This window comes from Leptodactylus fuscus, chromosome 5, assembly GCF_031893055.1.
Source record: "Leptodactylus fuscus isolate aLepFus1 chromosome 5, aLepFus1.hap2, whole genome shotgun sequence".
Lineage (NCBI taxonomy): Eukaryota > Metazoa > Chordata > Amphibia > Anura > Leptodactylidae > Leptodactylus > Leptodactylus fuscus.
In genome coordinates, this window is record NC_134269.1 from 174,981,170 (window position 1) to 175,199,099 (window position 217,930).

The 217,930-nt window shown below is 42.8% G+C and overlaps 2 protein-coding genes across 3 annotated transcripts; one reads left to right on the forward strand and one right to left on the reverse strand.

The window, feature by feature from the left end:
* The first annotated feature begins 1,716 nt into the window (after positions 1–1,716).
* LOC142203741 (rho GTPase-activating protein 7-like) lies at positions 1,717–157,552 on the forward strand. Of its 2 annotated transcripts, none has more exons than XM_075274741.1 (14): positions 1,717–1,870; positions 136,340–136,411; positions 138,406–138,487; positions 139,107–139,170; positions 140,899–142,244; positions 142,548–142,691; positions 143,775–143,934; positions 144,758–144,956; positions 147,136–147,355; positions 149,297–149,411; positions 150,067–150,288; positions 151,881–152,101; positions 153,328–153,501; positions 154,785–157,552. In XM_075274741.1, exons 1-14 carry the CDS (start codon positions 1,756–1,758, stop codon positions 154,882–154,884), a joined length of 3,234 nt encoding a protein of 1,077 aa, XP_075130842.1. In that variant the 5' UTR covers positions 1,717–1,755; the 3' UTR covers positions 154,885–157,552. The 2 variants fall into 2 exon arrangements, with proteins under 2 accessions (XP_075130842.1, XP_075130843.1); XM_075274742.1 differs by lacking the exon at positions 1,717–1,870 and adding an exon at positions 122,107–122,264.
* Positions 157,553–183,595: 26,043 nt separating this feature from the next.
* RARS1 (arginyl-tRNA synthetase 1) lies at positions 183,596–208,692 on the reverse strand. The gene is made up of 15 exons (XM_075274747.1): positions 208,603–208,692; positions 207,652–207,786; positions 205,405–205,593; positions 203,261–203,369; positions 200,532–200,632; positions 198,420–198,541; positions 197,589–197,709; positions 196,731–196,860; positions 191,324–191,428; positions 190,152–190,330; positions 188,826–188,935; positions 188,459–188,564; positions 186,181–186,353; positions 184,262–184,509; positions 183,596–183,779 (listed from the first exon to the last, which is right to left on the reverse strand). Exons 1-15 carry the CDS (start codon positions 208,645–208,647, stop codon positions 183,670–183,672), a joined length of 1,983 nt encoding a protein of 660 aa, XP_075130848.1. The 5' UTR covers positions 208,648–208,692; the 3' UTR covers positions 183,596–183,669.
* Positions 208,693–217,930: the final 9,238 nt, after the last annotated feature.

Below are 217,930 nucleotides of genomic sequence, written 5' to 3' on the forward strand. Positions count from 1 at the left end.
GATGTTCCGTTACATGACCGCTCCAGGGATATGGGTAAATATACATTTTTGCTAAATGATATTATTTAAAAAGTAGGCAGGGGGAGGGTGTCTAAATTAGTCTAGGGATTTAATTTTATCTTGGACAACCCCTTTAAGTTCCTAATACATAGGTTAAGGCCCTGTGTTTTTTGAGCCAAACACAGAAGAAAAGGTTACTTTTCAGGATATGCCATAAATATCTGATCAGTAGGAGGCTGTAACTCGGTCCCCAGACCAATCAGCTGTGCGGATCTGCTTCCAGTGCCCATCATATACACTATACATGGCCAGAAGCAGAAAGCTCTATCTGCTGTATCCTACTGGGCACCTTGAGATTAATGGAAGATGAACTGCAGTGAAGGCTCCTGGCTGCTATACAGGGGACCAAGCTTTCTGCTTCTGACCTGTATTGTGTATCAGAAGCGGCTCTGTATAGCTGATCAGTTCAGGGGCCGGGTGGTGATGTCATAGCAGAGGGAGGATCAATACTGCAGAGATGGTAACGGTCAGAGCAGCAAGAATAGTGCTTTGGGGAGCTGAAGAACTACCGCCAGTTCACCAAATACCTCATTTAGATAAGACCTCCAAGTTATTATCCTCGAGGTCTACAAAGATGGTATACATAGGAAAGGTATGTTGTTTATCACAGTAATGTGCTCTATAACATAATGAGCACAGTTGAATTTATTTGTAGATTGCATTTAACATGCATATAGTCAATGGTATAGATCTATAAAGCATAAAAAGTAGAAAATTTAATGCACTAAAAAAGTTACTTTTTAGTTGCTCAGCCTACGCCAATTTCCCATGCAGAGGCATCACCATCGGCCCCACAAGATTTATCATTTGTGTTAGAAATCTGGTGTAAATATTGCTGGAACTCTGCACCAACTATGAGCTAGTGTAGCCTTCCATTTATAAAGAAGGGTCATACATGCCGTGCACCCTCCACAAGCTTCGCGTAAATCCTGTTTAATATATTAGGGATCTTCCTTAAAATCAAATGCCCTTAAGTGTGAATGCCATGTTACAAGCAAGATTATTGGGAATTATTTTTGCAATATGGAGTAAAGCGATTTGCCTTTTAATAATGGATATCACATAGTTATCATTGTGTATCTGTGTCACCTAATGTCGTTGTAATCCCAATGATCATAAAGCACAAAAAATTGAAGATTGTGTTTTTTTGTTTTTCTTGTTTGTTTTTTTTACTTTTTCCTTCAAACCACCAACATTTCCACATAAAAGCAGGGAATAGGGGCCGGTGGTTATGTAAAACTAGTATGATGTCTAGGGTAGATCCACTTATAGACAGAACTCGGCTTCAAAGTCACTTGTTCCTTCCTCTTCTTGCGTTGAAGCTGGTAAAGCAGAAGTTTCTGGATGCAGCGTGCTGGATCATCAATATTGTGTCAGATTGCCTAACCCTAGTACTTCCAGATCTCATTGGAATATGTTTAGAACGGCTGTCAGCAGAGATGCAGAGCTATGAAGGCTACAAGGCAGGGGGGACCCTAGTGGGCTGCTATTTCCTTTCCAGCCTGGCCTGACCCCAAACAGTTTAGAGGGAGGTTTTCTGTGAGAGACGCAGAGAGGGGTGTTAACAAGGCTATCCGATCGCTGCAAAAGACTCAGACTGCATTATCCTATACACCACTGCTTAAGGCTATTGGGATTAGTGCTCTGCCTGGATTTTAATGGGATAAAGTGACTTTGGATTTTACAGCACACAGCATGGCATATCCAGGGAAGTCTCGTCTGAAAAGATCCTTCAGTGAACACATCAAGGATTCCACTAACAAGGCTTGGGATGTGTTCTGGAAGAGCGCAAGAGAGAGAAGGTTATCAGGTTAGACTCAATGATGTGAGATGAACGGATTGCATGGCCGAGTCTATGTCCAGCAGAATATGTGACATGATGTGATGCTCACTGGATACATCTGTGCTGGGGTATATAGCGTGCACTATTTTGATAGCGGTTTGAGATTCCCTTCCTTTCTGCTGATGCTTTCAATGTCTATATTGGTGGGTGTAATATGTTACGTAACACTGGTTGGACAGGCAAATGAAATCCTGCTGGTTCTGATCCGACTGGTCCAGAACTTCAGATATTCTCCAAGTAGAACAGACTTTAGAGAAATGCTTCATTTGTAGTTGTTACAGATCTGTAAGGTTCTAGCCACGTGAATGTGACAGCTCTTATTTAATGCCCATGATACGGCTGCACTAAAATTATATTTATTTGCTGTTTTCACAGATAGCTCAATAGACTTAACCCTACAAGGAATCTGTGAAAACAGAAGTGACAATGTCATTTGCATCATGGTCATGTGACTAAGACCTAAGGCATTTCATATATGTGTTGCTACTACAGAATGGCAGTTCTAAATCCATGTCATACCTGCAATCCATTTTTTCATACATGGAATGGGCAACATAATATATTTCTTGCCATGTTGAGTCTGCCTAGCCATACCTTCTTTTGAAGGGACGAAACTGTCAGGATTATGCCAAGGCCCCACGTGGCGTAAACGCTGAGGAAAAAAAAATAATGAATTTTAGTCACTGCAAAGTGGATGGGATCCCATCCACAGATTCTAAAAAAAATACATGCAGGGGATATGTTATGGCTTTAAAATTGCAGCATGCCAATTATACCTACAGAAATGCCGGCGGTTTCCCTATAGGTATAAATGAAGCCGAAAGTCCAAAGAGGTGAAACCACTGCGGACTTTCTGTGAAAAGCTCTGTGGGGAAAAAAAGGCATGATGCACATGGCTTTTTCACACCACAATGGTTGACGTGTCTTGGCTTAGTTAAAAATATAAATGTATGTCATGGTGCCATGTATATTTTATTCAACTCATATTTGCCAACTCTCCCAGAATGCCCATAAGTCTACTGAAATAAGGGGAGACCTCCCAGAAGACCTGGCATTTTTTGAGCTCATGTCAAAAACAGGAGGTATGCCCCAAAGTGAGCACGGTCTTATGGGAAGGGCAGTTGCTGCCCCACTCTTCATGGCAACTACCAGTGAAATATCATACATAGAAAACAAGGCAGGAAGACCTCAGACCAGTGTGTGAATGTGGGGCAGATGCACTCCTTAAATAATTACCTGTCCTCTTGGTCCACATCAGTGCCATAACTAGGAATGGCGTGGCCCAGTGGTGAACATTTGGCATGGGGTCCCCCTACCCCAAGAGGGGTATGTGGGCGTGAAAGCTGTATGTGAACATGAGGGTGACGTGTGGTGCAAGGTGTGTATGAGCAAGACGGGAAACAGGGGTGGAAGCTGTGTGTGAGCAAGAAGGGGAAAGAAGGTGCAGAATGTGTGTGACCAAGGGGGGAAATGGGGGTGCAGGCTGTGTGTGAGCAAGAGGGTGATGTGGAGCGGGGTACCCCCCCCCATTCTACCACACTCTTGCTCACCCACAGCCTGCACCACCCATTCCTCCTTCTTTCTCACACACAGCCTGCGCCCCCACGTCACCGTCTTTGCTAACACACAGCCTGCACGTCCCTGTACCCCTCTTGCTCATACACAGCCTGCACCACCCATTCCCTCCTCTTGCTCACATATGGGGTAAATGAGGGGTGCAGTCTGTGAGCAAGAGGAGGGAATGGGGGTGAAGACTGTGAACAAGAGGGGTATATGGGCGTGCAGGCTGTGTGTGAGGGGAAATGAGGGTGCAGACTTTCTCACACACAGCCTGCACACCCATGTAAACCTGTTGCTTACAGTCTGCACCCCCATTCCTCCTCTTGCTCACAGAAAGCCGGCAACCCATCCCCCCCCCCCATTGTACACTGAACTGTGCAATCTGGATAGCTCCGCCCACACAATACTCTGATTATATCTTAGTATATTAAAGGACCTTTGATGACTTCATGACACAGGTCCTGGAATAGATGTCTAGGAAACTCTGATAGATGCTGGCACATGGTATCAGGGATTGGGGAAAGCGGGCAAGAGATATTAATTTTGGCCCCTGCTTGGTTACAGTAGTGAAGGCAGCAATTGCTGGCATCACTACTGTTAAAAGTTGGACTGTGGAGGAGGCAGCTCCTCTCCACTCTGCATCCATGTTCAGGCAGCACCCAACGCTGCAGTAAATAGGGCCCATTACCTGCTAGAGTTACTCCAGAAAGCAACGGCCTATAAACAAAAAAAAAAAAAATCTGCAGCGGTAGCGGCTGCCACCAGGCCCCATAGTGTCCTGAGCGCTGTGGTAGCTACTACCGCTGCTACCCCAGTAGTTATGCTCCTGGTCCACATAAAGTTGCATAAATAGGTAGGGGAAGTTTTCAGTAGCTGTTAACACTGTGCATGTAGGTTGATAGAGACCGGACCTCAGCGAAATGAGACACAACTTGGCTTACTCTAGCTGCGGTTACTGAGGCTGTGTTGGTATATAAGTTGTACTATGCGTGCTTAGTACTATGTACTAAGTTGTATTGCGGGTCACTATAGCTGGTGCAAGTCATTGCATGGTCATGCCATGGTACCTAGGAGTTGCACGGCTCTTGCACACTGCAACCCATTTGCATAAGGGTTTACATATGGTGGTAAGGGGCACGCTATCTAAGGGCCCATTCCAGTGGTGGGAAGAATAGTGGAGCTCATGTCTGCTATCAGGAGAGGAATATTTGCTGCTCAGAGGTCTGCACACTTGGCCTGGTCGGCTCGAAGCCAAGAAGGCACATTAGTCTCAAATATTTGGGGGTTTATCTTACTCCGGACCCAAAAGATCTCTTTCGTTGCAACTTCCCCCCACTTCTGGCGTCTATCAGGGCTGATTGTACTCGATGGTCCGCTGGAGCCTTTACCTGGTTCGGGAGATGCGCGATTTTTAAAATGAACATTCTCCCTCGTCTTCTCTACTTGATGCAGACGCTTCCCATTCACATCCCTCTGTCTTTTCTTAGATCCCTCACTTCCGTCCAACTGAAGTTCATCTGGTCGGGCAGACCCGCCCGAGTGAGCAAGGCTTTTCTCTTTCGTCCCAAGAGTTGCGGTGGTTTATCGCTTCCGGACCTGAAGTCCTATTACTTGGCTACCCACCTGACTCGTGTCGTGGACTGGTGTAGGCATGCTGTTTCTAAACCTTGGGTCTACATCGGACAGGCGTTCTCTCCGATCCCTTTGCAGGTTGCCCCATGGTTGGACTCCTCCTCATTGTCGTCTCTCTTTTCTCACCCTACCCTTGGTCCCACGCTTCGGATTTGTTCCAGAGGCCTTGTTCGCTCCACTCCCCTCCCTAAGGATTCTGCTCTTTTTCCAGTGCTGGGCAATCCTGCCTTTCCACCTGGAATGTTTGACCGAGTTTTTCATAATTGGCGCCGTCATGGGATTTTCCGTGCCTGTCACCTCCAGGACGCAGGGGGATGGACTACACTTCTGAATTCCCAGGCCCCTCCTGAGCTGCCCCCTTTGGATGCTTGGCAGGGGATGCAACGTCGTCAATTTTTACATTCTCTCCCTGTTCCTGCAGAGTTCCGCGTCAAACCTACCCCCTTGGAGAAGATTTGTGTTGGTGCTTGCCCCCTTCGCCACTCCCTCTCGCTCACTTACCGGATCCTGGTTGAACCTCCGGAGGATTTTGTTCCGCCGTTCTTGCTGAAATGGGAATCTGATTTGTCCCTTTCCCTCTCTCAGGAGCAGCGTAGGCGCATTTTTCGCCTTTCTCATACTGCTTCCATCAGCTCTCGCCACCAGGAGGCCAGCTACAAAATCTTGTCCCGATGGTATAGGGTTCCTACGAGACTCCATGCTATGTTTCCTCAGGTCTCCCCATTATGTTGGCGCTGTGGCGACGAGGAAGGCACGCTGCTACACATTTTTTGGTCCTGTCCTGCCCTTTCGTCCTTCTGGGAGGGGGTCAAGCGGATAACCATCCAGCTTACTGAAACTTCTCACCATTTGGGCCCTGCCCTGTTCCTCCTTAATCATTGTGAGTCTTCTGTAAAGGTCTTTAAGCGTTCCCTACTTAGATTCCTGATCCTCGCTGCCCGGGCTTGTATCCCCCTTTTTTGGAAACGAGTGGATCCTCCTCCTCTCTCCCTCTGGATTTCGAAGGTCAACGAGATAATGCGCATGGAAAATCTCACGTCTTTCCTGCATGGCACGACTGAGGCGTACATCAAAACCTGGTTCTACTGGTTCAGGTTTCAACAGTCTGCAGAGTACCGGACGCTTCTGGGCTCTGACCCCTCCTCTGATTGATACTCTTGTTGTTCGTCTCAGTTATTTGACCAGTGGTTGCTCCCGAGCCCTTCCCAACTGGCTGTGGTATGGATGACCTGACGAGCGCTCTCACTGGTTTCCTGACTGCTCACACTCACCCCTTCCTACCCTTTCACCCCCTACATTTAGTCCTCTCCCCCACCCATCTGTCCCACTAACCCCCTCCCTCCTCCTCCCCCCCCCTTTTTTCCTTTTTCTTTTTTTTTTTTTTTCTATGTTGTTTTCTTTGTCTTTAATTTTTTATTTTTTATTCTTCTATGATTGTATTTTGTGTTGCACTGTGTGCTTTTTCTGTTCGCAGGGCGGGTGTTCGCCTTGTAACTTGTAATTGTTTTTTCTTTTCTTATTGTTTAAAAAAAAAAAATTTCAATAAAAATTTGAGTTATAAAAAAAAAGAAGGCACATTAGCACTCCTGACTCCCTCAATGACTCTTGAAATTGTGGCAGGGGTGCTACTCAGTCAGGATTTGTTCGTTGGCCGCAGAAGACTGTGGTGTTAGTTATGACTAGATGAGCGCCATATTGCGCACTGTACCACTGGTGCGGGATGCTGGACAGGGTTGCATACTTTCAGAAAGGGTTTTCACTTTTTCTGCCTCTTTTAGGATCCAGTAAACAAGCACTATAGAAAATATGGGACCAATGCCAACTATGCATTAGCAGAGAAATATCTGAATTGAAGGATTTATATCTGTTCTGTGTTTTACATCCATTCCTAGTTTTGGTTTACAAATACTGATGCAAAATACTGAGAAAAATACGCCTATGCGAAAGTGACAGTCAAAAATAAAGGAGAAGGAAAAGAAAGCAGGAAAGTATCTCAGAATGTCAAAGGTTAAGTTTTTCACTTTAAAAAGACCTTTAGCATTTTTGCAATATAATGGAAGGCCAAACGCCTCTCCTGACACGTCTAGTTTAGTAAATACCTGTAGTCCTTGTGAAATAACAGATCTGCGGCATCTTTCCTTTAGAACTTAGCATTGTGTCTCTTCTCTTATTCCTCCTGGAAATGATTATCCTGACTGAGTCTTACCAGTTCCCTTCTCAAAGGAGCGTGTTCCTACACAGTTTAAATCTGTCAAATCCGTCCAGTCTGGCAGTTTTATAATGTCTGTGTTTCCCCACTTGTATCTTATCAGACACTTGTAGAACCTTCTCTTCATATCTAGATTTAAGATAATCGTACAATTATGGGATATCAGTGTGAAACACCATGGAGGGGTGGTGTATGAACTGCTGCTGCGCGCTTATAGAGACCCCACATGGCGAGCCATAGAGTTTATTGCTGCGGATTTTCTTCCCTTATTAATCCTATAGGGAAGTCTGCTCAGCTTCTCCTAATGTATAATATGAATACAGGACTGCAATGTGATAACTTATCTTTAAAAGGCCTAGATCAGTTTTGCCTCCTATTGCAGACACCTGAGGCCGCTGTTATTATCTATAATAAGTTGAAAAACTTGTGTTGCCTTACTTACATGTACTGATCCTGACTTCAGAGCTGATACTTTACTAAAATCCTACAGCTTACCCGCAATAAAGCAGTGGATTTAGATTTTTCAAATTCAGATTCCCTTGTGTGAGAAAAGCGCAGTACAAATGTTTGTCATTGTTTCGGCATTGTCAAGGGATGCAGAAAAAGACTGCAGAAAGTCCTGTAAAGAAACTGAGAGCGAAGGCCTGGTGTCTATAAATACATTGAACTTGTAAAGTTACAAAGCTTTTATATAAATTCGTTTTATGCAGTGGGGTAACTAGGAATGGCGGGGTTCCATAGCGAACTTTTGACATGGCTCACACACACACACACACACACACACACACACACACACACACACACCCTGACCGACATTGAAGACCCCAAGGATCGGTAAGTAAATGGGGCCCGTTACCAGCTGGAGTATCTCCAACCAGTAACGGCCTATTAAGAAAAAAGAACGCAGCGGTAGCAGCTGTCGCTGGGCCCCTAATGTCCCGGGCCCTGTGGCAGCTGCTACCACTGCTACCCCAATAGTTACGCCCCTGGTTTTATGTCAATAAGGTTTTCAAAGGTTTCACGTCCATATTGCACTATAGCAAAGGTCTGTCTGAAAACCGTTGTCTTAAATAAAGCAGATCTATTAATCTGTTATATAGCTAAGGAAAGTCCCGCTATGGGTACCCTTAACTTATATAGCCTTTAAAAATATGTATCACATAACCTTAGACTGCTATACACAGTAGTGAACCTAGCCTTTCTGCTGCCTGAGGCGGACGACAGAAAGGCACCCCCCACACACACACCCCGCCGTACTGGATACTGGGAAGGGGGGTTTGCTAGTGGTAACATTACAGTGAATACAGCCCGTAACATTTTGTGGTGACTTACCGGAGACGTCTCTGACTAATCGCTCACATTTCCCATCTCTTCCCTCTGGACCGCCATTGACCACTTCCAAACATGTGATTTATCTCTGTAAAGTTTGCAACACAGACATCTTTGACTCTTCACTTCTCCAGGCACCTGACCCATATTGTCCTCACCTACACAATGCCCCTTAAATACCCCCCTTATATTAATAATGCCCCTAATAGCCCTTATATCAATAACTCCCTTTGTATTAATGATATACGGTATTTATATAAGGGCTATTAGGGGCATTATTATTACAGGGGGGTATTTAAAAGACCCCCCTTGTATTAATAATGCTCCTAATAGCGCTTATATAAATCCCCCCCCTTGTATTAATGATATGCGATATTTATATAAGTGCTATTAGGGGCATTATTAATACAATGGGGGGGGGGGGTATTTAAAATACCCCTAATAGCCCTTATATAAATAACTCCTGTTAATAAATAAAGTACCCCCTCCTAACAACCCCTAAGATAACCACAACTCACCTTAAAAAAAAAAAAAAAAAAAAAGTTACTCTCCCACCTAGGAGCGCTTGATGCAGCCGGCATCTCCTCTTCATCACCCGGAATCACAGCGCGCAGGACCTCTGCGTCTCAGAGTAGGAGGCGCGTGACATCATCGCATCATGCCTCCCACACAGAGAAGCAGACGTGCTGTCTGTCTGTCTTCTTGGTGTCTACAATCACACAGAATTAGTTTTAAATAGATCGGTGTCTTGCAGACGCTGATCTATTTAACAGTGCAGCCTGGGGCATTACTATCAGGAGGGGCGGCATATAATAATGGTCTGAAGCACGACAGAAAGCAAGCAGACCAGCGCCCCTCCATGCTGCCCCTCCTGATAGTCCCGCCTGAGGTCGTTGCCTCATTAGAGGTGCGGCCCTGGAGGGATTCCTAATGTGTATGTGTTTCACAGTATTTTGGTACTTTTATATGTGTTCTAGGGACAGAGGGGTGATTTGAATTAATCCTTTAAAAAAAAAAAATATTTTTATTAATTTTTTAAATTTTATTTTTGTACTTATTAGACCCTCTAGGGAGTCTGATCACTAATATAATGCATCGCAAAAATCTGGCATTTCTATTGTAGACTACATAGAACAGCCTGCAATAGAAAGTATAGAATGACAGGCTGGAGAGCATTCACAAGGCTCCTGACTGCCATAAAAATGGACGCAGGACCAGAAGCTTGCTCCAGGTGCCTGCAATTGCCGGGAAAATGGTGCCTCAGTCAAAGCTGGGGGGTTAATGCTAAAACAGCAGACACCATTATTGTGTTGGGGTGCTGTGGAAGGGTTGGAGTGCTGAGGGGGGTTTGGGGTGCTGGGGGAGGGGGCTTTTGAATGTCTGTCTAGCTCTTCCTTGGGCTTGAGGACTGTTTGTTTTGTTTTTGTTTTTTCCACCCACTTGCAATTCTTTCACTTGGGGGTTAATAGGAGCACTACAGTCTATAGTGCTCCTATTAACCCCTAAGTGCAAGAATTACAAGTGGGTGGGGAAATAAACAGTCCTCAAGCCCAAGGAAGGGCTAGACAGACATTCAAAAGCCCCCTCCCCCAGCACTTCAAACCCCCCTAACACCCAGCACTCCAACCCCAACTCCCCCCCCCCCCCCCTCATCCCCTAGGATAGGGGATAAATATTTGAAAAATCACTGTATTTTTTTCAGCGGAAGCTTACCTACCTCTGCTCTTCAGCCTGTGCAGCGGTCTTATGACTGGAGACTGCGTAGCAGCGCAGGCACATGTCAGGTGCGGGGCTGATTACGTGGCCACGTTACCCGGCATGTGGTAAGGAGGGGGGGGACAGCGTTAGCATGCAGAGAGCAGGCACTGAGACCTGCTTTCTGCTAAGGATGAGGGGCGGCCGCTGAAACAGCGCTGCTGCTAATAGGTGAGAGATAAAGCAGCGCTGCAAACACAGGGCTGCCCCAAGCCAGCGCTCGCTTCCCCTGCCGGGCTGCCATAACGCTAAGCCAGTCCAGGACAGTTTGCATGCAGCTTGTCCTGGAATGGCTTAGGTCAGTAAAGATGCCCCCCCGCATTTCGCTGCCTGAGGCAGTTGCCTCACGTCGCCTCATTAGAGGTGCGGCGCCGGCTACTGTACTAACCTAACCTAACCTCTCAGCGGTATATGACCCCATATGTGGGAGTGATTTAATATCCTCTCAATGCGGGGGGGTGGGGGGTGGAGAAGGGAGGAGTATACACAGAGAGTGAGAGCAGGCAGATAAACCATGCGAAATGTAGTTTGTTCACATATTTACTGCATAAATAACAGAGATACAAAGAGCAGCAAGTAATATAAAGCCAATTCAAGGCTGCAAAAGGGAACGGAGTATTTATAACTGCTGTGGATGTATTTGCAGATAATTTTTGGAAGCCGGATAATCCCTTTAACCTGGAGCACACACATCCGGTTATAGCCAAACAAAATGAGCATATCACTGCCTGCTAACAGATAAGATTTCTTGATATTATATGTATACTGTATGCCTTCAGTTCATCCTGTAAAGTCATCAAAGCTCATAGGCTACCTGTTATCTGTATACTACACAAAAGTATTGTGTTGTACCTCGCAGAATACAAGAAGGTCAGTTTAAGACATGGCTTGGCTCAATTGTGGGATCATCCATAAGGACGGTACAGCAATGAGCTGAACACATTACAGTTCAATTGAAGAAAACATTACTACATCAGAGGCCCACTTTTGCTGGTTAAAAGACCACCTAGCTTAGTAGTTACAGTCACAAATGGGTATCTGGCTTGGTGGTTACAGGTCTCAGTTGGGTGTAGTGGCTACAGTAAAGTTTGAGTGCTGCCACGTTTACAGTCAGTCCATCTAGTCTTCTCCACGGTGCACAAATGTTGACACTGGACTGACTGAAATGATGCATCTGTAAAAAGATGATCCTCCAGTCCTGGCTGTAAAAAAAAAAATAAATAAAAATTTTTGGACCTCAGAGGCTATGGTTTTTGGCAATAGAAAAATTTTGAGATCCTCTTTTTATTGACATGTTGGTTATAGTTTTTCTGCTGAGCACACAACCTAGTGGTTACAGTCTATCTCACAGAGCAACTCATAATAACAGTAACCCACAGTAGAGTTGGTACCACCCCAGCCACTGGTCACACTGCAACAATATTTCCCGAGCTTCCAACCACTATTAGCAGTTTTATCAGTAAGCAGACTGTAACCACTTGCAAGCTCGGCAGAGACATTTCCAGTCAGTCTAAAGTAAGGCTTAATCCAGGTGCAGGTCAACACACTGTCGCCATAACTTCCCACTCAGCAGGATCCCAATTTTCAGGCATGTAGCAATATGCACTGGCCAGACTATCTCTTCTCACAGACAAGGTCAGTTCTTTGCTGCAGCTTCCCACGGTTACACCTAATGCATGTGCATGTGCACAGCAATCCATTCTAGAAAAAAAAGGTCACACTGTAACTTTGGTATATAGAGGAGTTCATGATCGAATCAATAACAGCAAGGTACCCAGGACCTATAGGTGTAAAACATGCCCAAATCAATCCTTCCACCATTATGCTCGACAGTTATCATGATGTACTGACATGTTTGTTTGTACTGACATGTTTTGTCTGGGTTTCGACAAACATGGCACGGCTTGTAATTTGTTCAGATGCAATTTAGCAAAATTTGTAGAAAGAATAAGCTTTTTTTCTGACTATTCTTCCAAACAAATCATACTTGTGTCTATTTCTAGTTGTACTGTCATGAATTTGAACATTTGACATAACTGAGATCTATAAAGTTTTAAATCTAGTTTCCCCCCCCCCCCCCTTCAGTATGTCTTTGGAGTATGGGAGGAAACCCACGCAAACAAGGGGAGAACATACAAACTCCTTACAGATGTCCTTGGTTGGTTTCGAACCCAGGACTCCGGCGCTGCAAAGCTAACCACTGTAGAGCCACTGTGCTGCCTTGATCTAGTTCTTGTGTTTTTTTGGAAATTCTTTGAACACTGCACAGTATTACATTGCTGAATTTACTTGTACTTCACTCCTGTGAAGACTGTCCATAGTCTTGAATAAGTAACATCCAGATCAGCAAATCCTGTATACACTTATGAATAACCTTCAAGTTGGGGCCTCACATGAGGGTAACGCCGTGGCAAATATCGCAGCATTTTATTACTGCAAAGTGAATCCCTTCATCATATTGTAGAAAAATGCGCACAGTGGAAATTCTGCCATTTACACAACTGTCAGGTTTTTGGAAACCGCAGCATGAGCAAAATATTTTTTCTGTTGCACATTTTTCCATTCCAATCTGTTTTTGCTTAAATTTAATTTATTTTTTATCTGTTTTTCAATACTTTAAGGCCGGAGTCCCACGTTGTGAAAACACTGCACTTTACATTACCTTCAAAGTGGATGGGGTTCTGGCTAATCCCGACCACACATTGCAGGAAAAAAAATCCATACCAGAAATGCTGCAATTTCAAAAACGCTTGTGTTTTTGGAAATCACAGCATGTCAATTATACCTACGGAAATGCCGGCGTGTTACATATATAATGGAGACAGTCCACAGAGATTGTATTTATCCAATTTTAAGACCTTCTAAGGACCGGATGTTGATGTCTTGATACACAAAATCATAGAATTCGTAAAGGGTGAGCTCTGTATCTCTCATGACTATACCGTACATGTTTTCAAACCCACAGTCAAATTTCTTTTCCAGTTCCTTACTATACTGTATATGTCTGTAATACATAAATACTACATATATAGTAGAAGGGTCAAATGCTACCTATATATCACTTATTAAAAGCCCCAGTGGGACAATATCTAACAATATCATATCATCAGCTTCTATAACAAGGAATAAACTTCCCAGCTGCAGAGACAAATGTAACTTATAGCTTCCAGCACCCCTGATACTGTGACAATAAAATCCATTGTTTATCCTTTTGATGACCACACGCACTGTTTGCATTAGCAAGCGCTTCTCTCGGGAGACCCTGTTTTCTCTCCCCCTCTGGTCATGTTATAATAGAGTAATGAGTCCAAGAAGTCTTTAGGTTTCTCATGGAAATGATAAACACAAGTATTTAATGGGAAACATCTTTCAAAAAATCCCTGTAATGTTTCTTGGTTCAGTGAAGGATTTCAGAATCAAGTCTTTGAAAGTCAGTTTTGAAGCTGCTACCTCCAAGCACAATGGTTGGAGTATCAGAATCTAGACTGATAATGATAGTAGAAAAGTATAAATTTGGTGCTGCGAGATAATTTTGATAACAAATGGCACATTCCCATCCACTTGCAGATCATTTGTAGGCTGGAGACAGACGAGGAGTAATTGCAACGGGTTAGCGGCATCAAACTAACTGACGGATCACCAGTCTAGTGGATGAGATGAAACCAACTAAACCTACAGTGCAAACTGATTTGTTCTCTGGGTATTAGCTGCAGCATATCAATTATTGCTGTAGGTTTTATACGTGGCTTTCAGTCTTTGAAATGCCTGTTTTGGGCCTCTAGCACATGGCCATGGGCTAGTTCAGAGTGCTACCAGGTCTTTCACGAATAACACACTGACCCGCTGATTTCTATGGGCCCATGCACATGACTGATTTCCACGAATCAGTATTTGGGCCGAGACTCTGTACTACAAAACTCAGGACAGGCCCTATGACCTCCATGTACCGCCTGCGCCATTCAGTCAAGACCAGCGGCTCACACACGATTGTGTGCATGCCGCCTAAAGAGAAGGCACGACTGGGGAGGTACTTTCTGCTGGATGATGGTATTGGGTGCTGCTGGGGTGTTCTGTGCTTCAATTATTATTTATTAAGGATAATATGTACACTGCACTGTGGCTTTTGTTTGGCGCTCCATGTTACTATTTCTTTGCTGGTGAAGCATCTGCATCATGACAGATTGACTGACAAAGTCTGAGTCCTACAGTTAGTTTTGGGCCATGCATTGGAGCCATCATACACAAAAAGAAGGTTGGCAATACAAGAGATGGCATGACTGCACTGACACTGTTTTGCCTCCACCCAAATCTGAACCGGTAAGCAGTCATTTGTACCAATGACACACTTACCATTCTTTAAATTGTGGATGTTTTTCTTGTTGTGAATAACAAGATCCCTAATGCCTTGTGAGCGGGAACCTGCCCCAGGGGATCTGGTACCTGACTACCAGTACCAAAGAAACTCAACCCGATGGACTACAATGACTACCGACCTGTAGCACTGACATCCCACCTGATGAAGGTCCTAGAGAGACTGGTCCTGACATACCTACGCCTCCTAGTGAGCTCCGCTCTGGACCCCCTCCAGCTGGGCATCCACCTTCTTCACAGAGCTCTCTCTCACCTGGGAAACACTGTGAGAATAATGTTCTTTGATTTTTCCAGTGCGTTTAACACCATTTAGCCAGGGCTACTGAGGGAGAAGGTGAACCTTGGTGGTGTGGACCATCACCTGTCCAACTGGATACTAGTCTACCTGACAAACCGCCCTCAGTATGTGAGAGCCTAGGACTGTGTGTCTGTAGTACAGGGGCACCAAAAGGTACAGTTCCTGCCCCATTCCTCTTCACACTGTACACTGCTGACTTTAGGCACAACTCATCCAGCTGTTACTTACAGAAGTACTCAGATGACTCTGCTATAGTAGGCCTTTTCACTGATGGTGACGATAGCGAATACAGAGACTTAAACCGGGATTTTGTTGAATGGTGCCAGCAGAACCACCTCAACATTAATGCTGGGAAGACAAAGGAGATGGCGGTGGAATTTAGTAAACGAAGAAGTGCCCCGACCCCGGTGGAGATCCAAGGGACATCCATTGAGATAGTCAGGACCTATAAGTATCTATGTGTGCTCCTCAATAATAAACTAGACTGGGCTGATCACCTGGAGGCGCTGCACAAAAAGAGTCATAGCAGGTTCTACCTGCTCAGGAGGCTGAGGGCCTTCGGAGTCCAGGGGACTCTGTGGTTGCTTCAGCCATCTTTTTCAGTGTGGCCTGCTGGGGGCAGTATATCAACCAGGGACATAAATAGACTTGACAGGCTGGTCAGAAGGGCCAGCTCTGTGCTGGGGAGCCCCCTGGACCCAGTACAGGTGGTGGGTGATAAAAGGATACTGTCAGTGGGGACCTCCATGCGGGAGAACAAATCCCACCCCATGTATGAGACCTTGATGGCACTTAGCAGCACTGTAAGTGACCGTCTGCTTCACCCCAAGTGTGAGAAGGAGCGCTATCGCAAGTCCTTCCTTCCAACCGTGACCAGGCTGTATAATCTACATCAGACCAAGCGAAGATCACTTATGAAGTCTTCCTTCTTTCTTCTTCTGATCCTTAGTTTCTATGGACTCCTAGTATATCTTCTCTTCTCAGCTTAGGCGTGTCTACTTCCATATTATATTACTGTGTATTATCCTGAACAAAAATACAGCTCCCATTGAAATCAACGGGAGCCGCTCAGGAGCATTTTCCGGGAACCGGAAGAAACGGCTCCCGGAAAATGCTCCTGAGCGGCTCCCATTGATTTCAATGGGAGCCGTATTTTTGTTCAGGATAATACACAGTAATATAATACGGAAGTAGACACAAAAAAGAAGCGAGATGCTCATTCTTTGGGCCAAGTCGCCTCATGACTCAGCCTGAAGAAACTCCACCCTCCAGACTAGACCCATTCATTGGGCCTAATCCGGAGCGGAATGCGCAGCTGGTTCCAATCCAAAAAACTTTGTGTGAACTTACCTTAAGTTTTTATGGTAATGCTAAGTGGCATGTCTGTAACTTTTTGGTTTGGTTCTGTACCTTTTGGATTGGTTCTGTACCTTTTGATTTAGTTCTGTACCTTTGGTTTGTTCCTGTACCCTATGGTTTGTTCCTGTACCCTATGGTTTGTTCCTGTACCCTATGGTTTGTTCCTGTACCCTATGGTTTGTTCCTGTACCTTTGGTTTGGTTCTGTACCTTTGGTTTGTTTCTGTACCCTATGATTTGTTTCTGTACCCTATGATTTGTTTGTTACATTGTTTCTTGTTTGGTTAGCTAAACTTTATTTGTATACACTGATATTGTATGAAGTCCAGATACTGATATGTGCACATTTACCATGTTTATAAACTTTACATGGGGTAGCTTACTTTACATGACCATAGATGTTTTCTTTGCGTCTTTCCATTAAATAATAGCACATATGACGTATGCTGGCATATTTGAGTTATGTAGTTGGAATATTTTGCACATCGGCTTTGCATTTAGTTCTGTGGTAGTAACGCTGATAATAAGCATTTCTAAATACAAACTTTAAGCATCTGTCTTAGATATCACAGCAGCTCACTTATATTACAGTCAAAGATAACAAACTTTCACAGTTTATTTGTTGACATGCATCATGTTCATTGTACACTGCCAAAAATGAAGGGAATTAACAGCCTATGTTCTTTCCTTGATAGAATGTGTTAGGAATAACCTAGAGAAACGAACAAATATGTGAAATAAATAATTGTCTCAAACATAAATAAATTGGTTATGTGTCCAGATGCAAAGCAGACCAGTGTAGAGTCATGTATATGGCAGAAATATGGCACAGAAGTAAAAGGATGGCACACATTGTGTTGTGTCTGTTGCTGCCCTGTGAGCCACTGTATAGTGCAGGGGTGGGCAATTAATTTTCCCATGGGGCCACATGAGAAATTGAAACTGTTCTAGATGGCTATACTTGCCATGGCAAATTTAGCTCCACCCACTTCCACGTTGACTCTGCCCATTCTCAATCATTTTTCCATGTGCCCCCACAAAGTATAATCCTCCTACAATCACCCTAATATTATACACCCCCACATTATAACGTTTCCCTCCAAATGTCCCACAGTATTAAGTCCTTCTCTTGGTACCCCAGTTTAAACTGGGGGAAACTAGAGGGGACATTACACTGGGGCAGCTGGAGGGGGACATTAAACAGTGGGGGTAGTATATTAAACTCCCACGGTTTAATATGCCCCTCCAGCTGCCCAGTTTAATTTCCCTCTTCATCTGCCCCCCCCCCCCGTTTAATGTCACCCTCCATCTGCCCCCTAGTTGAATGACCCCTCTCCATCTGCCTTCAGTTTATCTGCTCCCAGTTCCCTCCTCTTACTCACACATACTGTCTCTTCCCTCATTATCTTCCTTCAGTCTCCATTCCTGGCAGCTTGCTCTTTCTGTGTAACAGTAACCACACTGTCCCGTGTGTCTCCACCCACTAACGAGTCTTAGCCTATCCTAGTTGAGCTAAAGGGCCTGTGATGACGTCATCACGGGTCCTTTAATGAACTTACCATTTGGCATCTACTTTTCTCTTACAAGCTTTGCGGGCCGTACAGAACCAGTCAGAGGGTCGGATGTGGCCCGCAGGCCGTACATTGCCCAGGTCTGGTATAGTGCCTATGTGCGGTATTTTGGTGGTATTGGTTCCAGAGATATCCATACTATTTTTCTCAGCAACCTATATCAGTGTAATGTGACTGCCTTACAGCTTGTGAGGCCCTTTTGAAAATGCATTGATATTGGTAGCCAAAACTCTATCTAAAAAACGGGGAAATACTGGCAAAACTGAACTTGGCACACTGTCTGTTTTGTAACAGTATATAACACTCCCCATCTTTAAAGGACATGAAAAGTCATCTTTATAGGGGTTCTTCAGGATTGGAAAACATGGCTGCTTTCTTTCCGAAAGAACCCTACTTCCTCTCTTCAGACAGTTAGACATGTCTGCTGGTCACATGGCCATGCTATAGCTTAATCCCATTCAAATTAATGGGACAGAGCTGCATCGTGGCCATGTGACCAATGGATATGACATCGCCTCCCGAGAAGTAGTAGTAGAGCTCTTTCTAATAGAAAGCAGCCATGTTTTCTTATCCTGGATAATGGCACAAGGATACATCTGCTGTATGTTGGGTCTTAAAGCATTTTTTCAATACTTTGTTTTCAGAGTTTATAAGGTTTTTTTTTTATTTTGTGGGTTGAGCAGTAATTTTTTTATTACACCATTTTAGGGGATGTGTGTATATATATTATATTGAATAACATAATTTTTGGGTGATGAATAGAGATGAGTGAACACTATTTGAAACAGCCGTTTCGAATAGCACGCTCCCATAGAAATGAATGGACATAGCCGACACGCGGTGGTTAAGCGGCCGGCCACTGTCTGTGTGCCAGCCGCTTCCATTCATTTCTATGGGAGCATGCGATTTCAAACGGCTGTTTCGAATAGTGTTTGCTCATCTCTAGTGATGAATACAAGCTGACAAATTTTTATAAGGCCATATTTTTGCTGTATAAGTTGTATTTCACATGGACACTATTTTGGGATATATAGGACTTTTATGCCTGTACCTTATAGGGGTTATCCAGTTTGTAACATTGACGGCTGGTACCAAGACAGAGCGATTCGCAGTATTGTTTGCATACGGTAAGCTGCGCTGCTCGCTAACTGTACAAACTGTAGTGGCGAGTGTACCTATTGCAGCGCTGTCCTATTGAAATCTATGTGGCAGCGCTACAGTACACTCACTGCTACGGTTGTATGGCAAGTGAGCAATGGTATGTAAACATTTCCACAAATCCCGGTACCTGGGACACCAAGACAACGCGATTTGGGTTATTGTGTGGTTTTTAGGATAGGCCCGGTGGTTTAATTGGGTCGGAACGCACTTGAACTGAGTTCCGGCACAATTTTAAAAAGTCTGTCAGTGTTCCAGTATAATTTCTTATTTTATACCGTATCATTTATATGGTATAAATGAAAAAATTGTCTCACCCACAATGTGAAACATAAAAAAACACTGTTACTTACCTCTCCTGTCTCCGGAAGGCTTCATGGCTAGTTGGGTGATGTCCCAGACATCACATGGGCTTATACATCGTAATGCAAGCCCTGTCTCACGTGATGACCCATGAGATGGCCGACATGCATCTGCAGGGTGGGCGCTGGAGCCAGGGAGAGGTAAGTACCATAACAGTGTTTTTTTAATCCCTCCCAGGCCCTGCGTCTCCAATTATTATACTTTTGGGATCTGAAAAGGTAGGGGGTCTGCCATTATTCCAGAGTTCTCCCTAAAAATTATTTCCCAATTTATGCACTGGCTAGGCCATCCATGTTAGTATAGTGCTTTCATGCCTTAAAGGGTTTCTAACATGACCCCATAGTACGGTGTGGAACAGGAAGGGATTAAGGAAAGGTCATTGATATTAAAGTCTTAATAAACCTCTTTAATCAATACCAAACCATAGAGATGCACAAAAGAGAACTACAGCTTACGTAATGTAGACTATAACTTTCAGAGAAATGTAACACACTTTTATGATGCTCAGGACTAAGGATGATTATTGGCAGCAGATCAGATGTGATTCACTCCAATGGAGCAGTGCACTTAATGCCAGTTTTCTGTGCAGCACATGCCTAATAGTACATGATAATAGAATTCAGCGTTCCAGGGGTCATCCACTCATCACTTGCTAATGCCTTGCAGATCTCCTACAGAGCGGGCGTTTACCATTCTCCATGTTTAATTATCTTTACAAATAAACAGAAATGCGTCCTGGAAATCTGTTCTGAATGAAAGGAAGTTTAAGCAATTTGTTTTTACTATTTGAAGGCTGTGTCAAGAAACATATGCTTGCTAACAACAAACAGGCAGGCAAACGCAGAACATTTTCTGGAAATGTGGTTATACTTTGGGAAATGCAGTTTTTAAAATGATCTGACTTCCAAAGATATAAACTTTCCCACGACTGGGAAATCAAATAAACGTAATAAGAGCATTAGCATAAGAGCACCGCTGGCAAGTTGTAGGAGAGGTGAACACGGTTGTATATTACAGATCACATCCTATTTATAAGCCAATACAAGGCACTTAACGTGTTCAGTTATTATGGGAAGTGGATTTTGACTTCTTCTGCATTTCCCTTAGCTACAATTCAGGACGTTCGCCTCCTAGCGAACTGGTGGTCGGCTACACTTATACAATCTAATGCAGTGGTTCTCAACCTTTCTAATGCGTGACCCCGCAATACAGTTCCTCATGTTGCAGTGACCCTAAACCAAAAAATATTTTTGGTGACTAGTTCATAACTGTAATTTTGCTAATTCCCCCACTCCCACACACCTCTCCCCCCATGCTAAACCCTGAACACCACATCTTTTCCTCCCACACTACATCTTGCACCATCGTCCCCATAACCAGTTATGGTAAAATTGCATTGCAAAATGTTTCCTATGATGTCCCTCACTGAGCTTTCTGTTGCTGAATAGTTATTACTTGATGCTGAGACTAGTTTAGGGTGGCAAAAACATGCAAGCAATGGCCTCAGTGGCGTAACTAGGAATGGCGGGGCCCTGTGGCAAACTTTTGACATGCCCCCCCCCCCCCCCCCGACAGACACCGACGCTGCAGACCTCGACCGACCCCCTCCTACGCATTTCTGCGCATTCTATTATGCCCCATAGTGGCCCCTTAACACAGTATTATCCCCCATAGTGGCCCCTGCACACAGTATTATGTCTTTTCTGACCCCAGAGTATAATAATCGGAGACTCGGGGGGGAATAAAAACATAAAAAACTACTGTTACTTACCTGTCCCCCGGCTCCTACGCTGTCTTCTCCGCTGTCTTCTCCACTACTGTCCTTGTTCAATGACATCGGACGTCACATGACCCAGGACGCAGGCCGGGTTCATGTGACGTCAGAGATGTCAGAAAGGACATCAGGAAGGAGGCCTGGCAGGATCGTGGAGAGGTAACATGTTTTTTATGTTTCCTACCTCTCCTGGTCCGCCAATCATTATACTTGGGGGTCTGAAAAGACCCCCGAGTATAATGATAGCAGCGGTAGCGGCTGTCACCGGGCCCCTAATGTCTCGGGCCCTGTGACAGCTGCCTCTGCTGCTATGGAGGTAGTTACGCCACTGAATGGCCTTTCACTCTCCTCCAGTCATAGAAAAAACACAGGAAGTCCCAAGCAGGTGTAATAGTGAAATAAAGACCAGTGGGGTTGCTATAATAAGTGCTTTATAATACTCACACAAACAGACTTTTATATACAGCGTATCAATAAAAATTGCATGTCCCATTATATACATCACTAGGACAACTCAAGTTTTGCCCTCCAATTCGGCTTCATCCAAGGAAAAGTAAAATGCCTAGAAGCTGTCTTATATACACTTCTATCTGAATGCATGAAATCCAGCAAACAGATGGTTTTGTGCTCTGGCATCATTCCTACTGGAGGTGTGTACAGCTATATCTAGCACAGTCATGCGGTCATGTGCTTACAATATCTGGATCGTGTCCATTTGCAAATTAGTTTTCTTCCCATTCCAGCTCTTTCTTCTGTATTACATGACAAACCGCTGAACTATTTAGGTACCTCCTTGCTTTTTATGATATCTCACAATTCCAGGAATTATATAGAGGCAGAACTATTTTTCTTATATATTCTTTAGCAGAAATGGTCACCTTAGGAGAGGTTTATAATATGTACCAGATGTCATCAATGACTGCTGACACTGAACGATGACTGCTTGTGACAACTACGGGTCAGGAGGGGTACGATGTCTCATTTGGGATATGTCACTGTGACGTTTCAAGGACTTATTATGCCCTGCTAAGTATTCTGGATAGGGAATATGCAAGTAAGACCTGCTTGTTGGAACAGAGGAACTTGCTCTAGCTCTACCTTTTGGAAAGTAGCTCCCTATAGATCAATGAAGGGTTTCATAAAACCTAACACAGCCTATTCTGAGACTCATACACAAGCAAGAATAACTCTTCAAAAGGAGACAATTCTCGTCCACAGATAGCTGTTTCCATGTTACTGTCTCTTATCAGTGCATATAGTTAGCCAGTACCTTGCTGTCTATGTAGCCTTGTGAAAGCTTGTTTTTTATGGTATAAATTGTAATTTTTAATGGCACCATTTTGGGTACATATATTGTACTGAAAATTTTCTAGCGCCCTCCCTCTTTCTAACCAGATGCTTAATGGGAGGTGAGCTGTAGTATTCCAAGATTAGGTTATTAATATTATTTTCCCAGAAAATCCCTTTATTAATAGCCAATTAAAAAAAAACTGTACTGCAAAGGAGACTACAAAGTAGGACATAGTCTCTCAAAACATCTTCGAGAGGTCCAGGAATCATTCAAATAAAAATCATATTCACCTATCCCAGGTGCACCATTTTACAGCCCCGCTCTACAGTCCAGACCATAAGTGGAGAGGCTCATAATATCCCTAAGGCCAGTCAGATACCACATCAGTTTCTGGTAAGGAATCAGTGATTTGTATCTGAGTAATGTCACCGGTCCCTCACCTGAAACCTCTGAGACCACTCATTGGCCTCAACAGCCACTTGAGTCTTTCCACTACTGATCCAAGTCTCATTGGCCTGCAGCTCATCTGCCAACAACATTATGTTGTGTATGAGAATGAGGATGAGTAGATGACCATAATTGTACAGTGAAAATGGAGTCTGCACTATATTTACGTCCTATCAGACCAATATCACTGCAAACTGGTGTGTGTGAAATGGACTACTCTGTCTCATCTTCTGTCCTGCACAAAAATTTGTCTGCTAGTCACAATAATTGTTGGGTGTCCCCAGTTTTCAAATCAAATCAAACAAGCTTTATTGGCACGTCCGAATAGATATTTGGCCTTGCCAAAGCTAGTAAAGTGTGTGTGTGGGGGGGGGAGTTGGATTCGGGTGGGTGAGTGGTGGGTATGGGGGTGTGGGGCGGGTGGTTTGGGGTATAACAGTCTGTGGAGTCTCATCTTCCTCTTAGTTGGTGGCCGCTATATGGGGGGGTGGGGTGGGTGTATTGGGATAAATATAACAGTCCATGGAGTCTCATCTTCCTCTTGTTTGGTGACAGCTGGACACGTATTGGGCAGCGATCTCCACAGTGGCCTCTTCTTCTCCCAGTAGGTGTAGAGTTTCCTCTTCTCGTCTGCAGATATGAAGTCTGGGATGAGGGCAGAGAGTCTTTGTAGTAGACGGCCCTCACAGCTGAGTATTTGGTGCAGTGTAGCAGGAAGTGGGTCTCATCTTCTAGGGCCCTCTGGTCACAGTGCTGATACAGTCTGTTCTCCCGTGGCTTGTACGTCTGCCTGTGTCGCTCCGTCTCCATCTCTAGGTTGTGAAAGTTTCTGAAAGATATCTGAAGGACATATCCAAGGTCATTGCATTTCTTCCTTTATAAAGCTTGTTCAGACATGACATTATTATGTATATTACAGCAGTATTTCTTGTGTGTGTAAATGGGTTGCACAAGATGCATGTTATCTGTTTTATGAGTAATAATACTCTCAGTACCCTAAGCACTCGGAAGGCTGAACCCTGGCTTGTACTTTGATGTGGCTTTAGTCATAATACCATTACTTTGTACTTCACTTGTGTAAAATGAGACGTGCAGGCTTAAAGCTGAATATAATTTCACATAATGTTTTAGTGTAATACGGGAACAATATAAATGACCCAACATGTTGTACAGAGTAAATCAAGGCTCCATGTCTTCCTTTTCTCTGGACAAAACATATGGCTCTTGAATGGTAAAATTGCCTCCTATGGAAGTCATTTTGCTAGAAATACTTGAGGTCAGACCTTCGCAAAAAGCAAAAAATACCAACTGATGGAATGCTTTTGATGTGTACATCATGTTTGGTTTTTGCTATTGCTTTAGGGTTGGAATAAAGGACATGGAAAGTTTTGCACCTCTACAAAAACATAGTAAAAGCTGAAGTTAAGAGTATACTGGTGATATAGAAAGTAATGCATTGATAAGATATTCAATGACCTTTGGAGCATATACATCAATTGTAATCACAAGGGAATGACCTGGACATAAGCATTATAGGTATATTTCATGGATAAAACATAAAGTCCTTGTAATAACCCAAAAAGTAAAAGGTCAAATTAGCAATGATATACAAGTATGGTAAAGGAGTTTTAATATACATAAAAAATATATATACTCGCCCAAGCTTTACCCTACTATACCATACTTCCTAATATACACTGTCTACTAGAGATGAGCGAGTAGGTGTTCGATCGAATACTACGGTATTCGAAATACTCGTACTCGATCGAATACTACTAGCTGTTCGAAGTTAAGATTCGATGCAGAACCAGCGTTGATTGGCAGAATGCTATACATGCACAGTCGGCTCTGCCTAGGCCCGATGCCTAGCAGAGTGAATTCAAGGCCGGAAGAGGACGCGGGCACGCTGCGCAGGGAGAAGAATCCAGCCCGACCCTCACTCATGGACTTGGTAAATAGAATTTGATCGAATGTTGCGTACCCCTGAAACGAGCATTTCCCCCCATAGACTATAATGGGGTTCGAAACCCGTTCGAACAGTGAGCGGCTGTTCGAATCGGATTTCGAACCTCGAACATTTTAGTGTTCACTCATCTCTACTGTCTACCAATAAGTATTTGGACACTCATGCAAATGAAGATATCTGTGGTCCGCTGTTAAATATTGTGTAGGAAACAGCACTGCCATTAGTCGCATGCAAGATGCCACGAAGTGCAGAGTTGTCTGATTTCAAGAAAAGGTTAATTGTGGGGTACAACAGAAATGGCCAGTGGCCTATGTGACTACGAAGTGGAAGGTGAACGGTGATTGTTGGCATGCACCCCGAGTCGGCAGACCCCCCAAAACTGCAGCCGTCCAAAATCGGTGAAAGAACTTACCTGTCTTCTCCAAGCCGAATGGAATAAAATACCACTAGCCATCATACAAGGACTTGTGGAAAGCATGCCTGGAGGGTTGAGGATGTAATTGCCACTCGTGAAGGCTCTACCAACTATTGAATAAGAATAAATTGTGTTTTCTATTCTACCACAGGTGTCCAAATACTTATTGGTAGAAAGTGTAGTAACTCAGAAAAGAGCGACACCAAAGGCAGAGTATAAACACAGCAATTTAATGATCATTAAAGGTAGGGCAAGAGAGATTACTAAAGACCTCATGCAAGGCATAACCAACCAAGGCACTGTATATAACAGATTGCTCATACACAATGCACTGGGCATGTTACGATTACTGGTGAATGACCAAGTGGAAAAGGACCTTGTAACAAACATAAAAGTTAGGCCCCTTTCTGGAGAAACCTGACATTGGTACTCAGGGATTAAGAAAAATTAACCTGTAGTTATGGAGTCTTTCACCAGAACCCAGCATATCAAACCAGATTCTCATAGATTAAAGATCTACTTTGCTTATTGACAGAAACCATGATATTTCTATGGTCTAATTCACAAGGGGGAAGCACTGTTTTATCCCAATGATCCTAACCTATCTATTTTAAAGGGATTCTACCATTAAAAAACTTTTTTTTCTAGGTAACACGTCGGAATAGCCTTTAGAAAGGCTATTCGTCGCCTACCTTTGGAAGTGATCGCCGCCGTGCCGTTCGTTCGAAATACCGGTTTGTACCGGTATGCTAATTAGTTCTCTCGCAGCGATGGGGGCGTCCCCCAGCACAGGATATGCGATGGGGGCGTCCCCATTGCTGCTCAAAAACCGACTCCAGCGCCGCCTCTATCTTCTTCTGCATCCTCCCCTTCCTTCTTCGGCTTGACGTCGGACGCCTGCGCAGTATGCTCTGTTCGGCGAAGTTCGAAGTACTGCGAATGCCCATAGCCATAGTGCCGACACTGCAAGTTCACTGAGCAGAGCGTGCTGCGTAGGCGTCCGACGTCAAGCCGAAGAAGGAAGGGGAGGATGCAGAAGAAGACAGAGGCGGCGCTGGAGTCGGTTTTCGAGCAGCAATGGGGACACTCCCATCGCATCTGCTACGCTGGGAGACGCCTCCATCGCTGCGAGAGAACTAATTAGCATACCGGTACAAACCGGTATTTCGAACTAACTGAAAGCTGAGAATGGACTTCGGGTGCTAGTGTGAACCTAGCGTAACCATGAGTGGAGAAAAAGTTTTGGTGTTATCATTCATACTCTCTGAAAAAAGTCCAAAAAAATTGGCCGGTTTATGTAAACTTTTGAGCACAACTGTATATAATGAATTTATTTATGTCCACTATGTTTTTGTGAAATAAAGAATGCATTATAGTATGCTTATAGTTAAAGGGATTAAACACTTCTTGTTTTCTTCAGGGACTTGTAGTGATCAACAGAATTAAGGTCTCATCCCCTTTATTGTTCTTTCCAGGGTCAAAGGCTTCTTCATACAGGTCAGTGGCGTAACTACCGTGGTAGCGGCAGTAGCAGCTGCCACAGGGCCCGGGACATTAGGGGGGCCGGTGACAGCCGCTACCGCTGCGTTTTTTGTTTTGTTTAATAGGCCGTTACCGGCTGGAATTACTCCAGCCGGTAACGGGCCCCATATACTTACCGATCCTGGCAGGGGCCGGGATCGGTAAGTGACACCGCGGGCCCCACAAGCACTGATACTCGGGGGGTCTTTTCGGACCCCCGATTATAACGATCGGAGGCCCGGAGAGGTAAGAAACATAAAAAACACTGTTACTTACCTCTCCAGGCTCCGCGCAGGCTTCGGCCTACTTGCGTGACGTCATATGACCCGCGACGCAGGGCCCTGTCACATGACGTCCCGGAAAATGGCCAACGGAGAGGAGGGGAGTCGGGAGAAAGGTAAGTAAGAGAGTTTTTTATGTTTGTATCCCCCCCTTGGGTCTCTGATTATTATACTCTGGGGTCTGAAAAGACCCCAGAGTATAATAATTGTTCATGGGTGTCCACTATAGGGACATTATACTGTGTGCAGGGGCCACTATGGGGACATAATACTGTGTGCAGGGGCCACTATGGGGACACAATACTGTGTGCAGGGGCCAATATGGGGGCCAATATAGTGTGTGCAGAAATGCGCGGGGGGGTGGCGGCGGTGGTAGGGGTCAGTTGGTCGAGGTCTTCAGCGTCGGTCGGGGGGGGGGGGGGGGGCCATGTCAAAAGTTCGCCACGGGGCCCCGCCATTCCTAGTTACGCCACTGATACAGGTGGTTGTGCGGTATAGGGCTATGCTTATGTAAATACCAAAGTTATGCTGCCCTCTGCTGATTTGTGTACATGTGTCACACTGGATTTAGTAATATAGGTATTTTTTAATATTATCATTCCATATAAATTATTCAGCACATTCTGCTTTCTTTTGAAGATATTGCAGCATGCACCTCCTGTGGTCTACACTGCATTCCTGTGTGTGAAATGTGAAAGTCTAGACAGTGTTTGAGCTCTATCCACATGGCTCTGGTTTTCAGTATAGAAGCAGAGTAAAAGCTTCATTGTAACAGAAGTCACACAGCAAGACATCTGCACTGAATATGGAAGTCTATGAGAATACTGACCCTTTATGCACCGCATAATGTACCTGACCATTGAGTGTCTGAGCTGCAATGTCATAGTAGAACTTGATTGTTTATTGATTTGCTAAATAAATAGTTATATTAAGTCTCCTGAAAGAATATGCATCACGTGTTCCAACATTGGTACATATAAACTATACTTCATAGGGGTCATGTGGTGGTGAATGGGCACATATAGATGTAAGCAGGTATGCACAACCTAAGAGGTGAACTGAAGATTGCAAAAATATTCCTAAGTGTACTAGACAAAAATCTGGCCATACTCCCTATTAAGACATGTAGACCTCGTAGAGGTGGGTCCTTGCTTTAGGATTTATGAGTCAGAATTGAGAATTTCTCATTCTGACCCTCAAGCCCAACATCCATCTGCAGCAGCTACAAATTGTGCTCCAGGAGCAAAACCTAATGGACATAAAGGCTCCAATTTCAAAGGGGTTCTCTCTGATGAGAAAATTTGAGTGTTTTTCATTTTCCATTGCAATTCTGCAGCTCCAAAAATGCTGTTTCTTTCATTTTATTGCATTAAGAATTAACTTTCTCCAGGCTAAAATAGATAGATCCTCACTGATCTGGTATTAATGATCTAACACATGGCACACCAACTGATCAGCTGTTATCAGAAGCTGATACATAAAGAAAAAGGACCAGCTTATTGCAGATCAGCTCCCATTTACTTGAACGGGAACTAAACGTCAGTGATTTGATCTCAGCCGCTACACAGAAAACGGATCTTTCTGCTTCATTCTTCATTGTCTGGGTATCAGCTGCGGTGATTGGTGGGGTGTTCTGGGTGCTGGACCTTCACCGATCTGATATGGATAACCTATCTTTAGAATAGATCTACATTTTTATGTCAGGAAAAGTTACAAAGTCGGCTCTCGACTATTGTGACTAATGGTACAGTATTGAGAGCGGACTCTGGATCTGTTCTGACATTGTCTAAAGTTGACCTGGTTGGCAGTAGCATAACTAAAGTCTTGTGGCCCCGATGCAATCTTTTGTCCGGGGCCCCCTACCTCATCCCTATAGCAAATTCTTGATCGTAATGGTTACGGGTGCTAAGGAGTTTGATCATCCTTAGTGTGGTTAGGGTAATCTGCGGGTCTCCTTTATGGGCCAGATGGAAGCTGCAATCTCAATACTGATGCCAGTGCTTATGGGCCCCCTAAGGTTCCTGGGCCGTAGTGTGACTGCACCCTCTTCACCTCCTCAAGTTATGCCCCTGCTGGGCAGAGTGTCAGTCAGTAAACTCTACTCCAGCTAGTGGTTGGTGAAGCCTCTCTTAAATAACCCATCATCTATATTTTTAATATTTTTAGCCTGGAAAAACCCCTCTATTGCTTATTCGTAACATTCTAAACCGCTATGATACAGCATATAAAGTGAGTCTGTTGCTTTTACTGATATTTCTGCTTGTGTAATTCCTTGGAATCTCGCAGGTGTAGCGATGTCCTTATTATATCTAGCAGTAGCGTACTTACATGGAAAACTGACTGAACGCTGAAATGATTTGCTTGTGTATACTTCTCTGCTAAGAAGATCAATGCGGGCGTGTGGCGCTAAGCATCTCAGTAATTTTCATCTGGCTAATGTCAGAAATGCTCTCCACAAGGCTACTCCACTTTCCTAGGCTTACTGTACAACATCTGAATCCAAGCATAAATCTTACAGAAAATCTATGCACTAATCTATTTCCAAAGCAGTAACATCATAGACAAAGTGTCATGTGCTGCGATCAGACCCCGTCCTGCCAAGTCGCTGAGAATTTAGACCTTGTCTGAATTGTGTATATGAACATTTGGCTTAGGTTCAGCATACTTGTCGTCTCCTGATTCCGCTTTTGGAAGAAGCATGATGTTGCATGAGTGTTTGCTTTCATAGTTAGTGGCCCTTATTTCATATTACAACCGGTTACACAGGAGCCATACAAGGAAGGAACCAGACTCTATTCTGTATGATCAGCAAAACTTTCTTTGTAGGTCTGCATCACCTGTAACATATGGCTCATGCTTAGAGCTGTAACTGGCTTCTGTTACACTTGGGTTTAGGCCTGAGGCACCAAGTTGTAGAAAAGCTGCTTTTTTTTTTTTTTATATAGTAGATTTTGCTGCAGGTTTTTGAGCCAAACCCAGGAGTGGCTACAACAGGAATGAGAACTATTAAGTAGGCTCTTGTACATCACCCTTCTGTTTGTACCACTTCTGACTTTGGCTCAAAAAAACTACAGTAACCTCTACAAAAAAAACAAAAACTTTTTCGACAGCATGGGGCCTCAGCCTTGCGCTAGGTTTATACCTGCGCCCAGGTTTCCGTCGTTGGAATCCGCTTGAGGACCCAAAAAATGGAAACCCGATCTGTTTAAAAAGCAGTTACCAGCAGAAAAAATGCAGTACACCAGACTGCACAGCTGTCCTGAGCTACGTAGTGTGCAGAGTCTTTGGCTATGTTTGTGCCTAGGGACTCTAGATCTCTGTAGACACTGGCGTAAACACAGTGCATCTTTGGTGTAATGTGGCACATCTTGTTGAATCTAGTCTGGGCTAAGATTTGTCGACATGGTAGTTATGTGGGTGTAAATTTTCAGAAAAGGAAGCAAGGCTTAGATGTGCCAAAAAAACACCAAGATAATCTGGAAAAAATCTTGCTAGTCTTAGAAAGCCTAAGTTTGCATTGTATACCTATTAGTAGATCTGGGTCCATCTCTTCAGTTACTGTACACACCTTTGTAGATTACTTTAGTATGTCTATACAGTATAGTTACTATTGACTGCTATTACAAAAAATATATACTTTTGCTTTTTGCTTGTGATTTTATTAGAAAGCAGAGCTGTAATATGGTGTGATCGAATCTTAGAGTATATTCCCAGATGACAGATGTGTGACAGAAATTTCTGCAACTAAAAATACAATTCAGGCTAGATGGACTGAGAATCCTCATATTGGAATAAACACTAGCACCAGTGACATAACTATATACATACAATGAGATTCATTCACCAAGAAACACAGAGTTTTGCCACATATTATAATGAAATTAAATGCAAGTCAGAACTTATTGTGGGTATTATCCACTGGCTAGGTAAAAATGTATTTTATATGTGCAGTATTTTTAGGCACAGCGTTAAAGTGTACTCAGGAGCGTTGTGACACGCTGGTGGGCCCAGTGTGAAAACTTTGTGAGTGTGCTCACCCTTATAATGGGTCAACCTCTATTCTGTTATGACTAGAGATGAGCTAACAGTAAAATGTTCGAGGTTCGATATTCGTTTCGAGTAGCCCCTCAATGTTCGACTACTCGAATCGAATATCGAACCTTATTATAGTCTATGGGGGGAAAATGCTTGTTTCAGGGGTAGACAACATTCAATCAAATTATACTTAACAAGTCCACGAGTGAGGGTCGGGCTGGATCCTCCGAAAAGTCTTCTCCGTGCAGCGTCCCCGCGGCATCTTCGGCCAATCAATGCTGGTTCTGCATCAAACTTTTCCATTCGAATAGCGAGTGGTACTCGATCGAGTACGAGTATTTCGAATACCGTAATATTTGATCGAATACCTACTCGATCGAATACTACTCGCTCATCTCTAGTTATGACCCCTTTATGGTCTCTTGGCTTTTGCCTTGCAAAGTTAGTGTTTTTGTCTCTCTCACTAACTATAGAAAGGTGCCTCTTCCCCGTAAAATCTGAGTTTACACTCAACTAGCTTCACATAATACAGTACTGCAATAAATTGTGCCTCTATATTGGAAATAGTGTTGGGGGGAAAAAGTTAACTCCCTCTATTCGGGTCCTCTGGCCAGCTGAAGTACAGCACTCGGCTATCTCTGGCACTCCCATTGAAGTGCAGGGGGGTGAGATGCATTCCCGTTATCAGGATCCTTGGGGTTTCATTGGGGAGGAAGGGTAATACAGGAGGCAGATGTCGGAGTGTGCCACCACCATTGAGTAAATGCACAGTGCCGCAGCAGTACTTTTTGCCATTGCGTTGTCTTCTGCCAATATGTTGCCCCCTAGGTTTTGATCGAAATCGCCACCTGAGGCGACAGCCTCATATCGCCTCATAGAAGATTCCGTTTCTGACTATCTGTACTGCACCATAGCATTAGCTGCACCATTTTTCTTGTGTGTGTATGATGTTCTACCAGGAAGACTGGTGCAGGTGCATGGTTTGCCCCAAGGTTAAGCAGCCCTGAATGTAATGCTCATAGTATAAGACTAGCTAACATAACATCAGTAAGTGCCTTATTGAGAGGTATTTTACATTGCTAACTATGTTATTTTAGTGCACTGTTACCCATTTCTGTTATGCCCTTTCAACATTATGTAACCCTATGCCTGTGTAAGGAGTAACCTAATCCATGTCATTGCTTGTTGTTTTTAGGATTTCTTTCCTGACCTTTGCTTATGAGGTTGTACTGAGACCTATCATTGCATGAAACATGAAGCATAAATGCCATTCTGGATAGTTGTTCTGTAATACTAGTAAATTTGTCTATTTTGATAATTCTAGGAATTATGTCTTGCAATCTTGTGTAAAGTAATCCCAGTGGTCTTAATGAATGTTAATCCTAATTGGAGACAGCGAAACGATATCGGCATTGTATCAAGTGTCACTGGTTTGATGATACAAAGCTGAAAGGCATCAGCACAATGATTCTTGTTATAATCATTCACACCCAGGGTATAAAAACATAATAGGGCACATATATCCTATAAAATGTACCAGGATAGTGTCAGACTGGGGTTGTTGCACAACCTTTTGAGGCAATCACTGCAATCACACGAGTCCTGTAACTGTCAATGAGACTTCCGCAGGTATTTTGGCCCCTCCTCAAGAGCAAACTGCTCCAGTTGTCTCGGGTTGTGAAGGCTGCCTTTTCCAGATGGCAAGTTTCAGCTCCTTCCAAAGATGCTCAATAGGATTTAGGTCAGGGCTCATAGAATAGCCCAATGTTTTCCTCTTGACCATTCTTGGGTGTTTTTAGCTGTGTGTTTTGCATCATTATCCTGTTGCAAGACCCATGACCTTTGACTGAGACCAAGCTTTCTGACCCTGGGCAGCACATTTCTCCCTAGAATCCCTTAATAGTCTTGAGATTTCATTGTACCCTGCACAGATGCAAGACACCCTGTGCCAGATGCAGCAAAGCAGCCCCAGAACATAACAGAGCCTTCTCCATATTTCACAGTAGGGACAGAGTTCTTTTCCAGATATGCTTCATTTTTCCGTCTGTGAACATAGAGCTGATGTGTCTTGCCAGAAAGTTCGATCTTTGTCTCCTCTGTCTATTGAACATTCTCCCAGAAGCTTTGTAGCTTGTTTAACAACTTTTATTTATTATTACGTTTGTCAGATTCGTTATTTCTGTGACCATTGTGGGGTTTTCTTTCATTAAACGAGGGGTACCAACAATTTTGTCCACATGTGTATATGTAATAAACTGGGCAGTTTGCTAAATATTCCACCAAGTTTATTATATGGGGGCATAGACTGTGCGAGATGTTATACTCTTCTTATCTGTATGTATTGCAGTGAGTGTATTGTGTCGTGCAACACTTACACAGGGGTTGAGGGTCTAGGAGCCCATTAATTCTCCTTTGTCAGGAGTCTCCCAGTATATACACCTGTCCGAGCTTGCATTTGTAATATGCATGAACTAAATTGTGTCAATAATATGTGTTACTAGAGATGAGCGAACACTAAAATGTTCGAGGTTCGAAATTCGATTCGAACAGCCGCTCACTGTTCGAGTGTTCGAATGGGTTTCGAACCCCATTATAGTCTATGGGGAACATAAACTCGTTAAGGGGGAAACCCAAATTCGTGTCTGGAGGGTCACCAAGTCCACTATGACACCCCAGGAAATGATACCAACACCCTGGAATGACACTGGGACAGCAGGGGAAGCATGTCTGGGGGCATAAAAGTCACTTTATTTCATGGAAATCCCTGTCAGTTTGCGATTTTCGCAAGCTAACTTTTCCCCATAGAAATGCATTGGCCAGTGCTGATTGGCCAGAGTACGGAACTCGACCAATCAGCGCTGGCTCTGCTGGAGGAGGCGGAGTCTAAGATAGCTCCACACCAGTCTCCATTCAGGTCCGACCTTAGACTCCGCCTCCTCCGGCAGAGCCAGCGCTGATTGGCCGAAGGCTGGCCAATGCATTCCTATGCGAATGCAGACTTAGCAGTGCTGAGTCAGTTTTGCTCAACTACACATCTGATGCACACTCGGCACTGCTACATCAGATGTAGCAATCTGATGTAGCAGAGCCGAGGGTGCACTAGAACCCCTGTGCAAACTCAGTTCACGCTAATAGAATGCATTGGCCAGCGCTGATTGGCCAATGCATTCTATTAGCCCGATGAAGTAGAGCTGAATGTGTGTGCTAAGCACACACATTCAGCACTGCTTCATCAAGCCAATACAATGCATTAGCCAGTGCTGATTGGCCAGAGTACGGAATTCGGCCAATCAGCGCTGGCTCTGCTGGAGGAGGCGGAGTCTAAGGTCGGACCTGAATGGAGACTGGTGTGGAGCGATCTTAGACTCCGCCTCCTCCAGCAGAGCCAGCGCTGATTGGCCGAATTCCGTACTCTGGCCAATCAGCGCTGGCCAATGCATTCTATTAGCCCGATGAAGTAGAGCTGAATGTGTGTGCTAAGCACACACATTCAGCACTGCTTCATCACGCCAATACAATGCATTAGCCAGTGCTGATTGGCCAGAGTACGGAATTCGGCCAATCAGCGCTGGCTCTGCTGGAGGAGGCGGAGTCTAAGATCGCTCCACACCAGTCTCCATTCAGGTCCGACCTTAGACTCCGCCTCCTCCGGCAGAGCCAGCGCTGATTGGCCGAAGGCTGGCCAATGCATTCCTATGCGAATGCAGACTTAGCAGTGCTGAGTCAGTTTTGCTCAACTACACATCTGATGCACACTCGGCACTGCTACATCAGATGTAGCAATCTGATGTAGCAGAGCCGAGGGTGCACTAGAACCCCTGTGCAAACTCAGTTCACGCTAATAGAATGCATTGGCCAGCGCTGATTGGCCAATGCATTCTATTAGCCCGATGAAGTAGAGCTGAATGTGTGTGCTAAGCACACACATTCAGCACTGCTTCATCAAGCCAATACAATGCATTAGCCAGTGCTGATTGGCCAGAGTACGGAATTCGGCCAATCAGCGCTGGCCAATGCATTCTATTAGCCCGATGAAGTAGAGCTGAATGTGTGTGCTAAGCACACACATTCAGCACTGCTTCATCAAGCCAATACAATGCATTAGCCAGTGCTGATTGGCCAGAGTACGGAATTCGGCCAATCAGCGCTGGCTCTGCTGGAGGAGGCGGAGTCTAAGGTCGGACCTGAATGGAGACTGGTGTGGAGCGATCTTAGACTCCGCCTCCTCCAGCAGAGCCAGCGCTGATTGGCCGAATTCCGTACTCTGGCCAATCAGCACTGGCTAATGCATTGTATTGGCATGATGAAGCAGTGCTGAATGTGTGTGCTTAGCACACACATTCAGCTCTACTTCATCGGGCTAATAGAATGCATTGGCCAGCGCTGATTGGCCGAACTCCGTACTCTGGCCAATCAGTGCTGGCCAATGCATTCTATTAGCTTGATGAAGCAGAGTGTGCACAAGGGTTCAAGCGCACCCTCGGCTCTGATGTAGCAGAGCCGAGGCTGCACAAGGGTTCAAGCGCACCCTCGGCTCTGATGTAGGAGAGCCGAGGGTGCACTTGAACCCTTGTACAGTCTCGGCTCTGCTACATCAGAGCCGAGGGTGCGCTTGAACCCTTGTGCACACTCTGCTTCATCAAGCTAATAGAATGCATTGGCCAGCGCTGATTGGCCAATGTATTCTATTAGCCTGATGAAGTAGAGCTGAATGTGTGTGCTAAGCACACACATTCAGCTCTACTTCATCGGGCTAATAGAATGCATTGGCCAGCGCTGATTGGCCAGAGTACGGAACTCGACCAATCAGCGCTGGCTCTGCTGGAGGAGGCGGAGTCTAAGATCGCTCCACACCAGTCTCCATTCAGGTCCGACCTTAGACTCCGCCTCCTCCAGCAGAGCCAGCGCTGATTGGCCGAATTCCGTACTCTGGCCAATCAGCACTGGCTAATGCATTGTATTGGCGTGATGAAGCAGTGCTGAATGTGTGTGCTTAGCACACACATTCAGCTCTACTTCATCGGGCTAATAGAATGCATTGGCCAATCAGCGCTGGCCAATGCATTCTATTAGCGTGAACTGAGTTTGCACAGGGGTTCTAGTGCACCCTCGGCTCTGCTACATCAGATTGCTACATCTGATGTAGCAGTGCCGAGTGTGCATCAGATGTGTAGTTGAGCAAAACTGACTCAGCACTGCTAAGTCTCTGCATTCGCATAGGAATGCATTGGCCAGCCTTCGGCCAATCAGCGCTGGCTCTGCCGGAGGAGGCGGAGTCTAAGGTCGGACCTGAATGGAGACTGGTGTGGAGCGATCTTAGACTCCGCCTCCTCCAGCAGAGCCAGCGCTGATTGGTCGAGTTCCGTACTCTGGCCAATCAGCGCTGGCCAATGCATTCTATTAGCCCGATGAAGTAGAGCTGAATGTGTGTGCTTAGCACACACATTCAGCTCTACTTCATCAGGCTAATAGAATACATTGGCCAATCAGCGCTGGCCAATGCATTCTATTAGCTTGATGAAGCAGAGTGTGCACAAGGGTTCAAGCGCACCCTCGGCTCTGATGTAGCAGAGCTGAGGGTGCACAAGGGTTCAAGTGCACCCTCGGCTCTCCTACATCAGAGCCGAGGGTGCACTTGAACCCTTGTGCAGCCTCGGCTCTGCTACATCAGAGCCGAGGGTGCGCTTGAACCCTTGTGCACACTCTGCTTCATCAAGCTAATAGAATGCATTGGCCAGCACTGATTGGCCAGAGTACGGAATTCGGCCAATCAGCGCTGGCCAATGCATCCCTATGGGAAAAAGTTTATCTCACAAAAATCACAATTACACACCCGATAGAGCCCCAAAAAGTTATTTTTAATAACATTCCCCCCTAAATAAAGGTTATCCCTAGCTATCCCTGCCTGTACAGCTATCCCTGTCTCATAGTCACAAAGTTCACATTCTCATATGACCCGGATTTGAAATCCACTATTCGTCTAAAATGGAGGTCACCTGATTTCGGCAGCCAATGACTTTTTCCAATTTTTTTCAATGCCCCCAGTGTCGTAGTTCCTGTCCCACCTCCCCTGCGCTGTTATTGGTGCAAAAAAGGCGCCAGGGAAGGTGGGAGGGGAATCGAATTTTGGCGCACTTTACCACGTGGTGTTCGATTCGATTCGAACATGGCGAACACCCTGATATCCGATCGAACATGTGTTCGATAGAACACTGTTCGCTCATCTCTATGTGTTACATTTGTGTGTGGCGTCTGAAACTTTGTGACTTGTATTACAGTTTTGATAAAGGATCATAAAGAGGAGCCAGTAAACAGATCACAAAGGCTGTACTGAGGCTATAGGGGCTTGCACCAATTTGGGGCACAAAAATGGCAGACTGTACTGATTGAAATTGTCAGTTTCGGTCAGCATTAGTTTAATGTGAATAGCCAGCTTACTTTTCATACTGCAACTTAGGCCGGGTTCACATCTGCGCCCTGGCCTCTGTTATGCAGGTTTCCGTTTCCTGCCCGAAACTGGACAGGAGATGGAAACCTGCATTCATTTTTCAAACCCATTCATTTTATATCCATTATTCATTTCAACTAAGCCAGAACAGTAAGAAATATTTTGTCCAAGCCAAATGCACACATCTTCACTTATTCAGGCCATGGCAGAGCAGAGTGTTGTCTCTAGATGGCGCACTGACTTCAACTATCACTACAATGTAAATCCGTTAAATTTCCCCACAGTATTTTTTACTTTAATAATGTAAACTACAATCTGTATAATACTAAACCGGAAAGTTGCAATGAGTAAAGTTACACTGTAAAGTTATATATAAAATTGTATTTATAATACACTTAGAATATTTAGAATTTTTATCTTCCTCCTGTAGCTTGAGAATAAATGTATGTGCTTCAACATTTCCCATAAGCGTATGTAAGTGCAGAGCCCTTGTAAAATCATTAGGTTATTTTCCAAAAATAACGCCATAAATTATACTGCCATAAAGTTCCCATGTGATCACAATATAATACCTCAGGATAATGGTTAGAATTAGTGTAAATATAATGAATATTGCCATCATTATTGTGATATGCTTAAAGCTGACATCAGAACAATGCTCAATAGTGTCCTCCCCTGCTGTCCCTCCAACGCAATAGTTTTAACAACCGTTCCCATTATAGCGCCCTTAATTTGGCTATGCTAGGTTCACATTAGCACCAGGTTGTCCATTGTTCCATCGGGTGATCCGAATGACAGACTGCCGGACCTCTACAAGAGCGGTTAAACATGTGTGTCCGCCATTTCAAAATTGGAAGCGGCAATGAAAAAAGTTCTCTGTGCACAACTTTTTTTCCTCTACCAATCTATGGAGGTCTCTGAGATGGTCTCCAACAGAGATTCCGACACAGATATGAACCCAACCTTAAAGGGGTATTCCCATGACGCTTGTTCACTAACCTGCAGGCTGTTGTGCTCTCTTCACTTCCTGCTTTTTTCGGCACATAGGTGGACGGGATTTCACTTGCACAGGATTGGTTGTAAATGAATTACCACAGTGTGAAGCTGATGTAGCAGAGCTGGATTTGAGTCAGTTTGCATTACATACAGAGGTAATGGACTCCCTATCTCAGCCTTTATCAGCCAAATTCAATTAAACCGACTGATAAGAGCTCAGAAATCCTAGAGCTCTCTGAGAAGCTCCGCTACTTAAAAGACACAAACAGCTCAGAGCTGCTCCCAGCCCCTCCCTCTCCCCCTGAGAGCAGGCAGCTACATCACTTGACAAATCAGCAGATAATCCCAAGGGCCATAGAAACGGAGTGTAAACAATGAAGTGAATAAATTAAGATAGCGGCCAAACAAAGCAGTTTTGATAAAGCAATGTATTTAGGAAAAGTCTTAAATCCACATAAACTAGCAGTATAGATAGGATCCTTGTGATGGGACAACCCCTTTAAAGGGGTGGTCCAGGCAAAAATGGGCAACCATTTTAAAGTTTAAATAAGCTGAGGGCAGTGAAAGAAAACAAAAAAAACATATTCACCTGTCCTCATTGCTCTGATGTCCTCCCACACCTCTCGGTTTACTTGCTCTTACGGGTTGTGCTGAAGTAACTGATTGGCCTCAGCGGTCATGTGCCATCATGGGTCCTTTTCCCAAGGCCTGCTGAAGCTGCTGATTGGCCTTAGTCACGTGACCACTGAGGCCAATCAGAGGCATCAGCACAACACAGGAAGGGACCTGGAAAAGTAAGCGAACCAGGGGCACGGGACGACAAAGAAGCAACTGGGACAGGTGAGTGGTGTGTGTGTGCGTGCGTGCGTGCGTGTGTTCACTGCCCCTAGCAGGTTGAAACTCAAAAAGTTTAGCATGGACAACCCCTTTAAGTGACTTGGAGCTATTTGAGCCTATGAAATTGTTGCTATTCATAACTCCCAACTTTTTGTATGGTCAAAGAGGGAGGTGCTTAAAGTTGTATGAAAGTTTAAAAATTGTTAGCATATTTATACATGTTTTTATTAAAATATGTATATTCAGATATTTTGTGACAATATTTTAAAGGTCTGAAATGCACAAAGTTATGCCACATTATATAAGCGGGGGCCTTCTATACAAATGGGGCAGGCAGTTTCTGAAACAAGGTAGTTAAGTATATTTATGCACGTCTATTTCTAATATCTAAAAGTGGAGCATTTAATAATCTAATATTGTCGACCATCATCAAGAACATTATAAAATAAGGTATCCCAAAAGTGAAGAAAATAAGGACCCGACAACTACGAACATAACGAACAGCCTACATGTATCACTACTGTCATGTTGGCTTTGACCATTTTCTTAATTTCTTCACCCGTGTGTCTAAGACTCCATTTTGAACCTGTTTCTGAGTCAGAAATCACTAATAAAATAGCTTGTGATCTGGCAAAATAATGGATACCATATCACAGGGGTGTCAAATCTTTTTGCCAAGATGACCAGATTAGGTTACGTGAAATACAATATAATAGCCCCGTCACTGGTCCCCGTGCATACAGTATGGGCGACCAGTGAAGTGGCCACAGTATGCAGGGGAATAATGAAGGGGCCCTTCAATGGTTCCTTCTATAGCAGTATTAGGTCATTACTTACATGTCTGCTCCCCGGTCCGACTGTTGAGACGTCATGTGTGCCTGGAACAGAAAGATGCAGGAGGTGTCAGAGAGCAGACAGGTAAGTATTGGTACTTAACTTGTAGGCATCTGGCTCAATGTGGCCTATGGCCTACAAGCTCTACCAGTAGCAGAAACGGATCGGTGGCGCCACTTCTCCCAGTTCTACCCATCCAATTTTAATACCGCTCTCACTAACTGCTCTCTGCTCATGGCCTCCTCTTCCCTCTTCAGCCTTCAATGGGCTCTGTGCCGCACAAAAGGTCACAACAATGTAATGTGCAGTGCATGAGGGCCCCCTAGTGGCTTATGAGGGAAGAAGATGCCATGAGCAGGAAGGGGATGTATAAGTTAATAGAGGTCGTTACTGGATCCCCACTGCCTATTAAAAGAGCAGAGGGGAGGCAGCACGGTGGCTCCGTGGTTAGCACAGCAGCCTTGCAGTATTCGAGTCCTGGGTTCGAATCCAGCCAAGGACGACATCTGCAAGGAGTTTGTATGTTCTCCCCTTGTTTTTGTGGGTTTACTCTCACATTCGAAGACATACTGATAGGGGGGAAAAAGCAATGGAGATCTGTTCTGTTAGGGCCCTCTAAAGGCAGCAATGCTGGCAAGCTGGTGGAAATTTGAACACTGGCCATATTGGACTTTGGACATGCCTGCCATGCCTCTGAAGACCAAGTTTATGAGCACCACTGGAGACAGGGACTGATGTGAGTGATAACAAATCTCTGTTCAACACTGTAGAATTTTCTGGTGCCCATAAGTCAATACATTCTTTTCTAGTTTGTGAATTATTTTATTGATTTAGGTGTGTAGGCTGGACTGGTGTTCGGTGTCTTACAAATTGAGTGGTTGTGACTCATAAAGAAAGGCAAGAAGATACTGTTCACCATCATCTAAACATATCAAATATTTTTGGCTTTAGCTTCATAAAACATTAGCTCTGTGCCAGCTCAGATAAGTATTACATTCTTGTATATACTATTAAAGAAAATATCAAAATAAAATAAGCAATTAAAATATTTCTTTATCTCGCACTGCACCCAAATTCAGTAATATTTTCTTATTGACCTAGAGATGACGGCCATTGGCTCAGGCTGGGATTATTGTACTCTGATGTAATCCCATAGCAACAGTAAATGTTTTATGAAGTTAACAAACATTATTTTTGTAGAATGAAATATTGCAGGCATGTGTGGAATACCATATCACACATTTGTGTCTTTTCTCTGTTTGATTTAGAGTTTAGGGCTTCAAGTGATCTTCTGTTTGATCTGTAAATAGTCTGATGCTTTGCCAAATTTTAACTTCTTGCAAAATTGTTTTAAGTCTGTGAAAAAATGGTCATATATGAGGTGACAACAAGCCTTCCATACTTAGATTTCTTGGTATTACATATCTCACAAAGCAATAAACGTTCTGTCTTGTGTCCTTACTGCTGAATATCGCTTCTTTGGTTTCCTACAGAGGAACCTCCCAATGTTCTCATTGGCTCCATGGTAGTGGATAACACACACAACAGAGGTGCATAGATCAAACCGATATAGCACAAGCAAGACTCATACTAATTGGTAAATATGGTATTAAGATAATCCTTTAATAGTCCCACAGTAGGGAAATTTCAGGGGAGTAATATTATGGGATCTTAGTCGTTCTTCCAGTTCCAAGCCCTGGATTGTATTGATTGTTTTTCATGTTGCTCCATAATCTGTCTCTATTTTTTCTTAGAAATAGAGACTTTAAAAACATACATTCCCACTCTGCAGTCAGTGTTTTTTCTTTTCTTGGCTTCTGTCTCAGTGTATTATTATAAACCGCTATTCATTCCTGACCCCCACCTTGTTCCCGTGTTGCTTTCGATGGTTGAGAGTCAAGGTCAAGCTAAAGCAAAAGCAGGAACTAACTTATAACAGCAAGTAGTAGAACAAGCTATTTAAAATCTGTACAGCACTGTAAACCAGACCCCCAGACGCCTTCACCAGTGCTGACCGCAAGGTCTGTTGGACTTTGCTATATCTGAGTATCTAAATTGACACCAAATAGAAACTTTACAGGTAGTAAATGCAAGCTGAAACCTACCAGAGCCCCCAATAGACTTACAGGAGCAGATCAGAAACAGTAAAATGGTTGTACAGGTAAAGGCTCAAAACCAGGAGAAGATGTCAGAGACCGAATCAGGCCAAGTGAAGGATCAAATCGAACTGGGTATGTCAAAACAGAATCAGCAGGCAAACAAAAATTCAAAGAGGAGGCCAAGAGTCAATACAGCAATCAAATACACATATGATCAGGTAGCCAAACTAGAGAAACTGAAATAGTTGACAGCCTGTGTCAGGAGGGAGTGGTCTTGTATAAGCTTCCTCAGCTACTAATTGGACAAACTCAGGAAAGTTCTAAAACTACAGAAGATTTCCTGGTCGACACAGTAATTGTAAAGGTATAGTGGCTGAATTGATACTTCTAACATTACCCTGGTCGATTTCGTACTTGTTATCCAACTCATGACTCTGACCTTTCCTTAGTATTTTCATCTCTTGTATGTATTGTGACTGCTCTAGTGATGATGACCCTTTTCCCAGGTATTTTGTATCTTGGCTCCTGTCTTGGCGAAATTCCTTGTTCTAGACTGCGCTACTTTGGCAATAACAGTACTGTTGCCAGTCTCTGACTATTCTGGAAGCCTCAATATTTGGATCTTCTTCCACAAAGCCCACTTGTCTTTTCATGGGATTAGGATGGAAACCAGATGCTCTCTTAGATAACCCAATATTTAGAAACAATATTGGGAAAAATTGTTCCTAGGAATGTTTGTTCCCGATAATTTCTCTGTGTTGCCAATCAGCCAATTGCTGATAATACATGTAGCTGCTACAATACTACATTGCATTAGGTCCGTGTATTAGGCTGATATCAACAAGTATAGTATTTTGTTCTAAGCCTACAATAGACTCTCTGCCCCAGTCTATCCGGGGTCAAGTGGACTGCAGGTTAAAGAATCTAGATGTCTGGTACGAAAGCGTTACGTGCATATTCCTGGAGAACCACTTTAAGCTCTGCATATGATTTTTCCGCAACTTGTTAAATGTTGGCAAATAAGTATCTGTGACAGTAAACAAATGTTAAAAGGGGAAATTCCTGATAATTATTTTCAATACTTAGAAATTCATCTATCTCTATATACTTAGCAATGGAGAACCACACACCATACTCTATATTTGTCACTGACAGGAAAACTCAGTTGTCAAGTACTTCCCGTCCTTATTAATCAGATTTCCAAGACCTGTATGTTACAAAGGAAAAATTCCCATCTTGTATAAATCATGTCTAAAGATGTAAAAAAAGAAATGGATGTAAAATAACATGACTGGATAGCTAATTGGAGAGTTTTTGGTCTTTATTTCTGGTTTAATAAGTGAAGAGCAGGGGTTGAAATTAGGGGTTTGATGCCCCATAGGGGGTATCAACTGTCTCTGCTGAAGAGGGCAGCTAAGATGGACATACAGGAACCAAATTCTGAATGGGGCAGAATTGCCAAAAATGCAGTTGTGCTATATTTTTCTGGGTTCTGTTTTTACAGCATACTATGTCTGAGGCAGAGCATAAGAAGCCGAAACCTCAACTTGTCATATAGGATATCATGGTGCAGGGATACCTCCCAACCGTTCCAATTTCCGCGGGACGTTCACGATTTCGGTGTCTGGAGGATGCAGATCTGAGTTGAATACATACACGACTAAAGCAAGGAGCTGTCACAGCTCAGCTCCTTGCTTTGCCACTGCACTCCGGCTAGTGGCTGTGTAGACACGATGTGATGACGTCACATCGCGCCTACAACTGTGTTAGCGAGACTGCGGAGAGAGTGGCGGGGGAGCAAGGAAAAGGTGAGTTTAAGTGGTTTTTGTGTGTAGACATTGAGCTGGAACATGAAACTGGGGGCAGATGAAGGAGAGGACGGCATGACACTGGGGGCAGAGATGTGGGGACATGAATCTGGGGGAAGAGATTGGGGGACATGAATCTGGGGCAGAGATGGGGGACATGAATCTGGGGGAAGAGATGGGGGACATGAATCTGGGGGCAGAGATGGGGGGACATGAATCTGGGGGCAGTGATGGGGGACATGAAACTGTGGGAAGAGATGGGGGACATGAAACTGTGGGAAGAGATGGGGGACATGAAACTGTGGGAAGAGATGGAGGGACATGAATCTGGGACAGAGATGGAGGGGACATGAAACTGGGGGCAGATGAAGGGTGTATATGAAACTGGGGGAGAGATAGAGGGGGGACATATAATTTACGGGTGACTGTAGGTGGATTATACTGTGTGGGGGCAAATGGAAAATGAATGAGAATGGGCTGAGTCAACATAAAAGTGGGTGGAGCTATATTTGCCGCGGTGTGCTACGTGCGCCACACATTTTGTCCCTCTTTCAGTTCTTCAGAAGTTGGGAGGTATGGGCACTGGAAGTTATCAAGCTGCAGAAAGTCAAGACAACAAAAGCCATCGAAAACTTAATGAAAGAATTGAGAAAATACTCTGTGCACAGTGTTTGGTAACACAATGAGTCATGATAGAGATATATATATATATATATATATATATATATATATATATATATAGCAAAGCCATGCCCTGTTCACATCTGCTTTTGTATTTTGTCCGTGAAGAGTCCGCATGGACCCCCCCCCCCGAACTGAATACAAATGCAGGCGCTAGACTATTGATGGGGTCCGTGTGCTTGCCGCGCACTGCCCGCATGAATCATGCGGACGGTACTATTGCAGTTTTTGGTCAGAGTATGTTTGATTCTTTAGCTCAACCATTCAGGTGCCTGCCTTCCATACATCAGGTCCCAAGTTCAAAACCTTGGACTGTCTGAATGTCACATTAAGTAGAGTAAGTCATTAAATAGATGCCTTTGCTTCCACCTCAGTAGTATTCTTCGCACTGAGCGGGTGTTACAGTACAGTGAATGCTAATGAAGCTGGTGGCTAGGTAAAAGTGAATATTGACCGATTGAGGGATCAGAAAAACCATTCTATGAATCCATTTTATTAACCTTCTGAAGCTAAATGGTTAATAAGCTCTCATACACAAAAAATGTGTGTGTATGAACTGAATATTTAATGGGAAGGTAATTGTGTCACGCAATGGAACTTTGTAATAGTCTCCTAATCTACACCAATTCCTTCTCTTCCGAGGGTCATTGCCCCGTCAGCTAAAGTTCTTTGTTGGTCTTCTGCTGGTCAGGAAAACACATCAAGTAGTGTTTCCTCCACCCTTTCCTGCCTACACTATTTTAAGAGCAAACATACATCATAGTTTCATTCATTTTAGACCGTGATTTGGCAGCCATGAGTTAACACCATCCAAGCCTACAACCTTGAGATGGGAAAGTAAGACAAGTAAGACATGCTCATTCCTATCAGCTCTCATAATAAACCAATAATCTGAAAAATACATTGGCTCCCAAATGGCCGCCTATTTTTTCTTTGATTATTTTTTATTTTTATTGTTTGCGTGTGTGTGTGTGTGTGTGTGTGTGTATGTATGTATATATATATATATATATATATATATATATATATATATATATATACAGTATATTATATATATGTGTGTGTGTCTTATGTGTTTTTTTTTTTTAATTAAAGCTCAGTAATTTTTGTCCCACAAGTCTGCAGTGAGTAGCAGCTCTGTGTATAGATGTGCGATTGTGAGGGTCACTTCACCGTTATGTAGCCTAATGAGACAGATGAGCTGCAAGGGGGTATGGAAGTGGAGGACCCCTTTTAATGAGCACATGTGTGTGCTGAGTAAGGTGTACTCAACATAATTGGTATATAGTGAGTGGATATGGCAAGTATACAATAAAATACAAATTTCTTTAATGTCTAATAAAGGGGTTGTTTTACCAAGGCAACACTTTTGTAAAACACTGCCATGGATCAGGCATCTCTAATAATAATCAGTATTATAAAATAAGTTAATTCTTTAATAGTCTCACCATGGGGAAATTCAGTGTTACAGCAGCCTGGATAATACAGTGATATATTACAAGAAAGAACACATACAAAGCTCATAGCAGGTAGAAAATATACTAGGGGTCATAGCAACTAAGAAGAAAAAGACTTTAGGATCATTTAGTTCTCTGTGCGGAGTGATCTTCGCTTGACCTGGTGTTGATTATACAGCCTGACCACGGTTGGGAGGAAGGACCTCCGATACTGCTCCTTCTCACACTTGGGGTGAAGCAGTCAGTCACTGATAGTACTGCTCAGCACTGTCACGATCTCATACATGGGATGGGATTTGTTCTCCAGCATGGAGCTCACCACGGACAGTATCCTTCTCTCACCCACCACCTGTACTGGGTCTACGGGGCTCCCAGGACAGAGCTGGCCCTTCTAATCAGCCTGTCAATTCTATTTCTATCCCTGGCTGGTATGCTATTTTCCCAGCAGGCCACTCCAAGGATGGCTGATGCTACCACAGAGTTGAAAAAGGGCCTAAGAAGTGCCCTGGACACAAAGTTAGACATGCAGGGCTTTGTGTTCGTGCAAAAAAAAAAAAAAAAAAAGATTTCCCTGCGGAGAGGCTGCACAGGGACACTGGTGGTTTGCGTTAAAAACCCATTCAAGTGAATGGGTTTTAAAACCGATCACCAAGATGCTGTCCACTGTCCAGTTTCCTTGGGGAATAGGACGGAGACCCGGCAGGTGGACACGGGCGCAAGTCATGTGAACGCCCCCTTACTAGTACCATGTTGGTCATCTAGTTGGTTTTGTTTATTGTAGTACTGTATATGTGAACTACTTCACAAATGTACAGCGCTCTGGAATTAATGGTGCTATAATAGTAAATAACACTTATTTTTGTTTTGTCTTTGTTTTAATAATGCTATTTTCTGATTATTTAGATCTGAAAAGAATATTAAACGCTAATTTCAACTGATAAACTTTGCTTTTGGTACAAGGACATCAATATTTTAAAATCAGATATTTTAATTAACAAGCATATCATGTGTCTAGATGTTGGTGAAATATTCTAGACTGTTCTGAAAACTTCTAACGTCTACATCACTCTAGCGTGTCTAGACATCGAGAGAATATTCTAGATGTCTGCCTGTTTACTATCCAAGCACATCTGCTGAACAGTAGTACTTATTGTAATTGCATTTATAGTGTGATAGTGGATAGCGATATAGTGTGAGAGCAAGTGCAGCAACAGAATAGGACTGAGAAATATACTGTGTAGTTAGATGCAGAGATGGCATCAAGAGGCTGTAGGCATTCTACTGGTTTGTTTTGCTACATATGTGGCGAATTCATCAAGACTAGGGTTGAGCCAATCTTGAGATTTCAGGATCGTTTTTAAAATCCGATTTCCAATCATTTTCCTTTCGAACTAAATCCCAATCCCAATTCCGATCCCAATGCAAGTCAATGGGATTTTTTAATAATTGAAGATCTGATTTTAAAAATGATCCTATTCGCTACACAGCATGGAGTCTAAAAATGGAACGCTTTAATTGTTAGACTCCATGCTGTATAGTGATTAAAAAAAAATCCTCTGGCTACTTAGTCCCCCCTGGTGTCCACTTACCTGCACAGATCCGCTGCCGCTTGTCCGATCCCCACTGTTCTCACTCATCTTCTCGCCTCGCTGCCCCCACCTCCCAGGTTAGTGTTACAGACCTAGGAAGAAGGCGGGGCTTGTGGCTTAGGAGAGTGTGGGTTGGTACAGGGCGGGGTGATGTGAGTGCATATGCACATTCACCGAACCCTCCTTTAGTGATAAATCAAATATGATTTTTTTCCAAATTCAAGACATAGGTATATAATTTTTTACTGGTACACAAAATGAACCATGCATAGGGCCTAGGATTTGATCGAACCCCGGTTAAGAACCACTGGCCTAGATTGAAGCAGTGGAACTTTCTGGGCGAAAGTGTTCAAGTTGCAGACCAGTGTAAACGACATCAAACATTTGTTAGTTTTTTCAGAAATTGTGACTGTTTGTGCTACTGTCACGTCACTGGTTTATTCCTTGCAATTGGTATTGTCTTTAACCCACAAGACTGGCAACTTTTTATAGATAGCTCATCAAGAAGTTTAAAGGCTGTCCTGCTACGTAATGGGAACACGTATCCGTCTATTCCTTTTGGCTTACTCCGTACACTTAAAGGAGGACTAGAACAACGTCAAGACTTTGTTGGAGATACTGAAATATGCTACTCATCGTTGGACAGTTATTGGAGATTTTAAGATGGCAGCGTTTCTTATGTGTTTACACGGTGGTAACACAAAATATCCCTGCTACCTTTGCCTATGGGAGAGCAGAGACAAGAATACGCATTACCATCAGTGGGACTGACCACAACGTACTGAGTTCTCTTTAGGAAAGAGTAATGTAAAATGGGAGCCGCTGGTGGAGCCCCACAAGGTGCTAATACAGTACTGTACAATGACATTATTTTTCTATGACACTTTGTTATTGTATATGAAGCTAGACAGATGAATATAGTCGTTATTTTTACTAATAGCAGACATTTTTATTGTTTTCGATGCCCTGGTCATAAAATCAAAGTTGATTAATAATAATTTGTATTTCCTGTAATGCCAACCAAAGCACTGTTAGGAAATAACATTTGATGAACAAGGACAAAAACTCTGTTACATAGTGTAATAATCATACAGTATATCTAAAACTTTCAAATATTGATCAATTATCTTTTCACACCATGAACTAGGTCATCTAGCGATTAAAGAGGAACTTTCACTACCGCCACCAGGGCCAACATTCCTCAGTGGGTGCTGCTCCACAGATTGAGATGGAATTTTTTTTTCCCTAGCCCCACGATTTGGGGGGAAAACCAGTGCTGTTAGTTTCAGCACACAATGAGTAGGCTCTCAACTATCAGGTGGGCTTTCCTGACTCCTGGACTGGAGCAAGTAGTCTGGGACTGCCCACCTGACAGTAGAGAACATAATTAACATACTTGGTGATGAAGCAACAGCACTGATTACTTTGGAAAGTTGGGGACTAGAGAAAAATTCCAAATCGGTGGAGAGGTGGTGGAAGGATCTCTTTAACTACTATTAGATAAAGACATCAGAGCATGGCCAAGGGAAAGGTAAGATAATTAGAGATGAGCGAATAGTGTTCGATCGAGTAGGTGTTCGATCGAATACTACGGTATTCGAGACACTCGTACTCGATCGAACACTACTAGCTGTTCGAAGTTTAAGGTTCGATGCAGAACCAGCATTGATTGGCAGAATGCTATACATTCTGCCAATCAACGCTGGTTCTTCTCTTACCTTTAGAAGTCTTCTCCGTGCAGCGTCTCCGTGTGGCGTCTTCCGGCTGGAATTCACTCTGCCTAGACATCCGGCCTAGGCAGAGCTGACTGCGCATGTGCGGGCATGCCCTCGCATCCGCAGTCGGCTCTGCTCAGGCGTCGGGCCGGGCAGAGCCGACCGCGCATGCGCAGTTGGCTCTGCCTAGGCCCCAATGCCTAGGCAGAGTGAATTCCAGCCGGAAGACGCCGCGGGGGCGCTGCGCCGGGAGAAGACTTCAAGGAGAATCCAGCCCGACCGTCACTCGTGGACTTGGTAAGTATAATTTTATCAAATTTTGCGTACCCCTGAAATGAGCATTTCCCCCCATAGACTATAATGGGGTTCGAAATCCGTTCGAACAGTCGAACAGTGTGCGGCTGTTCGAATCGGATTTCGAACGTCGGACATTTTAGTGTTCGCTCATCTCTAAAGATAATCCATTACTGATGGAAGAATAGAAACGACTTTTTAAAGGGCTTGTACCGTAATCGCACCAAATGTTAGAAAACCAATAAATTATTCATAACTGATTTTTTAAATTCATGCTGTTCCAGCTCTGTTACTCTGTTGGTCTTTGTGCATCAATGACCACTGTACTGTAGTCAATCACTGTCCTTGGCTGTCTTGAACCGTATTTGCAGGTATCAATGCTGAGGCACTAATTGTATGTAGGAATCATACATGTATAGCATGCCATTGCGGTAGGGAAGTACACATGGATCAGTAGAGGTATGGATTTTTATAATTATAACATAAAAGATGCTGTCAATTATTTTAGTTATTCTAGACCAGACCTGGGCAATGTGCGGCCCGGGGGCCACATCCGGCCCTCTGACTTCTTCTATCCAACCCGCATAGCTAGTGGAAGGTTTTTCAAGGACCTGCGATGATGTCATCACAGCCTATCACCAGGATAGGCTATGACTCGTTGGTGGGCGGAGCCACATGGGACTGTGTGCTTTCTGCAAGCTGCCGCCAATGGAGGCTGCTGGATGATAAAGAGAGAAGAGACCACATGTGTGAGCAAGAGGGGGGAACTAGGGGCAGATGTAGGGGAGCAGTTAAACTTAATGCACATGTAGAGGGGACATTAAACTAGAGGGCAGATGGAGGAGGATATTAAACCATGGATGGTAGCTGGAGCGGGACATGTCTGCCTCTAGTTGCCCCCAGTTTAATGTCCCCCTCCAGCTGCCGCAGTTTAATGTCCCCTCTAGTTTCTGCTGGTTTATACTGGGGCACCAGGAGAGGGACTTAATACTGTGGGACATTTGGAGGGAAACGTTATAATGTGGGGCTGTATAATGTTAGGGTGACTGTAGGAGGATTTTACTTTGTGGGGCACTTTGAAAAATGATTGAGACTGAGCGGAGTCAGCGGAGAAGTGGGTGGAGCTAAATTTGCCGTGACGCGCATGGCCCTCTAGAACGTTACAATTTCTCACGTGGCCCCATGGGAAAATTAATTGCCCACCCCTGTTCTAGACCATGATCTATGACGGACACTCATATCATGGTATTCAACCCTCGTTTGAGATTGACCATTTCAATGTTACATGGGGCATTTTCTGAATAACCTGTGCAGCTCCTTCCAAAAGCCTTTTTATATCATCAAAGTTATTTATGCTAGGGTAATTATTTATGGCCATGGTCATAGGAATCAGCGTGTTCAGGAATATAAATAATATTTCCTGTGTTTGACCCTTCTATTTATTTACATATGATATACCGTGTAATAGTCATTTTCCAATTCTCCAGCCCATAGTTACTTTTTTATTTTCAGGAAGCTTAAGAATTATCCAAGAATAAAACACACACCACTGTCCATGTAAACAAGAAAGTTCTAAACCTTGCAATTAACTTTCCAAAAGGGTGTTACCTGGAAGACAAAAATAAAGAGTACACATTGAAATTGTTAGTTATAGAAATTTATGGTTTTCCTAACTGGGGATCTAAAGGAAACCAGTGGAATGTTGTGTCTGTTATTTAGCTAGTAATTTCCTCTAAGTGTTTGTTAAATGCCCTTCTCCTCCCTAGAGAGTGTCAATGTTTAATGGGAACGGTAACATGTAGGATAATCTAAGATGAGTCATAATTCTCATTCTATGTTCCAAACTATGATCTAAGAAACTGCCGTTGTGTCCAAGGTCTACTTTATAAATGGGTTTTCCAGGCTAAAAATATTGAACCTAACTTCCTAAGGATGTCATCAATATCAGATCAGTAAGAGTCCGACATCTTTTACCCCATTAATCAACTGTTCTCAGCAGCTACTACACAGAGAATGGAGCAAGAAACAGACAGCTCCATTCCCTGTGTATTAGCTGAACTGAGTCAGCACAGCTTAGCTCCCATTAAAGTAGATGCAAACTGATCTGCAGTAACTTGGTCTGGCCATAAACAGAGAATAGAGCTGCCTGCTTCCTGCTCCATTCTCTGTTTATCAGCTGCTGGGCATAGGGGTGCTAGAAGTCAGACCACCACTAATTTACCATCCTTAGGGTGCATTCACACTGAGTAAACGCTAGCTTATTCTGAACGTAAAACACGTTCAGAATAAGCGGCGTATAAAGCAGCTCCATTCATTTCTATGGGAGCGGGGATACGAGCGCTCCCCATAGAAATGAATGGACTGCTTCTTTCACTCCGTGCAGTCCCATTGAAGTGAATGGGAAGTGCCGGCGTGTACGCTCCGGCATGAGCAGAGCTTGCCGTATACGCCGGCACTCCCCATTCACTTCAATGGGACTGCACGGAGTGAAAGAAGCAGCCCATTCATTTCTATGGGGAGCGCTCGTATCCCCGCTCCCATAGAAATGAATGGAGCTGCTTTAGACGCCGCTTATTCTGAACGTGTTTTACGTTCAGAATAAGCTAGCGTTTACTCAGTGTGAATTCACCCTTAGAGTAGAAAATCAATATTTCAGGACTGGAAAACCCCTTTACTCTCTCCTTTCTCTGTGCTGTACTATTACATTATGCTGGGTGTATAGTTAAAACTTAGCTCATTAATAATACGGCGCTGTAATGCCATGGGTAAAAAACCCAAGACTAGCCGCAGGTGTTGGAAGATGCTCCGACTCTCGCAGATTAACCCCTTGAATGCCTGCCATGATCAATGATAAGATTGCAGGTTCTGAGGTTTGCCATGGCAGCCAGGAGGCCAGGCCATGGCCTCCTGACTGCCTATGCATAGTTCCCATGGGAACTAATGTGCAATGTTCTGCAATACTATGTGCTACAGGACACTGCACAGGGAATCTGAGATCTCAGCTTCAAGTCCCCTTGTGGAACATGTAAGAAGTGAAACACACACACATAGTAAAAAAAAATAATAACAAACATGCTAGGTATCCACATGTGCATAGAGGTCCTCACTATCCAAGGTGAACGCCGTAATAAAAAATGTATCACAATGAACAACTTAACGTATTTTGGTCACGTTGTATTCCCCAAAAAATAACAAAAGTGATCAAAAAGTCATACATACCAAACATTGGTACCAATAAAAAGGGCAACGTGTCCAGCAAATAAAAAGCCCTAACACATCTTTGTCAACAGTACAGTAGAAAAGTTATAGGCATCAGAATGCGGTGAACCCAGGGAAAAGGATCTTCTATCACTTCCTTCTTGGGATCAGAGGTCAGACTCCCAATTAACTTCCTGTTATGGTATATTGTAACATTATCCCATAACCTTATATAATGGTAAAACAACTTTAAATCTTGTTCAATAGGATTTTAAAGGTTTTGGAAAGTCATTTTGTGAATATGCTGAATGTTTTAACAATGTGAGCACATACCATTAGAACTTTGTAGTACATAATGTAATGATGTAATTCTACCACTATATTCATTTCCTATTATAGGACACTTGGATAACCATTTACCGTATATACTCGAGTATAAGCCGAATTTTTCAGCCCAGTTTTTGTGCTGAAAAAGCCCCCCTCGGCTTATACTCGAGTCAGCAAAAAAAAAAAAAAATTATTATTATTTATTTTATTTTTTTAGGAGGGGGGGGGGGGGTCTATGACCAGCCACAATATTAATGTATAGAATCTCCCATAAAATAGTGCAAAAAAAAAAAAAATAGAAGTTCTAAATCCCTCCTTTCCCTAGACTACATATAAAAGTAGAAAATGACTGTGTAACACAAACACATTAGGTATCCCTGTGTCTGACAGTGCCCGGTCTACTGAATATAGGGGATCTGCAGTGCTCCTGTTCCATCGGGAAGGAGTTAATAGGAGCACTGCAGATACCCTATATTCAGCCAGACTGAATTCCAAGTGGGGGAAAAAACAGTCCTCAAGCTCAGGGAAGGGGCAGACAGACAACCAAAACAGCCCCTCCCCTTCCCAGGCACCCAGCAACTACTGCACCCAAAAACTACGACCATTTTAATTTTTGAAATTTTCCAGTAGCTGCTGCATTTCCCCCCTAGGCTTATACTGGAGTCAATAAGTTTTCTCAGTTTTTTTGTGGTAAAATTAGGGGCCTCGGCTTATATTCGGGTCGGCTTATACTTGAGTATATACGGTAACCTAAATTCTCTGTCGTGTTTGTAACCTGTAGCATCTTGTAAAGTTGGCCCATCATACTGTGTTGTAACCCATAAATAGATATTGGCATCCAGCGGAGATGTAACATTAGGTAAATGTGACCTGGGTGAGCTCTGCCAGTTTGCACATCCCATGTGGGATGGTGCAGATTAAGGAAATGTTGACACTTCTGCACCTGAATAGTAATACTGAAGAGGTATGTGAACATTAAGTAAGTGAGGTATGTGAATATGTAATAAACCGTAAAATCAACACCACCACTAATACATTTGCTGAGTATCCTGCAGCGTTCCTTTACTATTTTTCCATAAATAGTTTATTTAAAGAGGTTGTGCAAGTTTAACCAAGTGCAGGGAATTATGTAAAATTACAAACCTAGACTAAGGGGCATTCACACTGGCACTCAGTGTCTGCCCTGTGCCATTCCGCTGGGTTTCCGTCCTAAATCGTCCCCTGTCCACTTTCTCTGGACTGAAGATAGAAACCTAACGGAATGGCACAGGACAGACACTGAGCACAAGTGTGAACGCCCCCTTACCTGTCCCCTTTGCTTCTGCTTCCAGTGCTGTGCTCCAGTCCTCATCAGGATACATCACATATCTGCAGTGGTGACCTGTGTATATACATGTACCTGCAGCCATTAATGGGCCTCAGCATTCTTGTGCCATATACAACGGAGACCAGTGACTGGCTGCCGTGTGTATACTGATACTTCATCACAGCAGATACATAGCAAATCTGTGCAGAGCACAGCACTGGAAGTAGTGGCACGGAAGACGGGTATAGTTTATTCGACATTCCAAATCTTTCCTTCAACAAGGCCACATTTTTTAGTAACCCCTTTAAAGGTTTCCTATAACCCATATAGGTAAGTTCTTTTTTGGAAAAGGTAGACATTTTTGTGGCATCTCCAAACTTATTTATAAGTTACTGTTAAACTATCCTGCCTTTAAAATCAAACCATATAAAAATACAGCAAAACTGTGATAAATAGTGCCAACCAACCAAACGCAAAAGAAAGTTGTGATTGGTTGATATAAGTATTGGTAACAATAACTGTTTTTATTTTAGACATATTTTTTATTTTATACAGTTTTTTATTTTAGACATGGTGAATTTGTTTTCTTACTCTAATTTTTTTTTAATTCTACTAAGTTCCATGAAAACCAGGCATTGATCTATAGGGAGCTACCTTCCAAAAGGTGGAGCTAGAGCAACTTCTTCTTTTCCACCAAGGACTTATTTGCATATTTCTTTCCCAAAATTCTTACTAAGGAATGCATACATTTAAAATGTTCCTGTACACATCACAGTGGCCTCACAGAGGTGATGTATTCTTAAAGAGGCATAGTACCCTTTTCTGACCTCAGTGAGCAAGCAAGTACCCAACTTCACACAGATGAGAGGCAATATCCTTGAAACGGCTGTCTGCGTATGAATCCCTCTTTCTTTGGGATACAGAAACTGCAACATTGTTCAGATGAAAATACACACAGAAGGACAGCATGCATCCAAACGGCAGGTCATACCAAAAAACTGAATGAAACAAAATAGGGCTTTGCTTATCATACAGACAGTACAATATGCATGCACACAGGAGTACGCAGACATGTCAACATGTACATTGTCTCTTTTTGCTTAAAGCAATGTTGAATTTTGGTGTGTAAGTCACCTTTTATAATATAACTATACTATATTACCTAGCTGGACTAAAGTCACAGTAACAATTGTATGGAAACGTCTTTGAAGTATTTCCCATAGCATATTACTCAGGATTAACCAGTTACTACAGAGATGATAAAATAGACGTCCAATTAAAGAACAAAGTGTTCGAAAAGACGCATTTCTATCTTTAAACATATATTTTTAGTAACTGACCAGGGTGTCTTTGAACTTTGACTTGTCAGTTTCTTATAAAATATTAACTTTATTTGAACCTAAATTGCTTGGTTTCTTATCTTAAGGAAAGGAAACTTTGAAAAGTTCAAAATAAATCCCAGGAAGTTCACGAAGTTCTGTAACGTATACAGTTTATAAATGTTAGTGAGACCAATGTAGGGGAAAGAGTATACGGTCTCTGGTGACTACCACGATGAACAGTTCTGTCTTTATTTCACTTAATGAACAAAGATGAGCGAGTACTGTTCGAAACGGCAGTTTCGAATAGCACGCACCCATAGGAATGAATGGAGCCGGCCGGCACGCAGACGGCTGCGTCCATTCATTCCTATGGGTGTGTGCTATTCGAAACTACCGTTTCGAACAGTACTCGCTCATCTCTATTAATGAACATTTGTTATGGTCGACATGGTAAATTGACATCAACTTTAGTTTCATGTATACAGCACATTTAATAGATTATTATGGTAGGTTCGTCTAAGGCCTGGTTCACATCTGCATTTGGTATTCCATTCGAGGAGTCCCCGTGGGGACCCCCCAAACAGAATACCGAACACTTTGACAAGCGGTGATCTTATGAAAGCACACAGACCCCATAAACTATAATGGGATGTGTGTGTTTCCCGCTTGATGTCCGCACAGAACCTTTCCTGTCCGCATGACTTGTGCGGGCTCCATGCGGAAAACACACAGACCCATTACAGCCTATGGGGTCCATGTGCTTTCACTGCACACCGCTTGTCAATGCGTTTGGTAGTCTGTTCTGGGGGTCCCCATGCAGACTCCCCGAACAGAATGCCGAACGCAGATTTGAACCAGGCCTAATATAATCTCAATGTAAAGAGCTTCTAACAAAGTATCCCACTTTAGAAGGGGTGCACCTAAATAGCCTCTAGTCAGACAATAGAATATTCTCTGTGTGCATCATTTCTCTATATGTAAATGGATAGAACAGAAAGGTAGACACGAAGATGAACTTTTACTTGAAAGTCAGCTAGATTACAGTATCAACTTCCCATTAACATTGCACTGCTGTGTTCCTTTATATCAAACACACACCCTTCGGAAGTCTGCCCTAAAGCTTTGTAAGTTTAGATAACGCACTGTTTATAGTCAGAAATTGTTAGCGAAGGATAATGACTTGCTGGAAAAAATAGCACATTCACTGGCAAATGGCAGGTTATCTCTCTATTTCCCTCCACATAATAGTCTAGGTGACCTCCTTGAGTTGTGAGGAAATATGAAAAGAATAATTGATAAGTGATTTATGTGTTTTTTCCTACTTAGATTACGGTGTAAAATGATAATGTCGAGTTCACGCGCAGTTTTGTATGAAGCAAAATAATAACACTGGATCCAAATTTAGACTTCGATTTTATAAAGTAAAAAAAAAAATAAAAAAAGATTTTGTTTGCCACATCTAAACAGGTACTAAAGGTGGATTTTATCTCATTGCCAAAAAAACTTTGTAGGCAACTTATGTAAAATATGGCTAACATTGAGTAAAGTTACCCTGCAGGTTATATCTATTATAATGAACATTACAGAGGTCTTCTCAGCTCTGCAGTGTGCTATTTCTCTATCTTATGTGAGAAGGTGACAGGCAGAGTATTGGAGTCCAGATTTATTAGTTCCAGGTTTCTGACATATGTGTGGTCCAGGGTAGATCTGGAGTAGGCCTCAGCCCAGGTGTAGATCCTTGGCTCATTACTGATCCATAAAAGGCTGCAGCTCCTGCATTGCAGGGCAGTTCATGGCAGTTCCATGAGGTGTATGGGTCTGTCCTGTAACCCTGAGTCCGGTGAGACAATATTGTGCCTGTTTTGTTTGTCTGGCTGGAAGTAAGCCACATTTATCGTTAGGTTATCTGTTCTGTTAGCTAGTGGCTCTGACAAGCAGGTATTTATTTATTTTTTTGCCTGAATTTAAGACTGTATTTTGTTTTGTTTATTTTTTTTATGCCTGAAGTCAAGGTTTATTTATTTTCCTGTTTTTTTTGTTTCTAAATTAAACCAGTTTGCTGCATATTTTATGTCCCTGTCTTGACTGTTTCAGCCCGCACCACTGCTTCTACCAAGATACCTTCCCCACATTTACCTTATGTAAAATTACATTGAATTACCATTCATCTGACTGTCCTATCTATCTATCTATCTATCTATCTATCTAATCATTATATCCTTGGATCCTTGGATCCAACATGCCTCCCAAACCAATAATAATGTCATGTAGGAAGAGAGAAGAAGAATGCCATTATAGAGAATAAGAAACGTATCATGACAGCCACATAATGGATATACAAATCAGTCCAATAGAGATGGGGCCATGATTCAAAATTTGGCTATGGTGAGCAGGGCCCTCAATCTCATTGTGCAAATTGGGATTTATTATTCTGTAATGTCTCATTACTTTGTACTTTAACGCTAAGTGTTGCAGAATATGTTGGCACTATATTAGTTGTAGTAGTGCAGACAGTCACAAGAGCTTCAGCTCAGGAATCACAGCCTAGCACCCACCCTTGAATCGTGCTTCATATCTTCAGTTTATGCCTGTGTCACAAATGACTGTCATGAAATCAGTCCCGCCCCTGATGCAACTGAGGGCTAATTTGCATACCCATAAAAATTTACTGTCTCCACAAACCAATGTCGCAATGTAATGATAAAAGTTTGTTTCTGGTACAACATGACACTATTTTTTGTTTGGGATGCATTTTACACCTGATAGATTCCCTTTTAAATCCTTTATAAATTGTATGTTTGAATTTGTATTTAAACATTATCTCCTCCATTACAACTCACATAGGGGGTGTCACTTCATTTGCAGGGGGTCGATCTATTCCTAACTGTGTAATACGCCCATTATCTTTAAGTTTTAATTTTTTTTAACTTTTATTCTTGTGTTTCCCAGAATTGCACCAACAGGGAAAATATCAATTTAGAAACTGTTATGAAATACACATTACTCTTAAAATATCATCTCAAGTGCGGCAGAATGCGACTTCCTTTCTGGTCTGGTATGGTGCCAGATCAAGGTTCTCCCACAGAGACCCCAGAGCCATACGATATCACCTCGGTCTCTCATTTATCAAATTTCTAGGAAGAATTGGAGAAATGAATTACATTCTTTAGTTCGATCTTATTAAATAACCTTAGTACGTACACTTTTACCTGATTAAACAATATTAGATCTCTCCTGGCTCTTGTAGCAGCCATGGTATATTTCCATACAACCTCCAAATGGCATTAAAGGGAGTCTGTCAGCCCAAAATTGCGCATACAGATAAACACATTATCTTGCAGGGCTTGAGATAAGGTTTTACAAATTTCCTTTCTTATTTCTGGTCATCACTCCTTTGTAGGGTTGAGCTGATCTTGACTTTTCAGGATCGATTTTGAAATGCATTTTCTGATAATTTTTCATTTGAACCCGATCTCGATCCCAATTCCGATCCCAATGCAAGTCAATGAGATTTTTTTACTAATCGGAGATCGATTTTTAAAAACAATCCTATTCACTATACAGCATGGAATCTAACAATTGAACGCTTTAATTGATAGAATCCACGCTGTGTAGTGATTTTTATTAATCACTAAGTAGCCAGAGGATTTTTTTTTAATCCTCTGGCTACTTAGTCCCCCCTGGTGTCCACTTACCTGCAGAGATGGCTGGTCCGGTGCCCGGTGTTCTCGTTCTTCTTTGCCTTGCTGCCCCCTGCCTCCCAGGTTAGGAGAGTGTGGGCGGGTACTGGGAGGGGAGACAGTACGGCTCTACGCCCTGTACCCGCCCACACTCTCCTAAGCCACAAGCCCCATCTTCTTCCTAGCTCTTTAAACACTAACCTGGGCAATGAGGTGAAGAACGAGAACACTGGGCACTGGACCAGCCGTCTCTGCAGGTAAGTAGCTAATAGAGATGTTAGCTAGTCTCCCATTAGAATGAATGGACGCAGCTGACGCGATGGGGGTTAAGTCTGTGTGCCGGCTGCTTCCATTCATTCCTATGGAACCGCAGCGGAGCCTTCACACTGAGTATACACTCCGCTCAGAATGAGCGGAGCGTATACTCAGTGTGAAGGCTAACATTGTCAGCTTTTCCCACAATGCTTGGCCAGTAGCAGAGCATTGTGGGAAATAATCACCTATCTCGATCCCACCAAAAAAGATCGTGTTCGGAATTCCGATCGCAATCGTGAAATTCTCTCGATCGCCGATCGGAAACCGATTTTTTTCCGAACACGATCAACCCTACTCCTTTGCTGATATATTTATACTTTTATAAATATGTAAATGAACTGAAAACTGCTTTAGAGATATGTAATTTGCAGCTTGGGCTTCAGTCGTCACTGCAGATTACCGTCCCTAATTCAATTTGAGGTTTGCCCATCACAGGAGGAAAGACAGGCCCCTGTCCTCACTCATCTATATGAAAGTCTTTGTCAAGCACATTACACACTGCTGCGCATGCCAATGATGTCACATTGCGCCCAGAAGCGCTGGACATACTACTAGTACAAGCATTGATCTGGATGCACTGTGACGTCATCAGGCATGAGTGAGAATCCTGATATATTTTTCTAATCTACCACCAATGGCCGCTGTTTCATTTACTCTGAGCTATTGCACTTCCACTCCTAACCACTGGAGGCTGCTGTGTTTCTCTTAGGATCTGCCCTTAACAAAGATGGACAATGTGTGATGATAAGCCATCTTGTTTTCTGTTTGGGCCTACTTATACCAATGAGGCAATTCAATCATTGTTCGAGTATTGTGACTTGTTTCAGTCGCCTGCTTCTCAGAACTGTCTTTCTCAGACTGTTTGTACTCTTTACTCTTCGCTGAGTTATCCTCAGGGGTGAACCTAGCCTTTTTGCCGCCTGAGGTGGACGACAGAGAGCCGCCCCCCCCAATCCCAACCCTCACCACCACCCCCCGCCCCCCCAATCCCCGTTCCTCCCACGGCAAAAAGGCTAGGTTTTGTTTTAATTTTTGGACCCCACGCTGTGTAGTGATTAACCATCTCCCCCCCACCGGTGTCTGCTTACCTGCAGCTCCCTGTTCTTCTTGGTCCGGTCCTCTGTCCGGTCTTCAGAGCTTTAATACATCCTTTAATAGGCGCAGCTCTGTTGTTTCTGGCACAGTTAGAATCTTTCCTGTAGCCCTTACTGTTTTGATCAATCAATGCAACTTATTTTGGTGCCTGACATGCTTATTACATGTACATAGGGTAGGATTTTGAGCATATGATTGGACAATGTTGTGAAGTTCACCCACATGCCTGCTCTTGCCTGACACCACGTAACACTCAGGAAGCATGTAGGCTATCAAAAAATTCCTGGTGTGCCAAAATAATAGTGGTGCCCATAAAAGGATGGAAAGAACTGAAGTCAGTGGAGATGGTGTAATGCCCATTTAAAAAAAAACAAAAAAAAAAACTTCTCTTGGTTTGTAAGGCTTAGTTCACACTTTCACTTGAATTCCATTTGGGTTTTCTGTCCCCAAATTCACTTAAAAAATGCGGAGAGAAAATTTGTGCAAGAAGGACTTTTCTCTCCACATTCGGATGGAAAGAAGGTGGAAACCCAGCGGATGCCAATATAGTTTGAGGTCCGCGGCCTTGCACAGGTAACCGCTTTATAAGTGGATTTCCATTCCTCGGGTTTCTTGCATCTGAACACAGGTGTGACCCTAGTGTAAAGTGATGCCGTATAGAATTCCAGACCATTTTATTGGCCCTCATGGATAAATACTGTTGTAAGAAAAAATATCCGCCGTAATAATCACACCTTTCTATTTTTTGGGCAGGACTGAAATGGGATGCTATAGGTAATGCGAACAGGATTTGAACCGGTTTTGCATACGTTGTTTTTTTTCCTTTTTGTCACTACAATATCTAACGTGGGATACGTGGGAAAGAATTTCTGCTGTTTACATTGACCTTTAAATGTCAATATAACCACATATGGGAAAATCCTACTATCTAGATCTACATGAACCATGATTTTTTTTCTTGGATTTACAGATTATTTTTCTTGCACGCCGAGTCTTTCATAAGATTGTACTGTATTACAAAATTTGATCTGTTTCTTGATACTAGAAGGATATAAACTATTTGTATTTGGAGTAAAGTTGCAAAACCTTGGTTAGTGGTCAGCAGGAATTTTGTACAATGCAATATCAGATTCACGAAAGGAATTACAACCACAACTCTTCTCAGAAAGCAAACTATAATAGGTTTAGGACAGACATACTTAAAGGGATTCTACCACTAAAACACTTTTTTTTCTAGTTACCACGTCGGAATAGCCTTTAAAAAGGCTATTCGTCTCTTACCTGTGGAAGTGCTCTCCGCCGCGCCGTTCGTTCAAAATACCGGTTTGTACCGGTATGCTAATGAGTTCTCTCGCAGCGATGGGGGCGTCCCCATCGCAGGAGCAGCGATGGGGGCGTCCCCATTGCAGCTCGAAAACTCACCGCAGCGCCGCCTCTCCGGTCTTCGGTGTCCTCCCCTTGCTTCTTCAGCGTACTGTCAGACTCCTGCGCAGTACGCTCTGTTCGACGAAGATTGCCGAACGTACTGCGCATGCGCGAAATAGTGGTCCCAGCCATAGTGCGGGCACCGCACTTTCGCGCATGCGCAGTACGTTCGGCAATCTTCGCCGAACAGAGAGCATACTGCGCAGGCGTCCGACAGACGCTGAAGAGGCAAGGGGAGGACACCGAAGACCGGAGAGGCGGCGCTGCGGTGAGTTTTCGAGCTGCAATGGGGACGCCCCCATCGCTGCGAGAGAACTCATTAGCATACTGGTACAAACCGGTATTTTGAACGAACGGCGCGGCGGAGAGCACTTCCACAGGTAAGAGACGAATAGCCTTTTTAAAGGCTATTCCGACGTGGTAACTAGAAAAAAAAGTGTTTTAGTGGTAGAATCCCTTTAAAGTAATGCCTGCCTGAATGTTATAAATGTTAAGACGGTTTTACAATGAAGAAGACAGATGGTGTAGTTATAATTCTGGATATTGTGAGCCTTTCCCAATCTCTCCAAGACCACAACTTCACTAGGGATTACCGTTCCATTTGGAGCTCTATTGCAGTAGAATTATGACACAAAGGTAACCCAAGCAGATCTTATATTTCTGTAAGGCATTCTCACTATGGATCAGTAGTTGTTATATGCTTTCTAGCAAATTACTGGGTAAGACTGCCATTAAAAAAAGACTGGGATTTTGATAAATAGAAAGCTTACCTTTTAGATACCAGTGCCAGGCAGCTGCTTCCAAGGCAAATAAATTTTGGGATGCCTCAAAAGACACATTGATGCTGATGACAGGACCCTAGTTATGTTGATATACAAATTTCTAATGTGACCACATATAGATTATACAAATTTGGACTCCTGTGTACAAGGAGGACTTAGCTGAACTAGAAAAAGTGTAGAAAAAGGGCAACCAAAATAATTGGGGAAATGGTTGACTTGAAATACAGAGAGAGTAATAAATGTGTGGTTATTCAGCTTAGAAAAAAGATGGTTATGGGCAACACGGTGGCTCAGTGGTTAGCACTGTAACCTTGCAGCGCTGGAGTCCTGGGCTCGAATCCCGCCAGGAAAAACATCTGCAAGGAGTTTGTATGTTCTCCCCGTGTTTGCATGGATTTCCTCCCATTCTACAAAGACATACTGATAGGAAAAAAAAAAAGTACATTGTGATCCCTATATGGGGCTCAAAATCTATATAAAAAAAAAGATGGCTATAAGGAGCTCTAAAGCGCGGTTCACATCTGCGTTCGGTATTCTTTTCGGGGAGTCCACATAGAACCCCACAAATGGAATACTGAACGCATTGAAAGCACACGGACCCCATAGACTATGGGGTCCGTGTGTTTTCCACACGAGGAAAGTAGTTTATTAAGTACTTTTCTCTCACAAAGAACGCAAGAAATCACTTAAAACACTGCTAAAGGAATTTAATTGCAATTATTAACCTTTTAATAGCACTAACTGACCTGTTCTGAAAAAATATTTTTTGCCCGGGAAACCCCTTTAATCTACATAAATTTGATGAACAACTTGTCAACTATTTAGTATTATGTATTTAGCAAAAATCTGAGTTCTAGTTATTTACTGCATTCCTGATACTGCAGGTTCTACAGCTCAAATCCCATCATTTCTGGATGGATGAAATTCTACATCACCCCAAGTTCGATAACCTGGCACTGCAGTCTACGTTGCCTTAATAACAGCGGTTGCCCCCTCTCTATTTCAGCTACGTTTTTATAGAAAAGTGAAAGATTGTACACAATATTCCATGTGTAGTCTGACTAGTGATTTGTATAGAAATAAAATTACGTTCTTGTCATGAGCCTCTATGCTGTTAACACGTCCCACAATTTGTTTGCCTTGGCAGCAGCCGTCTGGCACTGGTTGCTAAATTACGCCTACTGTCAAATATCCTCAGGATTGTTGTTGTTGTAATTATCATTTTGCAGTGGACTTCTCTTTTGCAAGAACTTATATGCTTATAACTATTAACAATGCAAATCAAGCCCTCCTGCTTTCCATTTTTATTAGTATTTTATTAATGCACATATCCAAGGGACCGTATATGTTGCCCTTTCAACTTTGGAACACTTTCTGAATTTTGTATATTTCACCAGCGATGCTTGGATTTAGTCTTCAAACGTATTAACAGCCTCTTGTGTAACGCTTAATAATACTTAAAATCTTCCATTAAAATGTAAGCCAGAGTTCAAAATTGCAAAACAGTCTCCCCAATGCAATGCCAAGAATTTCTGAAATATTCCTCTATGGGCTCCATTGGTTATAAGTGTTTACAATGACTTAAATGCATTTTAACTGTATAAAGATTATTCAAATAAAATCTGACCACCGATGTGCAAACACAGTGAAGATATGCTGCGTGCTTTAGTCATGAGCTGAACTGAAGGTAGGGACATAAGCTCTCATATACAGTATTAAAACTGGAATTGATATTGTTTCTATGGTCAGGTATAACAGCCGAATGCTGTTATACCTGCAAATTATGATGTTGGAAGACTGTAACTTTTATGCATTGAATTTGCCATATAGATTTACCTTAAAATATCGTACAATTATATACTGGTTCCAGTGAACATAATCATATCTATATTTGAAGATGGTTAAAAGTTAAACATTTTTGCAAATATAAGTAATTCCGCCCAGTTCTAAAGATTTTCTCTAACTATCTTAGTGGTGACAGTCTGTTGTCTTGATCAGTTGCCAATGGATATGACCACCAATGCAGAAACTTTCTATGGTCTAGGACTTGTCAGGAACCCAGCCATGAAACTAGCCAGGAACCCAGAAATGATACTACATGTATCAGAAGATATCCCGGCCACAATAAGGAAATTGTGGCTGATTTTCTGACCTTAGAAAGGTCCAGCATTCGCGGTCATGTCCACTGGCAACTGATCAAGACAACAACTTCTGAACACAAGATATTTAGAGAAAAACTTTAAAACTCTCCAAAATGTTTAATTACCTATATTTGCCAAAATGTGCATTTTTTTTATATTTTGGTTGTGCTGTTCTTTGTATAGGTGAGAGAGATTTTTATGGCATCTTCAACCTGGGGGACATTTTATTGGATTATTTAATCCAATAAAAAGTCAAGAAAAGTGGATTTAAAAAAAAAAAAGTGTGCTGGTTTTTAAACAACTTCCCTACCCCCTCCCTTTACAAAAAAACCCCCAAAACACGGCATCAAACAATAGTGTGCTGTGGCATTACAGTATAGAGAATCCACTGCAATTCCCTTTACATGAAAATACTCAAAAAAGAGATAAATGGCACCACTTTTCACTTCCAGTTTACTCTTTAAAATATTAAAGGGGTACTCTGGATATTCTATTCATTGTTTAATGATGGGAGATGCCATTTTGTATAATTTCTCATGGTTTTCAAGCTCTTTGCTTACAATATGGCTGTAAGGATCTAGTCTTTCACTCGTCATACAGCCATTGTGACATACTGTAGATATCACGAGACCATGAGAATCTTGCTAGTTGTGAGAGACTATAAAGATTCCAATAATTCTGTATTTACAAGAGAACTTTTTCCATTGGCCATTACCCCAATACTCTGAAGTACATGGAATGATAGGCACGTCGCTCGTATATGTATGAAGCTATTTTTAGCAACTCGGGGCTTAAGGTTTAACACATTCACAGCGATGTGTTCAGAGTTCACAAAGAACTGATATGGTTATTGTCACTATCCAATGTAATGCTGACCAGACAGTGAACACACTGAGAACATTCCAAGATTCTCATGAGTGTCTAATATTAAATCAACAAGCTATAAATCAAAGGCTAACTTGCAATTCTTGTTTAGCTCAATGCCTGTGTATGTGTATGAAATGAATCCTTAACAAGACAGCACGCTGTCCTAATAATGACGAAATCCAAAGAAACCTTGTAAAATGACTCAATAAGGCATTGCTGTGATAGTAGGAGCATACTTTAATATAGGAGATTATATCATGTATATCACAGGGAAAGATATGGCATAAAATGGGACATAATGTACCATGTTAACATTACAAGTAAGGCCTCCTTCACACGACCGTACTCTATCTGCATCTACGGATCCGTATTTGTGGATCAAAGTATTTCTAGTTTTTCCAGCTGTGTATAGGCCGTAGTGAAGAACCGCACAATATGGAGCAGGTCCTATATTTGGATGGTGATGGGTTATGTCTTTACAGCCCAAAAGAACATCTAACAAATATACTATCCTGATTCCTTTGCATTTGTCATGAAATCTTGCTGTCCAACAGTATACGCGTAATGACAAAATTCTGGAAGACATTAATATTCATGTTTTTTACAGAATTGTTTTTAAACTGGTAATTCAAGTAATACTCTATTTTCTATCATTATGTTATCTGTTGGTTCAGTTATATGCTGGTTCATTTCCTAACATATCTTCATAGTGGTCAGATATGTAGGTCTATGTAGAAGATAGTAAAACCTAAGATACCAGCAGTCTGTAGCCCCCACTACATGGAACACAGATGCCAGCAGTCTGCAGCCCCCGCTACATGGAACATGGATAACAGCAGTCTGTAGCCCCCACTACATGGAACATAGATACCAGCAGTCTGTAGCCCCCCACTACATGGAACATAGATACCAGAAGTCTGCAATCGCCACTACATGGAACATAGATACCAGCAGTCTGCAATCGCCACTACATGGAACATAGATATCAGAAGTCTGCAGCCCCCTCTACATGGAACATAGATACCAGCAGTCTGCAGCCCCCACTACAGGGAACATAGGAGCTTGCTGCATACAGGGGCAGACTGTGTAATATTTAGACAGTATAAACTTACACCAGACATCCTAAAGATGCACCAAATTTATTACAGTCCACGCTGTATGATAGGTTTGATGTTCCTTGCAAGGCCTGTTAGGAGTGTTTGTCAAATTACACACCACTAATATGTCCCTATTGGACATGCTACCTTTTGGCTAAGTCATATGTTTACTCCAAAGTCATGCCCCCTGGCCTAGTTCCGGCCAATAATAAAAGGGGCAGAATTTGGAAAAATTAACCCCATATTGGGCTTAACATGAAAGGGGTGGGTTTGGGCAGAGGCAGGACTAACAGGATCTGGAATTTTGTTGGCAACTATGGAATGTTTGTTCTCTGCAGCATGTGTGTGAGGTGGTGTGGATGCACGCCTTAAATATTTAGCCTTTGGCATGGAAAGAGTTAACTCCTGATCCTAACTGCACCTGTAGCTTTGATGAGGGGCGCAGTTTTAGCACAGTAGGTATACCACAACTTTGTGTAGCACTGCTTATTTATTTTGTATTATGTTGTGATATACTGTCACTATGTTGAATGCTTAGATAATTTTATTTGGTGCAGGTCATTGCGCAGTCTGTGTTCAATGTACATTCTGGAAGCTGCACCACGCAATGGCCCCTTAGAAGCAGAATTTGGTTACACTTGAGTTGCATCAGGGATCAGATATTTGTTGCTCCTCTGGTGCTATTCTCTGATGTTAGGAGTTGCCAAGGGCTTCCTATTTACGAGCCCATTCCCACACTCTTGGTGAGTGGGCCGGGTTGGAGCTATTATTTAGCCCTCAACTAATTTGCACAAAAAAAATTATTTTCATGAAAATGGACCTGAATGTAGAATAAAAAAAATACATTTTGGTAAGTGTAGAAACTGCTTTACAAGATACTGCCCTGAGTTTAATACTGATTTTTCCTACTGATAGACTCCCTTTTAAAAGGGGAAAGCCTCTTTCTTGCCATAGGAATGGCATCTTGCTCTGTTTTTGCAATGTATTTACTGCACACTACCTTTCATATATACTTCATGAAGTTTGTAGAACAGACGTCATTAAGAAATATCCATGTAATGGAGACAGACGTGAGTGTGTATGGCTGCAGAGTCTGGAACACCTTGTCTGATGAACATACCTCATCTACTTGTTATCACAGATCTGCTGCCTTAGTATGCAGGTTTCAGGATACAGACCATAATAATCTGTCACCATTCCGAGTACTTTCTGTGTTCCAGGCATATTAATCAGCACCTATGTTCTCATAAACGTGTTATTTTACAAGGTGAGGTGTTTTTGACTTGAAAACAATTGTGATACTTGAGCCTCAAAAAACCTTTGCTGATCAACCTTACCACATTTATATGACCTATCCAGATGATTGAAGGGTTAATTACACTTTCTGTAAATAGTTACTTTTTGCATGTAAGATTGCACATTTTCCCCACATTTTTTGTTATGAATACCTCATGGTTTTCAAGATCCATGCTAAACGTCAGTAAATAGGAACCATCATTCTGTCCTGGTTATGAGATAGAAATAAAGCATAACTCCCATCCATCCCAGATCCAATGGGACAGTCCTGATTTTACACTGCTGTCCCACTGTCCCAGACAGCTTATGGTTTGTCCCGCTATGCCCCTAAAGTGTTTTGCTCATTAACAAACTTTGCCTCAATCCACGGGCTCTTATACCAGGGTAAAGGCTAAATACTATACTTGGTAAGGACCTTCTGATGTCAGACAGTCACATGGTATTCTCTAGTTACGTGACTGGGTAGGCATGCCTTTGCTTGTAAGAAGATCCTCCTATATGAAGAAAAGTTGTATTCCGTGCAGTGGAGGAACATGGAGAGATGTGGGGGTACAGTGTGTGGGGTGAGAGATGTGGGGTGCAGGGTGTACAGTGTTTGGGGTGAGTGATGTGGGGTGCAAGGTGTACAGTGGGGGGGGGAAGAAATGGGTGCAGGGTTTACAGTGGGGGAGAGATGTGGGGTTCAAGGTGTACAGTGTGGGGGCAGAGATGTGGGGTGCAGGATGTACAGCGTGTGTGACATGTAGGATATCTGGGTGTACTGTGTGTGAGGGGGAGATGTGGGGTGTAAGGTGTACAGTGTGGGGGCAAAGATGTGGAGTGCAGGGTGTACCTAAAGAGAAATTGATGGGAATGGGTGGAGTCAATTTAGAAGTGGGTGGTACTAAATTTGCCACGGTGCACATACTGCACCCACATTTTGTCCTTACTGTGTTATGTAAACGGTTAAGCACCTGTACTTCACCAAATTGCCAAATTGAGAACTCTATTCTCTAAACTAAAGTGTGAATAGGACTGCAAGCTCCATCCATGTAAAGTAGATGATGTGCATGAATGACTGTAGGAGGAATTGTGCAGGTAGCAGAGCTCAGTGTGGGGGGAAAATGTGACGGTAACAGATGGAAGAGTTATGTACGGTGGACGGCACAGAGGTAGCGGAACTAAGTTTCCAGCATTTTTTTGAATGGAACTAAATGTGGAAGTTGGTGTTCTCTTATCAAGTCTCACCCAAAATGGGTCTCACTTTCAGAAAGTTTGGGAACCACTGATTTATAATGTACCAGAACTATTAAGTCTTTGCCATATGTTTACACAATTAGAGGCTAAAATTCACATATTTGCTTCTTATTACTGAAATGAAAGAGTAATCTATTTGGATATGAATCATAAATAACTTGAGGAGAACATAAAATAATATTAAACATCCCACACATGTATGGCAGAATATTCAAGGCAGTCAGATCCATCAGCTTCAGAGGGGGCGGCAGATTTAAGCAGATGTTCATATGCCTCTTTTAGATGCTCTCTGAGCAGTCCATGAGACTTGCTGTAACCACATCTATCCTGACTGCGGATATGATAGCCATGGAAATGTAAACAGGCCATCGGAAATGCCACTCTGGGGACCGAAGCCTTTGACCATTCTGGAAGGATTTGTTTTTCTATAACTCCAGATGATGACAAGCAAAAGGCTGCAAAACTACTCTTGTGTATTTCTCTTATAGTGCTATGCTTTATAGAGATTCTTTTAAAGTGACCAACAAATAAGTCTCGTAACAAGCCACATTTTATCGACCAATATTTATCTTTGTTAGAGGTTTTAGGTTTTTTTTTCTTGTGTTTTCTCATATATTTGGAGATCTGCAATGTGTAACTTCAGAATTACTGGCCTTGGCATTAGAAGATTCTTCTTATAAATGGGTAATAAATATATAAATACTGGCTGACTGACCGCTGAAACTCCCACTATCACAAAGATATTCTAAAAGATTCCAACGTGATCCTCTTGACATTGCAGCCACCCACATCACACCAGCCGATCTCAAGGGTTTTCTGATGAAAATCCAAACACTGTGCCGAGTTAGTGGTGGTGAGTGGTGTTGTTGGTGCGGTGCCACCTCCCTGACAGCTATGATAGGTTCCTCTACAATTCAAAACAGCAATACCAAACACATTGACAAGCGTTGAGCAGTGAAAGCACAAGGACCCCATAGACTATAATGGGGTCCGTGTGCTTTCTGCGCAGTGTCCGCACGAGGCATGCGGACAGGAAAGTAGATCATAAAGAACTTTCCTCTCCTCATATTCCCTGTGGACACCGTGTAGAAAACACACTGTCCCTATTATAATCTATGGGGTACATCTGCTTTTATAAGCTCACCACTTGCCAATGCGTTCGGTATTCCCTTCAGGGAGGTCCCAATGTGGACTACCCAAACGGATTACCAAATGCAGATGTGAACCAGGCCTAACTGGGCCTCTTTGTGCTGATGTCGCGACATTCATTGGTCACATGGTACAGCGGCAGTTTAGTCCCATTAAAGTGAATGGGACTGAGCTGAAATACCAAGCACTGCCAATATGCAATGTGCAGTGCTCTGCTTGGCATTCAATGACACTTGCCAGATTTGTAAACTTGGGCTTTGTCATAAAGACTAAAGCAGACTGTGAAGACAAGAGGTATGGTATAATATTCCCCAGGAACTTGTCATAGATTTTATGTAAATAGTTTTTTTTGGGGGGGAGGGGGTTGGCTTTGTTCCTGTGAATTACAGTGTTGGCCAAAAGTATTGTCACCCCTGCAATTCTTTCAGATAATACTCATGTTCTTCCAGAAAATGATTGTAAGCACAAACTCTTTGGTATTAATATCTTCATTTATTTTGCTTGCAATGAAAAAACACAAAAGAGAATGAAAAAGTTATTGCCACCACCTGTTGGGTGCCTCAGATAAGTAACAGGTGCTGTTAATTACACAAATTAGAGAAGCAAATTAATTACGCAAATAAGAGAAGCATCACATGATTTTTCAAACAGTGCCAATACTTTTGTCCACCCCCTTTTTTATGTTTGGTGTGGAATTATATCCAATTTGGCTTTTTGACAATTCTTTTTGTGGTTTTCCATTGAAGACAAATTAAATGAAGATAATAATACCAAAGAATTTGTGATTGCAATCATTTTCTGGAAGAAAATGAATATTATCTGACAGAATTGCAGGGGTGCCAATACTTTTGACCCAATACTGTAAATCCTCTCAGTCAAAGAATAATCAAAAGAAATCTTTAGCTGAAAAAAAAAAAATCTCTTGGAAAACCTTCTTGAGGAGAAGTTTAGATTGGGTAGATCTTGACATGGTGAACAATTAGTGTTTGATAAGAGGGTCAGGGGTCCATCGCTGGCTACTGTTGTATGTTCTGTACTACACTCTCTGTAATAGCTGTTCTCTTCAATACAGACAATGTTACTTTTCATCTTACTTCCAAGGAAATGCTTATTCACGGACCAACAATTGAGGTTATCTTTATATTTTGTAATCTGTGGCTTTTGATTATGTGTAAGGTTTATCTGGTAAAACACCAAAGGTTTGTTTGATTTCCCATTAATGTACAGCTCCCATGCGTCTATTAGTACAACCATTCAGGACAAAACCGTGTTTTATCAAATGTTTGCCTCAAAGTTCTCTAAGAAGCCGATTACTTAACTGGTGCCAGAAAGTCGAAAGGGGATCTGTGTTTAAAAAGAAAAACAAAAAAAACCCCTACTATTTAAGGTAAGAATAAGCTACCGAACATGTTATTCTATTGATGGCTATCTCAACAGCCATTGACATTGTTATCACTTGCTCATAACGTCCACAAATGTTACAGTTCTGAATGCAGTTAATACAACACAGTTATTTGTGAGGACCTCTACACAAAGACATTTATTAGTAGATGAAAAGTTAGAACAATAGCCAAACCAGTTTTATTCTGGGATTTTGTAGAATGGTGCCAGTGAAACCACCTCAGGATTAATGCTGGGAAGACCAAGGAGATGGTGGCGGACTTTAGTAAGCGGAGAAGAGCTCTGATCCTGGTGGAGATCCAGGGGTCTGGCATTGAGATAGTCAAGACCTATAATTACCTGGGTGTGCTCCTCAACAATAAACTAGACTTGGCTGATTACCTGGATGCGCTGCACAGAAAGGGTCACAGCAGGCTCTACCTGCTCAGGAGGCTGAGGGCCTTTGGAGTCCAGGGGGCAGTTCTTAGGGATTTTTCAACTCTGTGGTAGCCTCAGCCATCTTCTTCGGAGTGGCCTGCTGGGGGAGCAGCATATCAGCCAAGGACAGAAACAGACTTAACAGGCTGGTTACAAGGGCCACTTCTGTCCTGGGAGCCCCCTGGACCCAGTCCAGGCGGTGGGTGACAGTGCTCACCATGGGCAGTATCCTTCTATGTCGGAGAATAAATCTCACCCCATGTATGAGACTTTGACGGCACTTGGCAGCACTGTCTGTGACCAACTGCTTCACCCCAAGTGTGAGAAGGAGCACTATCGGAGGTCCGTTCTCCCAACCGTGGTCAGGCTACTTAATCTACATCAGGCTAAGGGTCCATTCACACGGAGTAACGTGCTGTGTGATGCGGCACGTATACGGCGTGTAAGACTGGATCGTATACGCCGCGTTATTTTGTGGCCGTGATTTTGCGGCACTATCAAAAGGGGAAGGGGTGTTCCTCCCCGCTCTTATAGTACAGCGCTGTAGGTGCTGCTGTGAACAATGGCGTTCCTGAGTGAGTGTCAGGAACATCCTTCTAAAGGTGAAGAGCTACGGTATTCGCACCGATAGCTCTTCACCGCATGTGCCCCAACTCATGAAAGGTCCTCTTTAAGGGGCTTTGTGTAGGTGAGGACAATATGGATTGGGTGCCTGGAGAAGTGAGGAGTCAAAGATGTCTGTGTTGCAAACTTTACAGAGACAAATCACATGCTAGAAGAAGTGGTCACGGCATTCCAGAGGGAAGAGACGGGAAATGTGAGCGAGTATTCAGGGACAACTCCAGTAAGTCACCACAAAATGTTATGCACTGTATTCACTGTAATGTTACCACTAGCAATCCCCCCTCCCCCGGTATTCAGTCCGGCGAGAGGGGGAAGAATTTCTGTCGTCCGCCTCCAGCAGCAGAAAGGCTAGGTCTGCTTGTCTCCATACTATCCCCTTGACTTCCTTTGGAGACTTAATCATACCATTGTTGCAGTTCTCTATGCATCTCTCTGCCATGCGTTCCACTGTGGAACGCATGCGCTACTTCCGGTCATCGGCAATGCAGATACCGGAGGTGCTTTTCTACACCCCCATGCTTAACCCCCAACCACACCCCTTCCCGCCCCCACTGGGCCATAGAAAAATTGTCTTGCTGAAACTGGTCCCTGGTGGAAAAAAGATTGGGGACCACCGCTCTAGAAGTTACAGAATGAATGACAGCAAGTCGAAATCTAGAAAACTGTGAGGAATTGATAAAGAAAGTATAGTGGAAAATTGTATATCTTTTTATTGTACATTTGTTTGTCAATATTGATCTGAAAGTGGCCAACCCCTTTAAGGAACAGGAAATAACAGATTATACTAGAATTAACATAAATTAATAAAAATAGCAAAAGCTAGCAATTTAAGCAGCAACTCCCTTTTACATGACACTGTCCCTTTTAAGTGCAGTGTAAAATTCAAGTAAAAAGTGTAAATATCTTAAGTGCAAAGGAATTTGGACGAGGTGCAGGTGCGGTAAATTTTAACACAATGAAAAAATGCATCTTTATCTGTATTTAATGGCAGAGCAATGAGTACAAAAATGTATTTGTAATTCTTTGAATTCTTCTTACATAGCACTACCCACTTGGTAATGTAGTGCCTGCTCAAGTGATGTGCTAATGTATCATTTGATCTCGTAGTGTTCTAGATAGCAAAGCACGGCCGTTCTTGCCTTGAGCCAAGCTTTCCTGGCACCTGGCACACCGCACATAATGCAATATCTTATGATTCATTTATAGGATCTGTTCATCCAAGTTTGAAATCTGGAGAACATATCTATACTTGTTTTAAGAGGCACTAATAGATTTTTTTTTTCTATCTAAGTAGCATGAAAAGATTTTATAAACTTACTTTACGTTTAAAAACATGTTTGGCCATATGAAGCGAGAATCGGAATACAGTACAGAATACACAGAACATATTAAAGGGGTATTATATTTCAGCACATAAGTTAGACTTTGTCGAATAATGAGTAATAGAATTTTCCAGTATGTTTTTTTATTGATATTGACGTTCTTCAGGATCTCTGCTTGCATTGCTCATGTTATAATGACAAAGGGGCAGAGTGGATCACATTTAGGCTTTGTAGACGCATGGCAGTGGTCAGCTCACCTGGAAATATATCAGGGTAGGTATAAACCTCATCCCCTGCATCTGGGTATAATAGTGCACTATGCAGAATGTGAAAAAATATATCAAAATTTAAATATATTGTAACTGCGGGACCTTGGGGCTGGTTATCAGGCAAGTAAACACACATGGAGAGTGGTCTCTTCAAGTTCAACTGGTGCCTTTTTATTAGGTGCAGTTCACAAAAGTTCAACACAAATAGCTTTCTCCAGCAAAAGGAAACATAAAACAAACAGCTTACTTTAGCCCCAAGGCAGTACAGAAGGCTGGCACTCGTAGTTCTCTACACAACCAATGTGTTGGGTCCTCAGCTCTCAGCTCAAGTGAGCCACACCCAACCTTCTGGACAGGGTTAAGGCTCCACTGCTGTTGCTGCCAAACTCAGGGCCAGAGCTTTTGAACCTGGGGCTATGATTACACCCAACACCCTAAACTGGATTCATCCATTACCTAGTGAAGAGGAGCCATCTCAATGGGATATATCTTCCCTCCACAACCTTTCCCTCCACCTGCCTACAATATATATATATATATATATATATACAAAATTAAAAAACACAGGATGTGATAAGGCCTCACTTCATTTTGTAGTGTCTCCTGTCATCCATTCTGACTCATCTGAATAGGACCTATGTCACGGAAGACTGGAAGACGCCTGGATTGCACACTCTGTCATGTGCAAGAAGTCTAACATTATTTGCATTAGAGCTCGATCTTCCATATACCTTTGCGGATGGATAACCATCACAATAAAAGGACACATTTTTATCCCCTGGAAATAAACCTATTGAATGATGCAGGTAACTAAACATTACACAATGAATGACCTTTATTTTTTTTATAGGAAAAGACCCTGTTCACATCAAATTTTGACTCTACAATTTACATATACTTTAGCAGGATCTCCCACTGTGCACCACCTCCAATGGTAGACTGACTATTCAACACTACAGACATTTAGTATAATATGTCACCCATAGGCTGATCTATACCACTAGTCCATGGGTAGGCAAACTTTGACACTCCAGCTGTTGTAAAACTACAACTCCCAGTGTTTATAGTTGCTCTGCTGTTCTTGAAACTCTCATGGAAGTGAATGGAGCATGTGGGGAGTTGTAGTTTCACAGCAACTTTAGTGCCGAAGGTTGCTGAACCCTGCACTAGCCCAAAAGAGGCCAAAAGCCTTGTCTTTTGATCTTTGTTGGTTGACTTAAGCCCTATAGATATGAACAGGATCTGATGACTTACTCATGAAGGCTGTGTCTGCAAGCAGAGGGGTTTGTTAACATGGAGCTACTTGTTGTGGCCTAACTACTGTTGAGTTTGTCTGTATCATTCTACATCGGGTGACTATCGCCGTCTAAATTAGGAAACTACTGAATGCATGGGGTGGGGACATAACATCAGACACAGAGTTCCTCTCTCAGTAAGAGCGGGTGGCACACATGTACTTTATTGAGGAAGCCAGAGTTTATATAGTTGACAGAAATAAGGTGTGTGAGGGGGTGGCAGTCATTTGATTTACTGTCTGTTAGAAACTTATCTGTTCATACTTTATAACAGCCTAGCTGTTTTTTTTCCACCATTTTGGAAATGTCCTCTTGAAGTGTCTATTTATCGTCCTTATCCATTGTATTGGCTCTATTGAAGTGCTAATCCACTTTTGGCACCAGACACCTCAGAGGCCATTGTTTCCAGCCAAAAGGAGTTGTCTCAAATCAACTGGAATGGGACTATTGTCTCCCCAGACAACAATGGATTATAAAATACCAGCATGGACATATGATTTTAGCTTCAACCTGGACAGAAAGGTATATCATAGCTGTATCCAGATATTGCTGATTTTCTAAATCTGGGCCAACTTCACCGAGATCCCGGGTGCAGGATCCCATCATCTTGTCACGTCATGTTATATTCAGCTTCAAACATAAATAACTATACTGCATTTAGTTTTAAAGAGGACCTTTCATCAGATTGGGCACAGACAGTTCTATATACTGCTGGAAAGCCGACAGTGCGCTGAATTCTCGATCTGTTCCCCCGGGTAAAGCGTTATCGGTCCTGGTACCGTAGCACTTTACAGTCAGAAGGGCATTTCTGACAGTCTGTCAGGAACGTCCTTCTGCCCAGCAGCGCCTATCGCACTGTAGAATGTGAGCGGGGAGGAACGCCCCCTCCCTCTGCTCACAGTGCTTGTCCATAGATGAGTATTATCCACACTGTACAGCGCGATAGGCGCTAGTGTGGAGAAGGACGTTCTTGGCTGACTGTCAGAAACGCCCTTCGGACTGTAAAGCGCTACAGTATCAGGACTGATGGCGCTTTACCCGGGGCACAGATCGGGAAAGCCGATAGTGTGCTGAATTCAGCGCACTGTCGGCTTTCCAGCAGTATATGGAACTGCCTGTGCCCAATCTGATGAAAGGTCCTCTTTAAGGGTAACAATGTTTTTGTGATTCATATATTTACAATCTTCACAGTACTACTACTACTAACATAGACTCAACTATAGCTGGCCAAACGCTAACTCAAACAGACTCAGACACTGGCTAAAGGCTGAACTAACCTGTTTACATAGTAGCATAGAAATGGCTGGTTAACTCTTTGGCCACCAGCATAAAGCTGGGAAAGTGTAGAAACCAGTATTTACACTATAAGACTGAGGTCCCACGTACAGAATTGATGCAAAAAACTGCTACTAAAACACATTACTTTGTACCCCTATTATACCTATACGAAAAAACAACATGGACTCCCAGCAAACACCCTCGCCCCCCTCAGTCCACCTTAAACTGTGCTGCCTGCTTAATAGACCTCACCCCCCGATCTTCATCGGCTGCTTCCCTCTGCCAGTCCCTCCACTGGCTACCCATAGCCCTACGAATTGAGTTCAAGCTATTAACGTTAACATTCAAAGCGATCCACAACCTGTCCCCTCCATATATCTCTGAACTAATCTCCTACTACCTGCCCACACGTAACCTCAGATCCTCCAATGACCTCCTACTCTCATCCACTCGTCACACAATCATCTCCAAGATTTCTCCCGTGCATCCGCCATACTCTGGAACTCCTTACCAAGACACACAAGACTGACCCCCACAATCACAGGCTTCAAGAAGGCCCTGAAGACTCACCTATTCAGGAAGGCCTACACCCCCCAATAACACTACTGTCACCACACCAACATCTGTACAGTCTCCCCCTCTCCTTATGTCTCTACCCCTCTTCCCCCATAGATTGTAAGCCCTCGCGGGCAGGGCCCTCTACCCCTCTGTGCCAGTCGGTCACTGTTAGTATTATATCTACCGACTACCTGTATATTCTGTGTATTGTATGTAACCCCCAAATGTACAGCCCCATGGAATTAATGGTGCTATATAAATAAACAATAATAATAATAATAATAACAACACAGTTTACGTAGGCACACTGAACATACTGCAATTTTTGAAAACACAGCTTTTCCGCTGCAGATATTTTTCTGTAACGTGTAGTTTGACTTAGCCAGGATTTCATCCATGGTGTGTTTTGCATCATGGGCCCCTAGACTAACACAGTTCTAAAATGTATTGCATATCCATACAACAGTTTTGGTACTAGCAATGACCCTTCTGGGGGACACTGCACTCAGTCATGAAAATTTAACTTTATAGAAAGTATTCAGAACAAAATCTTACTGTGTGGAATAGCTGAAGCTTATATTAACTGCACATGTAACACATATTATGTGTGAAGAAATACTAAATCAATATGATGTATAGATCAATGTACATCTATTTTTGGTACTTATATGAGGAAATATGCTGTCATTCAATAACCTTGTTAAAGATAACATTCACTTATGAAATACTTAGAATACTTTTCCTGTTTCAAATTTCATAATACATTCTCCAAAGAAAAACATGATCGTACCTCTGGGCAAGTCATGTATTTAAAGAGGACCTTTCATCAGATCGGGCACATGCAGTTCTATATACTGCTGGAAAGCCGACAGTGCGCTGAATTCAGCACACTATCAGCTTTCCCGATCTGTGCCCTGGGTAAAGAGCTATCGGTCCCGTTACCGTAGCGCTTTACAGTCAGAAGGGCGTTTCTGACAGTCAGTCAGGAACTTCCTTCTCCACAGCAGCGCCTATCGCGCTGTAGAGTGTGAGCGGGGAGGTACGCCCCCTCCCTCTGCTCCATAGATGAGTATTATCAGGAGGGGAGGGGGCGTACCTCCCCGCTCACACTGTATAGCGCAATAGGCGCTGCTGTGGAGAAGGACGTTCCTGGCTGACTGTCATAAATGCCCTTCTGACTGTAAAGTGCTACAGTATCGGGACCAATAGCGCTTTACCCGGGGCACAGATCGGGAAAGCCGATGAATTCAGCGCACTGTCAGCTTTCCAGCAGTATATGAAAATGCCTGTGCCCAATCTGATGAAAGGTCCTCTATACCATCTACATCTACCATATATTATACCTGCTATAGTAAGGAAGCTAGACTGTCAGGAACTCCCTTTTGACAGTTGGCAGACATCGGTAACAGCGCCGATCTCTTCAGCATGTGCCTGAGGACATGAAAAGTCCTCTTTAACAAGTCTTCTTATCCACTAGACAGGCGGCACGGTGACTCCATAACTATCCCAAAGTGTTTCATAATGAGTGAGACATTAAAGAAATATTTCAATTGACTTCTATAAAATCTGATTGGTCTGGTTACATCTCTGCTGTCATCTGAGACTGTTCTGTCTCCTGTGGTCCGGCTGTTGTCTTTTGGGTGAACTGCTTGTCCTTGTCTTTTCACAAGGTCCCATGTACTGACATCACTCTGTGTGCGGCTATTTTCATTTGTGCCCAACACCAAGGTTAGGGAAGAGTTTAACTTAGACTTTCCTTTTATAACATTTGGTTCCTATAATTCTGAATGAATTAATTGTAAGAAACTCTTTTTGTCCTGCCAACATGAATTTCTTTGTTCTTGTCAAATCCGTTTGTGAAAGACTCCAAACAAAACATTTGGATCCAGGGCTGTGGTTACATAATACCTATTGGAGAGGAGATTAAGTGGGACGTTATGTGAATATTCCTTTAATACTGAGACCTTGCTGATTTCCATTTCTTATGTAACTTGACCTAAATGAAGACGACTTGTGACTATATCGTTGGATTCACAGCTACAACTAGTATTTTTACATTATCATAGGAAATATTTTGAATTAGGGATAAGAGAGAATAACTGGGTAGAGTAGATTTACTCCCTCACTTATCAGAATTCCCTTAGAACATTCCCTTGCAAGCTGCAGCAAGAAAAAACACTTAAGGCTGAGGCCCCATGTTGCGGAAATGCAGCTTCTTTTATTGCAGATTTTGCAGTGGGTTTTTTTGAGTCAAAGCCAGGAGTGGCTACATGAGGAATGGGAAATACCTAGGATGCTCTTATATTTCTACCATCATGCCTTTGGTTCAAAAAACTGCAACAAAATCTGCAACAAAAAAAGTTGCGTTTCCGCAATGTGGGGCCTCAATCTCTGGCTAAGGACCCACTTTGCAGAAACACAGATTTTTTTGTTGCAGATTTTGCTGCATGTTTTTGAGCCAAATGCAGAAGTGGATTGAGCAGAAGGTAGAAGTATAAGAGCTTCCTATATATTTCCCATTCCTTTAGTAACCATACTTGGCTTTGGCTCAAAAAAAAAAAAAAAAAAACTGGAAAATTTGCAACTAAAAAAGTTGCCTTTCTGCAACATGGGGCCTTAGCCTAAAGCCCGAAGTTGCAGAAACGCAGTTTTGCCACAGTTTTTTGAGCCAAAGCCAGGAGTGGATTGAGCAGAAGGGAGAAGTATAAGGGCTAGTTCACACGGGGATTCTGCATGTGCACATTCCGTCGCGGCTGCTGCTATGGGATGCCAGTGCAGTGCATGGCATCCCGTTGCGGCTTTCTGCTCCGGATTAGGCCTAAATGAATGGGCCTAGTCTGGAGGGTGCTATCTGAAAAGACCCCCCGAGTATAATAATAGCAGCAGTAGGATTGCAGCCTCACCCGGGCCTATTCACTCCTGGCCTCCGCGGTCTATAGTACAAGGGGGGGGGGGGGGCAGGGCAGTGAGCAAGTCCGGGGAGGTTGGTAAATAGGCCGCTACCTGCTGGAGATACTCCAGCAGGTAGCGCCTATTATAAAACAAAAAAATTGTTATTATACTTACCGATCGCGCTGCTGCTGCTCCCGCTACCTCCGCGATCCTCTTCTCTCGGCAGTCAGACGTCTACGTATCAGCGTGATGACGCCGCCTACACTGCTACGTAGATGTCTGAACCAGCGCAAGGAGAGCGGCACCTCACCTCGCCTCATTAGAGGTGTGGCGCTGGCTAGCACAAAAAAGAACGCTAGCGGTTTCTATTGTGAGGGGGTGGATTTTGAGGTACATTCAGCGCCAAAATCCGCCCCCTTTTGCACTGTGTGAACGAGCCCTTAGAACTTCCTATATATTTCCCATTACTTTTGTAGCCATTCTTGACTTTAACTTTGCAGCAAAATCTGCAACAAAAAAATCTGCATTTCTGCAACATGGGTCCTGAGGCTAAGGCCATGCTAACGCAGTATTTTTTTATGCTGCATTTTTGAAAAAAGAAGCTTTTCTGCATATCTTTGTTCTGCAATGTGTTGATGTTCGTTCTATCTGCAGAATCGCAAGCCGCCTTCTTCTTATAGATTTAATAATGGAAGAAAAAAAAAAGCTGAGAAAAATGCAGCAAAAAAACTCAATACCATTTTACTGCATTTTTTCCCTTTGGTTCGCTATGCGGGGCCTTAGCCTGAAGCAGACAGCTCTTCTGCAGGTTATTCTGCAGGTCCATGTAGTTTACAGAGAGTTATGCCCAGCCTAAACAGTTAAGAGAAGTGGTGTAACCATACCTCCCAACTTTTGAAGAACCGAAAGAGGGACAAAATGTGTGGTGTGCGTAGCGCGCCACTGCAAATTTAGCCCTGCCCACTTTTATGTTGACTCCGCCCACTCATTAGTTTTTCATGTGCCCGCACACAGTATAATCCTACTACAGTCACCCGTAAATTATATGTCCCCCCTCTCTCTCCCCTAGTTTCATATACACGCTTCATCTGCCCCCAGTTTCATGTCCCCCATCTCTGCCATCAGTTTCCTGTCCCCCCATCTCTGCCCCCAGATTCATGTCCCCTCCATCTCTTCCCCCAGATTCATGTCCCCTCCATCTCTGCCCCCAGATTCATGTCCTCTCCATCTCTGCCCCAAGATTCATGCCCCCCCATCTCTGCCCCCAGTGTCATGCTGTCCTCTCCTACATCTGCCCCCAGTTTCACGTTCCACCTTAGTGTACACATTACACTTACCTTCTCCTTCGCTCCCTCGCTGCTCTCTGGGCGCCTCTCTCTCTCTCTCTCTCTCTCTCTCTCTCTCTCTCTCTGACACAGTTGTAGACGCGATGTGACGTCATCACATCGCGTCTACAAGCCAGTAGGCGGCGTGCAGCGGCGAAGCAAGGAGCTGACCCATGTCAGCTCCTTGCTTTAGCCACGTATGTGTTCAACTCTTTTGACATGCCCCCCCCCCTCCCCCGTGTTTGTGGGGTTCACGGGCGCACGGCTTCACTTACCAATGCCGGCTTCTGCTCACAGCTACCTCCGCAGAAGGGGAACCGCCGGCGGATGTGAGCAGGAGCCATGATAAGTAAATGGGGCCTGTTATCTGCTAGAGTTACTCCACCATGTAACGGCCTATTAAAAAAAAACACAAAAACTCTGCAGCACCCTAATGTCCTGGGCCCTGTGGCAGCCATTACCGCTGCTACCCCGGTGGTTACGCCCCTGGTTAAGAGGTTAAAACATCCCAGTGGTTAAGAACCACAAAGTTTTACTGTACATACTTCATCAGGTTCTTTATCAGGTCCGGTTCATAGAAATGGAGACACCAGGCAATTGCTTAGTTTTTTCCTCCCCTAAAACTGTTCCTATCAAATTAATTTTGTGACACTGTACTTTATGCCATGACTACATAACAATATGCAGAATATAAACACTTGTTTAATAGGTTTATGCCTATAGTAATACATGAACCGCTTCATAAGAAAAAGGTTTCTGCATATGTTTAGCATCAATAGGTTTTCAGCAATGAGCACTTCTGTGTCTCCCTCACCATTCTGAAATACTTCTAATATATTTCTCAGGCCATAGTGGAGCTGGCAAACATGTTTGATGTACATCTATTGTCTACATTTTTCGCATGACCTGTTGCCAAAGTCCACCATGAAAGGGCCATTCTAGTTTGCAGCATCCTGCTCTGCCAGGGCATATGGCGATAAAGACGGAAATATGCTCATAAAATTAGCACTTGGATAGACCAATGGGGCTTGTAAATAAGGAAGGTATGATAGGAATTTCTAGTGAAAGCATTTACAGCTGCCATTAACAGCTTGTCTTCTAACATCAGTCCCTATAAATCTAATGGCCTACGTCATAACTATATATTTTGGTTGCATTTATGTAGGAAGTTACTTTCCAAGCTTTTACATCTTCCTTCTTCATGTTCAGTAGGACTTCGACAGAAAAAGACAGAGAATGGGAATAAAATCGCACAGTAAGTCTCAAAAGTATGCTGTCATAAACCATTCAGCTCACCAAAAAAACTATATCCCTGTGTAACCACTTACTTCGGCTCCTAGGGAAAACAGACTTGTGTCTATTGGGACCTATTTGTTTTTCATGAGGCTTTTTTACCAAGATGCAGGTATAATACTATGGAAAGTATCATAGGGCCATGTTCACATATCAGGGTTAAGGCAGGCCATAGACACTGGATAGCTGTTGTCCAATAGGCCAACTGCTCTTCCTCCTGACCTGCGTTCCAATACACATAGAAGGGATTTTATGGGATCAAGCCAAGTGTGCATTTGTTCCCGGTAGGGAGAAGGGAATAAGCTGTAGACTGAAACAAAGGATTGAGTATGCTGCGGGGGAGGGGGGGGGGGGCGGGGGTAATTTTTTTTTTTCTAAACTTTCCCATGACATCTGCCATTAGGAAGAGTTGGGGTCAGCAATGTAACCTGATTTTTATAATCTTCAGCATGATAACTATTGATGTGGATATTAAACCCCCCCCCCATTACCCCCATTGTAATTCTATGTACAGAAGATACTGTTTGCCAATCATCTGAAGAAGTTTTTGTTTCAGCTGTGCATTTCTGATACAGATGATCTTAGAAAAATGGATTTGTTTAGGGCAAACGCTCACTGTGTGAACATAATCTGAAAATAGGATGTACAGCATTATACAAACATGACTTCTTTCTTCCAGAAACAACTTCAAGCCAGTCTATGGATTGTGTCTGATATTGAAGTTCAGCTCAATTGAAGTAAATGGAGCTGGCCTGCAATACCACACATATCCTGTGGACAGTTGTGGTGCTGTATTTGAAAGAAAGTAGCCATGTTGTCTGTGTATCCTCTATAAACTATCTAGGCACGTTTGATAAATGGCAGTCAATCCTGCCTATTGTCTGCTGACACTAAGTTCACACTAGCGCTGCGCTCTACATTGTTTTACTATAATGGGATCCAGAACGGGTCTGGCGTTTCACAACTGAAGGCAGTGAAGAGAAATGTCCTCTGTGCAGGACTTTCCTCTCTGCCGATTTTCGGCGGTTTCTGCAATGTACTCTTTAAGGCTGAGGCCCCACGTTGCGAAAAAGCAGCTTTTTTTGTTGCAGACTTTGTTACGGTTTTTGGAGTCAAACCCAGGGGAGGATTGAGCAGAAAGGAGAAGTATAAGAACTTCCTATATAGTCTCCATTCCCATTCCCACAACAAAATCTGCAACAAAAGAAGCTGCGTTTCCGCACCGTGAGACCTAAGGCTGCTTTCACACGGAGTAACGCTCAGCTCATTCTGACACATAAACATGTGTCAGAGTGAGGCGCTTCAAAACAGATCCCATTGACTTCAATGGGTGCCGTCTTACGCGCGATATACATTGAAATCAATGGGAGGCTTTTTAACCCACTGATTTTCAATGTGTTATGCGCGCAAGCCAGCACACATTGAAGTCTATGGGATCTGTTTTGAAGCGCCGCGCTCTAACACGTGTATACGTGTCTAAACATGTGAGAACGGAGCCTAATAGGACCTTTACCCCTATTCTGAATGCTGTACTGCGAATAACTTCACATTAAATCATACAATGATATAAAATAGAGTGCAGAGAAGGTACGTTATTGTAAATGAAGGACTAATACTCATCAGTAAAGTAGATTGTCCAAATCATGGAAATACACAGAAAAACATCCCTTGTTGCTATGCATCATACTCCAGATGAAGTCAAACAACATCTTTATAAAGCATACTCCAATTTTAGTTCCTACAAGACCACTAGTGTAAACAATCCTGAATGTGGTTTCAGGGATTTATATGGTTGCCAACAAGCGTGAACTGCAAAACAGTAGTGTGAATGTATCCTTGGAATGTACAAGGACTGAAACACTGCAGAAAAAAGCTTAAAATGCAAATAAAATTATGCAAATGCTTTTATTACCTTTTATTTCTGCATTATTTAATGATTCAACTGAAAGTTTCCTCTTCCTGATCTGATTCAGGGTGCATTCACACTACGTTTACGGCAGCTTATTCTGAACGTAAAACACGTTCAGAATAAGCGGCGTATAAAGCAGCTCCATTCATTTCTATGGGAGCCGGCATTCGAGCGCTCCCCGTAGAAATGAATGGGCTGCTTCTTTCACTGCGAGCAGTCCCATTGAAGTGAATGGGAAGTGCCGGCGTATACGGCAAGCTCTGCTCATGCCGAGCCGTACACGCGAGCACTTCCCATTCACTTCAATGGGACTGCTCGCAGTGAAAGAAGTAGCCCATTCATTTCTATGGGGAGCGCTCGTATGCCGGCTCCCATAGAAATGAATGGAGCTGCTTTATACGCCGCTTATTCTGAACGTGTTTTACGTTCAGAATAAGCTGCCGTAAACGTAGTGTGAATGCACCCTCAGGCTGTAAATCAGAACTTCACTATATCCGTGACATTCACAGCATTCTCACAATGAAGACACTATATAAATGACATTATATAAATCACTTTGTTAGTCTAGGGGGAAAAAATCAGCAAGAAGTCAGCATGTTCACAAGAATTATATACATGTGAAGTTTTTACTCAAATGTCAAAACAATTCTCTTAAATTTAATCTTTTAAAGAGGACCTTTCACCATATCCGGGCACAGGCAGTTCTATATACTGCCAGAAAGCTGACAGTGCGCTGAATTCAGCTGTCGGCTTTCCCACTCTTCTATGGTCAGAAGGGCGTTTCTGACCATTAGCCAGAGACGTCCTTCTGCCTCGCGGCGCCAATCGCGCTGTGCTGTGGAGCGGGGAGGAACGCCCCCTCCCTCTGCTCACACAGCTTGTCCGTAGACTAGCATTATCAGGAGAGGGAGGGGGGAGTTCCTCCCGGCTCCACAGCACAGCGCGATTGGCGCCGCGAGGCAGAAGGACGTCTCTGGCTAATGGTCAGAAACGCCCTTCTGACTGTAAAGCGCTACGGTACCGGGACCGATAGCGCTTTACACCGGGCACGGATCGGGAAAGCCGACAGTGCGCTGAATTCAGCGCACTGTCAGCTTTCTGGAGGTATATAACACTGCCTGTGCCCAGATATGGTGAAAGGTCCTCTTTAAGAAATGTGTGGATGAGATTTACTCAAATCTGAACCGCTTTGCTGTGACTATAAAACGCTGCAGATTTACCCCACATTCACCCGACCAGGTTTCACCCGACCAGGTTTCACCTGTGAAACTTAGGGTAAGTTCACACGGGGTTTTTTTGATCGGAACCTAAGGTGGAGGCCGCCTCAGGTTCCGATCCAAAAGATGGGTCGCTGCAACTGAAAGCCGGTGCACTGCACCGGCATCCAGCCGCACACACCACTCCAGATTAGGCCCAATGAATGAGGAGTGAGTGTCTTCAGGCCGAATCGCGAGGCGACTCAGACTGAAAAATTAGCATCTCGGGGCGGGGCCTCCTAGCAGTACAGGTATTTATGACGTTGGCAGACTCCTTGCCAACCAGCAACATATTGTCCCATACTAAAATCAGCACAGGACAGTATGTTGCTGGAAGAAAGGGACTACTAGCAGCATAGATATCTATAGTAATAAATGACAATACTATAACTAAGGGGGCACATTTCCACTGAGAGCTAGGGTGCCATTCATTGTAAGCATGGATAATGGAAGCGGATGTGGAAAACTGAAAGCACTTCCGTTGCCTTATGGCGTCATCATAATACCCGCATGTGATATCATGATAATTACTTTATATGCTGTGACAATGTACATGGTAATCTTCTTCATTCTACATTTATCCCTGTACTGTGACATCACTTGTGTACATTATCCCTATACTGTGACATCACTGTGTATATTATCCCTATACTGTGACCTCACTGTGTGCATCAAAAAGTTCTCAACTTGCTAATTAAGGTGGTCATAGTAAAGTGCGGCCCCAATACAAATTTTGCTATGGGGCCCCATGATTATTTGTTGCGCTCCTGTCATTAGCCAAATGAGTTTTTTGCCTTCATCTGGATCAAGTGAGGATTTCAATATCTGAATTTAATCAACATGTGTCTTTTCATCTACCTCGAAGTATAAATCAATATAAAGAATATTCTAATGTTTACGATCAAATGTAATATATTGATCAATTCTAAGCAAGAGTAAAACAAAGTGTTCTGTTCTTTTTCCTATAATTGCTGCTTCTCAGTAACAAATTTATGACAAGATACCATACTTGTCTTCTTGTTTAGACTGGCGGCTAAAATATGACATAGGGGAATTTCTGAGAACAACAAACACACACCAGTCTGCAAATTATACAGGAGCCCCGGACTGTTTTATTTAGTACAAAACAAAACATTAGTCAGAGACTGTGTACGGTGCAGGCCAGAAAGAGATTAGCACCATTTACTTTTCTAACACAAGTTAAAAATTGCAGTGCTCCAAAGAGATATTTGGAAAATGCTCCCAATTTGGTGCAAGGAAAAAAAACTAAGCCAGAGGCCATGCAAACTGTGCAACCAATTCTTTATATGTTTTTTAAGAAATATAAAGTGGCTCTATCACCAAAGACCTTTATTTATTTTCCACCTCATAGGATTTGTGTGTCACATAACTATTGGGACTCCAGAGATCAGGATTATAGGGGACCACAGTTCAGTACTGGCACCTAAGCACTATACAGGGAGCGGGGCTGCAGTACCAGCATTTGACCACTATACAGGGAGCAGAGCTACAGTACCGCCACCTGACCACTATACAGGGAGCAGAGCTACAGTACCGCCACCTGACCACTATACAGGGAGTGGGGCTGCAGTACCACCAACTGACCACTATACAGGGAGCGGGGCTGCTGGTACTATACAGGGAGAAGAACCAACTGATTTCTGACCCATGTTGTGTATAATTGGGCAATGGAAGCAGCCACATACAGCTGATCTGTACAGGGACAAGCTTTCTGCCTCTCTCCTGTAAGATATTTATGGGCTATCCTAAAAAAAAAAAAAAAAATTGTCACATCCTTTACAGCAAAACTCACTGTAGCAGGAAGTGGATTGTATTGGTAATGTATAAACATAAAATTAAATGTTCATCAGGGTACACCCCAGATTTAGACTTTAGCAAGAGCATAGGTAGAAAAATAATGTGGGATTTTGTGTACCTAATGCACCTCACATAGCTTACATGTTCACTTTTCACCATCTGCCGTAAATTTATTAAATGCATGTTATTTGCTGAATTTTTCAAGGTGTGTAGTGAATAATAATAATAATATGATGAAGTGCAATGTATCATGAATCACTTGGGTGAGTACAGTAATATGAAGGTATGTTCACTTGAGGTTTGAGTTCTGAGCCTTAGAGCCAAAATTGGATGTGTCCTTAAGCAGGAAATCTGACATTTTCTATGGTTTTATGATTGCTTCCACATAAAAGACACAACAAATTTATTCATAATATGAAGTGGTTGCCAAATGATCTTTTTAAAGTGACATCAACGTGAAGTTTCATTCTAATGTCCCTTTTAAAAAGAGAAAAACACCAAGAAATAAAAAAAAAAAATACTGAATTTTTTTTAATGCCGGATGGAAGCATAAATGATGTAAAAGCCTTACACTAGCCGAGTCACATTGTAGTCACTTTTTACACCATTAGGACAAATAGCAGATAAGGAGGTATTGAGAAAATATTTACTTTCCACTTCTAAGTGTATTCTCTTTGTTGAATATCTTTTAGATTAGCCGTGACGTCTGCCTCATAACATATCAGTTTTGTTAGCAGTCATAAGGATGTTTGCATTCCTTCAAGAAATTGAAATGTGTGATCTGTCAGTCTCAGGCTCAATCCAATGGAAGGAAGGAAGGGAAAATGTCATTTTTCTCTTTAGGATGAAACTTCACATTACTGAAATGGGGTCTTAGCCTTAAGGGGTTGTATAGTTGCGCAATGCCAACTGTATATAAAAAGACATTTTTCTTTTCTGTATTTAAAAACTGATATAAGACACTATGCCTTATAAAGCACAAAAAGTAGTATAGCAAATGAAATGCAAATTAGCTGTTTGGTGCACCCAAGACATGGGTGGCGATTGACAGCTCCAATTTTTGGCTGTAGTCGCCACCCAATGCTGCTTCTAGTATAAAAATTGACAGGTGACAAGCAAAAATGGACGCTCCAATAGTGACTAGGTGCGTCAGACAGTAGTTTACATATGGAAAAAAGTTGATTTTCTCACAAACACGATTGTGCTTTGACACAAAAAAGAAAGAATACGCTCTCTATGTCACAAACAGCCCTTACAACAGCATATATTTATAGGAGTATGATTATTGCAGTGGTAGACTCCCCTTAAGACTGGGTTCACACATGCCTTCATCACAGCGATTACAGGAGCAGCATTGTGGATAGAAATTAAATAAAACTAACATGCTTCAATAAAAACACAAATCAGGCTCTGTTCCCACGGAGTAACGCGCCGCGCATTCAGACACGTATACATGTGTCAGAGTGTGAGCGCTCAAAACAGATCCCATTCACTTCTATGTGTGCCGGCTCATGCGCTCTATACATTGAAACCAATGGGAGGCTTTTTAACCCATTGATTTCAATGTGTAACGCCCGTAAACCGGCACACATTGATGTGAATGGGATCTGTTTTGAGCGCTCACACTCTGACACGTGTATATGTGTCTGAATGTGCGGCGCGTTACTCCGTGGGAACGGAGCCTCACTCTGCACTGCGGTTTTAAGACCCACAATTCCTTTATTACTGCCTGTTTCACAAAAAGTTTACAACTAGAGATGAGCGAACACTAAAATGTTCGAGGTTCGAAATTCGATTCGAACAGCCGCTCAATGTTCGTGTGTTCGAACGGGTTTCGAACCCCATTATAGTCTATGGGGAACAGATACTCGTTAAGGGGGAAACCCAAATCCGTGTCTGGAGGGTCACCAAGTCCACTATGACAACCCAGGAAATGATGCCAACACCTCTGGAATGACACTGGGACAGCAGGGGAAGCATGTCTGGGGGCATCTAACACACCAAAGACCCTCTATTACCCCAACATCACAGCCTAACAACTACACACTTTACACACTCAATACCACCTCTCTGACAGTAGGAAAACACCTTGAAACATGTGTATTTGGCACTTGCAGTGAGGAGAGCTTGTCACCAGCAGTGAATTTGGCCCTTGTAGTAAGTTGAGGTTGGCACCAACATTTGTTTTGAAAATCAGGGTGGATTGAGCCTCTAACCAGCAGAGTTTGGGCAAATTCATGGTGGAGGGAGCCTCTAAAAACCCCAGTTTGGACCAATTCATGATGGAGGGAGCCTCTAAACAGCCCAGTTTGGGCAAATTCATGGTGGAGGGAGCCTCTAAAAACCCCCAGTTTGGACCAATTCATGGTGGAGGGAGCCTCTAAAAACCCCCAGTTTGGACCAATTCATGGTGGAGGGAGCCTCTAAAAACCCCAGTTTGGACCAATTCATGGTGGAGGGAGCCTCTAAACAGCCCAGTTTGGGCAAATTCATGGTGGAGGGAGCCTCTAAACAGCCCAGTTTGGGCAAATTCATGGTGGAGGGAGCCTCTAAAAACCCCAGTTTGGACCAATTCATGGTGGAGGGAGCCTCTAAAAACCCCAGTTTGGACCAATTCATGGTGGAGGGAGCCTCTAAAAACCCCAGTTTGGACCAATTCATGATGGAGGGAGCCTCTAAACAGCCCAGTTTGGGCAAATTCATGGTGGAGGGAGCCTCTAAAAAACCCCAGTTTGGACCAATTCATGGTGGAGGGAGCCTCTAAAAACCCCAGTTTGGACCAATTCATGGTGGAGGGAGCCTCTAAACAGCTCAGTTTGGGCAAATTCATGGTGGAGGGAGCCTCTAAACAGCCCAGTTTGGGCAAATTCATGGTGGAGGGAGCCTCTAAAAACCCCAGTTTGGACCAATTCATGGTGGAGGGAGCCTCTAAAAACCCCAGTTTGGACCAATTCATGGTGGAGGGAGCCTCTAAACAGCCCAGTTTGGACCAATTCATGGTGGAGGGAGCCTCTAAACAGCCCAGTTTGGACCAATTCATGGTGGAGGGAGCCTCTAAACAGCCCAGTTTGGGCAAATTCATGGTGGAGGGAGCCTCTAAAAACCCCAATTTGGGCAAATTCATGGTGGAGGGAGCCTCTAAACAGCCCAGTTTGGGCAAATTCATGGTGGAGGGAGCCTCTAAAAACCCCAGTTTGGACCAATTCATGGTGGAGGGAGCCTCTAAAAACCCCAGTTTGGACCAATTCATGGTGGAGGGAGCCTCTAAACAGCTCAGTTTGGGCAAATTCATGGTGGAGGGAGCCTCTAAACAGCCCAGTTTGGGCAAATTCATGGTGGAGGGAGCCTCTAAAAACCCCAGTTTGGACCAATTCATGATGGAGGAAGCCTCTAAACAGCCCAGTTTGGGCAAATTCATGGTGGAGGGAGCCTCTAAAAACCCCAGTTTGGGCAAATTCATGGTGGAGGGAGCCTCTAAAAACCCCAGTTTGGACCAATTCATGGTGGAGGGAGCCTCTAAAAACCCCAGTTTGGACCAATTCATGGTGGAGGGAGCCTCTAAACAGCCCAGTTTGGGCAAATTCATGGTGGAGGGAGCCTCTAAACAGCCCAGTTTGGGCAAATTCATGGTGGAGGGAGCCTCTAAAAACCCCAGTTTGGACCAATTCATGGTGGAGGGAGCCTCTAAACAGCCCAGTTTGGGCAAATTCATGGTGGAGGGAGCCTCTAAAAACCCCAGTTTGGACCAATTCATGGTGGAGGGAGCCTCTAAAAACCCCAGTTTGGACCAATTCATGGTGGAGGGAGCCTCTAAACAGCCCAGTTTGGGCAAATTCATGGTGGAGGGAGCCTCTAAACAGCCCAGTTTGGGCAAATTCATGGTGGAGGGAGCCTCTAAAAACCCCCAGTTTGGACCAATTCATGGTGGAGGGAGCCTCTAAAAACCCCAGTTTGGACCAATTCATGGTGGAGGGAGCCTCTAAACAGCCCAGTTTGGGCAAATTCATGGTGGAGGGAGCCTCTAAACAGCCCAGTTTGGGCAAATTCATGGTGGAGGGAGCCTCTAAAAACCCCAGTTTGGACCAATTCATGGTGGAGGGAGCCTCTAAAAACCCCAGTTTGGACCAATTCATGGTGGAGGGAGCCTCTAAACAGCCCAGTTTGGACCAATTCATGGTGGAGGGAGCCTCTAAACAGCCCAGTTTGGACCAATTCATGGTGGAGGGAGCCTCTAAACAGCCCAGTTTGGGCAAATTCATGGTGGAGGGAGCCTCTAAAAACCCCAATTTGGGCAAATTCATGGTGGAGGGAGCCTCTAAACAGCCCAGTTTGGGCAAATTCATGGTGGAGGGAGCCTCTAAAAACCCCAGTTTGGACCAATTCATGGTGGAGGGAGCCTCTAAAAACCCCAGTTTGGACCAATTCATGGTGGAGGGAGCCTCTAAACAGCTCAGTTTGGGCAAATTCATGGTGGAGGGAGCCTCTAAACAGCCCAGTTTGGGCAAATTCATGGTGGAGGGAGCCTCTAAAAACCCCAGTTTGGACCAATTCATGGTGGAGGGAGCCTCTAAAAACCCCAGTTTGGACCAATTCATGGTGGAGGGAGCCTCTAAAAACCCCAGTTTGGACCAATTCATGATGGAGGAAGCCTCTAAACAGCCCAGTTTGGGCAAATTCATGGTGGAGGGAGCCTCTAAAAACCCCAGTTTGGGCAAATTCATGGTGGAGGGAGCCTCTAAAAACCCCAGTTTGGACCAATTCATGGTGGAGGGAGCCTCTAAAAACCCCAGTTTGGACCAATTCATGGTGGAGGGAGCCTCTAAACAGCCCAGTTTGGGCAAATTCATGGTGGAGGGAGCCTCTAAACAGCCCAGTTTGGGCAAATTCATGGTGGAGGGAGCCTCTAAAAACCCCAGTTTGGACCAATTCATGGTGGAGGGAGCCTCTAAACAGCCCAGTTTGGGCAAATTCATGGTGGAGGGAGCCTCTAAACAGCCCAGTTTGGGCAAATTCATGGTGGAGGGAGCCTCTAAAAACCCCAGTTTGGACCAATTCATGGTGGAGGGAGCCTCTAAAAACCCCAGTTTGGACCAATTCATGGTGGAGGGAGCCTCTAAACAGCTCAGTTTGGGCAAATTCATGGTGGAGGGAGCCTCTAAAAACCCCCAGTTTGGACCAATTCATGGTGGAGGGAGCCTCTAAAAACCCCAGTTTGGACTAATTCATGGTGGAGGGAGCCTCTAAACAGCCCAGTTTGGGCAAATTCAAGGTGGAGGGAGCCTCTAAAAACCCCAGTTTGGACCAATTCATGGTGGAGGGAGCCTCTAAAAACCCCAGTTTGGACCAATTCATGGTGGAGGGAGCCTCTAAAAACCCCAGTTTGGACCAATTCATGGTGGAGGGAGCCTCTAACCAGCAGAGTTGGTGGAAATCAGGGTGGAGGGAGCCTCTAACCAGCAGAGTTGTGGGAAAGCAGGGTGGAGGGAGCCTCTAACCAGCAGAGTTGTGGGAAAGCAGGGTGGAGGGAGCCTCTAACCAGCAGAGTTGTGGGAAAGCAGGGTGGAGGGAGCCTCTAACCAGCAGAGTTGTGGGAAAGCAGGGTGGAGGGAGCCTCTAACCAGCAGAGTTGGGGGAAATCAGGGTGGAGGGAGCCTAGTATTAGCAGAATTGTGCAACGCTTATGGTGGATGAGTATGAGGATGCGGAGGAATTGGAGAGGTTGAGTACAGACATGGAGTTTCATGTTGGGGTGCTTTACACAGGTGGGCACAAAAATGAAGGCTCTATCCAGTGGTGGTTCATTTTTATCAAAGTGAGCCGGTCGGCACTCTCAGCTGACAGACGGGTGCGCTTGTCAGTGATGATGCCACCGGCTGCACTGAACACCCTCTCAGATAGGACGCTGGCGGCAGGACAGGACAGCACCTCCAAGGCATATAGGGCAAGTTCAAGCCACAGGTCCAACTTTGACACCCAATACGTGTAGGGCGCAGAGGGGTCGGAGAGGACAGGGCTGTGGTCGGAAAGGTATTCCCGCAACATGCGCCTATACTTCTCACGCCTGGTGACACTAGGACCCTCCGTGACGGCACTTTGGCGAGGGGGTGCCATCAAGGTGTCCCAGACCTTAGACAGTGTGCCCCTCGTTTGTGTGGACCGGTGAGAACTTGGTTGCCTACTGGAGGAACTGCCCTCCCTGCCGCCAACGTCACATGCTGGAAACATCTCCATCATATTCTGCACCAATTGCCTGTGGCAAGCATTGATGCGATTGGCCCTCCCCTCTACCGGAATAAAAGACGAGATGTTGTTTTTATACCGGGGGTCAAGGATAGCAAAGATCCAGTACTGGTTGTCCTCCATGATTTTGACAATACGCTTGTCGGTTGTAAAGCACCCCAACATGAACTCAGCCATGTCTGCCACAGTGTTAGTTGGCATGACTCCTCTGGCCCCACCGGAAAGTTCAATCTCCATTTCCTCCTCATCCTCCATGTCTACCCATCCGCGCTGCAACAATGGGACGATTCGAAGTTGCCCGGAAGCCTCCTGTATCACCATCACATCATCGGACAACTCTTCTTCCTCCTCCTCCTCCTCCTCCATTAAACGCAGTGAAGCGGACAGATGTGTGGACCTACTCTCCAGCTGTGACGGATCGGATGCTATCCCTGACTCCTCTGTGTGATCTGAGTTATCCCTGATGTCAATCAGGGATTCTCTCAGAACACACAAGAGCGGGATTGTAAGGCTCACCATCGCATCCTCAGAGCTCACCCTCCTTGTGGACTCCTCAAAGACCCGTAGGATGTCACAAAGGTCTCTCCTCCATGGCCACTCATGGATGTGAAACTGAGGCAGCTGACTTTGTGGCACCCTAGGGTTTTGTAGCTGGTATTCCATCAAAGGTCTCTGCTGCTCAACCACTCTATTCAACATCTGAAACGTTGAGTTCCAGCGTGTGGGGACGTCGCACAAAAGCCGGTGTTGTGGCACATGCAGGCGTTGCTGGAGAGATTTTAAGCTAGCAGCGGCTACTGTCGACTTGCGAAAGTGGGCGCACATGCGCCGCACTTTCACCAGTAGCTCTGGAACATTGGGGTAGCTCTTTAGGAAACGTTGCACCACTAGGTTGAAGACGTGGGCCAGGCATGGAACATGTTGGAGTCCGGCAAGCTCCAGAGCTGCTACCAGGTTCCGGCCATTATCACAAACGACCATTCCTGGGCCCAGGTGCAGCGGCTCAAACCATATTGCCGTCTCATCGAGGAGGGCATCCCTCACCTCGGAGGCAGTGTGCTGTCTGTCCCCCAAGCTGATCAGCTTCAGCACAGCCTGCTGACGTCTACCAACGCCAGTGCTGCAACGTTTCCAACTCGTAGCTGGGGTCAATCTAACAGCGGAGGAGGAGGCGGTGGCGGAGGAGGAGGCGGTGGCGGAGGAGGAGGCGGTAGAGGAGGAGGAGGAGGGGGGTGTTCTTCTCGTGTCCCTGCCAGGAATGTTAGGCGGGGAGATGAGGTACACCGGGCCAGTTTGGGAAGCAGTCCCAGCCTCAACTACATTCACCCAGTGTGCCGTCAGTGAAATGTAGCGTCCCTGTCCGCATGCACTTGTCCACGCGTCGGTGGTCAAGTGGACCTTTGTGCAAAGCGCGGAACTAAGGGCCCGCCTGATGTTGAGTGACACGTGCTGGTGCAAGGCGGGGACGGCACACCGGGAGAAGTAGTGACGGCTAGGGACGGCATAGCGAGGTGCCGCAGTTGCCATCAGGTCCAGGAAGGCGGGAGTTTCAACAAGCCGGAACGCCAACATCTCCTGGGCCAGCAGTTTAGCGATGTTGGCGTTCAAGGCTTGCGCGTGTGGGTGGTTAGCAGTGTATTTCTGCCGCCGCTCCAATGTCTGAGAGATGGTGGGTTGTTGTAAAGAAGCGCCTGATGGTGCCTTTGATGGTGCAGGAGAAGGAGATAAGACAGGAACAGGGGAGGATGAGGGAGAAGTCAACAAAGTGGCGGAGGCAGATGAAGTGGTGTCCTGGCTCATCCTCTGGAGTGCATCGCCAGCACAGTCAGCAGTGGCAGTGGCAGAGGCAGTGGCAGTGGCAGTGGCGTGAACGGCAGGCGGCCTTTGTCCTGCCGTTGCTGCCTGCCACTGATTCCAGTGCTTGGATTCCAAATGACGGCGCATTGAAGTGGTGGACAGGTTGCTCTTCTCAGAGCCCCTAATCAATTTCGAGAGGCAAATTGTGCAGACAACACTATATCTGTCCTCGGCGCATTCCTTGAAAAAACTCCACACCTTCGAGAAACGTGCCCTCGAGGTGGGAGTTTTTCGGGGCTGGGTACGAACTGGAACATCTTGGGAGATTCCGGGTGTGGCCTGGCTTCGCCTAAGCTGCTGACCTCTGCCTCTGCCTCTAGCTACCCTTTTTGGTGCTGCACCTGCCTCAACATCCACACTACTTTCCCCGCTTGACATCCCCCCTGTCCAGGTCGGGTCAGTGTCCTCATCATCCACCACTTCCTCTTCCAACTCCTGTCTCATCTCCTCCTCCCGCACAATGTGCCGGTCAACTGGATGCCCTGACGGCAACTGCGTCACATCATCATCGATGAGGGTGGGTTGCTGGTCATCCACCACCAAATCGAACGGAGATGGAGGAGACTCTAGTGTTTGAGCATCTGGACACAGATGCTCCTCTGTTAGGTTTGTGGAATCGTGACGTGGAGAGGCAGGTTGAGGGACAATGAAAGGAGCGGAGAACAGCTCTGGGGAGCAGGGACAGTTGGGGTTATTGTTCTGTGAAGCTTGGGAATTTTGGGAGGAAGGAGGACAAGACTGTTGGGTAATAGGAGGAGAGGAGGCAGAGTCTGACTGGCTGCTGGACAATGTGCTGTAAGCATTCTCTGACAGCCATTGCAAGACCTGTTCCTGGTTCTCGGGCCTACTAAGGTTTGTACCCTGCAGTTTAGTTAATGTGGCAAGCAACCCTGGCACTGTGGAGTGGCGCAATGCTTGCTGCCCCACAGGAGTAGGCACGGGACGCCCTGTGGCTTCACTGCTACCTTGCTCCCCAGAACCATTCCCCCGACCTCGCCCACGGCCTCGTCCACGTCCCTTTCCGGGAGCCTTGCGCATTTTGAATTCCCAGTTAGAAATTGGCACTATATACCAGTAGCAAAAATTGTGGGTGCACGTAACCCCAATATATTCTTTGAATTCCCAGTCAGACAATGGCACTATATACCAGTAGCAAGAAATGAGGGTATTTATAACCCCAATATATTCTTTGAATTACCAGTCAGAAACTGGCACTATATGGCAGTAGCAAGAAATGAGGGTATTTATAACCCCAATATATTCTTTGAATTCCCAGTCAGACAATGGCACTATATACCAGTAGCAAGAAATGAGGGTATTTGTAACCCCAATATATTCTTTGAATTCCCAGTCAGACAATGGCACTATATACCAGTAGCAAGAAATGAGGGTATTTGTAACCCCAATATATTCTTTGAATTCCCAGTCAGACAATGGCACTATATACCAGTAGCAAGAAATGAGGGTATTTGTAACCCCAATATATTCTTTGAATTCCCAGTCAGACAATGGCACTATATACCAGTAGCAAGAAATGAGGGTATTTGTAACCCCAATATATTCTTTGAATTCCCAGTCAGACAATGGCTCTATATACCAGTAGCAAGAAATGAGGGTATTTGTAACCCCAATATATTCTTTGAATTCCCAGTCAGACAATGGCACTATATACCAGTAGCAAGAAATGAGGGTATTTATAACCCCAATATATTCTTTGAATTCCCAGTCAGAAACTGGCACTATATGGCAGTAGCAAGAAATTAGGGTATTTGTAACCCCAATATATTCTTTGAATTCCCAGTCAGACAATGGCACTATATACCAGTAGCAAGAAATGAGGGTATTTGTAACCCCAATATATTCTTTGAATTCCCAGTCAGACAATGGCACTATATACCAGTAGCAAGAAATGAGGGTATTTGTAACCCCAATATATTCTTTGAATTCCCAGTCAGACAATGGCACTATATACCAGTAGCAAAAATTGTGGGTGCACGTAACCCCAATATATTCTTTGAATTACCAGTCAGAAACTGGCACTATATGGCAGTAGCAAGAAATGAGGGTATTTGTAACCCCAATATATTCTTTGAATTCCCAGTCAGACAATGGCACTATATACCAGTAGCAAGAAATGAGGGTATTTGTAACCCCAATATATTCTTTGAATTCCCAGTCAGACAATGGCACTATATACCAGTAGCAAGAAATGAGGGTATTTGTAACCCCAATATATTCTTTGAATTCCCAGTCAGACAATGGCACTATATACCAGTAGCAAAAATTGTGGGTGCACGTAACCCCAATATATTCTTTGAATTACCAGTCAGAAACTGGCACTATATGGCAGTAGCAAGAAATGAGGGTATTTGTAACCCCAATATATTCTTTGAATTCCCAGTCAGACAATGGCACTGTATACCAGTAGCAAGAAATGAGGGTATTTATAACCCCAATATATTCTTTGAATTCCCAGTCAGACAATGGCACTATATACCAGTAGCAAGAAATGAGGGTATTTGTAACCCCAATATATTCTTTGAATTCCCAGTCAGACAATGGCACTATATACCAGTAGCAAGAAATGAGGGTATTTATAACCCCAATATATTCTTTGAATTCCCAGTCAGACAATGGCACTATATACCAGTAGCAAGAAATGAGGGTATTTGTAACCCCAATATATTCTTTGAATTCCCAGTCAGACAATGGCACTATATGGCAGTAGCAAGAAATGAGGGTATTTGTAACCCCAATATATTCTTTGAATTCCCAGTCAGACAATGGCACTATATACCAGTAGCAAGAAATGAGGGTATTTATAACCCCAATATATTCTTTGAATTCCCAGTCAGACATTGGCACTATATACCAGTAGCAAAAATTGTGGGTGCACGTAACCCCAATATATTCTTTGAATTACCAGTCAGACAATGGCACTATATGGCAGTAGCAAAAATAGTGGGTGTATATAGCCCCAATTCTATTGCTAGGGGACTTGCAGTGTATTTCTGGGGTGAAGGTGGGGGGGCACACCGTTGGAACGGGTATCGGGGGTATATATCGGGTATACGGGAATAAACTGTCAGTGTATTCCATTCAGGATCCTAGGAAAGCTGGGTTGCGGCGATTGAGCCCGTCAGTGCCACGTTACACTGACAAGCTTCTCCCTGGAATTTAGCTCTTATAAGAACTGTTGGTTGTCTTCTCCTTCCTATCCTAGCCTGTCCCTGCCTACCCAGAATCTAAGCCCTAGCTAACTGGACGGAAACCTCCGTCCTCGGTGAATTGCAAGCTCAGAATGACGCGAACCTGGGCGGCGCTGTTCTTTTAAATTAGAGGTCACATGTTTTCGGCAGCCAATGGGTTTTGCCTACTTTTTTCAACGTCACCGGTGTCGTAGTTCCTGTCCCACCTACCCTGCGCTGTTATTGGAGCAAAAAAGGCGCCAGGGAAGGTGGGAGGGGAATCGAGTAATGGCGCACTTTACCACACGGTGTTCGATTCGATTCGAACATGCCAAACAGCCTAATATCCGATCGAACATGAGTTCGATAGAACACTGTTCGCTCATCTCTATTTACAACCTTTGCAAGGCTAAGATTGAAAGTTAAATGGACTTGCAGAGAAACCTGTGCGATGAACTGAAAACCATATTTCCAGGTTGCGGAAACACTTTTTTTTTTTTTTTTTTTTTTAATTGCAGACTTTACTGCGGTTTTTTTTAGCCAAAGCCAGGAGTAGATTGAGCAGAAAGGAGAAGTATAAGAACTTCCTTTATATTTCCTATTCCTTTTCTAGACTTGGCTTTGGCTCAAAAAACCGCAGCAAAATCTACATCAAAAAAAGCTGAGTTTCCACAATGTGGGGCCTCAGCCCTTTAGTTACCATATATCATATGACAGTTTTCACATAACACTAGAATGACTTACTATTATGGGTACGGTAAAGGTGCCCAAACACATTAGCTGCTAATCTGAACTCACATGTTTTCTTTATTTTCTGATACTATACCATCCTTTATGTTATTAAAGAGCATATAAACTGATCAGTCATGACCTAGAACCACTGTCTGAAGCAAAGAATATGGATTATCTTGAATCAATGCCATCGGTCCAAATGTGGGATATATTGGGCTACAGCTGAACAACCAATTGAAATTGCTGTGTAAGGCTAAGGCCCCATGGGATGTATCCGCAGCACTTTTAAGAGAAAGTTCAGAGTTTTCCTCTGCAGACTTTCTCAATATTATATCTACGGGAAAGCCGCCGGCGTTTCCGTAGATATAATTGACATGCTGCGATTTGCAAAGCCGCATTGGCTTTGCAAATCGCAGCATGTCTGCGCTGCGATCTTTTCCGCAAAGTGGGGATGGGATTCGCATGAATCCCATTCACTTTGCCTGCACTGTACAACGCCATGATTTTTCCTGCAGTGTCTCCGCTGCGGGCAAATCGCGGCATTCACGTCCTGTGGGGCCTCGGCCTTCGGCAAGTATAATGGGCAAGCGTAGGGATCCAAGCAACTTTGTTAGGAGCCAAACTGTGATGTCTAGACGTTACAGAACATCAGGCATAGTCTTGACCCACATTGGCCATATGAATATGGGAAGAGGACCATGCAGCAATGGAAGTAGGGCTACGGTCACACCTGTATTGGGTGACCGGTAAGGGATTTCGTCCCTATTACTCTTGGGCGAAGATCCACGCGGACCACATTTTAGTCTGTCTGGGTTTCCGTTTTTCACGTCCCAAAGCTGACCTGTAAAACGGAAACCTCAATGCAGGTGTGAACCTAGCGTAAGAGTGTTGGCTCCTTCCTGGTTCTTTTAATCGGTTTTCATTGTCCTTTTCTATAATGTACCACTTCTCTACTAATTGGCTAAATTCCTACATTTTGTGTCCCTCTGTTCACCCTTCCTCATTTGTAAGTTTTTCTTAAAGGTTCTTTAATAGAGATAAGCGAACACTGTGCGGATCAGCCGATCCGAACAGCACGCTCCCATAGAAATGAATGGAAGCACCTGTGACGCCGGCCGCTGGCAAAGTCAGTGTCACAGGTGCTTCCATTCATGTCTATGGGAGCGTGCTGTTCGGATCGGCTGATCCGAACAGTGTTCGCTCATCTCTATTCTTTAACACATTTATTAGTCTGGGGAAACTTCACTGAATGCTCTTCTGACTTTTCCTTGTCATGGTCCTGTTTGTCTTAGAGGTATATTAATTTAGGAATTTCCTACCATCATAGCTGATAAGAAATGGGAACAATTGCAAGGAAACATCATGTTTAGTCATCTGAAATATTACTGTTCCTTTTATATGGGTCATTTCACCCAGGGTCATATTGGCCATGTACACTTTCCAACCCCAATGTCTATGCAAGAAATTGAGTCATTCTTCAGTACGTATGGTAACTGACATCACACGCAGATGGATTTCATCAGTTAGTAGACAATTATATAGAACTAGGAAACTTTCCTTATTTAATAATTTCCATAGTGTGTTTGCTATTAATTTCCCAAAAGGAAACCCAAATTTGTGATTCAGGACCCACTTCTCATGATTTATGAAAGCATCTTTTATATTTTTTTTTTTTTCCATTTTTTTTTAAAACCTAATTTTCATCATTAGATGTGTGATGAATGGCTGACTATCCGAGTGAAAACAGAACACATTCTCCAAGGAATAGAATGAATCAAGTTGATATTAAATGCATTTTGAGCCAGAATAATACTAATTCCAATCTGTTCACAAAATATGATGTAATGTCCACCACCCAGCTGTTGTTTAACTGTCGGAGCTGCAGTGATCATAATAGCTCCATAGTGTCGTGACAAATTTATCTTTTCCTGCCTAACTAGAGAAAAAAATCTGCCAAATTCACTATAACTCAAATTGCTGCAAACTGGGAGGATTTTTTGGAATTACAGTATCTCAGTTTCCTCCCTGATTCAGTTCTGCAAATGTGGGCGTAGTAGAAAAAAAGAAAGAAAAACATCTGTGGGATCGCTGGTGGTTACAAGTTTACGTGGGAACATGTCCAATGACATGGAAGCAGAAATATGCACAGGGTTGTCTTTAATCAGCCATGACTCTATTTATTGGAAAGTTGCCAGTCTGTAGTCCTCAACAAAATTTTCCCTGTAGTTTTTCAGCAAGATGTTCCAGATAGACTTCATAGAAACATGTACCTTATATGTCAGTCATTTTATGCTTTGTGTTTTAATAGGTTTCAAATTTACTAGAGTTACTAAGTGTAACTTTTGGTGCAGCTGCCATGCAGACTATACTGCCACTGAAAATCTGACTTTAGTCTATTTCATGGTAAATTCAATAGCTGTTTTATATTAGTGTTAACTGGTAGTTCTGCATACAAAAGTCTAAAATTTTGTTCTACCTAGCACCCAACCAACCCCATACATCATGACTAATTCACAAGACACATGGGTACTGTATATGGTAAAATAGCTTTTCTGTCAACAAAAGGTAGGTCTATCGCTGTCTACTGACTTCTGTCCTGAAAGCTCCCAACCTCTTACATGGTAAGGCCTCGTTCACAGCTGCATTGGTATTCCGTTCGGGGAAGTCCGCATGGGGACCTCCCCGAACGGAATACCGAACGCATTTGCGAGCGGTGTGCAGGGAAAGCACACGGATCCCCATAGACTATAATGGGGTCCGTGTGCTTGCTGCCAGATCTCCGCATGGAACATGTGGACAGGAAAGTAGTTCACAATCTACAGTACTTTCCTGTCTGCATGATTTGTGCAAGCGCACGGACCCCATTATAGTCTATGGGGATCCGTGTGCTTTCCCTGCACACAGCTCGCAAATGCATTTGTTATTCCGTTCGGGGGGTCTCCAAGTGGACTCCTTGAATGGAATACCAAAGATATACCAAGAATATATCATTCCTAAGCAGGTTTCATGTGGAAACTGCGCGGAAAACACACTGACCCCGTTATAGTGTATGGGGTTCATTTGGTTTTTTTGCTAACCGCTTTTTAATGCATTCGGTATTTAGTTTGGGGAGTCCCCAAGCGGACTCTCTGAATGGAATACTGAACACAGATGTGAACCGGGCCTAAGTGGACAAGACAGAGATCAAAATCACAGCAATATTTGGTGTAACCACCTTTTGCCTTTCATCAATTCTTCTATGTATACTTGTACACAGTTTGGCAGGGAACTTGTTCCAAACATCTTGGAGAACTAACCACACCTCTTCTGTAGATATAGGCTTGCTCAAATCCTTCTGTCTTGTCATGTATTCTCAGACAGACTCAATGATGACTTCCAGGACTCCGCCAAAGGGTGGTCATACCAAATATTGATATGATTTAAATTTTTCTTTTGTTCATTCACGTTATGTTCATTGACAAAAATAACCATTAACTCTTGTATTTTGAAAGCATTCTTGCAGCATTTCTTTCCACAACTGCCTAAAACTTTAGCAGTATTGTAGATTATTCAAGTAAGATGAAATCTATTGTGTCTAAAACACTTGGAAGGATTCATTTTTAGAATGGCAGGTTTAGTGTTGGAAAAAGATCCTATAGATAGATTGACAGGGTAACCTGCAATCCCTTCATGTACTATTATGTCTGTTATGATCTTGGCAACTATTTAGAAGATCTTTACTTTTATGTCTATGGCTCTAACGCTGTATATATCATATGTGGTATTTTAGTGTGTATATAGGCAGCATTCCATGAATTGAACATATAGACATCTTGAGATTTCAGGACTTCTTAGTAATTTTTTATTTTGTGCTGCTTTTATGCAGTCCTTTCTGTAACTTTACTCAGTCGAGCTCTTCCTGAACATCTGCAATTCCTTAAGGAATTTTGTTCCTGCAAATAATTTTATACAGGAAGTTTCTTTTGCATGTTTCTCCTTAAAATAACCTTTGTACAGCAGAGCCTTTGTAAGAAACAAGAAAAATAACGAGGTTAGCTAAAAGATAGAAGTAATTGCAATCCACCTTAAAAATAAACATTTCTTGAGGCTCAGGGCATCAGACATTGATGGTGTCCAAAAGAATGAGTGAATGAATGAATGAATGAATGAATGAGTGAGTGAATGAATGAATGAATGAATGAATTGATAAATGAATAATTGAATGAAATGTATTCTCAGAGAACTCAATAGGCTGATTGCTATTTCACCCAACTCAACCATTACATTCATGTTGGCTAACCGTTGTGGGGGAGGTAGCTCAGTAGTAGGAAAGGTGTAGACCCAAACAGTCAAAGACAGGGACATGAAATATGCAGCAAACAGGCTTATTTAGAAAAAAAAACCAGGAGCATTAATAAACCTTCACTTTAGTCACAGAATTAGCAAAACAAAATATAGCCTTAACTTCAGGCAAAAACACAACAAAATCCTGCTCGTCTGAGCGCTAACTAAACAAAAATGATAACCTATACATGTGGCTTACTACCAACCACACGAACAAAACAAGCACAATATTGTCTCACCAGACTCAGGGTTACAGGACTGACCCAGACACCTCCTTTCACTCCATGGATCTGCACTGGAATGCAGGATCTGCAGCCTATTCCTGGCCCAGTAATGAGCCAAGGACTCACACTGGGAGCTGAGGCCTACTCAAGACCGGCACTGGACCCCACATATGTCAGAAACCTGGCGGAGACATAGCGAGATTCCAGCACCCTGCCTGTCACCTTCTCATACATTACATGGTTATTTTAATTAGGAGAGGGATATAAGCCATTGCCAGACAACTTTGACAGTGGCTTTGTTCCTGGTGTAGGACTAGGCACATATGGTGGCTCAGCATGTGTGGAGGTCCATTTGCACAATGTATTACCAGCCATCTACTGTATATGTCACGGTCACATGCCATCAAGCACATGTAGTTATATTTTTTTATACACAATTGTATACTGCTCCATTCTAATGCTAGTAAGCATACAGGCCTCTGGGTCATGTAAATGTCCAAGATAGTAAGGGATCACGTGGAAAAGCAGCGGCTGCTTAGTTGAAAATACATACCGTGTGTGGAACCACCAGGGAGTAGATATAACGAAGGGTCATAGAAGGGGCAGAGCTAGGGAAATTTCCATATGGTGAGTTATGATGGGAAAACTCTTGTAAAAGTATTTAAAGTTCTATTACCATCTAACTACTATTTTCACTTTTCCTTCGCGTTCTCTGCTTACCAGTTAACTCTGTGTCCATGTTAATAAAACTGAAAAATGTAATAATAAATAATAATAAAATCATCATTTTTATTCCACGACACTTACTAGTCATAGAGCTAATATACAGATAAAACTAGATATTACAATGAAATAAATGAATCCATTGAAGTGAGGACGCTACTCATGAGAACTTATAGCCTATGAGGAAGGAGGTAGAAGTGCTTGTACAAAGTTACAGCTGTCCAGATAACACAAATCAGCTGGTATGTCTGTATGTATAGGTACAAAGTGAGAGCAACAGTGTCTGGGGAATAATGTAGAAGGGAGGTGTAAACAGAAGAAGTGTTGAAGAGTCATAATTGCATAGTAGATGAGGGTGGATGAAGACACAGGTCCATCATGCCCAACCTATGACTCTCAATGTCTCAAAAAAACATAAGGCTTATGCCAATTGCCCAATGTTGGCGGAAAAAAATTCCTTCCCAACTCCAGTCTGGTAGTCCTCATATAACTTTGGATCAACTTGTCCTTAACAAAATCTAAAACTCATTACAGGAATTAGGGAATATAATAAACTGGCCTTAAACAATGTGTTTTTAGGGTACGTTTGGAATTGTGAAAGGTGGGACCTGGGAGAGTGGGAGATTGAGATTATGGAGGATTTTGATCTTCAAAGACTGGCAGAGCAGAGAACACAGGTAGGGTGAGGTAGATGGAGAGGGAGGGAATTTATGGGGGTGCAGCATAATGGAGGGCTTTGTGGAGGAATAGTGGAGGCCTTCATATAGCATTCTAGCTACTGCATTCGGTATAGATGGGAGAGTTTAGTAAGTGGAAGTTCGACTAGTAGAAGGTTTCAGTGTTTGATGAGAGTGATTGAGGATGAAAATAATGGTTTTTAATGTTTCTATGATAAGAAAAGGGATATTTTGAGGATGTTTTTGAGGTGAAGGTGACTCAAAAGTGTAAGTGAATAAATATAGAGTTTAAAGAAAAGTCAAAACTTACCCCAAGTCAAAAGCAATGCTGTCTTTAAGTTACAGTAAAATCTCAGACTGAAATGGAAGTGTCATATTTAGGTAAATTTAATAGATGGTGAAACCACAAAAAACTCAGTTTTTGAAAGATGAAGTTTCAGATAGATAAAAGAGATGATGTTAGAGACAGCGGACATACTGTGTTTTGTAGTGGTCCAGGGGTGATGTCATTGGAAGATAAGTAATTGGGCATCCTCCGCTTATTTTAACAACTTATGTGCCCCTTAGTGTGTGAGAACGGGTAAGTCAATAGATGTTAAAAGACAACTCTAATAACTCTATTATAACTATTATACTGGTGTTGTCTTATAATAGTTTTATAATCCTATATCTTGTAGTCTCTAAGACACACACTTATTTTTGTCAACATTGAAGATGCACTTTAAGTGTGATTTATATATTTTTTCTTAAGGCTGCTGTCACACCCCATTTTTGAAGACCAGGCAGAGAATCAATTAAAACTTGATCAATCTTAAATACAAATGTTTGTCAATTTTTATGACTAATCCAGCAAAGAAAAAACAAAACTTGAATGGTAACTTTGGTTAACACCCACCTGGAGAATAAGATGTAATTTACATATAACCTCCCAGGACCTCCGTCTTTTGGACGGGTATACAAGTTAAAGGGATTCTATCATTAGAATTCCCTTTTTTTTAACTAAGTACATGTAGGAATAGCCTTAAGGAAGGTTAGTCTTCTCTTACCTTTATTATTCTGATCCGCGCTCAGTTCCGGAGAATTATCTTCTTTCTTCCATATGTAAATGAGTTTTCAGACAGCACTGAGGGCGTCCCCTGTACTGTCTGAAAAATCTCCAATGACGCCTACATCTTCTTCTCAGGACCACCTCTTCTTCCTCATCACCGTCACAGCTTCATCCAAAAGTGCGCATGTCTGTCTGCCATTTTCCTGTGGCCTCTCACGTTTGGCCACGGGAAAATGGACAACAGCACATGTCCTTCGGCCATTTTCCTGTGGCCTCTCCTGTTCAGCCACGAGAAAATGTCCAACAGACATGTGCAGTTTGGCGCTTTTGGATGATGATGTGATGGAAGCACGAGAAAAGAGGCGGTCGGAAGAAGAAGATGGAGGTTTTGCTGTTGAGTTTTCAGACACTACAGGGGACACCCCCAGTCCTGTTTGAAAACTAATTTACATATGGAAGAAATAAGATATTTCTCAGGAATGGTGGCGCGGATGAGAATAATAGAGGTAAGAGAAGAATAGACTTTCTTAAGGCTATTCCTACATGTAATGCTCCAAACAAAGGCTATTCCTATGTGTACTTAGTTAAAAAAAAAAAAAAAAAAAAAAAGACAAATTGTTCAGGGGCAATAAAAAGATGCATCTCATTCAGCATTTTGTACTTGGTGACAGGTCTTCTTTAAAGTAAGTGCCTCAAACAAAAGTCGCACGTACTCGAGATATGTAAACTCAGATCCAGCTGCAGGTCAGTGAATGTGAGCCTAAAACAGATGTGTTGGAATTTCTGTAAAATATGATTTGTGGAAACCAATGACATGTGAACAGCTAAATAATCGACTTGAAAGAACTAAAAAGGAAGAAAAAAGCCTGCCAGTAACGTAGAATTTCAGGCACTAAAATCCAGGAGCTAAAAACCATAACTTACAAATAACTTGTAACTGGCAGCACAAATATGGAAAGAAACATAGAATAAGGGCTCCCCTGAACACATAGTCCAAACCATAAGAGTTTCATATACAATGCCAAGTTAGTGAGCTGGCAGAACATGAGCGTTCTGCACAGGCCTGGTGTAACACTACAATTGTTGAACAATACATGTGAAATATCTAATAATCAAAGATACTTGAGTTGTTTGTTCAATGTTCTACAACTATATGCTCAATGGGCAAGCAATGAATACAACTACAAAATGGAGCAAGCTCAAGGTATGGCATTTTTTTCATCAGAGTCTGAATTGAACAAAAAAATGCCAGTACAAACACAAAAGTACAAAAAAAAAACTCATTGGGATGAAGGAAATAAGGGGAAAGGATTTAATTTGATAGAGAGACACAGGGATAGCCCTGGGGCCTGTCCTTGTAAGGACAGGAGTCATTGTGGGACATAGGTAAGAGACAGGGTACAATTACACCAGTTCTTCATCGGCAAGTCCCATTGAGTCCCCATCGTCTCTCAGTAAGTCCAGGTAAGACCATTTCTCTCTTATAGTTTTTGGATAAAACACACAGACATAACATACAGACATAACCCTTCTGTTCTGGAAGGCATTTGCCATCCTTGTATTACATGGACTGCCATGTAATATCGGTTTTCCCTGGCAAGCCACAACTTCTCCTGGTAATAATCTGTTTTCTGGGGGTTCCATAAACAAGTCCTGAGTTATCATCTGCTCGTCCTAGCGGCCATATTTTTAGAAGGGGCTAATGCAGGTATCAGTGACGCACTTCCCATGAGGCGACCTGAAGCGACCGCTTCAGGCGGCACTATGCCAGGGCCCCAGGGAGGGTGGCATTTTTGCTTACCTAAGCCAGCCCAGGACAAGGTGTCCTGGACTGGCTTAGCACCGAGCGGTGGATTGGGGAGGCCACTGGAGCAGCGCTGCTCCAGCAGCCTCCCCTCACGCTCAGTCAGATAGCAGGTCCTCTCCCTGCCTGCTCTCTGCCTGCAAACGCCGTTAAGCCATGCCCCCTTCGCTCCGCCCTGCCCCCTTCGCTCCGCCCTGCCCCTTCGCTCCGCCCCCTCCTCCCGGTAGGGGGGAGCGGCTTTCTGTCATCCGCCTCGTGCGGCGATAGAAGCAGGTTCACCCCTGGCAGGTATTGATCATATTGGTCATCAAATTTGGTGTAAACAAGTGTGAACAAGAAACTTCCGGTTTCTCAAGCTAATGACTCAGCAATACATGCTGATAACCTTGTTGGCCACTTAGATATTTTTGGCAGAAATGAGGTCAAAAAGGTAAACGGCATTTAACATTCCTCTGCAGAATGTAGTCTTGTTATATAGAAACCCTCATCCAATTTCATAATATACAGAAATCTAGAAACATCTAGTGCTATTGTACAAACTGGTCACATAATTTGTCCTGCAACCTATAGAAGGCCACTGTGGATATAGACTTGTATGCATGGTGATATATCCTATATCCAGATCTTATAATGCAGCATCAGATGGCTGGGATTCCTACTTGACATCTGTAGCTAGGTAGTGACTTCTGTTATATTCCTGTAAATTTCTAATAAACAGGCTGTCAGATGTTAGTGCAGATAATATATCAAACAACGTTTCAAGAATCGTGCTCCACTTTTCCACAATAAGGCCTCTTGCATATGTGAAAATGGCTGCCCATCGGATACAAGACAGCCATAAAAAATTGACAATTTCACGTCCGTTTTGCACCTTGGCCGTGTGAAGCTGTAACATTCCAGGTATGAGATTCTGTATCGGGAAAATAAAATTGCTTTGTAATTGTTTTTTTGTTTCACAAAAGGGGGTTTTGTCTTAGAACTGGTCATAACTGTGTTAGCTCAATATTGTGCCATTAAAATTGTTGGGACTTTCCAAGTCGTTTCTAAGCATAAGAAATCCCAGAATTGCACGGCACACTCAAGGGTGTAGCTAAAAATAATTGTGCCCACAGCAAAGCTGGAGCCAAGTCTGTTCCTTTAGAAAAGTTCAACAGCATTAAGTCATTATATGATATTGTCGCAGACGTAAACTTGTGAGTTCAGTATAGTGGCCATTGGACCACAGTTTTCAGTGGACCCAACTGTGTGGCCTAACACAAAGCAATACAAGATATGGTGTATGTTCAAAATCTCTTCTTTTTTTTCTGCAGTGTGTGGATGGGATTTGCTTCTGTACTAAACAGCTGCCAGTACACCACATACTGTATATCCCTGGCCTTACAACCATGAGTAACTTGGGTCATTGAAAGAGGGAGGATTCAACTTTTAAACAGGCTCCGTGGGAGGATGGGTGGGTGAAGATGGCACACAAAGTCTGCTCTAAAGACTATTTTCAGACCATCCCCCTTTTGGAACAAAGCCATGCCCAAGCCATGTCTGTATTGCCCTTCCTGCCCCCCCCCCCCCCCCCCCGTCATATATTATCATTCTCAGACTTCTTGGGGACCTTTTCAAAATGGCATGAAATGAATGCTTTCTTTACCTATATGTATTGTTTTATTTGAAATCCAATTATTCTGGAATTTTTTTCTATATGACAAAGTCTATAGGAAAACAAATCGGAAACTCAGAGCATTCTGCAATTTCTAAAAAAAAAAAAAAAAAAAATCACAAGGCCAAAAAACATCATATAAAGTTCAAAGACACTACACTACAAAAATTGCAATGTTTGCAAAGCATTCCTTAAGGATAAGGCCCCACGTTGCGGAAATGCAGCTTTTTAATTGCAGATTTTGTTGCAGCTTTTTGAGCCAATTCCAGGAGTGAATTGGACAAAATGTAGAAGTAGAAGTGCTTTTTATGGATTTCCCATTCCTTTAGTAGTCATTCATGGCTTTGGTTAAAAAAAACTGCAACAAAAAAAAGCTGCTTTTCCGCAACGTGGGGCCTCAGCCTTAAATGCTGTTGAGCAACATGTAATATCTGGATGTGTTTTTGATTGAAAAAAGTGGGAAAAAAAACATCAGTAAACTCAGTAGCAAAACGCATTGCTTTTGTTCTGCAGCATTTATCATTACATTTAAAGGGATTCTATCATTAGAATCCCTTCTTTCAGTACGGCCACGTCGGAATAGCCTTAAGAGACTATTCTTCCCCTACAATTTAGTATTCTTCTTCGCGCCGCTGTTCCGTTCTGTTACTTATTTATTTTTATTTTTTAGCTAACTTGCACTTGAACATCAGATTTCTATATTTCACAACCGAAGTCTGTTTGTGATATAGGTGACATCTCCTAAAGATATCAACCATTAATATCCCAGAAAGAAACCTTTAAATAAAGACAAATATTATCAGAAAACTGTGACTTGCTTTACCTTTATTTAAAATAGTATTTTATTTAAAATCGGATATTATTCCAATAGAACAAATAATAGGAGACATCTGGAAGGAGACGTTTCCCTAGCACCATATGTTTAGTGTAAGCTATGAGAGGGAACAATATCATTGCTCTAATTTCAGTGATTTGAGCTCCATGGTCCATTGTTTTTTGGTTCTTGATTCTAGGTGTCATGTGAATACATTTCTATTTATTTTCTCGCCTACTTATTTTGCTATGTTGGCTTTGAATTACTTGGTTGTTTCTCCTCCGTACATGAAATGAAGCAATTAGATTTGGTACTTAAGGCTTCTGTTCAGTTGCCAGATGTTTTAGGGAAAGAACCTCTAATGTACGTGAGTAAACAATGTACAGTATACGTTTCTAGAAATATATGAACGACAATTCAATGTATGTAACCCAGAGGATATAAAACTACCAGGTGCTTGGCCTTTTACAGGCAAAGAATTTAAGTCTAAAAGAGAAAACTAATCTCTAAGTAATGGAAAGTATTTTTTTCTGTGTGCGCTAATTTATTTACCCAGCAGAAGATTCTTAGAGGAAACATCTGTTTTTAAGTCCTGCAGTCACCCAATTTTACTGCTCAAAAGCCTGACCTTGTGGAAAGGTTGAAATCACTTCCAGAGGCCACACACAGAGTTGTTTGTAGGCAGTTTCCCAAGGAATTGACACTTTTTTTCTGTGGCCTTCACGTGTTAAATAGAAATAATATAATACCATCCACTTTAAGTATTAACCTACCCTTAGCCTGACAATATATGCCTGCACCCAATACTAAAGAATATAATTATTTCTATATACAGTAGCTATGACTACATTCAGCCTAAGGAAAATGTTTGTTTTTGTACCGTGTTAGCCAGTGGGTATGACATATAAAGAACAAAAAACTTGCAAGTCTTCAGTAGGTGATGCCTTTTTTAATGGCTAACTCATATTGATTATATCACTATAATCATTATACCCTTCCACCTCATTCATGTACATGAGGCATAAGGACAGCTTCTCACAAGCTCTTGCAGTTTGGAAAATAATCTTTACTGTCTAGTACTGTAATCCTGATGTGTCAGTAGTCCCAATATATGTCACCATATAACTATCATATAGTGAGTCTTGTTCTTCAGACATATTGTAGTCCAGGAAATTTAGCTGATATATACAGACAGTATTTTCTGGATTTTAAAAACCAGTGTACGGCTGATCTAAATGAGTACTGTGTAGAGAATAGAGGCAGTCTCTGTTGCAGGGGTATTTGAACCCCAAAAGGAATATTTAACAATGACATAGTAAATGACAATTGCAACTTCCATCCGGTCCATAAATCAAGATTTACCTTAACCTCACTAAAGTTGATTAAAATTCTTAGCACCCGTAACCATCACTGTAATAATAATAATAATAATAATAATAATAAATTTTATTTATATAGCGCCAACATATTCCGCAGCACTGTACAATTTGTAGGGTTCAAATACAGACAGAAAGATACATTACAAAGAAAGTCATTTCACACACTGGGACTGAGGGCCCTTCTCGCAAGAGCTTACAATCTATGAGGTAGAGGGGGACACAAGAGGCAGCAGGGGTGGCATTGCTTATACAGTGGTCAGACACATTTGTAATAGAGGTGACTGTCATTACATAAACATAAGACTTTATGAGCCGTCAACAGTCGTGTCCTTTAACATGTGGATGGAGCTTGGACATATAAAGTTAGCATGAGATGACATCATATCATGTGGGGTAATGTGGGAGCGGGGACAGAGGAGGGTTAAGGGTTTACGTTAGAAATTGTGATAGGCCTGTCTGAATAAGATGTGTCTTTAGTTTGCGTTTGAAACTGTAGAAATTGGGAGTTAATCAGATTGTCCGGGGTAGAGCATTCCAGAGAAGTGGTGCAACTCGGGAGAAGTCTTGTATACGAGCGTGGGAGGTTCTGATAATAGAGGATGTAAGTGTTAGGTCATTGAGTGAGTGGAGAGCACGGGTTGGGCGGTAGACAGAGATGAGGGAGGAAATGTAGGGAGGTGCGGCATTATGGAGAGCCTTGAGGATGAGGGTGATAACTTTATATTTTATTCTATAATGAATAGGCAGCCAGTGTAGTGACTGGCACAGACCAGAGGCATCGCTGTAGCGTCTCGCCTGATAGATGAGCCTGGCTGCTGTATTCAGAATAGATTGTAGAGGGGAGAGTTTAGTGAGGGGAAGACCGATTAGTAAGGAGTTACAGTAGTCAAGGCGAGAATGAATCAGAGAGACAATAAGTGTCTTTAGTGTATCTCTGGTAAGGAAAGGGCGTATTCTGGAGATGTCACTATCAAGAATTCGCTGTAGGGATGAGGTAGGGGGCCCCAGACAAAAGATTGCACCGGGGCCCACAAGACTTTAGTTACGCCACGGAGTACAGGGGTGATAGACACAGTGACAATGCATACGGTTATATCACTGTACAAGTATGAAAACCAATGATGTTTTAATATAAAGAACAAAAAAGTCCTTGTGCTAAAGTGACCATAAAAGATCTAAGACAAATAATTGAAAAAAAAAAAAGTGAAACCATTCATGATACTAAATAAAATAAATCCTGTTCATAGATAATCCAATAACCGTGAATTTCTCCCCAAAAACAGAATCTGGTAAATTACCTTTGTGCACAGTGGTCTAAGCAGACACAAGATCTGTCAGTGCAGAAAATTGTGGACTGCCATAGCCATAGGTTTAGCCTTACTGCTACATTACTATAATATTCAAGTGTTAGTACAAATGTGAACTTGAACGTATAAATCATTTCCAGACTGTATTCTAGTCTGTATATCTGAAGAACGACTGATCTTCTGCAGCTCAGTGCGTATCCAGCGTTACTTTATTTGCCTGTATAATATTGATGCATGCAGAAGGAATGACACCTATGCACTTGTCAGACTGATGTCATCTGAAATCTTGTCTTGGAGGAGGACTCTGTGTACGAACACTCCTCAGCAGTGTTCTCCAAATAACCCCAATTATGTTGTAACATGTAGTGTTCATGCAAAAAGTTCAGTGCTATAGAGACCTGTACCATAACAGCAAAGCAACAGCAACTCATTGACGTTATAACTAAATCAAGAGCCTGTCATAGTCCATGTATCCATATAAACATTAAGCATTGTGGATCATTAAGGCATAACAAATCTGCAACAGGGACACGCACATGGAGAAATCTGTATTATTGTATCTGTATTAGTAGGTTATGTCCACATCTACGTCAGAGGTTCAATTAGAAGCCTCCATCACAGACTCCATAAAAGATGACGACTGAAAGTTCCCGCATGAACTGCTACACAACAAAATAATGGACATCATAACAAATACCCAACTGTTCCCAATATAAAGTCTATTGGGATCCATTTTGTTTCTGTCATGACGTTCCATTCTTGATCGCTTTTTTGTTTTGATGTTCATAGGATGGAGCAATAAACAGAAATCCAAAAGTTTAAACTGAAGATTAAAACTTAAAGGCTAAGGCCTCAAGTAGTGAAGGATTTTTTGCCCCAATTATTTAAATGCATGTTTTCTGCTGTGGATTTTTTTCTGCAGTGCGTGGATGGGATTAGCCAGAATCTAATCCACTCTGCACGTAATGTAAAATTCAGCATCTTTCGCCATGCGCTGCAGCCAATACACTGTTTTTCCAATGTGGGATCCCAGCCTTAAAGGGGTTTTACCATGAATGCAAATTAACCCCTATCCATAGGGATAACTTGCAGATCAATGGGAATCTGAGCGGTCGGACCCACAGTGATCAGGAGAATGAGGGAGCACTGTACATTGGCTATCTCCAGAGCTCCCATTGAAACGAATGAAGTGGTGCATGCGCTGTTCAACCACTGCTCCATTCGCAACAGGTTATGAAAGAACCTATTCTCCTGATCAGTGGTGGTTTGAATGGTCAGACACCCACTGCTCTGCAAGTTATCTTCTATCCTTTGGATAGGGGAGAACTTGTTTTCATGGGAAAACCTATTTAAAACAAAATTGTTCAGCAGATGCTTAAATAGTATTCCTATTTGGACCTCTTTTATAAATTCCATATAGTTACATCATTTCTTATCCTCTAGTGTTTTGTGTAATAAAATATACATTTCAATTAACAATAGGTATTAAAATGACAATGTATAACTGTACTGATGGCATGTACATTATATGAGCAGTTGTGTACCTTCAGAAGTTGTCTCACAGAAGAATGACCATTTATCCTTACCACAGGCAAAACTCCTTATCTGTATAACTTTAAACATGATAAGAAACTACAGACACAACTGGAACCAGCTGGATTGGCCCACTTTCATCTTACAAGCATGTAGCAGCAGTACTACATAAGACAAGGCATGTAACAGGCATACTTGGTTGTCTAGACCAGGAGATGATAGTTAACATAGACCGCCTCCTCTGTGGGTATGCAGAAAGCATATAGTCCTAGTAGGTAGTGTTTTCCTAATGAAGAAGGACATATGATTTACATCACAGTTCTTAAAAATGATACTGCTACATGTAATGATACGGCTACAATATATTATGCATGGTTAGCTCAGGGCTCGTTCACATCTGCGCCCGTACTCCGTTCTGCAGGTTTCCGTTTCCTGCACAAAACGGGCAGGAGATGGAAACCTGCCGGCATGTTTCAATCCCATTCATTTGAGTGGGCTTGAAAAGTCTCTGGCCGTGTGCGCCGGTGAGCGGTTTATGCACTCCGTGGAGAAACCAGTTTTTTTTAAACCGCACACAGAGTCGGACATGCAGTACTCTGTATGCGGTCTTAAAAAAACGGTTTCGCCGCAGAGAGCATAAAACACTCACCGGCGCTCACGGCTGGACTCGGCATGACAGGTTTCCGTCTTCTGCATGCAGAAGACGGAAACCTGAAAACAGAGTTCAGGCGCTGGTGTGAACCCAGCATCGCTCCATTAACATACACAGTTATTCTTATAACATTTACTTGACATGGTTGTGTGCTTTGGACATTTTGGATCTTTTACACATTAGGTTTTTAAGGACAATAGATCCTGATCATTGCCCTGTGTACAGCTGTCCAGCGATTGGCCACTGTTATGTCCAACTACAACAGAGTGTGCAGCTAACAATGATATTAAGAGGAAGGGGGAGATGAATAACTGCAGGAATGAACATTCTCACGATCATTGGGAAGTGAACATGAAGGGGCAGATTCTGTCCCATATTAAGAATCAATTGACAATATGCTGCTGGATCCTGGATACTTTTATTTTACACTTTGCAATGATCATAAATGATTGTTCTTATACTAGAATGACTGCTAGTGCTCTCATGTGTCAGCTGACCACGGGGAACCTTTGTGCGGCTTAATGATTGGCAAACTAGTGACCATTTTGGTCATCACCCCATTTGCATATTGTGCCAGATTACATAATGCCAACCTACAGGGACCCAGAGTAATGGACTGTAATCTGTAGGGAAGCCTAGCAGTAAGGATTTCATGTCCCTCTAGCGCCACCATAGGAAAAATTAAGCATTTTAAAAGGGTTGTCTAATGCAGGACTTAACAAGCCTTCCAGAATGAGAGGTACTTTGATGTTTTTTGCATCCATCAATAGGCACCACTTTTTGGAATTTTTGTCTAACTCTGATATGACAGCGTCAGACCTCAGAATCATATTCTCTTGCCTGCTCCAGCCCACTTGGCAATACAGAGCCTATACAGCAGGGGTAGGGAACCTTTGGCTCGCCAGCTGCTGTGAAACTACAACTCCCAGCATGCTCCATTCACTTCCATGGGAGTTCCAAGAACAGCAGAGCCAGCATGCATGCTGGGAGTTGTAGTTTTGCAACAGCTGGAGAGCTGTACGTTCCCTGCCCCTGCTATATAGCATATCAGACACTAAAAGTAACAGAATATATTGCTTAAAAATTACAACTGTGCTGGAATCAGTGGAGAAGTGCTCATGTTGTAAGGTGCGTGGTACCATGATCCATGGCGCATATTACAGCCATGCTAGTCACACTGTGAAGAGGGCTTTAATGCCAGTCTTATAAGAGTATGTTCCAGTGTCACAGTTATCAGCATTTATATTGGTAAATCAGGACATCCTGGCTGTTCAGTGCTCTCTTACACATATACAGTGTTATGAGAAGCACAATACCTTTTATACGTGGGCATATGATTGCGTTCATTTCCATGCCTGCATAAACCATGCGGTTAGCCATCTTTGTTTGTCAAGATATTCACTGGCACAATTCGATCAGTATTGTCTGAAACACCTTGCCAATTTATGTTAGCCAATGGCTGCATGCCCGGTCAGTTGCAGTATGTGAAAAATATTTCTTTTGCATGCTGTAATTTCTTTTCTGTCCGTGCACCTCTATAGGTTCCTTATAATGGCTCCTTGCTGCATGGTGAATACTTCAATGCTGTCAGTTACATGGGTGTATGGTGCATGTACAGTAACGCTAGGTTCACACCTGCGTTCAGCCTTCCGTTCTTTGCTTTCCGTCTTCTGCAAGCGTTTTATGCTCTCCGCCGCGAAAACAGATTTTTTAATCCGGACACAGAGTACTGCATGTCCGACTCTGTGTCCGGATTATAAAACCCGGTTTCGCGGCGGAGAGCGCAAAACGTTCACTGCCGCTCACGGCCGGACAGCTTTCTCACCCATTCAAATGAATGGGTGAGAAAGTCTCCTGCAGGTTTCCGTATCCTGCTCTGCTTTATGCAAGAAACGGAAACCTGCACAACGGAGAGGGCAACGCAGATGTGAACGAGCCCTTACTGTTATGTTGTCAATTACACAGGTGTATGGCACATGTTAGTATCGTCAGTTATGCAGATATTCTTTGTCATATGAATGGGCCCATATATATTATGTGGATAACATTGTAGTTTTCACAGATTAGTCTGGGGGCTGTAGGACTGATATGGAGCAGGTACTATTCTTGCCCGTTTCTGCAGTTTGGTCCACTTAATATTTGTCCATGGAAAATACAGGTGGCACATGTATGTCATATAGAAATATATGGCATACATTATATCCATATGGCATATATAATTTTAAGGGTAGGTTAATTTTAACAGTGAGAAAATATAAAAAATAAAATCTAGAAAATAATATTGTATACATTTTATAAATGTATTCGCATTTTGCACAGAGAAATAAGTATTTGATCTCTTTCGCAAACAAGACTTAATACTTGGTGGCAAAACCCTTGTGGTCGCGCTCAGCAGTCAGACGTTTTTCTGTAGTTGATGATGAGGTTTGTGCACATGTCAGGAGGAATTTTGGTCCACTCCTTTTGCAGATCATCTCTTAATTAGGGTTGAGCGATCGTGTTCGGAAAAGTTCGGATTCCGATCGGCGATCGGAATCCCAAACATGATCTTTTTAGGTGGGATCGAGATCGGTGATTATTTCCCACAATGCTTTGCTACTGGCCAAGCATTGTGGGAAAAACTAACAATGTTAGCCTTCACACTGAGTATACGCTCCGCTCATTCTGAGCAGAGTGTATACTCAGTGTGAAGGCTCTGCTGCGGTTCCATAGGAATAAATGGAAACAGCCGGCACACAGCCTTAACCCCCTGCACGCCAGCTGCGTCCATTCATTCTAATGGAAGACTAGCTAACATCTCTAGTAGCTACTTACCTGCAGAGATGGGTGGTCCAGTGCCCGGTGTTCTCGTTCTTCTTCGCCTCGCTGCCCCCTGGCTCCCAGGTTAGGAGAGTGTGGGCGGGTACAGGGCGGGGAGACGTGACGTCCCCCCTCCCAGTACCCGCCCACACTCTCCTAACCTGGGAGCCAGGGGGCAGCGAGGCGAAGAAGAATGAGAACACTGGGCACCGGACCAGCCATCTCTGCAGGTAAGTGGACACCAAGGGGGACTAAGTAGCCAGATGACTAAAATAAAATCCTCTGGCTACTTAGTGATTAAAAAAAATCACTACACAGCGTGGATTCTAACAATTAAAGCGTTCAATTGTTAGATTCCATGCTGTATACTGAATAGGATTGTTTTTAAAATACGATCTCCAATTAGTAAAAAAAATCCCATTGACTTGCATTGGGATTGGAATTGGGATAGAGATCGGGTTCGAATGAAATATGATCGGAAATCGGATTTCAAAATCGATTCTGAAAAGTCAAGATCGGCTCAACCCTACTCTTAATCATGAAGATTTTGAGGCTGTCACTTGGCAACTCAGAGCTTCAGCTCCCTCCATAAGTTTTCTATGGGATTAAGGTTTGGAGACTGGCTAGGCCACACCATGACCTTAAGGGTCTATTCACACGGAGGAAAATGGTGACGAATTTGGTGTGGAATTTCAGCGCTGAAAAAAAAACTTTTTTTTTCAGCACTGAAATTCCACACCAAATTCCTCACAGTTTTCATCCGTTTTCATGGACCCTTATGTGCTTATTTTTGAGCCACTCCTTTATTGCCTTGGCTGTATGTTTGGATTAATTTTCCTGCTGCAAGACCCAGCCACGACCCATTATTAGGATCCATTCACACTGAGTTTTTTGGCAAGGATTTTGGCGCTGAATCCGTGTCAGAATCCACGTGGAAAAAATGCCTCCCCATAGAGTTCTATGGGTTCCGCTAGCTTTTTTTACGCTAGCGGTTTTTTTCAAGGTTCATACACTGTGCTGGAGGAAAGAACCATTTCCTAATTCCCAAAGCGGATTTTTTTCCTCACCAAAAAACTCAGTGTGAATGGACCCTTAGGGTGCATTCACACGTAAGAAAAATGGAGCTGAATTTGCAGTGAAATTCACGTCAGAATCAGTGCTGAAAAAAAGTGCGCGTAAACCCGGCTTTACGGGCGCTCCCATTGAAGTGAATGGGATTAGAGATGAGCGAGTACTGTTCGGATCAGCCGATCCGAACAGCACGCACGCATTGAAATGAATGGAAGCACCTGGTACTTCCGCTTTGACGCCGGCCTCTTAACCCCCCGCGTGCCGGCTACGTCCATTCATTTCAATGCGTGATCCGAACAGTACTTGCTCATCTCTAAATGGGATGTGTTTTGAAGCGCTCGCGTGTATGGGTCTAAATGAGCGGCGCGCTTACGTTGTGTGAAGAGGCTCTTAATGTCCTGGCAGAGGGAAGGAGGTTGTTACTTTGTAAACTTTGCAACTCATACATCTTTGACTCTTCACGTCTCCACGCACCCGACCCACATATATATCTTCCCCACAGATTGGCTTTGGCTGCCTCACTCCGCCTCATTAGAGGTGTACCCTGGGTATGGGTAATATTATTGGTAAGTGGCATCAGGTCTGTGGTGCAGGTCAGTGTTACCAGTTGCACAGGTGTATGGTGCAGGTCAGTGTTACCAGTTGCACAGGTGTATGGTGCAGGTCAGTGTTGCCAGTTGCACAGGTGTATGGTGCAGGTCAATGTTGCCAGTTGCACAGGTGTATGGTGCAGGTCAGTGTTACCAGTTGCACAGGTGTATGGTGCAGGTCAGTGTTGCCAGTTGCACAGGTGTATGGTGCAGGTCAGTGTTGCCAGTTGCACAGGTGTATGGTGCAGGTCAGTGTTGCCAGTTGCACAGGTGTATGGTGCAGGTCAGTGTTGCCAGTAGCACAGGTGTATGGTGCAGGTCAAGTGACATCAGTTATATAGAAGTACATGATGACTGACAGATGTACGTGGCATTGTGTCGTGTATACTATACTCTATGTGGAGAGTGCACTGAGGGAAGCATTAGCACTCCATTCACTCTATGCAGAGCTGAGTGCCTCCTCACAGCTGATGGTAGTTGCCGCACACACATCCTCAGTGAGGAGACTCCCCCCTCCAGCCGTGCAGTGGTTCCGCCCCCCTCCCTTTTCCCTGCTCCCTGCTGCGGGGCTGCTCAGTACAGAGCGGGCTGCGCTGCTGCGGGGACTGGTCACTGACTACCATGGCATGGAGCTGCCGGAGCTGACCCCGCTGCGGGGGCTGGACATCTTCCTGGGATATATGGATACCAGTGAGGATCTTGTTTGACACCTCTTACTACTTTATGCTTTAACTGGGGAGGATTGAGCAAAATGATAGTAACACGTGAGTTAATAAGACTTCTTTACTCATTTAAGGTTTGTGCTAATGGGCAGGACAATGGGGTTCTGCAGCAGCTGTGACATCCTCTAGTTGGGTTAAGGTCACCCCACTTCTTCCTAGTTGCATTGCTGATCTGTGTTACAGGGTATTGTGCCCTGTGTGTTATATATGACTGTCTAGAAGTATATTGTGGCTGACCCTATATATCTGCTGGGGGGCGCTGTTCTCGGGACCTCACTAGACCCAGTGGTCCCCCAGGTCTGTGGACAGTCCCAGGTTGTAGCTCTTGTATCTGGAGACGTGTTGCAAGGCAGATGTAGTTGTGTATTAGATCATGCTGATATCTACAAATATTATATATACAATGTTACTATAGGTAATGATGCCATCTCTAATATAGTAATATTTATATATTTTTTTTTTCTATAGAGCATGCAATGTGCTGTTACACCGCCTATAATAGCGTATAATTCTTCTATAGTAGTATGATATGCTGATAAACCTTCTATAGGAAGTATAAATGGATACCATATAAACTTTCTATACTGGCATAAATGGTTACTATAGGGTGTGTTAATAACTATTCTGTAGTAGTATAAATGGATACTAGGTAAACCTTCTGTAATAGTGTATATGGCCACTATATAACCCTTCTGTAGTAGTGTATGTTATTCTCCAGTCTAGAGTCTGCTGGTAACCCTTCTGTACTAATGTAAATGGATACTATAAAAACCTTCTTTTGATAATATCAAAGTCAAACACCCGCTGCCTTTGGATACTAATCTGCACTTACAATGGACTCTGGGAATTCAAGAGTTGCTGTTCTGGTACTTGTGGTTGTGCTCTGTCTTGCTTAGGACACTGCAGTTGTCCATTAATTTGCTGGACCTGGCCTGTTGTGTAGGGTTTTTTTTTTGTCCATGGTGGATGTAGGTGTAGTTGTGATCCTTATAGCTTTTTGCCCTTGGTTTTGTTAGGGTATTATGACTTGTACAGGTTCAGTGTTATGTGATTCAACTACTATTAAAGGGAACCTACCGCCGTAAAATTGCAGTCTAATCTTCCAAGGACCCTGCTATATGGGTTTTATAAAATAGAAGTTAATTGTCTGTTTGTTGGGAAAGTTGAGGACCTCTATTTCAAATTAAAAGGAGTCTCTCACCTTCCCTGTTGCATTGCAGAGAACATTACAGGGATAATCCGTATACATGTCAAAAGTTTTATGCAGTGGTCGTAGTCCATTTTACCACAGACTTGCTCAAGAATAAAAAAAAAAATATACACTATTTTGTAGTCATTCTCCCAATAGATGGAGACTTCTCAGTTCCTAGCTTATTCTTGTATAGACTCCACCAAAGACATAGTGACATTGCCCATTTTGTTTTGTATCTGATGCTTTCATCAAATGGGCCAGCAAGATGCAACAAAGATGAGGCTGTAACCAGGGATGTGGAGTCAGATTTGGGGCCAGTTCTGGATGATGTCATGGGAAAAGTTACCAACTATGACTCTGGCTGCTTCTACAATAATGGATTTTGTGTAGTTATTGATTTACTTTCTTAAGAATTCTATCAACTGCCTTCTGCCTGTAAATTATGGTTGAATCAGCTAAAACCAGACTATTTTGCAGTTTGCCATGAATGGGTCCACTGCGAGACCCCTAGAAATCAGTTGTTTTGAAGTGATAGTACCATTCTGGTGAGCACCACTTCCACTTTACAAGCTATGTGACATCACATCATGTGGTCTGTTTGCAGTGCGGTTCTGTTCAAGTCATCACCGACCACAACAAGATTGGTGATGGGGCTCCAGGCCAGGAATGCTGATGTGTAGTCCCAGCCTGACTCATACCAACTAGAAGACGCTTGAATAATTGTCTAGAGCAAGGAATGCCAGGAATAGTATGCGTGCATCAGTAGTTAGCCAGATGAGGTCTGTGTAAATGTCCATAGTGTCTTCACTGTCCGCTTCCCATTGGGCCTTTTGAGAAAATGGAAACCACAGGGTCAGGGTCTTGACAACACTGCAAATCTCAAAAATATCTGTCCAGAAATGGAGAAGGCATCTCATGTTTTGATGGTCAGAGCATTTTTTTTTTTTTTCCAGAAGGGAGTAAATGTTACAAACACAGATGGTGGTGTGGACTTAAGTGTCTTGGTCAGTCGCTGAATCTTTGCACTTCTGCAAGTTTCACTTACACAAAGTATACAGAGCCATGGTCATTCTGGACATTTATGCTACATATATATGTGATGTACGTACTGAGTTCCCTCCACCAATTTGTGTGCTGAAAATCTACAGCATTTTATGGTAGTAGCAAAGTGGATGAGGTTTAAACAAATGTAGAATAAATCTTGTCCATATATACCATGTGTACATACTCTTTTATGTTGTATTGATAATATTGAAGGTTGCATAGGAGGAAATAATGTACTTGTATGGAAAATGATAGGATTCGAAATACATATAAAGATAAAACAAAAGAATCCCCCAGCATCTTTATAGTATATTGATGAATGGAGATGGGGACGTCATTGATGTTTTAGGATATCTTGATAGTCATGCTGAATATTGGATTTAAAGGTTTGTATTTCGGTTATTTTTGTAACTTTTTTTTTTTTTTTTTTTTTCTTAAATCAGTGTGTAATACCTTGTCTGAGGACTTAATGCCACAATCTGAGACTTGGTATTTATCTGACATGTCAGCAGGGCAGAGGTCATCTAATTCTTCCTTTAATGACCCTGTACACAGATCAGACAGTATGGCAACAATGAATGAAGGAAAGGAATGTCTCTTGTACTGAAATAAAGCAAATCACCATAGAACAATAAAACTGCCATGGAGACATTTGGTACAGGATGGACGTGAAAACGAAGGGGTGTGAGGGACGGCACCTTTCACTGAGGTGAATTGGAGGAAACCATGGTATCCGGTTCCCAAGTGGCTGCGGCTCAAATGTGTGCGAAATTACCAGTCCTGATTGACAGAACGGCGGCTTTTAGAAGCAATCTGCCTAGTTCAATGAATCAAGTATAATGGTGCTGACGCAAGAACTCCCAGGGAGCGAGACTCTGAAGTAGGAGCTATAACAGTGGTATCCCCTATAAACGGATAATGTTTACTTTTAATAGGAATGTTTCGCACCATTTAGGACCGAACAACTCTACATCTGGATACATGTTGTATTATGTAAAATATAGTTTTAGGTGGGAGGTTTCTATGTACTTAAAGGGGTGGTTCGGGAATTGGAGCAATGCTAGTGAAATTTTAAAAAATAAATAAAATCTTGTCCTTGGGTCACGGTTTGCCTCTGTTTCTGTTGAATCTTGTGCATTGATGCCAGAAGTCCTCAGCATTACACGTTTCTGAGATCATGCAGTAGCCTAAACCATCACAGGCAAGAAACCGGTGAAGTCACTTGTCTCTTGCCAGTGATTGCTTAGGACCTCCGGCATCAGTCCTGTGGCACAAGACTGAAGGGACTCCAGCAGCAGACAAAGGCGCACTGGGAACACGCAGGTAAATCTTTGGGTTTTGGGTTTTTGTTTGTTTTTGTTTTTTACATCCGGCCTCCACATGGTTGTTCTAGTTCCTGGACAGCACCTGGAAAACTCAATTTGAGGGATAGTAGGGAAATCTTTGGTCCCTCCTTGGAAAATCAGGCCCCCCACACAATCCACTGCAGCCATTCAATGTAGTCACCTGCTGGATCCTATCAACATCACTGCTAATATGTCACCAATACTCAACACGTGACAAGTGTTCTCAGATGGTTGGCAAAAAGGTGAACCTATTTGAGCCAATCTATGGGCAAGTGTATTGGAATCTCTGTATGCCGGGTTTTGAGGTAGGAATGGTATTTGTTGTTTCTCAGGAGTGGAAACCTTTTCATGGAGTTCTCTGTGGCAATACAACTGGGAATCGTTATGCTAAGGAGTTTGTGAGACCTCTTCAGATATCTTAATTTTGCCCTTAGGCTTGGCTATTTTTGGCTGCTGGCAATGCCCTTGCTTAAGTGGATGTTACTGGCATCGACCTTGTTTACTCTTATAGACCTCATTGATAGCTGATGCACTTGGGCTCTAGGAGCTGTGCGTTGTCTTTTTCAAGATCTCCACAAAGTAAAGTTTATGGGAAAATCTTCATCAAAACTTTATACTTTTATTTGGCAAACTGTTTTTTTTATTTATTTTTTTTCCTGTTAATCCACATTGAAGTCCATATTTATGACATAAACAAATTTTATCCTATTCAAATCTAGTATTAAAGGGATTTCCAGGACCCTAACACTTGTGACCTTTCCTTAGAAAAGGTCTTCTATTTCCTACATGTGGGGAGTCTGACTCCTTGCACCCCCCCCCCTCCTCAACTAATCAGCTGTTTGGGCCCAACACAAGTTAATCACATGATGCTTTAACTCCCATCCCCCACCCAATCTGATACTGATGACCTGTTCTTCGTTAAGTAATCAATATCCTAGTTCTGGAGGCCCCTGTAACTTATTTTGGCTAAAAAGGTACTCTGTATAAGAGATATCTGCGGTGATGTGCTACTACACAATCAATTGCTCAGGGAAACTTGATTACTACATTATGAGACCGTGATGGTACTGTCAATGACTGTGTCACCTCAAGTGTGGGAAGGAGTGCTATCAGAGGTCCTTCCTCCCAATCACAAGCTACATAATCTACAGTGCATCTGGCCAAGCGAAGATCACTCCGCACAGAGAACTAAATGGTCCTGAAGTCGTCTTTTTCTTTAGCTGCTATGACTCCTAGCATCTACTACTATCTGCTATTCTGAGGTTATTTGTGTCTCCTTCTGTAATATAGTACTTATTATCCTGTATCCATATTATCATGCTGCTGTAACACACTGAAATTTCCCCATGGTGGAACTATAAAAGGATTGTTATCTTGTATTACTATTTCATGCCTCCTTTTAGGAAGAAGCTGAAGTCTCATGGTGTCTATATAAGATTGGCATAGGTGCAAAGACTGACAACAGAAAAAGATCACGTCTAATATGAGTTTCATTTGTTTTCTTTATTTATTATGATAGATTTGTTTATTCTAGGCATGGGGTTTAATGAGGTTTTCCAAGTTCTATGATGCTGATCTGTCCTTGGGATAGATCGTCAATATCAGATCAGTAGGGGAACCCTTGCAGGTAGGCTGATGGATTGGGTATGCAGCATTTGACCAAGCACTGTCTCCTCTTCACTGCTTAGCAAACCTAGCACTGTACGTTGTCGTGTCTATGCTTGGCATTGCAGCTTAGCCCCCTTCATCTAAATAGGGCTGCGCTACAGCATAGCCATGTGACCAATCGACGTAAAAGCAGATGGAGATCGCCCAAGTGCTGCAGACATCTAATCGGCACTGCTTTGCTATTGGTGATTTTTTCCTCAGGATTGGTCAACTCTACCGTTGCCATGAAAAACTCCTTTAATACTGTTGGCCTGTCTTTTCTGTCAGCCCCATGGATCTTTAAAGAAGCAGCAATGTTCATGGTTTTCTTCTGCTTCGTTCCAAGTTTTCATTGGAGTGATCATGCATTATGGAGGTCTCGCCAGTGGTGGTGATAATAAATGTCCATTGTGGGCCTATTCCACTTCAGAGTCACTGGCTTAAATTAAGTAACATTACATTGTTCACAAGGGCCACCCAGTATGGAGTCATTTTGACTTTTAGTGCTGTGTGTGTACTCTAGGGCAGGATTTGCAGTTGTCTCTCACTGTAGTGTAACCACTGATAAGGAAATGTCTGCCTCCAGCTTTATAATACCGTACTAACCAAGGATTACCCCCCTTTCCAATTGGTGACGGGCATGTATTGTCTTCTCTCCATCCCTCCCTGCACTTGTGCTTTGACTCCTTCATAAATGGCTGATGGTCATGGTCAGACATGGCCATTAAATTGTGTATTATTCTGTAAAAACACAAGTTATTGAATTCCTAAGAAAGTGAATATGCAGCAAGCTATGCATCTAAGTATAGAATATTGCTAATTGTATCATATGATCTAAATAAGCACTTTTATTTTGGAGTTGGTTGATTATTCTGGTCCCACTCAAAACTGGCCCATCACCATTCCTGGCCCTGATATCTTCCTTTGGTGGACCACTTGTTTGGCCCAGCATACATTAGCTTCTTGGACAATCTTCTTACTTTGGATGATTAATGTGTCTAAGACTAAGGTGGCCTGAGCCAGCAGACCATTATCTGATTCCTGCAAGACATCGGAGTGTTTGAGCATAGACTTCGTGACGTACGTGACTGAACCTTGTTTCACAACTTTAATTTTTAATGGAACTGGAATTCGCGTTTCCATAATAAAGTGCCTTATATTGTACACCGCAAAGAGCAATTGTAAGTTGCATTTCCATAATAATCAGGTGCCTTATATTGTACACAGCAAGCAAAGAACAATTGGATAGTGATTTAGTTGTAAGCAGATGTTCTGCATTATAGGATGGGATTGGTTACGTTTCTGTTGCACATGAAATTCCAAAAACCTGGGTGATTAAACTTGCTAAGAGATTCCTTGCTGAATAGCCAATACATTCTGTTTGGCAGGAAGGACAGGTTTGTGTTTGCTCTGAAATGTAGATTTCATGATGCAGCTGCACTCTGTGATGGAACAGCCAGATCCTGTAGGCCTGCTCTAAAGATGTTTCAGGGCTCAAGCCAATGGCCCAAATGCACAACTTGTTCTGGAAGAGCCTAGTGTTTCTGGCAATGCAGCTGCCAAGCTTGGAAACTACAGCTATGTTTTCTGGTTGTTATTTAGAGTAGTCATTGGTTCACAAATGAAAAGAATACTTATTGATAAATGTATGTAGGCCTTTAAGAGGGCCTCCTTCTGTTCTGGCGTGGCTATTTTAGTAAATATTGGTGTTCTACATAAATTAAGATTTCTGGAACTTGTTTTGGTAGAAATCTGAGTGTTCTTTTAGAAAACACCCAGTTGTCAATACATTGACAGCTAGGTGTTAGCAGTTGAGGTGTGTCCCTGCATGCTGTGACATCATCCACTCATTGTTGTCCGTGCAAAATATTAAAATTTTAATTTTTTTTTTACAAGAAAATCGCAGCACCTAGTTGTAAGTGTATTCAAAAGGCATTTTTCTAAATGACTTTTGCAACTAAATAGTCTATTTATTGGACTATCTAAAGCAGGGGTCAGCAACCTTTAGCACTCCAGCTGCTGTGAAACTACAACTCCCAACAGGCTCCATTAATTTCCATGGGAGTTCCAAGAACAGCAGAGCAAGTATGCATGCTGGGAGTTGTAGTTTTACAACAGCTGGAGTGCCAAAGGTTGCCGACCCCTGATGTAAAGGTGTGATAACGTGGCACGTCTTTGGCAGAAGGCCCTTTCCTGTACTAGATACTCCAATCTGTGCCTCACTCTCCACTTTCCGCAAATGTAAAAAGCCACCAAAAGGAATAGAATATACTAAAATATAACTTTTAATGTTAATTGTTTAAAATAGACGAACTCTACTAAAAAAACACCCAGGGAAAGGATAACCTATGTAGGTGAGTGTACATAATGTATCAATGGATTAATAAACCACACAGGCACAGCGGTCTCCAGAAAATGAAACTGAAGGAACTCTCCATTCAGATGATGCAGCAAATGTGGAAATACGTGTAGTATTATACACCAAATCACACACACGCAGGTTTAACCAAGATGTCTGGGAGCCATAGAAGTTTGGAAACAATAGGAACAGTGACAGTAAAGTTTCTAGACAGGATGTAGCTCTGACAGACCCTATTGGCCTAACTCAGGAACATGGCCCTAAAAGCTCATGACCTGACCGGAACCTGTCCCTATTAAATGGCCACCCTAATGGAAAAACCCCTAAATAGAGGCACTCAGGATAATAAAATTAAATTAGAAAAATGAGACATGCTAATTTTTTCTAATCTAAATCTAATATAACTAATTATATTATCCTGAGTGCCTCTATTTAGTTGTACAGGAATTGTACTCCGGGTGTAGATTCTCATTCTGGTGCATGCATCTGATTTATTAAGATACGCGAGTCTCTTTATGATTCATTCATACATTGCCGCAGTCGGGGTCTTTATAAGGCTGGCAATCGAAACACCTGTGTTAAGAAATCTGTCCGATTGATGGCCTTCCTTTAAATCCTAATTTTCTATAATGAAAAATGCCATTATTTTACAGACCAGTGGTGGTCGGATGATTTCATACCAATACATATTTATAGACTTATAATAATAGCTCTTATTCGATGTATTGGGATCACTTTAGGTTGCCTGTTATGACACATTTCTCTAGATAAGGTGACAGGTGGCATTTTTTGTTGTGTTCATTAATATATATATCAGGCTACAGTCCTATTCTGGTTTAGTAAATATTCAATGAATAGATGGATTTGTATAGCAGATAGTTGTATATTGTTCTCTGCAGTATACGCCTTGTTATAAAGCTAGTTACCTGTATTTTATCTTGACAGATGTGTGATAGGCATGGCAAAGGCTGCACGTAGGATTGGACACTTTTGAGCTCCTGCCAGTAGCTTTTCAAAAGATCTTGTGTTTAGGATAAGGAAAGGCTGGTTGCCCCCACCCAACAAACAATCTGACCAGTTATCTCTACGCAATCTCTAGAATAAACATCCGATGCTCTGAAGACTAAAGGAAAGGGCTGATATGCTCCTAAAGACTGGTGAGCTGTACAATGGTCTCAATGACATATCTGTGCAGTGTAATATTTATGTAAGCATGTACGTTAAAAAATGACTACTAAGTGCTGGACTCTGTGCCCAACTGTGCTCATGTGAATATTTCCATACAGATCGCAGGTAAATAATGTATAAAATCTAATTCCTGAAAAAGCTAGTTACTAAATTCCTATGAAAGTAAATGTATATCTATCTATATAAAAATTTTACATTTTTTTAAAATTTCCCCCCTCCCCGATTCCACCGAAAACTGACTCAAACTCCACGGCCATGGTCAGTATAGGTCCCTATGATACAGTCACTTTGTCATTGATAGTGTGGATGGAATGAGATTTGTGGACTGCTGAATGAGTCCTAACTGCATATATTATTGTTGTCTTTTCAATCTTTCTAAGTTTTTGAAGTTTCTGATATCGTCTTCAGTGTTTGATTTTTCACCCACTTCATTATAGTGTCAAACTTCGGAACCCGACCATGACGGCCAACGTTGAAATGATTATTGAAAAGGTCTATTCTAGCTCCATGTCTTATGGCTGGAAGTGTGTATGTATGTATGTATATATGTGTATAATATATATTAGACACACACACATAGGCAGGGAGGTATGAATGATTTGAACAGGGCACCACGCAAGGTGGGGATAACCTTGGTGGATAAAGAGTGGGGGTATCTGCTTGTCAGGAGCTGCCATTATAGTAGCAATGGAGACTTGGTCGATAGAGCATCGTGTGTTCGTGTACCACACCTTTATTGAAACGGACCGTTCTGTCATTCAAAGACAGAGAAGTTTCCGGAATCATTTCAACGTTGGCTGTCATGGTCGTGTTCTGAAGTTTGACACTATAATGAAGTGGGTGAATAAATTTCAATGAAATTTGAGCGGTTCCACGTGAAATGCTTCAGAGTATGGACAACTTCTCACAACGTCTACAGGCGTGTATGGACAAAAACGGATGCCATTTAACAATGTAATTTTTTGGACATAAGTGTTTTTTTTTTTTTTTTTTTTTTCTTTGATTTTTGTAATGGCAACATCCAAGCTACACGCTGAAAAAATAAAATTTGCGTTTTGTTGAAAAATGACTGTGTAAATCATCCATACCTCCTTACCTAACCCTGTATGTACAGTAACTAAAAGCACATGAAAAATGCTCAGCTTTAAGGGGCAATGCGGTGGCTCAGTGGTTAGCACTGCAGCCTTGCAGAGCTGGAGTCCTGGGTTTGAATCCCACCAGGAACGACATCTGCAAGGAGTTTGTATGTTCTCCCTGTGTTTGCGTGGATTTCCTCCCATTCTACAAAGACATACTGATAGGAAAAGAAAACGTACATTGTGATCCCTATATGGGGCTCACAATCTACATAAAAAAAGAAACCGGCTCCGCTTTAGTTAAAAACTACTATATGTCCACTAAGAGGACAGCGCCCTAAAATTGTTTTTATTCCATGACTTTATCAGCATATAATAAAATTTCTTTTGCGTTTTCTCTAGGGCAGATCATATATAGGTTAACTATTTTCTTAGTTAGTATAAGATGCGTGAGAACATAGCAGATGTCCAGGGTTGGAAGTATGGAATTTACCACATGTTATCCCAAGAGAAATAGACTTTTATGTTTCAGTTTTTTTGGGTTTTTTTTTATGCCTTTCTGCTCTAACAGTACTATTAACACTGACTGCACAAAGTCTTGCAATGTGCAGAAAAGGGACACAGCCTAGTAGTATTTGATTGTTTTATAGTGGGGTATTCACCAACTTCATAGTCTGAATATATTCCTAGTAACAACCCATCACCACCATTCCTGAGCAATGGTGCTGCGCCAGATTTGCAAATCTGGCTCTGAGCTATCCAGTTGTAAGTCCTGAGCAAAAATGGACAATTAGGACTGCTCACCTGACTGTAAAGAGCAAAACTGTGCTAAAATAGAGAGTGCGTAAATCATTGTATTGGTACCTATTACACAATGCAAAGAGTTGTAGTTGATGGAGGAGATGAAAACTCCTCTATAAACAGTCTATGAAACTGAGCACTTAAAATACTGAAAGCACTTATTGCTGGTACTCAACTACCTGGCTGATGCAAAGGAGTGTCTCTCGGATGATGGGAGGAAGGGGTCAGAGCTGCTTCACTGGTCAAACCCTAGTGTCCACTCATTGAGTTCCTGAAGACAGTCAACTCAAAGCTCATCAGGTCTCTGTTATCCAGCCTAATAATCCTTCTCACAACAGTCTTTTTTTATTTTTTATATAGAAAGCTCTATTTTAAATGCATTTGCCTAGGAACCCCATTTAACTATGTGTTGAATGTTATCGTGTGAAAGTCCTATGGCTTAGGCACAAGTCTGTGTTTATCTCTAGTGTTATATGGAAAACTCAGCTATTTATCACACACTGGTATCTTGTGTCTGTACAGAAGTTCATCTGCAGCCTTTTACCTCCATGTCAGTTTAGGAGACCATCTAACTGTGTCTAAATAGAATTAAGCAATGGGACCTTTTCCCCACCAAATGACTTTGTACATTCATTGGAAGCTTTTTATAACTCCAATTGCATCACACTTTATAAGTCAAAGATTGTACAGTCTCTTGACAAATCAAGCTTTGTATTTTAGATATGCGTCTGCAATTACACCCATCTATACACATGTCCTGCAATGGCTGTCTTATTTAGTGTTATTTATGATTTTATAGGATTAAAGGATCTAAAACCTTAACACAACAATTAAAAAATAAATCTTATTATACTCTGAGGGCATTGTGTGATTGTCTCTGGAAAGAACTTCTAGACACCACTGTACAAAAAAAATTGCATGTGAACAGTAGTATGTATTAGTCTAATAATACTCATTAACTCTTAAACTTAAGAGGCTAAAAGTCATCAGTATTAGATCGGTGAGGGACCAACAACTAGCGCGCGCGCACACTGATCAGCTGTTCAGATTACAGTGTATAGAGCCTGAAGCAGATGGCTCCACATGTTGTGCGTGCTACAAACCATTTTGGATCAGCTACGTCGTACTTCTAAGTGTTGAGGATGATCAATAAGTGGTACAGGAGGGTGTGGCTTGATAAGTCAAACAAATAAATTCTATGTTTGGAAATTGTCTTTTTGTTGGTTCTGAGGCCTGGTTCACATCTGCGTTCAGTAATCCACTTGGGGAGTCTTCATGGAGACTCTCCCCCCCCCCCCCCCCTTCCCTGAATGGAGTACCGAACGCAGTGGGCAGTGGCAAGTGGTGACCTTATGAAAGCACACGGACCCCATAGACTATAATGGGGTCCTTGGGCTTTCTGCGCGGTGTCCGCACGGAACATGCGGACAGAAAAGTACTTTGTGATCTACTTTCCTGTCCGCATGACTTGTGCGGAAAACACACGGACTCCATTATAGTCTATGGGGTCCCATGTGCTTTCACTGCTTGTCAATGTGTTCAGTATTCCATTCAGGGGGTCCCCATGCGGACTCCCCGAACGGATTGCTGAACGCAGATGTGAACCAGGCCTAAATTGGTCTGTTACCTTTAACTTAATCTCTGCTAAATTTAGTATCTGAGAGCACTTCTGACTGTTTCTAGTTAAATAAGACTCTACCTCTGCACAGAATAAGGCAATAAATAAACTAATCTCCTATAGCCTATAGCAGCTTTCTCCTCCTTCCCCTCTCCATAGATTTGTGTAAGATAAAATAAGATAATCCTTTAATAGTCCCACCATGGGGAAATTTAAGTGTTACAGCAGCATAGATAATACAGATACAAGATAATAAACAGTAATATATTACCGAAGGACACGCACATAAGCTGAGAAAATTACTAGGAATCCATAGCAGCTAAGGAAGAAAAGAAAGAAAGAAGACTTCAGGATCATTTCGTTCTCTGTGCGGCGTGATCTTCGCTTGGCCTGATATAGATTATGTAGCCTGAACGTAGTTGGGAGGAAGGATCTCAGATAACGCTCCTTCTCACACTTTGTGTAAAGCAGTTGGTCACTTAGTGCTGCCAAGTGCCATCAAGGTCTCATACATGGGGTGGAATTTATTCTCCCGCATGGAGCTCACCATGGAAAGTATCCTTCTGTCACCCACCACCTGTACTGGGTGTATATTAAATTTATAAAATCTCCTCAAAGGACAAGGGGTTCAGTCTCTGGTCATAATCCGCTGCTAGACTGTTCTGGAGAAGTCTTATCTCCATTGAGAACAAAAGATCAGGAATGGTGAAATTTAACATACTTCATCCCATTTCTTTATTCCCTAACCTCTGCCAAATGAATCCTGGCTCTGTAACTAGATGGAAGACTTTCTGCCTAAGATGGGTTGGCTCAGCCAGTATTACTCAGTTGTGTATGCTGAATTGATCATCTGTTTCCATCTCCACTTTGTTTCATTTGGACCAATGTATAAGAAATTCCATTGAAGTAAATATGGATAGAAACCATATTAGATGTAGAATTAATGGTAGATTTTGCACTCATGGGTAATCCACCTTTCCCTTGACAAAATGGTGTTCACGTGTTCATTTTTGTTACTGAAGTACATGGTGAGATGTTTCTGCATGATGTCGGAAGTAGAACATATCAGGTGTTGCACATTTTGAATAACTAAAACAAAAAAATGGTCTTCGCTCCTCCAAAACCCACTTTCACAGCTGACATCTGTATGAGCTTTCCCATTGCCAGAAAGCTGAGAGCTCACAGGCATTTCAGTCTGAACGTCTTCCTTTCATCCCCTCTTTCGGGCCCCTCTGAAACAGATGGCCAATGTGAAACATCTTGAAATTTGTGTTGCACCCGTTGGATTTTAGTGGTGTGCTGTGCCTCTAAGACCTACTAAACATGTTTACATTTTTCAGGCATCTGGTGAGTGTTCTGTAACTCTGGAAGGTTTGACTTTGACCCTGCTCCTGTGGGAATGTAAAAGCATTGGCTCTAGAGTTTTATTAATTGCCACAAAATGAGCACTTAATTCTCAACATCTGTTGCCTGTTGGCCAGAAAGCAAGTACAAGAGTGACGTGATGGTTGGCTAGGAAGATATGGCTGAGAACGTCAATAGGATATTGCAGCTAGAACCACATCTGTTTTACACCTTTCCTTTATAGCGATAGTGTCACGGTTTAATGGATAGATGTAACTTATTAAATTTATCAGTTTGGTTTTTTTTTTTTTAATATGAAGGAAATCTAGAGATGTACAGTATACCTAATTTCTCGGCATGCTGAGCTTTTCTGGCAAACTATAATTTAGGAAACCCATAATACCAGATTAGTTTTTATATACTCATTTTATTGGTCATTTTAAGTTTGACTATAATTTTAATATATATATATTTATTTGTATTATGTTTTCCTTCCTATTAGAAATTGAAGCCAAGGAAGCCTGTGACTGGCTCCGAGCGGCAGGATTCCCACAGTACGCACAGTTGTTTGAAGGTAATAATAATTCTTGAGTCCAGCCATGTTTTGGATATTATTTACTATGATATTATATATTATACTATAGAAGTCAACTCCTTTTCTTTCCTTTAGAAAACCTTGCTTTTTCTTATCCTTCTGTTGGTGTACATTTAAAAAAAAATAAATAAAAAAATCTTGCTATTTGACATAGTGAAGGAAACCTCAATAACCTGTGGTTTCTTCAGTGATGATGCATGCAGTCCAGGACCTTTCGCTTTTTCCACAGACTCCAATTCTGTTTCTACCACTCCAACGGTTCTGGAGCAGTTGGAATTTTTCTCTGGCCCCTACCATTCTGAGCGCAATCTTCTCTGTCAGATGGGTGGAATCAGGGCGGAGCAGACACAGTAACTTGGCAGTAAAGGACATAACTGGGCCGAAAGTAACAAATGATTGATCAGGAACAGTAGGGTCTAGTGGAGAAACTGCGCTGTAATCCGTGGAGCGGCATCTATGATAGAATGCTATACAGAAGAAAACGGGGCACTCACTGATGTATTGATCATTAAAAAAAAATAATAATAATAATTTCACCGTTATTCCAACAAAGACATAAAATCAGCAACTGATGGACAGAGGAACACAAGGAGTGAGGGCGATGGCCTTATCGCGCACACTGCGCTTTCTCTGGTCCTGTTACACAAAACACGTATTGTTGTGCACATGCAAACTGCAGGGAGGATGTCTCTGTGCCGGCATCCAACCCCGCAGTGTGTGCACCACATGCATAGCCACCATAGAAATGGTGAAACGCTTCTCAAGGATTTTGTTATGAGGTTGTCACTTGGAAAAAATGCTTCAATTACTATTGCTTGATCACAATTGTCATTTACGCTTAAAGGTCTGAGTAATTTATGTCAATCACCACCAAATTTTAGTACAGTAATGGTCAATACTAGAGATGAGTGAACACTAAAATGTCCGAGGTTCGAAATCCGATTCGAACAGCCGCACACTGTTCAACTGTTCGAACGGATTTCGAACCCCATTATAGTCTATGGGGGGAAATGCTCGTTTCAGGGGTACACAAAATTCGATAAAATTATACTTACCAAGTACACGAGTGACGGTCGGGCTGGATTCTCCTTGAAGTCTTCTCCCGGCACAGCGTCCCCGCGTCGTCTTCCGGCTGGAATTCACTCTGCCTAGGCATCGGGGCCTAGGCAGAGCTGACTGCGCATGCGTGGTCATGCGTGGACATGCGCAGTTGGCTCTGCCCGGCCCGACGCCTGAGCAGAGCCGACTGCACATGCGAGGGCATGCCCGCGCATGCACAGTCGGCTCTGCCTAGGCCGGATGCCTAGGCAGAGTGAATTCCAGCCAGAAGATGCCGCGGGGCTGCTGCACGGAGAAAAGACTTCTAAAGGTAAGAGAAGAACCAGCGTTGATTGGCAGAATGTATAGCATTCTGCCAATCAACGCTGGTTCTGCATCGAACCTTAAACTTCGAACACCTAGTAGTGTTCGATCGAGGACGAGTATTTCGAATACCGTAGTATTCGACCGAACACCTACTCGATCGAACACTACTCGCTCATCTCTAGTCAATACCCACAAAATGTAAGAACCTCTGCATTTCCACTGTGTGCCTCTCCGATATGTTGAATTAACTTGGGGACTCCTATATTGATGAGTGCCCCTTTGCTTTTGTATAGCATTACCTTTCCTTATTGTCTACCTCATGGGGTCGAGCACCACTGAAGTTTTTATATGATTTCTCCATGTGCTGGAATTAATAGATATCTATTAAATGATAGATCTAATAATAGATTAATAGGTTTGTGGCTGTTTCGTTTCATGTCTATCTTTTTGGACGCTTGTCTCTGATAGAATGCAAAGAGGTGGAGTTGATGGAGAAATCCAGTATTGTCCGATATAATCTCTATTACTATGAAATAATGACTAGTATGAGTTTGGACTTCATTAGTGTTACTTTTTAATTAATCCAGTATTATTTCCTGTCATTTTAGATTTACAGTTCCCAATTGATATAGAAACCGTGAAGAATGACCATGAATTCCTTGATCGAGATGCCATGGAATCGCTGTTCAGGTAATATTTAATGTAATAGTTGAAAACCATTAAAAATAAATTTTTTGAAGAATGAGCTCAATAAAACACTTTGAACGGAAGCGGGTGTGGGGGAATTCAAATAAAAGCCCCTCTGTTAAAGGGGTGGTCTCACGATTAGGAATTTAACCCCCCTAACAGTAACATTAAAATTACATAACTTCCATTGGAAGGTACACCTTGGTTATGACTGGGTGCACCCTCCACCAGAACATGCACCCACAGTGAAAATTTATACCTGCTCATAGCTCGTGTAGGTGCAGAAAATGGAATACAATCCTCTTCCTTTTGCCCCATCCATGTTTAGGAACTGGAACTCATTCAGCATGTCAGCTGAAAAATTCTGTGGAAGTCTATTCAACATATCTTGGGGCATACATATGAATTTGGGACATCTCAGAAACCCTTCACCAAGGTTGTCTGTTCAACTTTTGGGTGTATGTGTCATTTTGTTGCTGTCCTCCCTATAGTGCCATACTGGACCGCAGATCAAGTAAACTCCTCCAAAGATTATCACCCTGAATCAAAGAAGTAAATTTTTGGTTTTCTGCTTCACATAATATGAAAGTACAAATTATACTAATAATATTCTTTCTCTTAGACGCCTGAACACCCTGAACAAGTGTGCATCTATGAAAGTGGAAATAAGCCGTCATCGTAAAAAGGTATATGCAGTTACGTGTGTGTGAGGTTTTGTAATCTCTCGGGATGTTTATAAAAGGGGAAGTAGACTTTTTATATAAGTCCCTGTTGTTTTAGTATTACTAGATTCCAAATAAAGTGATGTTGTAATGTATATTTGTACTGGGGATTTTAGGTTTACCTGAAGCCAATATCATTTGGGGTAAATTACAAAGTGGTTTAATCAGTGACTGCTATATTTTAGGGCTCGTTCACACGTAGTTTATTGGCAGCGGATATTGACGCTAGTAGCAGGGGGGGGGGGAAGCGAAATACCTCTTCTTCCTGCGGCTGGCTCAGTCACGGCACGAGACTACTTCCCAATTAGCCACACAAAATATATGAATAAAAATTAACTTTTATTAAGTGCTCCTAAAAAGGTGTAGCAACATATATACATACAAAATATATAAACAAACATAAAACAAAATCATATAGGGGTAGACAATGCTACAAATACCAACTTGTCAGCCATGGAATGTACACTGGATGGCAACACTAATATCATAGTATAAAGGGCTCAACCATAGCTAAAACTGAAAGTGTCCAATAATAAAGTGTTGTAAATGAAAACAACAAATAATCAGTGTAATAACCCACAGATAGCTATGAGACTGCCCACATAAGATGATCCAAGATTAGCCTCCATACATACCAACAGTAAAGGGACCCGACGCGCGTTTCACCTGTACTTGACAGGTTTCGTCAGGGGACTGGTTTCGAAACCTGGTTTCGAAACCTGTCAAGTACAGGTGAAACGCGCGTCGGGTCCCTTTACTGTTGGTATGTATGGAGGCTAATCTTGGATCATCTTATGTGGGCAGTCTCATAGCTATCTGTGGGTTATTACACTGATTATTTGTTGTTTTCATTTACAACACTTTATTATTGGACACTTTCAGTTTTAGCTATGGTTGAGCCCTTTGTACTATGATATTAGTGTTGCCATCCAGTGTACATTCCATGGCTGACAAGTTGGTATTTGTAGCATTGTCTACCCCTATATGATTTTGTTTTATGTTTGTTTATATATTTTGTATGTATATATGTTGCTACACCTTTTTAGGAGCACTTAATAAAAGTAAATTTTTATTCATATATTTTGTGCGGCTGGTTCACTTTGTTGCTATGGTCATTTACCCACACATAATTTGTTATATTTGCCTCTATTGTTTACTACTTCCCAATTAGGCCTATTAATTTGGGCCTAATCCGGAGCAGAATGCTGCGATGGGATGCCGGTGCACTGCATTGGCCGCGTGGTATGTTCACACGTGGAATCCATTTTCCGTTAAGTAAACATACACTTATGGTGCCATATTCCTCACTGTTGGCTTAGACTGTTCCTCTGATGCTCACCTTGCCCAAGTCGGTTACAAATAAATCATGAAAACTTGTGTCTAGCATAAACTGAGGGCTGTAAGAGCATTGATTAAAACTTAGGACTAGAGATGAGAGAGTACTATTTGAAACGGCAGTTCCGAATAGCACGCTCCCATAGGAATGAATGGACACAGCCGGCATGCAGCCAGAGCCGGCATCCGGCCGCTCCCATTCATTCCTATGGGAGCATGCTATTTGAAACTGCCGTTTCAAATAGTACTCGCTCATCTCTACTTAGGACGTGCTGTTTTGTTTTTGTTTTTTTTTCTGTTTAAACCCAAATGATTCAAACAAATCTGATTTAAATATGTTTATATTTTCGTTTTAAGAGTGATGAATCTGAAGAAGATGAGCCGTGTGCTATCAGCAACAAGTGGTCCTATCAGAGACAAAGCCGGCGTTGGTCACGTCTAGAAAATTTTGATTGTTTTGTACCTGATGAAGCCACGTGCATTACCGCACCGATTGTCAAGAGTGAAAAAGTGGATTCCTCAGACCAAGGAGAAAGAAACGATGCGTCTTCACTGCATAGCTCTAGCAGTAGTGAAAGTGACTGCTTCCCCAAAACATATGAAGAACTGGAAACCAGCAGAAGCTCTTCAAGGTGCTCCTCAGTGAAATTAGTTTCACCAGATTCTACACTCAGCATTTCACCTTCTCCAAGTGAGATGCTAAATGTAATTGGTGAGGAAAAGTTGATTGATAAACCACCTAGCAAGAAAGGTAGCCTTCTTAGGAAAATGGAAAAGCTTCGTCTAAGAAGCTCCACTGTGAAGAGAAGTCCCCACCTGAAGGATAAACCCATTATTAGTAGTCCAGTTCTACTTGATGGGTTTGGTGATGAGAAACTGCGCAATCTCAACTGTGTGAACATTTCGGATCTAACCGATACTCAAAGTAAGGCAACGTTCTCTAGTTCTTCACAAACCTGCAGCAGTAGTAGTCCATCTGAAAACAGCAGCACTGTGAGTACCCCAAGCCCAGTTATCAGAGTAAGAAGCCATATCAAGAGGGCGGGAATGTATGCTGAGGACACTGACCCCACCAAGTTATCTCTTTGGAATATTTCTGAGCAGAACTTTAGAAATGAAAGACATCTGCATGAAAATCAGGTGTTTCACATCCCACATGGCCACAAACCTGGAACATTTCCAAAAGCACTTACCGATGGCAATTTATCACCTGTAGAGAACACCTCTGTGAACTGGAGAACTGGAAGTTTCCATGGCTGCAACCGGAACAGAATGAGATCTAGTAGCTCCAAGGACACGGAGGCACCTCCTAGCCCGCTTTCTCTTGTAGACAATAGGTTAAGCATTTATGATAATGTTCCAAACCTTCCCTTTCATTTCAATAGACTTGGATCACCGAGTGATGATGATGTCTTTTCAGAACTAGACAATGTAATGGAGCATGTTAATGGCCTTCGAAAAATGGTTAGTTCATGGTCGGAAAAGCTCTCTGATGATGGTGACTCTGACTTTGCTAATGACTCCACTTCACCATGTCCATCATCCCCCAAAACAATTCACCTGGAAGTGAATGAACATTTACAAAAGTCAATATTGGACCATATGGATCCTGAATGTGGCAAATCTTGTACAGATAATGACTCTCCAATTTTGCCATATATAACTGTTTCTGAAATTGAATCTTCATTGACCGACTGTAGCAGGTTAGTTATTAGTCTTTGAGCATTCATATGTTGTCGGAAGGTTCATTTGGTGAAGTTTGCCATCTTGTTCTTGACGTATGTGCATGTTCCAGACAGGTTACTGATATAAGACAAATTGGTTTAGAATATTAACTGTATTTCAGTCTTGTCATATTACCCCTATTAACTAGTCTTAATAAAGACCATCTTCTGTTGTACTTATTGGCACATTCCTCAGCATAAGTGGTCTATAAATGAACGCATGTAAAGGTCTGTCCATATACAGCAGAACTTCAAAAGCTTGTTTTATTTCTGAAATTGCAGACAAAGTCCAGAGCCTGAAGATCTGTCCTTGCAAGTTGACAGGCAGTCAGCAGCCCACCTGAACCGGATCCAGAAGCTGTCTTTGTTAAAACTCACAGCGTTGATGGATAAATACTCCCCTTCCAGCAAGCAGGGATGGAATTGGTAAGGATTGCTTACTGACAAAATCTGACCTAACCAAGCTAAAAGGGCTAGTTCACACGTGAACTGCCTGCGTGGGTTTTGACCTGCCCGCCGCGACCATCGCTGTCGCGGCTTAACCCTCTGCTGTCGGCTCAAATGAATGAGCCGACATAGGAGGGAGCTGCCGGGGGCGGAAGCCGCGCGGCTGAGCCTGCGCGGCTTCCGCCTGAAGAAAGGACATGTCCTTTCTTTTCTCCGCTAGCAGCAGCTCGCCGCTAGCGGAGAACAGAAGCCCGGCGGTCTCCAATGACCACCATTATAAGGGGAGGTTTTGGACGCGAAATCCGCTGTCAAAAACCTCCCCTTATACTCACGTGTGAACTAGCCCTAACACTGAAGACCAAACTTTTTTTTGCCTACTTCTGTTACTCTTCACAATTACATAGGCCTCTAAAACAGCTTGGCGGTGTCTTGTTTTTGTTTAGTTTTTTTTAAAGTGGTGTGTGTTTTTGATGTGTTTTAATTTTTTTGTGTGTGTTTGGCCCATAGACAAAAAGAATGCTATTAGCAATATATACCCTACACTGTAAAGCCCCACCTTGCGGAAATGCTGAGTTTTTTTTAGTCTTAGCCTAAAGGGGTTTTAGAACATTTTCATTCATTGAGTGGAAAGACCACTTTTTTTATGGAGAAGCCAAAAACATTCTAGGTTTGACTTGCAGAGAATTTATCATCCTTAGCGTGGTTAGGGTAATCTGTAGGTCTCCTTGGATTATGGGCCAGATGGAAACTGCAATTTCAATACTGATGCCAGTGCTTATGGGCCCCCTAAGGCTCCTGGGCCCCGATGTGACTGCGCCCTCTGCAGCCCCTCAAGTTACACCCATGGCTAACCCTCACACTATATATATTTGATGCCCAGCAAAAATGGAAGGAAATAAGAGGATGGGTGTGGAGTTAAGGAGGTAGTGGTAGTTAGCCTCAAGTCTAGAAGCTGAATAGTGTGTAAGGGGCAATTCAGAAAAACAAACATTAATGGAAATCTAACCAAATTTAGATACTGACCCAGGAATAAGGATTTTTTTTTTTTTTTTTTTTTTACAGGACTGTTCCCAAATTTATCCGTAAAATAAGAGCTCCAGACTACAAGGATAAGAATGTGTTTGGCGTTCCGCTCCTTCTGAATTTCCAGAGGACAAACTATCCTATACCTAAGAGCATCCTACTAGCTATGGATTATTTGCGGATCCACTTCCTTGATCAGGTATGCAACACAATATATTTACCATTTCATCTACATGTTTCCCAGGATGGGTTGTGCTTTTATATCTAGTAACAGGGTAGTTCTGGAATTTGAGCAGATATGGAGGCTTTCCTGTTTTTCACTTATATGCCTTCCCATTGAACAGTCTTTAAATGGAATTTTTGCTGAATTCAGTCTAGCTATAGCAAGCAGCATGGTCAGAGGCAGGGGTGCTCTGCTGTTACCTATTCCAATAATCCAATGGGTAGCAGCAACATGTCACTGTGTGCGGATCCTATTATGTGGTGGGGGTTAGTAATGGGGGTGTCTTACAGTGTAATAAAGGTGGGAGGAGAGTGGCTTTCTATAGTTCGCCTTAGGGTGAGTTCATACGGAGTAAAGTGCCACGTGATGTAGCATGTATACGCCGTGTGAGATTTTGCGGCCCGTATACACTCCCATTGACTTCAATGGGAGCCGGGATCGTATACGTGGCGCTATTTTGCGGCTGTGATTTTGCCCAAAATAGCGCCGTGTATACGATCCGGCTCCCATTGAAATCAATGGGAGCTTATACGGCCCACAAAATCTCACGCGGCGTATACGTTCCACATCACGCGGCACTTTACTCCATGTGAACTCACCCTTAGGCTGCAGAGTGGCTAGATTCACCCCCGCACAGAATGTTAAGTTAAAGCAGCTAAATGGGACGTTTTCCATGTGGGTTTTTTTTAAATTTATAAAAGTCCTATAATGGCCAGACATAGTGTTACTCCCTATGCATACACACTGTACTATTGATCTGATTGATGAAAGAGTTATGTGACTGTATGTTTCCTTTAAGGTTGGCCTCTTCCGAAAATCTGGTGTGAAATCTAGAATCCAGGCCCTTAGAGAAATGAATGAATTGGACCCCAGCTATGTGAGCTATGAAGGCCAGTCTGCTTTCGATGTGGCAGACATGGTAAAGCAGTATTTCCGGGATCTACCTGAACCTATATTCACAAGCAAGTTATGTGAATCCTTCCTGCACATTTATCAGTGTAAGAGTTCACCCTTTCCAATAAACTTGGTATTTTCTGAGTCCTTAATATTGATTGAATTGGTTGTGGTGCTCTGAAGGCAGACACACATGTTGTATAGTGGCTGTGTCTTGTTACAATAGTTTTGTCACATTCAAGTGGATAGGAGAAATCTGCTGTACCATTTTTATTCACTACACAATGTAAGGAGCCATTTTGGTGGGTCCCCTACCAAGTTGATAATGGTGGCCTATTCTAGGACAATGTAATCAGTTATAAAGTCCTGAAAAATCCCTTTAAGGCTAAGGCCCCACGTTGCGAAAACGCAGCTTTTTTTGTTGTTGTTGCAGATTTGCTGCGTTTTTTTGAGCCAAAGCCAAGAGTGTCTACAAAAGGAATGCAGAATATTTAGGACGTTCTTATACTTCTCCCTTCTGTTCAATCCACTCTTGGCTTTGGCTAAAAAACAAAAGCAACAAAATCGGCAACAAAAAAAGCTGCGTTTCTGCAACGTGGGGCCTCAGCCTAAGCTAGGTTCACACAGAGGAACTACCACAAATATGGGGGCGGATTTCATTCTAGGTTCTGTCCTAAATATTTTTGTTTTTTCCCAAATCCTGCAGCGATCTCTGCCTTCCATTGAAAGCAATGGGAGGCAGATATTGCGGCAGAATAAAAAAAAAAAAATCAGTGTCCTGCTTGATCTTGCTGTGGGTTCCATGGATTGGAAGTCCCTTGTGATTCAGTCCTTATTATCTGTGCCTAATCAGCAAATGAAAGTCGGATGCCCTGCATCAGAAATTTTCCTTCGTTTTCTGCTGTGTGAACTTGGCCGTAGTCCAAATAGTGTTCTCACTGTGTTTTAAGAGATGTCGTTTTTAATGCCCCTTAGAAGTCTCCAGATCGTTTTATCTTAGACTGTAACCTACAAAGTGTTGGTCATCTCAAGGGATATAATCTACTGCTAATGTGTCTCTTGCAGCAATTTATGCAACTCTTCTCATGGAGTATACATGCATACTTACCGTATATACGATATAGATATATATATATATATATATATATATATATATATATATATATATATATATATATATATATATATATATATATATATATAATGCCGACTTTTTCAGCACATTTTTCATGCTGAAAAAGCTCTCCTTGGCTTATACACGAGTCAGGGTCAGGGAGACCTGGAAGGGGGATGTCCTTTAGTGCTACTGCTTTGTGATTGGCTTGTCATGAGGTCACATGACTGTGATGTCATCAAAGGTCCTGTAGCCACTAGAATGTCACATCTGCAGATAAGGTTGAGTCTAAATCCTAGTAGCTCCGCCCACACCAGAGTCCGCTCACATGGTCATGACGTCATCAGAGGTCCTTTAGCACACTAGGATTTAGCATCTACCCTGCAGATGAGTGGCCAGGATTCATTGTGTCTTATGGAAGATGTCTGTTGTATGGAGGAGAGGAAGCTACAGTAACGTGACACACAGGGACCTTCCTTTAGTTACTCTGCCTAGTAATATCAGGCATTTGGGGTTATTAATTTAGTTTCAGTAACTCCATGTGCCTCACATTAATAACCGTTAACACGATCATGTCCCTCATATTAACCCCTGTGTGCCCCATATAAGGGTTACTAATATGTGAGACACATGAGGGGACTAATGAAGGACCTTAATTATGAAGATGCCTAATTATTACCTCCATATGTCCCACATATCAGTAACTCTTATGTGAGGCACACAGGGGGTTAATGTGAGGGACATGATAGGGTTAACTGCTATGATGGGGTTAACTGCTATTACTATGATCCCCATGGAGTTACTAAGCTGTAATGCACATGACCAGACTTTTTATCTGCAATGGTGGATTCCCCCCCCCCCCCTCGGCTTATACTCGAGTCAATAAGTTTTCCCAGGTTTTTGGTTTTTTTTGTGGTAAAATTAGGGATCTCTGCTTATATTCGGGTCGGCTTATACTCGAGTATATACGGTAATTTACATATGTATTTTGAGGGGGGGGGGGTTGTTTTTGGTGTCAACTGAATGATCTGTATTGCCACCTTGACTTTTGTATCAAAAAAGGATTAGGATATTACTGCTGGTGGAGTTATATAATCTTGGGAATGGGATGTTGGCTGAATATACAAATAGGCTGACACAATTTAACATGCTTGTGATTTCTTGTACAGATGTGCCCAAGGATCAGCAGTTTTATGCTGCACAGGCTGCCATACTGTTGCTTCCAGATGAAAATCGTGAGGCCCTCAAAATGCTTCTCTACTTCCTGAGAGATGTGGTTGCTTGTGCAAGTGAAAACCAAATGACTCAAACCAACATTGCGGTGTGTCTTGCACCCAGTTTGTTTCATTTAAACTCTTTAAGAAGGGAGAGCTCTTCCTCATCTACTAGGTGAGTGTAAATCCTAGTACTCATTTCATTCTTCCAATAATGGGGTTTGATGGCTCGAAGGCTGATGACGTGAGACTTGTTGAGTTTTTGTTGTGCAGATTTTGCTACAGGTTTTTTTTTTTTTTTTGTAGAGCGAGTACTATTGGAAACTGCTGTTTCGAATAGCACGCTCCCATAGGAATGACTGCCGTTTCAAATAGCACGCTCCCATAGGAATGAATTCCATTCATTCCTATGGGAGCGTGCTATTCGAGACGGCAGTTTCCAATAGTACTTGCTCATCTCTAGTAAGGAATTAAGGGCTTGTACTTTTTTCCTTCCTATTGGGTTTTCTTCTGACAGAAATGAACAGAAAAATTTTCACCCAAAAAAAGCAGCAAAAATATTATGTGGGAGCTTTAGGAAGACTGTTTTCGATGCCACTCTATCTTCGGTACTGGCAGATCTTCAGATGGGGCATAGTTATAGATAAGGTAAATCAGGTGCATCCTCCTCCAGGTAATGCACCTACACTGAAATCAATTCCAGCTAAGTGCTAGATTTCAGACCTGATCTGCATCGTAAAACTAGTCTAAATTATATATATATATATATATATATATATATATATATATATATATATATATATATATAATACTATATAAATCTGTAATAAATCTGCTTTCCACCACATGGGGCCTCAACCTAGATTTGAGACCAAAGCCCAGGCACTTTCATCTACATATGAATAAAATGGCAGTTCACGTGAAAAGGCGGCTTCAAAACTGAATAACATCGGGTCATGGCCAGAATCCCTTTGGTATAACAATTACACATTTGTTATTGCATGCATTATGTAGAGTAAATGGAACAAAACTACAATTGCATCATATCTATGAGGTAGCCTCCAAAAAGTTTGCAGTAATGGGTTAAAAGTGAAATGAAGGCGTGAGTATTTATTTGGTTCTGGAGGGCATACCATTAATTTCTTTCATATATTTGAGCTGTCCAACTTTTAATGCTGTGGGTTGTCTTACCTCATCCTAGCTGGATTCTATTAAAAATGAAGTAATCCAACAGAAAACAAAGTTCTCAGGGCCTTACAAAACGCCCATCGTGTCCTTGTCGCAAGCAGTGTATTGGATAAAGCCAGATCACAAACTTTTTATATGGTTGCATATATCTTTTTTCCTTTTATTATATATCTTTTTAGTAGTGGATTTTATTGTTCTGCAATCTGTTGAGAACGCTCCAATTTAGTATGTGTGACGACTGATAACCATTTTTATCGGAAGTCCTCTAAAAGGATTAGCATCTTCTTTATTCTTTAACCTAATCCTGCCCCCTAAACACAGCTCCTTTCGGATCCAGTATGAGTGCTTCATTGTTTTTTGTTTTAATAAAGCCTTCCCACTCGCCAAAAAAGACTACTTTGAACAAGATTGCCAGACATATAGATGTTAATGTTTTACTTTGATTGAAACTTCAAAGACGTATAATCTGAATGGCTCGGCTCCAAGGATTAATGTCTTATCAGCCATTTCTTTGTGCAATGTCATTCACTGGAGCTGTTCTATAGATAATTGGACAGGAAATGTGTTGTAATGATGTCATCCAGGACTTTCACTTTTTTTTTTATAACTTATCTGTTAACATGAAACTGTCTAGAATTACCAGTAATGGAAAAATCCTAATATCCCAAGAAATAGTGTTGAGGATGCGTAAAAATAATCATTACCATTATAAACAATGCAAAACCTCTACCAGACCCTTCATCTCCCCCCTCCCCGCCCTGATTAATATAATTGTTCATTAAGATGTGTACATTGTTTACTCTGAGAAAGGATTACAGATGGGATCGTGTACAGAAAACTCGTCCAAGATCGTAGATCTTGCTGATTTCATTATTGTTCAGTGCCCTGTAAGTAACCTGTTGAGTGACTCTTCTTTCTTTAACTTAAGGGCAAGCCAAAGAAAGTATAGTCTTGGAAAACCAGACCAGAAAGACTTGAGTGAGAATCTGGCAGCAACTCAAGGATTGGCTCACATGATTTCTGAGTGCACCAGACTATTCCAGGTATGCAAAAGTGACTTCCAATGAAAAATCTTATGATATTTACTTTACAATAGTTGTATTAACTAAGGCTGAATTCACATCTGCTCTCGGGGATTCTGTCCACCATTCTGGCTGAAAACTGCAGAGAATCATTATTTCTGCATTTTTCAGGTCAAACTCCATTATAGTCTATAGGGTCCACGGATTTCCGCGAGTAACTGCTTTTTAAGTGGGTTTGGTTTTCCATTATCAAGTTCCCAAACAGACCCGAAAAAAACAGAAACTCGAACGCAGGTGTGAACCTGGTGTTAGAGTCTCGGACTCGGGCAGAATGACTTCCCAAATTTAAGAGCATATGAAATTTAAAAATGAAACAGGTTTTTCACTAAATTCATAAAGTTTTAAGAAAAAAAATAAGCAACACATTCCCTTTTAAGTAAAGTCTGATCTTGCTCTTTACTGAGTACTGTCCCACGTATAGGCCATAGAGAAATGGTGTTTATCCACATGAACACGAGTGTTCCAAGAATGACTGGGGGCGTACATAGAGTAAATAAGGTCGGGGTTTAAATGTCCCTTAATATCTGATCCAAATGTTGGGAGATATTGTATCACCTGTGAAATATATTGCACATGGCTCATATCCTGAACCATTTTTCACTTTCTTCTTGTGTAGGTGCCAGACTATTGCCATGACCTCTGTTTTAGTATTTCTAAGCCACTGTCCAACACAACAGAAGTGACCATAAACTCCTCTACAACCTCTCTGGCAGCACACTGTAATACCCTAATATCTCTGGAAAACTCCATGCAGAATCTTCTTCGAGATGCCAAGGACAAGTACAGAAGCTGGGTGCCTTGTGCAGGATTTGAACATGTTGAACTAGCTTACAAAAAGGTTTGTGTGTGTTCCGGTTTCCATTCTTTCAGTCTCTTTTATGACTTTTTTTTATTGTATTGTGCTTTGACGGTGAAATGTTTTCAAATGGGAGCGGAGTAAAAAAAAAATATATAGATGTGTGTATATATATGTGTATGTGTGTGTATGTATATATACACTCACCGGCCACTTTATTAGGTACACCTGTCCAACTGCTCATTAACAGTTAATTTCTAATCAGCCAATCACATGGCGGCAACTCAGTGCATTTAGGCATGTAGACATGGTCAAGACAATCTCCTGCAGTTCAAACCGAGCATCAGTATGGGGAAGAAAGGTGATTTGAGTGCCTCTGAACGTGGCATGGTTGTTGGTGCCAGAAGGGCTGGTCTGAGTATTTCAGAAACTGCTGATCTACTGGGATTTTCACGCACAACCATCTCTAGGGTTTACAGAGAATGGTCCGAAAAAGAAAAAACATCCAGTGAGCGGCAGTTCTGTGGGCGGAAATGCGTTGTTGATGCCAGAGGTCAGAGGAGAATGGCCAGACTGGTTCGAGCTGATAGAAAGGCAACAGTGACTCAAATAGCCACCCGTTACAACCAAGGTAGCCAGAAGAGCATCTCTGAACGCACAGTACGTCGAACTTTGAGGCAGATGGGCTACAGCAGCAGAAGACCACACCGGGTGCCACTCCTTTCAGCTAAGAACAGGAAACTGAGGCTTCAATTTGCACAAGCTCATCGAAATTGGACAATTGAAGATTGGAAAAACGTTGCCTGGTCTGATGAGTCTCGATTTCTGCTGCGACATTCGGATGGTAGGGTCAGAATTTGGCGTCAACAACATGAAAGCATGGATCCATCCTGCCTTGTATCAACGGTTCAGGCTGGTGGTGGTGGTGTCATGGTGTGGGGAATATTTTCTTGGCACTCTTTGGGCCCCTTGGTACCAATTGAGCATCGTTGCAACGCCAAAGCCTACCTGAGTATTGTTGCTGACCATGTCCATCCCTTTATGACCACAATATACCCAACATCTGATGGCTACTTTCAGCAGGATAATGCGCCATGTCATAAAGCTGGAATCATCTCAGACTGGTTTCTTGAACATGACAATGAGTTCACTGTACTCCAATGGCCTCCACAGTCACCAGATCTCAATCCAATAGAGCATCTTTGGGATGTGGTGGAACGGGAGATTCGCATCATGGATGTGCAGCCGACAAATCTGCGGCAACTGTGTGATGCCATCATGTCAATATGGACCAAAATCTCTGAGGAATGCTTCCAGCACCTTGTTGAATCTATGCCACGAAGAATTGAGACAGTTCTGAAGGCAAAAGGGGGTCCAACCCGTTACTAGCATGGTGTACCTAATAAAGTGGCCGGTGAGTATATATGTGTGTGTGTGTGTATATATAGATATGTGTGTGTGTATATATGTGTGTGTGTATATATATATATATCTATATATATCTATATATATATATATATATATATATATATATATATATCTCCTGTTCTAGCCATAGCACAGAAGGGGGAAAAATTATTTGACTTGTGACCAGCTATAAAATGATTCCATCCTTATGATTTTGTGGTTTACAGGTAGAAAATGATGACTATCCAATTCGTCTATGGAAAGTTTCTATTGAACTTGAAGCTACACCCCAAATGATCTTACAACATATACTGAGGGAACAGCACACGTGGGACCCAAATCTACAGCAGTCCAAGATAATAGAGACACTAGATGAGGATACTGAAATCTACCACTATTCAGAAGAAAGTATGCCTCCCTTATCACACAAGGAGTATGTGGTTTTAAGGTAAGGATTTATAGTGAACTAGCCTCTGCCTGCGACGTTGTCTACATGTTGTTGGCATCAATGATCCGCCTATATTCAGCAAATTGCTGCCATCAATGGTTTGCATACTCCGGCATTTTGGCAGCTCTCAAGCTGTCCTGCTGCTGAACTTGTCCCTCACGCCGTACCTGTGATTGTTCCAGCATGTCAGCAGCTCGCTCGGACGCCCTAACCTGAGCGTGTTGTTGGTGTTCATGATCCGATGCTCTGGCATTTATAATATTAGTAGGATGTCCAGTTAGGTGCTCAAGTGCTATATTGGCAGCTTTACAGCAGTTATGATCATTTTTTCCAGTTCATCCTGCATATCTGCAGTTTAGCTGCACTCCATTAGTGCAAAACTCAATGCTTACGTGTAGTCTATAATATAATCACCTAAAGTTAAAAATTTGTTCCGGTAGCTACTTTTTCCCATAGCCGATGAGCTCTTCCTCATAAGAATGGCTGCTGTGTAGAAGTACAAGCCCATCAACACTAGTTAAAGCAAGAACATAATGATGAGAGCCTAAAGATTTCCTCTATATTATATATTTCTTGGTGGTTCTCAGAATCTTAAAGCTTTGTTCAGAATTCTGTTAATCAGTTACTAACTTCAGAAGGAGGTCCACTTCTATCCAAAACACTGGTGTACAGACTTTTATTGCTGTCTTTAAAGATCTACTTTTATATTTTGGGTTGATCTATTGGAGAATGTGCCACATGGGACATCTAGAATTCTGAAAACTTTGTTCACAGAGCTTCAGATTCCAATAGCTACCGTTCTCTTTTCCTGGTTAGCGCCTTCATTTATTAAATATACCTGATATACACATGAGCTTCTTGAGATGAATGTACATATGTCCTGATTCGGGAGAGAGGAAGAAGCCTGCAGCATATTCAACCGTGATGAAATTTAGAATGACATAAGTTAATTAAAGCCAATTGAAACTTTATATGGACTTCAAAAGAAGTTACAACTTGCCATGCAAAGAATAAGCCCTCACTTAGCTATGTCAACAGAAAAATAAGTTATGAATTTTAGAAGGTGGAAAAGGAACATGAAAAGTCACTGAAAATTAACGTACAGACTACCTGGAATCCTAAAAGGGTTATAGAGAAATAAAAGTATAACTTAAATAAAATACTGGAACAGTGTGTATGTGGTGTAGACTACAATATAACATATATTCTTTATCCTTATTTTTCAGGACCTGGAGAACTGATCCACAAAGTGGAACCTGCATTTTGGCAGCTACGTCAATTGACTCTGAAGATGTTCCAGTCACTGGGATCTTGGGGCATGTGATTTTGTGTGAATATCTCATAGAAAACCTTGGAAATCAGAAGAGTAAAGTTACTCATGCCTGTAGGAAAGACACTAGGTGAGGGGTCCTTGTCAAGCTGTTTTTTTTTTTCAACACTGGGTATTGCTTGAAGTTCTTGAATTTTTGGGTTGGAGTCCCTCTTTGTCCACAACTATCGACAAACCAGATTGACAAGTTCTGTCTCTCAAAGGGGGCTGATGGATGCGTGGATGGATTATATTGAAATATTTCACCATTTTACATATACCATACACATACATTAAAATGTCTTAATGCCTGGAGAGGCATTATTCCAACATGCATAGCAAGTAGTTATGTCTATATACTAGTGCAGTGTCCCCCACAAGTGTTACTGCCAAGGCCTTTTGCCCATCATTTGTATTTTGCTACACAAGCAGTAGTGGTTTGGTTTTTCTAGAACATGGGTGGAGCTCAGTGTTGGTTGGGAACCCCCAGGGTTCATTTCAGGCAGAGAGTAGCCAGTATTAGAAAGAGTCAAGTATAGCCTACATGGCAGAATGTTCTCTACATACAGCTAGTTAGTGGAATATGGGGCCGATAGGAAATTCCATGACACCAGACCCTAGGATTGCAGAACGAAGACTAAAATTTGAGTATCTACAGCAGTGATGTTTCAGCATTTCCCTAGAAATAGTGGTTGGAATGGAGGACTAGGTCCTAGGGAACACCTCAGATCATCAAAGTGGTAAGGGCTAGAGAACTGAGGAATGGAGAGAAGGGCATAGCTACTCCTCTCTGTGTGATACATGTGAAACCTACCACAGTAAGTGAATCGTGCCTCCATATGCCTTGTAACAAGATGGTAGTTAAAATAGATGATGCTCGCAGCTCAGTTTACTTTATGAAAATCAAGTCTACTGTGCCTTCATTTGCACCCAACAGCAGACACTCCTTAAAATACCCTCACATAGGAGACAAAAGTAGCAGGGAGTGCCCCAGAGGACCTTACATTACATCAGGTGACCCCCTTCCCCATTACTCTTGGCCTAGGGCCTTAAGATACTATGGTGCCAAAAGCCACCATGATCAGCGAGGCTACCACCTTGCGCCTGCTTCTAACTACACTTTGGATCGCTGTATTGTCTAGTGGCTAGACAATACATAATAAATTCCCAGCCTGTATGGGTAATAAGTTACTACATGAGAGGACCACTCCAAATATGCATCTAAAATGCAAATGAGACCTTACTCAGTCTTCTCTTTATTGTAGCAATTTTTTTAGGTTTTGCTTCTCTATACTTATTTTGCATTAGTGTTTTCATGTGCATTGGTTACTGCTATGGTAGTGTCTTAAACATATTTTTGCTTTTGTTTTGCAGGGGGCGTACTAGTGAGTGGTACAATAGGGTGTTTGGGCACATGTGCGCTACTGAAATACAAAGAATAAAAGACTCCTTCAACAAGAGGGCGATAAAGTGAGCAGCCATCGAGCATTGGGTGGTGTTGGACCATGCACTTTCTGGAGGAGGAGATGCAGAAGGACAATTTCTTAGCAAACGACACCTATGAATAAGACGACTTGCCCTACTTTTTTTTTTTTTTTTTTTTATATATAAAGTTCCTTATTTCTACTCTGTTTTTAACATGTAGTAAATGGTACTTGAATCAGTTGTATTCATCTATTTATATAATTTTATGCATAGATCTAGTTAATGTTCAATGTAAATAACACAGTACATATAACATTATTTATATTTTATTTCTAAAATGGAGTGAATGCTCCCCCATCTTAAGTGTATAGGATGAGTGAGAGAGCAAACACTATATTGCACAGATTTGTATATAGGTTTTTTTTTTTTTGGTTTTTTTTTACCTTCTGGGAATCTGACAAACTGTGGCTGCTTGGTAGTATTAAATTGCATTGTGACACAGGGCGGACCCCTGACCTTTTAAAGAATGTCCTGTAGGTCTGTCCTAAAGGAGTAAAGTTTGTGCATCTCATTTATTAGTTTTCATATCGACATTTATGACATGAAGGGATCCCGCTGTATCCCCCCCTTCCTTGAGGTTATAATAAGAGGTTGACGAACATTTCAAAACTGATAGCTTAGGTTGCATGCACATAGAGTTTCCGTGCGCGGATTCCGACGCAGAAAAAGGAAGCCATTAAAGTCAATGGGAGGCTTTTTTTCCCCCATGCAAATTCCGGGTCAGAATCCACGCACAAAAATTCTGTGCATGCAGCCTTATCCTTCAGATACACTATCCATGTTGAATCAGTGGGGATCAGAATGGCTGCAGATCAGCTGTTAACCTGGACTGGTTTCTGGGGTGCTGTGCTGCTCATTGACTGCATTACTGATAGTAGTGGGTGTAGGTACTGCATTGTAGTTGGTCACATCTAGGGGACACCACTGTAGTACCCACAAGTGCCATGATCAATAATATTGTGAGTCAGCAGCGCCCTGCAAGTAAATAAATGCCAGGAGCTTTGCACCAATGGAACAACTGATCTGCAGGGGTTGTGCCAGCCAGACCCGCACCAATCTAAATGGATCGATTATCCCTTTAATGGGCTCTGTATAATGCAAACCTCTTCCTCTGCCACATCTACAGTAGATAAAAGAACATAACTGCTGATTGTGAAGGGTCCCTTCAAGGGTCCTTTCTATCAGCACACTGTGAAAGGATCCCTGAAGAAAGAGGCTATCCAGAATGGAGATCCCCTTTTAATATACTGTATACCATAAATATAGAACATTGGAGGTTGAAGTTACAATCTACGTTTTTATTTCCATGTGGGTGTCCTCATGCACAGAAGGTAATAACTTTAGCCATAGACCTCACTGAGGCCTCATTCACAGCTTGGTATTTGTCAGAAGTGCTAAACATGGGGTTTGTGGCCTCTTAAAGTATTTTTCTACACCAAATGGAGCCATAGAATACGTCAAACAGCTAGCTAGCATATCTTGTATATTACATTATCTCAGTTTTACTATTTTAATACTGCCAGTGCACTACAGATGTAGAGGTTTCCAAATAACAGATTTGCTTAATGTGCTTTATTTTTATTTTTTTCTAAAGAATCAAAAAGCCCTATGGTAAATTATTGTAATAGCTGCTTGTATGATTTGTATGACAGATATACCATTACTTACAGTATACAAAGGCCAGTTGACTCTGGGCTTTAACTTTGAATGTATCGCTTCTGTTTATGATTTTGGTGCCCCTGAACGTTGCAGACAGGAACTTCTTAAAGGCGTTGTCCGGGATTAGAACATTTTTTATTTTATTTTTTTCTCCTCCTGTAATCCTAAAAATCTTCACTCAGAACGTGGCACCTGTTGTCACTGCCAGTATGTTTTCCGCTACCCTAAATAATTGTTTGATCCTATACTTGGTTGAGCTTTATTAAAATTGTCCACTGCTTGTATATATACTTCAATCTCTCTTGTCTACCTGAAATAAAAATTTTAGTTTGTGGATGAAAGGAATGCTCATTTACATGAGTATGTATGGTGGTCTAAATGCTAGAGACCTTTCCCATTGGCAAGACCTCTGCTAACCTGCGGGGCTTTAGTAGTAGCAGAACTTTTACGACCAGTTTGAATAGTGAATTGTATGTTGGGCTTGAGAGTATTGGTAGACCCGGATGTTCTGTGCCTTTGGTACAGAAGGGCAATACTTTGCCTCTAACAAATTAACTTGGCCTTTTATTTATTTTTTTTAAATGAAAGTCCTCTGAATGTGGACCTCACTTCTAACACTCCTGCGAGTATCATCTTTGTGACCTATGATGTGCTGGACACTACCGTTTCCCGTATTTAAGTTTTCATAGCTCAGATGCTGAAATGATCCATTTCAGGGTTGCACAGTATTTTTGTATCTTCTGAAGGGAAAAGGTAAATTCCATGATTAAATTTAATCTTTTATGTAATTCTTTTATAGTTGCAGAAATTAATCAATATCTTTATATATTTTTATAATCTAAAGTTGTATATTTTGCACAGGAAAGTTAAAATTGAAATGGTGAGTTTTTCCTCCACAATTTGCTATGTATAATTCCAGTTACAAATGTGGTTGGCAATACACACAGTATGTAACTGTTCACTGTTTTGTAACAGACAATGTACAGCCAATAAATGGTACAGCACTTGGAAAAATTAACCTGTGTGTCATTCTTCTCTTGGTTATCTGGTGTTGCAATTGCTTGGGTTAGTCGTGTACCAAAATACTGCACTAAAAAGCAAGGTAAAATTACAGTACAGTGGTCAAGCTATTGTCACTGGCATTCAGATGTGTGGATGGATTATATCGAGATATTCGACCATTTTACATATACCACACACATATATTAAAATGTCTTAATGCCTGGAGATGAGTCCTCTAGAGTGGCGTATGAGCCTGGCATACCCATACTAATCTGGTAATGGGTTGTTATATGGTATGTAAATTGGTGTTCTCATTTCCCTTTGTCATGGATAGAAAAAGAAGCTAATGATTAGGGATGAGTGAAGTGATTCTGCAGAAATGGAATTCGATCCGAATTTTAGGAAATATGCGATTTGCCTAGAATCCGGATTTCTTCATGCTTCTTAATGCAGCGACAGACTTCAGCAGGAGCTACAGTTTTAGAAAATGGATGCAATTTCAGGGAAAGAGGAGTGCTAGTAAAGAGAAAGTATAGGGAGGAAATTAAAGAAGAATTTGGGGTGGTTGCAGCATTCTTAACAGAAACTTAATACACATTGCATCGCTCACTGCCGCTATACTGCGGCTCATTACTCATACCTCTGTTCAAGGTGGAAGACAACAAGCCATTTACAGCAAAAACAGTGAATTATTTTCTATTCCAGCATATAATAAATTTTATTTATATAGCGCCAACATATTCCGCAGCACTGTACAATTTGTAGGGTTCAAATACAGACAAAGATGCATAACAGAGTCATTTAACACACTGGGACTGAGGGCCCTGCTCGCAAGAGCTTACAATCTATGAGGTAGAGGGGATGACACAAGAGGTAGCAGGGGCGACATTGCTTATTCAGAGGTCAGACAATGTTGTAATAGAGGTTACTGTCATTACACAAACATAGAACTTTATGAGCCGTCACTAGTGGTGTCCTTTAACATGTGGATGGAGCTTGGACATATGATGCCATTTCAGGCTAACTTTATATCATGTGGGGTAATGTGGGAGCGGGGACAGAGGAGGGTTACATTTTGGGGAATCTAATTATAGTATGGAAGGGTTTACATTAGAAATTTGTGATAGGCCTGTCTGAAAAGATGTCTTTAGTTTGCGTTTGAAACTGTAGAAATTGGGAGTTAATCTGATTGTCCGGGGTAGAGCATTCCAGAGCAGTGGTGCAAATCGGGAGAAGTCTTGTATACGAGCGTGGGAGGTTCTGATAATAGAGGATGTAAGTGTTAGGTCATTGATTGAACGGAGAGTACAGGTTGGGCGGTAGACAGAGATGAGGGAGGAAATGTAGAGAGGTGCAGCATTATGGAGAGCCGTGCAGCAATATGGAGAGCCTTGTGGATGAGGGTGATAACTTTATATTTTATTGTATAATGAATAGGCAGCCAATGTAGCGACTGGCACAGACCCGAGGCATCGCTGTAGCGTCTAGACCAGGGGTAGGGAACATACGGCTCGCCAGCTGTTGCAAAACTACAACTCCCAGCATGCATACTGGCTCTGCTGTTCTGGGAACTCCCATGGAAGTGAATGGAGCATGCTGGGAGTTGTAGTTTCACAGCAGCTGGAGAGCCAAAGGTTCCCTACCCCTGGTCTAGACTCATAGATAAGCCCGGCCGCTGCATTCAGAATAGATTGTAGAGGGGAGAGTTTAGTAAGGGGAAGACCGATTAGTAAGGAGTTACAGTAGTCAAGGCGAGAATGAATCAGAGAGACAATAAGTGTCTTTAATATATCTCTGGACAGAGCCCTGAGGAACCCCAACTACAAGGGAAAGGGGAAGAAACAGAGCCCGCAAATGATACACTGAAAGTGCGGTCTGAGAGATGAGAAGAGAACCAGGAGAGCGCAGTGTCATTGAGGCTGACTGAGCGGAGCATAGTGAGGAGAAGTTGATGGTCAACAGTGTCAAAAGCTGCAGTTCCAGAAGAATAAGAGAGAAGTCACCATTACACATTGCTTATCTATCACACCTCTTTAAAGGCATTCAATAGGGGGGAAAGAAATTAGGGGCTCATTAGCCATTGTGTTCTGAGTATACTGCTGCTCATTACTCATACCTGTGTGTTCAAGGTGGAACACAACAAGCCTTTTACAGCCAAAAACTGAATTATTGTCCACTATTACCTGAACAAAGCTCATCACTAAAGATGAGTGAGTACTATTCGAAATGACCGTTTCGAATAGCACGCATCCAAAGGAATGAATGGAAGCGGCAGGCTCTCAGACTTTGCCGGCCACTTTAACCCCCTGCGTGCCGGCTGCGTCCATTCATTCCTATGGGTGCATGCTATTTGAAACGGGAGTTTCGAATAGTACTCGTTCATCTCTACTCATCACGCCTTTTTAAAGGTGTTTTAATAGTGGGGAAAGAAATTAGGGGTTCATTAGCTATTTTGTGCAGAGTATACAATTACAGGCCATTTCTCAATACAGTTGTAGCAAAAATCAAGAATTTTTAGCCACCAATTTCCACAGTTACCAGTTATTCTCACTCTTATTTTAAACGTGTTTTTTTTAAACTCATTTTATTGAAGAAGATACGTCAGACATAATAATAAAGTGCCAAACAATAGTAAAAAGCAAACTATGTGTAAATACATAAAGAAGAGCATACCTGAATCCAAATTGGGTCTATAGTGTGACCCACTTATCACCAACCCTCCGGCAGAACCCAAAAGTCGGAGCAATACAAGATACTTAAATAATGAAATGGGATAACCTAAAGGTACTCAACAGGTCAAGTTAGAGAAAGACGTAAATACTCCAGACTACTCCCTATTCCCTGGGCATAAAGGAATGCATAGCCGATAGCAAGTATACTGGGTTGCAGGGCAATTACACCATGACAACCATACTTTGTGAACTTTCTGAGCACCCTCTCCCCTTGTATAGAATCTGATTAAAATGCAGAAAAGAGTTAGAGTTTCCTTCACATTGACACTGATGGAGGTGGTGGTGCCATCCAGCGTTGTGCAATGGCTTTGCTGGCATAAAGCAAGGACTCCCGCGGGAAGATTCTGACATGGTGCTGCCAGCCCTACTCATCCAGTATGCCAAATAGGCACACCTCTAGGGTAAACTGTATAGGAATAGACAATATATTTTAAAGGTGTTTATTAGTGGGGAAAGAAATTAGGGGCTCATTAGCCATTGTGTTCCGAGTATACAATAACAAGCCATTTATAAATACAGTTGTGGCAAAAATCAAGAATTCTTAGCCACTAGAGATGAGCAAATAGTGTTCTATCGAACACATGTTCTATCGGATATCACGCTGTTCGCCATGTTCGAATAGAATCTAACACTGCGTGGTAAACTGACTAAAAACTCGATTCCCCTCCCACCTTTCCTGGCGCTTTTTTTGCACCAATAACAGCGCAGGGGAGGTGGGACAGGAACTACGACAACAGGGACATTGAAAAAAATACTAAAAACCCATTGGCTGCCGAAAACATGTGACCTCTGATTCAGAAGAACAGCGGCGGCCATCTTCGAGTCAGTCAGAGCTTGCACTTCGTCAGGGACGGAGGTCTCCGTCAATTTAGATAGGGATGAGATTCTGCTAGGCAGGGATAGGATAGGAGAGGAGAAGAAAACCAACAGCTCTTTTAAGAGCTACATTGAAGGGAGAATCCAAAAAAATGATTGTCACAGTGTCTACCCACTAACTCTAACGTGGGATTCACAGGCTGTATCAGCGCTACCCAGCTTTCCGCAGTGGGGATAATACTAAGTGGGATACACTGAAAGTGTATTCCCACATACTCTATATACCCTTAATCCACGTTCTAACAGTGTACCACCCGGAACTAACTGGCATAAACTGAAATGCTCAGCCCATATACCCTCAATCCACGTTCTAACAGTGTGCCCCACCCCCTGTAGCTAACTGGTAAGCACTGAAATGCTCAGTCCATAGAATATGGATTAAGGGTATATAGGGTATGACAGTGCGCCCCCACACACCCCGCACCTAACTTGTATACACTGGAATATTCACCTGGGTTGTCAGTGTTAAATCCCCAGATTATTTGGGGATACATACACCATAAATCTCAGGCTGTTGCTATATTCACCCAGGTTGTCAGTGTTAATTCCCCAAATAATTTGGGGATACATGCACCATAAATCTCAGGCTATTGCTATATTCACCCAGGTTGTCAGTGCTAATTCCCCAAATAATTTGGGGATACATACACCCTACATCTCAGGCTCTTGCCATATTCACCCAGGTTGTCAGTGCTAATTCCCCAAATAATTTGGGGATACATACACCCTACATCTCAGGCTCCTGCCATATTCACCCAGGTTGTCATTGTCAATTCCCTAAAGAAATTGGGGCCTTCATACCACCCTCATTTGTTGCTATTGGCATATAGTGCCAGGTTCTGACTGTTAATTCCCCAAGTAATTTGGGGATACATACACCCTACATCTCAGGCTCTTGCCATATTCACCTGGGTTGTCAGTGTTAAATTCCCAAAACATTTGGGGATACATACATGTAAAATTTCTGAGTATTGGCATATTCACCCGGGTTGTCAGTGTTAAATCCCCAAATTATTTGGGGATACATACATGTAAAATTTCTGGGTATTGGCATATTCACCTTGGTTGTCAGTGTGAAATCCCCAAATTATTTGGGGATACATACATGTAAAATTTCTGGGTATTGGCATATTCACCCAGGTTGTCAGTGTTAATTCCCCAAATAATTTGGGGATACATACACCCTACATCTCAGGCTCTTGCCATATTCACCCAGATTCTGAGTGTTAATTCCCCAAATATATTGGGGCCTTTATACCACCCTCAATTGTTGCTATTGACATATAGTGCCAGTTTCTGAGTGTTAATTCCTAAAATATATTGGGGCCTTCATACCACCCTCAATTGTTGCTATTGACATATAGTGCCAGGTGCTGACTGTTAATTCCCCAAATAATTTGGGGATACATACACCCTACATCTCAGGCTCCTGCCATATTCACCCAGGTTGTCAGTGTTAATTCCCCAAATAATTTGGGGATACATACACCCTACATCTCAGGCTCTTGCCATATTCACCCAGATTCTGAGTGTTAATTCCCCAAATATATTGGGGCCTTTATACCACCCTCAATTGTTGCTATTGACATATAGTGCCAGTTTCTGAGTGTTAATTCCTAAAATATATTGGGGCCTTCATACCACCCTCAATTGTTGCTATTGACATATAGTGCCAGGTGCTGACTGTTAATTCCCCAAATAATTTGGGGATACATACACCCTACATCTCAGGCTCCTGCCATATTCACCCAGGTTGTCAGTGTTAATTCCCCAAATAATTTGGGGATACATACACCCTACATCTCAGGCTCTTGCCATATTCACCCAGGTTGTCAGTGCTAATTCCCCAAATAATTTGGGGATACATACACCCTACATCTCAGGCTCCTGCCATATTCACCCAGGTTGTCATTGTCAATTCCCTAAAGAAATTGGGGCCTCCATACCACCCTCATTTGTTGCTATTGGCATATAGTGCCAGGTTCTGAGTGTTAATTCCTAAAATATATTGGGGCCTTCATACCACCCTCAATTGTTGCTATTGACATATAGTGCCAGGTGCTGACTGTTAATTCCCCAAATAATTTGGGGATACATACACCCTACATCTCAGGCTCCTGCCATATTCACCCAGGTTGTCAGTGTTAATTCCCCAAATAATTTGGGGATACATACACCCTACATCTCAGGCTCTTGCCATATTCACCCAGGTTGTCAGTGCTAATTCCCCAAATAATTTGGGGATACATACACCCTACATCTCAGGCTCCTGCCATATTCACCCAGTTTGTCAGTGTTAATTCCCCAAATAATTTGGGGATACATACACCCTACATCTCAGGCTCTTGCCATATTCACCCAGGTTGTCAGTGCTAATTCCCCAAATAATTTGGGGATACATACACCCTACATCTCAGGCTCCTGCCATATTCACCCAGTTTGTCAGTGTTAATTCCCCAAATAATTTGGGGATACATGAACCCTACATCTCAGGCTCCTGCCATATTCACCCAGGTTGTCATTGTCAATTCCCTAAAGAAATTGGGGCCTTCATACCACCCTCATTTGTTGCTATTGGCATATAGTGCCAGGTTCTGACTGTTAATTCCCCAAATAATTTGGAGATACATACACCCTACATCTCAGGCTCTTGCCATATTCACCCAGGATGTCAGTGTTAATTCCCCAAATAATTTTGGGATACATACACCATAAATCTCAGGCTATTGCTATATTCACCCAGGTTGTCAGTGCTAATTCCCCAAATAATTTGGTTGATACATACACCCTACATCTCAGGCTCCTGCCATATTCACCCAGGTTGTCATTGTCAATTCACTAAAGAAATTGGGGCCTTCATACCACCCTCATTTGTTGCTATTGGCATATAGTGCCAGGTTCTGACTGTTAATTCCCCAAATAATTCCCCAAATTAACACTGACACCAAGGTTGTCAGTGTTAATTCCCCAAATAATTTGGGGATACATACACCCTACATCTCAGGCTCTTGCCATATTCACCCAGGTTGTCAGTGTTAATTCCCCAAATAATTTGGGGATACATACACCCTACATCTCAGGCTCTTGCCATATTCACCCAGGTTGTCAGTGTTAATTCCCCAAATAATTTGGGGATACATACACCCTACATCTCAGGCTCTTGCCATATTCACCCAGGTTCTTAGTGTTCATTCCCAAAATAAATTGGGGCCTTCATACCACCCTCATTCGTTGCTATTGGCATATAGCGCCAGGTTCTGAGTGTAAATTCCCCTAAGAAATTGGGGCCTTCATACCACCCTCATTTGTTGCTACTGGCATATAGTGCCAGGTTCTGAGTGTTAATTCCCCAAATAATTTGGGGATACATGCACCCTACATCTCAGGCTCTTGCCATATTCACCTGGATTGTCAGTGTTAAATCCCCAAATTATTTGGGGATACATACATGTAAAATTTCTGGGTATTGGCATATTCACCTGTGTTGTCAGTGTTAAATCCCCAAATTAACGTGTACCAGACCTTGCACAGTGTTCCCCTGGTGGTTGTGCAGCGGATGGAAGTTGTGAGCCTCATGGAGGAAATATCCTCTCTGACGCCCAAGAGGGTTTACGGAAACATTCCCATCATATTCTGCACCAGTTGCTTGTGCCAATTATTTTTGCAATTTTTTTTCCCTCTCCCCTAATATAACAAAGGAACAGACATTAGACCTATACCGGGGGTCGAGGCTTGCAAAAACCCAGTATTATTTGCTTTCCATGATGTGAAGTATGTGTTTGTCTCTTGAGAAGCAACCAGACATCAAGTCAGCCATATGTGCCAGTGTGTTACTTGGCATGACTTTGCTGCCCCCAACTGTAAGGGTCACTCTCCATTTCCTCCATTTTCCACTCCCCTTCACACCATCTGTGGTGAAGCAATGGGATGCACTGAAGTGCACCTTCAAGCCTCATGTGGGACAGGGACATCAGATGCCACTCCATCTCCCTCGTCTTCCTCCGCCAGACAACGGTGCGAAGATGAGAAGAGTGTGCTCTGAATGTTTTCTGCCTAGCAGAGGCTACTTCTCACTTACGAAAATGGCCACACTTTGACCAGTATATCAGGCACAATGGTGTAGGTTTCAAAGAACCATTGCACAAACAAGTTGAAAACATGGGCCATGTGTGGACTGTGTTTGAGTCTGGCAAGCTCCAGATCTGCTAGCAGGTTCCGGCCATTATCACAGACGCAAAAATGCCAGGCCCCAGGTGTAGCAGGGAAAAACATATTGCCATCTCAGCCACGATGGCATCCCTGACCTTGGAGGCAGTGTGCTGTTTGTCCCCCAAGCTGATGAGCTTCAGTACGTCCTGCTGACATCTCCCCACGCCAGTGTTACAGCATTTGCCGCTAGTAGCTGGGGTGGAGGTTGCAGCGTAGTAGGCTTTCAGTTAACTCCTGCCATGAATTTTGGGCTGGGAGAGGAGATAGGCCACCCCAGTTTGCACCACGGGCTCTGGGCCCGACTGGCATGGTGTGCCATGGTGTGCCATGGTGTGCCCTTGCACACTTGGTGTGCAAGGCAGGGACAGCACACCAAGAGAAGTAGTAACGGCTAGGCCCAGCATAGGGAGGTGCCCCAGCTGCCATCTGGTGACGGAAGGCCTGGGTATCCAGACGCATAAACGCCAACATCTCCAGGACCAGCAGTTTAGAGATGAGGGCGTTAAAGGCTTGGGCATGTGGGTGGCTTGTGCTGTACTTCTGCCTGCAATGAAACACCTGGGAGATGGGGAGTGGCTGGGAAGAGGTGCATGATGGTGCAGGCCATGCTGGATGCTATGGTAGCTGCCTAGAGTAGGTTGCTCCAGGGTTCTCTTACAGCAAATTGCCAAGGGAACTCAGATGAACAGCACTGAGGCCAACTCCTCTGAGATCCCAAGGGAACTTCACAGGACATGTGTATTGCAGAAAAACTTATGGGGTCGGCCAGGTACTCCCACAACATGCGCCTATACTTGTCCCTCCTGGTGACACTAGGCCCCTCAGTGGTGGTAATTTGGCGTGTCCCTCCTGGTGACAGTAGGCCCCTGAGTGGCGGTAATTTGGCCAGGGGGGCCATTAACGTGTCCCAGACCTAGGAATAAGTCTTGCAACAGGGTAGAGTTTTGCATGCCTTTGCCTCTACCCCCCATTTTTGCTGCTTAGCTTCCCTCCACATCTACACTGCTTTTGCCCTTAGACATCACCCCAGTTTATGCCTCTGCTTCTACCCACCTTTTTTGTTGATTTAGATTCCCTCCACATCGACACTGCTTTCGCCCCTAGACATCACCCCAGTTTATGCCTCTGCTTCTACCCAGCTTTTTTGTTGATTTAGCTTCCCTCCACATCTACACTTCTTTCGCCCCTAGATATCACCCCAGTTTATGCCTCTGCTTCTACCCAGCTTTTTTGTTGATTTAGCTTCCCTCCACATCTACACTGCTTTCGCCCCTGCCCCCTAGACATCACCCCTGTCCATGTGGGGTCGGTGGCCTCGTCGTCCACCAACTCCTCTTCCAATTGCGCACTGTCCCCTTACTGCAAACCGCACATAACCACAGCTTGCCCTGATGGCAACTGTGTCTCATGATCCCCACTGAGGTCCAGAAATGTCGGTGGCGGGTCCACAACCACAAAATTGGAAGGAAATGGCGGATGCTACAGTATTTCTAACACCTGTTCCTGGTGCTCGGGCCTGGTCTGTGTTGTACCCTGCACCCTGCTTAACGCAGCTGCCATATCCGGAGTTGTGATGAGCGCATGCTAATGTTTCGTGTCCAGTGCAATGGATGGGATAGGATTTCACATAAGTCTGCCACCCATGTGCACTCATGGTTGAGCAACTGAGGGAGCTGACTTTGACGAACCCTAGGGTGTTGGAGTTGGAACTCCATCAAAGGTCTGTGCTGCTCACACACTCTGCTCAACAGACGATATGTTTAGTTCCAGCGTGTGGAGACGTTGCACAACAGCCATTGTTCGGGCAGATACAGGCGTTGTAGGAGTGCATAGAGGCTAGCAGCGGCTACTATAGACTTTCAAAACTATCCACACAAGCGCAGCACTTTCACCAGTAGCTCGAGAACATTGGGGTACTTTTTTAAAAACCGTTGCAGCACTGAGTTAAAAATGTGGCCCAGGCATGGAACATGTTGCAGGCTGCCAAGCTACAGAGCCGATCTCAGGTTTCGGCCATTATCACACATGACAACATGCCTGGGCCCAGGTGCAGAGGCAAAAACTACATTGCTGTGTCGAGGATGGCATGACTCACTTTGTAGGCAGTGTGCTGTCTGGCCCCAAAGCTGATGAGCTTCTGCAGGGCCTGCTGACGTCTCCCCACGCCAGTGTTGCAGCGTTTCCAGCTCGTAGCTGGGTCCACTTAACGGTGGAGGAGGAGGGTGGTGTTTCAGCCCTCCTCCCAGGAATGTTGTGTGGGGAGACAAGTCAGTCCACCACATTTTGCGACCCGGTCCCTGCCTCAAGTACATTCAACCAGTGTGCCAAGATTGAAAGGTAGCGTCCCTGTCCGCATGCACTTGTCCATGCGTAGGTGGTCAAGTGGAACTTTGTGCAAAGCGTTGAACTTAGGGACCGCCTCATGTTTGGGGAAAAGTGCTGGTGAAAGGTGTGGACGGCACAGTGAGGTGACGCAGTAGCCAGCAGGCCCAAAAAGGGCAGAGTGTCCACAAGCCGGAACGCCAACATCTCCTGGGCCAGAAGTTTTAAGATGAGGCCGTTGAAGCCTTGGGCATGTGGGTGGGTTGCGCTGTACTTTAGCCTGGAATGAAAGGCCTGGGAGATGGGGAGTTGCTGGGAAGAGGCACATGATGGAGCAGGCAAAAGGAGAAGTGGCAGGAAAAGGGGAGGATGAGGGTGAACTCCCCAAAGTGTCAGAGTTAGATTTGGAGGTGACCTGGATGGTGGTCTGGACTGCAGCGCCAGCACTGTCAACAGTGGGAGAGGCAGTGGCCTTAATGCCAGACGACGATTATCCTGCGCTTGCTGTCACCCACTGAGCCCAGTGCTTGCTTTACAAATGACGGCACATGACAGAGGTGGTAAAGTTGCTCTTTTTAAAGCCCCTACTTAGTTTAGCATTGCAAAGTGTGCAAATCACACTCAGTTTGTCCTCCACTTATACATTTACAAATTATTTCCCCCATCGAGGAACGTGGCCTCGATGGGGAAAATTTTTCTAAGGAGGCTAGAAAAGAGAGCATCTTGGGCCTTGTTGGCTCAGGCCTGGCTGGCTCAGGCCTAGCTTCTGTCAAGCAGCTGTCCTGTAACTCTGGACATGCCTCTGCCTCTAGACACCTTTTTCCCTGCTTAGCTTGCCTCCACATCCACACTGCTTTTGCCCCTAGACATCATCCCAGTCCATGCCTCAGCTTGTATCCCCAGTTTTTGTTGATTAGCTTGCCTCCACAGCCACACTGCTTTTGCCCCTAGACATCACCCCAGTCCATGCCTCAGCTCGTATCCCCAGTTTTTGCTGCTTAGCTTGCCTCCACATCCACACTGCTCTTGCCCCTAGACATCACCCCAGTCCATGCCTCAGTTTGTATTCCCAGTTTTTGCTGCTTAGCCTGCCTCCACATCCACACTGCTTTTGCCCCTAGACATCACCCCTATCCATGCCTCTGCCTCTGCCTCTAGCCATAACTCTGCCACCCATGGAAACTCATGGTGCAGAAACTGAGGGAGCTGACTTTGAGGAACCCTTGGGTTTTGTAGCTCACACACCCTGGTCAAGATATGGTATGTAGGGTTTCAGCGTGTGTGGACGACGGACAACAGCCAGTGTTCGGGCAGATGTAGGCCTTGCTGGAGTGTTTTGAGGCTAACAGCGGCTAGTGTAGACTTGGGAAAGTGGGTAGCCAAGTGCCGCACTTTCACCCATAGCTCTGCTAATTTGAGTTATGATTTTAAAAATCGTTGCACCACTACATTGAACACGTGGGCCAGGCATGGAACGTGTTGGAGGCTGGCAAGCTCCAGAGCCCTCCAACAAGACAAAAAAGCCTGGCCCCAGGGGCAGTGGGGAAAAACAAATTGCCATCTCATCCAGGATGGCATCCCTGACCTCAAAGGCAGTGTGCTGTCTGTCCCACAAGCTGATGAGCTTCAGCACGGCCTGCTGACGTCTCCTCACGCCAGTGTTGCAGCGTTTTCAGCTCGTAGCTGGGGTCCACTTAACGGCGGTGGAGGAGGAGGGTGGTGTTTCAGCACTCCTGCCAGGAATAATGGGCGGGGAGAGAAAGCAGGCTGCCACAGTTTGCGTCCCGGTCCCAGCCTCAACTACATTCAGCCAGTGTGCCATGATTGAGATGTAACGTCCCTGGCCGCATGCACTTGTCCACGCGTCGGTGGTCAAGTAGAACTTTTGTGCAAAGCGCAGAACTTAGGGCCCGCCTGATGTTACCGGACACACGCTGGTGCAAGGCTCAACTCACCCTAAGGGCCAAAAACACTGCTGGTGAATTTTGTTCAGTTCAAAAGGACTCTGTGTTTACATTTGGCTCAGTCGCAGCTCCAGGACATGCCTTTGAAGGCAAGGTTTCCTTTAGTGGCTCCATCTCAGCAGGATGATGATGGTGAAACTTGGTTAAATCTGGTGTCGGAAGGGAAAGTGGTTTCTGATCTACATGTTAAGTACTGGAGCATGTTGTTTGGACAATTAACACCTGATCAGAACCCTGTATAGGTAATGTAGAGTCCGATATTAGAGGACCATTACCGCTAGTAGTGGTTGCAGCCAATTCTCCCCCTTTGCGGTCCTCTAAATAAAAGTTACCCCCAGGACTTGATGCCAAAATGTTATCAATTTGACAGTCAAAATCAAGGTCAATGTCTGGGTCCTCAGTCCAATCCACTGCATCAATCCAACACAATGAGAGTGATGGTTCTGGAACCACTGTTTTAGGGACAAATAGTTTTAAAGACGCTAACACTCTACTGGTGCAAGGCTTTACTCACTCCAACGGCCAAAAACACTGCTGGTGCAAGGCTCTACTCATGCCAAGGGCCTCAATCTCTGCTGGTAGCTCAGCTTAAGGTCCTGTAACTTTGTTTGGAAGGGCTCATGTTAAGGGCTAGAAAAGTGAATTTTGGAAGGTCTTACCACAACACACACACAATGACAGTTAAGGGTGATGGCTTTGGATTTTTCATTGTCTATTTCATCTGTGGTTGTCATGGGGAACGTGATTTAAAGGGGTGGTTGTTACTGTTTGTTGAGCTTAAATTGGGGTTTGTGTCCATCCATTTGGGGAGTAAAGAAGGTTTCCAGGTATTTTCCCACTTTGATAGAGGTTTTTTTGAGTGTGTAAAGTGTGTAGTTGTTAGGCTGTGATGTTGGGGTAATAGAGGGTCTTTGGTGTGTTAGATGCCCCCAGACATGCTTCCCCTGCTGTCCCAGTTGCATTCCAGAGGTGTTGGCATCATTTCCTGGGGTGTCATAGTGGACTTGGTGACCCTCCTGAGACGGATTTGGGTTTCCCCCTTAACGAGTATATGTTCCCCATAGACTATAATGGGGTTCGAAACCCGTTCGAACAGTGAGCGGCTGTTCTAATCGGATTTCGAACCTCGAACATTTTAGTGTTCGCTCATCTCTATTAGCCACTAATCTCTGAAGTTAGCGGCTATTCTAATGCTTATTTAAAACTGTTTATTAGTGGGGAAACAGACATGGGGCATATTCACCATTCTGTTCCATGTCTAGAATTACAGGCCTTTTTGCCCTGTAAAAATACAGTATATGGTTTATCGTTGATTCAAGATGGAATTGGTAAAGTCCACAATTTCCCTGGTAGTGCAGGACCATTCCATGGCCATCATCAGCCTTCAGGATACACACTATCACATCACTCTATGCCCATTTGAGCCAATTACTGACACTAATATCAAAGAGCTGTCTTAGACAATGATAACATCTGCAAGGAGAGTTAGTGGTATATTCAGGTTCTGTCTACCAGAGAACCTTTCCTAAAAATCTTAGAGAACAGAATAGTATCCCATCCTGACCCTACATTTTTTCAAAAGTATTTTCTGATTTTCACATGTCCGAAGAGACCATTCTTCCTTTTGTCAACATCCATCTAATAGGAGAGAAAAATCGTTTTATATGATAGATGTGAGAACTTTCCTTTCCTATCTTGAAGCCTCTTCCAGCTCGAGAAAGGATGAGAATCTTTTTATTAAGTTTTTTGGCCATAACATCATTCGGAATAGAAGTCATAGGGTTACTATCCACATTACACATGTAGGCCAAAATAGCACCATTTTGGCCACCATGTGGTGAGTGGAGATCTATGAAAGTGTTAACCTATATACCAGGAGATAGTTCTAGTATATAACTTGTGTGATTTTAAGCTTAGGGTATGTTACAGGGTTTTGTTTTTTTAAGAAGCAGTACCAATCAATGATATATATGTAAATTAGCACATTTGTTATTACAATGTGTGGAGAATGATCAAACCCCAAGACCACCTCTTGCACATTTTAATGCCACAGCTGTACCCCTCCCCAAGTACATAAAAGATACCATTGATCAACAAACCAGTGTTTGTTTCTTGGTCCATCATTCACCTAATTTTATACAGCAATAACCGGGGAACTAGTATTTTTTCCAATGCACATTTCCCAGGTCATCTCTCCATGGAATACACCCTTTAATATAGAGAACAGTTAGATGATGATCCCCGACTGTTATCAAACTAAGGTAATCTATTGGCTGCACATTACAGTGTTAAATGTCCACAGAGATTCATAACTTGAGTTGGTTTCACTGTGTGTGTGAATCCTGGTGTTCTCTCACATGTGCCGCTCTTCCCATTTGACCACCTATGGAATGATACACTACAGTAAGGGGGCCCTCTAGTGGCAATATTTTCCTGTCACAAGCATAGATAAAATGGTAAGGAGTTAAAGTTGCATTCCTTGTGACAGTCTTGCAAACATGCAGGAGACATAGCACCAATTCTGCTTCTGGTTCCTAAAAACTTTCAAAATGTAAAACTAGACTATAAGCCTGGCAGGTCCCTTAGCAGTGAATAGAAAATTTATCGGTGCATGGGTACAGAATCAGCACAAGGCAAACAATACCAAAATAAAAGTTTACCTTGGACCCTGTTTAGTCAATTGTTAAAGTGATTGTCCACTTGTGAGCTTAGAATATGCAAATAACAAGATGGAATAATAATAATAATTCCCCTAACAGAAAGAAAGATTATGAATGATAATCTGTTTTCCCTTAGCCCAAACAGCAGCACAACTGGGGTATTCCTGCCCCTATGAGCTGTTAGGACAGGTGGAATTTTTAATTACCTAACAGCTTTTGACCTCTATAAGAGGCCGGAAGACCTGCTCCTCCCTTGTGTTAGTAACAAGTATGATATACAGAGCAATCTATGCCAAGAGCTACACACACATACACAAAATCTGTACAATAGCACCTCTTAGGGAGGGAGCCTTGTGCTGCTGTTTGGGCTAAGGGAAAACAGATTATCATTCATAATCTTTCTTTCCCCCTATGCCCAACAGCAGCACAACTGGGGATTTAGCAAGTATTATCTCCCCTAGGGCGGGACCTCCTGGCAGGCTGATGCCAAGACGGAGTGCCCAAATGCTGTAGCATCGGCCGTACGCCAGTCCAATCTGTAGTGTTTGGCAAAAGTCAGCTGTGAGCTCCAAGAGGCTGCAGCACATATCTGCTCTAGAGAGAGGAACCGTGTCTCTGCCCATGATGTCGCCACTGATCGGGTGGCATGGGCTCGTAGGAAATCTGGAACAGGAAGATTCTGAGCCCGTAGGGAACAGCTGATAGCTTCTCTGATCCATCTAGACAGGGTTACCTTTGATGCTTTAGCGCCTCTATTGTGGCCAAACACATTAACCAGAAGATTCTCTGATCTTCGGAACGGTGCTGTACGATCCAGGTAGATACGTAGTGCTCTTACCAGATCCAGTGTGTGTAGCTTCTCCTCCTGCTCAGTGGCAGGGGAGGGAAAGAAGCCCGGTAGGGTGATCACTTGATTGGTGTTCTGAAGTGTGGGTACCTTCGGCAAGAATCCTGGGACGAACCTTAGCTGTACTCTGTCAGGAAAGAAAGTTATGAAAGGTTCGGAGGCTGCTAGAGCCTGCAATTCGCCAACCCTCTTGGCGGAGGTTATTGCCAACAGAAAGGTCACTTTAAATGACAGGTACTTCCAGTCCACTTCAGATAATGGTTCGAAGGGGGGCGCACATAGCCCTTGTAGAACCGCGGCCAGGTCCCACCTGGGGACAGGGGGCCGTACCTGGGGGCGGAGCCTGGCAGCCCCCCTAAGGAACTGTTTGACAAGAGGATCTTGTGATAACCGTGTCTCCAGGAGAGCAGATAGAGCTGACACTTGAACCTTGAGGGTGGCAGGTGCTAGTCCTCTCTCCAAGCCGTTCTGTAAGAACTCTAGGACTGCATCTCTGTCTGGATCGCGGTGGCTGCCTGTACACCAATCTCGGAATATCCGGGCGATCCTTTGGTAGCTCTGATTGGTTGCCTCTGCTCTTGAATGGGCTAAGGTACTTAGCACTCCCTGGGACAATCCTCTGTCTGCGCGTATGGCGCGGTTAGCCTCCAGGCAGTGAGGTTGAATTTGTCTAGGCCCAGGCACGGCCGACTGTTCAGTGACACCAGGTTCCTGACTGGTGGAAGCCTCCAGTAGTGCCCCCGACTCATAAGGATAGGGTCGGTGAACCATGCCCTTTTTGGCCAGAACGGCATGATCACTATTGCCGAAGTCTGGTCCTGCCTGAGTTTCGCCAATACCTTCGGTATCATCGGGATGGGAGGGAACACGTATGCCAGTTCGAACCTCCATGGTATTGACAGGGCATCCACAGCCAAAGGGTTGTCTTCCCGGTACAGGGAGCAAAACCTTTCTACTTTGGCATTGTGTTGGGTGGCCATCAGATCCACCTCGGGGAGACCCCACCTCCAGGTCAGGTAGTGGAAGATGTCCTGGTTCAGGGACCATTCGCCTGCGGTTGGCCGGCCTCTGCTGAGTTGATCCGCTAGGATGTTCAGGCGGCCCTGGATATGTACCGCGGCCAGCTGGGAGAGGTTTTGTTCTGCCCAGGAGAAGATCAGGTTGGTGACTTGCATGAGCGAGGGGGACCTGGTTCCTCCCTGCTTGTTGATATAGTGGACTGTCGTCAGATTGTCTGATCTTACTTTGACCGCTTTCCCTCGTAGAAGTGGTGCAAATGACAGAAGGGCTCGATGAACTGCGGTAAGCTCGCGCCAGTTGGATGAGAGCGTCCTCTCCCGCTGATTCCATGTACCTTGAAACGGGGTCTCCCCCAGATGAGCTCCCCAGCCTGTGAGGGAGGCATCTGTAGTCAACAGGGTCCAGGCGGGCTGGACCGAGGACTTCCCATCTCGCAGATGGGTCCACCAGGGCAAGGTTTGCCGGGTGCTGATGGTTAACTGGATTGGCTTCTGTAAACCTGAAGGACTGTGATTCCAGACTCTCAAGATCTCGTTCTGTAGAGGGTGCATATGCCATAGGGCCCAAGGAACTGCATCTAGGGCAGCGGACATCAATCCGAGGACCTTCATCGCCGTCCTGATGGTGACCTTCCGTGTGGAAGACAAATGATGTGCCGCCCGAGCAATTTTCCTTTTGCGAGGAGAGGGTAGAGAGACCGTCATGTTGAGAGAGTCTAGAATAAGTCCCAGGAACTGAACTCGTGTTGATGGCACCATCACTGACTTCTGCCAGTTTACCAGCCACCCCAGCTTGTCTAGTAGAGCTACGACGGTCTGCACCTGCGTGGTAAGAACCTCCTTTGAATGAGCCTTCAGAAGCCAGTCGTCCAGGTACGGGACTATGAATATGCCTTGAAGGCGCAGGGCGGCAGCGACCGGAGCTATGACCTTTGTGAAGGTGTGGGGGGCGGAGGATATGCCGAACGGGAGGGCTGCGAACTGGAAGTGCGCCTCTTTCCCCTGTATGTCTACGGCAATCCTTAGGAACTTTCGGTGTGCCAGAAAGATGGGTACGTGGAGGTAGGCGTCCTTCAGGTCCAGAGTGACGAAGTGATCTCCAGGGTGCATGAAAGGTAGTACTGACCTTATGGTTTCCATGCGAAACCGCAGCCTGCGGATGAAGTGATTCAGATACCTGAGATCGATGATCATACGCCACTCGCCTGATGGCTTGGGGACCAAGAAGACTGGAGAGTAGACGCCTGTGCCTTGTTCTGCGCGAGGAACCATCTCTAGCGCGGCCTTGTCCACGTACTCCTGAATCAATCTCTCCAGATGAAGTTGTTTGGGGCCCTGAAGAGGGCGGGTTCTTACCATCTTCTCTGGCGGCTGGGAAACAAAATTAATTTTATAACCTTCCTGGATCATCTGGATGACCCAGGGGTCCCGAATATTCTGCCGCCAGGCCTCCACATAGTGGGAAAGACGACCGCCCACCCCAGGGGAGGGGGGGGGGGGAGTAGGAAGGGGGGGGGGGTGTACTGAGAGGGAATTAGAAGGGGGCATTCTTACGGCCACGAGATGAGCCCCGACCTCTTCCTTTCCCGGATCGCCGCTGGCCTCTGGTGCCTCTTCGAGTGCCTCTTCCTCGAAAGGAGGTACTCCGACCTTCAAGGGGCTGTGGCAGGTTCTTGCTCTTAGAGTCGGCCCAGCCTTCCATGATGTGGTCGAGCTCCCTTCCGAACAGCCGTCCGGGCTCAAAGGGGAGACCACAAAGGCTATTTTTGGAAGTAAGGTCAGCCTTCCAGGGCTTCAGCCATAGGGGTCGGCGAGCCACAGTAGCCAGTGCCATGGATCTAGCCGCCAGACGGATCTGAAAATGGGTAGCTTCTGTCAGGTGATCCACCAACAGCGTGATGTCGGACACTGCCGCGAGGAGATCATCACGATCCACGCCGGAATCGATGTCCTTGTCCAGGGATGACAGTTCTGCGCGTAAGCCAGTTGCTACCTCATTCGCGACCATGCCCAAAGAGGCCTGGGCAGAGGCGGACGAATATACACACCTCAAAGATCCTTCGACTCGGCGATCCATGGGGTCCCTGAGGCCCGAGCCGTCCTCTGATGGAAGCATGGAGCGCCTTGATAACTTGGCCACGGCGACGTCCACCTTTGGCGGGGGACCCCACGCCTTTAGTTGACTCTCAGAGACGGGAAAAAGTGCCTTGAAGCGTGTGGATGGCGCAAAGGATCTCTCCGGGTGCCTCCATTCGCCCTCCATCAGGCGGAGCATCTCCGAAGAGGGCCTGAAGGTACGAGACCTACGGCTAGAGCCTTCCCCGCCTTGCCGGTCTCTGATTCTTAGGGTCTTGAATACTCTGGACATTTTGTCCAGGGGAAAAATCTCCTTCTCCTCCTCCATACTAGAAGACGACTCCACATCCCTGAGGCGCAGCTTTTCCAGAGGCGGCAGGGACAATTCGCAATCCAGCCGTGGCCTCTTGGCCAGGGAGACGGCTTCCATTCTTTTCATGGAGTCCTGGACGTACCCCTTCACCCAGGACACCATCTCTCGCATGGGAGTTGTTTCAACAGAGGGGGCCCTGCACCCCTGACAGAAGCGATATTGGGAGTCATCAGGCAGCGGCACTCTACAAGAAGCGCACGCCAGATGTTTCCTTTTGGAAGTAGCCTTCCTTCTAGGCAGAACAGTGGAGGAAGAAGAAGACATTCTGAGGAGGAAGAAAGGATACACTAACTACTTACTGCACTCAGAGATGCAACTCTCCAACCTCCCTCCCCCAAACCTTAGTCAATGAAGACAGTTCTCCAGCACAGAAATTGACCAGGGAGCTTCACCAACTGATGTGCTTGCAACCGGAGCGACAAGCACTAACTGAAGCTCTAAGGGGACTTAAATAGGCCAGGGGGCGGGGTTTTGCCCGGAGCCCCGCCCAAGGGGTAGGGGCTACAACGGAGCCAGAATCTCATGAAAAAAAGGGGAGGGGAGAAGACAGGGGGAGGGGAGAAGACAGGGGGAGGGGGATCTGACCCAGGTATGGTCCCCAGGACCGGGGGACCCCCTCCCGAACTACCGTGCAATGCTTGTGTCTAGGGGTTGTTCTCTTCCCGTCCGCCGCGAGACCCGCACACTGCACATGTGCGGCGGACCCTGTTAGACGGCGGACCGGAGGAACCTGAGAAAGGTTCCTAGGTCTAGCGTTCCTAGGGGAAAGCCCCGACCCGGCGCCCCTGCCGGACAGGAGCGTGCACGAGCCGGCAGGGTCCCCGCCGGGAGAAGGGGACCTCTGCTGAAAAAAGAGGATGTCCAGAAAAAGATCTTCTGCTGTCAGGTACCGGTGGGGGAGAGTAGTGGACCCCTATAGGAGGTCAGAACATCTGCTCCCCCCCTGACCACCTGTCCTGTCCTACAGGACAGAAAAAAACACAAGGGAGGAGCAGGTCTTCCGGCCTCTTATAGAGGTCAAAAGCTGTTAGGTAATTAAAAATTCCACCTGTCCTAACAGCTCATAGGGGCAGGAATACCCCAGTTGTGCTGCTGTTGGGCATAGGGGGAAAGCCTGAACTTGCTCTAGTGTCACCTTTTGGACGGTAGCTCTCTATAGAGCAATGGCAGGTTTTCCAGAAACCTTAATGAGACCTAGTATCCCATCTGACATACAGCTTTGACCTCTCACCCAGCTGGTCCATACCCTTATTCGCACTGATGAAAGATAATAACTTCAAAACAGTTATCTGTGGACAGGATCCTCTTCCTTTGGAAGGAGATATTCTAGCTTGACTTTATTCCCACTTTGTTTTAGGTCAACAGGTCTAGCGGTTAGGATTCCTGGTTTTCACCCAGGCGGCCTGGATTCGACTCCCGTTATGGGAATGAGCCTATTTCTAAACTTGCACCAATCCTGAAACCACGTTGCTGAGTTAAACCATTTGGGTCGGAACTGCTATCGGTGGCCGGCCACAAACGCCCCAAGACTGCTTGAGTGTCCGTTTGCTCAGGGTATGTTGGACACCCTGGACTCTGTCCCCAGGAGCAACATTTCTTACCACACAGTTTTTTATGGACTGTTCACGGGAACTCACCAAGACAGCAAGATTCTAGAGGCCTGGCGCCTTATGAACTGTTTTAAAGACGCTATCTGGTTTGCCAAAATCAGACTCATTCTGCAAAGAGAGCAGGTCACCACTCAGGATTGTTGCAGGCTGTTTCACAGTCTGCAATGGGACTATTCCATCCTGGATAGCTTGAGAGTCGAAGAGGACTATAGCCCCCTTTTCCCTCCTTTCCCCAATGTGTCTTGTTGGAATTCAATAAAGCTTTGGGCCTGTGCTTACCCCTTCCCCTTTCTGTCTTTCCTCTCCCCCATTCCATCATATGCTTGAATGTCTTGCTTTCCCCCAGTGTGTGTTGTTGTTTTCAATAAAGCTTCGGGCCTGTGTTCCCCCCCTCCCTCCACATGTCAGTATGCTGCATTGTTTTACACCTGTATGTTGGGAAGTGTGGATATACTAGCATGGTGCATGATGTGTGGTGCAGGTTTCTCTTTTCCCTTCGCTATACATCATTGTTAACCATGGCGTATGGGATTGTAATATATTTCTAGTGTATTTTGTATACTGTTTCGCAAAATCTCTGTATATACTTTTGTTGACGACTTATTGTGAATAAAGCATTTTCAATCAATTATGTTTCAGGACAACCAAGCATTGATCTACGGGCCCCCACCTTCTAGAAGGTGGAGCTTGAATAATTTTCCATTTACTACAAAGGAGTGCTTATTTGCATATTCTTTTCCCAGAATTCTTAGCAGGGTATGCATGGTGTAATAAGCCCCCCCCCCCCCGTGCACCTCTTCTCCTTAATGAGACATGGTATCCTGTCCGACCCACAGTTGTGAGCTTTAAGATTTGTTAAAATGTCTTCATAGGACAACTCTGTGACTTCCAATGTGTCCTATTGCTCTTGGACTGTTTTTTGTTTGTTTGCTTTTTAGCTTAGCTTGTTTAGAGCACAGCTATAGTCTAGCTTTTAAGGGATTCTATCACTGGGAAAACTCATTTTTAACTACGCATATACTTGCATAGCCTTTAGAAAAGCTATTCCACACATAGCTTTTGTAGGTTAGTCCCCTCAGTCGTTTTTGAATGAGATCGCTTTTATTCACATGCTAATTAGCCAGCAACGAGCACCGGCAGTCTAAGTGAGCACTGTGTGCGAGCACACTCATCAGCCTCCCTGAAGCAGTTCTGTCATTTATGATGTGGTACTTTTTTTGTAAAACTCACTAAAATAACCAAAACCTTTTTATTTGTTCATCAATGTAGCTGTGTAAAGGCTTATTTTCTGCAGGATATGTCATGTTTTTCAATGCCAACTTTATCATAGACTATATACATCCGAGAAGTGGTTGCCTTGTTATGAGAGGACGTGCCGGTAACTTCAGCCGGCACGTCCTCTCATAACTCAATGAGCGCTGTATACACAGCTATGGGCGCTGCCATCATGCGGGCGCCCTCTGATCCGGCAGTCACGTGATCCGCCGGAATCAGTGTCTTGCAAGAGCTGCTGGGTCCTACAGCACCCATATCAGCTCTGTATATAACATGCAGGAGGCTGTATTCCTCCTGCAAATGGGGCTAAATGTACCAGCCCCAGTTGCAGGGGAAATCAGCCTCTCTAACAAAGAAAAAAGCGATCAGATGTCCCCAAAGGTCTCTTATGACCTTATGGGGACACTATCTGGAAAAGAAAAAGTAAAAATAAAAAAATAAAAATAAAAAAAAAAAATAAAAAAAATAAAATATATATATATATATATATATATATATATATATATATATATATATATATATATAAAAAAAAAAATTAATAAAAAAGTTTGTTTTTGTTTTTTAAAATTACATAAAATAATTTAAAAAATAAGTATAATAATACGCCAATAAAACCCCGTTATTAAAGGTTATAGCCCCACCTCCGCCAACACCATACAAAATAAAAATTACCGTAACGGAGAGGAAAAACTATTTTCTAAAGTTTTTCAGTAGCACTGTGTGTTATTAAATTTAAAAAGAAAAAGAAACGTTAAAACCAGAAACAATTTCCCTCCTATTTTGTTTATATGTTCCTGGGTATAAAAAAAAATTAAAACACATTCAAAAATAAAAACATAAAAATAAAGCCCTATGTGTCCCCGAAAAAAGATGCAAAAATTAGTTGAATGAGATGTATGAGAAAAACGTTACAGCCCTCAAAACCACACATACAAAATACACCTAAAATGTGCCTTTTTCCTGGACCACAAATTGGCCCGGTACTGAAGTGGTTAAAGGGGCTCTATCATTTAAAAAAGGCATTTTTAACTAATCACATCTTTGCTTAGCCTTTAGAAAGGCTATTTCACACCTATCTTTAGTATGTAAATTGCCTCAGCAGATTTTGAAAATTCAGTTTTTATTCATATGCTAATGAGCTTAAACCGTGCACTGAAAGTGTATGTTCTATGTGTATGCACAGCAGCGAAGCTCATTAGCAGATGAATAAAAACGGACTTATTCAAAATCTGTTGAGACAATTTACATACTAAAGGTAAGAATAGGTGGAATAGCCTTTCTAAAGGCTATGCAAGGATGTGCTTATCTAAAAATGACTTTTCCCAATGATAGAGCCCCTTTAATTTATTCCATTCACTCCACAAAGAATTATCCCACTGCTTCAGAGTTTGGCCTCATTCAGACCGATAGTGAGAGACAAATGTTATTATATGTATAATAAAAAGATATACAATTTTTTTTTAGTGTACCTTCTGTATCCATTCCTCATGTAGATCTCTGCTTGCTGTTAGTCATTCTGATTACTTGTACTGGATACAAATCAGTCCATGGTCATGTGATAACACACAGGTGCACAGCTCGTTATCAGGCAGCTGTCTAATTACTGGGCTGTGACTGTAACGAGCTGTGCACGTGTGTCCATCACATGACCACGGACTGTATATCACATGACTATGGTCAGAATTTAATCCACTAGAAGTAAGCAGAGTAAATGACAGCAAGCAGAGACCTAGAAAACCATGAGGAATTGATACAGAAAATATATTAGAAAATTGTATATCTTTTTATTATACAAACAATAACAAAAAGTAAATAAAGTAGCTGTGTCATGTTTTCTGTAGTTTTCAAGACTACTATTTTGGAGCATATATGACTTTTTGATTACTTTATATTCTATTTATGGGGGTGCAGGATGAGCAAAAAAAAAAAACCAAACAAAAAACAATGAATGTTTTTATGTGACATGCTAACTTAATACAATATTATTGATAGTAAATTTTGTATAGTTTTTTTTTTTTTTTTACTTAATGTTGATTTGATTCACTGCATTCTGTGTCGTGTAACATTTTTTATTTTTCCATTAACCCCTTAGCGACCCATGACGTAATTGTACATCATGGGTCGCATGGGGATGTATGGAGCGAGCTCACACGCTGAGCTCGCTCCATACAGGGCAGATGCCGGCTGTATAATACAGCCAGGACCTGCCACTAACAGCAGCGGTCGGTGCCCGAGCCGATCGCTGCTGTTAACCCTTTACACACTGCGGTCAAACGTGACCGCAGTGTGTAAACGGCGCCGGCGGCACGGGCGCCGCCATGTTTCGCCGATCACCGCCAGAGGCATCGTCTAATAGAAGTGCTGCGATTTTCCTATTCACTGCAATACTGTAGTATTGCAGTGAATAGTATGAGCGATCAGACCCCCTAGGTTTCAAGGTACCTAAGGGGTCTGATCATAAATGTATAACAAGAAAAAAAAAAAAAAAGTTTTTAAAAGTATTGAAAAAATTAAAAAAATATAAAAGTTCAAATCACCCCCCTTTCGCTAGATCAGCTATAAAAGTAATTAAAGAACATTAAACATAAACATATTAGGTATCCCCGCGCTCCAAAATGCCCGAACTATTAGAATATTAAAACATTTATGCATCCAACAAGAAATTGATTCCAGCCAGGTTGCGTGGAAAGATGCAAAAATACTTCTTCTTTATTGTTAAAAAGTTTACGAAATCACAGCAGCATAAGAACAAAACAGGAATGTGGGCGTCAGACTAGGATGCATTATCGTTTGGCTCCGGACCGAGGGAGCATATTTTTTTCGAGCCGGTCTATAGATCCACGGATCTCAGAGTGGGAAGCGATATATGGGAGAGTGATTTTCACTACAAGTTGGCTGAGTATATTTTCCTTTCCCTTCCTCCCCTTTTTTTCTATACACATTAAAACATTTATCCCGTACTGCGAACAACGTAGCGGCAAAAAAAATAAAAATAGCCAAATAGCGTTTTTTTCAACACTTTGCCTCCTATAAAAAATTGAATAAAAAGTGATCAAACCATCAGATCTTTCCCCAAATGGTATCAATAGAAACGTCATCTTGTCCCGCATAAAAAGACACCACAACCAGCTCCATACATGGAAATATGAAAAAGTTACAGGTGTTAGAACATGAGGACACAATTTTTTTTTTCTATTTTGCAAAGTTTATCATTTTTTTTAAAGTATCAAAACATTTCAAATACTATATAAATTTGGTATCACCGCGTTCGTACTGACACGTAGAACACAGGTAACATGTCATTTGTACCAAACAGTGAACGATGTAAAAATTAAACCCATAAGAAAATGGCGCAAATGCATTTTTTCTCCAATTGCACCTCATTCTGAATTTTTTTCCAGCTTCCCAGTACATTGCACAGCATATTGAATGATGCCATTACAAAGTACAATTTGTCCTGCAAACAATAAGCCATCATGTGACTCTGTGAACTGAAAAATGAAAAAGTTATGGCTCTTGAAATGTGAGGAGGGAAAAACGAAAATGCGAAACCAAAAAATGGCCTGGTCCTTAAGGGGTTAAAGGAGCTATCTTTTACAATGGTGCTGTTTTGGTATATTTTGAGATTTTGCTTTCAGTTTATTTAGGAAGATTGGATGAATTAAAAGCAGAAATTCTTGGGTCTCTCTCAAGTGCACTTGACAAAGGCCTATTTTTAGAATACTGTTTACTTATGCCTTATTAACAATAACTGTACATGGTACAGGGACTTTTGATCACTTACATAATGTACTGCACTGCAGTGTTTTATGCCTGTCTGTTACTGTTCTACTGACAGGAATCCTATTAGACCCTGAGGCAGTAAAAGCTGATACCCACTGTGGACGGCACAGACTCTGCTCCTGAAGCCATACCATCATCCAGACAAAAATGTATGTTACGTTGTAGTTAAACACTTTAAAACTGCTAGTGGAGATGTAATAAGAACTCGGATCCAAAAAGGTCATTGACTTGCAGTGAGATAAATCTCTTAAAGAGACAAACAAGCAGAAATTGTATAGTTATTGCGTTCTCCAGTTTCTTTTATTTAGAAAAGTAAAATCAATTTCTGCATACATTGGAGAACAGACTATCAGTTTGTCATTACATTTTACATCCTCTGTACAGGTTTAATTCCCAGTATATCAAATCCTTTAGCCATGACAGCAGCTGTAGCATCGCACAGTAACATCCTGCCCATGTTCACCTTGACAATCTGACCTGGAGAATTACAGAACAGAACAGTTACTTCACAGTCTAGAATACATATGTTTCACACACAAAAGAATACATTGAAGCCTCTTTGAGTTGACTACCCAAAATTGGTGATCTTCTCAAAGAATAAGTATACAGCCCCCATGAACCCTAAATAATGATGAAAGAGCCAGAATTATTATTTTTCTTTTTTTTCTTTTTTTTTTGGGGGGGGGAGGGGGCATTGAGGAGAGAAAGAAAGTTCGGGATTTACATGGACGATTCATCTAAAACGTAAAACATACATTTAACTCCCTGAACCACTGCTGCTAAGCAGAAAGCAGGGGCAACTGATTCTACAATAAGCCTCCTCCCTGCAGTACCAACATAGTCACATATGCATGCCGGGTATTTCTAAGCGATGGTTAAGGGGGACTGGCCCAATTTGAAACCTTTGCACTGGACCCACCAATGTATTAAATCTATCCTGATGGTAAATGGGCACTTACCAGTTTGCCTGTCCTTTTCCACGCAGTAGCAGTTATCGTAGAACTCTGTGAAGGTGGTGGCCAATTCATAGAGGTAGTCACATAGTGTGTGTAGCAAGAGGTCGTCCAAAATCTTCTGCAGAATTTCAGGGAACCTAAGTATACATTTGCCAAGCTTCCACTCCTTCTCATGCTGTAAACTTATCTCTGTTTCCTGAGCTGCTTTGCGCAGTTGTTCTTCACTGATATTTGCCAACCTTGCAATAGACCTAAAATAAAAACATAAAAATACATATTTTATGTTTTTATGTACATGATTATTTGATCAGAACAATCCTTTCTCAAAAGGAATCCGAGCTGGTTTCCACAGGTCAGGATTCTCTGACCCCTGAAAGCAGCACAGACCTTGCCAAAATGTAGCATTACATGAAAGCCATTATAAAGACTGGAGAGACACATGATGCATTGATGAACCAGGTCTGCCACAGTGGGAGATATTCTTCAGGCCCTATCACATGATCTATTAAGTGGAGAAATGACGTGCAATAGTAATCTTTGCGCTCAATCATTGCATGTCATTGGATGCTGCACTCATTAGGAATTGGCCCAATACTTTGCTTGTGTAATACTCCACTCCACCATGAATATACATGTTCAGATCAACTGAGTGGCGCTGCCAGGCTTGCTCTTCTACTGGGGGACACAAGGGATTGGGTAAGTGTAAAACTCTAATAATGATCCTTGTTTTTTGAACACCTACAGTCCAACCACATCATTATTATGAGATCAGTCAACATTATTCTAATATGTAAGGTTAGCTTTAGACTAAGGCCTTATCAAAATGCAGCTAAAAATTCTGCAGCAAAAACACAACAGAAATGCAGACCCAAAAACACTTTAGTTTTGCATTTTTTGCTCTCCCACCTAAGTTTATGGGGAGAGAAAAGCCTCAGGAATAATTATTGCATGCACTTTCTGCAGTGTTTTTTTTCTGCAATGTGGGGCACAAGGTTACATATAATCTCATTCAGTGTTTTCTAATGCAACATATGGCCTCAGCATTAGCCTGCTTTATGTTAAAGGTTTTTTTTTTATGTAGATTGAGAGCCCCATATAGGGCTCACAAAGTACATTTTTTCCCTATCAGTATGTCTTTGGAGTATGGGAGGAAACCCACACAAACACGGGGAGAACATACAAACTCCTTGCAGATGTGTTCCTTGGCAAGATTCGAGCCCAGGACTCAGTGCTAACCACTGAGCCATCATGTTGCCCCACATTAAAGGTGTTTTCTAGCCCTATATAGATTATTTATACTGATGAATTATCCATACGTTATTTGTATGTGATCTTGGGTGGTCTGAAAACCAGACACTTCACAAATCAGCTGTTTTGGCAGCCTCAAGGTGTGCCACAAGCTGCTGCAGTAGACTGGGAGCAGGTGCAGTCTTGCTCCTATTCAATATGAGAGGAGCTGCAGTCCTCTCCACAGTATTATAACGATTTTGAGAAACTGAAGGAGTTTCCCTGTCCACTATAGCAACCTCCAGCGCCTGTAGACTGCTGGCTGGTATGTGCAGTGTCCGGGTGTTAAGATACTAATAACCTACTTGGTATGAAAAATCCATTTGTAGCTGGGAAAATACTTAACCCATCATGCTAAATCTTATATAGTTATAAACACAGCTGATCCATAAAAAGGTAACCATCCTGTGGAAATTTTGCTCTTAACCCCCTACTGGTAATTGGGTAAATTCTAGATAAATCATAATAAACATGTGCATATCTTTACTCTATAGGCAATGGGCATCTAACCTGCTGATTTAACAGCAGAGGTTAACATTTCTGGGTGCAGCAGAAAAAATTAATATTTCAATGAGAAACATGTATAAGAAACATGTATAAGAAAGATGACTGTCTATATTATAGGCCATCTATACCTTATCCTGGTAAAAGCATACAGCAGGTAGGCAGCTGTGTTCCCTCGGTCATCCAACATTTTATCAAATGAGAAGATATAGTCATTCATCCTGTTGTGGGATAAGTCTGCATACTTGATACACCCAAAGGCAACAGCTTTCTGTGCAGCCTCCAACTCTTCAGGAGTAAGTACCTTGAAAACAGAAAAAAACATTATCTAGACCAACCTATTCCGATCTACAAAAACCCATATCTGCCCTGACTCTTAATAAAAACCCCATTGCAGCAATCGAATACAGATCTTGTGTCTGAGTAATACATATATACACAGCTCACTATTTTTTCAATAGTAGTCTTTTTTTTTTTTTTTTGTTAATCATGCTTGTAATTTCATTACTTTAGATATTTTTAGACCATCTAGGGTGTTTCAGGGATATTCCAGACTATATAATGGATGACTTATCCTCATTCATGATTTCATGTTCAGAAGAGGTCCAACACCCCGGCACCTGGCCAGTCAGCTGTTTGAAGGACTGCAGTGTTCGATTGGGTGCTGCAGCCTCTTCAGTACTTAGAAAGCAAAGCATTGTATATTTGTACAGCTTCTGTGTTTTGTATCACAATTTAGCTCATTCACCAATTAAACTGAGCTGTAATCAAGATATATAAAGATGAATGTGGCATCACATTGCCAGTGAAGCAGAAGCACCACTGCCGCTTCAAAGAACTGATCCGAGTCGGTCTTGGGTGACAGCCCCCGTGCATTTTCAATTGATGACTTACGCCAAAGATAGGTCATCAATTAAAATGTCCCAAAAAACCCATATAAAGAGGACCTTTCACGTCCTCATAAATGTGCAGTATTACATACAGTGGGTAGGGAAAGGAGTGGCTTCGGAACAACTCTGTTACCATTCTTGACTGGCCCACCCAGAGCCCTGATCTAAACCCAATTGAGCATTTCTGGAGAGACCTGAAAATGGCTGTCCACCAACGCTCACCAACCAACCTGACAGAACTGGAGAGGATCTGCAAGGAAGAATGGCAGAGGATCCCCAAATCCAGATGTGAAAAACTTGTTGCATCATTCCCAAGACGACTCATGGCTGTACTAGCTCAAAAGGATGCAAATACTCAATACTGAGCAAAGGGTCTGAATACTTATTACCATGTGACATTTCAGTTTTTCTTTTTTAATAAATTTGGAACAATATCTACATTTCTGGGGTTTTTTTTGTCAAGATGGGGTGCTGAGTGTATATTAATATTAATGAGAAATAAAATGGAACTTTTTTGATTTTAGCAAATGGCTTGTAATGAAACAAAGAGTGAAAAAGTTAAAGGGGTCTGAATACTTTCCGTACCCACTATACTTACTAGAAAATCATCAGTGAGCTAAGTTCACCGCACTGTCGGCTTTACTGCTATGAGCCCCGTTAATGGGAGATATCGGTGCAGTTAATTTTGGCACCGATATCTCTCGACTGTCAGAAGGGCTGGCCTTACAGCTCAGCATCATCGCATCCTCCTGACTGTACTCTTCCATACTCTTGTACTGTATACTTCTACTACTTGTCTGCCCCAGCTATTACTGTGGGATTGTGGCTGTTGATGAGAGACCATTTACCCACTTGTACCATGTAATCCCAGTGCCATATATTTACAGGACATAGTGTTAAGATAAGATAATGCTTTAAGACCTTGCAGTTAGAATAGTAAATGTACAGCATGTGGCAACAAGGGATTTATTATTTGCACCATTTGCAGAATAGACCCAGTTATTCAATATAACAAACAGAGATCTGTCAGGTGTATGAAATTTGCACTTGTCTACTTTTATCTTTTTGGCAGACCTACACTTTTATGGTTAGCCAGGTGACATTTAGTGCAGGGTTTACTTTGGAGAAAAGATGAGGAAGAGGCGTGTAATCCTGAGTCACTCAGAATGAGATCATATAACGTAAGTGAAAAGATCACATACAAATGAACATGTATCATATATAAATGTTCAGACAGAAAGGAATAACTAAATAAGGCTGTACTAGCTGAAATGTATATATTGGGGGAACAGGTACATAATAAAAGAAAGAAAAAACAGAGATCCAGAGAAAAGGGGGAGAAGTAGGACAAGTAAAAACGATTTTAGTTTTAGAATTAGTTTTTGCTCACCTTGCCAAAAAAATACTTTTTATCGTGGGGAGGGTGAATGAGGAGGTATAATTATCACCTGACCAACACCTATCTAAAGTCTCTGCCCACCATAAGTTCTTTATCTCATGACAAAATCACACACTTTACCTTATCTCTCTCTTTATCCTTTAGCTTGTCCATAGAACGCTTCAGCCCTTCTTCCAGCAAATCGATTAATCGCACAGTATCACCTGACCGGGTCTTAAATTTCTTCCTAAAATATGTATCAGTGGAGAATACTTATGTGAACAGGACCAGGGGTATTAGATACAATCATTAGACAAAGCACACTGGAATTCACATATTCTTAGGTCCATTGTCATGCAAGAAAATAAATCCTCTAAATTTTCAGTTCCCTATAGGACCAAGGTTTCCCAATATGATAAAACACAACTGAATGGCGACTTCCTGGTATAAAATACTACAGATTTAAAAGTGATTACATAATATTTACAATTTTTCTTTCATTACTTACTTATCTTCTCCTAAGACGACACCGAATCCAGCATGTTCAACTCTGGTCACTTTTGGATCATACCAACCAATCATCTGAGCAGCTGAAAACACATTCTGTAAGTGGATGCCCTGCAAAATGAATACAATGTCAAATAAGGTGCTATAATACTATATATGATTTACAATAAATCTGTACAGCCTTACTCTGTTAAATCATATTACCCTACAGTATATGCACAACGTATACCCATGTACAAATGGCAGTATTAGAAATAGTTGTTACTTTACTGGTTCTCTGCCATTTTTAGAAGTTTTTTTTTTTATTAGTATGACATCTAATGTAAAATGTAATTTTGTTTGTTTATAATGTATTACAAACTTATAACAATAATGAGCACAGCTTGACACCATCAGCCATGAATCAAGGTTTGCAGTACAAGTCCTAACATTTCAGCATATGTTAAAGTGCTAATGCGCTTTAGGCTAAGTTTACACGCAATTCCACATGTGCATATTCCGTCTCGGCTGCCTCGACGGGATGCCGATGCAGTGCACGGCATCCCGTTGCGGCTTTCCACTCCGGATTAGGCCCAAATGAATGAACCTAGTACGGAGCGTAATCAGCCACGGATTCCGCCTGAAGAAAGGGCAGCTCATCTCTTCTGCCGCTAGCGGAAAAAAGAACGCTAGCGGTCTCCATAGACCACCATTGTGAGGGGGCGGATTATGACGTGGATTCTGTGCCAAAATCCACCCCCTCTTGCCCCGTGTAAACAGGGCCTTAAACAGCTGTCAGCTAAACCCTCAATAATAATATCTCACAATCCCCCCATATACACGCACACTTGGGGGTGGCCCTCTATTTTAAGTATAACATAAAGTAAGTTGGAATCCAACATCTGCTTTGGCTAAGAGTTGGAAAACCCACAAACACATTAGATGGGTGCCCTTTACAGGAGAAATAAGCATGTTTGGCCACTATTCAACTAATGTGTATGGCAAATTTTAGGCAGTGCACTGCATATTAGGAAAGAAAAAAAAAAAGAAAAAAAAAAAAAAAAGGGGGGGAAGGAACAACACTATATCAGAACATACAGCATTCAGCATAGCATTCAGAACATATGCCCATAATGTTCTATATGTAAAAATAAAATAAAAAGCAGTGCTCCGAGTCTTCAACTGGAAAGTATCTGTTCTCTTTTGTTATCCATATGTGCAAAGTTTCAGCCCAAACTTATGGAACCTTCCTGAAATCCAAAATATATACATACTCGCACATCCTTAATGTTTCACAACTGGTTGGGAAATATTTCCAAGCTAAATTTAGATGTAGAATAGGCCTTACCTGTCCACTGTCCACAACATAAATAATAATATCTGCTTTCTCTTCAACCAATCTCTGCTTTATAGCAGCTAGGTCAGAAGTATCGTAGGTGTAACCCCCGTCTGATTTCACAATAGTTAGAGGTATTGAACAGCCAGGAGGAAATACAATTTTTCTTCCTTCATCGATTTCAACCAAACCTACAAAATGTATAAGATAGCTGAAATAATAACAGAAATACATATGCATACATTTAAGTTTATTTAGGCTTTTGCAAATCTAGTTCTACTTTCCACATGTACGGTTTTGAGATATATATCTATATAAATAGTTGTTTAAATGTCATGATCACATGGTCTAACCTCTGGGACCCCTGTTAATCCTGTTTATGTTATATTCTACTGTTATAGCCATATACAAAGGGAGAATACCCTCTTAAAGAACAATGGCTTGACTCTTAACAACCTTCACTCATTCTCTTTTTTCTAACTGTATCCAGAGAGAGAAGATGGAGGTTACACACAGAAGTATATGGAGGGAGAAGAGGAGAAGGTGGCTGTTGGATGGAGAGAGAAAGAGAAACAGTGACGGAGGCTGAGCCCTTCCCTTTCTACAGTACATATTACTAGTATAACAAGAGGAAGAAACTGGTTCGGGTAGAGATGTGTCTGTGGTAGCCATCTTCACTTGCGTCAGCTGGTAATGCTGGGTTCACACCAGCATTCGGTCTCCGTACTCAGGTTACCTGACAGATTGTATCCAGCCGTGAGTGCCTGTGAGTGTTTTACGCTCTCCACAGCGAAAACATTTTTTTAAAAACCGGACACTAAGTCCTGCATATCCGACTTTGTGTTCGGTTAAGAAAAACCGGTTTCACTGCGGAGTGCATAAAACGCTCACAGGCGCTCACGGCCCGACACTTTTCAAATGAATGGGTTTGAAAAATACCAGCAGGTTTCCGTTTCCTGCCCAGTTTCGGGCAGGAAACGGAAACCTGTATAACGGAGACCCCGGGTGCAGATGTGAATAAGCCCTTAATCTGAATAAACCATATTTGATATTGATTGCGGTCAGGTCTATACAGTGAATGTATTATCCTGAATAACCAAAATACCTACATAGATGCTTATAAGAAGTTTTATTAGTATTGTTACTGACTTTTCCCATCGAGTATAAAACATATGAATACCCACCTTTCTCTTCATATTCTTTGACCACCTGGACCATTTTGTCTTGATAGTAAGATTCTCCTCTATCAATGATACGAATGTCCAAACAATCGTAAATTTTCTGAAATTCTTAAAGCAAAACAGAGAAAGTCAAAGAAATTAAAAAGACGTAGGAAAAAAAAAAAAAAATTGGGTTATTTCTTAAGAAAAATTTGACAATCTGATTTGATCAAGCAGGCCTCCAGGTAGCATCTAAGGACCACACCTTTACTCTGTATATTGTGAATTGTTAAGGTGCTCATACTGCTAGCTACCTATAATACGGTATATATACATGAAAGCTTGCCCACACAGAAGTACAGATGTGGCAGAATTAAACCAAACTTCTGCAACTATCTCAATGACTTTTCATGTTTTTTTGTGATTAAGCTATCACACTGCAGTAGCTTAACCAATTGCATACATTCTGGTTAACTGTGCTACATCTATATTAATAATAATAAATTTTATTTATATAGCGCCAACATATTCAGCATCACTGTACAATTTGTAGGGTTCAAATACAGACAGAAAGATACATAACAAAGAAAATCATTTCACACAGTGGGACTGAGGGCCCTGCTCGCAAGAGTTTACAATCTATGAGGTAGAGGGGGACACAAGAGGCAGCAGGGGGCGGCATTGCTTATACAGAGGGAAGTCAATGTTGTAATAGAGGTTACTGTCATTACACAGACATAAAACTTTATGAGCCGTCACTAGTCATGTCCTGTAACATGTGGCTGGAGCTTGGATATATAACGTAATCCTGAAATGGCATCATATCATGTGGGGTAATGTGGGAGCGGGGACAGGCTGGCTCCGTACACTCAGCCCCCCCCCTCTCTCCCCCACACAGCAGGGAGCTACGTCATGTGGCTCCCTCAGCAATGAGCAGGGGGCCAGGTGCTAGTGTCCATAATGAAGTGAATAAAATAAGATAGTGGACAAACAAAGCAGTTTTGCTGAAGCAGTGTATTTAGGAAAAGTCTTAAATCCACATTAACAAGCAGTATAGATAGAATCATTGTTATGATACCATCCCTTTAAATTAGCCATCGCCCCCCTAAACCGCTTCAACGCCCCCCAATCTTCTCTGTGCCCTTTACTGCCCCCCTATAGGCCTCCAGCACCCACAAGGGGGCGTTATCGCCCACTTTGAGAAAGACTGGTCTAGACTGATAGATGAGCCTGGCTGCTGCATTCAGAATAGATTGTAAAGGGGAGAGTTTAGTAAGGGGAAGACCGATTAGTAAGGAGTTACAGTAGTCAAGGCGAGAATGAATCAGAGAGACCATAAGTGTCTTTAATGTATCTCTGGTAAGGAAATAGCGTATTCTGGAGATGTTTTTGAGGTGGAGGTGAGCGTGCGAGTGATTCAATATGAGGGGTGAAGGAAAGGTCTGAGTCAAACATAACCCCGAGGCAGTGTGCATGCTGCCTAGGAGTTACAGTAAGGCCTGAGACTGCAATGGATATATCAGGGACAGACCTATTAGATGGTGGAAACAGTAGTAGTTCAGTCTTAGAGAGATTTAGTTTCAGATAGAGCGAGGACATGATATTAGAGACAGCAGAAAGACAGTCACTGGTGCTCTGTATGAGTGCAGGGGTGATGTCATGGGAAGATGTGTATAATTGGGAGTCATCAGCATAAAGATGGTACCGGAAGCCAAATCTGGCGATGGTTTGTCCAATGGGGGCTGTGTAGAGAGAAAAGAGCAGGGGGCCTAGGACCGAGCCCTGAGGAACCCCAACAGCAAGGGAAAGAGGGGAGGAAACAGAGCCCGCAAATGATACGCTGAAAGTGCGGTCTGAGAGATAAGAGGAGAACCAGGAGAGCGCAGTCTCGTTGAAGCCGACTGAGTGGAGCATAGTGAGGAGAAGTTGATGGTCAACGGTGTCAAAAGCTGCAGAGAGGTGCAGAAGAATAAGGAGAGAAGTCACCATTGGATTTAGCCATTAGGAGATCATTGGAGACTTTTGTGAAGGCAGTTTCAGTAGATTGCAGAGCGTGGACACCAGATTGTAATGGGTCAAGCAGAGAGTTAGTAGAGAGCAGATTAAACGAGAATAGACCAGGCGTTCCAAGAATTTAGAGATGAAGGGGAGGTTAGAGACAGATTGATAGCAGCACAGGATGGGTCCAGGGAGGGTTTTTTTCAATAGCGGGGTTATAACAGCATGATAGAAGAAGGATGGGAAGATTCCAGAAGAGAGAAGTTAAATATTTTAGTAAGGTAAGTCGTGACAGCAGGCGACAGAGATTGGAGAAGGTGTGAGGGGAAGGGGTCACTACTGCAGGTTGTAGGGTGAGATGAAGAAAGTAACTGGGAGACTTCCTCTTCTGTAACAGGTTCAAAAGATGAGAATAGACAGTCTGAAGTTCAGTTGGTGAGGGGGTCCGTACTATGGTAGGTGTGGGAATCAATGCCACCTGGGGCTTGGGCAGTTATTTCCGGACAGATCTTATCAATTTTATCATGGAAATAAGTGGCCAGGTCATCAGCACTAAGGTCTGTAAATGGGGTCTGCACCTTGGGTGTGAGTAAAGAGTAAAAAGTTTCAAAAAGCCTTTTAGGGTTGCTGGAGAGAGAAGAGATGAGGGCGGTGAAGTAGTCTTGTTTGGCGAGGTTAAGGGTAGAGCTATATGTTTTAAGCATAAATCTGAATTGGAGGAAATCTGCAGGTGAACGTGATTTTCTCCAGAGACGTTCAGCACACCTAGAGCACCGCTGAAGAAATCGTGTCTGTGGCGTGTGCCAGGGTTGCTGCCTCCCAAATGGGACTTACGAGTGGAGGGGGGAGCCACCTCATCCAATGCATTTTTAGGGTTTCATTATAGTGACTGGTGGCCAGATTGGGACAGGAGATTGAGGAGATGGGGGACAGAGAGGACTGTAGAGTATTTGAGAGGTGCTGGGTGTCGATAGCACGCAAATTCCTATATGTGTGATGGGTAGGTGTATCTTGTGAAGGGGAGAGAGCACTGGTGGTGAGAGATAGAAGATTATGATCAGAGAGTGGCAGAGAAGAGTTAGTAAATTTAGAAACTGTGAGGAGTTGATGGAAGACCAGATCAATCGTGTTGCCATCTACATCTACATGTGTAGCGGAAGAAGAACATTGTGAAAGACCAAGAGAAGTGGTTATTGAGAGAAACTGTGAGGCGGCTGGGAAGACATTTTTAATTCCAAAAGGGCAAAATAGTCAACCTAAAATAACATTGGCATTAAATAGAGCCAATCAGACAAATCAGTATTACTAGTTGGTTGGCAGTCTGGAGCTGCCTCTCTTCAGTACTATAAAGAACCGTATAGAAGCTCCAATCCTCCATTTAATGGTTTACATAGCTCTTCATCTGTTATAAAAGGACTCGATTTTATATGTATTATGGAATTAGTTTCCCCTCATTTTAGTTATTGGTTTGTCTAATATAGGGGTCTCAAACTTGCGGCCCGCGGGCCAACTGCAGCCCTCAGGACGAAAGTTTGCGGCCCCCGCGCAGCTCCCTGCATGTCCCGCTATAGTCATCTTTCGGTCGGCACACTAAGACACGCCTCCAATAGTCACATGACGTCTGACGTCACACACAGGTCCTTGAGTCTTAAACTGCAGCAGTACTAGCTTTCCACTGATCACCCATCACTTTTATTGCTGTTATAACAGTGGAAAGCTAGTACTGCTGAAGTGTAAGACTCAAGAACCTGTGTGTGACGTCAGACGTCACCTGACTATTGGAGGCGTGTCTTAGTGTGCCGGCCGAAAGATGAAGAGATGTAGTACTGAGAGGAATGTGAGATGGAGTGTGTGTGTCAGTGTGTGTGTGTGTCAGTGTGTATCAGTGTGTGTGTGTCAGTAACCTAGGGGCAGAGATGGAGGGGGGACATGAACCTGGGGTCACAGATGGAAGGGGGAGCATGAAAATGGGGGCAGATGGATGGGGCACATGAAACTGGGGCAGATGGAGGGACGACATAAAACTGGGGACAGATGGAGGGGGGACATAACATGGGGCTAATGAAGGGGGATATCAAACTGGGGGAGAAATGGTGAGAGGAGATGAAACTGTGGGTAGATGAAGGGGGGCACTTAAACTGGGGACAACTGGAGGGGGCATTAAACCGTAGGAGTAGCTGGAGGGGGACCTGTCTGCCTCTAGTTGTCCCCAGTTTATTGTCACCGTCCACCTACCCCTACAGTTTAATGTCTGCTTCTAGCCTCCCGAGTTTAATGTCCCCCTCTAGTTGCCCCCAGTTTAATGTCCCACTTCAGCTGCCATTAATTTACTGCCCCCCTCCAACTACCCCCACTGTTTAATGTCCCCCTCCAGCTACCCCAGTTTCATGTCCCCTCTAGTTTCCCCCAGGAGAGGGACCTAATACTGTGGGGTAGTTGTAAGGGAACATTATAATGTGGGGACATATAGTGTACGGGTGACTGTAGGAGGATTATACTGTGTGGGGGCACATGAAAAATGAATAAGAATGGGTGGAGTCATCATAAAATTGGGTGGAGCTAAATTTGCTGCGGCGAGCATAGCTTTTGAAAAACCTGATGCGGCCCAGCCTCACCCAGAGTCTACCTCCAGCGGCCCCCGGGTAAATTGAGTTTGAGACCCCTGGTCTAACACAATGGTTGCTTGTGAACAAACTAACATTGTAACTTGAGAAATCCATGAATAGAAAGTACTAAAATGGACAAATAATGAAACAAGGAACTAAACTTGCATAGCAAAGTTTCACTCTTGTCATTTGCTTTTTCTTGAGGACAACATATTGAAGGATTACCTACGTAGAGAAGACCTTTTACGTCCTTTAAGGCAGGGAGTGTTCTATTAATTTGCAAAGCTCAGAGTATGGTGAATTCAGTGCAATTTCAGTTTTGCAGGTATCTGCCTCAATTCCAGAGATATGTGATATTAGCTTCACAAGGGCACTATCAGAGAGGCCACACTCACAGCTCAGTGTCATCGCTGGATTATGAGGAATGCCCCTGATGGGACGCTTCTATAATCTTGTACTGAAGGAGGTGTTCCTTATCTCCCTTTGAGGTCAGGCCCCCTGAAAGTGCAGGGATAGGCTAAACTAACAGAAGAGATATCTCTGGAACTGGGGAAGATACATGCAAAACTGAAAGTGCACGGAATTCAGCATAATGTCAGCTTTGCAAAGGAATATAACACTACTTAACTAGGACGACATGAAAGGTTTTCTCTAACCACAAGCAAAAATGTAAAACAGTGTTATCTATGACAGCCAGGATGACTTACTAGGGTAAGAGGACTCTACAGTGGCTATAGAACAGCCAGGAACATGAGGAGCAACATGCACTTACATTGTAATGTACTTATTCCTTATATGCATTTTTATATTACACAGTGTGAACTCACCTTTTCGGGATACATCACAGATCAGGTTCCAGCCTTTGATGATGTCAGGACTATGGCTTTGCAGCTGCACAACGCATTGATACGCCCTTTTTTTGAAATCCTCCTCTTCATCAAATCGCTTTTTGGATTCCTTGTAAAACAAGTGCAAACCAAGTGTAAATCCCAGCACAATAGACTTTTATGTTGAGTATGTGTTCTCATATTACAAGCCTGATGTCATGTTTCATTCTACTATAATGGCTAGTACAATGTACAATATGGCTAGTATAATGTTGTATACACACAAAACAGGCAACATCAAGATTGCGGTTTCTAAAGAACATGTATTACTTTTGTAGACAGTTGGCACAAAAATCTGGAACTACCAATTCATATAGCACTTGTCTTTGAGAATAAAGAGCAGAATTACATGTACCAGAAAAGAACTTAACAGGATCAATGCATTAATGAATAATTTTTTAGATTATTATTATATTAATTTATTATATATGTTTAAAAATAATATATATATTAATATTATTAATAAAGTTAACCTTCCGATTTCGTTGAGACAAGCCAATTTGCAGGGGAACGTTTCCATAGTTTATTACGGGCACCTCTTTCACACACAGCTGACGGAGCTGTGCTTAGGCAAAACAGTAATGACCCTTTTTAGAGATGAGCGAACACTATTCGGAACAGCCGTTCCGAATAGCACGCTCCCATAGAAATGAATGGCCGCTTCCATTCATTTCTATGGGAGCGTGCTATTTGGAACGGCTGTTCCGAATAGTGTTCGCTCATCTCTAGCCCTTTTCCTTTCGACTGAGCAAGAGGATGGGTGGGTTAAAAAATAAAATAATAATAATAAATTCATACCTTGTAAAACGACTGCAGGTCTCCAATAGGTGGCGAGACCGAGAGATAATTTGGAAATTTATCCTGCAGGTGAGCAATTAACATGCCAAACTGCGTGCCCCAGTCTCCTAAGTGATTTAACCTGTAAATGACGAATTAGATATATTTGTTAGAATTTTCAATTAAACACAACTTACCATTTTACACCACACACTAGATTCCTAACACACTAACATTTTATAAAAGTTACCCATAATCTTTGCATGTATGCAGACTCTTACAGAAGAGTTGCTTCTAAAGTAATGGTCAGTTCTAAGTTGTCCAAGGCCAAATTATTATACATGCTACAGTATGTTATCTACGTTAAAGGTGCTCTACCACCTTCTCAAACCATCCTCAACTGTAAACACCATATTAAATCTTTGCTATGTTAGTCATCTTTGTAGATTTGGAAAAAAACAACTTTGAAGTCTTAAGTAAATGAGGTAGTTGGTGCACTGGGGGCAGGTTTTCCTAAAGCACTGGTATTACCCCTCAGACGGTTACCACCTCCTGCCTGCCTCCTCCCACTGCTATGACATCACCCATCCTACCTACCCGGCAAGTGCAATGTTCCCAGGGCTGAAGCCATGCCCCAGAGTCCTGCACCAAATTGCATAGGATTTCATAATTTTTCTCCAAATCGACATGTAAAATAAGTGAGATACATAACAAAGGTATTTTATGTATCATTATAATGTGCCCTGTACTGTAGTGGTGTCAGTTCAATATGCTTGGGGAGGTGGTAGGCCACCCTTTAGCTTTATTAAAGGAAAAAGTCTTCACTTTATCCAGGTTACTAAACAATCTTACCGAAGTACATCATGTCCAACAAACTCGAATAACCGACATACGCTGTCACCTATGATGGTTGATCTGAGATGACCCACATGCATTTCTTTGGCAATATTTGGAGAAGAGAAATCAACCACAACCTGAAAGACAAATTTGACATCTGCAAGTTAGTGCATTGTTTTTTCCTCCAGATACTAGGTGTTCAAAATTCCTTCCTCAGCATAAATACTTTTGCCGGACCTCACATGTATACTGGACAAGAAATGGAGGTCCTGAGTGCCCCAAGTGTCGGGAACAATAGACCGCAGATCTATACACTTTTATGGGACTGATGAAACAGCATTCTCCATCAGTCCTAAAGAAGTGGACTGGACAGTGGTCACACATGGGTTCATGTGGGACACTCTCAGCTCCATTCTTTAAATCTTGGTTAGAATAAATGGTCGGATGGCCCTGCCTCAATATTGTGGGTCTTGCTGATAATAAACTACTATATTTGTCCAGCAAAACATATCCAATTACAATAATTCGTTAAGGAAATATACCCACACAATAAAAAAAATCCAACAGGGGATCCAACAAGGAGTCTCCCAGAAGAGAATAACACTATCAGTCTCCAAGATATTCACATGTATCTTGCAGAGGTGTCGATTTTCTCCTGAAATTCTCAATTATAGCCAGCAGTTTGCTGAAAGGGGTATTCCCATGAACAAAGCAATACTGAGATATGTATATAATTAAAAATTAAACATTTTTGCAAATATAATTAATTAAAAAGTTTACAAAGTTTTAAAGATTTTCTCTAACCATCTTAGAGGTGACAGTTTGTTGTCTAGATCAGTTGCCTATGGATACGACCATGAATGCAAGAACTTTCTGTACTCTAAAACAGAGCTGTGATTTCCTTATTGAGGGTGGATTATCTTATAATGTATGTACTGTCTCTGCCTGATAACCAGTGCACAATAAGGAAATCATGGCTGGGTTCCTGCATTCATGGTCGTATCCACTGACAATTGATCAAGACAACACACTGTCATTACTGAGAAAATTAGAGAAAATCTTTAAAATTTTTATTTTTAGTTATTTATATATGCAAAAATGTTCAACTTTTAATCCTACTAATATTATGAATGTGAAAGTTTGGATGTTTGTGTGTTTGTTACTTGATCACGCAAAAACGGCTGAACGGATTGGGATGAAATCTGACACATACATAGTTTGTAACCTCAATTAACACACAGGTTACTTTTTATGTCGGTAAATGACATAACTTCACGACTGTTATGAATTTTGCTGATCTTGGCAGCAGCATTTATCTCAGTTACTTGGAGATTGCTTGGAGAGCCTGGTCTGTTATCTCTCTATGTAAACACATAGATAACACTGAGTCCCTTGTGTACATTCATTTGCATATTATCTGATCTGCTCCAGGTAGTGTGCTGACACACTGGATGGGTAAACACCTTTAATCAAAATTGGCAGTTTGCCAATTTTAAACATGCTGGGAAGAAGAAAATCTAATAAGCAAAAGCAAAGAGAGCTATGAAGGTAGCCAGAAGCCAACAGAGTTCTCCTCAAGCGGAGAAGAGGGGGGATCATCAACGCCAACGACATGTTCATTATATGGCGTCCCAGTGAGCTGCTGAGATGCCCGGAGCAACCACCGACACGGTGTGAGGAACAAGTTCAGTAGCAGGCCAGCTTGAGGGCTGCCGAAATGCCGAAGCAGGCGTACCATCGACGGCAGCAATTTGCTGAATATAGGTGTATCATCGACACCAACAACACGCAGACGAAGTCATGGGTAGAGGCTAGTTGTTTATAAGCCTAGATATGGACAGGACAGGACTTAGGCTCTACTCACACAATCAAGGTTGATTCTTGGCCAGGTTTTTCATGATCAAGTGGCCATCAGTTTTTTTTCACATACCAACTACTACCTTCAGTGGGTGTAATGGATCGGTGAAAACAGATCTGAAAGTTGAATTCCCTGAAAAAGTAATGTATGCACTGCCTTTTCATGGACCATGGATGGCACATGGCTAAGAAACTTGATCCTGTAAATAGAGCCTTATTCAAGAGGATCAGGTTTGTAAGAAGCCACAGGGAATAATAAAAAACACCCACCCTTTTCTTTTCACCAATTACAGGTGGTTGCACACCATTCACTAGCAGCTTGGTCAACTGTTTGGATACAAAATTCTTCTGAATATGAACATTGATGAAACCTGGTGAAACAGATTAATAGCATTAAAGTCATTACATTCTATGAGGTAAAAGGAATTAAACTATCACTATACTGGTGTTCTCTTGCCCAACCTTACATGGGTATAGGTATGAACAGGTACAAGACTTGAGTGTTGTTGTACTTCCCAGTGGGCCATCTGTAACTCTCCATGCCCAAATAAGATTGAAAAGAAAAGCCCAAGTTCAACATAAGACATTAGCAATTTTACCTAGAAGTAAAATACATAAGACCATGGGGTCTTTAGGTAGTTTTTTCTCATAAGGAAACTTCATTATGACCAAAAAAAGGCAAATAATCCCTGATCACTTTTTTCTTTTATAAATATAGATTGTGACGCTAGGTTCACACTAGCGCCCGGAGTCCGTTCTGAGCTTTCCGTCTTCTGCATTTAAAAAAAAAACGGTTTTGCGGCGGAGAGCATAAAACGCTCACGGCCGGACATCTTTCAAACCCATTCAAATGAATGGGTTTGAAAGAGTCCTGCAGGTTTCCGTCTCCTGCTTAGTTTTGTGCAGGAAACGGAAACCTGCAGAACAGAGACCGGGCGCAGATGTGAACGAGCCCTGAGCCCCATATAGGGATCACAATGTGCTTTTTTTTTTCATTTAAGTATGTCTTTGTAGAATGGGAGGAAATCCACGCAAACACGGGGATAACATACAAACTCCTTGCAGATGTTGTTCCAGGCGGGATTCGAACCCAGGACTCCAGCGCTGTAAGGCTGCAGTGCTAACCACTGAGCCACCATGTTGCCCAATCCATGATCACTTTAGGGCTATTTCAAACACAGCAGAAACTTTTTCCGCCATTTGATTTCTCTGCGCGGCTAGCCACAATGTGATGTCCTGCATCGGCATCCCGCTCATGATTAAGCCCGAATGAATGGGCATAAATGGGAGTGAGTCTCGTGCCGTGGAAAGATAGGGCATATCACTTCTTTTTCGCTAACTGGAAAAGCGAGCGACTTTTGCAGGCAGATTCCACATCAAAATCCGCCTGTAAAAAACTCAGTGTGAACAGACCCTTAATGTCATTCTCCTCATTATAATTTGTTACAATACCATAATTTTTCCCTTAGTAAACATAATAGAAGGGCTTTCCAAATTGTCTTTACACTTAGCCCCTAAATGGGATGGCCAGTTTTTGTTTTTTCACGAGTGGTTACTTTTTACTTTTTTATTGAAAAAGCCAGGAATGGTGTGAGGGGTTGTGTTTTGCGAGTTAGCTGGTACATTGGTAAGTTGCCAACCAATGTCTTTGGCCACCTTGATAAATGTTCATTCTTGGCCATATGCAGCATTGTCATATAGAGAAATAACTGTTGGCAGGACAAGCATTCTGCTATATATACATTAACTGAAGGAAGAACCACCCACCCTGCCTCCACAAGGAGCTGATGTCCATTCGGTTCATTGTGTAATTTTAGCACGGTTGACCTTTTTTTTAAAAAAAAAAAATCCCTTCATAAACAGTACTTATCTATATTAATAAGTTCTTTGCTTCATACCCGGTTTTAACAGACTTTCATCATAAAGAAGACCACGCATCATATTCAATAACCCTTTTAATGTTTAAATCAGTTGGGGGCAGTGAAAAAAATAAAATACATGCGCACACTCACCTCCGGTGTCCTCCTGCACGTCCCGATTCTTCTGCTCCGGTGGCATCTACCAGGTCTCTTCTGGCATTCTACTGAAGCTGCTGATTGGTCTCAGTGGTCTCCTGACCGGTGAGGCCAATCAGCGGCCCAAGGCAGAGGACCCATAATGTCACAGGTAATGATATTGCAGGCCCTTCGCATAGTCCAATCAGCGGCTTCATGGGAACTCCGGAAGATGCCGCCGGAGCAGAAGAACCGGGAAACATGGGAGGACACTGGAGCAACGGGGACAGGTGAGTATGTTTTTTTTTTTTTTTTTCCACTGTCCTCAGGGACAGTGAAAAAGGGATTTTATCATTAAAATCATATTTTTTCTTGATCACACGTAGGAATAGCCTTAAGAAAGGCTATTCTTCTCCTAACTTTAGATATCTTCTCCGTGCGGTAAAAATCCCTGTTTAAGTCTGTATGCAAATGAGTTCTCTCGCAGCACTGGGGGCAGTCCCCAGTGCTCAAACAGCACCGAGGGTGTCCTCAATGCTGTGAGAGAAATCTACAGCGATGCCTCTATCTTCTTCCCGTTTGGATTTCTACTGAATGGCGGCAGCAGTTACCTGGTACAATCACAAGCCCCACTGGTCCCTTCTTCTCAAGCGGCACGTCACAACAGTCATGTTATTTGGGAAGAGGACTATGATTGGTTTCAGTGGTCACTCGGTACAGGACATCACTGGTACCTGGTTTGTACAGGTGACACCAGCCAGGCGCTTGTTTATATATATTTTTTTTTTTATTAAAAGTGAGTTAGAACACCACTTTATATCTGCACTATTTATTTAAGAAGAGGCCCAGAGATTAAGTGAAGGCTTTCATTACACCAGACAACACCAATATTTAGGGGAACCACTTGCTTATACACCATCTTAGATGAAAAATGAAACAAGACTGTTTTCTTAGGAAAAGGTTTCCTTGCTGAATTATGTACTGTCAGCATTTAATATACTTTACCTGGACCAGCAATTTCTGTTTTCTCGATCAAGTTATTTTCTGGAAGGTTTTTAACAATTTTATTTGCTATTTCAATTGGGCTCACTTTTTCACCTTTTGCCTTAAGCATCTGTAAAATAAATAAATACATATATTTGATATTATTAAATATTATTTATTTTAAATATTAAATAAAAATAAAGGAAAACAAACACTAGTACTCGTATTAATTGTAAGCATGATTTCAGTAAACCTTTCTAATTCCTATTATTTAACCTTGATATTACCCAAATAAATTCATTTTGTGATATAAAAAGTTATACAATTTCCATGCAAACAGTGTCACCTGGAAACACGATCATTTACAGTATTAAAGGGGATCGTTCACCACCTTCTCAAGCTGGAAGCCTTTGTATCCTTTTAATAGGTGCTGCATCACCGACTCCTGCGCCAGATGACAAGTACAACCTAAACATATTCACTAAGGCAGGGTTCACACTACCATTGGATTCAGTTATGAAGGTGTCCGTTTAAATGAAAAAAAAAAAAAAAAAAAAAAAAAAAGAACACCTATCATAACAGACATTAACTGACACTAACTGATGTTAATGTGTCCGTTTTTTTTAACTGATACATTTAACGGATCAGTTAAAAAAACGGACACATTAGTATCAGTTGGTGTCAGTTAGCATCGGTTAGGGTGGGCTCACAGCTGCGCCCGGTCTCCACTTTGTGGGTTTCTGTCTTCTGACCGAGAAACTGGACAGGAGACGGAAACCTGGTAGTCAGTGTCTGCACGTGAGTGTCTTCTGGTCTCCGCGGCAAAACCGTTTTTTTTTTTTTCACCAGACACAAAGTCCTGCATATACAACTGTGTCCGGTTAAAAAAAAACAAAAAAAAAACAGCTTCACCACAGAGAGGCAGAAAACACTCACGGGCGATCACTTTGTAAACCCATTCAAGTGAATGGGTTTGAAAACTGACTGCCGGGTTTCTGTCTCCTGTCCAGTTTCTCGGGCAGAAGACGGAAACCTGCAAATCAGAGACCGGGCGCTGGTGTGAACCCGCCCTTAGTGTCTGTTTTTTATACTGTCCTATTTTTTTTTTCTTTTGCTGTTTATGCTTTCTGCAGATGCACAGAAAATAAACGGACACAAAATAATGGACCGTAACTGAGGGCTATCACTTACTGTTCATTATATGTCCTTTGCCCACAGACCTCAATGTTAAAAAAAAATAAGGGATACTTGCTGTACAGAAAAGTCCTGCATACAGGATTTTTTTGTCCGCTTCAAACAGACACACTAAAGACTAAAGAACATTAAAGGACACAAGATAAAATTCTATTGAAATGAATGGAAATTGCAAATGAACCAGCTAGTGTTCGTTGCTAAAATCTTGTACGGACAATAGCCACAGACACTGCTGAGCGGACACCAACAGTAGTGTGAACGCCCCCTAAGAAGTAACTGTAAATACAGCTTCAGCAGCTATTTAGACGTGAATGGAGCACGTCATAAAAGAACACAGGTACTCCATTCACAAGAAGGCCTTAGGGGGACTCTTTGGTTTCCTGTCATCCTGATCACTGGGGGACCCGATGATCTGACACTTATCCCCTGTCCTGTGGATAACTGTCCACAACTTCACAAACCTTAAGAAAAATAATAACTGCCTCATTATATCCAGCAGCATCCCATCACCGTACATGTGAATGGAGCACCAGTCAAATAAGGGCACTGCCACTCCTTTTACAAGGAAGGCTTAGGTTATGTTCACATGGTGGAAAAATGGATTCCGTGTGCGAACATACCACGTGGCTAGCCGCGGCAGAATGCAGTGCACCAGCATCCCACTCCGGATTCGGCCTGAATGAATGGGCCTAATCGGGAGGGAGTCTCACGCTGCGGACGCCATGGCTGAGTCAGCCGCGGAATCCGCCGGAAGAAGGGACATGTCGCTCCTTTTTTCCGCTACTAGTGGATTCCGTGTCAAAATCCGCTGCCAAAAAACTCTGTGCGAACGAGCCCTAAGGTGGACTTTCAATCATCCACTCAATCAATGGAGGAAACAGAAAATCACACTGGTAGATGATACAGTATTTAATTTTTCTTACACAAAACATAAACATAAATCGGTATTATTTAAAGTAAACCAAGCTCACCTGTGTCATTGCCATTGCACTATTGCATTGGTAGTCACCAAACTTAGGCTGCTGACTGGGAGTGACTGCCAGCGGAGCATTTACCAGCTCAGGATATGATGCTCTAATAGCCCTTCCAAATATCTCCTGGAGCTGAACATTGATGTTAATCATGCTTTTTACTGATTTAGCTTTTTCTTCCTGAAGACTCTGTCAGAAAATTAGAGAGACTTTCAGTATACGGACAAAAAGGAAAAAAAAACAATAATTAAAAGATATGTATTATTCAATTCAATTTGTCAGAATAAATCCTAGGTTCAACTGAACCTTGTACAGGGGAATTTGGGACACTAAATCACTGGCCTTAAGGACCATGTGCTTGGTGTCACAAATAACTCTGCTGTTTTAATAACTTTTGTAAAGCTGTCCATGCCTGCATTAAAAAAAACTCTCTTATACTTAGTTGAGCATTTTGAAGTTTCGTGCAAAAATTTGCAATTTTTTTCCTGTCACATCTCCCCAGCAACTTTCCTGAAAGGGGATTGGCATGGGCAAGGCCACAGTCCAGGCAGATTTATTACCACTTACGGCAGTTCACTGGTGTAAATGATGCCTGGAATCTATAGCAGCTATGAGCTGGCACACGGCCCCGCTGGAGGATGCATCTGATTAAGGGCCAGACCTGCATCTAGTCATACAAGAGGCAAAACTTCTGGAGTCCTAAGGATTATCAAAACCAGTGTGCTATATGGCATCTTGATAAATCCCCCTCCCCAATATGTTCATTTTATTAATCTGAAAAGAATTCATCATATGGCATCAACCTAAATGTTTGTCCGAATGTTGGCAGATCGGTCACAGTTTTAAGTGGGCAAGTTATTCAGAACAAGTACTCACTACTAGCCTGATATTAAGGCCTTGTAAATGACTCTTTTCATATAGGGAGCAAAAGGGGTTGTCCAGGATAATTCTGTTTTTGGGGGCATTCACACGGAGTAACGCCGGGCGTGTATTACAGCCGTACACGCCGGCGTTACAGCAGACTGCCGAACACTTCCCATTCACTTCAATGGGAGCGCTTGTAAACGCCGCTGTTATGAGCGCTCCCATTGAAGTGAATGGGAAGTGTTCGGCAGTCTGCTGTAATGCCGGCGTGTACGGCTGTGATACACGCCCGGCGTTACTCCGTGTGAATGCCCCCGTTTGTTTTGGTTTTTTTAGATCAGGGAAGGTGAAAAAAAACAAACAAAAAAACCCCATACTCTCCTGTCCCTGAAGCTACAGTGTCTCCTAGCACAATCCAACCCTACTGCTCCCATGTTTTCTTCCAGAGGGTGGAAGTCCCCACCGAACACAACCGCTGAGGCCAGTCCATCACAGCCTCCGAGAACATCCAGACTGTGCTGGGAGACACCGGGACAGATAAGTATATATATATATATATATATATATATATATATATATATATGTATATTTTTTTATCTTTTCCAGCCTAATAGAATTTTTTTTGTATATAGTATGCATCCTGTTTAACCCACTGAACGCTGTACTGCTGGACTATTTGCATATAGCTAGGAAACCATGCTATGTTTAGTTATAGTAATGAATTGAAGTATGCCTGGGATAAATACAGATCTAGATGGGCAGAAATGTATTTTTTTGTTTATATCATCTGCACATGCTCAAAGTCACTGCAGAAGGAGCTGCTACTATTTATTTCAAGAGTGGGTTCATAAAACCATTATTAATAACCACTTCTTTCATCCGTCACAGGATGAGAGCAATGGACGTTAAATGACAAATGCAGACGGAGCCCCCTTCATTGTGCATTGGTCTGCATTCACCCCATTGTAAAAAAAAAAAAAAAGAAAAAAAAAAAAAGAACATGGTAGAAGATTTTTCTCTTGTCACAAAAGTAAACAAACTTGAAAGGAGGCTGCGTCTATCGTGTTCACATTATAGTTAATGGTAACAGATACAGATGGAGTGAGCTCTGTCTGTCTATTTTTCTACCTTTAGCATTTGTTGGTGTCATCCTATGACGAATGACAGCGGTTTACTGTAACAATGTTAATGTGAACATAGCTTAAGCCAAGTTTGGCGTCTTAGACCTGTCATTGCCAGCACACCCCACATGCACAGATACTGATACTGTACAGAGTAGAACTTTTCAGCTGTCAAACACACTAGTAACTGTGGTCCGTCGCTGTATATAACCGGTCTCTGTATACTACTGTAAAACCAAATAGGAGCATTGTTATACGATACCTTACGCAGGATGTTCAGCCGATACTTCAGCTTAGAGTTCTCGTCCCTCAGTCCCTCTAAGCTCGGTGAGTCACCAACAAACGCAAAGTTTCTTAAGGCTTCTATCTCAGCAGTGAGAGATTTAATCTCTGCTTCCTAATAAAGAAGAAAGACACAAAGCTAATGGTTTACAACGCTTGTAATAAAAAAATAACATAACATTATATGTATAATAATATATAGATAGATAGAACATTGCAGATACTTCAGAACATAAAGTACACTTATACGTAGGAGATCTCAAAGGAGACAATACTTGGACAGGGCAGAGTCCAACATACCGGACTCTTATGTTCTTCAAAAATGTTTTACAAAGGGTCTTCTTATTATTTTAGATCCTAGGTTATGTTCTTACACTTCTGTACAGTAAAACAACATGTAACAATGTCACCCGCTATCACAATTCAAGGTGTGCTGAATACTGAATGACGACTGTGTGCTGGATGGTTAACGGATGCAAATGTGAACACAGCCTTGCATCATTCATCTGGGTAACATAAAGCTGTAATAACATTACAATGAATGAAGCCCTATCTATAAAGTTAGGAGGTTACTTACAGTACTGCGACAGGGCTCTGAGGACTGTCCACACAGGGCTAGTAGTCACTGACACATAACTGCCGGCCGACACCCTAGTGTGTACGCCTCCTTACTGTACTAATAACGCAATCTTGTCATAAGACTGTATGAAGAAATCTGAGCAAAACCAGCGCAATAGCGAGTGAATCAAGTCACGTGCACCAATCAGATGGCTGCTTTCACTCTTGGCTCGGGGTTCTGAGCAGTTACGTGTGCCCCATAGTATATATGGAGAAGGCTCAGCTCCCCGCCCGGGAATGTGCATGCGCTATACGTGACTGTACACACACCGCAGTATATAATGCCCTGTCTATGACATGCGCCTCTCCTGACCTGCTGCCGCAGCCTCTCCTCATATCGCACAACCAGTCCCTCCATGCTCCGTTCACACTGACACCGGGGGAAGAGGCCGGACCAGGAAGCCGCGTCACTTCTGTCAGGGAGGAGGCGGGGCTGTGCGGGAGCGGCTGAGGGGGGGACGGGGGCGTGGTTAAGGGGCGGGGGCGTGGTTGAGGGGGGACGGGGGCGTGGTTGAGGGGGAAGGCGGGAACGGCTGAGGGGGGCGGGGCGTGGCTGAGGGGGAAGGCGGGAACGGCTGAGGTAACTCGGAGTCATAGAGCAGGCGGCAGCTGCTGGCGCCTCACCTGACTGACGTGGAGCTGTGTATAGTGTGTGCTGGATTATACTATAAACACTATGGCCATGTGACGGCTGGACATAGTATCGTTCCTCGTTGTACACACTAATGGTGGGTATCCGAAAAAGTTATAAGACTAAGTTCACATTGACGTATGAGGTGCACTGAAAAAAGCCAGACTCCATTGAGCACCATTCATATGAGTTGATGGAGCGTCTGTTATCCTGTAATAAAAAAAATACTAAACATATTAACCTTCAATCTTGCAAACAGTAGAAATAGAGTGACCCAAAAGAGGATGGGGGTAGTAGTCAGTCAGGACTGGGCTGATGGCTGTAGTCTGTGTGACCAATCCTCCAGCACTCCTCAGGTATGGTCGGAGATTTGGGGGGCCTGCAGTGTGGAAGAAAGTGGTTATAGTACCCCCAGGGTTGTAGTAAGTCTCCCAGAACCTGAGGGTGGTTGTAGTAAGTCTCCCAGAACCTGAGGGTGGTGGGAGTGCCCCGATAGTGAATGTAGGATAGAGGACTCAGGATTGTCAAATGGAGGAACAAGTCACGGTTTACCCAAAGTGAGACTGGTAACCATAAACTTCTGTCTTGCAGGAAATGGAGGCATAGTTCTTAACCACCAGACTGGAGCTGAGGTTAAGTGATGGTACTTGTGGGGTCAGTCAGTGTCTTTCTTGTTAGGGCAGTCTTTTACACAAAAAATCCCTCTCAAAAACGCCATAAAAATACCTGCAAAGCACAGGGTGCAGGTTATAAAAAGGGTGTCCATCTTGGCCTGACTCAGGAATGATGGGGGCTAAAGAAAAAAATTCCAACTGTGCCATAATCAGTGGAGCAGCATCTATTAAATGGTGTAAATAGCTGGACTTGTAGGAGGTGGTGGAAAGTCCTCTTTAAAGAGGACCTTTCACCACTTTTGGGCACATGCAGTGTTATATACTGCTGGAAAGCTGACAGTGCGCTGAATTCAGCGCACTGTCGGCTTTCCCGATCCGTGCCCGGTGTAAAGAGCTTACGGTGCTGGTACCGTAGTGCTCTATGGTCAGAAGGGCGTTTCTGACCATTAGCCAGAGACGTCCTTCTGCCTCGCGGTGCCAATCGCGCTGTGCTGTGGAGCGGGGAGGAACTCCCCCCTCCCGCTCCTGATAATGCTCGTCTATGGACGAGCTGTGTGAGCAGAGGGAGGGGGCGTTCCTCCCTGCTCCACAGCACAGCGCGATAGGCGCCGTGAGGCAGAAGGACGTCTCTGGCTAATGGTCAGAAACGCCCTTCTGACCATAGAGCACTACGGTACCGGCACCGTAAGCTCTTTACACCGGGCACAGATCGGGAAAGCCGACAGTGCGCTGAACTCAGCGCACTGTCCGCTTTCCAGCAGTATATAACACTGCATGTGCCCAAAAGTGGTGAAAGGTCCTCTTTAAAGCAGCCCATTCATTTCAATGGGGATCGCACGTATGCCGGCTCCCATAGAAATGAATGGGATATGCTTTGTACGCGCTCATTCTGAATGTGTTTTACGTTCAGAAAGAGCTTAGCGTATACTCAGTGTAAATGCACCCTAAGGCTATAATATCTTCTCATCTTTAGCCTAAAAGAGGGCCTGCCATTAGGTCTGAAAAGACTAATGACCTTCTGTATCTCATAGGTGCTGTCACTGTTAAGGCCAAGATCCCTACCATAGAGGATGCAATTTATAAGGGACAAAGATAAAGGTAGACCAGTCAGCAAGAGGTTAATATAACTGAGTGTATATCCACCTGCTGCTCATTCAAGTAGTGGTGAGGCTGCGAACTATGCGTCAATAAACACTAGCCAGCATACCCAACTGTAGCAGTAACAATGAGCTAATAGTAACCTAAATACCTGTAGCCATATCTGTAGTAACCGCCTTGTACAAGATGCACCACTGATGCGGGTACCCGGAAGGCCGCCTCAGGGGTACCCGCATCCTCTATGGTAGGGATCTTGGCCTTATGTTTCTTGAATGATTAGTAGCGAGTGATATATGTAGTGGTTTAAATTTCATTACTGACTAGGCTGTCCTTCTCTTCATGATACTTATGATATTTTGTTCAGCATATCATTCTGTCAGAATGTATGTAGTTTTGCACTTTTGCAGTTATTAGTATCAATAGTCCTATATATCTGTAGCTTTGGTATCTTGGATCATATTAACAATATATTTATGCTTATTGATATGTATGATATACATTAATAACCTACCTTGCCTTGTGTGTTTCCCTGGTGTTGTTATGTTGTTTCATGTCCTTGCTTGTCTGCTGTAACTTTTATGGTACATTGCTTACAATAAATATTTAGTATTTTACTTATCACTGCTTATTATCTTTTTACGGCCACTCTCCTTTGGTTGTTGTGGTGTTTGTGTGCTGCTTTTGTGGCCTGCTTGTGTTAATTTATGAGGAAACGTTGATGTTTGTTGTTTTTCCCAAATGCCTTTTGCAAGGCACCTACGTGTCATAATTACCATATCTATCTTAAAAGCCCCTTTAACATTATGGACAGCACAAAAGTTGCATTGCTGAAACTGTAAAATAAATGTATCACATGACTGGAGTCATTTGGACCAGTTTTTATGCAGCATATGGGTTTTAGATATTCATCAAAGAAGAAGTAATTGGTCCATGACATAGCAATTATGTCCATGGTAATGCAAGGCAAAGGGATAACTAGCAGAATTTTATGTATAGATTCTGCTCTTGAGGTCCAGCACTAAGGGGAGACATTTCTACTTAGGATCTGCAATAATTGATGACTATAGATAATAGAATAAGCCCCACTGTTACTTTTTATGCCACTGCTATGTAGTATGCAATTGTTCTACTGTATCATTCACTACTATATACATGCACTGTGACACCAGTATTTTGTCACTGTGTACAATGCATTATTCCTTTCCTATGATATACAGTAGTTAACACTGTGATTCCAGTGTATGCATTTCACTGTTATCACTGTTTATGATGCCTGTATTGTCATTACTTTCTGCATTAGTTCTGTGATTTATTCCTTTGCTCTGACATCAATGTGTGTATTATGCATGTATGATGACATCACTTGTTAGCATTATAACAGCTTTGTGGCATTACTGTGAACAGATGCTGGCAATTCTAATGCTGACAGTGACATAGGTCTATCGTCCATATACTGTGACATCCCTGTCAGCATTAGAATTGTTCTGACGTCTCTGTATGAAATGTGATGAAACTGTGTTGTGCATTATTGTTGCTCTGCGAAGTCACTGTGTTTATTATCCCTGTACTGTAATGACTTTGAGCATTAGCTGTGTATTGTCACATCACTGTGAACGCATTATGGCTGCACTGTGACATCTCTTTATACATTTATACCTGTTCTGTGACATTACTGTGTGCATTATAAGGGCTTGTTCACACGGGGCAAGAGGGGGCGGATTTTGGCGCTGAAACCTTGTCAGAATCTGCCCCCTCACAATAGAGGTCTATGTAGACTGCTAGCTGCCTTTTTTCCGTGAGCGGTATGTTGCCGCTCACGGATTAAAGAAGCAAGCTGCCCTTTCTTCAGGCGGATTTCGCGGCTGATTCAGCCCCGGCGTCCGCCTCGTGGCAGCACCCTCCAGCCTGGGCCCATTCATTTGGGCCTACTCCGGAGCGGGAAGCCATCACAGTGACGCCAGGCATATTTTGGTCCTATTCTGACGCGTCAAAATCAGGACTAAAATACGCCATCCCATCCCATCCTTAGTGTTCTGATATAACAGTATTTATTATTTGTGTAGTAGTGTAATAACTCAATGTTTAATGGATTAGCTGTGTATGGTACTCTGCTGTCGTATTGAAGGGGTTTTCCCATTTCTCTCTCTTACCAATTTTGCCTGCTGTCTGTTGTTCTCAGGTCGTGTATTATTCAGGAAGCTGATGATATACCCCTAGTAAAAATCCCCAGGTCTTTTTTTTCTTATTTTTATAAGATTTATAGAAGGACTATATCATACATGAGTTATAGGTTTTTTATATGCCATGAAATGATGCTGTTACTGGGCTTAGTTATGCCCAGTTGTATTCCACTTAATACATTACAGTACATTTATCAACATTAAATTTCATTTGCCTGCCCAGGCTGCCAGCTTGTTAAGAGTTGTTTGCAATATATCACAATGAAGCTAGGTTTTAAAGGGAGCTTGTCTGCACCTACATCAGTTATACACTGTACTTATAGTATTGTACGGTTAATCACACAAATATTGTGATCTTATGCTTTAAAGGGAGTCTATCATCGGCTTTAGTGATTTTTAACTAAGCATATATTTGCAAAGCCTTTAGAAAGGCTATTCCAGACATACCTTTTATTCATTAATCCTCTCAGCCATTTTTGAATTAGCCCGCTTTTGTTGATATGCTAATTATCCAGCACGAAGCATCGGAAGTCTCTGTGATGTTCTCTGAGCACTGCTTGTGTGATCTGTGTAAACAGGGGGGAGGTGAGAGCAGGGAAGGCTGATGATGATCATGATCATGATGATGACGACTGATCAGCCTTCCCTGGCTCTCACCTCCCCCTTCTTTACACAAATCACACAGTGCTGAGGGGACATCGCTTAGTATATTATGAAATGCTATGTACAATTTAAAGGGGTTGTCCAGGATTTGGGGCAAACTCAGTGGTGGCTCAGATTAGTCTAGCAAATCCCATCCACACATTGCAGAAAAATATGCGCAATAGACATACTCCACTTTCTGGAAATCTCGGCATGTCAATTATGCCTATGGAAATGCCAGCAGTGTCCCCATAGGTATAATGGAAGCAGAGAGTCTGCAGAGGAAACCTGAAAAGTGCTATGGGACAATCTGTGACTGTGTTGCCACCGTGGTTTTTCCCACAGCACTTCTATGCTGTGGCTCGCTACGTGGGGCCTTAGTCTAAAGTTCCTGCTACTAGGTGTCTCCATTCTAGCAAATTTAAAGTTCACCCCCTATTGGTAGGCAAAGTATGTCCATAAATACATGAGATAAAGAAAACTTCTTTACAGGTTCTTTTCTTTCTTCACAAAGTGAATGCAGATTGGAGGGGTTGATTCTCCTCACAGCACTACTGCAAATTGGATTGACAGACTACCCAGCAAGAGCTTGTAGATATTTCAACTTTTCATGAAAACTTAGGTACACTTTCCCATCAACCATGGTATAATAGCATGGAAGATGTCATGCCTTTAAGCTGCCTTTGGTGCTGCTCTGTATAATACGGCAGAGGCCTGACGCCAATGCTTACACTCAGTGCCCGCAGCTTTGACTGTGGCACCATTTTCCTGGTGGTTCATGGCTATTTTTTTTCTGCTTCACTTCTCATAACTTATATAAAAAATGATCAACGCAATTTTCCAAATTGGTATAAATAAAAAGTACATATTGCCTTGCAAAAAAGACACCTACTGCATCCCCCCCCCCGTATATGGGAAACATAAAAATGTTATGTTGTCAGAATATGGCGACTACAAGAAATCATTATGTTTTTGAAAGTCTTGAATATTTTTAAGGGAAAAAACTATATAACCTTGGTTTCCATGGAATCATACGGAGCAATAGAATACAGGTTACTTAACATTTAAAAATAAAGCCCATAAGAACATAGCACAAACACATTTTTTCTCCATTTCCACCCCATTCTGAATTTTTCCAGCTTCCCAGCACATTCTACGGAATATTAATCCCTTCCCGACATGCGCCGTAATAGTACGGCGCATGTCGGGTCTGTAACTATGGCAACCGCCCGGGAGCCGGGCGGCCGCCATAGCCGCCGGGTGTCTACTGCATTAACCCCTCCGGCGCCGCGGTCAAAGGCGCCGGAGGCGCCATTTTCCCGGCGGCGCATGGGCGCCGCCATTTTGGCCGGGATCGCCGGCTCCTGGAGCATGCTCCAGGGCTGACGTCCCGTTGCCATGACAGCCGGGAGCCTTGTACAGGCTCCCAGGCTTGTCTGCAAATCCTTTCTTTTGCAGGCTGGTCTATGCAGCCTGCAAAAGAAAGGATGCTTTTTTGCAATGCATTAGCATTGTAATGCATTGCATTAGTGATCAGACCCCCTGGGGTCAACACCCCTAGGGGGTCTAATAAATGCAAAAAAATAAAAATAAAAAAAATAGTTAAAAAAAAATATAAAAAGAATTAAAAGTTCAAATCACCCCCCTTTCCCTAGAACACATATAAAAGTAGTTAAAAACTGTGAAACATATACATGTTAGGTATCCCCGCGTCCGAAATCGCCTGCTCTACAAATCTATAAAAATATTTTTCCTGTTCGGTAAACGCCGTAGCGGGAAAAATAGTCGAAAGTGCCAAACCGCCGTTTTTTCACTGTTTTGATTCTGATAAAAATTTGAATAAAAAGTGATCAAAGCAATAACATTTCCTGAAAATGGTAGAACTAAAAAGTACACCCAGCCCCGCAAAAAAAGACGCCCTATGCATCCCCGTACACTTACGTATAAAAAAGTTACGGTCGTCGGAATATGGCGACTTTTAGAAAAAAATTTTTTTAACACAGTTTTGGAATTTTTTTTAGGGGTCAAAATGTAAATAAAACCATATAAATTTAGTATCCCTGGAACCGTACCGAAACACAGAGTACAGGGGACATGTCATTTTGGCTGCACAGTGAACGCCGTAAAACCAAAGCCCGTAAGAAAGTCGCAGAAATGCATTTTTTCTTCAAATCCACCCCATTCTGAATTTTTTTCCTGCTTCCCAGTACATTATATAGAATAATTAATGGTAGCATCATGAAGAAAAATTTGTCCCGCAAAAATTAAGACCTCATATGGCTCTGGGAGCGGAGAAATAAAAAAGTTATGGGGTTTAGAAGGAGGGGAGTCAAAAACGAAAAACGAAAATCAAAAAATGCCATCGGCGGGAAGGGGTTAAATGACACCATTATGATGTACAATTTGTTCCACAAACATTAAGCCCTCATATGGCTAGGTGAACGGAAAAATAAATAAGCTATGTTATGGTTAAAAAAAAAAAAAAATTGTCTTCAGTGACAAAAAAGTGAGATATATAGAAATATATGAATGGACAGTTTAGAGATCTTTCTAATAATCTTTATTTTATTTATTTTTCTTTACTCTTAGGCCTGTAACCATTACCAGGAGGCAGTCACTGCATCTACTGGAGATCATTCGCACAGGATCGTTGGATGACTGATCTGTATAAAAGAGACAAATGTCTGAAATGCGCACCAGCTACATGTACTGGACTACTAAAGGTAGGTAATTGATCTGGAGATTGCTTTGTGTGGAGGAATTGATCTACATCAGTCTTGTTTTTTGGTTTCCTTTGGTTTAACACTGCTGGATTTTAGATTGAACTTGATGGTCGTCTTTCACGCTTGCCATGTTAATGTTACTACTTCTACTTACTTATTTATAAATCCCTTCAGCCACCAGAGGGCACTCAAATCCTGGAAGACTGTATTGCTCAATTCCCTCGGCTCTATGAGCAGTTTATGTGAATCCTGTTTATTTTATACCAGGAATGGGGCTGATTCTCACAAAAAAAAGAAAAAAAAGTTTTTCTCCTTCACGTTCTGATGTGTTTTGGCATAAAGTATACAGCTGTGACACAGACTGCTGGTACATTTGTATGAATGAATTGAGTGAACTGTTGAATATATACATGTCATACAAGTATGTTTACAACAGAATAAATTCTCTGGTATGTCCAGGAGTAGAAGATATATGAGAAAAACCTCACTAATTCTGATACAGCTATATAGTCCACACTGTTTATAGTTTGAGTAGCTAAATGTGGGCTGGATTACAGGGTGACAATTCTGTGCCACAGTCCTATGAATCCATTGTATTATGCAGAGAGATCAGGGCACAAAACCAACAGCACTGTGAAACACTGAAGTAAAAGAAATGCATACATTTAAAAACATATAGAAACCGATTGTCCCTCTTTCTGTCTTTACATAAATACAGTGAGTTAACCTGAACTTCTGCAATTGGTTAGACTGCTGCAGTGTGATATCTTATCACAGAAGACAACAAAAACCAATGAAAAGTTATTGGAAAAAGGCTTTTGTTGTCCTCTCTCATAACAGTTTAACCAGTTGCAGAATATCAAGTTAACTTTTTCTAAAATTGTGCCACACTGCTGCTGCTGTTTTGTTAAAGGGGCTGTGCTGCTCCAAAATGATTTATCTTATTGGTAACCTATCCACAGGATACACCCAGACCCCCCCCCCCCCCTCCACAGACCAGTTGTTCTAGGTCAGGGGTCAGCAACCTTCGGCACTCCAGCTGCTGTGAAACTACAACTCCCAACATGCTCCATTCACTTCCATGGGAGTTCCAAGACCAGTAGAGCCTGTATGCATGCTGGGAGTTGTAGTTTTACAACAGCTGGAGTTCCGAAGGTTGCCTACCCCTGTTCTAGGTGTTGTATCGCCAGCCTGTGAGTGCCACAAGATGCTAGTGGACAGGGGGCCGCATGTAGCACCGCTCCTATACAAGTGATAGAAGCTTCATAGCAGGCCTGTGCACTGTATAGCATTACTATAGGGAAGAAATGCAGTGCTAGTCCTATTGCTTGAATAAGAGTCGTGCTGCATGCACTCCCAACTGCCGGACATGCTGATCTGTGCAGGGTCCCAGAAGTCGGCCCCACAGATCACATACAGACAACCTATCCTGTATCTTTATTGGTATAATAAGTCAATTTGGAGAAGGAAATTGATTTTGTCTTTGTGCAGAGGTTTTACTCCAAATCTGTAACATGGAAAATTTAAGATTATGGGGGAGAAATTTACTGGCAGATTTTACTCATTGTATGATACTGTACTCATATCCAGCTATTGTAACATTAATTTGTAAACCATTACCTTGCAAAATTTGAGTTCACTTTTTTTTTTGCATTTATTTTGATATTTTTAAAATATTTTTCTGTAGTAAATGACACGTTCATATGGGTGTAGTTTCCGTGGTAGCGTCTATGGATAAACCTTCTTTTTTTTT

Excerpts from the sequence above, each read along its gene's own strand:
- LOC142203741 (XM_075274741.1), top strand. The coding sequence starts at position 1,756 with ATGGCATATCCAGGGAAGTCTCGTCTGAAAAGATCCTTCAGTGAACAC. Across the intron at positions 144,957-147,135 it reads CTTCCTGCACATTTATCAGT|ATGTGCCCAAGGATCAGCAG; the intron begins GTAAGAGTTCAC and ends TTTCTTGTACAG. Across the intron at positions 147,356-149,296 it reads AGCTCTTCCTCATCTACTAG|GGCAAGCCAAAGAAAGTATA; the intron begins GTGAGTGTAAAT and ends CTTTAACTTAAG.
- RARS1 (XM_075274747.1), bottom strand. The coding sequence starts at position 208,647 with ATGGAGGGACTGGTTGTGCGATATGAGGAGAGGCTGCGGCAGCAG. Across the intron at positions 197,710-198,419 it reads GTTGGACATGATGTACTTCG|GTTAAATCACTTAGGAGACT; the intron begins GTAAGATTGTTT and ends CGTCATTTACAG. Across the intron at positions 190,331-191,323 it reads CAAAGAATATGAAGAGAAAG|GTTTGGTTGAAATCGATGAA; the intron begins GTGGGTATTCAT and ends TACATTTTGTAG.